This window comes from Ovis canadensis, chromosome 5 (assembly GCF_042477335.2).
Source record: "Ovis canadensis isolate MfBH-ARS-UI-01 breed Bighorn chromosome 5, ARS-UI_OviCan_v2, whole genome shotgun sequence".
Taxonomy (NCBI): Eukaryota; Metazoa; Chordata; class Mammalia; order Artiodactyla; family Bovidae; genus Ovis; species Ovis canadensis.
The window spans coordinates 18,615,637-18,866,928 of NC_091249.1; the positions used below are offsets into that span (position 1 = coordinate 18,615,637).

The 251,292-nt window shown below is 52.9% G+C and overlaps 10 protein-coding genes, 1 long non-coding RNA gene and 1 other non-coding gene across 42 annotated transcripts; 7 read left to right on the top strand and 5 right to left on the bottom strand.

Annotated features, from left to right (window-relative positions):
• Window positions 1-4,945: 4,945 nt before the first annotated feature.
• Window positions 4,946-33,490, bottom strand: NCAN (neurocan). The gene is made up of 14 exons (XM_069592748.1): window positions 33,418-33,490; window positions 32,086-32,496; window positions 29,233-29,407; window positions 28,995-29,122; window positions 28,179-28,472; window positions 26,476-27,072; window positions 24,812-26,281; window positions 20,342-20,458; window positions 19,280-19,393; window positions 17,833-17,991; window positions 16,396-16,478; window positions 6,971-7,115; window positions 6,021-6,203; window positions 4,946-5,770 (listed from the first exon to the last, which is right to left on the bottom strand). Exons 1-14 carry the CDS (start codon window positions 33,488-33,490, stop codon window positions 5,625-5,627), a joined length of 4,095 nt encoding a protein of 1,364 aa, XP_069448849.1. The 3' UTR covers window positions 4,946-5,624.
• LOC138441925 (U6atac minor spliceosomal RNA) lies at window positions 10,720-10,842 on the bottom strand. Its single transcript, XR_011257492.1, has one exon. It is a non-coding gene; the product is annotated as a U6atac minor spliceosomal RNA (small nuclear RNA).
• Window positions 33,491-44,166: 10,676 nt separating the features above from the next.
• On the top strand, window positions 44,167-46,441 carry NR2C2AP (nuclear receptor 2C2 associated protein). Its single transcript, XM_069588997.1, has 5 exons — window positions 44,167-44,623; window positions 44,815-44,905; window positions 45,276-45,381; window positions 45,454-45,521; window positions 45,777-46,441. The coding sequence occupies exons 1-5, from the start codon at window positions 44,586-44,588 to the stop codon at window positions 45,891-45,893; spliced, it is 420 nt and encodes a 139-aa protein (XP_069445098.1). The 5' UTR covers window positions 44,167-44,585; the 3' UTR covers window positions 45,894-46,441.
• On the bottom strand, window positions 45,949-51,954 carry RFXANK (regulatory factor X associated ankyrin containing protein). 13 transcript variants are annotated; one of them, XM_069588986.1, is made up of 10 exons: window positions 51,720-51,954; window positions 50,968-51,107; window positions 50,267-50,461; window positions 48,705-48,788; window positions 48,533-48,598; window positions 48,159-48,259; window positions 47,857-47,982; window positions 47,426-47,492; window positions 46,989-47,069; window positions 45,949-46,174 (listed from the first exon to the last, which is right to left on the bottom strand). In XM_069588986.1, the coding sequence occupies exons 3-10, from the start codon at window positions 50,451-50,453 to the stop codon at window positions 46,104-46,106; spliced, it is 783 nt and encodes a 260-aa protein (XP_069445087.1). In that variant the 5' UTR covers window positions 50,454-50,461; window positions 50,968-51,107; window positions 51,720-51,954; the 3' UTR covers window positions 45,949-46,103. The 13 variants fall into 13 exon arrangements, 12 of the variants coding, with proteins under 12 accessions (XP_069445087.1, XP_069445090.1, XP_069445096.1 ...); XM_069588989.1 differs by having other exon boundaries at window positions 48,705-48,785; window positions 51,720-51,887; XM_069588995.1 differs by having other exon boundaries at window positions 46,948-47,069; window positions 48,705-48,785; window positions 51,720-51,887.
• Window positions 51,454-60,665, top strand: BORCS8 (BLOC-1 related complex subunit 8). The gene is made up of 5 exons (XM_069588999.1): window positions 51,454-51,946; window positions 54,701-54,813; window positions 55,287-55,351; window positions 58,860-58,970; window positions 60,590-60,665. Exons 1-5 carry the CDS (start codon window positions 51,910-51,912, stop codon window positions 60,621-60,623), a joined length of 360 nt encoding a protein of 119 aa, XP_069445100.1. The 5' UTR covers window positions 51,454-51,909; the 3' UTR covers window positions 60,624-60,665.
• Window positions 60,666-67,996: 7,331 nt separating this feature from the next.
• MEF2B (myocyte enhancer factor 2B) lies at window positions 67,997-85,018 on the top strand. The gene is made up of 9 exons (XM_069588984.1): window positions 67,997-68,117; window positions 80,954-81,035; window positions 81,547-81,750; window positions 82,774-82,908; window positions 83,383-83,530; window positions 83,680-83,813; window positions 83,897-83,990; window positions 84,132-84,243; window positions 84,544-85,018. Exons 2-9 carry the CDS (start codon window positions 80,982-80,984, stop codon window positions 84,767-84,769), a joined length of 1,107 nt encoding a protein of 368 aa, XP_069445085.1. The 5' UTR covers window positions 67,997-68,117; window positions 80,954-80,981; the 3' UTR covers window positions 84,770-85,018.
• A 6,130-nt stretch (window positions 85,019-91,148) lies between these two features.
• TMEM161A (transmembrane protein 161A) lies at window positions 91,149-103,914 on the top strand. 10 transcript variants are annotated; one of them, XM_069589005.1, is made up of 14 exons: window positions 91,204-91,251; window positions 92,322-92,651; window positions 94,072-94,153; window positions 94,596-94,699; window positions 95,281-95,361; window positions 95,786-95,883; window positions 96,133-96,289; window positions 97,742-97,893; window positions 101,951-102,011; window positions 102,112-102,255; window positions 102,367-102,480; window positions 102,613-102,787; window positions 102,907-103,003; window positions 103,338-103,914. In XM_069589005.1, the coding sequence occupies exons 2-14, from the start codon at window positions 92,647-92,649 to the stop codon at window positions 103,589-103,591; spliced, it is 1,524 nt and encodes a 507-aa protein (XP_069445106.1). In that variant the 5' UTR covers window positions 91,204-91,251; window positions 92,322-92,646; the 3' UTR covers window positions 103,592-103,914. The 10 variants fall into 10 exon arrangements, with proteins under 10 accessions (XP_069445107.1, XP_069445112.1, XP_069445104.1 ...); XM_069589003.1 differs by lacking the exon at window positions 92,322-92,651 and having other exon boundaries at window positions 91,159-91,251; window positions 95,983-96,289; XM_069589007.1 differs by lacking the exon at window positions 92,322-92,651 and having other exon boundaries at window positions 91,159-91,251.
• A 3,131-nt stretch (window positions 103,915-107,045) lies between these two features.
• On the top strand, window positions 107,046-107,646 carry LOC138440091 (uncharacterized). Its single transcript, XR_011256912.1, has 2 exons — window positions 107,046-107,119; window positions 107,524-107,646. It is a non-coding gene; the product is annotated as an uncharacterized lncRNA (long non-coding RNA).
• Window positions 107,573-150,272, bottom strand: SLC25A42 (solute carrier family 25 member 42). 5 transcript variants are annotated; one of them, XM_069589013.1, is made up of 9 exons: window positions 150,151-150,236; window positions 149,501-149,638; window positions 119,802-119,915; window positions 115,205-115,310; window positions 113,156-113,181; window positions 112,082-112,248; window positions 111,623-111,739; window positions 110,980-111,131; window positions 107,573-109,816 (listed from the first exon to the last, which is right to left on the bottom strand). In XM_069589013.1, exons 3-9 carry the CDS (start codon window positions 119,880-119,882, stop codon window positions 109,509-109,511), a joined length of 957 nt encoding a protein of 318 aa, XP_069445114.1. In that variant the 5' UTR covers window positions 119,883-119,915; window positions 149,501-149,638; window positions 150,151-150,236; the 3' UTR covers window positions 107,573-109,508. The 5 variants fall into 5 exon arrangements, with proteins under 5 accessions (XP_069445114.1, XP_069445113.1, XP_069445117.1 ...); XM_069589012.1 differs by lacking the exon at window positions 149,501-149,638 and having other exon boundaries at window positions 150,151-150,272; XM_069589016.1 differs by lacking the exons at window positions 149,501-149,638; window positions 150,151-150,236 and adding an exon at window positions 138,068-138,325.
• LOC138440090 (sterile alpha motif domain-containing protein 1-like) lies at window positions 149,793-151,110 on the top strand. The gene is made up of 2 exons (XM_069589017.1): window positions 149,793-149,893; window positions 150,077-151,110. Exons 1-2 carry the CDS (start codon window positions 149,866-149,868, stop codon window positions 150,574-150,576), a joined length of 528 nt encoding a protein of 175 aa, XP_069445118.1. The 5' UTR covers window positions 149,793-149,865; the 3' UTR covers window positions 150,577-151,110.
• Window positions 151,111-155,525: 4,415 nt separating this feature from the next.
• ARMC6 (armadillo repeat containing 6) lies at window positions 155,526-171,351 on the bottom strand. 3 transcript variants are annotated; one of them, XR_011256913.1, is made up of 9 exons: window positions 170,911-171,332; window positions 165,525-165,694; window positions 164,161-164,243; window positions 160,947-161,520; window positions 158,961-159,106; window positions 157,870-158,001; window positions 157,377-157,514; window positions 155,954-156,308; window positions 155,526-155,787 (listed from the first exon to the last, which is right to left on the bottom strand). XR_011256913.1 is itself a non-coding variant. In XM_069589024.1 (9 exons), the coding sequence occupies exons 3-9, from the start codon at window positions 164,817-164,819 to the stop codon at window positions 156,096-156,098; spliced, it is 1,398 nt and encodes a 465-aa protein (XP_069445125.1). In that variant the 5' UTR covers window positions 164,820-164,871; window positions 165,525-165,694; window positions 170,911-171,287; the 3' UTR covers window positions 155,526-156,095. The 3 variants fall into 3 exon arrangements, 2 of the variants coding, with proteins under 2 accessions (XP_069445125.1, XP_069445124.1); XM_069589024.1 differs by adding an exon at window positions 164,708-164,871 and having other exon boundaries at window positions 155,526-156,308; window positions 170,911-171,287; XM_069589023.1 differs by having other exon boundaries at window positions 155,526-156,308; window positions 170,911-171,351.
• Window positions 170,847-199,244, top strand: SUGP2 (SURP and G-patch domain containing 2). Of its 4 annotated transcripts, none has more exons than XM_069589020.1 (11): window positions 170,847-171,148; window positions 172,833-172,961; window positions 176,635-178,242; window positions 180,708-180,828; window positions 185,741-186,228; window positions 187,248-187,359; window positions 190,263-190,780; window positions 192,866-192,927; window positions 195,665-195,801; window positions 196,426-196,546; window positions 198,972-199,244. In XM_069589020.1, exons 2-10 carry the CDS (start codon window positions 172,844-172,846, stop codon window positions 196,544-196,546), a joined length of 3,285 nt encoding a protein of 1,094 aa, XP_069445121.1. In that variant the 5' UTR covers window positions 170,847-171,148; window positions 172,833-172,843; the 3' UTR covers window positions 198,972-199,244. The 4 variants fall into 4 exon arrangements, with proteins under 4 accessions (XP_069445121.1, XP_069445123.1, XP_069445120.1 ...); XM_069589022.1 differs by having other exon boundaries at window positions 170,869-171,269; XM_069589019.1 differs by lacking the exon at window positions 170,847-171,148 and adding an exon at window positions 171,332-171,470.
• Window positions 199,245-251,292: the final 52,048 nt, after the last annotated feature.

Consider the following 251,292-nt stretch of genomic DNA (forward strand, 5'->3'; position numbering starts at 1 on the left):
TTCCTGCATCAGGAAGGCAGAGAAGTTGCGTATTTTCCATGGGGTGGGGTGAAGGTCGGGGTCAGGGGAGTGTGGGCTAAGAAGTAGTGAAAAGTTTCTGGGATACAAAGAAAGGAGAAGAGAAAAAAGAAGTGTAAATGTCTGATATGGCTGGAGAAGTGGGATGGTTGATTTAACTGCTGGTGCTTCAATATCAGATGGGACAGAACTCCTAGAAATTCCAACCACTCATCTGAAGTCAGGGTTAGAGAGCCTTGGGCTCCAACTGAGCCTTAGCTTCCTTGCATAGGAGAATGGTAATGGGTCATTTTTCTGGAGATGAGTGCGTGAGATTTCTTTCACCCCTCCTTTTCCCTGCTGACATCCTTTCTCTCTTCCTTGGGGTCCGTCATCCTGGTTGTGCCCTGGGTAACTAAGTTTTCCTTCTTTCATTCTGTAAGTCAGAGGGGCTGACTCCACTGAACAGTGAGTGCTGTGACTCATGTTCCTGGGAGACCCTAATGCGTCCAGGGGTGGACATGGCCCGGGGAGACCAATGAGATGCAGGCCCTGGGATTTTGATGGACCGATAGGATCAAAGGAACCCTCTTTCTGCTGGGTCTCTGCACTGTTGAAGTGGAGGCCTCAAGAGCCCACCTGGAGTGGAGCCCCTCCGGAAGCTAGATATTCAGGAAAGCATCTGTCTCCTGTCTTCCAGCAGCCAGTGCACTTCTCAGAGACATCTAAGAGTTCCTACATGTCCTTTGGAAGAGGTTTTATATTCATTCAAGGAAACATGCATGTATCATTTTCCTCCTCACTTTTACACAAATGGAAGCAGGCAACTTATCCTCTTATTTGTTTACTTATGTGTTTGGCTGCACTGAGTCTTAGTTGTAGCACGCGGGGTCTTTGATCTTCACTGTGGCTCGCAGGATCTTTAATTGTGGCATGTGGGATCTAGGGACAAAGCCCGGGGATCACCAGGGATAAAGCCCAGACTCCTTGCGTTGGAAGTGCAGAGTCTTAGCCACTGGGCCACCAGAGAAATCCCAACATATACTTTTTATGTTGTAAAATTTCACATGGTATGAAACTCACCATTATAAACATTTTAAAGACTTCAATTTGGTGCCATTTGGTACAGTCACAGCGCTGTGCAGCTATCATCTCTATCATTTTCATCACCCCAAAGAAAACCCCATACCCCTTAAGCAGTCTCTCCATTTCTCCCTGCCCTCTCTCCCTGCTCTGACAACTGTTAATCTACTTCCCATCTGTATGGATCTACGCAGTCTTGATATTTTATATAAGCGGAATCCTACAGTATGTGTTCCTTTTGTGTATGGCTCCTTTCCGTATGATATTTATGGTTGAATAATATTCATATATATATACATAGCACATTTTGTTTATTCTTTTATTGGTTAATGGACATTTGTGTATTTTCCATCTCTATTGTGAATAACACTGCTATGAACATTTGTGTGCCATACATACTTTTAAAGTAACTCTGTTTTTTACTTAATAATATATTTGGGGACTGGCTTCCTTCAGCTTGTAAAAAAATCACTCCCCTCCGCTGCCAGCATTCTTCTAAAGATTGGCGCTGCTCTTTGGATGCACCATAACTTTTGTAACCAGTCTCCTAATAGTGGCCATTTGCACATTTCCCATATTCTGTTGTTAGTAATAAGTGCCACGGTCATCACACCAGTGTGTATAACTGGAGGATGATATCAGGAGTTGTTTGATCAAGGGGTCAAGATTTGCCATTTTGATAGGATTTCCAACTATTCCCAGAGGTGAGGCCAATTTATAGCCCATTAGTAGTAGACGGCAATGGCACCCCACTCCAGAACTCTTGCCTGGAAGATCCCATGGACGGAGGAGCCTGGTGGGCTGCAGTCCATGGGGTCGCCAAGTTGGACATGACTGAGCAACGTCACTTTCACTCTTCACTTTCATGCACTGGAGAAGGAAATAGCAACCCACTCCAGTGTTCTTGCCTGGAGAATCCCAGGGACGGGGGAGCCTGGAGGGCTGCCGTCTATGGGGTCGCACAGAGCCGGACACGACTGGAGCGACTTAGCAGCAGCAGCAGCAGCAGCAGCAGCAGCAGCAGATGTGGTTCTTCCCTGGTGGCTCAGCTGGTAAAGAATCTGCCTGCAATGCAGGGGACCCTGGTTCAGTTCTTGGGTTGGGAAGATTCCCTGGAGAAGGGAAAGGCTACCCACTCCAGTATTCTGTTCTGGAGAATTCCATGGACTGTATTAGCCCATGGGGATCTCAAAAAGTCAGACACAGCTGAGTGACTTTCACTCATTTCACGATAGATGCACTTGCTGATTTCCATACACCTTCACCGGTGACATGTGTCATCACTTGTTGCCTTGGCCAGCTTATTAGGTGAAAAAGAATCTCTCTCTGTGGTTGTCACTTGCAATTCACTTGTCACGTGAAGCTGACCATCCTCCACTTTGACCTTAGCTGCAGGCTGTTGAGTAAATCATAAATCATTCTCAGTTCAAATACATTGTCATCATTAAAATACGCAAAACCTCCCTCTTGTGAAATTTATTCTTTCCTTTTATTTATATGTCCTAACTGTGTTTCTTGGTAATCTGAAAATTGTGTATTATTTTATCGAGCATATTTTGTAGCTTAACAGCCATCTTGTTTTCTTTTCTTTGAGCTTTTTGTTCATATCCTTTGCCCATTTGGCTATTGGATTGATTGTTGTGTTTGTTTGTTTGTTTGTTTGTTCCTGTTGTGGACTGGTAGCTCAGTGGATAAGAATCCACCTGCCAATGCCGGGGACACAGATTTAATTGTAGGAGCTCTTTAAGGCAACAATTCCATTATCTCTGATCTGAAACTTGTTTCCAAGCTTGGCATTTGCCTTTTGATCTTGTTTATGTTGCTTTTTGTCATTACTGCTTTTAGAATAACGCCCACACTCCTCATGCAGCCCATATTGCCCTGCGTGCCTCATCCTCTGCCTCTCTGACCTCATGTCCCCCCACTGTCTACCTCTGTCACTCTCTCCCAGCCACTATGGACAATTTACTGTTTCTCAAATGAACCATGTTCCCTTCTGCAAGGAGACTTTCACTTTTACTCTTCCCTCTACCTGAAACTCTCTTGCTTTCTTCCCTTCTTCATCCAGTTAACACTATTCTTCCTTTAGATTCTGTTCACCTCCTCCAGGAAGATCTCCCTGACCACCTCCCAGGCATCACATCTGTCCTGTTCATCACTATCTCCCCAACATCCAACATAGTACATGGCTCATAATAGCTGCTCAGTAAGTCTTTGCTGAATGACTGAATGAAGGTGTCAAGGGGCAGGTTGAACTGTTAAAAAATTTTATTAAAATGTCCAAGAAGTACATTAATGTCCACAGTGTCAGATACCACAGACCCACGGAACACTGCAGCTGACAGCAAAACCAACGGAACCCAAAGCTGTTCACGCGCACACACACTCACACGCATGCCACACACGCGGCACACGCAGACACATGCACACCTCAAAGGGGAAGACCAAAAGACAAACCACCCACTTTAGAAAAGATCGAAGCCCCCTCCTGCCGTGGAGCTGGGGTGTGGGCAGGGCAAGGGGCGGAAGGGGCCAAGGGCAAGGAGAATAAACCAAGACCCCTCAAAAAGGTTGCACCTCTAGAGTCCCCCACCACTCCAAACAAAGGGAGATTCTTTTGTGACATGGACGACTGAGATGTGTTATTATGTTTTTTAAACCAAGAGGAATTATCAAAGCTAGAAGGCAAACCTATATTCCTGGGCTTTCTCAACAATAAGCGTAAGGTGGGATAGTGGATAATGTCTACGGCAGGGAAGACTAAAGATCATGGTCAAGGATGTGGGTCTAGTTTGGACTTCTCAGTCTTTTCCTAAATCTTCCTGTGTGTTGAGCATAATTAAGTTTCAACTTCTTTCCCCACAATAGAGAGTAGGGTTTGGAAGCAGCCAGAGGCAGGGCCAAATCCTTATTCATCTTGCAAGCCAGTGCCTTTTGCTTATCTGAGCCTCAGTTTTGTCTTGTGTAAAATGGGAAAATAATGGTTCCTAAGTCACTGGGCTGTTGAGAAGATTCAAGAAGGCAGTGTGGGAGCCCTTAGCTTGGTACCTAGTCCATAGCTGTCATCTATGATTATGACTTCCCTGGAGGGATACAGGCTCAGTCAATCCACTTCTTCCTCTACTGAACCCTTCCATGGACCACATATTTGCTTAGTTTTCTTTCCTGCACAGGGCCATGCTCCACTGTGGTTTTTAACACTAATCCACAGATGTTACCCAAACTAGAGAGGCTGAGAGTGGACAAAGGACATGGAGGAAAAACTGTGGATCTTTCCTTGCCAGAGACCAGGACGCTGATCCAGAGATCTGGCTTGGGGAGACGCTTTACACATTGTAGATTCTGGGGAGGAAGGCAAGGTGATTTCTTTATCACTTGAAAAACTAAAAGACTAAAAGAAAAATGTGTGTGTGTCTATTTCGGTTTTAACACAGCACAACTCTCTACATTACCATAGGTAGATGTTACTACTTCAAGGGTTAAGCGTTTCTAGTCCACCAGGCAATGAATGGGCTGAGGGGAGGGATGGGACCCAGGGCAGGAGCACTACCAAGGTCTGCTTGAGGGATGGATATGGGCACTGAGCTAGAAAACGTGGCACCTCCTTGGTCCACAAAGGAGGTTCTTTGTCTCCCTGAGAGATGGAGGGGGAAGAAACCTGGGCTTGTCAAGCCCTAAACGTCCTCTCATCTGTGTGTGTGCGTTTGGGTGCGCATAAAATTCACCACACATGGAAAACCACCAAATCTCAGCACTGGACTAGACCCAAATCTCAGCACTGGACTAGACCCAAATCTCAGCACTGGACTAGACCCAAATCTCAGCACTGGACTAGACCTGGGAAAGCCAGCAACACAAATGCCCTTCCCTGTCCACAAATTTCTCTGACTATTCTGACCCCTAACCCTGGAAGGATGTTGTTCAAAAAAACATTCCCAGAATTCAGCACATAGGAATTCCACACTCCGTTTATCCACCAAGACTAAGGACCAAGCTTGGGCAGAAGTCCACGTTGAAGGAAGAGCAGTCATCAAGTTCAAGCAGTGTGCTTCCATATAATAGTCTACTCCCAAAGCCAATGACCTTCACTAAAGGCTTCAGCCTGCTCCCAGGACATCTGACAGTTAACTAATCTGGAATTCTGGCAGTCAAAGCAATTCCTTAGTGCAAATCCAAACACACATTCTTGCACCCTTATCAAAGCCTTATTTTCACAACTGGCAATGAGCCTTGCCAGCAAAAGACTAAACCCCTGCAAAGAATGATCTCTGCCAATTGTGCTTCCCTCCACTGGGAGATGCTCCCAGAGGTCAGCCTCACTAGAACTGACTTTCCAGACACATGGCTGCACCTGCCAAGAGGACCTTGTGTATGTGAGAAGGAGGAGAGAGGAGCTTTTTACAAGTGGGAATGGATGGTGGGGGGATGTGGTTTGGGGCTCAGGGGCTTCCGGACCCTCTTGTTTCTCTCTGGGCTCTGTCTCCCCAGGTGAAGGCTCCAAGGGAGGTGTGGGAAGGAGGTTGTGCTTTCTTATGCCTGGTTCTTCAACAGAAATTCCCTTCTTCCTTCTCCCAGTCCTCTGCTGGGTGCTTCTTGTGTTTTCTGCGCTCCTTGCGAGATTTGTGGTGGCGATGCTGGTGGTGATGCTGGTGGTGATGGTGGTGTCGCCGCATCCTATGGGACCGTCTGGCTGCAGGGAAGCAAGGGAGGACAGAAACATGTCAAAAGCCAGTGAGAGGTGGGGGGCCTGACACAACAGGCCTCCTTGGAGGAGGGGGAAATGGAGGGAACACCAGGTAGGCTGGTAAGTTCTCGTTTATCGGCAAGGGCGTATTATGGCAGACAGCCAGTCAGATCAATGTGTATAGTCACGAGGTGTTTAACTGGAGACTATATATAGCTGGACACATGGGTTGGGATGTCTGGGGGAAGCCACTTACGTTTGGTGCAGACGATTTGGGGCCGGTCCCACTTGCCATTGCTCCGGCACCGGATGACGGCCACATGGTGCTGGGCAAATCCTTCATCACACTGGTAGCGCACTGTGGCATGGACGTTATACTTGGCTTTGCGGGCGCCAATGGGCGAGGCGTTCTCCACTGCTGGAGGGGGACCACACAGCACTGGGGACAGAGGGGCTTCCCGTTAGAGAAGCGGACGGGACTAGCGCCAAACTGGCTCCAACTCCTGTCGAGAGGGACCCGCAACAGGCCCCCCTTTGCTCAGCTGTGACCCTGAAAGGCTAGAAGTGAATATGTCTGTCTCCTCCACTCAAACCAGGAGCCCTCTGAGGGGCAGGAACCTCCTGGACCCATCTCACCCTGTAATACTCAGGCATGATGCGAACAAAGGAGATGGGAGGCAAGAATAATCCAAGCAAATGAAATGAAGAAAGGACACGAAAACTGGCAAAGAAACAGAAGCCAGAATGAAGAAAAGTGTAAGCGAAAGGAGGACATGAGAATCTATATATATATATACAGATATATATACACATATATATATACTTAATATGTAAAGAGCTCTTACAAATCGATAAGACCAATGAACCTATAGAAAATTACACAAAGGCAATTAACTGGTAGGTCACAGGAAAAGTACATGCAAGAGCTTATCAACATATAAAGAGCTGGTTATTCTCATCCTCAAACATACGCAAACTGTGAAAACAATGATATACTGTTTTTTTCAGGACTTAGATGAACAAAGAACAAAAAGTGTGAGAACACACAGAGTTGGAGAGGTTGGGGGGAAATGGGTACTCTCACGTGTGAAGAGTGAAAACAGGGCTGGAGTGACGCCACACTTGAGAACTCAGATGAAACAATGGGTCAGTGACGGGCAGGAGGGACAGTCGGGGGAGGGGGTGGGAGGCAGGCCAGAAGCGTACCTGTGCCCTTCTTACAGACATAGGGAAGGTTGTAGTTGCAGGGAACGTCGTTCCAGCGCCCGCTCTCGTGTGCAACCATCACCACGCAGTCCTCCCCACCCGCGAAGAAATTGTCCGGCTGATTTTCCCGCCAGTTCTCAAATTGCTGTAAGAATGGGGAGCAGAGGGTGCTCAAGGGACCTGCGTCCTGACCCAGACTCTGGCACTGTGGGACCACTCACATTCTTAGGGACTCAGTGTCCCCACCTCTACAATGAGCACTGGTCTAACTTCCCTGAGGGTGGCTGCCACTGCAGGCTGAGTCAACCCTCTTCTAGCTGGGAGGCTGTGGTGCCCTCCTCCCTGGTCCTCATGCCTTCTGTTTCACTGCCTGACAGTTTCCCACATGGGTCACACATTGTTATATAAATAGTTGAACAAAAAGTGACTTCAAACTGGAAGTCCAGGAGGGCTTCCCTGAGGAGGCAATAGGAGAGCTGAAGACTCAAGGATAAGACTGATGCAGGCAGGGAACAGAGTTCTAAGCAGGGGGCATAGCTAGTGCAAAAGCCCAGAGGCAGGACTGAACTTGTGCTGTCTGAGGAGCCGAACAGAGTCAGGAGGGCTGGGGCTGCTGGATCCAGGTAGAGTGTGGTCAGGAAGTGGACAGGGGCCAGTTCCCATGGTGGAGGAAAAGAGGTGGATTTTTTTTTCTAATTGTGATAAAAATATAGAATACAAAATTTACTATTTTAACCATTTTTTTCTCTTTTAACCATTTTTAAGCGTCCGATTCATTAGCATTAATTGGATTTACAATGTTGTACAATCATCACCACTGTCTGATCCCAGAACTTCTTCATCACACCAAACAGAAACTCTGTACCCATTAATCGCTCACTCCCCATCGCCACTCCCCACCGCCCCTGGCAACCACTGATCTACCTTCTGTTTCTACGGATTTTTCTATTCTAGATATTTCATGTGAATCGAATGTGACTCCTTTTATGTCTGGTTTTTTTCACTGAGCATAATGTTTTGAAGCTTTATCTACATTGTAGCATGTATCAGTGCTTTTTCTTTTTTTGCCTTTTTTTTTTAATTGAAGTATAGTTGCTTTACGCTGCTGTGTCAGTCTCTGCTGTACAACAAAGTCGATCCACTCTATGGACACACATATCCCGTCTTTTGGATTTCCTCCCCATTTAGGGTCACCACGGAGCACTGAGTAGAATTCCTGAGTACAGGAAGTTCTCATCCGTCATCTAGTTTAGACACAGGAGGCTTTACAAATAGTTGAGGAAAGAAGAGAAGCGAAAGGCAAGGGAGAAAGGGAAAGATATGCCCAACTGAATCCAGAGTTCCAGAGAACAGTAAGGAGCGATAAGAAAGCCTTCTTAAATGATCAGTGCAAAGAAATAGAGGAAAACAACAGAATGGGAAACACTAGAGATCCCTTCAAGAAAATTTGAGATAGGGAACATTTCCTGCAAGGATGGACACAATAATGGGTAGAAATGGTAAGGACATAACAGAAGCAGAAGAGACTAAGAAGAAGTGTCAAGAAAACACAGAAGAATCACACAAGAAAGGTCTTCATGACCCAGATAACCACGATGGTGGGGTCACTCACCTAGAGCCAGGCATCCTGGGGTGTGAAGTCAAGTGGGCCTTAGGAAGCATCACTATGAACAAAACTAGTGGAGGTAATGGAATTTCAGCTGAACTATTTCAAATCCTAAAAGATGATGCTGCGAAAGTGCTGTTCTCAATATGTCAGAAAATTTGGAAAATTCAGCAGTGGACACAGAACTAGAAAAGGTCAGTTTTCATTCCAATCCCAAAGAAGGGCAAGGCCAAAAAATGTTCCAACCAGCACACAATTGCGCTCATTTCATATGCTAGCAAGGTTATGCTCAAAATCCTGCAAGCTAGGCTTCAGCAGTATGTGAACCAAGAACCTCCAGATGTACAAGCTGGGTTTAGAAAAGGCAGAGGAACCAGAGATTGAATTGCCAACATCCGCTGGATCATAGATAAAGCAAGAATTCCAGAAAAACATCTACTTCTGCTTCATGGACTACGCTAAAGCCTTTGACTACATGGATCACAACAAACTGTGGAAAACTCTTAAAGAGATGGGAGAACCAGACCATCTTACCATTTCCTGAGAAACCTGTATGCAGATCAAGAAGCAACAGCTAGAACCTTGCATGGAACAACTGATTTGTTCAAAATTAGGAAAGGAGTGTGACAGGGCTGTATATTGTCACCTTGCTTATTTAACTTATATGCGGAATACATCATGCAAAATACCAGGCTGGATGAATGACAAGCTGAAATCAAGATTGCCAGGAGAAATAACAACAACTTCAGATAAGTAGATGATACCACTTCAGATATGCAGATAAAGAGGAACTAAAGAGCCTCTTGATGAGGGTAAGGAGGAGAGTGAAAAAGCTGCCTTAAAACTCAACATTCAAAAATCTAAGATCATGGCATCCAGTCCTATCAGTTCAGTTCAGTTCAGTCGCTCAGTTGTGTCCAACTCTTTGCGACCCCATGGACTGCAGCATGCAAGGCCTCCCTGTCCATCACCAACTTCCACAGTCCACCCAAACCCATGTCCGTTGTGTCGGTGATGCCATCCAACCATCTCATCCTCTGTCATCCCCTTCTCCTCCTGCCCCCAATCTTTCCCAGCATCAGGGTCTTTTCAAATGAGTCAGCTCTCCGTATCAGGTAGCCAAAGTATTGGAGTTTCAGCTTCAACATCAGTCCCTCCAATGAGCACCCAGGACTGATCTCCTTTAGGATGGACTGGTTGGATCTCCCTGCAGTCCAAGGGACTCTCAAGAGCCTTCTCCAACACCACAGTTCAAAAGCATCAATTCTTCTATGCTCAGCTTTCTTTCTAGTCCAACTCTCACATCCATACATGACCACTGGAAAAACCATAGCCTTGCCTAGACTTGACCAGTCCCATCACTTCATGGCAAACAGAAGGGGGGAAGTGGAAGCAGTGACAGATTTTACTTTCCTGGGCTGCAAAATCACTGTGGCCAGGGACTACAGCCATGAACCCAAAAGATGCATGCTCTTTGGAAGGAAAGCTATGACAAAACTAGATAGGGTATTAAAAAGCAGAGATGTCACTTTGACAACAAAGGTCCATATAGTGAGAACTATGGTTTTTCCAGCAGTCATGTACAGATGTGAGAGTTGGACCATAAAGAAGGCTGAGCACCGAAGAATTGATGCATTTGAATTGTGGTGCTGGAGAAGACTCTTGAGAGTCCCTTGAACTGCAAGGAGATCAAACCAGCTAATCCTAAAGGAAATCAACCCTGTATATTCACTGGAAGGACTGATGCTGAATCTGAAGCTTTGGCCACCTGGTGTGAAGAGCCCACTCACTGGAAAAGACCTTGATGCTGGGAAAGATTGAAGGCAAAAAGAGAAGAGGGAGGCGAAGGAGGAAACTGCTAAATAGCATCACCCACTCAGTGGACATGCATTTGAGCAAACTCCAGGATATAGCAGAGGAGAGAGGAGCCTGGCACGCGGCAGTCCATGGGTAGCAAAAAGTCAGATAAGACTTAGCAACTGAACAACAGCAACAAGAGTATATATAAGCCAATCTACTAACTCACCCCACCCCTCCCTGCCCCTTAGGATCCCTGTGTGTTCTCTACTTCTGTGTTTCTATTTCTGCTTTACAAATGAGATCATACTGTTTTTGTAGATTCCACATACCTGGGTTCATATACAAAAAACAGTGGTTAGATGCCACGAATTTCGAGGCAACGCCTTAACCGTAGGCTTGTCAGGCCCAGGGGCCTCTTCCATTCTTGTCAAGAGAAGTACTAACCTTCTCTCCTTTCATACAATGCTATCACTACTTTTTAATTAATTTTTAATGGCGGATGGATCGCATCCTCTTCATCCGCTCATCACGGACGGCCATCTGGGTTGTTTCCACCTTTCAACGACTATGATCAGTGTTGCTGTGAACACGGTTGTACCGGTATCTGTTTGAGTCCCTGCTTTCACTTTTTTTGGGTATCTACATAGCGCAGGTGGCGTCGGCGGGCCAGCACACTAAGCGCATAAGCGCAGCCGAGAGCTACCTCACGTCCGAAGTCAGGGACAGCAGCCCAGAGTGCCAGGCTGCGACGGCGCAGGAACGGCCGGGAGGACACATCCCGCGTCCGAGGCCAGTGGCGGCTGGGAGGAGACACCCCGCGTCCGAGGTCAGGGGCAGCCGGGAGAAACCACCTCGCACCCGAGGCCAGGGGCAGTGACCCTGAGGAGCCACCCTGAGCCTGAGGCCAGGGGCAGCAGCTGGGAGGAGCCACCCACGCCTGAGGCCAGGGCCAGCGGCCGGGAGGAGCAACCAGGAGCGGTGGCTGAGCAGGCACAGGAGGGCCTAGAGGAGCTATCCCACGTTGAAGGTCAGGAAGGGTGGCAGTAAGGAGATGCCCCTCGTCCAAGGTAGGAGCAGCAGCTGTGCTTTGCTGGAGCAGCCGTGAAGAGATACCCCATGCTCAAGGTAAGAGAAACCCAAGTAAGATGGTAGGTGCTGCAAGAGGGCATCAGAGGGCAGACATACTGAAACCATACTCACAGAAAACTAGTCAATCTAATCACACTAGGACCACAGCCTTGTCTAACTCGATGAAACCAAGCCATGCCTGCAGGGCAACCCAAGACTGGTGGGTCATGGTCCACTGGAGAGAAGGGAATGGCAAACCACTTCAGTATTCTTGCCTTGAGAACCCCATGAACAATATGACTAGGCAAAATGATAGGATACTGAAAGAGGAACTCCCCAGGTCATTAGGTGCCCAATATGCTACTGGAGATCGGTGGAGAAATAACTCCAGAAAGAATGAAGGGATGGAGCCAAAGCAAAAACAATACCCAGCTGTGGATGTGACTGGTGATAGAAGCAAGATCCGATGCTGTAAAGAGCAATATTGCATAGGAACCTAGAATGTCAGGTCCATGAATCAAGGCAAATTGGAAGTGGTCAAACAAGAGATGGCAAGGGTGAATGTCGACATTCTAGGAATCAGCGAACTAAAATGGACTGGAATGGGTGAATTTAACTCAGATGACCATTACATCTACTACTGCGGACAGGAATCCCTTAGAAGAAATGGAGTAGCCATCATGGTCAACAAAAGAGTCCAAAATGCAGTACTTGGATGCAATCTCAAAAACGACAGAATGATCTCTGTTTGTCTCCAAGGCAAACCATTCAATATCACAGTTATCCAAGTCTATGCCCCAACCAGTAATGCTGAAGAAGCTGAAGTTGAACGGTTTTATGAAGACCTACAAGATCTTTTAGAACTAACACCCAAAAAAGGTGTCCTTTTCATTATAGGGGACTGGAATGCAAAAGGAGGAAGTCAGGAAACACCTGGAGTAACAGGCAAATTTGGCCTTGGAATGCAGAATGAAGCAGGGCAAAGACTAATAGAGTTTTGCCAAGAAAATGCACTGGTCATAGCAAACACCCTCTTCCAACAACACAAGAGAAGACTCTACACATGGACATCACCAAATGGTCAACACCGAAATCAGATTGATTATATTCTTTGCAGCCAAAGATGGAGAAGCTGTATACAGTCAACAAAAACAAGACCGGAAGCTGACTGTGGCTTAGCTCATGAACTCCTTATTACCAAATTCAGACTCAAATTGAAGAAAATAGGGAAAACCGCTAGACCATTCAGATATGACCTAAATCAAATCCCTTATGATTATACAGTGGAAGTGAGAAATAGATTTAAGGGCCTAGATCTGATAGATAGAGTGCCTGATGAACTATGGAATGAGGTTCGTGACATTGTACAGGAGCCAGGGATCAAGACCATCCCCATGGAAAAGAAATGCAAAAAAGCAAAATGGCTGTCTGGGGAGGCCTTACAAATAGCTGTGAAAAGAAGAGAGGCGAAAAGCAAAGGAGAAAAGGAAAGATATAAGCATCTGAATGCAGAGTTCCAAAGAATAGCAAGAAGAGATAAGAAAGCCTTCTTCAGCGATCAATGCAAAGAAATAGAGGAAAAGAACAGAATGGGAAAGACTAGAGATCTCTTTAAGAAAATTAGAGATACCAAGGGAACATATCATGCAAAGATGGGCTCCATAAAGGACAGAAGTGGTATGGACCTAACAGAAGCAGAAGATATTAAGAAGAGGTGGCAAGAATACACAGAAGAACTGTACAAAAAAGATCTTCACGACCCAGATAATCATGATGATGTGATCACTAATCTAGAGCCAGACATCTTGGAATGTGAAGTCAGGTGGGCCTTAGAAAGCATCACTACAAACAAAGCTAGTGGAGGTGATGGAATTCCAGTTGAGCTGTTTCAAATCCTGAAAGATGATGCTGTGAAAGTGCTGTACTCAATATGGCAGCAAATTTGGAAAACTCAGCAATGGACACAGGACTGGAAAAGGTCAGTTTTCATTCCAGTCCCAAAGAAAGGCAATGCCAAAGAATGCTCAAACTACTGAACAATTGCACTCATCTCACATGCTAGTAAAGTAATGCTCAAAATTCTCCAAGCCAGGCTTCAGCAATACATGAACCGTGAACTCCCTAATGTTCAAGCTGGTTTTAGAAAAGGCAGAGGAACCAGAGATCAAATTGCCAGCATCTGCTGGATCGTCAAAAAAGCAAGAGAGTTTCAGAAAAACATCTATTTCTGCTTTATTGACTATGCCAAAGCCTTTGACTATGTGGATCACAATAAACTGTGGAAAATTCTGAGAGAGATGGGAATACCAGACCACCTGACCTGCCTCTTGAGAAATCTGTATGCAGGTCAAGAGGCAGCAGTTAGAACTGGACATGGAACAACAGATTGGTTCCAAATAGGAAAAGGAGTACGTCAAGGCCGTATATTGTCACCCTGCTTATTTAACTTTTATGCAGAGTACATCATGAAAAATGCTGGGCTGGAAGAAACACAAGCTGGAATCAAGATTGCCAGGAGAAATATCAATAACCTCAGATATGCAGATGACACCGCCCTTATGGCAGAAAGTGAAGAGGAGCTAAAAAGCTTCTTGATGAAAGTGAAAGAGGAGAGTGAAAAAGTTGGCTTAGAGCTCAACATTCAGAAAACGAGGATCATGGCATCCGGTCCCATCACTTCATGGGAAATAGATGGGGAAACAGTGGAAACAGTGTCAGACTTTATTTCGGGGGGCTCCAAAATCACTGCAGATGGTGACTGCAGCCATGAAATTAAAAGACACTTACTCCTTGGAAGAAACGTTATGACCAACCTAGATAGCACATTCAAAAGCAGAGATATTACTTTGCCTACTAAGGTCCGTCTAGTCAAGGCTATGGTTTTTCCAGTGGTTATGTATGGATGTGAGAGTTGCACTGAGAAGAAAGCTGAGCGCCGAAGAATCGATGCTTTTGAACTGTGGTGTTGGAGAAGACTCTTGAGAGTCCCTGGGACTGCAAGGAGATCCAACCAGTCCATTCTGAAGATCAGCCCTGGGATTTCTTTGGAAGGAATGATGCTAAAGCTGAAACTTCAGTACTTTGGCCACCTCATGTGAAGAGCTGACTCATTGGAAAAGACTCTGATGCTGGGAGGGATTAGGGGCAGGAGGAGAAGGGGGCGACCGAGGATGAGATGGCTGGATGGCATCACATACTCGACGGACGCGAGTCTGAGTGAACTCCGGAAGATGGTGATGGACAGGGAGGCCTGGCGTACTGCGATTCATGGGGTCGCAGAGTCGGACACAACTGAGCGACTGAACTGAACTGAACCTAGGAGCAGAATTACAGAGTCATGTGATAATTCAAGGTTTAAGTTTTGAGGAAGTGCCAGAATGTTTTCACAGCAGGAAGAGGTAGATTTATTTTTATCTTAGTTCAGTTCAGTTGCTCAGTCATGTCTGACCCCATGAATCGCAGCACGCCAGGCCTCCCTGTCCATCACCAACACCCGGAGTTCCCTCAGACTCATGTCCGTCGAGTCCGTGATGCCATCCAGCCATCTCATCCTCGGTCGCCCCCTTCTCCTCCTGCCCCTAATCCCTCCCAGCATCACAGTCTTTTCCAATGAGTCAACTCTTCGCATGAGGTGGCCAAAGTACTGAAGTTTCAGCTTTAGCATCATTCCTTCCAAAGAAATCCCAGGGCTGATCTTCAGAATGGACTGGTTGGATCTCCTTGCAGTCCCAGGGACTCTCAAGAGTCTTCTCCAACACCACAGTTCAAAAGCATCAATTCTTCGGTGCTCAGCTTTCTTCACAGTGCAACTCTCACATCCATACATGACCCCTGGAAAAACCATAGCCTTGACTAGACGGACCTTAGTAGGCAAAGTAATGTCTCCTCTTTTGAATATACTATCTAGGTTGGTCATAACGTTTCTTCCAAGGAGTAAGTGTCTTAATTTCATTGCTGCAGTCACCATCTGCAGTGATTTTTGTCTTAAGAGGGCTAAAGCACAGATAATCCTGATCTGATCTATGATCTTTAAAAGGACCCTATAGGGAATTCCCTGGTGGTTTAGTGGTTAGGACTCAGCACTTTCACTGCCGAGGGCTTGAGCTCAATCCCTGTTTGGGGAACTAAGATCCCATGAGCTGTGTGGTGTGACCAAAAGAATAAATTAAGAAAAGAAAAAATGAACGGCCGCTGTGTACAGGGTTACCTTTTGGGGTGCTGAAAATATTCTAGAACTAGATCAACATGGTTTTTGCACAATATTGTGAAAGTAATAAAGTCACTGAATTACACACTTTAAAATGATTCATTTTATGTTATGTGAATTTAAGCACAAATTTTTTAAAAGTCCCCAAAAGCTGCCAGGTAAAGGGGCAGGAGAGGTGGTAGTTGGGGGGAACTGGTGTAGGTGTCCAAGAGAGTGCTAAGAGAGGCTGCACAGGCTGGAGAAGAGGGGAAGTGGGAACACTTGAGAATTCATGTCTGATGGATCAGGCAGAGTCAGCAAGATGGGGCTGTCAAACTGAGCCCAAGGTTTGCCGCCTCAGCCACCGGGTGACCAGGCTGTTCACAGGGCTGGGAAGTCAGGTGTGATGGGGGACTTCACTGAAGTTCCTTTACCAGCTCCAGCATCTCAGAGTCACTGCCTTTTTTTTTTTTAATTTGTTTGCTGCACCGAGAGGCTTGCGGGATCTTAGTTCCTCATTCAAGGATTGAATCTAGGCCGTTGGCAGTGCAAGTGAGGAGTCCTAACTACTGGACAGCAGGGGAGGTCCCCACGGGGGGCTTTTGATGGCCACTCCTGGTGGTAATTTTGCCCAAGACAGCAAAGTGAAGCCAGAGGGTCTGACTACTGCACTTCACCCAGCTCTGTCCATTTCAGGCAGGGTTAGAGTCAACAGTCTGACTGCAGGGCCCCAGGCCCCCAGGCCCCCAGGCTCCCGCCACTCACCAGCCCTGTGTTGTCCGTCCACTGGAAATCCCTTTCCACGATCCTGTCATTCAAGCCGATCCATGTGTTTTCACGCCCAAAACCTGTGGGGTGGAGGTCATGAGGGCAGGGTACCCACGCCTCTGCCAGCCTAAGTTACTGGCTGGGGGCAGGGGGACTAGGGAGCAGGGCTGGGGCACAGAAAGGACTGGGATTAGGCTCCTGGCCTTGCCACACCTTGTGACTTAAACCAAAGGCCGGAGGAAACAACAAAGACAAGTCAGGTCTCAGGAGAAAGGAGAGAGTAGGAGCTAGGAGAGCTGTTGGGAGGGCTGGACAGGCAGGCGGGTGAGTCCAAGGAGAAAGCAGCTGGATGTGTGTGTGTGTTTGATTACATAGAGGGGGGAAAAACCTGTGAACCAGGGAATGGACAAATGAAAGAATTAACAGGGGATAGGATGGGGCAGATGCGAATAAATAAGTGGATGAAAAAGGGTAGAAGGGGTAATGAGGAAATCGGTAAAGGCTGCATTTAATTTATGGGATATGCCTCTTTCTCTTAGTCTCTTATTCTCCCTCATTTCATCCCCTGCATCACAGATATTTCTCCATCACCCTTTGACGCCTGGCCCTGTTTTAATTTTCATCAGTGCACTTAAGACCAGTTAAATTACAGGATGTGTGTGTGTGTGTGTGGCGGAGTGGCTAAGTCGCTTCAGTCAAGTCTGACTCTTTGCAACTTTATGGACTGTAGCCTGCCAGATTCCTCTGTCAATGGGATTCTCCATGCAAGAATACTGGAGTGAGTTGCCATGCCCTCCTCCAAGGGATCTTCCCAACCCAGGGATCGAAACCTCGTCTCTTGAGTCTTCTGCTTTGGCAGGTGGGTTCTTAAGCACTAGCACCAGCTGGGAAGCTCCGACATTTAATTAGATGTTTACTTGTTTGCCTATATCCTCTGTAAGAACCGTGCTCCTTCGGGACGGGACAAAGTGTTTCTCTGCGCCTGGAATGATGCCTGGACCATAACAGGTGCTCACTAAACAGTTGGTGAATGAATGAATAAAGTGAATGGGTAAATGAACCAACAAGTGAATAAACAGACAGTTGAGTTAATTATTGGTCAGGGCTTGCACTGACTTCCCTGGTGGCTCAGTTGGTAAAGAATCTGCCTGTGATGTGGAAGACCTGGGTTCAATCCCTGGGTTGGGGGGATTCTCTGGAGGAGGGCACGGCAACCCACTTGGGTATTCTTGCCTGGAGAATCCTGTGGACAGAGGAGCCTGGCGGGCTACAGGGTTGCAAAGAGTCAGATACAACTGAGCGACTAACACGTTCACTTTCAGGGCTTAGCATTCATGAACAGGGCTTCAGAAAGGTGGCGTCTTCGGCACCCTGGGGGGATCCCCCTGACAAAGGGCCTGTAAAGGCCACCACTGCCCACCCCAGAGTCCCTACTGTTAATGAAGTTGTGTTCTTCTGGTGAGTGGATGCTGGTTAGGTGGCCGGCTCGGCGGCGGCAGTCCCTCTCGGCGTCCTCCCACGCCCTCCGGTGCGCAAAGTAGCGGTAGCAGTGGCCCAGAAACTTGTGCCAGCCGTGGTCACAGCCCTCTGTATCTGGGGGGCGGAAAGAGAGCATGAGGGGCTGGCATCGGGCTGAGGTCGGCCTTGCCGACTGTGAGTGCAGCCGGCCCACCAGAGAGGGGGCTCAATCCGAGGTCACTGTGCGGCTAAGCCACCCCTTGCCGGGGGCCGTCCCCACCCCACCCCGGCTCTACCCCATCACCCTGTCACCGCCCTCCTCCCCTATTCCCATCTTTTCTCTTTGCAAAGTAGAGATTCAACTGGAGGATCATTACAGCCATCCCCTCTCGCCCTAACTCTGATGTCTCCTTCTCTGATCTGGCCACATCCTGGGAACTCAGGAAATGGTCTCAGGAAATTTCCTTCCTGGGCAAAAGCTCCAATAGACATTTCTCCCCCAAAGATATACAAATGGCCAACAAAATAGACATTTCTCCCCCAAAGATATGGCCAACAAGCCCATGGAAAGATGCTCAAAATCATGATCATTAGGAAACGTTAATCAGAAAATAATGACAAAGATAATAAGTGTTGACAAGGATGTGGGGCAGTTGGAACCCTTGTGCATTGCTGGTGTGAATGTAATGGCATCGCCCCTTTGGAAAACAGTCTGGCAGCTCCTCAAAAAGTTAGACACAGAATTACCATATAACCCAGCCGTTCTACTCCTGGGTACACCAGAGAGAATGGAGGGGAAGAAAAGAATGGAAAAGAGGTGTTGAAACAAACTTGTATATGAACATTCATAGCAGCACTATTCACGTTAGCCACAAAGGGGAAAACAGCCCAAATGTCCATCAAACAACACGTGACCCATCCAATGGAATATGATTCACCCACAAAAAGGAAAGAAGTGATGACATGTGCTGCAGTGTGGCTGAACCCTGAAAACATCATGCCGAGAGGAAGAAGTCAGACAAAAAAGGGACACGTAGCAGATAACCGCCTTTGTATGTAAACATATGAAATAGGCAAATCCACAGGGACAGAAAGCAGATGAGTGGTTTCCAGGGGCTGGAGAGGAGGAAGGGGGAGTAACTGCTCTTGGGAACAGGATTTCCTCTGGGGATAATGAAAACGTCTCGGAATGAGCTAGAGGTGGTGGCTGCACAACACTGTGATATATGAATGCCACTGAGTCATACACTCGGGAAAGGTTAATTCTATGTTGTTCCTTCTATCCGAGGAAAAGATTTGCTTCCTGTCTGAATCATGGCGATGGGACCAGAGGCAGAGGCCTGGAGCTCCACGTGTGGGAAGCCTGTGGCCCAGCACCCGACCCCGCTCCTGTACTACTCCTGGGGTCTTGGCAGAGACTCACCTTTCTCGCAGAGGCTTCCCCCATAGCTGGGGAGGCAAAGGCAGATGAAGGCGTTGACCTCGTCGATGCAGGTGCCACCGTTCTCACAGGGGCTGGAGATGCAATCGTCAATGTCTGGAGGGGAAGGTGGGGCTGAGTCAGAGGCCAGTCTCCCCTTGGCTCCCAGTCCAAGGAAACCAGGCAGAAGATGCAGTCCTGCCCCTCCCATCTACCCCAGACCCGAGGACATCAGCAGTGGTCTGCCCTGATGACCCCTGGCTCTGGCAGTCAAGGGAGTGGGACCTCAGACAACTGACATGAACTTGCATCAGTGAGAGCAGATGCCACTGGACCGGCTAAACTGGAACGTTCCCCCGGTTCCAAAACAGTGAAGGTGGGTCTGCAAAAGCCCCATAGAACGTTGAAGCTGAAGGGTCTTCAAAATGTGGAACCTAGGAAATTGGGTTCCAGAGCATTTCAAGGGTTTGCACACTCACAAAGCTGTTTGCAGGCATAGGGAGCTATCCACTGACACCTATGCCAACCCCTGTGTAGACAGTGCCCGAGGCACTTAGATGCCAGGCAAGTCACTGGCCCTCTCTGAGTCTCAGTTTCTTTTTTTTTTTTGCAAAGTGATGATAATAATACCTCAGTGGTGGCTGTGAGTAGAGGGTCAATGGAAGAGCTCAAGAAATTATGTCACTTATAGTTATTTTTATAATTTCATAATTTGGTGTATTTCCTGTGTGGGGCTTTGGGGCTGGCACGCAACAGTTCTGGTGGTAGTGCCTATACCCCTGCCCATCCAGAAGAGGGTAGGAGATCCCCAGGGACAGTCTGAACCTTACCATCCCTTTGTCTTCCCCTCCCCCACCTCTGCCTGGTAGTAATGGGAGGCAGCAACCCAGAGCCTCAGCCCCCAGAATGAGAGCTCAGATGTTTGGCGATGAGGCTGGTTTACTGGACCCAAGGAGTGAGGGAGGGGAAAGGAGCATTGGAAGCCAGCCTCTTGTGATCCCCTGATCCCTCATGGAGATGTCTGCTGGGACATCAGTGTTTAGATCCTGATTCCGCAGTACTCACCAATCTCACAGTTCTCTCCAGCGAACCCCTGGTCACAGCTGCAGCCATACACGGTGCCATTGGCTCTACAGGTGCCCCCATGCAGGCAAGGGTTGTTCTCACAGGGATCCAAGGGGACTGCAGGAGGGAAAGGCAGTGTCGGAAGGAGTCAGACCATCAGGCGGCCTCTCACAGAATCCAGAACTCAGACCTCGAAAGGCCCCCTCATTCAGTCCCTCTCTGTGGGGTACCCTCTATACCTTCCCAGTAAGTGGCTGCTAACTTCCTCTTGCATGACCCTGTAATGAGCTTACTCTTTCCAGGAATCTGTTTCCAAAAAATGCTCTTTACAAAGCATCTGTTGGCTGCGCTGCCTATGGCAAGGGCTTTCCTTGGACTGAACTGGAATGGGATTCCTGGTTAAGATGCCACGCTTCCAGTGCAGGGGCCATGGGTTCAGTCCCTGGTTGGGGAACTAAGATTCCACATGCTGTGTGATGGGGCCAAAAGATAAAAACAATAAAGTAAATTTAAAAGAAGACAGGATTTTTTTTTTTTCAAAGAATGGGATTCCTTCAGCTTCTTTTACAAAGTCTTCTCCTAGAACATGGTCTAAGTGGTCTCCTTGACTTATCCCCCTTCTAGCCATACTCCACTTTCATTGCGCTCCTCATACTTCAAGGGCAAAGCAGACATAGATTCTAGATGGGGAATGAACAGCACTGGGACCAGCAGGAACCATCATCTCCTTCATTCTTGTGGCTCAGGCTCTTCTGATGCAACCTCAGTGGTTACAATGTGGAGAAGAGGTGAATTACAGCAGCTACTATGCATAGGGGGTGCAGTCAGAGAGTCTGGTTCAATTCCTGCCTCTGCCACTCACTAGGAAATCCTGGGCAAATTCTGTGAATTTCTGTTGCCTCATTTACAAAATAACAATAAAAAGAGCTCATCCTTCTCCCATTTCTGACCTTAAATAATGCCATGTCTGGCTCTGTGTATATCAGCCTGGGGCCTCTTGAGGCCTCGTGTCCATTGCTTACCATGGACAGGGGGAGTGAACGTGAAGCCCTCTCCCCCTCTCTCATCCCTTCAGCGGTGTTTCTCTGGAGGCAAGAGGGTCTCCCCTCCCCATCTCAGGGGCCCAGATGCCTTGGTGGGCAGGCTCTATCCTGGAGCCTTGGAGGGGCACAGCAAGAACCCCCAAGCACTCCAGATGACACCCATCTCGTCAGGGCAGTGGCCGCTTTTCCACTGCAAGACACTAGAACTGAGACTCAGAGAAGACCCAGGGACCCAGGGCCTACCTCAGAGCCACACAGCAGGACAGCACAAGGGCCGAAACTGGCCTTCGGGGTTCTGACGGCCCAGCGTAAAGCCCTCTCTCCAGCCCCCATCACCCGGAATGTGTTCCTGCTTTGTCTTTGTCTGGGGCCCCGAAAGAAACAGACAGTAACGAGCAGGCGCCTCCTCCCTGGCCTCTCGGCCTCCACCTTCACCCTTCGCAGGGTGGTCCCCCACAGCTGCCAGGGGAAGCCCGTGTAAACCTGAGTCAGATCCTGTCCCTCCTCTGCCTAGATTCCTCCACGGCTCGTAGGGAAAGTCAAAATCCTGACCTTAGCCCCCAGGGCCCTGTACAACCTGCCCAGTATCTCCCGGCCTGATTCTCATCTCCCTCCTTCTCTTACTCAGCTTCCAGCCGTGCTGGGCCTCTGTGCCTTCACTGGACCAACCACAATCATACCTCAGGGCATTTGAACAAGCCGTTTCCTCTGCCTGAAATGCTCTTCCTCCCACATCTCCGTATGGCTCCTTTCTCAGCCTCCTTCAGGCTTGCTCAGGTTTCATCCTAACCCCCTCCCCAAACCGAAACTGCCCACTGGCATCCCTCATTGCTTGCTTTATTTTTCTCTTTTGTCTTTCTTACTCTCTAACCTCCAATATAACTTATTAAGGTCATTTCTTATCCATGCCTCCCGCGAGTGAGGTGATGGGCCACATGGCAGTCACACCTAGCTATTTAAGTAAAATGGAATGAAAATTAAACTGTAATTCTGGGACTTCCCTGGTGGTCCACTGGTTATAAGAATCCGCCTTCCAATGCAGTGGATGCAGGCTCAGTCCCTGATCAGGGAAGTAAGATACCACATAGTGCCAGGCGCCTAAGGCTGCGTTCCACAACTTATGAGCCCACACACTCCAGAGCCCTTCCGCCACAACTGGAACGAAGCCTGACTGCCAGGATGAAAAGCCAGCGTGCCACAATGAAGACGCCGTGTGCTACAAAGAAGGCCCAAGTGGCTGGCTGCTATCGTACCAGACAGTGTAGCCTGAGAACATTTCCATCACTAGGAAAGTTCTAGAGTACTGCTCTAGCATGTCAGCTTCCAGAGCTGCCTCGATCTCACCCTCCTGCCTGGAATACAGCCAGCACTCAGGAGTTGCTTGCTAACTGAATAAAGGCAGCCGCTGGCCCTCCTGCAACGACAGAAGCCTGTCCCTGGGGTGGTAGCTTGTGCCCTCGCGGATGGCCAGAGAGGCCTGTGGCTATGTCTGTGCCTGGCGCCACCCGGGCACATGTGTGCACACATGTGGGGCTGCCAGGCACCAGGATGCGTAAGCCCCACCAGGTGCCCCATGCCGCTGACACCTGCCCACGGGCTGGCGGTGACTCAGTCGCTTGCTGGTGCTGCGTTTATTTTTGGCCTCATTAGCATTTCTGCTGCAAGCAGTAGGTGAGTAGGCGCCTGGGTCTCCCCCAGCACTGGCTGCCTCCCTCCACCTCGGCTGCCAGCGGGGGGAGTCTGGAGCCAAAACACCGACAAAGTCCAGCACAGACCCAGCCATGGCCCTGGGGGCTCCTCTCAATGCACTTTCCTCAGCACCCCAATATGTGGTCTCCCTCCCAACCTTCTGACCATTCCTCCTCTAGCTCCTCTGAGCCCCTTCCCATACCCATCCTCCACAGCCAGTCTCTTCTCTGCCCCCCTCCCAGGATGAGCTTACCCCACCTCTCCAAAACCTCAGGGTGTTTTTTTTTTTTTTTTTAACGCCAGTGAAATAAACATCTTAGATTGAGACAAAGATTGTTGTCAGACAGCCTGGATTCAGACTTTATCCTTGACATTCCCCAATTGCAAGACTCTGCACAAGTCACTTGACTTCCCTGTGCCTCAATTTTGCCATCTATAAAGGGAGAATCATAGTAGAACTCGCTCCCTAAAGACATTAAAAGGATTAGCTAGGGATTTCCCAGATGGTTCAGTGGTTAAGACTCTGTACTGCCAATGGCGGCGAGGGTGGGTGGGTTCAATCCTTGGTCAGCTAACTAAAATCCACCATGCTGTGCAGAGTGGCCAAAAGATAAGAACTCTTAAAAAATAATTTTAAAATAAAAAGATTAACCAAGTTGATTCCGGTAAAGTGCTCAAAATAATCCAAACACAAAGGCATCACCGATAATCATCAGCCTTTACCAAAGCAAGTGCCCCTGCCCAGGGTCTGCCTGCCTCCTGGGCACCTAAGAAAGGAAGATGGGGCCCCAGACACAGCCCAGAGACGACAGGGTGGGCGATGAAACCCTGCATCAGCCGTTTCCATCTCCCTGACAGCCTTCAAAAAAAGGAGCAAGTGTAAAACCAACTGTGTTAATAAGAGTGTTTTGCAACTCAGAAAAAGTGCCTTTTAATTAGCTGCTTCTTTTTTTTTTTTTTTAAGCTCACTTGACCAAAAAAATAGCTCAATATGACAGGACCTAAAAACTAAAGGGCTGGAATTTGCAGGCTGAGCTATGGGCAGACCTGAGCTCAGGAGAACAGGGTGGTGGCTTTCTCTGGACTCCGCTGGGCACAGAGCAGCTAAGGCGCGTGTGGACTTGAGGTCTGATCACTGACTGGCTGGTAGTGACATACCTCGCTGAGCTTCAGTTTGCTATCTGTGAAATGGGGGCAATGCGACCACTCCCGCCCCTTCCCAGCACGCACACTTCCTTGTGGCAAGAGGTCCCTCAAGACGTGCACCACTGAATTCCAGCTGCAGTTCAACCCTTGTCCAGGAAGACCTCCCTGCCAAGCCTCTTCCTTCCCCCATCCAACCCAGGGAGGGGTCTTTGCCAGCCTCATCTTCAGACGGGGGCATCACTGAAGGCAGGACCCCGGCCTTGCCCAGCGCTGTCAGCTCAGAGAAGAAACGAGCATGATCTGCTGATGGTACTCATCCCCCAAACCAAACTCCGCCCAACTGCTCATCATCGCCTCACCACTCATGGTGTGCAAAACATCATACACAACTTCACCTCGTGCCCTTTGCCCAGGTTGGTGCCTCGGCCAGGAACACCCTTTCTGGAATTCAGCCCTGTCTGATGAGCCCCCATCTTGAACGTCATCCCCTGCTAGACACCTTCCCAGGCGGCAAGGACAATGCTTCCTCCCAGCCCCAGGTCCCTGAGCACCAACGCGGTGGCCTGGATGAGACCACGAGCTTCGAACTCACCCTCCTCCGCACTCCCATTTGCAGGAGTCCCTGGCAGGGCGGGCTCCTCTCCACTTGCTGCCTCCTCCCAGAAGCTCTCCACACCTGGGCTCCCCATCAGGACCTCCAGCTCAAATTCCTCTGGGCCCAGGGAGGCAGGCAGGAGGGTGCTGGGGAAGTCCCACGGCACTGTAGGCTCCCCCGAGGAAACTGAAATGGGCTCATCCTTGTTGGCTGCTGTCGGCGTCCAAGGAGGAAGAATGGGGTCCCTTGAGTGGCTGCCCTCCTGTGGAGGCTCCAAGGCTCCCAGGGTTCCCTGGGTCACCAGCTGGCCCTTTGGCTCTGGGTGGGGCTGGGAGCCTGAGGCTGTGAACACGGCCAGGACCCCGACCTTGTCCCCCAGGTCCAAGGACGTGAGGGGTGTCACCACACTTGCATCCACAGCCATCTGAGGGCTCAAGGTGGGGCTTTCTGCTCCCTCCACCATGTGGGATCCAGGTTCCCAATGCCCACCAGCGTCGCTGGTGCCCAGCGTGACTGTGGGGTCCATAGGATCCACCGTGACTCCTCCCTCGGTAGCAGCCCAAGGCCCCAAACGTGGGGTGACCTTCGGCATCAAGGAGACTTCAGGGACCCCCAAGGGTGCAGATGGGGAGTGGGGGTCCAGCCCTTCCCTGTGCAGCGAGGCCCATATTCCCTGCGTCTTGACAATGGAGGCCTGCAAGCTGGAAGTAGGGCTCTCCGCTGTGTTGAGGACCCCAGGCTCAGACTCCGAGACGCCTCCGGCTCCCATGGGCTCAGTGGCAGTCTCAGAAATAATGACATCTGCCACCACACTCCCGTCCACAGAGGCCTGTGGGCTGGATCCGGGGTGCTCAGCTTTGCTGAGCTCAGTAGGGCTGGCCCCCCTAGTGTTTCCAAAGTCTGTTCCAGGGGAGCTGGGACTGGCTCCAGCTTGTGTGTCTGTGGCTGCCTGTGAAGGGGCCGGAGGACCTCCTCCTCTGTGGCTGCTGAGTGACAGGGATGTGGACCCTCTGTCTTGTCCTGCAAGGCCCGAGGAGGAGGGCAGGGAGTACACTTCCGGATGGATGGGATCCTGCGGGCTGGCTTCGATTTCTGAAGCAGAGGAGGGCGGGGCAGTGGCCAAGGCCTCACTCTGCCCCTTGACCCCACTGGCCTCAGTGGGGAGGGGTGTAGGAGGCGCCTGTGAGAGGAGCCACAGTTTGGGGGCACGAAGCATGGCCGCGACAGGGAGGTCTGGAGAAATGAGCACGGGAGAAGCCTCCCAGGGAGCAGGGCTGGGGCCACCGGATGGGTTGGGAGTGGTCTCCGAGGGGGACCAGGGCAGGTCGGAAGTGACTGGTCTCATACTAAAGCGCTTGGCTTCTTCTAGTTCCAGGCCAAGGGCTCTGCTGGGGTCTGGGATGATGGGTGGGACCACGGTTGGGGGCCACAGCCAGGGTTCTTGGGGGCTCCTGCCACCAAGGGAACCTGAAACAATATCAACAGTTATTATAATTATCTTTCAGCAGCTCCTTCTGATGGGCTCCTTGGCTCCAGGCCTGAGGAAGAGGGGCCTTCAGAGGCTTGGGGAGGCCAGGGGACCCAGCTGTGATTCGGAGCTTCCTCCCCTGCCTCCCTTAGATCCCCAGGCAGGTCCCATCTCCCCCGGGGACCCCACTCACCAGCTCTGGGCATTTCCACCTCATTTGTCAGCACAGCCCAGGGGCTTTGGCTCTGGCCGCTCCCCAAGGCGTCTGTGGCTCCAGTGGTCATGGGAGGCTCCACATAATTCCCAGCAGCCTCTGGGGTGGGGGGCTGGATGCTGGCCTCGAGTGCCCCCTTCAGCCCTTGCTGGGGTTCCTGTTGCTGGAAGTGGCGCCCGTTCAACCCTTTAAAGCGCTCCCTCTTCCTGGGCGTGGTGCTGGCCGGGGCTGTGTCGGTGTGCGTGCCCACAACAGTGCCTGCCTCCACGCTGCTGTGGCTGGGGGCCACCGTGCTCAGCCACACCTCCTCAGCCTCCAGGGCAGGACTTGAGGCTAATGTGGGGACCCCAGGGGCACGACTGGGGGTCGCTTGAGACTCCTGCTTCTCTGCCAAGATCAGAGACTCTTCTTCCCCACTAGACACGAGAGGCTCCTGTACATCTGGGGTGACTACCTCCTCCTCCTGCAGACTGGGCTCCAGTTCCCCAGCGGGGGGCCCTTCTGCCGACAGAATCTCCCCCTCATCTCCAGATGAGGGGGTCTCTGGGTCTCCATGTTGGGATGTGGGGTGATGAGCTGTGGGAGAAAGCAGAAGAGGTTGTCCTAGGCCCAGGGCCTAGCTGGGAAGTCCTGCCTGAAGTCTACCCACATTCCAGCATGCTGTAGCACAAATCTACGTATTTCTGTCTCTCTGCGCCCCTCTGACTCTCTGGGTTGTTTCTGGGATCCCCCTGAGTGAGAGACGGAGGTGCAAAGTTTTCGTCCCCATTGTTCAGACAGGTCCACTGTCAAAGTCAGAGTCAACTGAGCCCTCAGATGGCTGTGGACCCTTTTCGCAGTAAAGGGTCAAGAGACATCTTGGCCAGTGGGTGAAGCTCAGGCAGTGCCAACTCAGGGGGGCAGGTCAGACCTGGGCGTGGCTCCTTCCCAGGGAGAGAAAGTGCCTAATGGGCATGGCCTCCCTATGAAGAGATTCCCCCCAACTCCGGCCCTTTGACATAGACTCAGCTCCGTTGGACTTGAGGTTGGCAGCTTCTGAGGGTATGGAACCAACCCAAGGGCGAGGGCCATCCCCTGGTCCTGTCCCTGGGGCCGTGGCCTTGCCTAGGGGGAGTGGCTAGCCGAGGCCCCTTCCCAGCGGGTGCTCCTGTGCAAGGTTCCAGGCAAGAAACTTTCCATCCAGAAGTGATCTCAGGAGACATACGTGCTAAGTCGCTTCAGTCGTGTCCGACTCTTTGCGACCCACGAGATGGAGTCCATGAGACTCTCCAGGCAAGAATACTGGAGTGGGTTTCCACGTCCTTCTCCAGGGAATCTTCCCAATCCAAAGATCAAACCCGCGTCTTTTGTGTCTCCTGCATTGGCAGGCGGGTTCTTTACCACTAGCGCCACCTGGAAGACCTAGACCACACACTAAACAGGACTTCCCCGCAGAGCTTGGCTTGCCTTGGGCTTGTCCTAAGGAGGGGCGGGGCTCCTATGGAAAGCTTGTCTCAGGGGTGTCACCTTTCCCTGGGGCCGTGGCTCACCGTGGAGTAAGTTTTCAACCTGTTTCTCCCGTGCCTGACCTCCGCCTCCACTAGAAACCCAAACTTCCAGGGGCGTGGCCGTCGGCAAAGCGCACGCCCTTGGGGCGTGGCCACGAGAGGACGCACCCTCCAGCGGCGAGGCTTCACACATACCTCTGAAGCAGTAGGCATCGAAGCGCTCTCCAGGTGCCGGGAAGCCGGTGCGGTTGGCAAAGCGGTATACGGTGCGCACCCCAGGGGCTGGGCCACCGCAGCGCCGACGCGGCGTCTGGATCGGGTAGCGCACGCTGCCGTCGGCCAGCCAGCCCGGGTCGCACTGGTCCAGGCCCTCATGCCAGGCCAGGTGCAGCTGTCCTACCGAGGCCAGCACGGCGCCCTGGCGTCGGCACTGGGCACGCGCGCCGGCCAGTGTCAGGCGGCGGGCCAGGCCTACGTAGAAGACCTCGCCTGCGGGAAGGCGCGGGAGAAGGTCAGAGGTGTCCCAGGGACCCTCCCCCGGAGCCCGGGAAGGGGGTCTCATCTCAGATAGCCCTGATCTGGCCGGATTTGTGTTGTGGCTAAACGAGATGGAGGCAGCCGCAGCTGCGCACCCCCGTCGCCAGAGCATCACTGTCATTGCCTCCCAGGCAGTGCTAAGAGGGGGCTTCCCTTTTTTTTTCACAAATGAGGTAACTGAGGCGCCTGAACGAGTTGGGCTTCAGAGAGAGGAAGGGGCTTGGGGAAGGTGTGAGGAGGAAGGAAGTAGGAAGAGGGAGAAGGGGGCAGGAAGGGGGAGAGATTCGGAGGAAGGGAAGGGGCACAAAGGAGAGGGCCTCAGGGAGTGGAGGAAAAACCGGCGGGTCCAGGTCTTGGCTGTGGTTTAGAGAGGGATGAAACTTAGGAGAGCTAGGCAAGGACTTAGGGAAGGATGAGGGTTAGGAAGGATAAAGGGGCTCAGAGAAGGGGGCGTTCTACCAGCCCCAGACTTACCCCCCAGCTCACGGGCAAAGCAATACACATCGTAGAGTTCCCGTGGGTCTCGCCTCCCATAGTTCCTCACCCCCGGAAGGCTGCTACGGTCACCATAGCAACCAGGACGGGACTGGGTGATAGGATATCTGACAAGACAAAGTGGGGGCCTCTCTCAGATCTGTGCTCCGGGGGCTCCCAAGGAACATCTTTCTCCAGGGGCTAGCTCTCCGTCTCCCTACCCCGTGTACCCGCTCACCGAACAGTGCGGTCAGAGAGCCACCCGGCATCGCAGTTGTCAAAGCCGTCCTCAAAGGCAGCCTGCAGGTGCCGCGGGGCTGCAATGGTGGCTGAGTTGAGACGACAGGCCTCCTGAGCCTCAGCAAAGGTCAGAGAGTAGCGATCCAGGGCTGCTCGGTAGTGGAACACAACACCTATGCAGAAACAGCCAGGGTAGGGAGCTGATGTACTCGGACATCTTCAAGCACAGACCTCCCTCTTACAGAATGCCCCGCCTAGACTAACAATGATAGACGACCTGCTGCCCTACCCTGCCCTGTACCATGTCTGTTCACTCAGCAGCAGGCATAGGGCTAGGGTGATGATGGGGAGTGTAACTGATATGCCCTGGTTTTACAGACGAGGAAATTGATAATGGCCATAAAGGGCTAGAATCTGTTAAACATTTGCTGTGTAAAACACATTTACAAGCACTATGTACGTACATGCTAAGTCACTTTAGTTGTGTCTGACTCTTTGCAATCCCATGGATTGTTGTTCACCAGGCTCCTCTGTCCATGGGATTCTTCAAGCAGGAAGAATGTTCACGGCATGGGTTGCCATGCCCTCCTCCAGGGGATCTTCTCCACCCAGGGACTGAACCCAGGTCTCCTGCATTGCAGGCAGATTCTTTACTGTCTGAGCTACCTGGGAAGCCCTATTATGTTGGTCATGAGCCAACAATGTCTCACTGCATATTTTATTGGGTCGACCAATCATTCCCTTTCCAAGGCCTTTCCAAGGCCTTTCCAAGGGGATCTTCCCAACCCAGGGATTAAACCCATGTCTCTTAAGTCTCCTGCATTGGCAGGTGTGTTATTTACCACTAACACCACCCCGGAAGCCCCTTTATACTCATTACCTCATTGAAATCTTACAACCCTATGATTATCCCCATTTCCAGAGGAGGAAACGAAGGCTCAGAGAGGTTGAGGGACAAGTCTAGGGCCACATAACCAGTGTAAGGGAGAGCCAGAATTTGTATTCAGGAAGATCTGGACTCCAAAGACAGCATTCTTCATGCCAGGGTTAGGGACTGGAGGTAACAGAAGGCATGGACAAGAGTGAGAGAGATTCTTCCTTTCAGGAGCTAAATGCACACACAGGGAGAGGAAGCAGAGAGCAACCGGTGATCAAACATGGCTCTTGCCCAGTTTAGAAATGGAGTTGCTCACGGCTTCCTGGAGAAGGTAACGTGTAATTCACATCCTGCTTTATCAGATGTGAAGCATCAGTAAGCTCCCTGTGACTCAAATTCTGATTTAGGGATGAGAGAAATGACTGAGCGAGACAAAGAAATTAAACATTTTGCTCCGTCTTGTTACACTGAGAGCTCCCAGAAGGCAGAAGCTGTGTCCCACTCATGGCTGTGTCTCCAGCACCAGGCTGTATGTGGTAGTTGCTCAATAAAGGTCTGGCAGAATGAATGAACCAAACCAACCCAGAGGTGGAATTCCCTTCTTTCATCACTTATCAGTTTTCTTGAGGTTTATTAGTTTTGAGAACAAGGCCTTAGAAAGGGAATCATTGGCTGACCCCACAAAATACACACTGAGACACTGTTTGGGTGTGGAAAGACTGCGTTCCAGAACAGGGGGTGCAGGCACTTTCCTTATGGCCAACATAGGGCTTCCCAAGTGGCTCAGACAGTAAAGAATCTGCCTGCAATGTGGGAGACCCAAGTTTGATCCCTGGGTCAGGACAGTCCCCTGGAGGAGGGCATGGCAACCTATTCCAATATTCTTGCCTGGAGAATACCATGGACAGAGGAGCCTGGCAGGCTACAGGACAGACTAACACTTTCACTTCCACTTTTCAACACAGACAGGTTAAGGGAAATTGACGTCCCAGTTGGCATCCACAGGCTGTTCTCCACACAACGGTCCTTTCATTGATTCAATGCTCAAATATCTATTGAGCATCTTCTGTGTGCCATGCCCTTTTCTAGGACTTTGGTTTAATAATTTAAAAAAATATATGTTTGCCTTGTTCATCTTGACTGGTTAGGAAAACAGAAACTACACTGTATATTTCAACAGAAAGAATTTAATGTAGGAATTGGTTAAACAGATATTTGAGGACTATGACTTCCTTAATATATAATTCCTTTTCATAATTTTTTAAAATGAATTCTACCTGCAGTTTTTAAATGTTTATTATTTATTTATTTGGCTGCACAGCTCTTAATTGTAGCATGCAGGATCTTTAGTTTTGGCCTGTGGGATCTAGTTCCCTGGCCAAGGATCAAACTCCAGGCCCCCTGCATTGGGAGCGTGGAGTCTTAGCCACTGGATCGTCAGGGAAGTCCCCTTAACATATATTTTCAATCGACTTTTTAAAAAGAACTTCCCTTTTAAAAAACATGTATTTACTTTAAAAGGAAATTTGTATTCCTATTTTAAAAACAAAACCAATATCCTGTGCCTTATGTGAAAGTAGATGGCCATGCCTTGAACTGCAGGTTATGAAATCCTGTGAAATGCTGTGGCCTATAAGAGACTGGTCAGAGGCTGCTCTCTCTTAGCTAAAAAACAGAGATGCTAAAAAGAGAGGAGTACGAATACAGACTTTCTTTATGATTCTATCAGAATTTGGAGCAAATCACTGTACAGGGAGTATCTCTTTCTTTCTTTTTTTTTTTTTTTGCCTGCGGGATCTTAACTCCCCTAAAAGGGGTTGAATCCAGGCCCTCGAACCCAGGCCCTTGGCAGTGAAAGCGCAGAGTCCTATCCACTGGACACCAGGGAATTCCCCAAGGAGTGATTTCTAAGATGACATCCAGTGAGTGCACTTCCCCGTCCCAGCCTTGACCCCTCCCCTTCCCCCAACTGACCCGTCACCTCCAGGGGCACCAGGTCCTGCTCATCCTCGATGCCCCTCACCACCTGGCAGCGGTAGAGCCCGGAGTCGCTGGCCCTCAGTGGTCCCAGCAGCAACGTGGCGTTGGCCCGGTGCCGGGGGTAGGTGGGAAGTGACACACGTCCCTGCCAGCCCTTGGCGACTCGGACCACGTTGTCCTTGGCCACCAGGATGGGCAAGTCCTGCCGCTGGCCTGATGCAGTCCGCACTTTGGTCCACTTGATCCGTGGGGCTTCTCGAGTTGCACCTGGCCGTGGCCGCAGGCTAAAGAGACAGGGCAGGGCCACCAGCTCCGCCAGTGCAGCCCGGACTGACCGAGACCCCACTTTCTGCATGTGGAGCCCCTTCTCGGCAGTGGCTGCGGCTGCGGTGGTGTGCTGCGGGCCTGGGGTGGAAAAGGTGGAGAAGAGGGCCTGACTGAGAGGCAAGGACCAGCAGAGACTGCAGTTTTCCTCACTTTACAGACAGGGAGACTGAGGCCAGAGAGGTTAGGCTGCCTATACAACATCACAAGGCAGCACACAGATCTGAGATCTGCAGCCCAGTCTGTGAGCAGAAGAGGGGTAACCGAGTCGAATCCTTTCATGGTTCTGCCTCCACTCAAAGTCCAGATCCTGGAGACCAGAGATTTGACTCTCAGTGTCACTGACGTGGCCATGGGAAAGTCAGTGTTCTCCTCTGAGCCATGGTTTCCCTAAAAGTTAAACGAGAGGCAACCATCGGAAGGGAAACGGTGTTTGTGGAGTACCTTCTATATACCAGGCACTTTATAAATAGCAATCAGCTCATTTGATTTTCATAACCATCTGCAGAGGTAGCCATCTCTCATCCTCTTCTGGGGGAGTTGAGGAAATTGAGGCTCACAGACATCATACTTGCTTAAGGCCACAGAGCAAATCAGGAGGCATTCCTAAAGTCTGGCCTTTTGACCACCACTGGGGAGATGCCAGGGAGAGGCATATAGGGTTTTATTTCTATTGCTACACCCATGGCAGGCATCACTAATCAATCTTCATATGATTCTCTCTCCCTCTTTTTTTTTTTTTTCTCTCTCTCTCTTTCTCTTCAGCTCATCTCAGCAAAACAGTGAGAGGCGGGAACCTCTAGCCTCTGCTGGCAATGACTAAAAATAACCTCTCAGGTGTCTTGTTCGCTTTCGACTGTTCAAAGACCTTTTTCATCTATTCTCATTTTATTCTCCAGACCAAGCCAGAGAAGCAGCAGGAGAAGGCTCTCAAGTTAAAAGACTGCCCCATCTTGTCAGTTCTCCAGACCCCAACCTCTCCCACCTCACAAGCAAACTCACCCTGCTCCCCAGCCACAAAGAGAAGCATCTGGAGAGTCAGGAGGCCTGAGACCCAGACAGGCAAGGCCCCCATCCTGGACCTGAAACAAGATGAAAAGGGAGTAAGGGGTGAGTACATCCCTTCTAGATAGTTGACATGAAAAGACCAATTCCTCCCCCTCTACAGATCTGGAAACATGGGCTAAAGAGGCCATGCATCACTCAAGGTCACACAGTCAACAAGCAAGGGCAGATCTGGGATCTGAATCCAGGACCAACTTGCTTCAGAACCCCAGCAAGTGAAGTCTGATGGTCAGAGCGTGAGTGCTCAAGTGACTCAAACCGGGGTTGTCTCTCTGCCTGTTCCTTGCTGTGTGACCTTGAGCAAATAGCTTAGCTTCTCTGTGCCTCAGTTTCTTTGCAAGTCAGATGGGGATAATATCAGGTGGTTGGAAGGAACAGATCAGTTAATTCAGTCAATACATACAAAATACTTAGCACTGCCTGGCATGAAGGGGTAAATTTCAGCTGTTATTATTATTGACTCTAACAGCCAAGATCAAAATCCCATTTTACAAGTTGGCCTCCTAAATCAAATTGGGGGCTCCTAGAGGGCAACATCCAGTCCTAGTCTGCCTGGGGTCCCCAGTTCTGGCAGTAGGCTGGCCTCCAAGCCAGCCTGTAATCTGGGTTTGCTGACTGACACGATTCTCAGCTTCAATTCCAGGATCTGGTTGTCGCCAAGATTCTATTCCTGGTTTCTGGGATTTTTGAAGAGCTGCCAAGTCCCAGCTGGAGGAAGGGGCCTCGCCCTTGCCCATCCCATCCTCCGTCTGAATTCACACTGCCTGGCGAGGAGGCCTCCTAGATCCACAGAGAAACTCCCGCTGTGGGTCCAGACTTCTGTAGAGGTTGTGGCACATGATGATCAAGTGCACAAATACTGAGCACTACCTGTACGCAAAGCCCGCTACAGACACTGGGACACAGCGTGTCCTCCCAGACTTCACATTCTTCCCGAGACTAGAAACCCTGGGGTATGGCTCCTCCCTAAAGCCTCCCACTCCTCTGAAAGGCCCCTCCCGGTGTCCCCCTCCCCCACCAACGCGCCTCAGCAGGTGGGGACAGATGGGAAGTTAGAACATTACCTATAAACCCAGCCCCAGCACCCTCTTCCTGATAAAAGAATAGCCCCGAGTAGGGGAGTGTGGATGCAGTCGGGAATAGGGTCCTGCGGGGGACGGCGGGACCCTGCCAGGTTCCATCTCCCAGAGGCCCCGTACGAAGGCAGGCCGGGGACCTGTCCGTGGTGCTGAACTTTGGGGCGGCAACACAGCGGCACTACCCAGTCTCCTTGCCTTCTTAGGGCAGTGACTCGGGGTCCAGAGAGGGTGAGTTGTTTGTCTAGGACTGCACAGCAGGACAGAGGTCAGCTCCTGGTATGGTGTCCGTAACTACCAACCTGTAAATCTCAGCAGTTTCAACCTACATCCCTGGCTGTCCTCATTTCCCCCTTTCAGAACCCTGAGCGGGGCAGGGTCCCCTGAGAGCTCAAGTCCTGGATAGGTATTAAGGGGTGGGGCAGGACTCTGGCTGTGCCTGCCCCAGGAGAGCCTTGCGTGCTAAGTCACTTTAGCCCTGTCCAGTTCATAGCCCGCCAGGCTCCTCTGTCCATGGGGATTCCCCAGGCAAGAACACTGGAGTGGGTTGCCATGCCCTCCTCCAGGGGATCTTCCTGACCTAGGGATCGAACCTGCGTCTCTTACATCTCCTGCAATGGCAGGCTGGTTCTTTACCACTAGTGCCCCCTGGGAAGCCTTAGGAGGGGGCAAGTACAGAGAATTCTCATGCACACGCACAACCACACACCCCACCACACACACACTTTGTATGATTAACAGCTCAAACTATATCCTCATGACTAGGTCTCAAGGCCTGTCTCTACTCCCTACATGTTGCTTCATCACTCTGTGCCTCAGTTTTCCCACTTGTAAAATGGGGATCACCCAGCACAGACCTCAGCATGTTACTGAGAGAATGGAATGAGCTCACTTCTGAAGCCTAAGAAATGTTCGCTTAAAGAACTGCTACGTGTACACAAAGGCTTGTGTACACGCACAAATATACAATGGTGATCCAACAAGGTGAGAGACACAGGTTCCGGTGCACTCCCCTCCTGCCACACACACGCCTTCCCACACATACCCCATCCCCTCCAACAGCACTCTCACACACCCACACCCTTTCTCTTAAAATACCTCTTCCGCAGGGCCACCAGAGGTGAGCATTTACACAGCTGTCTGGGGCTTGTCCCCTTATTAATAATGCATGAGTCTCATACATATGCAAGTAGGGGCCTGTGGGCTTTGGGGGAGGGGCGGCCAGGAAGAAAGAGAGAGAAGAAAGTGTGTGGTGTGTGTGTGTGTGTGCGCGCGCGCGCGCGCGTGCACGTCTCCCCCTCCCTCACACCCACCTCCTGTCTCAGAAGGCATTGAGTGAGGGTGAGTTTGCCAGCAGGCGTTTTTTTGTGTGTTGCGCCTGGTTGTGCATCAAGGTGCTGTCCAGGCAAGGATGCGCTCTGTGGTATGGGACCATGTATGAGGGTTCACAGTGGCAGTCTGTACTGGGTGGGGCACAGGGGGCCGAGTGCGGTCCCTGGGTGTGTGAGCACCAGTAATGCTTAGCAGAGGCTATGAGCACACACGTGTATGTGTTACTGGCCTTGGAGTCAGGGTGTATTTGTGTGCATGGGTTCAACGCATGGAACTCCTTGGTGGAGAAAGGAAGCCGGGCTCAGTTAATCAGCCCTGGTTACCCCTTGGAGACCTGAACCCCCTGCCAATGTCTCCCCTATTAGCTCCCCAATTCTGCACACAGACCACATCTCACACCACCCCCCCACCCAGGGTCCACACTGCCAATCACATGGAGAGGACCTGGCTGTGCACATGGGACACACACACAGCCACACACTCTAGGCTCAGAGCCTTGGAGACTCACACTCACAGATTCTCAGTGACATTAACAAAGAGAGACAATATGGGCACTTACAAGGCAGGCAGCATGTCTGCTACACAAAGACACACACCCACAGTCTCAGGCTCCCCACGGAAGCCCCTCGATGAGGCCATGCTGTCAGGCACAGCTCCCCACACACACTCACACATGTAGCTGCCAGCCCCTGGCACAGACCAGACGGGGTAAATCGTGGCTTTGGTGACTGGTGGCACATCATTTTGCAACTGGGTGATGTGGCCTCGGCACAAGTTTCCTGACAAAGACACAACCTCGGTCACATTAGACTCACAGAGGACCCCATAAGCACCCACCTCCTCCCAGCATGGGGTAGACATACGCGCACGCACACACATACACACACATCCCTAGCTCCTGGGGGACAGCTTCCATTTGGGAATGTCCCCATGCCAGCGAGGCTGCTGGGGTTCTGGGGTCCCACGGTCTGCCCAGGCTTCCCTCCCTGCCCTTCCCCCACAACCCCCGCTGGGGCCCAGCGCCAACCCTCTCTTCAGCCTGGCTGTCTCCCATTAATGCTGCCGAGAGGAACAAAGCCCCGCACACAGGGATGGGGGTCGCTCCTGCCCAGGCTGGGCCCAGGGCCCCAGCCCCTTACTTCTCAGTGTTTGTGCCCCCAAACCAACCCAGGACTTCCACATGCATCCATATGGACAGACAGAACTGAAGGGGTGAGGTAAGGGTCTATGTCTAGTGGTGAGGACATGGCCAGATGTGAAAGTACTGGGGGCGGCTCCCCCTTAGCGACTGGGTGCTCTGATCGATAGCTGGGGGTTTTAAGGGACTCTCACCTAGTATTCACCTCGGACACACAGCGTGCTCCCCGAGAGAAGGGACAGCACCCCAACTCTAGGTCCCAGGAAACAACAGGAACCACCGTGGGATGGAGCGCCCCCAGAGCCTCCTGCCTGAGTCAAGATGTGGTAACAAGACCTGAGCCAAAAGGGCAGAGACACCGCAGGACACCCCTTCCCTATGGGGGTCCAGTCTTTGTACAGACCCCCTTCTATCGGGCTCAGGCTGGTCTGGAGAGCCCCCTCACCGCTGCAGTCCATCCTGGAGTCCTGCATTCATCTGCAAACTGGGAATCCCCACTTAAAATCTTGGGGTGTCTCAGCTCAGACACGGGGTGCCCTGTTCCGGAGTCCCGCGCTCAGCGGGTGGCTCTTCCCCTCTTATCTCTAAACTTGGGGCGCCCCTTCTTTAGCCCTGGTTCCCAGTGCCTCCCCAGCTCTAAGACCCACCCCCAGCCCGGCCCCTCCCCATCGAAGGGTTGTCTCCGCATTCTCTAGACAACCTTACCCCGAAATCCGAATCCCCCTGACATTCTCAAGCCCTCTCCTAGTTTGCGTTCCCTCCCCAACTCGAGGCTTCCCTCCCCCTCTAAGCCACCACCCCATGCTAGGGGCTTCTCTATGATCCCAGCCCCCCACCCCAATCTTGAGCTCTGTGTGAATGCCCGAGGACCTCTCCCTCAACGTAACCCCCTCCCCACGACCGACCCCCACCTGGCTCCTAGCTCCAACGCATCCCGGGGCGGTCGACCGGCACAAAGGACGCTCCGGCTGGGCTCAATCCGCGCCGGGTCCACCCCTGCGCCCTGCGCTCTGCTCGCCCCAGCGCCGCCTCAGCGCTTATAAAGGGGCTGCGGGGCTGCTTTGCGCATGCGCCCCCGCCAGCCTGAAGCCTCCAACTGTGCGAGGGAGGGGGCTCCCTCTGCCTAAAATCCCCTCCCCACTCCCACGACCACTCACCCACCCCAGAGACGACTGTGCCAGACTTCCTCCCCATTCACAATAAGTGTCTCCAGAAGTCTCATGGTGGGGCCCGCTCCATCTTACAGATGGGGAAACTGAGTCTCCAGGGAGATGAAGTCTGTCTCAAGGTCACGCCTAGGCAAAGGGCAGAGCTGGAATTCCAATCCTGGTCTGTCTAGCTCCCCAGGGCTCACACTTGAAACAGTTTTGGCTACACTTACAGTTTTACACCACAGTATAGAGAGGAAGCAAGACTCAGAGAGGAAAGAAAGCTCCTTAGGTCACACAGATGAAAAGAGGCTTGCAAAGTCAGGGCCCAGGTGCTTCACACCCAGAGCTGTTTCTGCCAGTGCCAGCCAGAACTATATCATTCATCCACTCATTCCATTTTCCGGAGCACCTGGGGTGGGCCAGGTATTGTTGTTACAGAAATATTTTTGCTTTGATGGGGGTGGTGGTGTGCCTGTCTTTGTAGGAGATCCCAGATCTTAAAGGGTCTACAGTGGAATATTATTCAGCCATAAAAAAGAACGAAGTACTGCTACACGTTCCAACGCAGATGAACTTTGAAAACATTATGCTGAGCGAACGAAGCCAGGCACAAAAGGGTCACAGTCTGAGTCCCTTTATGTGAAATGTTCAGAATAGATAAATACAGAGGCAGAGAGTAGATCGGGATGACCAGGAGCCGGGGGAGGGGAAATGACTGAGGGACTGCGCATGGGTACAGGGCTTCCTCCGGGCATGTTGGACATATTCTAGAACTAGACAGTGGTGATGGCTGCGCAGTAATGTGGGTCACTGCCACTAACCGTGCACTTTCAAATGGTAAATTCTGCGTCCTGCGTATTTTCCCACAATGACAAGTGGAAATGAGGGAGGACAGAAATATAAAGAAATCAGCCCTTTGCCCAGCAAGCCTTTCTTCCCAGGGTCTCCGTTTCTCAGCACCGAGACTGGGCTGTGCTGGCTGAGGGTCCTGCATCCATGTATGTGTGTGGCTGCATCTCTGAGGGTGGGTCTCGACTGGTGGAAAAACAAAGAAACAGGGAACTGGATGATTTCAGCAAGATTGCCAACAAGGGGGTGAGAATGAGTGAAGGATGAGGGAAGACCCCAAGGGAGCAAATTTGCCCTGGAAGGTCTGTGTCAGCAGGCTGTTCTAGGGGTGGGCTAGTGGTGGCCGTAGGGAGCACAGTGACACACTGGGGAACTTCTCATCACAGAAGAGGGATGGCGGTCAGGGGTCACACTAATGTGTCTGCAGGTGGCAGGCAGCAGGGACAGGAGTCTGGGTGACATGTGTGGGGGCAGCTTGGCCCCCACAAGTCCAGAGTTCAAAACCCCTTTCTGAGGAGTTCCATGCTGGTCTAATGGTTAGAATTCCACACTTTCACTGCCGTGGCCAAGGTTCAGTCCCTGGTCAGGAAACTGAGATCCCACAGGCTTTGAAGCATGCCCCCCCCCGCCCCCCGGCCCCCCCCCCCAAAAAAATCCTCTCTGAAATCCCTAACAGTGTAACTCTGGATCAGCCATTTCATTTTTCTGTGTCTCAGTTTCCCTGTCAAAAACAGGGATCATTAAAAGTAAACCACCTTACAGGGTTACTGGGAGAATGACATGGGAAGGAAACACACAAGCTGGGAGTGGCTATGAAGCTGCTGCCCGTTTTTCAGCCAAGAAAATGGCTCAGGGAGATAGGACCACCTGCCTGAGGTTGCAGAGAATGGTAGGGGCCAACTGGGAGCCCTGATGCTGAAGCTGAAACTCTAACACTTTGGCCACCTAATGCGAAGAGCTGACTCATTTGAAAAGATCTTGATGTTGGGAAAGACTGAGGGCAGGAGAAGGGGGTAACCCATGGTGAGATGGTTAGATGGCATCATCGACTCAGCGGACATGAGTCTGAGTAAACCTAGGGAGACAGTGAAGGACAGGGAAGCTTGCATGCTGCAGTCCACAGGGTCACAAAGAGTTGGACACGACAGAGCTTTTGAACAACAACAAGTGGGAGATCAGGTCTGTGGCTTCCAAACCAAGCTAATCCCCACCTTGCCTCCCCCCACTTGTTCCCTCCCCGCTCCTCCCCACTCCCTGGCTCCCCTCACTGGTGCCAGAGCTGAGCTTAGAGGGACTGGCCTGGGGCCTGGGAGCAGGCTGTTGCTGGGGGCTTGAATGAGGCAACCTTGCCTGGGAATCTGCTGGGCTCAAAGAGCTATTTATAGGCCTGCACTGGGAATGAGCCAGCAGCCTCCCACCCTCAGCCCTGAGTGCCCTCTCTGTCTCCCCCACACTGGGTCTTAGGCCAGGGACTGCTGCGAGTCGGGGGCGGGAACAGGGGAGGAGGCTGGTTGCCCAGAAGACGAGCTAGGAGGCAGGACCCTCCTGGAGAGCCGGGCCTCAGGGACAGACACTGTCCCCTGAAATGCCTCTCACACACCAAGGGTGACATATCCACAGGGCACGTGCAAGCATATTCACACCTGTCACATACAACGTCACTACCAAGCACTGATACGAAGTCATATCCCAGATACACAGTGACAGCACGCGCGGCCCAGCCACACCTGGCCAGGCCACATGTAAGTCACACAGGCCACACACGAGTCATATCTACTGTGCAACCAAACTCACAACTCTGAGCCCAGCTGCACCCAGCCCCTTCACACTCACACACACCTGTTGCTGTGCATACCCACGGAAACTTAGCCTTCCTGGCAGCCACAAACAGCCCATGGCCAGCTCAGCTCAGTACCTTCATGTGCGGCCACCCCCTCTCCTGCCCACTGTCATCTCCACTTACCCAGGCTCCCAAGCTTACCTCCTGCAAGACCGACGAGTCCTGCCAGAAACAAGTGAGCATCCTTTTACCCTGAGCTGGACCCTGCGGTGCCCATGCAGGCCCCGGTGGATATATCAGACCCAAATCTGCCCTACAGGGGGCTGCCAACCCCAGAGGATTCCATCACCCTTACCCCTACAGAGTCTCCAGGGTGCAGCCTTGGGGCAATCATTACACTTATGCCCCAGGGGGAAACTGAAGCTCAAAGCAATCTGAGGGCTTTTCCCTGCTCTTCTCCAGGGTGACAAACTTATGGGAAGCGGGGCCTGTTTTCTGCCATGAGGGTGGCTGCCTCCCCAGAGTCCTTGCTGACCCATACTTGCTGTGTGCCTTCAGCAAATCCATGACCCTCTCTGAGCCTCCATTTCCTCTCCTGAAAAATGCAGAACTCAGCTCAACTCCAGAGTGAGACTGAAGTTTGCATCACGGTTCCCCTGGGTGACCTTACATAAATGACTTCTTTGCCTCAGTTTCCCTCAGCCAACCAGAGTTACAGTTCCTGGCTCTTCGAAACTTCCCTCTGCCCCACCCCCTGGGGTGAGGAAGGAGAGAGTGATTAGTCTCTTCTCACTAAGGCAAATGAATGGACCACTTTTGGCTGCTCTGCTGGGAGCTTAGAGCTGCTAATTCCCTGGAGAAACAGGAGGTTCTTTCATGCCCAGGCGCCGGTGGGGTGAGGAGGCGGGAAGAGGGTACGAAGCTGGCTTCATCCCAGTGGGCATGGTGGCTCCATGCCAAGACCAGGAGTGGTAAGGGGGGCCTTGGGGCTGTGCATATCCTCCCTGGGGAACCTTGGCTGCTGAGTAGCTGAGTGGCTGTATCCTTAGCTGTAAAATGGGAGTGACAAGGACCAGCACAGCAGATTTAATGATCTAGTGGATGGAGACAGACGTGGGTTCAAGTTAAACACAAGGTAGGTGCTCAACAAATGTCAACCACTGTTGTTACATGTCAGCCTGAAGAGTCCACTGAATTCTCTAGCAGTCCTATAAATAGAATTCTCTTAATTTCACAGATAAGGAAACTGGCTCAGCAAGGTCAACATATTTGTCCAAGATCACACAGCCAATGAGTGAATGGCCTAACCAAGAGTTGAACCTGATCTGGACTCTCCAGGGTCCATACTCTTCCTAAATTCTTCCAGAGGTAGGGAGGTATTTTTTTGACACCCCTCCCCCACCCCCACCAGCCCTGGCCCTCAGACCAGCAGAGCCAGGTCTGGATGGCACGAGGCCACGACTGAATGCAGGAAGTCCCGGCAGGCAGGGGCTGATGGGGTGGCCCTTCCGCTGGTGTCCCAGTTTCCCAGCCAGCCCCCACTCCTGGTGTGGACTTGGGCAGACACTAGTAGGATGCCAGGAGGACCATTCCCCTAGCCCTTGAAGAAAGGGGCTGGATCCCAGACCATTCAGTCAAAGCCAGGAACTGCAGCCTCTTGCCAGTGGCTGATCTGTCCAGAAGTCTCCATTCACGCGGATTGGATGGTATACCGCCTTTCTCAAACACCTTTCTTGACTGCGTTAGGCCCAGCAGGATCTGGACTCACATATTTTATTCAAATTCATGGTCTTTTTATTCAACCAGGCTTATGCTGCCTGCCCATCCACCTCCCCACTCCAATTTTTCTCACCTTGGTGAATTCCTGCCCACTCAATAAGGTACAGGCACAATATCCCCTCTCCCAGGAAGCCCTCCCTCAGGTAGACCCTCTACTTCCCCAGCCTTATCTCTCCCTCTGGCTCAGCTCTGGTTCTGTGGGGCTGGGATTATATGTGTCTAGTTCTTTCTTCCCCAGATTGGGAGATCTTCAGATATGGGACTGGAACTGAGACCTCTCATAGTCCTCAGAATCACTCATCACAGGGCTGGGCAGTAGGGAGTGGCAGGAGTTGTTTACTGAATCAGTGAACCAAAACTTTAGCCATGGCTTTGTATAATCCAGTTTGGCAAACTCCTGTTCATCCTTCAAAACCCACCTCACGTTACCCCTCCTCCAAGAAGCCTGTCCCAGGCAGCATTTACTACGAAGACAGATTTGGAGGCCAGGACTTCCGTGTCCCAGTGGTGACACACGAGGCTGATAAAGACTCCCAGTACTCGCAGCATCATGGCTTCTTCCTCAACCCTTCCTTTGGCCTCTGGGAGGCCGTGAAGTGCAGGGATTCCCAGGCTTGTGGGCTTCCCTGGTGGCTCAGTGGTGAAGAATCCTGCTTGCAATGCAGGAGACATGGAAGATGTGAGTTCGATTCCTAGGTTGGGAAGATCCCCTGGAGAAAGAAATGGCAACCAACTCCAGTATTCTTGCCTGGGAAATCCCATGGACAGAAGAGCCTGGAGGGGATTGCAAAAGAGTCAGACAAGACTTCCCTGGTGGCTCAGACAGTAAAGAATTCTTCTGCAGTTAGGGAATGCACTCAGCAGACTTCATTCTACTGGTGGGAAGACATCATTATAAGAAGTCTCTTGCACTCTAAAACTAGTGCTCTACACTCGCAGGTACCAAAGGACAGCGCCGCTCCCCCCCCCCCCCCAACAGTAGGCACACACTTGCTTTAGATACCTGCATTTTCCCTCCAGATCCGAGAGACTTGCTTGTAGAAATCCATGGCCCCCTTGTTTTCCACCGAAGTAGGAAATGTCACTGCCTTTCTCCTTGTAGGGCTGACCTTGGGGAAGTCCTAGGGAAGGAAGGCTCCTCCTCTAGTAAGCATCTCCAGCTTCAGTTTGTTGTTGGTCATTGTGCTGTGCTCTTGGTCACTCAGTCAACCGCCATGGACTCTGTCCATAGGGATTCTCCAGGCAAGAATACTGGAGTGGGTTGCCATGCCCTTTTCCAGGGCATCTTCCCAACCCAGGGATCGATCCCAGGCCTCCCTCATTGCAGGTGATTCTTTACCGTCTGAGCAACCAGGGAAGTCATGTCTGACTCTTTTGCCACCTCCTGGACTGTACCGTTCCAGGCTCTTCTGCCCCTGAGATTTCCCGAATACTGGAATTGGTTGCCATTTCTTTCTTTCCAACCCAGGAATCGAACTCAGGTCTCCCACGTCTCCTGCATTGCAAGCAGGATTCCTGCCACTGAGCCAGCAGGGAAGCCCGCAATCACTCGATCAGGGCCCTTTAAGAGACAGGCACTGAGGGGCGGGGCAAGTTAAACCACGCCCCGGGCGTGCGGGCCGTGCGCGGCTGCGCGGCTTTCACGCGGTTCCGGGTCTTGCTTTTGGTTCCGAAAGCAGTTTGAGAGAAACTGAGGCTCCGAGAAGGCGCGGCCGCTCCCTAAACCGATAGGAAACCTATTTACTTTCCTTGGACCCACTGTGAAAGGCCTGGCCTGGGGTCGTTAGCAGTGTCTCCGAAACTCCAGGCTTTGCCAGCAAGGGGTTGGTTGGTCAAGGCGACATTTAGGCCTGGAGAGACCGGCCAGTGACGGATCTTGTGCCCCGCTACAGGTGAGGACGCGGAGATTTTCAGGCGTGAACAGGGTCGCGCTCTTGCTGCCTGGATTCCAACCTGGACTGAGCCCAGCTCGGAGTCCTGCGAGGCCTCGTGGAACCGAGATGACCCACTCTTTGGTTTGTCCAGAGACAGTGAGCAGGTGAGAGCCCCGGGCAGGGGTGGGGTGTGAACGGGGGCGGGCAGTGGCGGACGAGGCCCTTGGCCTGGAGTGCAGTCCCTAAGGGGCAGACCGAAATGAGGGAACCGCTGGTGAGGAGGGGGTGAGCCAGGGAGTAGGCGAGCCCTCGCCACGGTGCTCAGCACCGCTCCACGCTGCGACTCTGCCTTTAGGGTGAGTTCGGTGCTGAATCGGAACACCAGGCAGTTTGGCAAGAAGCATCTGTTCGACCAGGACGAGGAGACATGTTGGAACTCGGACCAGGTGAGGCACCCTCTCCCTGGACTCTCCATCCCTGGTGTGAATCAGAATCAGGGCGGGAAGTCTAAGAGATTCCCTGTTGGGCCAGTAGTTGAGACTGTGATTTCCCTGCTGAGCGTATGGGTTCAACCCCTGATTTTGGAACTAAGATCCTACAAGCTGTGCTGCACCGCCAAAAGAATGAATGAATGAATTAGGGGTCTAGTGTCCCCTGAGAATTTGGGGGCTCCCCAGCTGGGCAGGTTGGCCAGGAAGGGAACCTGTGCTCACACTGTGCTCCCCACCCCTCACGGAGTGTGTGAATGAGAGAGACAAGCATAGCAGGGCTGAGTCTGAAGTGCTCATGGGCCTTTCCTTTTCTGTCTGCTTCCAGGGTCCTTCCCAGTGGGTAACACTGGAGTTTCCCCAGTGCATCTGTGTCTCCCAGCTGCAGATCCAGTTCCAGGGGGGCTTCTCCAGTCGCCAGGGCCGCCTGGAAGGTACTGGAAAACCCTGGAAAGTGGGGGACTAGAGAGGGCTCTCTGGCCTCACTGCTTCTTTCTCTGCTGCAGGTTCTCTGGGGAGTGAGGCTCTTAGCAAGATTGTGGATTTTTATCCTGAGGACAACAACTCACTTCAGATATCCTGTTTCAGCCGCTGGGTGGGATGATCTGTGCCTCTGAAAGCTGTAGGCCCTGGCGTGTGACCTTGGGCAAGTGGCCTCTAGGTCTCCACTGGTTCAGCTGTAAAATGGGCTCATAACAGCCTGTTCTGTGTGAGAGCTTCTGAGGGACCAACAGAGTGCTGGGTCACCCAGCACGGTGGATGTATCTGAGGTGGGGCTGGCAGGTGGGAAAAGATAAAGAAATCTGTTTCCCTTGACTGTTCTGCTTACACCTTCCCAGTGCCACCTGCTGAGGTGGACCGGCTGAAGGTGACATTTGAGGACACCACTGATTTCTTTGGCCGAGTGGTCATCTATCACCTACGTGTGCTAGGGAAGAAGGTGTGAGGCTGCTGGGTGGCTGCCTCCTCCCGGAAGCCCTCCAGGAAGCACAGCAAAGCCCTTCAAGTTCTGCACAGAAGGTTTATTGGTTCCTCTAGGAAAGGGCCCCCTCCCACCGTCTGTCCAGGAGCTGCCTTTGAAGCCGGTTCTGGGTTCCCCCAGCTCTGGGTCAACCATTTTGTTCCCTGAGTGTCTTGAGTCTCTGGTGGGCAGTGTCTACTCGGGGTCGGCAGGCACCAGGTTGCTCTGGAAGAGTTTAAGGATGTGGTTCTCGATCACCTGTTGCACTGGAAGCAGAACAGGGAAGAGGTGGGCCATGAACTGAACGGTGGCTGCAAAGGCCCAGGCCAACCTGTACCTTCCCCTCAGGGTATGAGCAGGGCCCTCAGCCCTGGGGCCTGGATGGAGGACCCATTTCCTCCTCAAGGAGATCAGATCCTTGCCAGAGAATAGCTAGGAAGACAGAGGCTTTAGGAACCTCAATTTCCCTGAAGTTTGTAAAAATGCATTTTTGGAGGGTTTTCAGTTATAAAAATATTCCTTACCCAACAAAATTGACAAACTGGAACTTTTAAAGTTGAGAGGGACTGTGAGAAATTATTTGTTTCAAATGGACTAAAACTCCATCAAGGAAGGATAGAATTGGATATTTCCCATGCACCACCCCGCATAACCCCAGGGGTTAGTTCTGTTAGGATCTCCCCATTTTCTGAAGTAGGGAGTCAAACTGGGGTCTGTCTCCAGCCCCTGTTCACATCTACTTCCTGCCATGGAAGGGCTGGTCTCCACGGCCATGCGCACTGTGGCCCTCCTGGTATCCTCGCCCCATCGGGGCCCCCTTTAGACCTCTCAGTGCCTGCACGTCCCTCCATTACGGCCCCTGTTGCTGACGCACATCGGCCTCCTGCCCCAGAACATGCGGAGCCCCGAGAGCTGGGACTAGTACATGCCCAGGCCAAGTATACACCAGCACCTGATGTCTGCTACCATGAACACTTTCGCTGCTAGCATCTGACATCCAAAAGGGATGTCCCATGCACCCTGCTGTGGATTATCCCACCTACAGCATCCTGACACTGCCTCCAAGTGTCTCAGGCCAACCTTTCCGATATCCCAAGGCCACGGCGAGGTCCATTGGGGTGTAGCCGGAGTCTGCCTCAGTGGTGAGATCGGCTCCTCGGGCTGCAAAGCAGAACAGGTGCTGCAGAGGAAGCTGGGCTGGGGACCAGGAGCCTGGGTGGGGCGCGGAGGTGCAAGGACTACCCACCACGCAGCCACGGGTCTGCTGGTAGCTGTGTGGCCCTGGACAAGAGCCTGACTTGATGAGTGTGGCCACTGGAATCTCCACCTCTAGGGTCTCTGAGGTATGCAGAGTGTGGGTGCTCAACCCAGTCGGCCACCTTGCTGTTCCTGCCACCTCCTGTCCTCACCTCAGTCCTCCAGGAAAAACCTCTTACCCATCCTAAGAGCAGTTCAGACAGCTCAGACCCCTCCCTGGCTGTCAGGATTCCTGAAGGGCCAGCCTCTACTCCACTCACCCAGCAAGGCCTCCACACACTTCACATGGTTCCCACGCACGGCATACAGCAGTGGCGTCCCTCCATTCTGTCACAAACGGGTAGAGGACAACCGACACCATCTTTCCCAGATTCTTCATGACCCCCCCCCCCCCCCACCTTCCAATTTAATGTGGTTCCTCCTCCTGTTTGTCACTTGGCCCATCTAGCTTCTTCCTTGGATCTCAGCTTAGATACTGCTTCTTCCAGGAAGCCCACCCTGACTTCCCTTGGTTCTACAGGCGGCCTCGGCTCTGTTTACTATATCTGAGCTGTTTATGTGTCAGCTAAACCCCTCAAAAAAAAAAAAAAAAAACAACCTGGGAGCTCTATGAGGCCTGGGGATGAGTCTCAGCACCCCTAACAGACTTGGTACCCTGTGAGGTGCCCAGGGCCAGTAGGTGGCGCCTCACCCAGTCATAGATGTTGATGTCCACGTCACGTTCCAGCAGAAGCCCCACGATGTCCGTGTAGCCACCGGTGCTGGCCAGTGACAGGGCACTCTCCCGCTCCTTGGCCAGGATGTGGGGGTCGGCACCCTGGGAAGAGCAGAGTGGGCAGTGGCAGAGCCAGGGCAGAGGGAGGGGTGGGGCAGCTTCTGCAATCTTGGGCCCCCGTGTTAGCGCCATCCTACAGACACGGCCCCAGCAGACTCAGCTGAAACCGCTGCCCGCCCTCCAGTCCTCAGGAAGCCCCCAGCTGGGCTGGGACGCACCCACTCGAGCAAGAAGCGGACAGTCTCGATCTCTCCAAAGGCAGAGGCCCAGATGAGGGGGGTGAAGCCGCGCTCGTCCGGCTTGTTGATGAGGTTGTCGCCTGGCAGGAGGGGGGTGGTACCACTGGGATGTACCCCTGCCCACTCTCCGCAGGCTGCAGAACCGGGGACGGGGTGGGCGGCTGGGGTCAGGTGTGGGCAGGGAGGCATGCGTATGGATGGCACACGTGGACACGTGCAGGCACATGTGCAGACAGGCGCACACGTGGAGGCTCAGGCCATGTCAGCAGCCACACGCACACACCAGCAGGTGAGGCCACACTGGCGCACGCGTGTGGGCATGGACACACTGGCACACGCGTGTGGACACACACCTTTCCTCAGATGCTCCTTCAGTTGGCTCAGCTCCCCTTGCGCTGCGAGCTGGTGGATGGACAGGGCTGGGGGCCAAAGAGAGGCAGAGTCCTCACCCGTCCCATCCCTGTCCAAAGTTGCTCCTCTCACCCCTGCCACCCCGCCACTTCTCTCGTCCCGGGGACCACTCACAGTCCAAGGTTGCTGGCAGGGCTGAGACCTCATTGCCCCGCTGCCGGTTGGTGAGGGTCGTTGAATGCTTCAGGGAGCTGCCTGCTGGGAGAGAGAGGGCTTCAGTTTCCCCTCAGTATGTCTTGGGTTTTAAGGCCAGACCCTGGAGGCTTGGCGGAGAAGGCAATAGCAATGCACTCCAGTACTCTTGCCTGGAAAATCCCATGGACGGAGGAGCCCGGTAGGCTGCAGTCCATGGGGTCGCTGAATTGGACACTACTGAGAGACTTCACTTTCACTTTTCACTTTCATGCATTGGAGAAGGAAATGGCAACCCACTCCAGTGTTCTTGCCTGGAGAATCTCAGGAATGGGGGAGCCTGGTGGGCTGCCATCTATGGGGTTGTGCAGAGTTGGACACGACTGAAGTGACTCAGCAGCAGCAGCAGCTGAGGGCTTGGAATTACCAGAGGCTGTGCCTGGCTCCACTATTCACTCACTCCACCCTCTCAGATGCCCAGGGTGTGTATTTCTCCTCCATCCTGGCGAGGTTCTGCACAAAGTCCCTGCCCTCAAGGGCCCATGGACAAGCCAGGGAGTCAGAAACAGAAAATGAAAGCTTAAGCTGAAATACGGGCTCAGGAGAAATGAAAAGCAGGTGGAAGAGGGGCAGAAAGAAGGAAGGGCAGGGCGTGAGTCCCTTTCAGAGAAATTCGTCAGCGAGGACCACTCTAAAGAGGCCCAGCTGTGAGCTTGGCAGGTTGAAGAAACCCGGGGACAGGTGCAGGAAGAGCGTTTCACACAGAGGGAACTGCAGGGGCAAAGGCCCTGGGGGGACTGAGCAAGACACTCTCAAAAGATTCCCGTCAAAGAAATCCTTGGATCCTCAACAAGTCACACAGAATTATCATCCGACCTAGCGTGGTACCCCCTCAAAGAGTTGAAATCACGTGTTCAGACAAAAATTGTACATGCATGTTCACAGCAGCACTATTCACTCACTAAAAGAGGAACAACCCAAATGTCCATCAAGGGATGAATGAATAAAGTAAATACGGTCCTTCCACGCTGTGGAAGGTTATTCAGCGATAAAAGGGACGAAGCGCTGACACACATCGCAAGGCAGGCGAGCCTTAGGGACACGCTGAGCAGGAGCAGCCAAACAGAAAAGGCCACATGTCGCGTGAGCCCACTGATAGGGAATGTCCAGAGCAGGCGAGTGCATAGGGACAGAAAGCGGACTGTGGTTGCCAGGGGCTGGAAGAAGGGGGTGGGAGTGACTGCCAACACCTCTGGGGTTTTCCTTTTGGGGCGATGGAAGCTTTCTAGAACTACAAAGATGTGGAAGTGACACACCATGGTAACTTACTGCCACTGAATTGTAAGCAATTCCAGTTAAAATGGTTAATTTTACGTTATGTGCATTTTACCACAATTAAAAAAAGAGAACAAAACAGTTAAGCAATCCCTCACAGGGTGGAGAGGGAAGACACATTCAAGGTGATGGGACATACAGACAGAGGGCTCGTCTTGGGCCTGACATGCCACCGTTCTTGCATCCCAGAAGCAGAGGAAGTATCCTACCTTGAGGTGAGGAGCTGCCAGCATCTGACTCAGGATTCCCAGGCTCTGGGGTACAGGGGAAGAGACTGAGGACCACAGTGTCTGAGCCATCAGGGGCCTCGTCCCTGGGGTCTTCGGGGTCCCCAAATTCTGGGGTTGAAGGCTGCTGGGTCAGGCTGAGATCCTCGGCAGGCTGGGTGTGCTCCATGGGGAAAGCTGGTGGAAGGGCCAAACAGGGAGAGATGGCAATAATTATCAACAACTCATTGAGTAGGCACTGGCTGACATACCTGGCCTTACACAGAAAGGGTGGATACATTCAGACTCAGCCAGAAAATTAAAACCAGAGTCCAGTTTTAATTGGACTTCTTGAACCCACTCCTCCCCACCACCAGAGCACACACAACAGGCATTGCTTAAAAACCCTGGCTCGGGTCAGCTGTCTGAATCTCTCCACTTTATACGCTGTGGAAGCTTGGGCATCTGACTTAATTTCTCTAAGCCTCAGTTTCCTCATTTAAAAAATAGGGACATGAGGCCTAAAAAAATCATGTCTGTAAATATCTGAGCAGGAGGCCTGATACCCGGACAGATCTTAATAAGTCTGCTATTGTTTTTTTGGGGGGAGGGGGAAATCCCTAGAATGAGCGAGGGCTCAACAAAGATGTGATTGGCTGCATCCCACCCGCCCCTCCCAAGCCAATCCATCAAGGTCCACTCACCTCCAGCTAGCCTCCTCTGTCACCCGACGCCGCAAGTCAGGGTACCCCCAAACTTGGGGGCGCAACTCACAAACTTTTCTCTTCCAATTGATGTAAGGGGCAGCAAGATGGAGCCTGTACCGTCTGCGCTTTGCCTGCTTCTGCTGGGACGAGAGCAACTTGATACGCGACCGCTACCCCCACCCCGAGTTCTCCCACTGCGCCTGCGCACCCCTGCCCCCCGCAAAAGTGCGGAAAGGCTGGAGCAGTAGGAGCGGTTTCTGGCCCTTTAAGGCTTGGGGGAGGGCCATGGCTTCCGCCAGGGCAAGAAGTATGCAATTGCGCCTGCGCATTCCCGTCCCCGCCGCCCCGGAGGGAGCCTGGTAGGGTCGGGAGGGATGGGCGGGGCCACAGAGGGCTCTCTCTCGAGTTCTCGGCTCTCGTGCGCCTCACCCCTAACTCCGCCCACGTTTTTCCTGACTCAGCCAATCGGCTCCGCCTTCGGACAGATGGGCCGGGGTTTCTTTAATAGGGGTGCGCGAGGGTCTCCACCACTGCTGCGCCCTTCCGTAACAATATCTCCTGTACACGCGTGGGGGCTCAAGAGCGTCTGCAGGGATTTGGTGGCAGCAGTGGGGTACAAGTGCATGGAGTATCTCCCCAGTTTGTCTGCCTCCGGAAAAGGGGTTCGGTAAAGGAGGGGGCCCTTGCCCCTCCTCCGCCTGAGCGTCCCTCCTGGAGCTTCAGGGGGTCTCCGGGCCCTCTTCACTCACCTCCGGATTGCCTCTTTCCCCAGTCTCTCACTCACGGCCGTTCTGTCTGGGTTGGCTAAGAATTTAGAAGGGAAGACCAATTAGTACCGGAACTGGATAAGCGCGGTGTCTAGTTTCGCAGGGAAAGTTTAGGCAGTTGTGTTCACCCCAGACTTCCGGTTCCGGTCCTCGGAATAGGGCCGTGGCTACTATGGAAGAACCCGAGATGCAGCTCAAGGGGAAGAAAGGTGGTGTGGGGCCCCACGCGGGGCGGGGCGGAGGGGCCAAGGACTCGTAGAAGGGCGATCTGAAGCGGGTGACAGGGGGCCACGGCGCTGAGGGAGCGTTTGGGGGCAGTGATTGAATTGCCAAGAAATCCCGGCTCAAACGCTGACTAGTTTTGAAACCTTTAGACACTCGGCCTCGGTTTTGTCATCTGTAAAATGGGGTGTATAATAGTCCCCTTGCCTCCCCCCATAAAATTTTGAGAATTCAGTAACCTGATATGTTAATATGTAAAACACTGGAAGAATGCCAGGGGCGTGGCAGTTGTGGGTAATGTTTCCTTTGTATTTAAGCGTTTGTATATATTTGTTTTGTTCAGCCGCTAAGTCGTGTCCGACTCTTCGGGATCACATGGACTGTAAGCCCACCAGGCTCCTCTGTCCATGGGATTCTCCAGGCAAGGATACTGAAGTGGGTTGCTGTGCCCTTCTCCAGTTGGATATGTGTACATATTTGTAAATCACATAGTTACAAGTTACAATACCACAAGCTATTTTTAAAGTGTCAGTGTCGTTAATTTGTTACATACATTATTGCTAATGAATTATTTACACGTCACAAATACATTTAATTCCACATCCTTCAAAACAGCACTGTGCTTCTAAGTCACTTCAGTCGTGTCCAACTCTGTGCGACCCCATCGACGGCAGCCCACCAGGCTCCCCCGTCCCTGGGATTCTCCAGGCAAGAACACTGGAGTGGGTTGCCATTTCCTTCTCCAGTGCATGAAAGTGAAAGGTGAAAGTGAAGTCGTTCAGTCGTGTCCGACTCTTAGCGACCCCATGGACTGCAGCCCACCAGGCTCCTCTGTCCATAGGATTTTCCAGGCACTGTGAGGCGTAAGCTATTACCACTGTGTTCATTTTCAAAAGGAGGAGCCCTAAGAGGGTAAGAGGACATACAGTTTGGAGGTGGCAGGCTTGGCTCTGCCTGAGTCAGGGCACAGTGGTGAGCTGGGCACACCCAAATTGGACAGTCTCAAGCACAGCCTCCCTTGACTCCCAGACACCAATAGGTTCTCCGTCACTAACTACACTGTCTTGGGCAGTGGGATGGGGTCCATCTCTGAGGCAAAGCTTGACGTGGGTTCTGTTATCCTCCTATTTTTCCAGATGAGAAAACTGAGGCTCAGAGATACTCCTGCCCTCACAAATCCCAAGTTTTAGATAAACATAATGTAATAAAGAATGAGAATTTTTATGACTGAAACTAACAAAACATTGGAAGTCAACTATACTCCAATGTAAAATTTTAAAAAAAGAATAAGAATTTAAGTATAAGGGAAATGAATAAGTTCTGACTGAGGTTGAGGGTGAGGTTGAAGGGACATCTGATTAAGCTTGGTGATTAGGGAAGGCCAGGAGGTGACGCTTGAGCTGAGACATGAGGGATGAAGGGCAATGAGAGGTGGGGGATGGAGGCAGTGTCGTTGACAGGATCAAGTACAAAGGGCTTGAGGTGGCCGTGTTCAGAGCTGTGCTGCGACGCTAGTCACATTTATTCAAATTTAAATGAATTAAAATTAGGGGAAATTTAAAATTCGGTTTCTGAGTCACATTTCAGGTGCTCATTAGTCACTAGTGACTGCCATATTGGGCAGTATAGATTATAGAACCCCTCCATCATCTCAGAAAGTTCTTGTGGAGAGTGCTGAATGTCCATGGCACAGCCATGAGCCATTGTGCCTGGGGCAGAGGGCCAGGCTGGCGGTGGTGGGGGCATGGGAAGAGCAAGCAGAACATGCAGAGCCTTCTGGGCCACGTGAAGCAAGGCAGATTTAATTCTCTGGCTGATGGGCATCACCGGAGCATTTCAACCAAGGGAGAGACCTATCTGATATGTTTAGTAGGAGCTCATCTTGTCTGTTTTGTGAGGATTGGATTGTTGGCTGGAAGGGGAGCAGGGAGCAGCTAAGTTTGGGATCTAGGTGAGTGACGGCTATGCCTGGACCAGTAAGGGCAGTGCGGTGGTAGAAGTGGGTGAGTTTGGGGCTTTGTTTTGTGACCGAACAAGCAGGAGCTGCTCATTGATGGGGTAGGAAGGGTAGGGACCACCATTTGGCTGCTGTTTTTGAGGCAGACCCTGAGACGAGGAGTCATCTCTAATTAACTTACTAAGAGAGCCCCACAGAGGAGAGGGGGAAACAGGACAGGGTTGCGGAGGAGGCTGAGCAAGCAGCGACCTCAGGTGGAATCCTGCAGAGGGGAGCTACGGTCCATTCCCACAGGGCAGCTTACGGGGACGAGTCGCACCTCTGAGTTGTTCGGACACTCAGCATGGGTCATGGGCTTTCCTCCCCCTCAGTGGTCAGTCATGGCCTAGAGCCCCATGTAAACTTGTAGGCACTTTTGGGTCCAGTTGCCAGTGGGTATCTGAAGAAGAATCTCTGATTTTGTCACAGGTAAATGAAATGTGAGTGGATCTGAGTGGGTAGCAACAAGCAAGTAGGTTTAGGAAAGGAAGGACCATGACTTCACTGGATACGTTCACGTCATCAAGATTGAGGCCCTTCTGTGACTCCCAGATGGAGTTTGGCCGTGCTGTGACCATCTGCAGCCCATCACCAGGGCTGGGAGGGATGCTGGGCGCTCGTCTCCTCTGGGTGGACTCACAGGCTGAGCAATCAGGAATCTAATGCTTTGTCTCTTTGATCCCCCGTCAACCCTCTCCCCGCTCCCCACGGGCCCCACGTTGTCAACTGTCCATCCTGGACCCAGTTACTGACAAATTCACTGAGAGCGTCTACGTCCTGGCCAACGAGCCGTCTGTGGCCCTGTACCGGCTGCAGGAGCATGTGCGCCGCTCTCTGCCTGAGCTGGCCCAGCATAAGGTGAGTGTCCTGCCCTAGCGATGACCTCTCCCAGGGTCTGCGCCTTGGGAGCTCCGGCCTGCTAGGTGGAGCAGGGGCTGTTGGTGCAGGAGTCAAGGCTGGGATACGAGCAGGGAGGTGCATGGCCACTGACCCAGCTTGGGGCTGGACGGATACTTCTGGGGTGGATTTGGAAGAAGAAGAAGGTGCTGCGTCTGCTGTGACCCATGTGGTGAGAAGGAGGCAGCCACAGGAGGACCCAAGTGAAGGATGCACCAGGCAGAGGGAACAGCCTGCGCAAAGGTCCTGAGGCGTAGCTGTCATGTGCTCACAGAAAGAAAGCTGAGGAGGGGCGGGATTGCCGGAGGAAAGATTGGGGCTGGAGGGGGCGGGTCTCTGCAGCCGTGGTGATTGGCGTTCGGGTGCTCCATTCCAGAGAACTGGGAGGAAGGCGGTAACAGCCAGCCCTGCTCACAGCTCCCCACCCTCCACAGGCTGACATGCAGCGGTGGGAGGAGCAGAGCCAGGGAGCCATTTACACCGTGGAGTACGCCTGCAGGTGAGCACCGCCCTGAGCACCGCCCGCGTCGCCCCACAGTGGCTCAGGTGTTCAGGGGCACCTCCGCCGTCAGCTGCCTGCTGAGCCCTGGCCTGCCAAGCCCGCCTGAGTAGGGGCAGGTGGAGCTCGGCTCAGCTGGCCGCAGCGCAGAGTTCCAGCCCAGACCCGGGCTTCTCACTTTTGACCCATCCTCACGCGTCTCGGTCAGGCTTCTTCCTCGTCCTCAGCAGCCCCCGCCATCTGTCACAGGAGGGGGTCGTAAGGATTCCAGGAGGTGCCTCAAGAGGCCAGTGTTTCCCACCCACAGTCAGGACCACAGACTGGCTGGTGGGGTGGATGGCAGCCGGGGGTAGTGCCCAAACACAATACTGTTTATTTTAATTTTTATTTCTTTCTAATTTTTTATATTGTTGTAAGAGGCATGTAAGTAAAATTTATCATCTTAACCATTTTTAAGTGGACAACTCAGTATGAAATATGATCATAATGCTGTGCAGCTATCCCCACCACTCACCTCCTGAGTTCTTTCCATCTTGCAAAGCTGAAACTGTCCCTGTTAAACATGAGCTCCCCGTTCACCACCCCCATCCCTGGCTCCTGCCATTCTTCTTTCTGTCTAAAAATCTGACTGTTCAAGGGACCTCACAATGGGATCATATGTATATATATATTTTGTCTTTTTGTGACTGTCCTCTTTCATTTGGCATAGTATCTTCAAGGTTCATCCACGCTGTAGCCTGTGTCTGAATTTCCTTCCTTTTTAGGGCTGAATACTATTCCAGCCTATAGACGGATCACATTTTGTTTATCCATTCATCTCTTGGACATTTGGGTTGCTTCCATGTTTTAGCTGCTGTGAATAAAGTTTCTGTGACCATGAATATACCATTTATTATTTGTGTTTTCTAGTTTGCTGACCTTTCTCTAAATACCCAGAATTTCTAACCCCAAGTGAAAGATGCACCCGATAATAAAAAGCAGCAGTTGGTGTTTCTCCCCGTTATTGCAGCCTTGCCCACCTGCCTCCTCTGCTGCTCTGGCTCCCCACGACTGTGTTTCACGTCCGGGCCTGCTCCGTCTGCTTCAGGAGTTGGTGGCTTAGGAGTGCTGTTTGCTCCTAGTGCGGGCTGTAGGTTGTTTTGGTGGAGGCTAGACACTCCCCAGCAGTCCTTGTCCGTGGCACTGTGGGATCTGCCTGCCTGTTTCTGTTGTGTAGTTGAAGTTCCTTGACAGGAAGTCCTGTTGCTGGGAGTTCTACCATCACCAGCCTTGACCCCTCTGCTGGGGCTGGAGGATGATCCAGACTGATGGCATCTTCCTGGGGATTGTGGTCACAAACATTCTTCTCAGCTCCAGGAAGAGTAGAAAAGATAAGGGAGTTCTTCTTGCAGCTACTAAATAGTTCCTGGTCCGCCAAGAACCTTTTGGCTCAGATGTGGGACTTCCCAGGTGGTCTAGTGGCTAAGAATTCAAGCTCCCAATGCAGCAGGCCGGGTTTGATCCCTGATCCGGGAGTTAGCTCTCATGTGTCACAACTAAGAATTTGGATGTTGCAATTAAGGATCCTGTGTGCCACAACTTTAGACCTAGCAGAGCCAAATAAAAACAATTTTTTTTTTAAAGGCCTAGGTTTAAGGAAGAACAGATCAAAGCCTGTATTTTCTCCTAGTTCCTCTAGCTGTCCTGCCCATTGCAGGAGTTTGGACCCTGGTTGGCTGTTTACACTTACATTTTAATGAATTAAAATGAAATAAAACAAAAAGATTCAGCTCCTCAGTCTCACGAGCCACACTTCAAGTGCTTAACAGCCATCTCAGTGGATAAAGAATGTGTCCATCATGTTCCAGAATGTTCCATTGGACTGCCTTGTGGTAGGCAGGGGGCCAGTCTGCTCTGAACTCTGAGCACTTCTCTTTAGTGAGATGCAAATTTCTCTAATGCTGATAGACTGTTTCCTATGGACATGAAAGCGCCCTTTTGGTTTAAAATGCCTTACGCAGTGTTAATGGTTGGTGTGAATCTGGAAGAAGATACTGTGTGGTCTGTTGGTTGGGCCAGTGGTGAACTTGTGTTAGACAGCTTTTTATCGAAGTTGACAGATACTAGGAAAGCTGACTGCATTTGGTGGTGTCAGATGAGCAAATGGACAGTCTGGGTTTCAGCCAGCGCTCCCCACCTTTGATCTCATGGCCATTTCCAAGCAGGTCCTTGACTGATAATAAATGGGAGTGACTTCTTTGTCTTTAATAGAAGGACTTGGAAACAACCCTTTTATTTTTACTGCAGGTGTCATTGCACAGGCAACTTTCTGGCCTTAGCGATGCCCCAAGAGGTTAGGTGAATATTTCCTGTAGTGCTGTTAGAAACAACATTTTTATTAGACATGCATCAATGTTGCAGCAACATCAGAGCTTAGCACAGCTTTGCAGTAGTGCCTCCCTAATGGTGCTGAGTCTAAACACACTTTTAGCGCTGTTCACAGTCCGGCTGACTAGCTTCCCTCAGAGGGAGGAATAGGTTACCTGAAAGGAAAGCATGATATTTTACAAAATGAAAGCTGAGTGCTGAAGAATTTATGCTTGTGAACTGTGATGTTGGGGAAGACTCTTGAGAGTCCCTTGGATTTCTAAAGGAAATCAGTCCTGAATATTCATTGGAAGGACTGATGGTGAAGCTGAGGCTCCAATACTTTGGCCACCTGATGCGAAGAACTGACTCATTGGAAGAGACCTGACCCTGATGCTGGGAAAGATTGAGGGCAGGAGGAGATGGGGACGACAGAGGATGAGATGGTTGGATGGCATCACCAACTCGATGAACATGAGTTTGAGCAAACTCCGGGAGTTGGTGAAGGACAGGGAAGCCTGGCGTGCTGCAGTCCACGGGGTCACAAAGAGTCGGACACGACTGAGCACCTGAACTGGACTGATGTCATCTTTGGTTACACGAGGGCTTTGCTGTGCATGCGGGCTTTCTCCAGTTGCGAAGAGTGGGGGCTGCCCTCTGGTCGGGGTGCTCAGGCTCCTCCCTGTGCTGGCTTCTCTCGTCGCAGAGCACGGGCTCTAGGGCGCGTGGGCTTCAGGAGTTCTGGCACGCGGCCCCTAGAGTGCCTCTGCAAGCAGTTGCGGTGTGCATGCTTAGTTGTTCCAAGGCATGTGGGATCTTCTCGGACCAGAGATCCAATCCACGTCCCCTGCGCTGGCAGGCAGGTTCTTATCCCCTGTACCACCAGGGAAGTCCAAAGCATGTTATTTTTGAGGTCATCTTTGAATGCTTATAGCTCCTTCAAAGCATTAAATAGTCTAGCAGCCATCAAGCAAAGGTTGTATCTTGCCATCTGGTCCATAGGGAAATGAAAACTCTAAGCACACAGTGAGCCCTCGGAGGCCCACGGAACCCCCGGCAGCTGGACAAACCCCTGGGCCAGTGCAGGCGCCCGCTGAGGTCTGGTTGCAGGTGCCCACTGGTCTGGTCTGATGCCGCTGACTGGGTCCCCCTCCCGTTGCAGTGCCGTGAAGAACCTTGTCGACAGCAGCGTCTACTTCCGCAGCGTGGAGGGTCTCCTCAAACAGGCCATCAGCATCCGGGACCACATGAACGCCACGGCCCAGGGCCACAGGTAGCTGCTGGGACCGCCCGCCCCTGCTGCCCTCAGCCTCCTTGCTGCAAGGGCCTTCGCTGCTCAGCCAGGAACTGCGCCTTCTCGCTCCTTAAACAACGCCCTTTCCTGGTCTCGCAGTGGCTGGTGACTTCCTCTTGTCCTTTGCTATCTGTAGCGGGAGTTGAGTCAGTCCGCCCCCAGCTCCTGCGCGCTGCTGTGTGCTTGGGCTGGGTGCTGGGGGCACGGCAGTGACCGAGACAGGTTTGCTCGCAGCCTCACGGAGAGGCACATGGCAACCAGGCAGACACAGGACAGACAAGAACATTTCAGATACGTGTGAAGGAGGAGAAGGGGGCCCCCTCTGAGGAGGCAGCAGAGATGTAAACAGAAGCTTGAACAAAACGCAGACAAAGGTGACCATGAGTGGGTGTTGGGTGTGGCGGGGCGGGACAGAGACCCTGGGCCTGGTGAGCTGGAGGTGTTGGAGGAACATCCAAGGCAGTTGTAAGTGGAGTGGGTGCAGGTGGGGAGACGAGGCTAGGGAGGTGGGCAGGGACCTCGAGGGCAGCAGGGAGGGTGCCCAGAGCTGAAAGAGGCTTTGAGCCGATGACCAGGTGGTCCAAGAGTGAAAAGTGCTTACAGTCCTTACACAAGGCGGAGGAGGAGCTCTGTTTGGTTTTGTTTTCATTACAGCTTAATAAACATGCGTTTGAACACCCATGTACCTGCTGTACCACTTCCCAGGTGGCTCGGTTGTAAAGAATCCATCTACCAAGCAGGAGACGCGGATTTGATCCCTGAGTCGGGAAAATCCTCTGGAGTAGGCAGTGGCAACCACTCCAGTATTCCTGACTGGAGTACGGGAGTACTCCATGGACAGAGGCGCCTGGTGGGCTATAGGGTCGAGAAGAGTCAAACACAGCTTAGCGACCCAAGGGTGGCTGTAGCAGCACCTGCTGTAAGCTGTCACTCAGCCTTGAGATGGGTCTGACTCCTGCAGTATGGGGTCCTGGCATGCGTGTCCCCCACAAGGCTTTAGAAAGGAAGAAAACCCCTTTATGTTGCTGGGTGTGATAACAGACCCAAGAACTGCCAAAACCGAAAAAGCCTCGCATATGTGTAAGAAGGGATGTGCAGTGACCTGCCCTCTGAGGGTAGCATGAGCGGGGTTCTTGGGGGTTCACCAAATCACCACCTGGCTTCTCTGCCTCGGGTGGGTGACAGCCACTGGGACTGGAGTTCACTGCAGCAAGCTTTGCACAGTACCCCCCCACCACCACCACCACAGCAAGGCCACAAAACCGATAGCTCCTGCTTTCAGCTCCGTTGCCCAGCTGCTTCCAGAAGCCCTGCTTGTGCCCCTGAAAGAACAGTAGCAGCAGCTGTGTAGTAGCCATTCACCCCCTCTTGCCTCTCTTCGCAAGCCCCAGGGATCTGAAGCTCCCAGACCTACATGAGACCCAGCTGCAACCTCTGAAGTGGGTAGCTGGTCCTATTTTTACAAAGGATACCCTGAAGGCTCAGGCCAGGAGTGCTGGGAGACTGGAGCGTGACCCCAGTGTGCAATCCAGTCTAGCCAAGCACGGCTCAGGGCCTTGGACCTCAGCCTCACAGACGCTGCACGTGTTTTGTTCCAGCCCCGAGGAACCGCTCCCACCCTCCTCAGCCTGATCCCGGAAGAGACTTGGAGGTGCTTCGGCCCCTCTGACCCAGGTCAGTGCCAAGTGGACCTGGAGCCCCTCTGCTCCGAGCTCTTAACTAACCCATCCCCTCAGCATCTGAGGAGGGACCTGCTTGACTGACCACTGGGGTTTTCTCCCTGGGCTTCGTTTGTGGGAAGCTAGAGGGTAGGGGCACCTGGTGCGCTCTGCTGCGCAGGGCCGTCGTCAGCCTGTCTCCCTGGTGCTCTCTGTCGTCTTCCTGCTTCTCATCCAGGCCACAGACCCTGTCTGGATCCCAAGGGCCCCTGCCCTTCAAGAAGAGCAGAGCGCCATTTTCGCTACCCTCCATGTGCCGCTTGCTTGCTTTACCCACTGTCTCAGGCAGAGCCCAGCATGGCAGTTATCCACCCGGCTCCGGAATCCTCTTTCTACTGGTGACCTGCCGTGTGACCCTGAGCAAGTCCCTCCCCACCCTGGTCTCTGCTGTTCCCTTCTGTCACAGTGGTTCATTAGCGGCAAAGAGGACCTCACTACATACGGTGATGCCTGTTGCGGCAGTCAGCTACTGCTGCGTGACAAACTGTCCCCGAGCTTAGCAGCTTATGACACCAGTCATCTGCCTGCTTACAGTTCTGCAGTTTGGGCTGGACTTGGCCAGGCCGTTTTGCCGGGCTCCCGTGGGGGCCATCCGTGGTTCTTGATGGGGTCCGGGATTCTGAGGTAGCCTCGCGTCTGGCCCTTGACCAGCGCTGCCTGGTGTTGCGGGGAGTGTCTAGTCCTCCATGTGGACTCTGGCGGGCCAGCGCAGGCGCCTCCTGGTGCTTGAGTGCCCGGGGTGCACACGCTTCTTCAGCCTTCCCTTGCTGCACACTTACGGGCATCCCATTGGTCAAGGCCAGTCATGTGGCCAGGACTGGGACCAATGGGAGAGGACCGCAGGAGGGCTAGTACCGGGAGGTGTGGTTGGCCATCTGAGGAGGGCAGGGCACCAAGACCGGCCTGGCGTCTTGTCATTCTGTGCTCATGCAGGGCAGACACGGGCAGACTGGAGGTGCCGAGGGGCTGACCGTGCCCGTGGCTTGTTTAGCTCTCAGAGCCTCCTCATTTGCCGTGGTGTGTGCTTGCGCTGCGGCAGTCTTCTCAGAGGGTCAGGGGAGGCCTGGGTGGGGACAGGGACCCCTGTACCTCCTTGAGCAGCAGCCCTGAGTGCCAGGAGGTGGCAGCGTTCATGGGTGTGCAGTCAGAGTTCTTTTGGGGTTCCTGCCACGTGCTGGGCTTGGCTCTGGCTGTTGGGGTAGTGAGGAACACTATGGATTGTGGAGTTGCTCAGGGGACCCCTGGGAGGCCCTGGAGCAAGAAGGGCTGCCAAGGGGGTCAGCAGCCCACCCCATTTCACCACCCAGTGTTGCCCACCATCCCTGGAGCCACATGCCCCCATCTCCTGCGTCCTGTGCCCTGGTCCCACCCACCCTCACGCCTCAGGAAACTGCCCTGCGGCCCCTTCTACCCCCTCCACACCCAGCGTGTTTCTCCTGCGCCTGCCCGGAGGCTCCAGGCCAGCCATGGGCGCCCCGAATCATCTGCTGTCCCTTGACTGCTGTACCCCCTCAGAACAAAGTGCTCTGTGGCGCCTCCTGATCCCACCTTTGCCGCTACAGAGCCTGCTCTTCTCCCCACAGCTGCCGCCCCACACCCCTCTCAGAGCCTCCACTCCCACTGTTCCCCAGATGGCGCCCCCGCAGGATTATCGGTGACCTTTCACAGGGCAGGTCTTGGTCTTCCCTGCTTCTCCAGGCCCAGGGCCCTACACACATCCCCATTTTGCAGAAGAGGAATGAGGCTTGGAGAGCCAAGGCAGGGTCAGCATCGTGACCGGAAATGCCGGGATTCACACCCAGACTCTGACTCCCGGCACTTCACCTCTTCTCTTGGCCCCACCCAGGATCTTGCTTCCGATGCCACCTCATCGGGGCTCCCCTGAAGCCCTGGGGGCATCTCAGAGCTCACCTTGACCCTCATCTCTACTCCCCTAGCCTGACCAAAGCTGGACTCTTTGACACCACCTTATGGGACTTGGCAGGGACTGAAGACCAAGCAAGTGTGGCCAGCGCATCCCTCCTGCCTCTGGGCCAGCCATGAATGTTCTGAGACGAGACTTTGCTGCCCTTGGGTTCTTAGCCACCCCTCACTGGCCCTGGACATGGCCATGGCCCCTCGGACCAGTAACTGCTGCCACGACCACACGCCTGCTGTGTGTCCAGCTCTGTGCCGGGCACTTCACAGTGCTCATCCTTCATCCTCAGACGGCCCTGTAAGGGAGATGCCACCCCGAATACAGATGGGAGAAGAGAGGGTCTGAGAGGTGCCGTCATTTGTACAGCATGTCACAGCTAGGGGGGAGGAGACCCTGGTCTAATGTGGCCCCAGCCCTGCCTCTGACTTGCTGTGTGACATGGGGCCTGGCTCTCACCCTCTCTGGTCCTACCTTTCTCCATCTAGACAGGAAAGCGTGGATTGGAGCCTTCTCTACAGGCTGCGGCAGACATTTGTGTAATTGCCTGCCTGGACTGTGTTCTGCCTCAAACAGAAATGCCCACCCCAAGCTCAGGCCATATAGAGAAGACACCCTGACCCCAGGGGTAGGTGTGGGACCCTGGCCTGGCTAATCAGAGCGCCCCATCTCCCAGGTCACAGTGCTTGGTTTGAGAGGGGCATGTGATCCAACAAGAGGTCTTCCCTGAAGATTTTGCTGGAAAAGTACAAAAAATACCATCTTCTTTCTCGGGTTGGTAAGCGCAGCAGATGGAACGTGGAACCTAAGAACATTGCCTGGGACCTTGGATCTAGCTGTACCTGATACTAGAAAAATCTTAATTCTTCAGTTTCATGAGTCCCTAAAATCACTGCATTTGCCAAAATTGATCTGAGCCGGTTTCTGCTGACTTGAGAAGATCCCACACTGATCCCCGAGGATTCCAAGCCTGGGAGATCAGGGCCCCTGGTTTGTACGGCTCGAGGGTCAGCTATGTACCAACACAGTGCCCAGCAAAATCTATCAGGACGATCAGAATGGAGTTGTTGAGGGTACAGCCAGGATGGGCCCCAGGCTCGCTGCTCTGGGAGCATCCCCTAACTTGGCCCTGTAAAGTGGTTAGGAGGGGTGGGGGGCAGAGAGGGTCCCGGTGGGGTGTTGGGGCGGTAGAGGGGCCTGTGGGCCTGGAAGGAGGGATGGGGAAATAACTGCCTCCCGCCATCAGGAGGCAGTCAGCCCTCCGTCTTCTCTGCTAGGGTGTCCTGGGGGTCTGGGGGCCACCATTCTGTCTTCCCTCTGCTCTAACTCAGTTTGGAGGGAGGAGCCTCAGGTTCACTATTGTAGGCCCTGACTGGTATGTAGTTGCCCCCGCCCCGAGACACTCTGTCTTCATCCACTCTGAAAGCACCTCTTGTCCATCTCTCCTTCCACCATGAAGCCATTTATCCAGCAAACACTGATCTGTCTGAGCTAGGACCTGTCTGCCCCAGGGGATGCCCTGTTGAGCCAGACAGACCAACCCTGGGCCCAGAGCTCACACCCCCTAGATGGTCAGCTTAGTGATGTAATCTCATGAATCCGAGGGCCAGCCTTGGATGGTTCAGGCACAGTGAGCTAGTGGGGAGCACTCATGGGGTGCCCTAGACCTTCCGAGGCTCCCTATCACCCACAGCCTCTGAACACGACCTCAGCCAGGGACTAATAATACTCTCAAAGAGGTCTGTGCGGAACTGTGGGTTGTCAGATCCCACCACCACCTCAAGTCCTGTGCACCCAGGGGGTGTGATTAATTTTGCCTTTCATTCCTATGGCCAGTTTGCCCTTCACTCCTGGTGAACGTCCCTGGGGCTTCCCCCATAGCTCAGTTGGTAAAGAATCAGCTTGCAATGCAGGAGACCCGGGTTTGATCCCTGGGTCGGGAAGATCCCCTGGAGAAGGAAATGGTAACCCACTCCAGTATTCTTGCCTGGAGAATCCCATGGACAGAGCTTGGCCCCCCTGCAGTCAGTGCGGTTGCAAGAGTCGGATGCTGCTGCTGCTGCTGCTAAGTCGCTTCAGTCGTGTCCAACTCTGTGCGACCCTATAGATGGCAGCCCATGAGGCTCCCCAGACCCTGGGATTCTCCAGGCAAGAACGCTGGAGTGGGTTGCCATTTCCGTCTCCAATGCATGAAAGTGAAAAGTGAAAGTGAAGTCGCTCAGTCGTGTCCGACCCTTAGCGACCCCATGGACTGCAGCCCACCAGGCTCCTCTTTCCATGGGATTTTCCAGGCAAGAGGACTGGAGTGGGGTGCCATGCTGCTTAGCGACTAATCCACCACCTGGCGAACGTCCCACCCCCGACGACCGCCAGGGGGCGCAAGAGGCAAAGCCTTGGCGGGGCTCTGCGCCTCTGAGCGGTCATTGTCCGCAGTCTGGGCAGATCCTCGAGAGTGCAATGTGACCCTCTGCCCTTTTTCACCTCATGCGGCCTTGCTCCAGTTATCCAGAAAGTGAAATAAGACTTCGAGAGGCCACTACCCAGAAAGACCTCGCACCTGCCCCCATGCACTAGTGGCTTTATCTATTCACCAGAGTGGAGGGTGTGGGGATTCCCTAGCTCACTAAGACTTGCTCTCAGAAACGACCTCCTCGTGCCAAGAGACATTCAAGTAGGGATCCTAGCGCCCGTGAGAGTGGAGGTAACCTGGAAGGGCTCCCTGGGTAACGTGTGGGACCCCTCTTTCAGATCTCTGGACGGAGTAAAAGAAGGCCCAAGAGGGCAGTGACTTGCTTATGGTTGGTCCACGGTGGTCAGGACAGGAATCAGACATGAATTTTGACTTTCTGTTTTTAGCCCTGATCCAAATCCTGGTTTTTATTTCACTCCTGCCCTGCCCTCTCAGAGGGTCCTGCCCCTAGGAAGACCCTTTGCCAGCCCCGCCTCATCCCTCAGCAAGGCCTCTGGTTGCCCCAAGGTTGGTCCCCAGACCCCTAGACTATTCAGAACCTCTCCAGTTTTTCAAGAAACCCATGAAAACACCCCTTTTGTGCTATCACAACACACAGCCCAATCGCAAGGAGATCCCAGACTCCAGGAGACAGACGAACGCAGGCATTTCTGAACCTCTGGGCCAGTGCTGAGGTGGAAGGAGGAACGGGGGTGTCAGGACACCAGATGGAAGGGGGATAATGAAGGCTTTTGGAGGAGGAGAGGGTATTGGAGACCGAGCTTGAAGCACTTCTACCCCTGAGGAGGCACCACTGTTGTCCCCATTTTTCACATGAGCAAACAGGCTCAGAGGAGTGAAGTGACTGGCCTGAGGTCACACAGCCTGTGGGAGTCAGAAGGGGTGGGAACCCAGGGTCCTTGAAGCCTGAAGCCCTACCCACTGGGAAACACTGCCCTTACCATGGAGGAGCCATCAAAGGCTTCCCCTGCTGACATTCTGGGAGAAGATATGGAGAAGGGAGACTTGGGGGAAGCAGCTTCTGTACCCACTTACCCTCCCACCCCTGTCCACCTTCCCTATCTGCCAGGCCTCGTCCCCCTCTCCAGCCCTTTCTATTCCAGTCTCCCCTGAAATCTCCCTTTCAACCCCCAGTCTCTTACTCCAGCTCCTAAGAGGGTCCCCTCATCAGAAAAGACTGAGGTCAAGGTTCCCGATTGCCCCAGGGGAGGATGTGGGCCCACACGGGCTAACACAGTCAGTGACGGGCGCACGTATAGGACAGGAACGGGGTAAAGGCGAAAAGAAGGAGCCATTATAGGAAACTGAATGAAGGAAGAGGGTCTGGACGGGGTTGGGAAGGGGGTTTGGGAACGAGGGAGGTGGAAGCGGGCCACGCGGCAGGGGCGAGAGCGCAGGAGGGGGCCCCAGCGGTGGGAGGGGGCGGGAGGTGAGCCCTACGGTGGGCATCCCCAGCTGGCTCAGCTCCGGCTGCCCCCAGGGCTGCTCCAGCTGCTGTGCTCACGTAACCAGAGCCTGCCTGTTGCATCAGAGGCAAGCGGGCGGTCTCGGGTAAACAGAGCGGCCCTCGAGGGGCCCGGGGCTCCCTAGCCACCTCCACACTCTGCAGGACTTGTTCTGTGCCTTGGAGCCTAGGCAGAAGCTCCCAGCCTGGCCTGGGTCACCCGAACATCTGGTGTTGGGCACTGAAGGGCAACAAGGATGGGGTGGGAGAGGCAGGAAACCTGATGCCCACCAACCCTAGTTTGTTTTTTTCCCAAAGAAAAATCTGTTTCCAGGCTAGGGGTGCAAACTGCCCATGTTGCGGATGGGGAAACTGCTGTGTGGGGAGAAGCACAAGCCTTCCAGGACCTCTGTTTCCTCCTCAGTGTCCCTCACATACTGATATCGCCACATGTCCCCTCCTGAGTCCAGAGGTCTGATCATCTGTTGTGTTCTGAGAATGACAGACAGCCACTGCAGCTCATCTACTCTCCCCTTTCATCTGCCCCAAATGGACCCCCTCCTCCTATCTCCAAGCCCTCCTTTAAAGGGCCCCCAGCCCAATCTACTTCCACTCACTGCTCAGGTTTCATCTTTCCCCACCAAAGAATGTTCTTCACTTTCTCTGCCCCCTTGCAAGTCCTCTTGGAAAAACTCACCAGTGACAAACTCTTACTCATGCTTCAAGGCCCATTACAAATGCTCCTCTTTGGGGGAATCCCTCCAGACTGGGGGCTTCTCCAGGATCACCCAGTCCAAAGTCATATTCATCCTGGAATCCTTTCCACCATGATTCACTCCCTAATCTTGCTCTGATCCCCCTCTGGGTCTGGGACCTGTCCTGGGTGGTGCTGGGATCCCAGAGAGGGGTCGAGTCCCGGAAGGTGACCACTTCAGGAGGAGGGTGCCCAGTTACCGAGGGCTCTGTTACCCTCCTGTCGAAGCATGTGGGTTACACATGCCGCTGCAGAAGGCACGCAGCTGGGTGAGGCCACAAGCGATCCCAAAAGCCTCTTCTGCAGTCCCTGCATCTGGGTGAGGGCAAGGGTCAGGGCTGGCTGCGAGAAGGTCTCTAGGTCTGGGGCCTCAGGGTCCCGATTGGAGTTATATTTCACTTAGATTGGAGTAAGTCCAGAGTAGGAGATAGCAGGGGTTACAGACAGGGTCCGAATTAGGGTCAGGCTCAGTGGTAAGGTTAGGGTCGCCCACTGACAGCGGGGGATGCCTGGCAAGTCTGATCCAGCCCCCTTCCGTGTGCCCATCCCTCATTATACTATTTCCCCATCTCATAGTCTTCCAGCGTCTGATTCCCGGTTCCGGAACTCCCGGGGCCCGGCCACGCCCAAGTGCCCGCCCACCGCAGCCCTCGGGCTCGCCCTCTATGCAAATTTACGCCGCGCCCAATCAGCTCCCAGGGGGCGGGGCCGCCGGCTCAGAAGGCACCTGTGGCCGCCCGGCGCTCTGTCCGAGTTCTGAGCCGCTGCCGCCCGGTCAGTGCGAGAGGGTCCAGGTGGAGCAAGTGCGTCTCGCGTCGGGCCGAGGTCTGTACAGCGTCCTTTGAATGGCATCTGTGGGCTGGGATGAGTTTGAAGGTCCGAGGGTGCTGCTGGACGCGGGAGAGCTGTGTCTAAGAGGTTTGCAGCCCTAGGATTGTGAGTTTGAGAGGCTATGCGTCCACGGTTTGTGTCCAAAGGGTATATGTCCAAGGGGTGTGAATCTGAGGGGTGTGTTCGAGGGGCTTTTCAAGGGTTGTGTTCCTGAGAGGTTTGTGTGTCCAAAAGGGTGAGTGTCCCAGGGTTTGCATGTCCAGGAGTTATGTCTGAGGGAGTGTGTGTCATCGCTGAGAGGTTGTGTGTCCAAAGGGCATGCTACTGAAGGTTTCAATGTCAGTTGGGGAGTTGTGTGTCTAAAGTCGTGGTGCCATGAGACTCTGGTATGCGTCTGTGAGCTCCAGTGGTTTCTTTTCCTGGGGCACACCCCTTTGTGCATCCCGGAGGCCCTGGTGCACAACCACAGTCCCCTGCTTTCCTGCTGTGAGTGTGCCTTCGTGTGGCACGGCCCTGCACCTTCATGTGGCATGGCACCCACGTGTGCCTGTGACCGCCGTGACCCTCACCCACCCTGTGGGGTCTGCATCTCGTGCAGTGAACCAGGGGCCTTGGCTGGGCCCACAGGGCACCTCTGTGGCTGTGGGCAGGACAGTGGACACGGAGCCCTGAGCAGGGGACCACAAGTGCCTGGGCCACTTCCTCCCCATGCCTCAGTATCTCATCGGAGGAACAGTAGTCACAGCCCCCCGAGGTTGTCAGCATATGACAAACTGGTGGCCGAGTTATTGTCCTGGTTATGGTCCCCACCCTCTGTGTCTCTCAGGATCCTGGGCAATGGACTCACCAGCTGGAGTCCCAGGCTATTCCCTGTCCCCAAGCTGCATACCTGAGAGGTCAGACACAGATGAGGCCTTTTGCCTGACCCAGCTGAGAACCCTCACAGGAGGTCAGGACCTCTGGACCTTTGGCGCCTGGGGTTGAGCACTTGCAGACTCTTGAGGTGAAGGAAATGGGGTTCAAAAAAGTATTTAGACTTAGAAGGACAAGTGTGTGGAATTTGATCCCAAAAGTCAACGAGCTTTGGGAGAAAGCCTTGCTCCCTCCTGTCCCCATACCTGCCTTCCTTCACCTGTCTAAGTCCAGAAGTGAATCTTGGCTTCCAGGGAATGGAATTTGGGGACATTGAGGGTCCTGGGGTCTCACCTGTGACAGCTGGAAACTCACTATCTAGTCTGAAGCTGCCACTGCAGGAGCGAAGACTGAGTCCAGGTGGAAACACCCAGGCCCCTCAGAGAAAGGATGGGCTCCAGGCTGCCCCTCGGACCCTAGGAGAACAAAAGCCAGCAGTGACGGGCTGGCTGCAGCTTCTTCTTGCCCCTCTCTGTGTGACCTCAGACAGATCACTGCCCTTTTCTGAGCTCTCTGGATGCCCTTGTGACCTAAGCAATCTGAGCTCGTCTTACTTCCCATCTCCAAGTAATGATTGATTTCATTAAATCATTACCCAACCAGGCAGACATCTGGAAAATGCAAATTAGAGGAGAGAGGGAATTAAGGTCATTTGTCACCCCAACTCAGATGCAATGAGTGTAGACATGTTGGGGATTTGACCTTCCGGAAGATTTGAGGCACATAGGCACTTGCAGACAGATGTCATTTTTTGGAGAGGATTTATCACACGCCTGGGATCCCGTTTGGGGTAGCAGAGGTCACCCCTACCCAGGCTCATGAATCCAAGTCAGGTGAACACAAGGACTGGATCCCATTTCTCAGCACCCCCAAAGGGCTTCCCTGTGCCTGCAACTTGGGGGCCTTGTGAGGCTGCCCGTTGGCCCCAGGCAGTCCAGAAATGAGTATCTCAGACCCCACTAGTACCCAGGCCCACTTCTCGGACTGGGTTGGGGGACTGAGGGGGGCTGGGTTTGGGTGCAGCTGGACAGCCATGGGATACAAACCCACACTTGAATGAGGATCTGGGGTCCCACTGTGTGGCCCTGGGAAGGAGCCCACTTCCTGCTGTGTAAAACAGGGCGGCCACCTCCGCTTCACTGGGCTATCTGAGTCAGGCTGGTCCTGTGTGTAAATGAGGTGGAGTGTGGGCCCCGGGCAGGCAGCAGGCACCCAGAAACAGGAGGTGCCGTCTGAACCATGACCGAGTGGAGTGCTGTGAGCCCCATCCAGGCCCACCTCACCCCACCCTGCACCAGGGGCCAAGCAGGCCTCAGGCCTGTCAGCTTCCCTGTCTGACCCCATCCAGGTTCATGCTCACTAGAGGTTGAGCTGGGGGTCTGCAGAAGGGAACAGTGCAGGGCAGCTGTCACCACGAGTCACTGCGGCGACACAGGCCTGCCTCTGTCCCGTTTCCACAACCAGAGCCTCATCTCCCGCTGGACGCTGCCCTGCACCTAAAGGGCTCCTCCTCACAGCAGCCGCTGGGGCTGCTGAAAATCCAGAATCATACCGCAGTCCCCGCCCCCCGCCCCAGGCTCGTACACCCTCCAGGACTCAGTTGCTCCGCAGTCCCCTCTCTCACCCTGATTCCCAAGTCCCCTGTGGCCTCCCTGCTCCCCTCTGCTTCTGGCTGCCCATTGCTCACCCATTCTCAGCAGTGCCAACCTCCGCCATACCTGGAACCCACCTGGCACATGCCCACCTCCGGGCCTTTGCACCTACCATTCTCCACATCTTTGCAGGGTTGGTGTACTCTCCTCCTTGTGGTTCCCTCCTCCTTGTGTTTCCCTTTTCAGAAGGCCTTTTCTGGCCCCGCTGTTCAAAGCAGCTTTCTCTGCACCACCTCCTCTCCGCCTCCCCCTGTAGAATTCCAATGTTAAAGTCTTCCTGACACCGTGATGTGTCTGTCGTCTCCCTCACCAGACAGGGCAGCGCAGAAGGTCAGGCTGGGTCTGTCTCCTCCCTGCCCTTGTATCCCCAACAACTTGGTGAGCCATAGACATTTCTGGGGGAAGAAAGTGGGGACCAGGGACGCCCCAGGGGCCCCAGGGTGGGTTCGCCACTGGCTGCATCTCTGCTCTGCTGGGATGTGGGATGAGTCCCTTCCGCCCAGCTCTGACAGATGTGTTAATTTCCCAAGCAGGGAGGCCCAGGCCTCTGGGGATGAATTTCTGGGGCCCTATGGGGACATCTTTCTCTGGAACAAAGAGAGAGAAGCCTTGGGCCGTTCCTGAGACTGCCACTGCAGCTTAGGGGACATCACTGGGGCCCTTGGACTGGGCGAGGGCCCTGACTTGTGTGAGATAGCAGGGCTGGGTGTTGAATGTACGGTCTCTCCCAGCCCCAGGGGTACGGGTCCTAAGCCCCACGGGAGGCGAATGGGGCAGTGAGTCGATTTTGCAGTGGCTGTGGCAACCAGCCTTCCTGGCGGGACCTGCCGCGGCCAGGGCAGCCGGGCCCTCATGACTTCAGGACGCAATTTCCTTCCGAGGTGGGCGTGGGGACGTGGACTGAGAGAGGCATGAGCACCATGCAGTGGGCCGTTGTGCTGGAGGCTGTTTAGCGTGAGGATGTTGGGGGGCCTCTCACACTGGCAGCCTGTGGGCCAGATGGGGCCTCAAGTTTGTTTCGTGAGCCACGAGGTGTTTAAAAGAAAATGGAACCCGTTGCCGACGTCTCTTCCATCTGTTAAGCAGTTGTTGGCTGGCTCGTTCAAGGAAGGGTGGTGCAGACCTACTCTGTGCTGGGCACTGGGAAGGCCCCGTCTCTGCCCTCATGAAATGGACCTCTCAGAGCCGCAGTACGAGCATCAGAGAGGCTTCCTTGGGCTCAGATGGTAAAGAGACTGCCTGTGGTGCAGGAGCCCTGGGCTCGATCGCTGCATCAGGAAGCTCCCCTAGAGAAGGGACTGGCTACCCACTCCAGTATTCCTGCCTGGAGAATCCCATGGACAGAGGAGCCTGGTGGGCTGCTGTCCGTAGGGTCCCAAAGAGTCGGACACGACTGGGCGACTAACACACACACGAGCATCAGAGAAACTAGCAAATCACTGAGCTACACAGGGCAAGAGAAGTCTGCTCTGGGGAGATTGGCACTCCTAGAGAGGTTTCCCTGAAGGACACGTAGCAGCTTCTCGAACCTGGGTGAGTCTGAGAAGGGCCTCCGGGACAGAGGGCTCGGCGGGGCAAAGACCTGGCGATGGAGAGGAGGCAGGTCTGTCTGGGGCTGGTGTCTCAGGTGCCAGGAATGGGGCAGAAGGTGAGCGAGTCTGCTGTTAGATGCGCCCTTCCTAAAGTGGAGACACAGGTGAGCGGGTGCCAGGGCCCGCTGCATAGATGGGGAAACAGGCTCGGAGCACGTCAAGCAGCGACTGTGCAGTGGAGCCAGGGTGGGACCCCGGTCTGGCCAAGCCCCCAGCCACAGCCAAGCCCGCAGACCCCTTAGCACACAGCCACGCTGGGCCCTCCCGGAAGCAGGCCTGCAGAGGGGTCTGTGGAAGGGGGGCGGTTGAGGGTTCCCAACTGGGCCTCAGTTTCCCCATGATTGTCAGAGGGACCGATAGACAAAGGGACCTCCCTCCGCAAAGGGCCTTCTCCACCTGGAACCTTCTGGGTGTCTGGGATTCAGAGCTGCATGTGGGTAACGCATCCCACCCTCAACCCCCACCCCACCAGGCCCCAGAACTACCCAAAGATGCCCACAACGCTGCCACCTGCACCAATGCAGCCTGCGGTCCCCATGCGGTGCCCAAACATATGATCCCTGAGGCCCTCCTGGCCCCTCGCCCCACCCTCAGAACCCCCACCCCCTAGCCTGCATCTCTCCCCTGGAGAGTGCTCCCACCCTGCCTCAGGGAGCCAGAGGGTGGCCGATACACTGCAGAGTTAGAGGCCCGATCTGTGTCCAGGGGCCTGCTTGTAGTGGGGGACCAGCACCCAGGCGCCCGCTTGGAATGGGGGACCAGCACCCAGGTGCCTGCTTGGAATGGGGGACCAGCACCCAGGTGCCCGCTTGGAATGGGGGACCAGCACCCAGGTGCCTGCTTGGAATGGAGGACCAGCACCCAGGTGCCCGCTTGGAATGGGGGACCAGCATGGGTCTGGGGAGTGTCCCTGTGTTTGGGGGAGCTCTGTGTGTGTCTAGAAAGGTTACATGTTGGGGTCACGGTGTGTTTGGGGGTGTCTACATATAATGAGGGTTTGTGTGCATTTGGGGGATTGGCATGCGTTGGGAAGTCTGTGTGTGTGAGAGAGGGCTGTGTGTAATTGGGCATCTGTGTGTGGTCTGCAGGGTACGTGTGTTTGGTGAGCCATGTGGGCTTGGGAGGGGTCTACAAGACCAGTGGACTGCACGTGTTCTGGGTGGTTCATGTGTTTGGGGGAGTCACCCTATGAGGGGAGCCTCCCAAACCCCCATCTGTACGTGTGAGGAAGGACTTTCTCCCTGAGCCGCCTGTCCCCAGCACCCCTCCTGGGTCTGCCTGGTGCCCTCAGTCTGACCTGGGCACCCCCGGGCTGAGGGGAGAAGACCCTAAGGAGTTCTGCTGCCTGCATAGAGAAAGAGGGATACAGCATCTCAACCACGCCTACTTCAGAGAGCCCCCCATCTCAGGGAGGTGTCCCCTGCTCTCCTCATCTTCTGGGGTAGGAAACAGGCCTGGAGAAGCTTGGCCACACAAGAGTCACTGCCAGAGCCCGCCTTCTCCTGAGGGCATGAGAGGGGCCGCTGTGGGCTAGCCAGCCCCTAGGTCACCCACAGTGCCCCCCCCGAACCTGGGCCTCCATCTCCCCAGGCTCCCAGGGGAGGAGGCGGCCCAGGGCCCCGGCTGAGGTGGGGGAGGGTCTCCAGCAGCTGGGGTCAGAGCCTCCGGAGCCCTCAAGAGAGGGGAGGGGGGGTCCCGACTTTCCAAGGGGCTCTTCCTGTCGCCCGTAACGAGGTGCTTGGGGAACAGGTGATGAAACCACCGCCTGGGTTGCGTGAGGCCGGGCTGCTGGCCTCATTTGCTGCCGGGCCCAGGCGCAGCGACCCCTCCCCGCTTCGCCGCGTCCCCTGGGCCCTCACCTCCCCCCACCACCCACCTGCCTCTCACTTCTCCTTTCCTCCCCTCCTTCCCGGCCTGGGTCCCCCGCCACACTGTGGCCTCTGGGCTCAAGGGTCGGGCAGCCTAACTCTGCTGCTGGCCCCTCCATTAGAGCCCCACCGAGAGCCGAGAAGGGGAACTCAACGGTTCCTGGTCTTTTATCTCAGACCCTCACTGCAGAGCCTTTGAGATCAGGATTCCATGACCCGCTTTATGGAAGAGGGGCAGGTAGGGGCCTGATGTCACCCAGCCTGCTACAGGAAGGGTCCCCGTGGCCTCATGAGATGGCATGCTGACTCAGCACCCCCAGCTCCAAAGCTCCTCTGCCTTCTGGCTTCTGGGAGTCCAGAGACAAGGTCGAAAGACCCCTCCACTGCGCCCTCCTCCTCCGCTGGTGGCAGGTGGATTCTCGCTCCCATTTATAGATAAGGAAGCTGAGCCCTTCCACAGGAAGAGGCCCACAGTGAAGGGTGAGTGGGAGGGTGGGATTCCTTCCAGACCTCCACCTCCATCACCAGGGTGCTGAGAGGCCTCTTAGAGGGAGGTCACAGTCATGGCCTGGAGGACTTCAGGGGTGCTTGTTGATGGACTTCGTGACCACAGGTGTCACAGTGAGACTTAGTCATGCTCCGGGTGCTTGTGAGATCTTCCTGTGTGCCCCCGGTATGGGGCATCCCCAGTGGCTCAGCGGTAAAGAACCCGCCTACAATTCAGGAGGCTTGATTTTGATCCCTGGATTGGGAAGATCCCCTGGAGAAGGGAATGGCAACCCACTCCAGTATTCTTGCCTGGTGAATTCCAAGGACAGAGGAGCCTGGCGGGCCATGTAGTCCATGGGGTCGCAAAGAGTTGAACATGAGTTAGCGTGCATGCATGCACCGCACACACCCTCAGTTTCCCCCACAAATAATGCTCAGGCCTGAGACCCCAGGCTCCCTCCAGCCTCAGGCATATGCCACCAGCATATCCTGTCCCCTCGGTTGCCAAACAGCCCATCCTCTGCCTTCCTGCAGCCCCGGTCTCAGTTCGGGCCCCACATCTCCTGCCTGGACGTCTGCCCCAGCTTCTCCCTGTCATCTCACTCCTGCCCAGACAGATGCTGTCGTCACAGCAACCTGAGTGGGGGCAGGGGGATACTTTTAAAAAAACCCTTTTGGTTAAGTCACGTAGAGGGAAATGCAAAAATCACTGGAATAGGGCTAAAAAACTTGCACCAACTGAATGCAGCTGGTCCAGGGAGCAGAACACTCCAGCCCCCTGACTTGCTCCTGTCACAGCACCTGCTTAGCGTGGCCACTGTGCTCACACCCATCACTGGAGGTGAGTTTTGCCTGTTCCGGGACTTCGTATCAGTGGAATCACATGGCATGTCCCCTCTGCAGAGCCCAGTACTGTTGAATCAGCCCGTGATCTGGGAGCTCCGCGCACCTGTGCGGTTGCGTGGAGCTGAGACACAGCCTTCTTCTGTGCTGTCTAGTAGCCCATCATAGAATTTACGAGAAAGTGGTTGTCAGTTCTCCCACTGAGGGCATTTGAATCATTTCCAGTCTGGGGCTATGGTGAATGAAGTCGCTGAGGATGTTCTTGTTTGCGTGATTTCTTACATGGGCCCATTTGTCTTCGGTGAATGCAAGAGGAGGGGAAGGATCGCTGGGTTGGAGGGTAGCTGCTTGTTCAGCTTTAGTAGATGCCAGACAGTTTTTCAGAGTGGCTTTTCTTCTTTCCCCTCCCACCAGCAATGCATGAAAACACGGGGGGATTTTAAACCGTCAAAATCATATCCAGGTACTCCTTTGCCCCCCAGATTCCCTATAGCTCCCTAATGCCCTCAGAGTAAAACCCACACTCTTCACTGTGGCCCACAAGGACCTACATGATCCAAACCGCACGCCCACCACCACCCACCCACCTTGTTCACGTTGTCCAGCCATTCAGACTTCTTTGCTGTTTTCAAAATGTCAAACTCATGAGCACTCCGAACTTCCGGCCTTGCAGCTCCCCTGCCAGGAACACCCTTCCACCAGATTTTCTCACTGACTCTTCCCTTCGTTGCCTGTGTCTTTCTTGTGCCTCTGGTCTCAGTTCAAACGTCACCTCTTCCGAGAGGTCTTCCCTGAATCCCTGGCTACTAACATTGCCCCTTTTGTGGTCAGTACTTCTCTCTTTTTAGACTTAGGTTCTGACCTATAAGAGTTTCATTAAAATGACTTGGAGTGTCCCTGTTTTTAAAGGTCTGAGTTAGTTTAAAGAACACTTCACTTTCCTGTCCTCTAAGGTTTAATAAAACAGCTATAAGACCGTAGGGGCCTACTATCCTTTTAATGGTACGTCTCGGGACACTTTTTTAATTTTCTGTGGTCATTGGTCTACGTAAGCTTTCTGCTTCTTTTGAGGTCAGCTGATCGCAATGGTCGTCACACAGTTGACACTTGGTAAGCGGGGTACAAAGCTAGGGGTGGGGAGGTACTGGACTCTTGACTTCAGATGCCCACTCCCCTGCCCATGCGCTCAGGCCCCATCCAGCCCTCCCACTGAGGCCCAGCTGCAAGCTTTCTCCACTGAGGGGCCCTCTTGGATTTATCCTGGCTCTTCTTCCCTTTCCTGGGTCGATGGGCTCACCTCCGCCCCTCTGCTGAGCAGATGCAATAAGCCCTAGGCTTTCTAGCTGGACCTTGGTGGCAGGGGAGGTTGTGCCCAGAAGAGGCCTTCCCCAGCCTCCGCCTCTCCCAGCCTCAGCCTCCCCCCTCGTGCCCTGCACATTCAGCACGCACCACCACCTCCCCCCAGCAGTTCCGATCACCATCACGCCAACATCTGGAGAACTGGCCGCCAGGTCTGTCTGCGGCTCAGGGTGGGGATTTGCATGTGAGCACAAATATATCTGCACACCCTGGGCCTCCGCCTCTTCATTCCTTGGCTGGCCCTTCACACCTGGGCCTGAGGCAGGTCAACGCTGAGCGGCTGGATTTGCATGCGCGTGTATTTCTGGGTGGGGAGTCAGCTGGGGGAGTCTGAGAGGAAGTTGTTGAGGGAAGCTGAGGGGAGTTCAGACGTGTCCCTCTTGGCCCGCTCCATGTCTTCCCAGTCACCCCTGTGACTGGTCCTGAGGATCTTCCAGGCTAGGGGAGAAGGAGAGAGGTGGATATATGACCCCTCATCCAACAGCCCACGGAGTCAGAACTAGAGGAGAGGATGGAGGCTGTGGGAGACCAGAGTGAGAGGGCAGGGAGGGCTTCCTGGAGGAATGGATTTCTTGAGCTGGCTGTTTGAAGTGTGAATAGGAGTTGGCCAGGTGCAGAAGAGGCAAAAAGGGGATTTCAAACAGACGTTTTGTTGAAGGTAGAGAACAGTGGGCAGGAGCTGATTAGGGCAGGGCCTTGAATGCCAGACTGAGAGCCGTGAGGAGTGTGTAATCAGAAGGGGCATGATCAGAGCTCTGTGCTGGGTAGATCCCTCCAGGACCAGAGCAGGGGGTGACTTTGGTTCCTAGGTGAAGACTGGGGGTCCCAAAGTCATCAAGGGTCAGAAGGCGCGAACCCCTGCCTGAGCCCATCTGCACCTGTCAGGCCTGCCTCCAGAGATGGCCCGGGACCTGGCGGGCTCTTGAGGAACCAAAGGGCCCTAGAGCACAGTGGGGCGAGGCAGAGCGCAGAGGGGGCCTGACCCCGGTCTCGGCCCAGACGCACCCAGCTCCGGCCTCCCTGCAGCTTCCCGTCCTCTACGCCTCTGCCTCCAGCAGTCTTGCTCCCCATGACAGCTATGACCAAGTTTTTGTGTTGTTTTCTGACTGAACCAGTTTTTGTGTGTGTGTTTTTTTTTAAATTTGGGGCTATATCAGGTTTTAGCTGCAACATCCTGGATCTCAGTTGAGGCATATGGGATCTAGTTTCCCGACCAGGGATCAGACCTGGTCCCCTGAATTAGGAATGCAGAGTCTTAACCACTGGACTGCCAGGGAAGTCCCCGTGTTCAAGTTTTTAAAGTCCTGTCCCTTCTTGGTGAACCCCCATCCGTCACGGCTCTCCATTGCTCTTAGAGCAAACCCCAGAGGCCTCGCTGCGGCTCAGAGGACCCGGGGTGGCCCTGCCTCTGCACTCCCCCCTCTTCCCACTGTAGCCTTGTGGACGCGTCTCCTTCTTCCTTAGGGACTTTGCACCTGCCGTTCCTTCTGCCTAAAACTCGCTTCCTGTCTCAGCTCGTGAGTCTCAGTTCAGAGCCCCCTCTTGACCTGCTGACTCTCGGGGGCGCCCCCATTATGTGAACCCTGCCCCGGCCAGGGGGTCCTTGTCTAAAATGGGGACAGACGGAGAAGGGGCCAAAGTTGGATCTTCCAGACCCCGAGACTCATGTCCAAGTCCCACGTTCCCATGGGATTCCAGGCGTGGGGGGCATTTCCGGAATCATCTTGGCACCAAGACCTCCGGGCCAGTGCCCTCCTCCTGTCCCCAGGGGCCTGTCAGGGCGGGGATAATGCATCCCAGCCGTGGGAACTAGCCCGATTCCGGACAAGGATTAAAATTAGCCCCAAAGGTTAAATTTAGCACGTCAGGCTGGAACTGGGGGGCCATGGTGGGGGCTCGTTTTGGCCTGGACTTCACTTCGTTATGACTACTCCGAGACCCAGACCAGGGAAGGTGGAGGGTGTGCCTGGGGTGACCTAGTGGGCTGCAGATGACAGGCTGGGGTGACTCCCATTTCCAGCTCTGGATCTTTGGGAAGATGGGAGCCCCCCAGACCCCTCCAGCTGGGGTATCTTTCTCCCAGAGACAGACCTGCATTTCCCTACTCTTCCCGAGACCTCATTCTCAGGCTTTGTGCGAGGTACTCTGCCTTTCGTACCCACCCTGTTCACAGAACAGCAAACTGAGGCTGAGGGAGAGGCTGCCCCTACTGAAGACCTCTCCTCTGGTCTGAGGCTGGCTGGGGCCTGAGCATGGGCCCGCTTCAGCCTGGGGAAGGCCTGTGGCACGGCCTCAGTCCCCTTTGGCACGAGAGGGCTGGGGGGTGGAGTGTGGTCATGGGGTTGGTGGAGGGGTCACGGGGGCCATGGATGGCTCTCTGTACAGTGGGGTGGGTGCTGCAGGACAGACCATATGATTCCTTGATTCCAGGAGCCCTGCCTGGGGGCTGCTGGGAAAGGTCTGGGCCAGGTCTCGGTTACTTGTTGCCCTCACTGACCTGCCCATGCTCACCTTGGGGCCCCCACCAGGGAGATCCCAGATCCCCATGAGGAGGGTCCAGGCTTCCTCTCTAGTTTGCATGAGCCCACCCCTCCTCCCAGTCTGAAGTCTCCAAGTCGAAGTCTTCCCAGGGAATTCCCCCTCCTCCCACTGGAAAGAAGGTCAGGGATGGGGTTTCTATTAGGCTTCCCCCCATTTTTTATTTCTGTTTATTTGGCTGTGCCGTACAGCATGTGGGATCTTAGTTCCCTGACCAGGAATCCAACCCAAGCCCCCTGCGCTGGGAGAGCAGACTCTTAACCACTGAACCACCAAGGAAGTGGCCCCCAACCTCCGACCAACACACATTTTAAAAAATAGAAATCTTTAAAAAAAAAAAAAAATAGAAATCTTTAATCACCGAGGGAGAATAGTTAGAAAATTCAAAAGATAAAAATGAAAAAGAAAAAGATGAAAAGGCCACACAGAGTATGATTCCACTTATAAGAAAAGTCCAGAACAGGCCAAATCCATAGATTAGTGGTCGCTGGGGGCTGAGGAAGGGGGAGCAGGGAATGGCTGCCATGGGGCTGGCTCTTCTCTTTGTCTTGTTTTCTGGGTTTTTGGTTTGTTTGGTTCTGGTTTTCTGGTCTTGCCAAACTGCATGTGGGATCTAGTTCCCTGACCAGGGATTGAACACAACGCCCTGCAGTGGAAGCACGGAGTCTTAACTACTGGACTGCCGCAAAGCCCCTGGGGTCTCCTTTTAGAGGATGTGAAGTTTCTGGAACTAGGTAGAGATGACGGTTGCACAACGTCGTGAATGCTCTGAATGTCACTGAATTGCACATGTTAAAACGGCGAATCTTATGTTAAGTGAGTTGCATCTCAAGTTTTAAAAACTCACCCATAAATTTTCACCCAGCACTGACTCCCAGCTTGAGTATTTCCTTCTAGTCTTTCCACGCAACGCAACTTTTAAATATATGTTTTACGTATGTTTTAATGTATGTTTTCTGGTAACCACAGCCCTCAGCTTTGCTCATGGAGGGGCTGTCGTGGGTGGGTTGAATGAGTTGAAAAGTGTCTGCTGTGTGGATGAGGCTTGCTTCCAGATCACTGTGCCCTGCTGGGTACCATCATCGGATGGCCCTTCAGCCTGGCCTGTTGAGGACTTCCAGGCTGCCGCCAGTGCTCATAACGGCAGTGCACCCGCGGCAGCTGCTGTCTGCAGGGCAGATCTGAGGGCCCTGTGTGGGCTGGCTCATTTTATGCTCCAGTACACTGGGCAGTGCACTGCGCTGGTATCCACGCACAGACAGGGGGTCAGGCTCCCCTGAGGTCCCACAGCCATCAGCTTGTTTTGCTTTAGAGCCTCAGTCGGAGGCACCTGTACCTCTTAATCTTTCCCCCTTGGTCAGCCTTTTCCTTATAAGGCACTGGTCTGAGGTGTTCAGTGAACATTTGATGCGTCTTGGGCTGGTTGAGGGTGTGAGATGTGGGGGTGACCCAGCTTGCCTCATTCTCCCCATTGTCTCCTGGCAGGGGTAGGAGGAGGACAGGGTATGCTGGGGTGCCTGTCCTCACTTTCCATCCACCTGCTCTGTCCTCTTCTCCTCCCCAACCCCCACCTCCAGACAAAGGGCACTCCACCCAGCTTGGGACATGGGGAGGAAAAAAATTCAGATCTCACGCATTCTGGACCAGAGGAATCGGCAGGTGAGTTCACTGGGTGGAACAGTGGCTGGGGGAAAGGCTTTCCTAGCAGAAGAAACACAGCCTGGCCAAAGGCTCGGCCATTTGGGGGAACTGCAAGGGAAGAAGGAGACTCGATGTAGGGTCAGGAGTTTGAGATGTAGCATTGACTCCTTCTCGTGATGATTTATTCATTGATTCTCTGTGATGACTGGAGCACCAGTCCCAGGGGAGATGGAACTCAACACAAACACATCCAGCTCAAAGTGCTGGGCCAGAGACAGGTACAGAACTGGGGAAGCTCAGGGAGTGTGGGATCTGCCTGGAGACCAAGGAAAACTTCGCTAAGGAGAGGACATTTGGGCCAGGTTTTGAAGCATCAGTAGGAGTTTGCCAAGTTGAGAAGTGAGGCGTAGTCCAGTTGCAGAGAGCGCATGCAAAGGCATGAAATCAGGAAGCATAGGCCCCTCAGCGCCCCCTCTCACCACCCTGAACTTTTGTCGTCTCCTGCCCTGCCTTTGGATACTGAGTCCAGGTAACATTCACCAAGCGGAAGTTCGGGCTGATGAAGAAGGCCTACGAGCTGAGCGTGCTCTGCGACTGCGAGATCGCCCTCATCATCTTCAACAGCTCCAACCGCCTCTTCCAGTACGCCAGCACCGACATGGACCGCGTGCTTCTGAAGTACACGGAGTACAGCGAGCCTCACGAGAGCCGCACCAACGCCGACATCCTCGAGGTACCCCCGGGCCCGCCCGCCTGGCCGCACGGAGCCCAGCACGCTCTGCGCACTCAGAGCCTGGGGGCTCTCGGTTTGCACAAAAGATGAGCGTTGCGGTTTGGCTTTGCTGGATCCCCTGGAGAGGAAACGGCAACCCACTCCAGTACTCTTGCCTGGAAAATTTCGTGGATAAAGGAGCCTGGCAGGCTAGAGCCCGTAGCATCGCAAAGAATCGAACACCACTGAGCAACTGAGCATGCATGCTCACTCGCATGCCAGTCAAAGCAGGCCTGGGGTAGTGGAGAGTCCCTTCTAGGGGCAGCTGCCTAGCGCCACCCAGGATGGGCAAGATCACCATTACTTCATTTTTTTTTCTTCTGATTTTTGGCTGTGCTGGGTCTTCACTGGGCCCCCATCGTGGCACTTGGGCCTTTCTTCGGATGTCACAGGCAGGCTTCTCTCGTGGAGCATGGGCTGTAGAGCTCACAGGCTCAGCAGTTGTGGCGCGAAGATCCATGTCACTTTGGATCTGGGTGTCTTTACCCAGGAACGGGAAGCTGAAGCCACTGGGTGGACAGAGCCCTGGGCTAGGACTGACTGTCTGGGGAGCCCCAAGTGACAGACAGTGGGGAGGAGCTGGTAGAGGAGAAGCAGGGGTCTAGGAGTACGGAGATCACTGGTCCCAGGGGGGTGACGGGGGGAGAGCCTGTGAAGTAGCTCTAAGTGCTCATTAACCACCTACTGCATGCCAGGCTCTGAGGCTGCGCCTGGGCGCAGAATGGAGACCCCAAATCACACTCAGGAGGCGCATTAGGATAATGCCAGCAGGCCTGGGTGGAGCTCCGCCCCTGCCGTGTGACCTGGGCCTCTCTGGTCCCAAGGCAGGGCAGTCCCTCTCTCACATACAGTTGGAAGTTACTAGATGACTCCCTGGGGTTTTTGGTTAATGGGATTTAGCTGGAGGAGCTGTGCCTGCACTCTGCCTGCCCACAGAGCTGGGTGGGATATGGGGGGTCACCCTGCTGTCTCCCCTTCCCACAGACACTGAAGCGGAGGGGTGTGGGCCTTGATGGACCCGAGCTGGAGCCAGACGAGGGGCTTGAGGGGCCAGGAGAGAAGCTGCGGAGGCTGGCAGGTGATGGGGGTGACCCAGCCTTGCCCCGGCCCCGGCTCTATGTAAGTGAGTCCCTGTCCCACCTTGCATGGGCCCTCCCCCCACTTCCGAGGCCCAGGTGGCTGGGGCTGAGGCTGAGAGAAGGACTCAGGACCAGGATTCCTAGAGTGGGGGGGTGGGGGTGGGGAGGAAGTCTTCCTGGAGGAGTAGGAATTATAATAGGGGCTTTGAAGGATGGAAGAGTTCAACAGACAGACAGTTCCTTCTTTCTGTATTTCTTTGATGTATCTAAACCTGGGAAGCCCCTTCGGGACCAATCGTTTGCTTAGTAAGAAGTTTCAGCTCTGGGCCTAGCTGTCAAGGAGTGACGGAGGCAGACACAGGCTCCCCAGCCACGTGGCGTTTAGGCCAGAGTTGGGGAGTAGTGAGGGCTTCCAGAAGGGGAAGCTGGCCCTCGAGCTCACTGGGATTGTCTAGGCTGAATCGATGCCCTCATCTCCGTGTTCCTCAACCAATCCTGGCCTCTGTGCCCGCAGCCCGCAGCCCCCACTATGCCCAGCCCAGACATGGTATATGGGGCGCTGCCCCCACCAGCCTGTGAACCCACTGGACTTGGGGAGGCCCTGCCTGCCCAGAGCCGCCCATCCCCCTTCCGGCCAGCAGCCCCCAAAGCTGGGCCCCCAGGTGAGCATGGGGCACAGGCCCTGGGCAGGGGGTGGAGGTTCCAGGGGGCCGTGCCGCGGGGAAATGTTGGCTGTGGGCATCACTCTGGACCTCAGACTTCATCAGATGACATGGCCGCCTGCCTCCTCTGGGGGTCCCCTGCTCCCCAGGCCTGGCGCACCCTCTCTTCTCGCCGAGCCATCTCGCCAGCAAGACACCACCGCCCCTGTACCTGGCAGCAGACGGGCGGAGGCCAGACCTGCCTGGCGGCCTGGCTGGGACCCGAGGGGGGCTGAGCAGCTCGGTGAGTGAGGGGAAGGGGTGGAAGGGAGGCCAGGGCGGCCTGGCTGTGGGTCTCAGTCTCCCATTTACCCTGTCTCCCCGCAGAGAGGCCTCTATGGTGGCCTGCAGAGTCCCTGCTCCACAGCCGCCCCCGGACCCCCGCTTGGGAGCTTCCCCTTCCTCCCTGCCGGCCCCCCAGGTATGCACTTGCCCTGGCTTTGGGAGGGTGTCTCCACACTCCCCCGCCTGCCAGAACTGCAAACTGGCGGGTAGGGCTGCTCAGGCTTGGGGAGGGGCTCCCTGGGGTCAGGGCCTCAGTTTCCTCTTCTTGTCCCCGCAGAGTATGGCCTGGGGGATCCTCCTCCACCCCCAGGCTTGCTGCAGCCCCCCACCCTGGCCCCCTGGCAGCCCTCCAGGGCTGATGGGCCCCCGGCCACCCCCACACAGCCTAGGTAAGTGCCCCAACTGTCTCCCCGTCCCTCACTCCCGGAGTTCGGGTTCACAGTTGGGTCCCACCCCCCCAGTCTCTCAAAGCCCCTAGCCACGGCTGACCCCTGGTGGCCACTCTCGGTTCTGCACACAGCCCCTCCCGACTGGTCTGGTGGGATGGGCGGCTATTTTGGAAGCCCCAAGAGGGATCGCCACCCCCTCCTTTCCCAAGGTTCCCCTGCCCAATCTTTGCCCAAGCCATGCCACCTTTCTGGCTTCCTCGCTGAGCTCACGGCCCCGCTCCTCTCTCTCTCTTTCTGCAGTGGGGGCCGCAGCTTGGGCGAGGATGGCCCCACGGCCCGCGGCACCTCCTCACCCACCCCTCCAGTCAGCATCAAGTCCGAGCGCCTCTCCCCGGCCCCCGGAGGCCCCGGCGACTTTCCAAAAACCTTCCCTTACCCTTTGCTCCTGGCCCGACCCCTAGCAGAGCCCCTGCGACCCGGACCCCCTCTGCGCCGGCTGCCCACTGCCGACGGCTGGTCCCGGTAGTCGGCCCGGAAATGGCTCCGGTTCTGACCCTCACGCCAGGCCAGGCGAGGGCACTTGGGGTCCCAGCCTCCCTCCCTGCGTCCTTGGAGAAGACGCAGCAGTTACCACTGTCTCTGCGATGGGGGCGTGGAGTGGGGAGGCTGGGTTCGGATTCACGGTGGGGGATTCTTTCCCCCTTTCTTCTGTGTGTGTCCATCAATAAAACACACGTGGTATCCGTGGGCGAAACTGTCGCTGCTCAGAGCCACACCCCCGCCTGGCTCTTCCCATCTCTCTCCAGCGGCCTCAGTCTTGCCTAGTCTTGATTTTGGGTACCTACTCCGGAAGGAATCGGACGCTGAGAAGAGGCCTCCCGTGAGGCTTGGAAAAGGGTGTAGTAAGGGGAAAAGCCCTGTAGGGGCGCCAACGAGCAGGTGACCCCCTGGCAGTGGGTGCACAGCCCACTGGGGGCCCTGCGCAGAGTACGCACTTAGAGTGATTCCACCCCAGGAGCATCGGGCTGGGCTATTTACCCTCCATCTCCTGGGAGTGTTGGGTCAAGGGCTCAGGCTCGGTCACAGTTCCTTGCAGCAAGGAGCAGTCGGGATCCGTGAGTGAATGCTGGGTTATGGGCTCTCTGGAGTGGCCGCTACACTGTCCGTCTTTAAATGGGCATGTCTCGATCTCTTGACTCAACAGTTTCATTACGGCGGATGGAGAAGGGGGCCAGGCATTTATCCACCCACTTTGGGATATGGCCAAACTCCTTCCACTTTGGCCTGTCCCGTGTGAGGGCCGACTTGGGGGTCCAGGGGGAGCCAGAGGGAGCTGCATCTGCTCCTCCTCTCCAGCTACTCCCCAGCGGTCTCAGTGGGATCTTTAGAACAGACCTGACCCCTGACCTTCCCGAGCTCCTCAGCTGCCTCCACCCACTCTGTCCCCTGCCCTGAGGTCTCTAGAAATACTTGTTGTTCCACGCTAAGGCTGTACTGACCTTTCCTCCTGGGCTGCCTCCTGCAACCCCCAACTGACTTCCTTTTTAGACTGTTTCCTACCCTTTAAGGCCCAGCTCCATGTCCCCTCCTCCAAGAAACCCTCTGTACTGCCCCAAGCTGAGAAATGGCTCTGACAATTCTCAAAGGGTTTGCTTAGTAGAGATCACTGATTCAGACCAAAAAAATATGAAAAAATACAGTGTTGGTATCGGCATTTGTAAGATTTGTGTGCCCCTATCCCATATTGTGGCTCAGATGGTAAAGAATCTGCCTGCAATGCAGGAGATTTGGATTTGATTCCTGGGTTAGGAAGATCCCCTGGAGAAGGGAACGGCTACCCACTCCAGTATTCTTGCCTGGAGAATTCCGTGGACAGAGGAGCCTGATGGGCTGAAGTCCACGGGGTCACAAAGAGTTGGACATGACTGAGCGATGAACACTTTCACGACTTTTCATCCCACCATCATTCTAGCAAGGTCCAAAGCTGATTGGTCTAGCCTGGCCGAGGACAAGCGAGTCAACTTGACCAATAATTTCAAGACCCTTGTTCTGGGACGTCCTTGGTGGTCCAGTGGTTAGATCCCTGGTCAGGCAACTAGATCTCACACGCTGCAAAGAAGACTGGCTCAACCAAAAAAAAAAAAAAAAAAAAGACCCAGACCCTGTCACCCAGCACCCCACAGCGGGCCTCTCCCAGTGAAATTCAGTCTGGCATTCCACCACCAGTGCACACAGACCTGGACGTGGATACAGAGGCAACGTGTGTGCAGGCTTCAGAATCTTCTAAGGGGTAGGAAGAGAGGGAAAAAGTATAAACTGACAGACCCTCCTTGTGAAATGAGAGCTCTTGCTTCAATAGCCACATGAATAACACCATTCATGTCCAGATCCAGCCTGGGGTTTGTCCTCCGATCTTCCCAGTCCTCATCACCTTCATCCCCAGTGAAGTTGGGGCTGCGGAGTTGCAGTTTCCAGGGGAGAGACATGATAAGATCCAAGTTTGTGCAAGCCTCCATCCCTGGGGCTTCTATAGGCGGGAGTGGAGGCGGGGTCGGGGAGCAAAAGAGGGACCAGACCGGGGGCGCGGTGGAGGGACACTCCAGGATGTGTTTGGGGGCACAGCCACCAGGACCTGTGGATGGCTCGGATGTGGGGGTGAAGGGCTTCACACGCAACTCATACAGGGAGTTCCCCCTTACACAGGGAAGCCTGCAGGGAATGCAGAGGCTGTGGGGTGAACTCCAGGCCTCTGTGGAGTGTTTAAGTTCAGCTGCAGAGCTCTCTCCCCCAACTCAGACTCAGGTCCTGAATCCTCCCACCTGCTTCCTTCTGTCCCTTCCTACTGTCCCTTCCGCTGTCTGCGCCCGAGCCCGTGACAGCGCACTCTGGGCACCTGGCTGAGCACACAGCCCCCCTGCCACGCCCAGCAGCACCATCGCCACACGCACCACGGTCGCTATGCGAGTGCGAATCTCTCCACCTGGGGTACCCTTCGGGGGTCTCAGGGACCCTGGCCTTGCACATGCGGTGCATGAACTGCCAAACTAGAACCGCCCCCCTCCCCAGGCCGCCTCCTCGCCACAGTGTCGCAGTCACAGCTCCGCATGCAACCAGACACAGGGCCAGGCACTTAGGAGGAAGAGAGAGGGCAAGGCAGCCAGTCCTCTGGGGGAAACTGAGGTATGGCCAGAAAGGGCCCCTTTTCAACCTCTAGATCTTACCCACATGGTGGATAAGAAGGTGGGCCGGGCCCTGAAGTCAGTGCCCAGTGTGGAATTCATAAAAATGGGGGCTGCTTTCAAACGCCGGGGGGCCTCCAGGGCTGATGGGTGTGGCTCTGTTCAAGCCCGGGAGGTTGCACTTTCACCATCTGCCTTTAGGTGGCGCCCAACAGTGCCCTCTGGATTCCGAAGTCCCCACGTCAAGTTTCAAAATAAAGTGAAATAATACTAAACGGGGCTTCGCAGCTGGTGCTAGTGGTGAAGAATCCACCTGCCAACGCAGGAGACATAAGAGACACAGTTTGATCTTTGGGTTGGGAAGATCCTCTAAAGGAGGGCATGGCAACCCACTCCAGTATTCTTGCCTGGAGAATCCCATGGACAGAGGAGCCTGGTGGGACACGGTCCATAGAGTCACAAAAAGCTGGACAAGAACTGAGGCGACTTAGCACGCACAATAATAAATAAATCTATCTTGGCTTCTAGGGAGTCTGCTCCATATTTTTCGTCTGAGGCTGAGGAATGAAAAAGGAAGAGCGGTATGACACGTGTCGTGCGTGTGTGTCTACTCAAGTCCATTAAGGTGCGCTTGTGGGCAGGCTACGAGGCTCTGGAGACGCCCCTGCGCCCAGTGCTCGCTCTGCCCCTGCTGGCTCTGTGACAGTGGAAGCAAGGACGGTTGTGTGGGAGTGTCCCACCCCCAGTCTTTCTGAGAACACATGGTGATGCTGGCCAGAGCCACTGTCATCATCAGAGGGGGTCCAAGTCTCCCAGGAGCTTGGCCACTGGCTGGAAGCACAGTGGGAACTCTGACTTGGATGAAAACAACGATGAAAGTCGGAGATAGGAAAGATGCACTTTTGAGAGCACTATAAATAGAGACAGTGAAACAGTGTGGAATGAGCGCGTGGACCTCAGTGTGGCCAGAAATTGTGGGACGTGAGACAGAGGGACTACGTGAGGACTAGGGGAAGTGGAATAGCCGGTGTAGGGCAGAGAACACGGACTCACTCAGTGCAGAGCAGACAATGAAGACCGTCCCATGGAAAACGGGCAACAGGAACATCCAGCGTGGAACAGAGAACGCAGAATAGGGGACTGTCCAGTGTGGAATGAGCAACATAATACGTGCAGTGTAGGACAGGGAATGAGGAAGGCTTCCCACTGCATACCTGGAAAGCTGGCATTTCCTGGGGGCCCAGTGGCTAAGATTCCACACTCCCAATGCAGGGGGCCTGGGTCTGATCTCTGGGCAAGGAACTAGACCTTGCAGGCTGCAACTAAATAGTCCACACGCTGCAACTAAGACTAGACACAGCCAAATAGATATATATATATTTTAAAGGAACTGGAGCTTCCCTGGTGGCTCAGGGTAAAGATCTGCCTGCCAGTGCAGTAGGCAAGGGTTCGTTCCCTGATCTGGGAAGATCCCACATGCTGGGGAGCAGCTACGGGCCTGTGCTCTAGAGCGCGGGAGCCACGACTGCTGAGCCTGACTGCAGCCCAGAGACTGCTCTGCAACAAGAGGAGCCGCACAGCGGGAAGGCTGCACACCGCGCCTAGAGAGGAGCCCCCGCCTGCCGAACCTGGAGAAAAGCCTGCGCGGCAATGAAGACACAGAACAGCCAAATATAGACATAGAGTTATTATTATTTCTTTAAAGAACTGACGTGTTGAGCAAACAGTGAAGGGTGGAGTACATGGGCCAAGAGCAGACTTAGGCATTTGTTCTGCGTGAGGCGGGAGCAATGGCTGGTTTCAAGCAGAGAAGGAATACAGTCGGGTTAAGTGCTAACAGGTGCCTTTGAGATGCCTGGGAAAACAGACTGTGGGGGTGGGTGGGGAAAGGGGAATGGAAGCTGCAGGAGACCGGGGAGGAGGGGGTTGCGGGTGGGAGATGAGGCTGGACTGGGTGGAGGCTGTGAAGGGGGGGACGGGGGCTGGGTGGGACAATGGGCACAGTTGGAAGGTGGAGCCATTGGCAGGGACTAACAGGTCAGGTATGGAGCAAGAGAAAGAATTTAAGGCCAACTTAGGAATTTGGGTATAAGCACCCGGAAGATGTAGCTGCCTTTTCTGCAACAGGGAAAGGCTCCAGAGGGATCAGAGCTCCACGGGCCAGGATGTGTGCGAGCTGCCCGCAGTTCACCACATGAGGGCGCTGTGATGCCTAGACGCAGAAACCCTATGGCCCCAGGAGAAATCAGGGTGTGGATTAGAGACTAGGGCCTTCCAGAGTCTCAGTATATCTATCAATGCAACGGAGACAACTGTCCCAGCACCCTGATCTGCTGCAGAAACAGTCGAGTCAGCCCTCCAGCCTGGCGAGCAATGGACCTGCAGCAACAGGCCCCCTTTTCTCTTGGTCCACCTTTTCTGACACCCTCCCCAAACCCCAGCTTCTCTGGATTCCACCTGGGCGCTGCAGCCCCAAGGGATGTCTCATGACCCCCATGTCGGACCTGTGAAATCCTAGTGGTCCTCACTGCCTCTGTCATCCACCCTCTCTCAAGCCAACACATTGGGTCCAGAGGATCAAAGTCACAGAGTGAATCTCCTGCAAACAGACATCCACATATGCTCATACACAAAGACAAGAACACTCACAGAGGCAAGGCAATCAACAATACATATGTGTATGCTGCTGCTGCTAAGTCGCTTCAGTCGTGTCCGACCCTGTGCGACCCCATAGACGGCAGCCCACCAGGCTCCCCTGTCCCTGGGATTCTCCAGGCAAGAACACTGGAGTGGGTTGCCATTTCCATCTCCAATGCATGAAAGTGAGAAGTGAAAGGAAGTCGCTCAGTAGTGTATGACTCTTCGCGACCCCCTGGACTGCAGCCCACCAGGCTCTTCTGTCCATGGGACTTTCCAGGCAAGAGTACTGGAGTGGGGTGCCATCTCCTTCTCCGACATATTTGTATAGTTATATACAAATATACATATATAGTATATATACATGTGTATATGCATATACAACTGTACACAGGCCCCACAAAAACCCTGTCACACCCACAGAATATGTCCACGTTCAGGCAGACGTACTGACTTATCCATAGAAATACAGCTGCAAAACTTGGGCTGGACGCCCTTTCCTCTAAGCCTTGAAACAGAAAACAGTAGATTCCTGAGGCTGACATTTCGTTCTTGCTCTAGCCATGCCGGAAGCTGACAATGCTTTTGGAGTTTTCACACGGGCCGGTGTTTCCCCTTTATTACTGGAGCCCATGTAGGTTGGCCTCCCCCACCCCCACCCCCACCCCCGGCCCCCACTTGCAACCAGAGATGAATAAGGCTTTTGCCAGATGAAATAAAGGGTTGGGGGAAAGATACAAGAAAGCAGGGCTGGTAGCTAGCTGTACTGTTGTGAGTACAATAGTGTTGGCAGCAGATTGAGGTCAGGCAGAGGACTCTGAATTCAGTCTGAGCAGTCAGTGAGGGTCACCGAATGTTCTTGACCATTGGAGTTTCACGCTCCGAACTCTCTAGCGGGAGACGGTGACTTGATGAATAAGTATATTCGCTTTAAACCTGCAAAATAGGTGCAGGTGAGGAGATTGGGTCTCAGAAACAGTGGTCTCCCTGGGGTCCCAGAGTCCCGGATCGGAGCGCGTCAAACATCTTTAGACTACAACTTCCGCCAAGCAATGCGAGTGACTCCAAGCCTGACGATTGGTTGGATAGGCTGCTTGTCAGACCAAAATCGGATTCTGATCGGTCGAGTTCCGCGCTGAGCTCTGAGCGCCAGGCCCAGGGGTCCCCGCGCCGCGCTCCAGTCCGCAACATGGTAAGCCCGCAACTCTTAGCATGCGGCCCCCTGAGAGGCTACGGATTCCACCGTGGTGGAGTCCAGGAAACACCGAGGAGACGGAGATCCCCCTGTGGGGACTGAGGGCTCTGAGGGACTCGGGATCGCGCTGAGGGCTGTGCTTCCCTCTCTGGGGTTAGGTCTCACTCCGCGATCTATGAGGGGGGTCGCGGTTGTGCAAGGGAACTGGAAGGCCTTGAGCTTTGTGGGGTTCTGACAAGTCCCTGGGGTGCCTTCTAGGGGCCTGGAGTCCTGCTGAGGGGCCGTCCCTTGGAAGGTGCTGGGGATCTGAACACCTTCGGAGCCCCGCGAGGGAGATCTGGGTCCGACTGGGGCCCACTCTGGGCACGGTGTCCTGCGGGAGCGTGGGGACACACCGACAGGGTCCATCTGGGCTCCCTCGGGGTATGGGGTGTGCTGAAGGACCAGGGAAAATCCTGAGCGGACAGGAGCGGGGGGGAGGGGGGCGGGCATGCTGAAGGGCTCAAGGTGGGCTCTGGGCGGGTGAGGGCCCCAGAATTGGAGAGAGAACAGTTGGAACCCTCAGGTCTCACGTGGTTCTGGGTCCAACCCATTCAGTTTATTCTTCATTATCCTGGCCTCTGTGGGCAAGGCTGGTGTTGGGTGAGGGCAGAGGCCCCACCCCCCACCCCAGTCCCTAGGACTGGGCAGAGGCAGCCACAGACTGGAGGGGCTGGGAAAGGGGCCTGACCTTGCCTGCAGTAGGGGCCGTCCCTGAGGTGGGGTGTTGGAGGTGGATCTGAAGTAAGAGCATTGATGAAAGGGGTTGGTGAAAGAGGAGGTCATTCCAGGGTGTGGGACACTGTAGGAGGTGAAGGGAATGGCTGTCTGAAATGGCACGCAGGAAAGTCCCATTGATGTTGTTGAGTGGCTAAGTCATGTCCGACTCTTTTGCAACCCCGTGGACTGTAGCCTGCAAGGCTCCTCTGTCCGTGGGATTTCCCAACAATACTGGAGTGGGTTGCTATTTCATTCACCAGGGGATCTTCCCTGCCCAGGAATCGAACCTGTGTTTCCTTCATTGACAGGTGGACTCTCTACCTCTGAGCCAGCAGGGAAGCCTGCCGCACTGATTTGATGTTACTTCGCAGGATTCTGGGATCACTGATCTAGGGAAGGGGTTGAGCAGAGGAGGGACATGGGGTGATGGGAGGCTCCAGAGATCTTTCGAGATCTGCAGAGCGTGGACCCTAAGACCAGAGCTGTTGGGGGAGGGCCATGAGAAACATCATTGGACGGACCTTGGGAGCCTTAGGTGGGGGGATGCATGCCTTCCTTGTCTTCTCTTCCTCTCCTAGGTGCTGGGATCACAGTTTGAACCATGGGTCTCCTCCCTGAGAGGTGTCGGGGGTAATGGGGTTAGTGATGGAGAGCCCTGGGGTCTGGGAGTGTCTCTGAGACCCGAATGGTTGGGCACAGAGGGCGTTGGGGGTGAGAGCTGGGGAGTGAGGCAGGTTGGTCCTGAGCAGGGTCTGCCGGGCCTTGCGGGCTGAGGAGTGGAGCTGGACGTTCATTTGTGAGACTGGGAAGGTCCTGGGCCACCTGGAGGAGCCGTGTCCAGGAGAGGGATGGGTGGGTGCTGGAGTCTCCAGGGAAGGGCCTGGAGGAGGCATGGTCTGCGAGCTCAGCAGAGAGATCTTGGCTGGAAGTGCCTGTGGGCTGGAGTTGTGCTGGGCTGTGTCGGTGGTTAAAACCCTGCCAGGGGCTGGGTCACAAGGGAGAGGTGTCTGGAGAGCTAGGGAGACTGGAGAGCAGCTGCTGGGAGGTGCTGGATTTCCTAGGGAGGAGTGGAGGAGGGGGGTCCATGGGGAAGGGCGGGGCCGTTTAGAGAGCCCGTCCACTGGGCTCTTGGTCATTAATGCCTGCTAACCAGTCTGCACTTGGGTAGGGGTAAGGGTGAGCAGTGAGACCAGAAAGATGATGCCCCACCTCCTTACTGAAAAAATGCTCCTGGTCTCAATTTACAAGTCACAACATAGAGAAAACATCCTATTAGTCCTTTTATTTTAAAGATGAATTTCTCAACAGTCATTCTGAATTACAGGGCTAAGCCCCATAGCCATCACATTAGAGGTTTTCCTATTGAAATTAGCTTATTTTGGCCTGATTAAAGGATAATTTTAATAGTTAGTTTTAACATTAACATAATCTTTATTTCATTTAGTTGCTAATACCATAATAGTAGCTGACAGCCTTCCTAAGCACTTTATCTTACATAATTACTGATAGCAAGTCGGCTTCCCAGGTGGCGCTACTGTTAAAGAACCCACCTGGCAATGCTGGAGACAGAAAAGACATGAGTTCCGTCCCTGGGTCGGGAAGATCCCCTGGCGGAGGAAATGGCAATCCACTCCAGTATTCTTGGCTGGGAAATCCCATGGACAGAGGAGCCTGGTGGGCTACAGCCCATGGGGGGTCACAAAAATTCAAACACGACTGCATGACTTCCCACTGTTTGCAAATGGTTATTTCCTACATTTACGCAGGAAAACCCATCTTCAGACTGATTACCAGAAACATTTTTTTTCTAAAACATTTTAAAATAGGTATATGGAAATGTGTTATGCTTGTTTATGTTCCATAAACATATATGGAAATAGGTTTAAAATGTTGTTAGTAGCACTTAGTGAGAAAATTCCTAATTAAAAAAATTCATCCCACTCAAATGTGTAAATGTTAATCCTGAAACAGGTAGTGGCCAGAAATAGACCAGACCTCTTTTCTTCTTGGTTGATTACAAAGGAAGGGAGAGGGAGAAAGGATGGTTTCAATTTTCAGGGATAATTTCAGATGGAAGAAGACGTGGGGGACAGTCAGCTGGGTGAACAGTGAAGCTGGAAGTTCAGCTGAGACACAATTGGTGCGTGAGTGGGGGGGGGTACCCTGGGAGAGAAGTCGCTTTCACTGGGTGTCCCCGGCTCGCTGTAGGTCCCGGAAGTGGTCGTGAGAGTATATGAAACAACAGGAAGCACCCCATTTGCAGATGAGGAAACTGAGGCTCAGGGAATTGTTACCTTAAATCCTTAGCACAGGAGGATACTGAGCCCCAATCTCTGCTCCAGCACGTGCTCTCCGCCACCGCATACCCCTGCCAGGTGATGGGGCGGGACCCGCGCCTTGCTGGGGCTCCCAGCGTTGGGTCTGAGCCCACCCTCGGACCCTTCCCCAAGAAGCAGCCGGAGCCAGGGAGGGCCTCCCTCCCCCACCTGGCTTCAGCTTCAGCGTCTCTCTATAAAGAGCCGGTTTTCGAAGGTGAGCTGTGGCCCTCTAGCAGGCACTGCCTTTCCCGTCTCCTCCCGCAGGCGGTCCTTGGAGTGCAGCTGGTGGTGACGCTGCTCACTGCCACCCTTATGCATAGGCTGGCGCCGCACTGCTCCTTCGCGCGCTGGCTGCTCTGCAATGGCAGGTGAGCCACGCCCCCTCCCCGGGCGGTGGGCGGGACCCCAGAGGCTCCGCCCCCTTGTTTTCCCCAGCCCCGCCTCACGCCCTGTAAGGCGAGGGCTTTTTTAAAAGAACTTTATTGAGATAATTGACCCAATAATTGCAGATATTTGAAGCACACAGTTGGATCAGTTTTGACAGATGGTACACATCGCTGAGACCATCTCCACACTCAAAGGAGTAGCTGCTCCCCGACTCCGGCTCCCCCTCCTCCCTACTCTGCCTCTAGATATTATTTCCTAAAATTCTTTGTCAGGGCTTGGGTCTTGGACCCTTTTTGAAAACCCAGTGGCAATTGTGAACTCTCTTTCCAGGACAATTCACATGCCAGTTCCGCCAGGAGAGTTTAGCCAGAAGATTCTAGGGTGTCTAGGCCCCCTGCAGCACTCCCCTGTCGACCCCCGCCCACCTCCCCCACCCTTCCTTTGACCTTCGGTGACCCCTGCCCATCCTGTCCCAGGCTTATCAGGGCCAGTCTCAGCTTTTGAGGTTCACATTGGTCCCCTCCATGCCCAGGCTTTCCTGACGGCCTCTGTTTGCCTTCAGTCTCTTCCGATACAAGCACCCTTCGGAGGAAGAGCTGCGGGCCCTGGCAGGGAAGCAGAAGCCCAGGGGCAGGAAGGAGCGGTGAGTGAAGCCCCAGCCTGAGGCCTGTGGCTCCCTGCCAGGGGAGACCCTGAGGGCACAGCGCCTGCCCTGCACACCTCCAGGCACTGCTCTGGGCACAGGCAAGTTGGAGGTACCCCAGGAGAACTGGGAACACCCCCAGGCTGAGGAGGTGGTCGCTGTCTTTCACTGTTTGCCTCCCACTGGCATCCAATGCTCATCGGAAGTTTGCTCGGGGCCAGCCGGGTGGGTGGGTGGTGGCCACCCGCTGGCATTCAGAGGACACCCAGGCTGGGGTGAAGGTACCCTCTAGACCAGCTCCTCCTGTGCTCTGAGGGTGATACTAGAGCCTCCCAAGCTGGGGTGGAAGAGGCCCCCATGGCTCCCTGGACAGGGGAAGAGGGAGGCTGCCGACGCCATTCCCGCTCATCTCCCCTGCTCCCAGGCGGGCCAGTGGCTGTATTGAGGAGAAGCCGTTATCTGTGCCCCGAGACGCCCCGTTCCAGCTGGAGACCTGTCCGCTCACGGCTGTCGACGCGCTTGGTAACAGCTGGGTGCCCACCCCCCCCACACACCCTGGTGGAGCTGGTGGGGAGCCTCCTGGGCGGGCTAAGCTGGGGGCTGATGGAGTGCTCTCTGCAGTCCTGCGCTTCTTCCTGGAGTACCAGTGGTCTCCTGGGCGGGCTAAGCTGGGGGCTGATGGCGTGCTCTCTGCAGTCCTGCGCTTCTTCCTGGAGTACCAGTGGTCTCCTGGGCAGGCTAAGCTGGGGGCTGATGGCGTGCTCTCTGCAGTCCTGCGCTTCTTCCTGGAGTACCAGTGGTTTGTGGACTTCGCCGTGTACTCAGGCGGCGTGTACCTCTTCACGGAGGCCTACTACTACGTGCTGGGCCCAGCCAAGGAGACCAACATCGCGGTATTCTGGTGTCTGCTCACTATCGCTTTCTCTGTGTATCCTTCCTCCTGCCGGGGGAGGTGGAGGCCCCCGGAAGCTGGGTCTGAGGCTCCTTCTCCCCACTGAATTGGCGCATCAGGTACTGGCTGCTGTGCGGTAAACCCGCCCAAAACTCGGTGGGGGTAAAACAGCCGCTCTTTTATTTGTTTTCATGGCCGGGTTTCAGCTGGGTTGCTTCATCTCTGCTCCAGGTTAGAGCAGGCTTCCTCACCCAGAGCGGCCAGGAAGGAAAAGGGGGCACTGCAGGCCCCCTAAGGCTTGGCCTGAAGTCAGTCCACCCCATCCCTGTCCTTTCTCTGGGTCAAAGCAACTCAACAGGCCAGGATAGATGGCAGGGACTGGCAAAGAGACACCCCTCTGTAACTGTCTTTACTAAGCTGCACAGAGAACAGAGGCGAAACAGTGACTTTGAGGACCCAAGTTGGAGGCGGCGTCCTTGTGGAACGGGGTTGCAGAGAAAGGTAGCCCATCTTGAAATCCACACCGCTGGTTCTGGAAAGCCCTGGAGCGTCCCTCTCAGGAGAGGTTAGAGGTAGAAGCTGTATCTTTGGCCATCTCTCGGAGGAGCAGGAAATAGGACCTGTGAACGCAGCCGGGAGGCCGTGTGGGTAAGGGGGACTTGACCTGAAGAGGGAGCTGGTGGCCAGTGCTGTTTTCTTTTTAAAACTGTTTTTATTCCTTGGTTGGTAGTATTTACTTTTGGCTTTGCTGGGTCTTTGCTGCCGCAGGCGGGCTTTTCTCTCTAGATGAGTGAACGGCAGGTTCTCTTGCTCACAGGCTCTAGGGTGCAAAGGCTTCAGTGCTCACAGCCCATGGGCTCAGGAGTTGCGGTACACAGGCTAAATCGTCTTAAGCCTTGTGGGATCTTCCCAGACCAAGGATCGAACCCCTGTCCTCAGCACTGGCAGGCCGAGTCGTAACCACTGCGCTCCCAGGGAAGCACGGGGGCTACTGCAGGCTGTGGTGCTTGGGCTTCCCCCTGCAGGGCCTTCTCTTGTGGAGCGCACGGGCGCCAGGCACACGGGCTCCAATCTCTGCAGTGTGGGCTCAGTAGGTGTGGAGCATACGCTTAGTTGCTCCGTTGCATCAGGGATCTTCCCAGACTGGGTACCGTGCCTCCTGCATTGGCAGGTGGATTCTGAACCACTGGACCACCGGGGAAGCCCGCGCTGGCCATTTCTACCTGACCACAGGCAGGGTGATGAGGCCAAACTGGAGGCCAGGCTCAGGCTCACTCGCTCTCCGGTAACCCAGGCCTGAAGAGTAGTGAGCCTTGTGTCCTGGGCTTTCCCAGCATCTGTCTGCTTTATCACGCCCCTGCTCTCCAGCACTCTGAACCTGAACTTCCATGTTTGTGGTCTGGAGTTGGGGGGGTCACTGGCTGCGGTTGGAGGATGGGGTGGGGGGGTCACTACAGGCACCTGAGGCCTCCTTAGCCCTGCCCTCAGCAAGGTGTTCCTGACGGTGACCAGGCTGTACTTCAGCGCCGAGGAGGGAGGTGAGCGCTCCGTCTGCCTCACCTTTGCCTTCCTCTTCCTGCTGCTGGCCATGCTGGCGCAGGTGGTGCGGGAGGAGACGCTGGAGCTGGGCCTGGAGCCAGGTACGTGCGTCCGGGGCCTGGGGGCGCCACCTCCATCACCCCGTTGTGTGAGCTAGTGAGGGTGGGGTGTGAGTGCCTTTTCACCTGCACGCAGTAGGTGAAGGAGGGGGCCCTGGGGCCGGGGCAGTCTCCACGGGTGCTCGGCACCTGCGTGCCCCCTTGGGCTTTGGGGAGAGAGGGCACCCCTCTCACCGATGGGGGCCTGCGCCGGGACTTTTCCTGGGCCCTTCTGCTCCCCAGGCTGTCCGCTACCCAGCCGCCATGGAGATTTAATATTTACCCACTCTAATTCAATTTGGGAGAGGAAATAGATATATAGAGTAATATTCAGAAAGTACAAGAGGATATAGAGTAAAATCATCCTTTCACACTAGTTCTCCTCCCCAGAGGAAACCTAGGGTGCCACATTGCCATATTCACATAAGACAGAGCATATGGCTCTACACCTTGTCTTTTTCTCTTAAAAACAATATTATTATCATATCAAGTGCAGTAAGTCAGACAAAGACTAATAGTATATGATACTACTTATATGTGGAATCTTAAAAAATGATATAAATGAACTTATTTACAAAAAAATAAACCTCACAGGCATAGAAAACAAACTTTTAGTTACCAAAGGGGATGGGGAGGGGGAGATAGGAATTTGGGATTAACATATACACACTATTATATATAAAATAGATAAACAACAAGGACTTACTGTGTAGCACAAGGAATTAAATGCAGTATCTCATAATAGCCTATATAGTGGAAAGTAATCTGAAAAAGAATAGATTTTTGTATATATATCTGAACCACTTTGCTGTGTACCTGAAATTAACCCAACATTGTTAATTAGCTGTACTTTAAATTAAAACAAACAATAAGTATTGGAGGTTGTCCCTAGATGCTACATACAGTGATAGAATGTCACAGTAACACAGTAAGAGTAATTTGATCCTGCATTTTGTAACTTTATGGATTTTCTGTGATTCTTTAACTAGCTCTCAGTTGGTGGACATCTGAGTCTTTCTCCTATTAAATGCTGTTGCACAAAGCCATGCTATTATACAACAGTGCTGCACAGGAGCAACCTTGTGTCTGTGACCCTGTGCAAGAAAGTGCATTTGTAATTTTAATAATGTTGTTGGAAAATTGCCCATCAGAAAGAGATGTGTGGGCGTACATATCCCCACATCCTCTCCAATGTATTTCCTCAGACCTTTTTGTCTCGGGGGATCTGATGGGTGAAAATGTAAGTGAGGGTGAGCATCTTTCCATGTGTTGAAGAGCCATTTCTATTTCCCTTCTGGGGAAAGATTTGTTCTTTTGCACAGTTTTCTACTGGGTTGTTGAGCATGTTATTGATTTGTAGGAGCTCTTCATATATTAAGGAAATCAGCCTTTATGTGTGATAGGAGTTGTACATTTTTTTTCAGTTTCTCATTTTTGTTTTTTTTTCTGCTTCTTGAATGATCTTTAAAAAACATAATTTGGATCCCTCTTCTGCCCAACACCAGACTCTAATGGTCTTTGGATAATGATAAACATCCTCACCATAGCCCACATGACCCTGCTGACTCCTTGAGCTTTGTTATCACCAATACTTCCTACCTTTCAATTTTTAAATTATGTGATGAATATATATATATACATGAGAACATGTATATAAATTACAAGGCCAAATAATGTAAACACTCATGAATCTACCTCTCCCATTCACTAGGCTGCCTTTTTGTTTTGTTGATAGTTTCTTTCACGGTGCAAAATCTTTTTAGTTTAATATAGTCCCATTTGCTTATTTTTGCTTTTATTTGCCTTGCCTGAAGATACATGTTCAAAAAATATTGCTAAGACCAATGTCAAAGCGTGTACCACCTATGTTTTCGTCTAGGATTTTTTTGGTCTCACATCTTACATTTAAGTCTTTAATCCATTTTGAGTTTATTTTTATATATGATGTGAGAAAGTAACCCAGTTTGGCTTTTTCGCATGTAGCTGTCCAGTTTTCCCAGCATCATTTATTGAAGAGGCTGTCTTTTCCCATTGTACATCCTTGCCTCCTTTGTTGCAGATTAATTGACCTTGTAGAGTGCTCCATGCATTCTTGATAAACATATATTCTCCTCCTCTCTGTGTCCAATAAATTCAAATTTCCATCTTTACTAACTTTTTGTTTCTGATCAGAAACAAAAAGGGGTAATCACCCTCTGGGATGGTACTGTGCTGTGCTAAGTTGCTTCAGTGATGTCCGACTCTCTGTGACCCTATGGACTATAACCCTCCAGGCTCCTCTGTCCATGGGATTCTCCAGGCAAGAATACTGGAGTGGGTTGCCAGGCCCTCCTCCAGGGGCTCTTCCCAACCCAGGGATCGAATCCTCCTCTCTTAGTCTTCTGCACTCGCAGGTGGGCTCTTTACCACTTGCGCCACCTGGGAAGCCCCAGACTTCTGGGATGGTGGAAGTCTTAATTTCTCTTAGTAGTTCTGTCAGGGTTTTCTTTATATATTTTGAAGCTAATTGACAAGGTGTTTACAGGTTTGAAAATGCTACATCTTCCTGGCAAATCAGCCATTTTTTTCCATGATGTATTGACCCCTTCTGACTTACTTCCATCTTAGCCTAGTTTGTCTGTATCGATATAGTCTTTTCAGCTGCTTTCTTCCTTCCGTTCTATCTAAGTTGAGATATTGACATATAACATTATATTAGTTTCAGGTGTATAATATGGCTCAATATGTGTGTGTATTGCAATATAATCACCACCATAAGTCTAATTAACAACCATCACCCCACCTAGTTACATATTTTTTTTTCTTGTGATGAGAATTTTAAGATCTACTTACTTAGCAACTTTCAAATATACAGTACTGCCTTTCTTTTGACTAGTACTTTATTTTCAACCTTCCGGTGACCTCATGTTGAGACATGTCTACTTTAAAGCACGATCAGGTCTGACAGGCTGTTATCATTTAGCTTCAGGTTTAATCCACTTGCATTCATTGTGATTTCTAACCTCTTTGGCCTTGTTTCCGCCATCTGACATTTCCACTTGCTGTTTGTTCTTTCCTGTTCTTGCTGTTGAGAGTGACTGCCAAATTAATTGTCCTTCCTTTTAGGTGATCTGTCGTAGCTTCTGACTGCTCTGTGGGTTCTTTGTTCTTGGTATTCCGCAGTTTTCCCACAGTGTGTCTAGGTATGATGTCTTTGTATTTGTCGGGTTTTATATACTCTGTATGCATCATGCATTCTGCAGACTTTTCAGTCATTCTCTCCCACTCTCTTCTCCTTCATTCTCTCTCTTCTCTCGCTTTGGGGCTCTGCCTTAACTTGTATTGAGCTTTCTATCGTGTCCTCCTCGTCTCTTAATCTCCCTTCGTATTTCACACCTTCTTGTCTTTCTGAGTTGGATTCTGAGTGATTTCTTCAGATCCAACTCATCAGTTAATTCCTCAGACTGTTTCTAGCATGCTAGCAGCCTACCATTTCAGTAATTAGATTTTCCTTTCGGAAGAGCTTGCTCGGCTCCTTTGCAAATCCACTTGGCCCTCTGAGGCAGTCCCACGGCACCTGTTCTGTGACTCCAGCCTTTACTTTCCTTAGTCATTTCACACAGAATTTATAATACCAATTTCTGAAGTCTTTGGAATTTAAGCTTTTCTTTTCTTTTTTTCTTCGGCTGATTCACTTTGATGATGCTTTGTTTCCTTATGTGTCTGGTGATTTTGGTTGTGAGCTCATATTTATTTGCTTCTGCTCTGTGGAAGATGTGGGGGCCTGAGCTGAGAATTCTTTCCAGGATGTTGAAAGCCCTTCTTGACCCGCCAGCATCCAGGAAGCTCAGACTCAGTGCCCTGTGCCCCCATGTCCCCTAGTCAAATCAAGAGGGTCCGCCTAGCACCTTCTCCTGAGCTGCACAAGACTGGGAGCAAACTTGTCCTCATGCTTGTCACAGGGTCTGGCTGTCGCCATCATGTTCTCATCAGGGGAACAAATGGATATCCGGGAGGTGAGGCAGTGGGCCCTGGGGCCCCGGGGGCCTACTGGACACCGTCCTCCTTTTGTCTTCCCCAGGCCTGGACAGTATGTCCCAGAACTTGGAGCCACTTCTGAAGATGCAAGGCTGGGACTGGGCGTGAGTCCTGGGAAGGGAGGGAGAGCCGCGGCAGGCTGCGACCTGCACACAGGGTGCCCGCCTGCCGCAGGAGCCCCCTGACCCGTCTCTCTGCCCCCAGTCTTCCTCTGGTCAAGCTGGCCATCCGCGTGGGGCTGGCGGTGGTGGGCTCCATGCTGGGTGCCTTCCTCACCTTCCCAGGCCTGCGACTGGCCCAGACCCACCACGATGCACTGACCATGTCTGAAGACCGGCCCATGCTGCAGTTACGTGGGGGACCGGCGGGGTGGGGGCGGGGTGCGGGGTGCGGGGCCCGGAGGGGGCCAAGGGGGGCGGTGGATGCCCACGCCTACCAGCTCCCTGCGCTTGCCCCCAGGCTCCTCCTGCACACCAGCTTCCTATCCCCCCTGTTTGTCCTGTGGCTGTGGACCAAGCCCATGGCCCGGGACTTCCTGCACCAGGCTCCCTTGGGGCGCACGTCCTTCTCTCTGTGAGTATGGCAGCTGGGGCCCCCTCTGGGTACTCCGGACTCTGAAGCTAAGGGAGGAGCCCTGGGTCCTGCGGGAGGGTCCCGGGCCTGAGGACGGCTTCACTAGCCCCGTCGTCGCCCCTCTCGGCACAGGCTGTCTGACTCCGCCTTCGACTCGCTGCGCCTCTGGGTGCTGGTGGCACTGTGCCTGCTGCGGCTGGCGGTGACCCGGCCCCACCTGCAGGCCTACCTGTGCCTGGCCAAGACCCGCGTGGAACAGCTGCGGCGGGAGGCCGGCCGCATCGAGGCCCGAGAGATCCAGCAGCGGGTACCAACGCTGGCGGGGAGGGAACCCGGGGCTCGGGGTGTGGGCTCCTGGCCCCCGGGGCCTGAGGTTACCCGGAGCGCGAAGGTCCCCGGCTGCAGCCACTGCTACCTGCCCCCCAGGTGGTGCGGGTGTACTGCTACGTGACAGTTGTGAGCCTGCAGTACTTAACTCCGCTCATCCTCACGCTCAACTGCACGCTGCTGCTGAAGACCCTGGGTGAGAACCAGCCTGGGCGGGAGCGCGGTGGACCGGAGCCAGGGGGCGGGGTCTGGAGTTGCAGCAGGGCGGGGCTCGGGGCTGGGGTTGCAATGGGGTGTGTGAGGGGCGGGCATGGCCCCGGAATGGATCAAGGTGACGTGAAGGCGAGGCCTGGCGATGAGGGAGGGGGCGGAGGCTGGGGAACCTGGAGGCTGGAAGGAGCGAGGCGAAGGGGCCGAAGATGGGGTGCGGGTAGAGCCTGGGGCGGGGCGGGTGAAGCCGGGGTCTGGGGTCCCGGAGGCCAGACCCGCCTGTACCTCCACCCGCCCCTCCCTCTACCTTCTTCTTGCAGGCGGCTACTCCTGGGGCCTGGGCCCGGTCCCCACGCTGTCCCCTACCCCACCTTCAGCCCACGATGGCCTGGTCGGCCCCGAGGAGGATGAGGCCCAGCAGACTGCAGCCCTGATCGCTGGGGCCCTGGGCAGCCTGCTCACGCCCCTCTTCCTCCGCGGAGTCCTCGCCTTTCTCATCTGGTGGATCGCTGCCTGCCAGCTGCTCTCCAGCCTCTTTGGCCTGTACTTCCACCAGCATCTGGCGGGCTCTTAGCCCTCTTGCAGACACTCCTGTAGTCCTGGGTTTGGTCCTGGGCCAGTGGGCCCCGGCTCACCTCCTCGGTGTCCCCAGGTGCAAGGCACTCCCGGGAGTTTCTGCTGCGCGGCTCCCCCTTCACCACAGTGCCTGAGCCGTTGGCCCGGCCTTGGACGCTGAGCTTCTGCCTGGAAACCACCTCCCCAGACCAAGCAGCAGAGGATCCCACGGCCCGCCACTGTTCCCAGAAAGCACCTGCCCAGTTTGACTGCAGGGGGTGTGTGCGGCGTCGGAGAGGGCACTCTTCTGAACAAATAAAGGAGCGAGCCACTTTTAACAAACAGGATTCAAGTGGTTTGGGAGGCAGCTTTCTGCATGTTGTGGCAGGGTGGGTGGGGGCCTGGCGAGTCTACAGAGGGCCTACATTGCTGAGTGAGGGGAATGATGGAGGAAGAGCTTAGCAAAGGCCTGGAAGGAAGAAGCGAAGCCCTGGTAGAAAGCTGACATGGGAACAAGTAAAAAAAAAAAGCTGGGGAAACTACATGAAAAGAATTGATTTCTTCTTACAAGGAACGGTCTCAGATGGACTCCGGGGAGAGACAAAAAAAGCAGGCAGTGTTAAATCGTGAGATGCTGTTTTTTAACTTGTCAGATTATGGAAGATCAAAAAGGCTGGTGTTCATGATCTGAATTCTGTCTTCCTCCCAGCTCCTATGTTGAGGTCCTGACCCCTAGGACTTCAGGATATGATTGTATTTGGAGATAGGGATTGAAAGTGATCAAGCTGAAATGAGGTTGGAGACTTGACTAGTGGTCCAGTGGTTAAGAATCCACCTGCCAGTGCAGGAGACACAGGCTTGATTCCTGGTCCGCGAGGATCCCACATGTGGGGCAGCTGAACCCGTGTGCCGCACCTACTGAGCCTAGGCGCGTAGAGCGCGTGCTCTGCCACAAAAGCGGCCACCCCAACGAAGAGCAGCCCCTGCTCGCCACAACTGAGAAATACAAATGACAAATAAATAATTTTTTAAAAAATGAGGTTGATAGGGTGGGCCCGGATCCAGTAGGACTAGTATCCTTACAAGAGGGGAAAAAATTTTTTTTACAAGAGGAAATTTGGACCCGAACTTATGTTACCCGAAAACTAGGTTCACCTCTTGTCAGGTGTTGAGCCGACTGACACAGCCAAGCCAAAGATGAACGAAAGGAAGGGCTTATGTCGACTTTCAGCAAGTAAGGGAAACACTGGGGATCTTTCCCGAAGCAGCGTCTCCCTGAACAGCAAAACCGGGGAAGTTTTACGCTCAGGGTACACGTATATTCATGAAAGGGCTTGAGCAGAGAATTCAGCATAGAACTGGGGCAGGGGTCCACAGAGTCCAAGCTTTAGTTGACTGAAGTCAGAAGAATCAATGTCATTCCACCCTCCACCTGCTTGGGGCCTTAGTTCCTGCAGAACTCGAAGACGGATTATTACTGGGAAAAGAATCTGAAAAAGAATATACATATTCTGTGCTGCACACCTGAAACTTACACAATATGACACGATAAATCGACATCAATTAAATGTGTTTAAAGAGGCTGAACTAGGCCTCTGCTTTATTACTACACTATTGTTTGACTGCCTCTTCTGTTCCCGCCTTCCTTTGTTCCCTTAAGATCGTTAATCACTGAGACCTGTTCAAGGATAGGCATTGCAGCCTGGCTTAGATAACAAAGTGGCTTAGGCCAAAACGGCTTCTCTTATGTCAAGAGAGCCATTCCTGGTTCTCTTTCTCCTGGAACCCCCTAACTTACCTGCTTACACCAGCACAGAGGAAAGACAAGGGGGAAGACACGGGAAGAAGCCAGTCAGTCAGAACTCAGTCATAGATCGAGGACACATCCTTCCCTCCTGGCCCTCAGAACCAAACCTGCCATCACTTTGATTCTGGACCTCTGGCTTCCAACTTTGACAAGATTAAGTTCTGTTATTTTAAGCCACTCAGTCCATGGTACTCTGTTAGGGTGGCCATAGGAAACTCAGACTCCGAGGGCCCGTGGTGTATATGGACACAATCTCTTTGTAGGAATAGCTGATGTTTCTATTCATCTTGGGATAGATTTCCCCCCAAAGATGACCCTGTCTCTAAGACTCAGGAACCTCACCTGAGAGGTGACCTCAGGAAGCCTCTAGGAGGGTAGGGATGTGAGACAGGAGAGAAGCCAGCAGGGAGTGCCAGTGAGCCAGTGACTCTGGGCAATCTGGGCTGAGTCCTGCTGGGGACCTCAGGGGGAAAAGCACAATGCGCAGCCTTAGAGCGGCCCCATGCCGGTGCTGAGGGGCTGCATCACACACCCTTCAGCGGTCCACAGTCGCTGGCTCCTGGACTGCGTTCCAGCAGGGAACCCTAGGCTGGCTCCAAGTGACTTACAGTTAAAAATAGGATTGGAACCATGAATGCTGGGCTTGCCACCTGCATCAACTATACTATTAATATGTCCCTGATATTTACCCAGCAATTTCATTCCTAGAAACTTAGGCTACAGGAACACTACCTTATGAGCTCAGAGAGGTAGATACAAGGAGGTTTGTGTCGGAAAGGGCCAGGAAATTCAACTCTGTTTTAAATATAGAGAATAAAATGACTTGTGTTGGAAGTTGAGAGGCAGTTTGGCTTCAGGTAAAGCTGAATCTAGCATCCCAAACAATGTCACCAAGAAATCCAATTTCTCTGCGCATCTCTGCTCTACTTAAAAACAAATTTACTTGGCCAAGTCAGGTCTTAGCTGTGGCCTGTGGGATCTAGTTCCCTGACCAGGGGCTGAACCTGGGCCCCCCTACGCTGGGACCGTGCAGTCTTAACCACTGGGCCACCAGGAAAGTTCCTCTGCTCCACTTTCTGCAGTGGCGTCTTCACCCTGGGATTATTCCCTACCTTGCAGTCACAAGATAGCGCCAACAATCACCAGGGTTGGGGTTTTATCTCCTGGGCCAGTGGAAGAGGGAGGGTGCATCTCGAAGGTGTCTCTGGAAGTGGTTAGCAAACATCTTTATTGTCACAGGTCCAGATGGGGTCAAGAGCTCACCTCTGTGTATCAGGGGATGCCACATGTTGGAGGAGAGTGAGGAGGGGCCGACCTCACCCCTCAGGCTCAGGAGATGGTGTGAGAAATGGTACTGACCAGAAGTTAGCATGGATGTCGGGGGAACATTCAGGAACCCCCAGGAGCCACTAACCAGGCTGTTGTGGCAACAGCTCAGCAACAACCTAGCTGTTGGTCAGTAAGGGATTGGTGGGTCTCATCATAGGCCATGCCCCTGGGGAACACTAAACTGCTGCTAATACGCATCCTGTATTTGACAGCCACCGACCTGCAAGAAATGCGGCTGGCGGAATGTGGCGCGGAGCAGCTCAGCGGGCCGTCCTGGGGCCTGGTTCGCCTCTGTGCGCGTGCGCGCGCGCTCACCTGGCCCCGTCTCTGCCCTGCCCGCGGAGGCGCCCACTCCTGGTCTCGGTCTGGGTGGGGGCTGCAAGTCATTCTGCACGGTGGGCTGCAGGTGAGGTGAGTCTCAGTGCCCCCAGGAGCCCTCTGGTGGCCTCACCCCCCTGCCCCTGCGGACAGTGACACTCACGCCGGAAGCCTCGACCCATCACAGGGCCGACCCAGGGCTCCGGGGCAGTGTTCGCTGAAGGCCACAGCTCGTCCCCACTGACGTCCCCAAAGGGACAAGTGTGTGCACACAGGATCTCCCCGGAAGGGGGCACTGGCCTCGGGAGATGTCCCTGCAAAGGGACAGAGAGCCAGGCCTACTGCTCACGGAAAACTCTTCGTGCGGTTTGCATTTTCTAGCAAATCCTGACCAAATCGAGGTCGGGATTAATAATCCATATAGCAATTACATTAAAAAAAAAAAGGTTATTCAACAATCTGTCAAAATAACTTCAACCATGTTTTTTGGTTTGTAGGGGATGAGGATCAGAGCCGAAGAAGAGATATGGGCAGGAGAAAAAAAAAATCATTTTGATTTTTATTAAATATACTCTCTTGGCACAAATCTTTAAAATATATAAACATTATATATAAACAAAGTGTCTTCATGGCATCAAAATGTAACTCCAAATCAGGCCAGGCAATCAGTGAGAGGGGTATGACTGCCTAGGGCAAAGGTCCGACTGTGTGCAGGGCTTGGGGGTGAGGGGAGTCGGCGCCGCCGTGGTGCACTTGGCTGGGAGCCACCTTGAAGAGGCGCACTGGGGCCGGTAACCCTGGGGCCTCCCTGCTCCTGCCCAGCCTGCAGCTCAGAGGAGGGCACTGCCTAAACATCCATTCGGTCTCACCCACCAGGGGTGGACCCCCAGCCTGGGCACCCCCATGTTCCCATCCTGTCTCCCTGTGAGGGGTGCCCCTGCCTCTCCTGAGCACTGGGCAAGGCTGGGAGAGAAGGTGGGTGTGACGCTTACCCAACAGGACAGCTCGGGCCCCCGGGGAACTAGAGTCTGGGAACAAGACTGGGGGTGGCTGGTGGAGACATGCAGGAAGGACAGAAGGAGGGGTCTCCGCACCCAGGGGACCAAGGCAAGAAAAATGGAAACAGGAGAGAATAGAAGGAGGGAGTGGGAGTCACAATCGGAAATGCACGTGTGGCAGAAACACAGCCTCTCAGACTCTCACACCTCATGGCTGCTGAGCCCACTGGGAAAAGCGGCCCTCTGCTTGTCCTGCTCCTGGCACCAGACTGGACTGGCTAGGGTTGATGGTATCTAGACCCAGGGCCAGCCGTCTTGAAAAACAAAAGCAAAAATCAAACTCCAAACGTCATGAGAAAACTAGGGGTCCTGGTGGGCCCTGGGGCCTCCGCAGGACCAGCTCCCCGGGGGCCTGACTCTTTTGAGCATCCTGCCCTGCCCCCAGATGGCCTCGGGCTCTCACTCTGGGAGGATCAAGGCGTCCAGCCTCCGCGTTCTCCATTCACAGGAAAGCAGACAACCCCACAGGCCTCAAACTGCCCCAGGTCCCAGCCAAGTAACTGCTCGGGGGGTGCCCACAATGTGCTGGATGCCACGAGTGCCCCCCCAGGAGCCCCCACGACTAAGCGCAGAGGGTCAGGGCCTGAGGCCCAGCCCCCATCACTGCAGTCAGGGGAGCGGGGCCGAGAGCTTCCTGGCAATCCAGGAAGACGCCTCCAGGTTGGGGCTCGGACCCAAACCCGTGGCGATTTCTCAAACCCTGTTGCCTGGAGGCGTGACTCTCCTGGGAACCGAACAAACTGGGTGGAAGGGGGGTCACCGAGGGGAAGACCAAGCTCTGGGGCCTGGGATCAGGAGTCTGCGGTCAGGACAACACTCTTGGGAGAAGCCTCAGGCTCTGGGCGGGGAGAAGTCACCTGGGAAACAGCGGTGAAGGCAGGGAAAGGCGGGGCAGGGTGGGAGGCTGCTCTTGGAGCTACAGCTGAGCAGAAGGCTGGTCTCAGGGAGGCCTTGGCCCCACACTCTCTGGGGCTCCCCCACCCCCTCCTACCTCCGCCCAAGAACACGGACTCAGAACAGCAAGGGGCAGGCGAGGTCTGGCTCTGAGCCTAGTGGGGACCAGGTCCCTAGAACCAGGAGCCTGTCCAAGGGCAAAGAACACCCCAGAAGGCAGCGCTGGCTACGCCCCACTCAGGGCGTTCCGGCTAACGCCTCCAGAGGCAGCCTCAGCCCAGCTGAGGCCAGAAGAGGAAGGCATGGGAACCCCACCCCCAGTCCCAACGAGGCACGAGGGCCCCTGGCTTTCCCCTCAGACCTGGGCCGCACTGAGCTCAGGCCCCCCAGGCTCCCAGCTTGTTCCACAAGGCGCATCCATGCGCCTTCTGGGTGGAACCCAGCACATCTTTGCTCCCTGGGCTCAGACACGGAAGGAGTCAGCGGCCCACGGCCAACTGAAGCTCAAGCGCGGCCGACCCCACCCGCCCCTAGCTCTGCAGGTGTCTCAGCAGGATCTGCATGAGGTCGAAGGTGGTGAAGCTGATGCCCACGGCGATGGGGCCCTTGAGCCAGTTCATGCTCAGGCCTTTGTAGAGGCCACGCACCACGCCCTCCTCCCGCACGATGGTGCGCATGGTGTGCACGATGGAGGCGCGCTGGTGGCCTGTGACGCCAGCAGTCTGCATGCGCCGCCGCACCACGTCCAGCGGGTAAGAGGCAGACTGCCCGATGAGGCCGGCGCAGGCCCCGAAAATCATGCGCTCAAAGGGGTAGGGCTGCGGGCGGCCGCTGTACTCTGCAGAGGGAAGGGTGGGAGGGGCTGTGAGGGCGATGGGAGGGGTGGGAGGGGCTGTGAGGGCGATGGGAAGGGGCGCCCTGGCAGCCAGAGGCGCTGGCATCCACCCGCGCCCCCTGCACCTCGCTCACACGCGCACACAGCGTCACAGCTGTGCTTCAGGGCCGACCAGCTCTCCTGGGCCTCGGCGTCCCTTCTTCCTCACCTACTCATGCCCCGTTTTTAATCAAATGTGAGATCCAAAAGATTTTTACAACTGAAAAGCACAAAGAATCATATAACCAAGTTCTGTGACCCAGAACAAGCTCAGACCCAGTCATTCTTGTTTCCCATCTTGTAAAGAAAGAGAATATCACTCTGCCCCGAACCCTCTAAACTGCCCAGCCTGCCCAACAGGTGCCCCCTCTACGGGTGGTGTGAGGGCCTGCTGGCTGAAGGGAGGAGGGAACAGCAAGGGATCAATAGGGATTCTTTAAAAACATGCTGTTTTCAATTTGAAACTAGGGATTAAAAACAGGGAGCCACCCTGTTCACTCAGCAGACTGGCAGAACATATGGAACTTGTCAGCACCAGGAGCGGGTGGGAAGGGAGCCGGGCCCCAGTGCAAGCCTGGCCGCCGGCAGAGCAGAGGATGGGAAAGGTAAAGCAAATAATCAGGTCTCGCACCCACACAAGGAGAACAGCTTCTGGATGTCAGCTGAACACAGAAAGCCCGCAACAGCCTCACCACCCCAAACAGGACGGGTCAGAGCTGCACTGCGCGTGTGCCACTCCGGCACCTCCTAGGACCAGGAAGCGCACAAAGGCTGAATAGGAGCCCAGGCAGAAGGGTTGGCAATGAAGGTGAAAGGCGGAGCCGAACCCTAACAGAGAGGCAGGGCTGAGGGGAGACGGCTGGGGATTGGGTACCAGGGCTCTGGGCTTTACCCTGTTTTCCTTAAAAAACAAAAAACAAAAAAAACTTGGAGCAAATAAGGCAGACTGTTAACACCAGATCAAACCAAGCAGCAGGTATCAGTGGGCTTATGTCTTCTCCTGACCCAGACCCTGGGCCTCCAGCGAGCTGCTCCCTCCACTCGCCCCCATCCACCTCCACCTCCCCACCCACCCACAGATAGGTATGTGTGCCCATGGGAGGTGTTGCCCTCCTGGCGCTCCTCACCTCGGTGCAGGCTCTTGAGGGTCTCATAGGTGAAGAAGCTCAGGCCGGCGTAGGGAATGACCCCCAGCACGGTCGGAACAAATCCGTGGTAGAGGGTCTTCAGCCCCTCTTCTCTCGAGATGCGGATGAAGACGTGAAAGATGTTGCTGTACCTGGAGGACAGAGCGGTGCAGGGGTGGGGTGGGGGGCTGCAGACCTCCACTCACTAATTCTCCCTCCTCGCACGTCAGCGGGGGCAGGCCTGGAAGCTGACAGGACCATCATGCAGAAGTTCTGGCATTTGAGGGGGCCGTGCATGCCCACAGACACAGGCCGCCTGCACCACTGGGCTCTTTGCTGTGCTCAGCCCCTGGCTTTTTACTCAGATGCATTTTAAGCACATCTGTTTTCGACTCAACACAGAGACTCTGGGTTTGACGGAAGCACACTGCCACTCAAGCTGAGAGACCCAGTTACTGTCCTTATGGAAAGCTGCGGAACCCAGGGCGGTTGGGGCAACACAGCCTCAGCACAGCTTCATCAGCCACTGCAGAGAGAGGCCCAGACCCTATCCCCAGGGGCCGGGTGGGGTGAGCCCTCCCGGGAACCCCAGTAGACACAGAGCCCCCGGTGCTGGTGAAAACGTCACCAGGGTGAGACTCACATTTCCTTTGGGGTCACAGCCATCCGCGCTCTGACCAGGTCCAGCGGGTAGGTCAGCGAGGCGGCCGTGGTTCCAGCCAGTGCGCCGGCGAGGAGGCGGGGCCAAGGGGGCAGGGCTCTGAAAGCGGGTGGGGGCGAAGGTGAGCCCCCAGGGCTCCGGGTGCCCACAGGTCTGGGGTGCGGGTAGAGATGGGGGAACGGGCAGCCAAGCTGATGGGCGGGGCAGGGGTGTCTCTTGGGGGGTGCCTGCCTTTGCCCCTGCTTGTCTGAATGAATGAAGGGCAGGCGGCTTTCCACCTGCTCTGGGGCACAGCGGGGACCGTGGCGGTCCTGGGACGTAGGTTCGCGGAGACCGGGGAAACGAGAGAAGTTCCGGCATGGTGAACAGGTGGGAGACAGGCCAGCAGGGTGAGGTGACAGCTGAGAGGGCCGGGGCTTTTCTGGGGAAGGGGGGTCTCACTCTCCACGGAAGCCGTAGTAGCTGCCCAGGAGGCGTTTGTACTCCTCGTGCGCGCTGAACTGGATGGCGGCGTAGGGCACCACACGCACCATGGTGGCCGAGTTACCGCGCCACAGGCTCCAGAAGCCTTCGTGGAGGTAGGTGAAGTAGAGGAGCCGGAAGGCCTCCTGGGGGCAGGCAGCGGAGAGGGCAACGTCAGCCGCCTAGGCCTCCGACCGAGTGTGGCCTTTGCGCGCAGAGCGCAGCTGCCCTCTCAGCTCGCCTGACTTTGCCCAGCCCTGCGCCTGGGAAGGCGGGGTGACATCACAGACCGCCCCCACGTTCCCTGGGCTCCGTGCTGGGACCCCCACCCCTTGTCCTCCAGCCTGGGAATCATGAAGTGAGACGGGGGAAAGCATGGCTGCAGAGCACTCAGCCCCACCAAGGGGGTTTTGTCGGTGTTTGGTAGCCTGGCTTTTAAAAATCCTCTTTGTTTTCCTTTATTAAGAAGGAAACACCTGCTCTGTGGGCTTCCCAGTGGCTCAGTGGTAAACACCCCACCTGCCAATGCAGGGGATGTGAGTTTGATCCCTGGGCAGGGAAGATCCCCTGGAGGAGGGCACGGCAACCCACTCCAGTATTCCTGCCTGGGAAATCCCATGGACAGAGGAGCCTGGCGGGCTGCAGTCCATGGGGTCGCAAAGAGTCGGACACAACTTAGCAACTAAACAACAACAAGCAGCAACACCTGCTCTGTGTTTAAAAATAAATCAAATACGAAACCTGTGAGTTTAGACCATCAAGTCCCCTGACCACCACCCCCAGGACAGATGGTCTCCCGTCATTTCCCAGGGTAGGCTGTGTCCAGGCAGACTCGGGGTGCAGGCAGATGGCCTTGGCCCCAGCGCCTGGCAGGGGAGGCCTTGGTCACCCAGCAGTCCTGCAGCCGGCCTGGGGCGGGGGTCGGGGAACCAATGGGAAAAGCCCCTTGACAAGCGTTTGCCCAGCCCCTACCACCCACCTCCCTGCCTCTGCCAGCCCAGTAGGGCAGAGGTGAAGGCCCCAGAGATGGGGGTCCATAACTGAGCGGCTCACCTTGGCAGAAAATCTTTTTGAGGACACTGGAAAAAAAAAAAACACAACAGAGATTGTTGGAGATGAAGGATGGGACCACCCTCCCACTCGAGTCTGCATGACCCCCGCCACAGGGGTCTAGTTTGAGCATAGGGAGTGAGGGCCTCCCCTGGAAATGCCCCCCTCAACCCCTATAAGGGCCGAGGTGGGGACATCCCCAGCAAAGTTACCGTATCCCCAGGAGCCTCCCCACCCCCCACCCACACCCAGGCCACTCTGCACGCCAACTTCTCCCCTTCTTCAGGGAGAGGGGCCCAGCTGCCACCTGACCCCGCAGGACAGTGAGGGCCTGTGGAAGGATGCAGCTCTCTGGGAGGGTCTCCACCCAGCTGAACTTTCTCTCCCTCAAGTCCCTTGGAGGGGAGGCATCCTAGCCGCCAGCCATGCGGGGGTCAGCTAAGCGGCTCCAGCTCCCTTGGCAGGGGACGTCTGCCCTCTCCTCCATGGCCTGGCTCGGGCAGCCCTAGTTCCCACTCTCCTGCCCTCCGGGGCTGCCCAGCCCACCACCCCCACCCCCCCTACTCCATGGTGAACTGCACCACAGTGGCTGGGCGACCCGGCAACCCAAGTCACGAAGGGCCTCAGCCTGGCAGCACCCGCAGCGCTGCGCTTCCCCCGCGTCTCCCAGCACAGCCCTGCCCTCCTCTCTGTGTGGACGTATGCACAGCTCCTGCCTTCGGAATGAAGTTCAGCTCCCCGTGTGGCGCTCCGGTGGGAATTCGTTCCAGGACCAGCTCAGCTGCACGCCTGCCCTTTCCCATGTCAGCTCACTCCTCCTCCCCGTCAGGCAGGAGGTTGGTATCAATGGTCTTGTTATATCGACAAGGAACCTGAGGCCCGGAGAGGTGAGGGGCCAGCCTGAGCAAGTGGGAGGGGCCTGGCTCCAGTCTGCAGCTCCTTCCTCCCAAAGAGCTGAGGGGCAGGGGTCCCAGCTTAGGACCGCCCCCCTGCCCACCACGTATGGGACACAAAGGCCTGCTAAACCCTAAGGAGGGAGGGAGCTGGATTCCTGAACTGTGTCTTCCCAAAGAAACGTCCATGTATGCGCTCACTCTCAGCGCCCATGAACGAGGCCTTAACTGGAAACGGGCTCTTTGCAGATGTAAGTAAAGGGAGGTCATGCTACAGCAGGGTGATCCAATGGTGTGGGTCCTTCGAAGAGGATCCAGACACACAGACTGGAGTGGGGGGTGCAGTCACAAGCCAAGGATGCCTGGAGTCATCAGAAGCTCGAAGGGGCAAGGAAGGGTCCTCCCTCAGGGCCCCAGGAGGAGCGAACCCTACGGACCCCTTGAATGTGGACTTTTGGCCTCCAGAAAATGAGAATAAATTCCTGCAGTTCTAAGCTGCCTGGTTTCTGGTACTTTGTGAGGCCAGTCCTAAACACTAGCAGACTTTCTACGTGGATTCTACAGAGGCACTTCAAGGGCGTCCCTGGTGGTCCAGGGTCTGAGAGTCTGCACTCCCAGTGCAGGGGGCCCAGGTTCGCTCATTGGTTGGAGAGCTAGATCCCACGTGCTGCACGTAAAGAGCCTGCTGCAGTGAAGACTGAAGACCCCCTGTGCCGCGACTGAGACCTGGCATGCTGCTGCTGCTGCTGCTAAGTCACCTCAGTCGTGTCCGACTCTGTGTGACCCCACAGACAGCAGCCCACCAGGCTCCCCTGTCCCTGGGATTCTCCAGGCAAGAACACTGGAGTGGGTTGCCATTTCCTTCTCCAATGCATGAAAGTGAAAAGTGAAAGTGAAGTCGCTCAGTCGTGTCCGACTCTGAGCGACCCCCTGGACGGCAGCCCACCAGGCTCCTCCGTCCATGGGACTCTCCAGTCAAGAGTACTGGAGTGGGGTGCCATTGCCTTCTCCAGAGACCTGGCATAGTCAGATAAATAATTTTTTTAAAGAAGAAGCATTTTAGAAAGCACTTGGCAGAGCAGTGTGGGGCCCTGGAGGAGGAGGGTGAGCGCCCGGCAGCCTCTCCATCACCGGCGATAGGTGCTCAGGCAGCACTTACCTTGGAAGATGATTTTGGTTCGGTCCAGGGGAGCTACAGCTGTTTTAGCAAGAGCACCAGCCAGTGCCCCAGACAGAAGGGAGCTGAGAACTTGCCTGGGATCACTCTGCAAGAAAACACACGAACACGCCGTCTGTCATCAGAGAGGGAGAGGATGCATCTGCTCTGCTTGGAACAGTGTCCAGGAGAAAGGCTTTTCTTCTCCGCCTGGCCCGGGGCGGCTAGACATATGGTTGTCAGGGTGACACTGCCCTGCTGGGCCCTGGGCAGACTGCGGCACCAGCCACAGAGCCTGGGGGGACACAGTGAGAACCTCCTGGGCCGCAGGGACCATCTGCATGAGAGGCTGGGGCGTCGCGCGTGGTTCTAAGTTCTCAGAGACGGCCTCCAATGGGATTGACGCCAAACGTAAGAGTTGCCCTTGATCTGTCCTACTTTCCAGCCTTGGTCCACCCACTGCCCATGTGCGAGGGGCTCTTGCACTTCCATGTTTTGGGTAAAGGCTCCTTGTGGTCTGGGGAGTGGGTGGTGGGTATCGGGCAAGGAGACCCTGGCTCTGCTCAGCGTGTCCGCTTTCTATCAGGACTTCCGGGGCCGCTGTCTGTGGCTCTTTATCCAGCTAAGCTGAAGGTGATGGGGACAGGCACGGCTGACTTGCACTTCGTGCTCCTGCGGCCAGTCTCAAAGTCGGTGCTTTCCCGAGTCTTCCTGTGGCTCCTGGAGCCCTGGCTCAAACAGCCCTCCTTCCCTTGAGGCCCACGGAGCCCCGGATCGCAGCCCAGGAAGCCGTCTGCTCTTGGGGCTGGAGGCTCCATTCCCATCTCCCCCCAACCCCGGATGACTCAGGCATAGAGCTTGCCGGGGGCTCTGTGCAGGACACACCCCACCTGTCCTCACTGCAGTGCGCAAGGAGGTGAGGAGCAGGGGGCTCAGCGATTCTGGGAATCTGGGACGTCCACTCGACCCAGGTGCCCTCAGGAGCCTGGAGTCAGTGTGGGGCAGGGGCCTGTACGAGCCCCCACCGCTCCCCTCACAGGGCTGCCAGACACGAACCAGCTCTTCAGACAAATGTGTGCAGAGTCAGCAGTCTGGGAGGGGCCGTGGGGAGGGGGCTCGGAGTTCCAGGAGAATGCGGGCTAAGAGGCCAAGGGTGTGTGATGAGGCGCACCTACGCAGGGCCTGGGTGCACGCGCGCGAGTGTGTGTGTGTCACTGATCGAGGGGGAGGAACTGAACACTCAGAGGCCCCAGTGAGAAGGAGCCAGGGACCACAAGGAGGGCAGGGCGCTGACACAGGACGGGGAGGGGGCAAGGAAAGAGAGATGCGAAGCGAGGTAGGCGAGGCTGGACCTCACAGAGCCTGACAAGGAGGCTGACCTTGGCCTACAGAGAAATGGAGAAGCGTGCAAGGTGAACAGGTTATTTTAACTGGAACCAGAGGAGAGGCAGCTCCTGTGAAACCCAGGGTTGAGAGAGCAGAGGCTGGGACCAGAGGAGGCTGCGAGAGGGGAGTAATGAGGGGGCATTTGAGGGGTTCGGCTGGCAGTCTGGGCTCCTGAGTGGGCTTGGTGGAGTCCAGGGCGATGCCCAGGTTTGCTCAGCTCTGTGGGTGTCTCGGGGCGGGGGGTGGGTCTGCCCGCAGTGACTGGAAGGCCTCTCTACTCCCCGGTCCCTCACCTCTGACACAGTCACGTGCTGACTCCTGGCCCAGACCCCAGATCACGTCCCAGGTGAACGTCCCCAGGGCCCTGTGCCCCTTGACCTGGCCCCTCCCCTTAATGCCCCTGGTGCCCCCTCCACCAGCCCAGCCCACCTCTCCCTGAAAGAACAAGTCCCCACAGCAGTGTGTTCCTGACTCAGTTTCTGAGGCTGAGCTTTACCACAGGGTTCCACCTTTTTGCTTCACAGAGACCCGTCACTGGGGACCCCTGCCTTTTCTGGGTCACATGGCAAGGTCTGGACATCTGGCTTCCAGGGACGTGGGCAGCAGATGCCAGAAGGCTCAGGGGTGTTTCTGGCACCGGCTTTGAGGCTCATCTGTCCCTCTGCTTTGGTCTGCTCTCTGTGAATCCGTGTGGCGACCGCCGACCTCGAGCCTCTGTGAGCACAGGGATGCCCTGCGGCCTGCCCACAGGCCTGTGAGCACCGGAGGCAGAGCCCAGGTGTCCCTCTATCTCCCCTACCAGGCACTTCCTGGGAAGCCTGCAGTGCTCATCATTGCCAGGTCAGTGCTGCACGTGCAAGGACACACGTCCTGAAACCCTAACCCCGGGTGTGTGGCCCCAAAGACACTAGGTGAGGAGTGCACGCTCAGTGCAGGAGGCGGCGGCTGCTTTCCGCCGACACTCCCGGGGACTCCGAAATGACGCAGCTGGCTTATCCTTTAAAGATAAGCGTTAGCTGCTCAGTCGTGTCTGATTCTTGGCCACCCCCTGGACTGTACCCTGCTAGGCTCCTCTGTCTGTGGGATTCTCCAGGCAAGAATACTGGAGTGGGTTGCCACTTCCTCCTCGAGGGGATCTTCCCGACCCAGGGATCGAACCTGGAAGATTCTTTACCATCTGAGCCACCAGGGAAGCCATCATGGTTGGCAAAGGCATCACCAAAAGGTCAAAGTCTCCACAACTATCATATGAGCTGTTGCTCAGCCTCGAAGTCGTGTCCAGCTCTTTGGGACCCCCTGCACTGCAGCACACCTGTCTTCACTGTCCTTCACTGTCTCCCAGACTTTGTGCAAATGCATGTCTGTAGAGTCAGTGATGCTATCTAATCATCTTCTCCTCTGCCGCCCCCTTCTCCTCTTGCCCTCAGTTTTTCCCAGCATCAGAGTCTTTTCCAGTGAGTCAGTTCTTTGTATCAGGCAGCCAAAGTACTACAGATTCAGCTTCAGCATCAGTCTTTCCAGTAAACATTCGGGGCTGATCTCCTTTAGGATTGACTGGTTGGATCTCCCTACAGTCCAAGGGACTCTCAAAAGAGTCTTCTCTAACACCACAGTTCGAAAGCATCAATTCTTTGGTGCTCAGCTTTCTCTATGGTCCAATTATCACATCTGTACATGACTTCTGGAAAAACGATAGCTTTGACTAGATGGACCTTTCTTGGCCAAGTGATGTCTCTGATTTTTAATATGCTGTCTAGGTTTGTCACAGCTTTCCTTCCAAGGAGCAAGCGTTACTGTCCTCAGTGATTTTGGAGCTCAAGAAAATAAAATGTCACTGCTTCTGCTTTTTCCCCTTCTGTTTGCCGTGAAGTGATGAGACCAAATGCCATGATCCTAGTTTTTGGAATGCTGAGTTTCAAATCAGATTTTTTACTCTCCTCTTTCACCTTCATCAAGAGGCTCTTTAGTTCCTCTTTGCTTTCTGCCATAAGGGTGGTGTCATCTGCATATCTGAGGTTATTGCTATTTCTCCCAGCAATCTTGATTCCAGCTTGTGCTTCATCCAGCCCAGCAGTTTGCATGATGTACTCTGCATATAAATTAAATCAAGACGGTGACAACATACAGCCCTGTCGTACTCCTTTCCCAGTTTTGAACCAGTCTGTTGTTCCATATCCAGTTCTAACTTCTCATCATAGGAGAGATCCTTGCAAATGAAGAATGAGGCAGGCAGCCTGATGGAGAGAAAATGGGTGATCCACAGACAGGATCCACATGAGCAGTGAAACCACAGGAAGATGCCAGGCTCTTTAGAGTGTAGCGTAAGCTCCCTGCACTGGGTTAGCCAGGCAGGCAAGACTGACGCGGGCCGTGCCGGCCAGCAGGAGGGAAACTGCTGCCGCGTGTGTCCGAGTGCAGGCTGGGCACGGGGGCCTTTGCTGGGCATGTCCACTTGGTGGGATCCATCTGGGCCAGTGGAGGGAGGGCCGCATCTCCGTCGTATGCTAAAGTTCACTGAGCTGTGAGGAATGGGGTGCCTGCTCTGGAGCTCAGCCCTCTGTCGACCAGCATGGTGACGGGGGTCCGAGAACCAGGCCTCCTGTCCGCCTGGTGCTCCACAGAGCAACCTGGAACTTGGGGAAAGGTCAGGAGGGCCAGAGGTTGACGCTGCTTCAGCCTTTGAGCCCGTGGACTTTGAGAACTGCCTGCGGGCACCTGAACCGGCCTAGGAGTGAAGGTGGATTAGTCCATGCTCGAGGTTCCGGTGGGAGACCTTCTCCTGGCTTCTGTGGTGAACAAGCACGGGCCTGATGCAATTTCTTTACGAGGGAATAAACCTTTTGTGTTCAACTGAAGGGAGTCACTGGGGATAAGCTTCAGAGCTGAGTGAGGGTAAACTCCTACCTGGCGTGAGGAGCTCCCCTCAGCCCACCCCACCTTTGGCTAATTACTCTGTGTTGGCAAATCTGAGTCAGAAGAGGGACCCGGGGACACCTTTGACATCCCCGCCAAATTTGGGTGAGGTTTCGACTTCTTGCCAAGCGGTGGGGCGGCTGGATCCACAGCACAGACAGGGCTATAAAAACGGAATAGGAGGCAGCCTGTGTCACCCCCCGCCGCCCCGCCCTCAGTGTGGGAGGGGATGATTTATGTGGGGTGCGAGCACAGAAGAGGGTGCGGGTAAGCGCACCCACGGCGGGGCAGGGGTACTTGCCTTTGAGGAGACGTGCGCGGGCAGGACCGGCTCGGCATCGTCACGCAAACGCACCACGCCTTCCTTCACACCATTACCCATTCCAGGCCTGCTCAGGACGGCGGAGACTCAGTCCTGGGGAGCAAAACGGGGCACGGTGAGAAGGCGGCCTCCTCCACCCGCCCAGGGCCTGTGATTCATCCCCCATGACCCGATGCCAGCACTGCCGCAGAGGCACGCTTCGCCTAACCTGATTTCGGTCTCCCTGCAGGATAAAGACACCAGAAGCTGCATGTGGATGCCAGAGTCCTCTGCCCTGACTGCTTAATCATTTACAAGAGCACTTGCCATCAGCTCTGCAATTTCGTCGTCACCGACAGGCCTCTGAGTCCTCCGTTGTTCCAAGCTGGCACCAACCGCCTAGGTTGGCTCAGAGAGGTTAAGTTGCCAGCCAGGTCACACACCAGGAGGCGGGGGTGGGGTGGGCTCTAGAATGTGGAGGCTGGAGGTCTCCACCTACCCTGGAGCCCAACCCACTTTGAGGTGATGCTAGCTTGGATCTGAGATTCCGTTCTCAGAAATACTTTTAGAAAATTAATCTTTGGACTTCCCTAGTAGTTCAGTGGTTAAGAATCCACCTGCCAATGCAAGGGACATGGGTTTGATCCCTGGTCTGGAAAGCTCCCACACGCCGTGGGGCAACTAAGCCTGTGTGCCACAGCTACTGAGCCCTCGTGCCCAGAGCCCGTGCTCCACAACAAGAGCGGCCACCTCATAAGAGGCCCGCGCACCGCAACAAAGAGCAGCTCTGGCTTGCTGCAGTCAGAGAAAGCCCGCTCTCTGGGGCTCAACAGAGACCCAGGGCAGCCAAAAATAAGCAAATAAAAGGAACTTTTTGAAAAAGAGATAGTCTTTGTCCTCCTGTGTGGCTGCCTGCCCTGTGTGGCCAAGCTTATAATCAGTGTCCTAATACTTGAGGATTTCTCCCTGGAAACCTGTAAGCAGATCCATTAGGGAGTCCCTGGAGAAACAGAACCAGGAATGGTTCTCTTTACTAAAGAGAAGGGTTTTGGCCTAAGCCATTACGTGGTCGAAGCCTGGAGGCAATGACTGCCCTGGAACAGGTCTCAGTAATTAATGATCTTAAGAGAACAAAGGAAGGCAGGAACAGAGAAAAGTCAGTCAAATGGTAACGCAGCTTCCCTGGTGTCTCAGACGGCAAGGCGTCTGCCCGTAACGAGGGAGCCCTGGGTTCGATCCCTGGGTCGGAAGATCCCCTGGAGAAGGAAATGGCAACCCACTCCAGTACTCTGGCCTGGAAAATTCCAGGGACAGAGGAGCCTTGTAAACTACAATCCACGGGGTCGCAGAGTCGGGCATGACTGAGCAACGTCACTTCACTTCACTTCAATAATGCAGATAATAAACTGGAAATTTCTGAAAGAGATGGGAATACCAGACCACCTGACCTGCCTCTTGAGAAATCTGTATGCAGGTCAGGAAGCAACAGTTCGCACTGGACGTGGAACAACAGACTGGTTCCAAATAGGAAAAGGAGTACGTCAAGGCTGTATATTGTCACCTTGCTTACTTAACTTATATGCAGAGTACATCATGAGAAACGCTGGGCTGGAAGAAGCACAAGCTGGAATCAAGATTGCCGGGAGAAATATCAATAACCTCAGATATGCAGATGACACCACTCTTATGGCAGAAAGTGAAAAGGAACTAAAAAGCCTCTTGATGAAAGTGAAAGAGTGAAAAAGTTGGCTTAAAGCTCCACATTCAGAAAACGAAGATCATGATATCTGGTCCCAACACTTCATGGGAAATAGATGGGGAAACAGTGGAAACAGTGTCAGACTTTATTTTTTGGGGCTCCAAAATCACTGCAGATGGTGACTGCAGCCATGAAATTAAAAGATGCTTACTCCTTGGAAGGAAAGTTATGACCAACCTAGATAGCATATTAAAAAGCAGAGACTTTGCCAACAAAGGTCCATCTAGACAAGGCTATGGTTTTTCCAGTGGTCATGTATGGATGTGAGAGTTGGACTGTGAAGACAGCTGAGTGCCGAATAATTGATTCTTTTGAACTGTGGAAAAAAGTTGAACCTCTTTCGAACCAGGAAAGAGAGCCATTCCTGGTTCTCCTTCTCCAGGGACTTCCTAATTGATCTGCTTACAGGTTTCCAGGGAGAAATCCTCAAGATTAGGACACTTATTATAAGCTTGGCCACAAAGGGCAAGCTTTTTGAACTGTGCCACTGGGCACTGGTGTGCTTGGAGGCCTCAGAGTCTTCTCCAATTCTTTTGGAGAAGACTCTTGAGAGTCACTTGGACTGCAAGAAGATCCAATTAGTCCATCCTAAAGGAGATCAGTCCTGGGTATTCACTGGAAGGACTGATGCTGAAGCTGAAATTCCAATACTTTGTCCACCTCATGCGAAGAGTTGACTCACTGGAAAAGACTTTCATGCTGGGAGGGATTGGGGGCAGGAGGAGAAGGGGACGACAGAGGATGAGATGGCTGGATGGCATCACCGACTCGATGGACGTGAGTCTGATTGAACTCCAGGAGTTGATGGACAGGGAGGCCTGGCGTTCCGCGATTCATGGGGTCGCAAAGAGTCGGACACGACCGAGCGACTGAACTGAACTGAACTGAATAAGGCAGAGCCCTAGTTCCTCCTCAAAGGATATACATAATAATAAATATGTCTTTGAGTTCTGTGGAAACTAAGGCCCCCAAGCACGTGGAGGGTGGAATGATGTTGATTCTCCTGACTTCAATCAACTGAAGCTTGGACTCTGGACCTTTGCCCTAATTCTAGGCTGAATTCTCCTCTACTCAAGCCCCTTCCTGAATACTCTTGGACCCTGAGCTTAAAACTTCCCCAGTTTTGCGGTTCAGGGAGACGTTGCTTTGGAAAAGGTCCCTTGTACTTCCCTTAACTTGCTGCAGGTAATACATCCTTCCTTCTCCCCATCTTTGGCTTGGTTGTATCTACTGGCTTAACATTCACGAAGAGGCAAACCCAGTCTTCAGGTTAACACAGGTTTGTGTCCAAATTTCCTCCCATAAAACAATGTTTTTTCCTCTTTGTAAGGACGCCCAGTCCTAATGGATGAGTCTACCCTAACAACCTCTAGTAATAAATCCTTCCTTCTCCCCATCTTTGGACTTGGTTGTATCTATTTGCTTGACATCCACCAAGAAGTGAATCCACTGTTTTGGTAACAAACCTACCTTTAACCTCCCAGAGGAAGCACACTCAAAGCTTAGCCAACCACAGGGAAAGGACCAGGAGGAAAAACACAATATCAAGGATGGTGTCACCGAGATGGCACTGGTGTGCTGGGAGGCCTCCGTACCCACGCTGTAAAACCACCCAGTGAACCAACAGGCTTCCTTGGGACTTCGCTGGTGGTCCAGTGGTTAGGAATCCGCCTTCCAATGCAGGGGACGTGGGTACAATCCCTGGTGGGGGAACTAAGATCCTACATGCCACAGGGCAGCTGGAACCCGAGCCAAAAATAAAAACAAGTATTTTTAAAAATACTATGCTTTCCTGTGCTCAGTCACGGGTCATCCCATGGACTGTAGCCTGCCAGGCTCTTCTGTCCATCCCAGCAGGAATACTGGGGTGGGTTGCCATCTTCCTGACCCAGGGATCGAACCCATGTCTCCTGTGGCTGGCAGATTCTTTAGCACTGAGCCACCTGGGAGGCCCCATGCTCTCCTGTAAATGATGCAAGTGAGGCAGATACCCCCGAGCCAGCCGTGGAAGCCCCTCCTGCCATCTGGACCCACAAGCACCCGCTGGTATGGGACACCTTAGGAAGCACAAGCGGGATCCTGTTCCAAGTGGCCTCTGCTGCCATTTCCCACCTAAAGCGGTCCCTGACTCGGGGAGGAAGGGCTGCTTCTAAGACAGGGCCAGAAACTTGAAGAAGAGCCTGGGCCACCCTGAGGTGCCGGGCAGGAGCCACAGCCAACGGTGCTATGACCGTGGGACACAAAGGCAAATCAAAGCGCTCCCGGCGGCCAGAGCAGGAACACCCCGAGCAACACGAGAGCTGAGCAGCGCGGGATGATGAGGATTTTGGCAGCACCACAGCACGGTGGTCTTAGTTCCCCAACCAGGGATGGAACCCACACCCCCTGCAGCGCAAGTGTGGAACCTTAACCACTGGGCCAGCAGGGAAGTCCCAGCAGTGTCGGATTATAACCCGAAGTGCAAAATAAATATCCACAAGTCCACATGAACATAACTAAATAATTGAATAAATAAATGAGGAGGAAGAGAGAAATGTCCCAGCTTGAAGAATCCCAAGTAACTGACACAGGTGCTCAGCCCTGGAAGAAGGATGCATAAGCAGGAGCCCTGAGGTGTGGGCCATGGGCGGTGACTTCCTTTCAAAGGGCACCGTGTAGAGAGTGGAGGGGAGTCACTTTAGTGAAGACAGCTGCCAGAAAACCCCCGCAGCCAGGCGATCGGGGTCAGCACCACACTGGTAAGTCACGTTCACGGCACACGCCCTGGTCACCTGTGTGATGGAAAAGGCTCCTCCTCTCCGAAGCCCAGTCTAACCATGAGAGAAACATCGGACAAATCCCAACCAAGGGCCATCCTGCAGAACACCAGACCAGTTCTCCTCCAACCCGTTAAGGTCATCGAAACCAAGAGAGCCTGAGAACCTATCTCAGCCCAGTGAAGCCTAAAGAGAAGTGATGCTGATGACTAAATGTAATGTGAGGATCCCGGGATAGAAAAAGGACATTAGGGAAACACTAAGGAAATACGAATAAACGATGGACTTTAGTTAATTATCCGCCTGCTGATGCAAAGGACACGGGTTTGATCCCTGGTCCAGCGAGACTGCACAGGCCTGGGGGCAACCTAGCCCACGCATCCCAGCTACTGAGTCTGAGCTCTAGAGCCCAAGAGCCAGAACCCCTGAAGCTCTTGTGCCCTGGAGCCTTTGCTCTGCAGTAAGTGAAGCCAGGACAACGAGAAACCCATGCCCCACAGTTAGAGAGCAGCCCCGCCGCCACAACTAGAGGAAGCCTGCCAGAGGCCAAACTAGGAAAATTTGTAAAATTAATCACTTTAAAAATAATGATGTATCGGTATTTGTTTAGTTGTGACAAATGTACCATACTAACAGAAGATGTTATTAATACAGGAAATTGGGAGTGTGCAGTGGGGGGGAACTCTGAATTACTTTCGCAACCTTCCTAAATCTAAAACTGTTCCCAAACAGAGAGAAACTAGGCTGGAGGGCTTTTTCTCAGCCGTTGCTGGGCGCTCCGTCTGGGGTGCCTGCCACTGTGTCACGGCCCACGTGTCTGCTGATGCTCAGCGCCACTACAAGCGCTCCGGGGGACTGTCTCCACGGCAGGGCGCCTGCGTGCGAACAATGCAACCTTTCTTTCTTTGTGTATTTATTTGGCTGCTTCAGTTTTAGCTGCGGTGCCCAGGATCTTTCTTTGCGCTGCACGGGCTTCATTGCACCTCGGCCCTGGAAGAAGGGAAGCATAAGCAGGAGCCCTGAGGTGTGGGTCGGGGTCTTAGCTCCAGACCAGAAATCAAACCCACGTCCCCTGCGTTGCAAGACAGATTCTTAACCACTGGACCACAAGGGAAGTTCCTAGTTTTTTCTTTTTCCTGTACTGCTCGACAGGTAGGATCTTAGTTCCCTGATCTGGGATGGAACCTGTGCCTCCGTCAGTGGAAGTGTGGAGCTGCAGCCGCTGGACTGTCAGGGAGGTCCCGATGCAGCCTTTCTTAGGGCTGGGTCAGGCGAGGTGCATGCAGACATGTTCTGTTACACTGTCCTCTTGACAGAGGATCCAGCCCTTTGTATGGTCCAGCCTCACAGTCTAGAGTCTGACGACTTGTCTTCTTGCCTCCCTCTGACTCTTGCTCCAGGCTCCCCAGGAGGAAAGGCCGGGGGCAGGTGGTGCAGGCTCAGCCCCAGGTCCGCCCGTGTTGCCCTCTGGATCATTCTTCACTGTGGCCCAGGCCAGGGGCCTGGCCTGGGAACTCTGCAGACCTGAGACAGGTCCTCGGTGCGGTGGACACGGACAGAAGCAGAGTCACTGCATAAATCAGTGAAGGCCACCAAGAGCATGTCCCACGCCACTGCTGGTGACAGTACCAAGGCCAAGACACAGGAAGGCGCCTGCAGGGGGCTGAGTGGTGCCTGCCCCCCGCCCAGACCTGTCTGTCCCCCCGGAATCTGTGAACGGGGCATTATTTGAAAAAAGGCCCTTGCAGATGTCATTAAGGTAAGGAGATCCTTACCCTGGATGAGGCTGGGTCCTCAAATCAAGGACAAATCAAATCTCTTATCTCTCATAAGAGACAGAGAAACAGACACTTCACAGGAGGCCCTGTGAAGACAGAGGTGACAGGCTGACACACCCAGGCCGCAGGCCAAGAAGCACCTGCGGTGTGAAAGCTGGAGGAGACCAGGAAGAGTCTGCCGGAGCCCGAGGAGAACTGGCCCGAGACTTGGGGCCTGCAGAGCTGCGGCAGAATACACTTCTGTTGTCGTCAGTCAGTTTGTGCTGGTTTGCCACAGGGGTCAGAGGAAACTAAGGCGCTTTTTGGAGGAGAACGTGGGCGCCCCAGGCTCCCTAACTCTGAGGGAGGGGCAGCCAGAGTCTGCAAGCTGCTCCTGCCAGGGCCTGATGCCTCCAGGAAACTCCCCAGGACTGCAGGGCAGAAAGAAGGAGATTCCTTCCACAGGGCTGTGGTGGGGGGTGGTCTCCAGATTTTGCCTCTCAGGCCAAATGCTAACTTCCTAGCCTTTGCCCTTTCAAAAAGCAAAAACAAGTTCAAGACAAAGGCAAAGAAACAACCAGATCACTGGGAAGGAAATCCATGGGGTCGCAAAGAGTCAGACACGACTGAGCAACTGAACTGAACTGAACTGGGAAGGAAAATCAACAACTAGAAAACATGACAGAGGGGCTTCCCTGGTAGTCCTGTGGCTAAGACTCCACGCTCCCAATGCAGGGGCCCTGAGTTCCACCCCTGGGCAGGGAACTAGGTCCCACAGGGCTCAACTAAGAGCGTCATGCTGCAACTGAAAAAAGGTCCTGCATGCCTCAACTAAGACCCAGTACAGCCAAATAAATAAATAAGTGACAGGTACCAGACTGCAGTCGCATGGAGAAAAGCAGGTTTAAACCCCTTATGGGGGCTGCCGGCATGTGTCGGGACAGTAACTTAACTGGTGGATGAGCGGGCAAAGAGGCAGGCTGTGGGCAGCTCCTCTTAGCAGGTGATTTGGCGAATGTCTTAGAATGCGTGCTGTTCCCGACAGGGTAGCGTGGAGCCTCATGGGCCAGTAAGGCCATGACCAGGCGCTGGTGTGGCCTGAAGGTATGGCGGTCTGGATGGGAAGCCATGGGGGAGAGAAGGGAGGCGGGGACAGGGAGAAGGTGTGACCTTGGCCTCACGGGAGGACGCCAAGCGGCCTGTCACTAATGAGCGACCCTGCCCGAGCCTAGGTGGGAGGCTGTCTGGATGCCAAGACGGGAAGCAGATCGTGTTTACAAAGTGCTGTCAACAGCGAGGAGGACTCTCGGACACGGAGGGGACAGGGGAGGAGGGGAGCCTAACCACGGGTGCACAGACTTGCCAGCAGTTGGCATTTCGCTGGCCCCCACTCACACAGCCAACAAGGGGCTGCCCCCACACCCACAATGCCCTTTCCTGGTCAGATCCCCTCCCCTGCACTCAGGGACACCCCCCCCCCATCCCCCTGCCCGCCCAGCTTCCTCCTGGCTTCTTTCCCCCAAATCGCCACATGATTCTGAATTGACCCCTCAACCTGCCCCAAGAGGCCCCCTCACTGACTTAGGGCCCCCACTTCCCACACTGCTCCCATACTCAGGACAGCCACCAGGCCGCCTCGGCCGCCAGGGTGGGTTCACTGAGGCTGGGACTTCTCCGCAGCTGCTGAGCCACATGCCTAGAGCCGGTGCTGCGCGACCAGAGAGGCCGCCGCAGTGAGCAGCCTGGGTGCTACAATGAAGGCAGCGCACTCACTGGAGCTACAGAAAGCCCGTGCAGAGCAACAGAGACCCAGCACAACCAAGATAAACAGACTAAAAAAAACCTTTTTTCATACATTTGTTAGCTGACCAGTTATTTAAGAAATCTTTGTGACTGTAACCTACATTCAGAAACATGTTTTGTATCATATATTCACTTATACTCATAGACACTTCTGCTTCCGTGCCCTAACTGCAACAAGAGTTTCAGGAAGGAATAGGTAGCCCTTTTATTTTTTTTTAATTTCTATTTATTTAAGAATATTTTTGGCTGTGCCACACAGCATATGGGGTCTTAACTCCCCAGTCAGGGATCAAACCCGAGCCCCCCGGCAGTGGAAGCGTGGCTCCTTAACCGCTGACCCGCCAGGGACGTCCCATAGGCAGCCCTGGGCTTCCCTGGTGGCTCAGTGCTAAAGAGTCCGCCTGTCCGTGCAGAAGACCTGGGTTTGATCCCTGGTTTGGGAAGAGCCATGGAGCAGCTAAACCCGTGTGCCACAATATTGGGCCTGTGCCCTAGAGCTTGGGAGCCTCAACTACTGAGCCCGTGTGCCCTAGAGCAGGTGCTTCACAACGAGAGAAGCCTCCGCAATGAGAAGCCTGCACTCCGCAGCTAGAGAGGAGCCCCCATTCGCCGCAACTCGAGAAAAGTCTGAGCAGCAATGAAGAGGACCCAGCACGGCCAAAAAATAACAATGATACAAACAGAATTAAAAAAAAAAAATTTTAATGCGATTCGCTCTGCCATCTCCCCCTCCCTCCCCTCTACTTAATTTTGATAAAGCTAACCACAACCAACTAGGCTGACTTCACGAATAAAGAGTCTCCAGCAGCACACTGAAGGAACATTGTTATAAGCTGTGGGTTGGGAGACGGTCATTTCTTCCTATCTTATGCATTTTATACTATGTATTAATATATGTGTACATGGCAACCCAATCTAGTATTCCTGCCTGGAAAATCCTACGGACAGAGGAACCCGGCAGGCTACAGTCCATGGGGTCACAAGAGTCAGACGTAACTTAGCGACTAAACCATACGTACGCATTTTAAGCTCAGACTTAAACCCAAATCTCTTTCTAGGGTAGTGATACAAAATAAGCTTTAGGTGAATTAAGTTAGAAAAGAAAACTGAAGTGAATCCTGGAACAGGAGGTGCAGCTTTCATAACTGGGAGAGGAGGTCCCTAGGGATCTTAGCAGCACCAGGCCCACGAATCACCCTTGTGTCTCTCATCACAGCAGAGATGCTCTCTGTGGTCCAGGAACCCCAGGGGAGAAACCAAGACACGGTCCTGGGCTCAAGGGCGAGGGTCAGATTGGGGCAGCCACTTGCTCAGAGTGACAGTCTTGCTCCCTGACAAGCAAATATACTTCCGGCCCAGATGAACCACATAAGCGTCTTTTGGGTGGGGAGCAGAGAGAGACCTTTGGTTTCGCATCAAACCCTACACAACTTTCTCAAAATGCAAGTTGCTCACAAACTCAAAGATGTATTTATATAAAATATCTGCGGCAGGGAGAGGGTGTGGAACATTAGATTCGGCCAGCTGGAAATGTTGGCTCCTAAAAAACGATCTTTCCAAAAAGACGGAAGAGAGCTCAGAGCTCTGGCCCCCAGTGTCCCCCCAGGGCCCTCAGCGGCACACACTCCCTGCGGCCGTGCCTCTCTCTCGGTTCCTTTGTTGGAATGTCTGGCCTCCTGTGACACCGTGTCTGCTGCACGACCGCGGGTCTCAAGGACCAGAGGGACGCACATTCCCACCCCTTGTGCTGGTGACACTGTCTCCCCGCGGGGCTCTGTGCTCAGCTCAGTCTCAGGTTCTGGACGCCAGTTCACAGGGAGGCCGGTGCTCACCCTCAACGCTCCAGCCTCCTCTTGAGGTTCACGAACACCCCGTGACCGGCGGGAGCCCTCGGGCCAGAGGTTATTTTGGCAGGCACTCTGCTGAGCTCACTGCCCTGTGGCTCTCCTTCCAGGAGCGAATGTGTGTTAGAGTGCACATTCCTCAGTGCAGAGGGGAAGCCGAGCAAACTCTAAAGTGAGGCGCCGGCTTGGTTTAGGTCCTGCAGGCAGACTAGGGCCCCATGAAGAACACTGTGCAGGCAGTGGGACTTAGGTGAGGGTGTTTTTGGGGGGAAGGGCTGGGAGGGGATCTGAGATCCTCCTTAAAAATATCTTGAGCACAAGAATGAAACAGTGTGTAACTATGCCTGGTGACACGTTCACCTCGCTGCGGCGCTTATTTTGCAATGGACACAAATACTGAGTCATTATGCGGTGAACCTGAAACTAATACACAGTCGGCCCTCGATCCACAGGATCTGCATCTACAGATCCAACCAACTGAGGACTGAGAACAGGTTAAAAAAAGAAAGAAAGAAAGAAAGAAAAAACCAAACAAAACAGGAAGCTCCAAACAAGCAAAACTTGAATTTGTTGAGCACCGGGGCTTCCCAGGTGGCTCAGTGGTGAAGAGTCCACCTGCAGTGCAGGAGATGCGGGTTCCGTCCCTGGGCCGGGAAGACCCCCTGGAGGAGGAAACGGCAACCCACTCCAGCACTCCTGCCTGCAGAATCCCATGGACAGAGGAGTCCGGCCGGCTACAGTCCAAGGCAACTATTTCTATAACACACTGTGTTAGGCATCGTAAGTAACCTAGAGATGGTTTAGGGCCCTGCTGGTAAAGAATCTGCCTGCAGTGCGGGAGACCTGGCTTCGATCCCTGGGTTGGGAAGATCCCCTGGAGGAGGGCATGGCAACTCATTCCGGTACTCTTGCCTGGAGAATCCCATGGACAGAGGAGCCTGGTGGGCCACAGTCCGTGGGGTCGCAAAGAGTCAGGCACGACCGAGGGACTAAGCACAGCACAGTGATGATTTAAAGTGGACTGGAGGACGTCACATGCAAACACACCATCTTATAATGAGGGCCTTGAGCACCCCCAGATTTTTATATCCGAGGGGGATTCTGGAACCAATCCTCTAAGGATAACAACGTGGGTGCTAAGTCGCTCCAGTCATGTCCGAGTCTTTGTGACCCCATGGACTGTAGCCCACCAGGCTCCTCTGTCCATGGGATTCTCCAGGCAAGAATGCTGGAGTGGGCTGCCGTTTCCTCCTCTAAGGGATCTTCTGAGCCAGGGATTGAACCTGCATCTCTTATGTCTCCTGCGTTGGCAGGTGGGTTCTTTATCACTAGCGCCATCTGGGAAGCCCAAGGATAACAACGGGTGACTATAATATGTCAATTATACCTCAATTAAAAAAATGCAAAAACCCACCCCCATGAACAGATATGAACTATTATACATAAAACAGATAAGCAGCAGGGATCTACTGTACCGCTTTGGAAATTATATTCAATAGCTTGCGATATCCTATGATGGAATATAATCAGGAAAAAATATATAACTGAATTACTACGCTGTACATCTGAAACTAACATGAGATTGTAAATCAGCTATACCTCAAAAAAAAAAAAAAGTTCTCAGTAAAACAGCAACAACAAAAAACAAAACAAAACCCAAAAATCTTCGGGTAAGAGAGACAGACCATATCCAGGAACAAGAGCCAGATCAGGCCTGATGGTAGGGCTCTGACCCATGACCTCTGCAACAGGCCGCCAGGGAAGCAAACCATAACGGCTCCAGCCACTGGCCCAAAACAGCTGGAGTTTGGTGGCTGCAGCTTCCCTAACTTTTGCTTCTGCTTCCAACTTAGGACAATCAAAAAATAGTATGCCTCCCTGGCCACGCATGGAAGGCAACTGCTGTTGGCAGCCAGCCCCTCACCCCACTTGCTTTTGCCAAGAGCCTCCAACAGTCACACCCGAACCTTCTCTTCTCCGCCATAAAGCTCTCTCCCCGCTGCTGTCTTTGAGTCTCTGCCAAATGCAGTGGTGGCAGCTGACCCCCGTCTTTAGCAAGCCTCTGCTGTTCTCACTGAAGTGGCCTTTATTTACTTCCACAGGTAACTGCATGAAGAGAGGAGAAGAGACAGCTCTTCCTTATGGCAGAATTTCAACTAATGAACATATAAGGAATGCTGGACACAGAAAATCACCAACAGACAACTGTCGGCGTTCACTACTGCTGCCAAAAACTGCGACTGGGACTTCCCTGGTGGCCTGGTGGTTAAGAACTCGCTTGCCAATGCAGGGGCACGGTTCAGTCCCTGCTCCTGGAAGGTTCCACGCACTGCGGGGCAGCTGGGCCCATGTGCCCCAACTACTGAAGCCCCAACGCCCCAGAGCCTGTGCTCTTCAGCTAGAGAAGCCCCTGCGAGCAGAAGCCTGCACAGCACGAGAGAGTGGCCTCCCGCTGCTGCAACTAGAGGAAGCCCACACACAGCAAGGGAGGGAGACCCAGCGCAGCCAGAAACAGATAATTCATTAACCTAGAGAAATTTTACAAAACAGAGCTACGGTGGACCCATACTAAAGGGAGAGAGTGAAAATACAACGAGAAGTGGGGTATCTGTGTGGTCTTCAAGCATCTCTCCACAAGACACTTAATTTCTCTGGGCAGAGCAAGCTGGCAGACCCCATCTTGACCAAGCGATCAAGGTCAGCCACAGAGGACAGGACACAGCAACAGCTCGCACGCTGGATATAACACAACGGGAAGGACACAACGTCAGTTCTGTGGGATTCCTGCCAAAGACGCACAACCCCTGATCTGATCCCGAGGAAGCATCTGACAAGCCACACTGAGGCACACTCTGCTAACAGCTGAGTGGCTCTCAGCGCGAAGGTCACGGACAACAAGGGAAGGCTGCGGAACCATCACATCACAGATCGAAGGTGACTCAGGAGACACGAGGACTAAATGCAACATCCGAGCCTGGACCAGAAAAAGAACCTAAGGGGGAAAGCTGATAACGTGAGGTTCCGGTCCGGAGACAAGACCCTAGCGTCGCGTCGACGTTTATTTTCTGGTTCAGATAACTGCATCGTGCGAGACGCTAACCACAGGAGCGGCTGCGTGAAACGTATCAGGAACTCTCAGCTAGTTTTGTCATTTTTCTGTGAGTCTAAAGTTATTTCAAAATACACAGCTTAAAAAAAAAAAGTTATGAGGAAACCAGGAGCTTCTGGGACTGCCAAAGTTTTCAGAAAAACACTTCAGATGCCTGTGGCTAGAGGGGCTGGCATAGTGGCCTGGCTCCCCCCTGCCCCCTGGGTGTCTTTGAGCAGCATCTCCAAGTTCTGTGCTGGGGAAGGGTGCTAGCAGTCACTGCCCCACAGGAGGGATTAGTGTTGCCTGGCTTGAAGGGAGACCGTGTCCTTCCTGGCAGGCGCACCCAGGCCTGGTCTCTCCTCAGGCCAAGGCCTTCACCCTCTGCCTCTGGCTCTGCATGTGGGGGTGAGAATGGGGTGAAGGCTGATACTCGACACTACGGAACAATGGCAGCTGTTGTTCATTGAATCCCTCTGCCCCCGTGTTCTCTGTCCAGCCTTAACCAACGCCCATGGACTCTGCTTTACAGATGGGGAGGCCGAGGCAGCAGGCGTCCTTGCTGGAGACTGTCATGATGATAGTCGTCAGAGCTGATGACTGGGGCCATCACAGTTCCCGCTCTGCTGATGAGATGCGGGGCAGCTTGGCCAGGCCAAGAGCATAAGCAGCTCCAGCCTTGACGTGGGACTCCAAAGCCACAGCTGAGTGCAGCTCCACAGAGCCCGGCTCCTCGGTGACCTCAATATCATTTCATCCTGAATGCTTCTTCAAGAGAAGCATGTGCCCCTTAAGAAAGATTTTGTTTAACCTGAAAACAGTACTGCAGGGGAGCCAGAGGGCAGGGACCCCTGAGATCTGAGGGGGCTGGGTCACCGGAGGCCAAAATCAGCAAGTTCCTGAGATGTGAGCCTGGAAGAGGCAGCCAAGGGGCCAGCTGAGCAGTCGGTGGGGAGAGCAGGCAGCGATGGAGACCCTGGGTAACCAGTCCCTGGTGGGGACTCACCAAAGGCCGCGGGGTAGAAGGAAGGTGCTGGAGGGACGGAGGCCTGGTGTCTGGCAGCCTGAGAACTTTCACTCTTGAACTTGGAAGAAGGTGGCCCCAGCCTCTGGCGCTCTCAAGCCTGGAAAGAGCCAGTGGAAATAGTGTCTGGGGAAAGATGATACTCTGGACCTTGTGGGATTTAAAGAATCTAACATCTTGGGCCTGACCTGAGGTGATGAGGCGCAAGGGGAGACCGGATGAACGGAGCGGAGCCACCCTGCATAGGCGGGCTGGGCAGATGCCATGTGGGAAGATGCCGACGGGTCGTTCAACAGGGAAGGGCTAGAGCTGACTCCAGCCCCAGTTGCCCCTTCTGAACGGAGGGCCTCGTGTGGACCACTCCCTGCATGGAGGTGACAGGGGCAGTGGGCAGTGTCACGTGGCAGTGCCTGATAAAAGAAAGAAGCAGGGGCCTCTTGAGACCCCCGAGCGTCACGGTCCACAGGTCTGAGAAGGGCGGCCCTGCAAAGCGAGCCGGGGCCGACCCAGGCGAGACCTTCACTGCCCTTGTGCTAACATAGCTGTCAGCTGCGTTCCTGGCTTTCTTCGGTTTTGTGAGTTATTCCCCGAATCTCCCTTTTCTGCCCCTGTATCTCATCCGTGAGCGTGAGGCCTTCCTCGTCCTGAAGGATAACTCCCCTCTCCCCCCAGTCTGGGCTTGTCTGAAGTGTTTTCTCACCATTAGCCTGGGTTGTGAGGTTCCAGGAGGTACACAGAGATGGAGGGCCCTCTCCCAAACATTATACCAGGGGGCCCTGAGGGCACAGATTTACTCCGGGGGAGATGAACCTGGGCTTCTTGGTTAAAGTGGCGGTCTTTAACCCCCTGTCTAGTGATCCTTTTCCCCTTTCTAGACTTCTTTTTGGAACCAGCACAGCACGGGCAAGAGGTGGGGTGGATAAGGGGAGTTAAGCAAGAGGTTGAGAGGGGAGGATATATACATATACAACTCAGGATTCTTCCAGAACAGTGGTCTCCCCACCTCCCTTATTTACTTGCATGCTAAATCGTTTCAGTTGTGTCCAGCTCTTTGTGACCCCATGACTCCTCTGTCCATGGGATTCTCCAGGCAAGAATACTGGAGTGGGGTGCCATTCCCTTCTCCGGGGGATCTTTCTGAGCCAGGGATCGAACCCGAGTCGCTTCTGTCTCCTACCCTGGCAGGTGGGTTCTTCACCACTAGCGCCATCTGCGAAGCCCATGTTCATTTGCTTATTCAGCCATTTATCCAGATCAGTGTGTACTGTGGGCTAAATCAGCGCTCTGTTCCTTATTTACTGCTTCACTCTTCCAGCACTTGCCGTGCGGACTGAGCTGTTTTCCGTCCACTGGAGGTGGAGGGGCGGGTCTGGGGAGGGAGCCCCCGAGGATGATGAAACAGTGGTCCAAAAGGTTCCAGCGGCGGCAGGAGTCAAAAGCGGGCGTGTGCAAGGAACAGACCTCAGTGTGCACCTATAGGCCTCAAAGCTGAGTGTGCACATGGATGTGGGCGAGAGGCAGGGCAGGGTGCCTACTTCTTCCTGAGGCCAGGCGCCGCTGCTCTCCAGACAGCCCTCTGAAGGCTGCCCAGCCACCCCCTGCCCCCAGCACCTGGGTAGTGGGAACTGAGGGGAATTCACTCCTTCGCTCTGGATAAGGGGACCTCAGACAGGGGGAGTGGTGCCACCAGGCAGGGCCAGGGTGGGAGGCTTGTGAGCAGGGACCAAATGGCCTGGAACCCTCTTGTCCTGACATTTGGGGTAACGGTCCCGGGACAGGGAGCCCTAAGGACCACTGTGGCCCAGTATTTGAAGGGCTGTGGTAAGCTGAATGGTGGCCCCTAAAGACATCTGTCCCGACTCCCTGGGACCTGTGGATGTCACCTTACACGGCAAAAGGAAGTCTGCAGGTGTGATCAAGTTAAGCAACTTGGGATAGAAAAACTGTCTTGGAGTATCAGGATGGCATCACAAGTCCTTAGGAGAGAAAGGTACGTCCCTGGGAGTCTAGGGGCTAAGACTTCTTGCTCCCAATGCAGGAGGCCCGGGTTCAATCCCTGGTCAGGGAACCTGACCCCACATGCTGCAACTAGGGGCCCGCACACAGCCAAGAAAATCCTGGGTGCCACACCTGAGACCCGGTGCCACCAAGTAAACGGAGAAGAAGAGAGAGGGAGGCAGGAAGGTCGGAGAGGGAGAGGTGAGAATGGAGGCAGATCTCAGAAAGATCTGAAGATGCGACCCTGGCTTTGAAGGCGGTAGAAGGGACCACTGTCAGGAGCACACAGATGGCCTTTGGGAGCTGGAAAAGGCAAGGAAAACAGATTCTCTTCTGGAACCTCCAGCCCTGAAGACCCATTTTGGACATCTGATCCCCGGGACCGAAGGACCCTGCGCCTGCATGGCTTTCCCTCCGTGTGTGCGGCAGTGTGTTACTGCGGCCAGAGAAACTGGCAGTCTGCCGCAAGGCGCTGGGCAGTGGCCCTGGGGACAGTGTGCAGTCACAGGGGAGCGACTCCAGGTCAGAGCCCACAACCGTTGGCGCTGCCCCAGGGAGGCTGGGCTTGCTCATAATGGCAGGTGCCCAGAGCCTGCTCGGGTCAGGCCCAGCTGGGCCCTGGGGGCATGGCACCAAACTGGCATGTGCCCTCACACAGAAGCAGGCAAGACAGTTCGGGGAGCCGCACCCGCACACCCTAGGAAGGAAGGGGGCAGGGAGACGGGGACCCAGATTCAAGACTGGGTGGCCAAGCTGGCCTCCTGAGGGGGGTGCTGGAGCTGACGCTGGACACACGGGGTTGGGGGTAGAGGGGTTGGCAGGGGCTGCATTCCAACAGCGAGACAGGGTGTGCAAAAGGCCTCCGGGCAGGAATGAACCAGCCAGAGAGAGGAGAGCCTGTCGATCTGTACGGGCAGCGGGGAAGCCAGGGACAGGCTAAGGAGACCTATAGAGGCTGCGCGTGGGGTCACTCAGGCAGGACAGGGTCCGACGGAGGGAGGCTGGAGGGGACCCAGGAACCCACCCACGTCCTCTCTGAGATCGCAGAGTGGTGGGCTTGTTTTCCGGGACAAGGCGGCCTGGGAGGGGCCAGTGTGAGGGAAGGGCGGCCAGCAGGGCAGGTGCCCTTGTTTCAGGGGCTCCACCCTCGGCAGATTCTTGCCCACCCCCGACCCTGAGCTTCCCAACTGAGAAGAGAGTGCCAAGGCTTCTGGTACTATCTTGTGGTCCCATTACAGCACTGGGGAGGATATGAGGGCAAAACATACAATGGATCTAAGTTTAATTAAAAAATAGACCCAGTGGGGGACTTCCCTGCTGGTCTAGTGGTTAAGAATCAGCTTTTCAATGCAAGGGACACAGGTTTGATGCCTGGTCTGGGAACTAAGAGTCCACATGCCGTGAGGCAACCAAGCCCATGCGCTGTAACTACTGAGCCCGCAGGCCGCAACTAAGACCCAATGCAGACAAATAAATAAATACTGAAAAAACCACAGTGGATTTGCACTGGAAATGACCTCGCGTCAGTCCTGTCTGGGGGTGCTGCCTCCTCTGCTCCCCACCACCCTCTGCCTCTCCACTCACCCTGACCTCCAGGCTGGTTGCAACGGTCACTCCTGCGGTCCCTTCCAGGGTCGGTGCTCGGCCTCCCCTCTGCCACCTATTAGGGAAGTATAACTTGGAAGGGAGAGTCCTGGGTCCAAAGCTGGTTCTGTCCCTCGCCCAGTGCACGCCCTTGGGCAGTGCCCTAATGCCTGGGGGCGTGGGCTCTCTGACCAGTGAGCTGGGCTTGGCCAAGCCTGGAGTGAGCGAGCCGGAACGCAGAGAACCATGTTCCCCCGACTTCATCCTGCTGAGGTCTGCCCGAACTTGCCCGAAGGACCTGGAATCCTCATGTTCCAGAATGTGCATTAGGGCTGTCGCTGTGGAAATCAGTCTGGAGGCTCCCCAGCTAATTGGACACAGAGTTACCATGTGACCCCAAGATTCTACTCCCACTCTGGAGAGCTGAAAACAGATGTTCAAGCAAATCCTTGCACACCGTGTTCAGAGCAGCACTGGCTGCAATCGCTGAATTATTATTACTCAGCCATAAAAAGGAAGGAATTCCTCTCGGGAAAAAAGAAAGAACGAAGCGCTGACATGTGCTACAACATGGATGAACCCTGAAAACCTTATGTCAAGAGCAAGAGGGCAGACACGGAGGCCAGATGTTACGAGACTCCACATATACACACCCAGTGTCCACAGCACGCAGACCGCAGGCACGGAACGCAGAGCGGCAGCGGTCAGAGGCCGGGGGAAAGGGAACAGGCTTCCTCTGCAGGCGACAGCGAGGTTCTTTTGCAGCGGCAGCAGCACAGCACTGGGGCTGCTCTACACGCCCCTGAGCTGGTGGAAGGGGAGAATCCCCTACCGCTCCAGCGGCCAGGACTCAGACTCCACCGCAGGAGGCACGGGTTCAACCCCTGGTCAGGGAGCTAAGAGCCTGCGTGCTGTGAAGAACGGCCAAAAGACCAAAAGCAAAAGGTAAAATGGTGAGTTTCAAGTTATGTGTCCTTTACACACACACACACCCCCAGCTGGTCCTTCCCTGGTGGCACAAAGGATAAGAATCTGCCTGCCAATGCAAGGGACACAGGTCCAGTTCCTGGCCCAGGAAGAGCCCACATGCTGCAGAGCAGACAAACCTGTGCGCCCAGAGCCTGTGCTCTGCACCAAGACACCCCGGTGAGAAGACACTGCACCTGAGAGGAGCCCCCACCCACCACAACCAGAGAAAGCCTGCGCACAGCAAGGAAGACTCGGTGTAGCCAAAAATAAATAAACAAAATTTAAGGCAGCACACGAAACAGATCTGCCCTGGGAGGCCCTTCTCTGATCCATCAGAGAAGCGCTTCCAGTGCCCTTCCAGGGTGGTAGAAGCCTGGTCACACTTCAGGCCTCCCTCTCCTCACCAGCCCTCTTCTCCCTTCAGTTCAGTCGTTCAGTCGTGTCTGACTCTCTGCGACCCCATAGACCACAGCACGCCAGGCTTCCCTGTCCATCACCAACTCCTGGAGCGTGCTCAAACTCATGTCCATCGAGTTGGTGATGACATCCAATCATCTCATCCTCTGTCGTCCCCTTCTCCTCTGGCCTTTAATCTTTTCCAGCATCAGGGTCTTTTCCAATGAGTCAGCTCTTTGCATCAGGTGGCCAAAGTATTGGAGCTTCAGCATCAGTCCTTCCAATGAATGTTTAAGATTCATTTCCTTTAGGACTGATTGGTTTGATCTCCCTGCAGTCCAAGGGACTCTCAAGAGTCTTCTCCAACACCACAGCTCAAAAGCATCAATTCTTCGGCGCTCAGCTTTCTTTATTGTCCAACTCTCACATCCATACATGACTACTGGAAAAACCATAGCTTTGACTAGATGGACCTTTGTCAGCAAAGTAATGTCTCTGCTTTTTAATATGCTGTCTAGGTTGGTCATAGCCTTTCTTCCAAGGAGCAAGTGTCTTTTAATTTCATGGCTGCAGTCACCATCTACAATGATTTTGGAGCCCCCCTCCCCCAAAATAAAGTCTGTCACTGTTTCCATTGTTTCCCTATCTACTTGCCATGAAGTGTTCGGACCAGAAGCCATGATCTTAGTTTTTTGCATGTTGAGTTTCAAGCCAGCTTTTTCACTCTCCTCTTTCACTTTCATCAAGGGGCTCTTTGGTTCCTCTTTGCTTTCTGCCATAAGGGTGGTGCCATCTGCATATCTGAGGTTATTGATATTTCTCCTGGCAATCTTGATTCCAGCTTGTGCTTCACCCAGCCCTGCATTTTGCATGATGTACTCTGCATATAACTTAAACAAGCAGGGTGACAACATACAGCCTTGACGTACTCCTTTCCCAATTTGGAAATAGGCGTTGTCCCATGTCCGGTCCTGACTGTTGCTTCTTGACCTGCATACAGGTTTCTCTGGAGACAGGTAAGGTGGTATGGTATTCCCATCTCTTTCAGAATTTTCCACAGTTTTTTGTGATCCTCCCCCCACCCCTTCTAGGTTATTTTGAGTCGGATTAACTGGGTGGTTGCCATGTACATGCTCTGGGGAAGTGCCACCATGAAGAGGGTGGAGAACGGCAACCCACTCCAGTGTTCTTGCCTGGAGAATCCCGTGGACAGAGGCGCCTGGCGAGTTACAGCCCACAGGGTCACAAAGAGTCGGACACAACCAAAGAGACTCAGCATGGAGACAGGGGCTGGCGGGGAAGGGCGGTTAGAGTCTAATGGGGACAGAGTTTGAGTCTGGGAAGATGGGAAAGTTCTAGAGATGGATGGTGGTTACGGTTGCACAGCAGTGTGAAGGTACTTAATGCTACTGAACTGTACACTAAAAACTGTTACGACGGTATATTTTATGTCGTGTGTGTATGAATGTGCAGTCATGTCTGACTCTTTGTGACCCCATGGACTGTAGCCTGCAAGGCTCCTCTGGTCATGGAATTTTCCAGGTAAGAATACTAGAGTGAGTTGCTATTTCCTCCTCCAGCAGATCTTCCTGACCCAGGGATTGAACCAGCATCTCCTGCACTGGTGGGAGGATTACCACTGAGCCACCTGGGAAGCTGTATTTTTTGTTGAATGTATCTTAACACAATTAAACAGGAAATTCAAGCATTGACAAAATGCATCTGTGACGTTAGGATCAATGGGGTTACCTTCGGCGGGGAAGACAAGAAAGGGGTGTGGAGGGGCCAGCTGGGGGTCTTGAAATGCTCTGTATCTTGATCAGGTTTCACGTGTGAATGGACGCAATAATTCCTGAGCTGTACATTTATGGGTTATTCACTCTACTCTGTGTAAATTACAGCGCAACAAAACACTTTAAAGCCATAAAACAAAGCAGAAACCTTCTCGGCCCCTCCCAGGCCAACTGAGTCTGAGCTTGAGAGTCATGCTCCTAAATCCCAGGGTGCTGTGATGGCATCTGGGGCGTGGGGCTGACGCGCACTGCTCACTACTGCTCACTCCCCTCCCCACCTGCAGAGGATATACCTCGGATGACTTAGACAATAACTGACAGTCTGGAGGAGATGCTTAAGCTCCTGGAAGGTGGGCCACACATGGCGTGGACGACCAGACCTCTCCTGGAGACTGCACCCTGGTAGCCACCTACTCTGCCCTCTGTCTCCTTGGAGAAGGGGACACTGACCCTCCCCTTGACTCCAGGGTGACTTGGGTGACCCTGCTCAGGTCATGAGAGCTCACTCTCCTGGGTTTGGGGTGCTGGACCCAAAGCTGAGACTTTCGAGGGAGCCCCCTGTGCTAGATAAGTCCTTTTTCTCCAGGGAGGGGAAGTTAGGCCAAGGGCAGTCAACACAGAGCCAAGGTCAGGAGGGGGAGGCAGACACCAGCAGACTTGGGGTGTCCTGGGACCCAGAAGGCCGAAAGAATCTGGAAGGTACAGGAAGCACCTGGACTTTTTCTCCCTGGAGCCCACAAAGCCCCTTTTCAGTTCACCCAGTTTGGGATGGGGTTTTTTTCCAAATAACAAGTGTTCATTGGGACTTCCCTGGTGGGTCCAGGGGCCAAGACTCCGTATTCCCAAAGCAGGGGGCCTGAATCAATCCCTGGTCAGGGAACTCAATCCCACATGCCACAACTAAGACCCAGCACAGCCAAATAAATACCTTTTAAAAAGCAAAAGACCCAAGTGGTTATCTCTTCACCCGCTATTTCTATACCACTTATTAAACAAAAATTAAAGTGAAGTGGGGATGGGGGCAAGGGACGCCATGCAGCACTGCAACTTACTGAACAGCACTATCTACGAAACATGAACTGCAGACTTCCCTGTGGTCCAGTGGTTAAGAACACGCCCGCCAAAGCAGAGGACACAGGTTCGATCCCTGGTCTGGGAAGACTGCACATGCCTTGGGGCAACCAAACCCTTGAGCTGCAACTACTGAGCCCACAAGAGAAGCCCGTGCACCACACCCAGAAAGTAGCCCCTGGTGCTGCAGCTAGAGGAAGCCCACCTGCAGCAGCTAGAGGAAGCCCACCTGCAGCAGTGACGACTTGTGCGCCGCAACTGTGGCCATCACAGCCAGAAAGAGGCCACTAAACGCGCAAAGAGAAGAAACACGAGCCTGGGGCCACGGGGCCTCAGACGGCCCGTCCTACGGGCGCCACACTGCAGCCGCTCCGTGTCCGAGGCCGTCCTTACACACACACACTCACAGGCAGCTCCCTAAGCAGGGCCACCAGGTGTGCCAGAGTGCGGTAGGGTCACCCACAGCTGGGTGCCCCCCCCCCCCGGAAGGACGAGGTGTTTACACAAACAGGAGGGCAGCTGCTCGGGAGATGGAGTCCCCAGCAGCCATGGAACAGACCCCGTAATCTCTTGGTAAAGGGAAGCCTGTAAACATCCTATCTGCCTGTTGATAAAGGCTGTTAATGGGCCTAAGTGAGGGGAGGCATCTTACGTAATGGCCTTTGCCTGTTAACTCTGGCCCAGCTGGCTGCTGCCTGCTCCTTCTCCCTGCTGCACGTGCTCCCCGGTGCATGTACGGCAGACCAACTCCAGTCACTGCAACCCTGTGCTGCTGTCTCTACAGGTCAGACCCCCACGTCCTGAAAGACCCAGCACGTTCTATGGGCGGTCACTGTCCTTGGTCCTGGCAGACAGTGCTGCCAACGCCTGTGGTCAATGGTGTGTGAAGTAACCTAAAACAAACTGAGACGCTTAATGGTCTTCATGCTCCTCTGCTAAGAGGCCGCACTTATGTAACATCTTTACCCCAAAGCCGTGTGTTCCTGACACGCGGAGCTCAGCACGGGGCTCCTCAGTCGCACCTACCCAATTATTTACGGGATGAGTGAATTGATTTTGCTTTGGCCGTGTTCTCCATCCTACTCGTTACGCCTGGCAAACTCCTCTGCATCCTTCAAAGCCCATCCTAAATATCCTGGTCTCACCTTCCCAAGCTTAGCTGCTCTGCCCTGGACTGAGCACTCCTTGGTTCTCTGCTGCGCTGGGAGGGGCTTTTTTCCACTCCCCTCCCCCACTAGCCTGGGGACCCTGGAAGGCAAGGGGCCTGGGTCACACTTAGTGGCAGTGCCTAGCAGAAAGCCAGAGCTGTGGACCTGAAGATACTGTGAAGACAGTTTTTGCTGTCTTCCTGCCCTGCAGGCACCATGCCCCAGCAGCACGAACGCGCCTCTTCTATCAGTGTCTGCCTTGTTCCCTGGGTGGGAGCACACCCAGGCTCCTTGCCATGCTGAACTGGTGTTGTGGGAGGATAGAGTCTAGTGTGTGACCTTGGACGTGTTACTAAACCTCCTTGGCCTCATTTTCCTCCTCTGTCACTATCTTCTGAGGCTGGGGTTGCCCAAGCAGGTCTCTGGGGGATCGTGCTCCCTAAAGAGGAGTCAGACCGGGGCTAAGGTCACCCGGTTCTACTGAGCAGGCCTTCCCAGCTGCCATGCCTCACCACGTACCCACACACTTCCATGCTGGGGCCTCCCAGAGGGCTGAGCACCAGTCTGTGGCATCCAGCCCTCCACTCTGTCTCCTGCAGGTTCATCTCCTCAAAGTGTTAAAATCTGGAGAGTGGCGCCCCACTGCCCATTAAATGACGGCAGTTTAGGAAGCTCCTGCTCTCCACCAAGCCCTCGGCCCTAGCCATGTTACCACCACGGCTGCTCACAGTCAGCAGGGCAACCTCTGCCTCAGACATTCAGGGCAGGTCAATATTTAGCTCTGACCAATCAAAGAGGTGCCCTGGGGGACTTCCCTGGTGGTCCAGCGGTTAAGACTCTAAGCTTCCACTCTTCCACTCCAGGGGGCAAGGGTTCATTCCCTGGTTGGGAAACTAAGATCCCACAGGCCATGTGGCAGGGCCAAAAAAATGGGGCTCATAGGCCCCAAACTGTCTGTTCTTCAAAGTCTGGCTCTTAGGCACCTCATCACTAATGGAAGGCTAGACCAGTCACTGGCTAAGGTGTGACCAGCAAGGCTATAAGCTGTATATATTCTCCACCCCACCCCCTCCCTTCTCATGGTTGCAGAGACCTGCCCAAAGTAGGGGAGGGGAGGGCAGCGTTTCAACTAAACCCCCAGGAGCGCCTGTCCCAGAATCTCTGGTGACATTCGTGCAGGGCTCTCGCCCAGAGACATAAATCAGAGTCACTGAGTGTGATCTAGGAATCAGCTCTTTAGACAGGGTGAGGGTGAGATTAGCTGTGTTGACACTGTAGAGCGGGCAGGTCGTGGGTCAGTGTGGCTAATTAATACCTAATGAAATGTACATATTGACTTTCTCAACTCGTACCACGGCAAAGGTGTACCACTTGGAGATAGAGCAACGGCTCTGACATCCGTTCGGAGCTCTGTCCTGGCACATTTCCATCTTGGCAGTCTCAAAACCATTCACAAGGCAGGTCTTCCAGTCTGGTCCTCATCTCATAGTCGGGGAGGTACAGGTGGTCAGAGGGTCTGCTGATCCGGCCCGTCCACAGTGGCCTGGCCTCAGTGCAAGACCCTCTCCTGTGTCTCTCATCACGGACCAGGTCCTTCAACCCAATCCCCTCTCAGGACCCTTGCGTGTCCCCGGGCCCAGCCTTCTCTTGGGTCCTGCCATATTCAGGCTTGCTTGTTTCCTCTGCTCCTAACGCTCTGTCACCTCGCTAACTCCTTGCTGGCTTTCAGGTCCCTGGGAGCCCCTGAGTTAGCACCCCCAGCCTCTGCACAGGACCCATCAAATACAGCGCCCCAGTTCCTTGGGGGTGTGTCTGAGCCGCACCCATGGCCCATACCCTTCTGAGCGGGTGATTCTGCCTCCCCCACACCTGTCCCCGACCCCGGCACACAGACATTTACCGATTACAGAAAAGCGGTGCTATCAGGCTTCAGGTCTGTTCCCCCCCTGGAAGCTGTGCTGGTGGTGGCGTTCTAGGACACTGGATAAGTGTCTGATTCTAACAGTGGCAGGAAGCACAGTGCTGTGCGTGACTTGTTTGGAGGAGGACAGGACCTGGATTCAGGACAACCTAGGTCTGCCTTAACTTTCCCACGTTTTCCCTGTGTATCTCTGGACCAAGGTCCCCCGATGCCTTGGTCACCCTTCTGTAAAACTGGGATGATCCAGACCAAACTCCGTAGGTACGCATGTGCCAAGGAGTGGCACAGAGCAAAATGAAGACATCCGTTCACGTGTCTGGGTCCTTGCTAGCACCGAGCAGATGCTCCCATCTTCCAGCAGGTGAGTGAGGGAGCCGCGGGGACTGTGCACACGGGCCACCTGCAGGGCCTGAGAAGTGTGTTCCGACCCTGCCGGCCCTGTCTTGTCCAAAACAGCAGAGGCTGCCGGACGAGCACCTCCTTCAATAATGTCAGGCGGGAATGCTGGCTCTGCAGGTGTAGGGGTTAAATGAGGTCTCCCGAAGTTCACGTCTACCCAGGACCTCAGGAAGTAACCTCACTTAGAATAGGGTATTTCAGGTGTAATTAGCTAAGGATATCAAGATGAGTCATCTTGGATTTGGTGGACCCTAAATCCAACAATGGGTGTCCTTAAAGGAGGATACACATACGGGGAAGAAGGCCATGTGAAGACAGGTAAAGGGACTTCCCTGGTGGTCCAGGGGCTAAGACTCTGCACTCCCAATGCGTGGGGCCCAGGCTCAATCTCCCACTGGGGAACTAGATCCCACATGCCGAAACTAAAAGACTCCCTCATGCCCCAACTAAAGATTCTGTGTGCCATCACGAAGACCAGAGATCCTGCATGCCGCAAGTAGGACCCGGCACAGCCAAATAAATAAATATTAATTTTTTAACTAAAAAATAAACCTTCAGAAGACAGAGATGGAGATTAGGGTGCTAGAGCTGCAAGTTGAGGAACTCAAGGACTGCTGGCAGCCGTCAGAGGCAAGGAAAGGGTCTCCCTCAGGGTCCAGGTAGGATACAACCCTGCTGGCTTAGTCAGTTCTGGCTGCTGTGATAAAACACTGCAGGCTGGGTGGCTTGTAAACAGAAATGGATTTCTTGCAGTTCTAGAGGCTGAGAAGTCTAAGGTCAGGGTGCCAGCAGATTTGGTGTGTGTTCAGATTCTCTTTCTGGTTCACAGAAGTCCACCTCTCTGCATCCTCACAGAGCAGACAGGGCAGGAGAGTTCTCTAGGGCCTCTTCTAGAAGGCCATTAATCCCACTTGTGGGGGCTCCACTCTCATAACAGAATCATCTCCCTAAGGCCCACCTCCTAATACCGTCACATGGGGGATTAAGTTCCAACATGAATTTTAGGAGAGACACAAACATTCAGTCCACAGCACCTGCCAACCCCGATTCTGGACTTCTGAACTCCACAACGGTGACGGAATAAACTCCCGTCGTCTCATGCTGTCCAGTCTGGGGTTATCTATTGTGGCAGTTCCAGGAAACTAATACAGCAGGACTCTGAGCCTCCCAAGTGCATACTGTACCTTGGCTAGCGACCTGCCCGCGGCCCTGAGGTCACTGCACCTCTCTCTGTATCCCATAGGCTGCCCTGATGGCCAGGCTTCAACAGAAAACCTGGCTTCTCCTGATCGCTGTTGAGACCCTGTAACCTAAGCTCTCAGCTGCAGCAAAAGGTATTCAGTGAAGAAAACAAACGTTGACAAGCATATTTTAAAAATAGCACAGGGACCAGGGAGGGGCCGCTGGGGCAACATTCTACTTTTTAAACTGGGCGTTGGTTTCCTTATTCTTTCTACCTTCTTTCTTTTCATGTGCACATTATGTATTATTATTACTAAGAAGCAGTTCACATTTAAAATAAAAAAATACAATGCATTTTTTAAAAGAGCTGGCTTGCAAAACCCGAACAAGCTAACAGCTCCGATCAACTCAATATTCCTCTAATGTCTAAGTGCCAAAACAGAAGACTAAAATACGGGATGGCAAATGTGAAAAGGCCTGCCCTTGGTCTGATGACGCCCTCCACCTGGCACCAACAGTGGGAAATCACTGACAACGCAAGAAAGTCTCAAGACAACTTCCCAAATAGATTTAACATCTGTTACTTGAGTCAGCCTCATTTGACACCTTCATTCTTTTGCTGGATCCAAGTGTTAAAAAAAAAAAGAAAGAAAGCAACAGTCAATATCTACGACCTCCCATCCTGGGACTCCAGGCAGTGCCTGCATCCTTCTCCAGAAAGGACCGCCTCTCCCACCACCAACCACCGTAGTTTCCTTCAGAGCCCTGCAGAGGAGGGACTCAAATATTTTTTTGGACTGAACTTTAGACTCTTGATGAGAAACAACTCTAATGTTTAATCACCACCCACTACGGGCAGGAACACCTCAGAAAGGGACGGACAGAAAGATTGGAGAGACCAGAGCTTGACAGTAACGGCCCTGGCCGCCAGGGGAGGAATTGGGCATTCCAGCTCCACAGCTGAGAATACTGATGACCGCACGGCCTCCACGGAGGAGCATTAACCATTTAGATGTACGTGTCCTGTGGCCTGGCCACCCTTAGGAGATTGCTGCAGTTGGATGTTAAAGACCATGAAGACAGAGAGGGTTTGAAGTATCTGTGCTTGGCTGGAGTCCCACACACTTTTACTACCTATTTGCTCATGCAAGACTCAATCTATTCACTGCAGTTTGGTTTGTAAAAGCAAAATGAGGGACTTCCTTGGTGGTCCAGTGACTAAGATTCCGTGCTCCCAATGCAGGGGGCCTGGGTTCAATCTCTGGTCAGAGAAGTATATCCCACATGCCGCACCTAACACAGCACACAGCTGCAACCAAGACCGGGTGCAAAAATAAATAAAAAATAAATATTTTATTGAAAAAAAAAAGGCAACATATGAGAGACAACTTAAACAGCCATCAGTAAGGAACTGGTTATAAAGCCACCCACCATTTTGATACAATTTGATACAAATTTACCAGTGGTTTAAAAGGGGCCCTTAGACCACCTCTAGAAGGGAACATCGGAGAAGGCAATGGTACCCCACTCCAGTACTCTTGCCTAGAAAATCCCATGGATGGAGGAGTCTGGTGGGCTGCAGTCCATGGGGTCGCAAAGAGTCGGACACGACTGAGCGACTTCCCTTTCACTTTTCACTTTCATACATTGGAGAAGGAAATGGCAACCCACTCTGGTGTTCTTGCCAGGAGAATCCCAGGGACGGGGGAGCCTGGTGGGCTGCCGTCGATGGGGTCGCACAGAGTCGGACACGACTGAAGCCACTTAGCAGCAGCAGCAGAAGGGAACATTGTATAGGAGAAACTATTAACAATGATGCCCTCCAGACGGGGATAGGGTACAGGAATGGGGAGACCTGCCTGGTTTTTACTCTTGCTTCCTTTCGTACTGCTTGATTTTATTTTTTCCATGTATATCAATTACCTTGTCAGTTTATTCATATCTTTGCGTATGTGTATATATATATAAAATACACGCATGTACATACATATAAAATATGTACATGTGTATAACCAAATACATACAACATCTACAGATACACACACACATTTTAAATGACTGTTCGCATTTGGACAGAAAACCCCACTGGCTTTAGAACAAGACCCTTCAGACCATTCCAGCACCATCTTTCCAGGGAGAGACGGGGGCGAGGGGTGGGTAGGTGTTAAGAAGTACTGTGCAACCCTTACAGGAAATGGCACATTATTGCTTTTTTAACAATAAAGCCACCAGCCTCCTTCCACACTGCACACTTGCAAATCACACTCTAGGGAACTTAAAAAGTTCCAGAAAAATCTTTAGCCCCAGCACCAAGCCAGGCTACAGTTTTGCAGTTTATCTCTAAGCAGCTGAAACATTAGCCTTCTCACTCTGAAGAGTGTTTCCTTACTCTCTCGGTTTATCAGCATCAAGGGCCCAAGGAGCTCTCCCGGGTCAGCAAGGAGACTCAGTCTGTAAGAGCTGGAGCCAGAGTCCCAAAGTCTGGCAAGCCCCGCCACCAGCCAACACTGTGAGCTGGGCTGGAGGCACCCTAGGCGTTAAAGCCCAGCTGCAACAGTGCCCCGCCCCCCACAGCTCCTGGACTCTGAGACACGTGCTCAGAAAGCAACCAGGGGCCGCCCCTTCCAGCTCAGCCTTTCCAGACCCAGCCAAAGTCATGACTCCTGAGGAACAGCTGCAGGGAGGGTGGGGGTCCCCTCCCTACCAATCCCTCAGAAATAAACAGAACAGATGGGCAAAAGTGGGGGAGGTCCACAGAGAAGGGTCAGCAGCAATGCTCAGTGCTTGGGAAGAGGTGGGCAATGCCACTCTGGTTCAAACCGCTTTAGATTCCTTGCTGGTAAAATGGAGATAATTCCAGTTTGTCTGGCTGATAGGATTATGCTAAGCCCAGAAATCACTTAACAGAACATCATAAATGAAAAGCTAACATCTGGGTGGGCTTTTTCTCAGGGGGGTGGTGGTGGAAGGGGCCATGATCCTGAGATAGCCAGGCTTGAGTGAATGTTGGAAAACCTGGATTATAGAGTGGGCACAAACTCAGGCGCATGTGGAAGAAAGTACAGGTGGGTACAGACTGGGGGGGGGGGTGTTCAAGTCACAAGGGGATGCCAAGGGCACCAGACAGGTGTGTACATGTGCAGGTGGAAGCACCTGAGGGCGCTGACCCACATGACTTAAGATGGGGGCAGTGAGAGGGTCACAGACCTGGGTGTGAAAAAGCCAGTGAGGGAACAGGAACAAATCCAGACGTGAGTGGGGAATGGCGAGTTTGCGGTCACAGGCTCAGGCGTCGGTGTGGGGGTGCAGTCCCAGGTGTGGTGGCGCCGAGAGGAGAGGAGCGGCCTATGGTGTAGGGGGCATCGTCAGGGAAGGTCTCAGACGATGTGCGAGGAGGAGGTGTTCGTGAGTTGGGGGCGCGGTGTCAGGTGGGTGAAGGGGAAGGAATATAAGGGGGTCAGAGAGACAGGGGCGCGTAGCGGTGCAGAGTCAACTGTGCGAAGCACTGGAGGCACGGCCCCAGGGGGGCGGGGGACGTCAGCGAGGTGGACAGACTCAGGTGTCTGACGGGGATGCCAACGAGAAGGGCTGCGCTGTCAGGTACGCGTGGGCTGTCGGCGAGGGCCTCATATACGGCTGTGGGGATCCCAAGGGGGCAGCAGGTGCGGGGTGCGGGGGTCGGGGGGTGGGCTTTAACCTCTCCTCGTCCCCGCGATGCTGCTGTCACGCCCCGCCTCGTCCGCCCCCGCCCCGGGCCCATGACAGGACTACGCCTCGCCCTAGGTCGGCCCGACAGGCGCGGGCTCCCTCGACGCCTGCGCTGCCCCGCGCCCCCCGCGCCCCCTGCGCCCCCTCACCGGCTGGGACGTGTCGCCACCGCCTCTGCCGCCGCCGCTGCCGCCGCCGCCGCCGCCGCCGCCACCGCCGCCGCCACCTCCAGCCCGCCACAGCCCCGCCCCGCGCACCCTCCGCGCGCGCCGCGGGAGGGGTCCAAACCGTACTCCGATTGGCTGCGTGCTGGCCAACCATCCCTGGAGGCAGCGGATATTGGTGGACATGAAGCGGACGAGCAGCCCCTGAAGCCAATCACTGAGGGGTGGAGGCGGGACTATTGGCAGAGACTATGGGGGCCCCCGGGTGGTCCAGCTGGGCGCGAGGTGCTAGGAGGCGAGGGCCCGGAGGCGGGCGAAGATTGGAGCCGCGGAGGAAGACGGGCAGCCCTGATGGCCAATGGCTGGGGATCAAGGGCGGGGCTCCGAAAAAACTTGCGCGACTGGTGCTAGAGGAACTGAGGGCGTAGCCCGGAGGGTGACGGAGATTGGCTAAGAAGCAAAGACTGGCAAGGCCGGCGACCAGTCGTAGGGGTCGTCGGCCGTGCGCCCGGACAAGACTTGGAGCAAAGTGCAGAATTTGGCTCTGAACGCGGTGGCCGGCGGTGGCCTCGAGCGTCCCACGCAGGGTCTCCTGAGGCTGTGGCGAATTCAGACCCTCTGGCCACCCAGTGTAGAAGCAAGACCTCCTACTTAGGCCGTGAACTTGGCCATCACGGCCGAAGGACCCGTGAATAATTCAGTTCCTTACTACCCACTATTCCGCTGCAGATGATAGAGAGAGGACAGAGACTCAATGGAGGTCACTCAGCTGCAGCGCAGGGTAGTGCGAAGACGTGGAAATAGGCGGAATCCTACTCACGCGCTTTATGATTTTCTGAAAATGTTTGATTTCTCCGAGTTTAAGCTTTCTCTTCCAAGGATCAAATGACATCCGGGTCACCTCCCTGCTAAGCCTTTTGTGAATAAACCGAATCCTAACCACAAGCCCGTGAGGTCAAAGTGACCATTGGTTCCATTGTACAGAAACCAGAGCACAGAGAGGTCAAGCTCCTTGCCCCTGGTCACACAGCACTTCAGCAGGCTCAAAGTAGCCTACTTTTTGGAAAAGGGGTGGTAAAGAACCTGTCTGCCAATGCAGGAGATATAAGAGATGTGGGTTCTATCCCTGGGTCAGGAAGATCCCCTGGAGGGGGGCATGGGAATCCACTCCAGTATTCTTACCTGGATAATCCCATAGGCAGAGGAGCCTGGCGGGCTACAGTCCATAAGGTTGCAGAGTCTGACTCGACTGAAATGACTTAGAATGCTTGCAAGGCAGTGTGAGAGCTCAGCCACTGGGGGCCTGAGTGACCAGCCACTGGCTGACGACACAACCTTGAGTAAGGCCCTCAGATTCCTCATGGGACAATGATTCCTACACGTTGACCTTCCCTCTCTGGGACTGCTCCTCTGGGAGAACTTATATTCCAGCCCTCCCCTATGACCTTCAGGTGAAAGCCTTTACCCCCTCTGCAGGTTACATCTGGCCTGCGAGCCCCAGCTTTTCTGTGAGGTGCAGGGTCATGGGATTCTTTGCAGATAGGGAAGCAGCTGCTGTCCAGTGCTAGGCTGTGTCATTGGCACCTCTCCCGAGGCCACCCTGTTCTCTGACTCACCAAGTGCCAGGGCAGAGAGGTTTACAAATGTTTCAGATACTGGCTCTTATTTCCTCTAGGTGTGGGCTGGGGTTGGTGGAGATCAAGTTCAGAGCCAGGGAAGCCTGGGAGAGAACAAGGTTGAGCTAGGCTGTGAAAATGGCTCACATTTCGGGGCTGTGCAAACCCCCTGCCAAGTACGTAATCTGTAACTTCTCAAAGGGCCTCTGTAAAGAAACAGTGGGGGGGGGGGGCTCACAAGTAGGAGCCACTAGCCTGGGCCTACTATCTGACTCCTGATATTCCCAGCATATTCCCACCTGAGCCTCTTCTCAGTCATCTCCCAATTGTGGTTTGCTTCCCCTGTAACTTCCAGGCCCTGGTCTCGATTTTGCCCTCTGGAGAAGAAGAGGAAGCTGTGTGCTGAACACCTGCTGGGTGTTGGGTCTTTCCTGAGCCAGACACTTCTCAAACACCATCTCATGACCTGACTTCCAGATGCGGGTGATGATGCCCATTTTGCAGATGGGAAAACTGAGCTTTGTGCAACAAATGTTTCTTGCTGGGAGGGCCCAGGGCTGGGTTTGAACCCCTGCTTTTCTTGACTTGCTAGCCAAAGGACCTTCCACCAGTGCCTCAAATTCCCTTGCCTCAGTTTCAATTAGCTTCTAGGGTTGATGGAAATATTAATAAGATGAATGGAAGCAAACCACATGTTGGCCGCAGCCAGTGTTTGCTGAATGTTGGCTGGATAAACCGTTCTTTTCAGGGTCTCTGTTTCCCTCTCTGTAAACAGCACCTGATGGAATGTAGACATAGACCAACTATGGGGATGGTTTGCCATGCAAAGAGGGAGGTATTTGTACTGGAGAAGTCCCCAGCTGCAGCGCCCACCTGCTAGGTCCTGTGAGGGAGGCAGCGAGCTCCTGGAAAGCCCCACAGCACCCCCAGGGACAGTGCCAACTGGGGCAAGGGTCAGGCAGTGGCCCTGGAGGTGCTCACTGGGCTCTGGCTTCTGTTTGCTCATGAGCAAGCTGGCACTGGCCCACCTCTCAACAATGGCAGACAGTGCCTCTCATCATCAGCAATAGACACCCCCCACGACAGGCACCTTGGCTGTACCTGGCCAGGGTGCCCAGGGGATCCAGCTCTCCCCTGTCCACTTGGCTTCCCCTGGGCAGGACACTGACTCTCTGCATCTCCAGTTCCCTCTGTCTCGGGAATCCCAGGAATCATCTGACACGGCAGCCATGAGCCAGGCCTGGGCACGGTGACGAGGGCTTAATCAACCAAGGCTAGACAGCCATTTGCCCAAGGTCAGGTTAGCAACACTGGCAGCACAGGAGGGGCATGGAGGCAGGCCTCCAGGTCTGCTTCTCATCTGGAAAATGGGGCTCCCAGGCCCTGCCTCTCAAAGGTGTTCACAGTGAGAGCAACGCTGTTCCTTTCCCAGGACCCCGGGCCCTTCCCTGGTGGGCGGGACACATCCTTCTTGGCCGCCACAGAGATGACAGTCAGGACTGATCGGTTTCAAGGCAGCCTCAGTCAGTGTCCCAGAGGCTCAGAGAGGCCAGCCCCCTCCTCTACAAGCACATGGGAGTAGAGGAAGATCTGAATGTGCCGGCCCCTCCCTTGAAGCAGTTTCCCCCTCGGCCCACATTTCTGTCGTCAAGGAGGACAGGACAGAAGAGCGCTGTGTGCCAGATACCCCGAGCCAGACCATGCTGGGGGCTCTGGCCTTGTGCAGGGACACACTTAAGCCCATTTCCAGATGAGGAGGCGGAGAGCCACCTGAGGGGGCAGAGAAAAGACTGGAACGTGGGCCTGGTGGATCTCAGTGAAATGCGGGCTCTTCAGTTGGAGGTGGGGTTCCAGCCGCCTGGGGATGTCCAAACAGGCCCTGACCCACACCCACTGAAGGCACGCTCAGGCAAGGTGGGGAGGACTGATAGGCAGGAGCCACTCTTCTAGAAGAGGGCTGCAGCTGTGGGAAAGCTGGACGGGATCCCAGGGGAGGGGACTAGGGTGGCCAGGGCAGAGGCCTACCCTCCAAGCACCCTGGGTATCTGTTCATTTACTCGGGTGTACATCTGAAAACACTGATGGGAAGCTGGAGCAGACCGGGGAGACAGGAGCCTGCTCAAGGGCAGTGGGCCGAAGCGGGGGAGTCAAAGGAGAAAAGCACACAAGTGAGGTGACCTGAGATGGGGGCAGAGGTCAGGGACACAGCCCGTGGTCACGGGGCACCAGGGTAAGGGGGCACTAGAGCATTTCTCTGAGAAGGCAACGTGTGAGCTGGAACTGGGTGCCAGGAAGGAGCCAGCCATGGGGAGGGCTGGGGAAGGATGCTCCATGCAAGGCGTGACATGTGCAAAGGCCCTGAGGTGGGGAGGCGGGAGTGACCAGAAATGTGATTAAAGGGGAACACGGGGAAGATGCAGATGGGAGGGGGCAGGGCCTGGAGGACGTTTGGTTTCATGTGGAGGGCAATGGGGAGCTACAGGGAGACTCAGAGCAGAGCTGAGGCAGGAGCTACAGGGCTGGCACCTCAGGCTTCCCCGAAATGGACTAGCAGTGCCCGCTGCCCATGAGACAGATGGAGGAACAGGAGGCTCGCGGGGCCTCCAGGGACGCAAGACTGATCCAAGGTCTCATGGTTGGAGCCTGGAGTGGGTACGGATCATCCCACCCACTGGCTGAGTCCCCACTGAGCAAAGACAGACCTAGGGGGGCTGGGGCAGAGGTTCTCATCAGCCCATGGAGCTGGCAGGGCCCTCCCCATCCGGAGGGTAAGTGGGACCCAGATGACACTCCTCCCGCAACTCCTCCCGCGGGCCAATTTCCACCGGGACCAGGAGCCTCCTGGGAAAGGGCTTGCGCTGACTTCGAGGACTGAATTCAGACCTTTCTCCGCCTAGAGGGGGCAAATAACAAGCAGGGTGGTGGGGACTCAGACGGGTGAAAGGGGCTCCTGCCCTGTGGGCTCGGGTTGTCCGGCATGACGCCAGGAGGCCACCAGGGAGCCTGGGGCGGCCCCGACCTGACTGGAACACAGGGGATGCCCGGAGCTGCCAGGTGACCACACCATGAGCCCAAGGATGAATAAAGAGGAGAGCTGGGGTCTGCCAGGCACCGCTGCCGGGCAACACCTCCAAGACACTTGCAGAGGGTGGGCAATGGGGGCAGCAACAGTGGTGCCCACCTTACGGATGGGGAAACGGGTGCTCAGAGAGGGAAGGCCGGCTGCCCCAGCCAGCCAGCTACCGAGGACCTCGAGACAGTCAGGTTGGGGAGAGCGCAGGGTGATTCTCCTGGGGTGACTCGGGCGCTGAAGTGAGATGACTGGGTGTCTCCCATGTACCCAGCTCTGCACCACCACCCTTTGGAGGGGGCTCTAGCCCCTCCCGTCTCCCCATTTTATGGAGGAGGAAGTCAAGGCTCAGAGAGGTTGTGTCACTAGCTCAAAGCCACAGAGCAGAGTGGGCCAGACACTGAGTGCTCCAGAGCCCCCAGGGCAGTGCACATCCAGGCACAGCGGCGTCGGCACCCGCAGATCCCAAGTCTGACGATGACCCCAGCAGCCCGCCCGTCTAAGAGTGACAGCAAATCATATATCCCAGGCTGTTCTCAAAACCCTTTGCTTTCCTCAGTGAACCCATGACCTCCCCAAACGCGCACCCCTCTCCCCTGTCCTTTGAGGCCACTGGCTGCAGCGTGCCGCCCCCCCTCCGCCACCGCCTCGTGGTGCTATGGAAGAGACCCCTCCACTGTTCAACCAACAGTCTTTTATTACCAGGCTCCACTGGCTGGCCTGGGACACCTGGAGACCAACGAGCCTTGGTCCCTGTCCTCTGGTCAGCACGGCGAGGCACCGGGGCCCAACTTCCAGGTGAGAGACGCGGCAGCAGCGACGAGTGGACCTGCAGGAACAGAAGCAGGATCCCTGCGCTGCTTTGAGATTGGCCAGGACGGTTTCCAGATTTCAGACGGACCTCCAGCCGGAAGCAACGCTGAGGGGGCACTTCTCCTAGCAAACGGCAGTGGGGTGGGGGTGGGGAGACACAGGGCAGATGAAGCCGACGCTCTCAGCCGGCAACTGAGTGGAAGAGCGCGCAGAGGGGCCAGGACCCAAGGGCCACTTTCTGCCGTGCGGGTGCCTCATTAAGACTCCCTTCCCGCTCCCTGGCCTCTACCTGGCACCGGTCAGAAAAGTCCTCTTCTGGACGGGGGAGGAAGCTGGGGGCAGAGTGGCAGGACACGGATAGCTGGCCTGCCCCCAGGCCGTTCCTGAGTCACACGACTCGCCCAGAGTCGCAGCGCGCACTGGGCCTGCGGTCACGGCGCCAGGTCGCCCTTCTGGCCAGTCCACAGCTCCCGGAGCTCGACGTGGCAGCCCAGGTCCCGCAGGGCGGCCTTGGCCACATCCTCACAGTCGCGGTGGGTGGCTCGGGCTCGCGAGATGAGGGCCTCAGCCCCCAGGTCCAGGATGGGCTGTGAGAAGGCTTCGCTGCGGGCCACCAGGTTCCGGATCAGCATGCAGGCCTGTTTCTGGAAAGGAGAGCAGGTCAGTGGCTGGGAGTCAGGGGGTGGGGCCCACTCTGACCTTGGGGTCATCATAACACAACAGGACCGCTGGCAACATGCAGCGGGTGCCTACGCTCTGACTCATCAAGTGAGGCCCACGCCTCCAATTCAGCCTTTCGGCACCCTGGCTGGGCTAATTCCCCCAGCTCCCAGGTGAGGAGACTGAAGCTCAGGGTGGCCGAGTGTTGGGCAGGCGGGGCTGACTCCTCAGGCGTGGGACTCAGTCTCTGAGCAACGTCCTTGGGTGCTGGCAATAGCCTGGCCGGGGGAGGAGGGCAGGGAGACAGAGGGACGCGCAGGGCTGTGCCCAGGGCCCACAGTCAGCACACTGTGGGCTCGTTCAGTTAGCATCCGGGCCCACTGCCTCTGCCGGGCAGCAGTGCTGAGAAGCACCCCAACATGAGAGAGCCGGGGAGAAGCAGGTGAAATGAGGGCCCGCCTGGCCAGGGTGGTCAGGAGTGGGCAAGGTGATGGGCCAGCCGCGGGCACAGCATCCTAGATGAGGGAGCCAAGGCCCCCCGCGGGACTGAGCCTGGTGCATCTCCAGACCAACCAGGGGATCCCTGAGTCAGGATGGTATGAAAGGTGGGAGCGGGAGGAAGGTGGGTTTCTGACAAGGGTGCGCATGGCCCTGTCTATGCTTCAGCCTGACTGACCTCCGAAACAGCAGCCTAAGGTGGAGCCGGGAAGCTTCCGAGCCCCATCTGTGGGTCCACCCAACTCCCCCCGCCCGGCCCATATCCCTCTAGAGAGACTGTTAGGAAAAAGCAAGATCAAAGGCAAGAAGAGCAACGAAACAGGAGAAAGGACAACAGCGGGCAGAGTTCAGCACGTTCTGGAGGCTGGGATGGAGATGCAAGACACTGGGGGCGGAGAAGGAAGGAGGCCCTGGAGGCTTGGGTCACGGTGGGGATGGGCCAGGCCCGAGAGGGCCTGCACCCTCCGCTCTGCCCACCCCCAGGACCTGCTGGCTGGCCTTCGCCCCACCTGCCCACCAGGCTCCTGTCCTCCCCGCCTGTCACCCATGCCTACTTGGACGCCAGCCTCCTGAGGGTGTGCCTTCATGGCCTGCAGCGCGGCCTGGGCCCCACCGCCCTCCACGATGACGCGGCTGTTCGCTGGCTTCCGCAGGGCCAGGACGCACAGGGCTGCACAGCTCTGCTCGCACACCTGCAGGGAGGCCACGGGGACGGCTGAGAGGAGGCAGACGGAACCCCACCCCCGCAACCAGCTCCTCCAGTGAGTGCTCTGCGACCCCACTGGGACAGACCACTGTCCACCTACATGTGTACCGACCAGCAGAAATGGGAACGATACCCGGATGCATCAACCAAGCTCTTAGGGGTGACGGTCTCGCCCCACCCTGGCCCTCACTCACCCCGCCTTCAGCCTCTGGCTTGCTGGCCTCACCCTAGGCCTGGCCTGGCTTCCGGAGAGGGGAAAGGCCATCATGTGGCTACAGGTACTGATCCGACATTCCAGCCATCTGGCCCCGCCTGTGTACCCCCCGCCCTGGGGTGGGTACCTGGGCACTGGCCAGGTGCCGGGTCATGGCGGCCACAATGGACGCGGTCCCGCCGGCGCGGACGATGGCGTCTTTCACATCATCGTTGCCTGCGATGGCCCTCAGAGCACTCAGCACCTGCTTCACCAGCTCCTGGGGAGACAGCAGTGCACAGGTCTCCCCCAGCAGCGCCCGGGCATCAGGTGCTTGGTTGCTGGATGGTGGGGGGTGTGGGGCTGTTTCATGTCTGCTGTCTGAACACACCAGGGACCACTCCGGGGTGTGCAGGCAGCATGGAACAGCAAGCCTATCTATCACTCGCTGTGTAGAGGAGGCGGGGGAGGCTTGGGGAGGTGGGCCCTGTGGTTCTGGCCACCTGCGCCCAGGACAGGCATTTGGATGACTTTGATCAGCCCCTCCAGACACACAGAGGGGTGTGTGGCTCAGGTCGGCACCCAGGGCACAGGGGGCCTCGCTCAAGCGCCACACCCTTCAGCTGCCCCCACCACGCCCACTCTGCCCCTCTCACTCCTGACTGAAAATGCAAAGGTGCCAAAGGACGGTGAGGGAGGGTGGGTGGGTCTGTTTCCCCCTGAGCTTTAGTTCCTTCTCACAGGGCTTGACAAGCGAAAACCGAACTTTGATTCTGGGCTCTGCAGACAGGGCCAGCATGTTCTGATGCAAGCCTGTCTGGCTGACCAGGGCCCAGAGGGGCCGAGTTCACTGGGAGACCCAGAGCCTTTCCCAGATATCGAGAAAAACAACAGACTGAAATTCAGGCGCGGGACTTCCCTGGTGGTCCAGTGGTTAAGAATTCACCTGCCAATGCAGGGGGCGTGGGTTCAATCCCTGGCCTGGGAAGATTTCATGGGCTGAGGAGCAACTAAAGCCGCGCACCACAGCTACTGAGCCGAGTGCCCTAGGGCCTGTGCGCTGCGACGAGGGAAGCCACCGTAATGCGAAGCCCATGCACTGCAGCTCGAGTAACCCCCGCTCACTGCTGCAACTAGAGAAAGCCTGCACACAGCAACGAAGACACACAGCAGCCAAGAATAAATAAGGCAGACTCAGGCAAAGGGACCTCACACCCTGACACAGCTGTGGACGCCTACCTGGTGGTCACTGCAGTCAGCCAGCAGGGCCACCAGGACGCTGAGGCCCCCGAGGTCGACGACCTCCTGGCAGAACTCGTTGCGGACAGCCAGGCGGGACAGGGTGCTGCAGAGCTCGCTCAGGATGCTGGGATTGTCGGGGAACACTGCAGAGAGGGGAGGGGGAACCCCGGGGTGAGGAGCGGAGAACCAGCCCTGGCTCTGAGCCGGCACTCCTGCTAGGAATCCCGAATCCCGCTCCACCAGGGCAGCCTGGCCCCTCTGCCTGGCTGGGTGGCTGCCTGGTGGGGTGGACGAATAAGGCAGGGGGAGAGGAAGGACCACCGGGGGCTGCCCAGGCCTGCGGTGCCCCCTGCTGGCTGTTGGGGAAGACACGGGAATGTGCTTTCCCCTCCGCTGTGCCCCAGATAAATTCCAGAACAACTGATGATCTCGACTAAAAAAAGAAAAACCATAATAGTGCTATAATAAACCATCCGAGACTATTTTTATGATCTTGGGTTGGGAATGACCTTTCTAAGTGCAACAGGACACCTAGAAGCTACAGAAGGACATATGGACAGAGTTGGCCCAGGCAAAAATTAGACACAGATGCTGTAGACAGAGTTCAGAGGCACCAGGCAGGATAGGCCTGACTGAGGGCGATGGTGGGCAGGAGGGTTAGGGAGTCGCCGGCGGAGGGTGGGCACAAAGAGCCGTAGTAACACAGAGCTCAGCGGCGGTCAGTGTATACGGCCCCCTGGCCAGGCCACAGCCCCCAGTGGCTCCATGAACTGTAACTGGGTACGCCGTGGAGATACTCTGGAAATGCGGTGTCATCCACGACCGGCTGACTTTTAAGTATAGCAGACGACCCTCGATGGTCCGGGTGGGCCTCGTCCAATCAGCCGAGGGCCTTAAGAGGGAAACTGAGGTCTCCCTGAAGAGGAAGAAGCTTGCTAGTAGACTATAGTGTTGGCTCCTGCCGAAGCCTCAGCCTGCTACATATGTCTGAAAGCACCACAACCACGTGAGCCAATTTCTTGCCATAGATTTTCCTGTGTGTATATGTATTCATGTATGCCAACACACACGCACACGCCCCCTACTGGTTCTGTCTGTCTGGAGCACTCTCTCTGGTGTGTGTGTCTAAGTCGTGTCCAACTCTTTGCGACTCTGTGGACTGGAGCCCACCAGGCTCCTTTGTCTGAGGGATTCTCCAGGCAAGAATACTGGAGTGGGGTGCCATTTCCTTCTCCACTCACTGATATGAACCCCTGTAAATAAACAAGGAAGATGTAATCCACCCCTCAGAAAAGCAGCTCAACTTTGCAGCCAGTCAGGCCGTTTCCCCCTCTCTGGAGGGGCAGAGGGGAGACTGGGGCAGGCCCCACTCCCCCCAGACAGAGCCAGAGTCGCACACACTGGCCTGGCAACTAAGGCAGAGCCACAGGGCAGGCTGCAAAGGCAAGCTCACTCTCCTGGCACCTTCTGTGCACAGGACTCCAGTCCGGCCTCTTCCAGGGGGTGCAGCGCCCAGGGGCAGGAGTTCTGGTGCCCAAGAGCCCGTGCTGTGGCCTCCTGTGGCTGGCTCATCGGGGTCACCTCGGAATCAGGCACACATCCATGACGAGAAGTGGTGACCAAGTACAAACCAAAGCGCAAGCCTCCCCCTGGGAGCAGCCCCGGTGCCAGCAACACCTCCCCACCTTTGCGGAGCAGCACCCTCCTTTCCCCTTTGAGGAGCCCTCCCACCCCACTCTCAGTCTGTTGTTGGACAGAGTCAAGCGCTTCCCTAAATGGTTCTAGAGCTGAGCACGGGATGTGGTCCAGGCCAGTGATCGCTGGCTTGGAACTCTCCTGGAAAAACTAGGGGTAAGGACAGCATCCTGCTAGGGCTGTCACGTAGGTGGGACCGAAGTGACAGATACGACTGGTGCCTGGAGCCAACCACGCTTGAAGCTGTCCTAAACCCCGACTCTTCACTCTCGCTACATCTGCTCCTACCTTTGGCGGCCTCAATGAGCACCTTTAAGCCTCCATTCTCCTGCACGATCATCTTGGCGTGGTCGTGGGCATGGCCGAAGGGCACACGGATGTCGTCATCAAAGGTCATGACGCGCAGGGCACCACAGGCCTCGCGGACCACGTCGGCACAGTGGCTGTGCCGAGCGATGGCGCCAGTCAGCAGGGGCAGCACGCCAGCCTTCACCAGGCTCTGCCGGTTCCGCTCGTGCTTCAGGCAGGCATGGCGCACACAGCGGATCCCAGAGCAGGTCACGCGGGCCGAGTCAGCATGGTGGGACAGCGTGGCCACGAGCAGCTGCAGGCCCTGGGTGTCCAGGAGGTCGGGCTGGCCATCCGTCAGGGCAGACAGGGCACTGAGGGCCTGGAGGAGGAGGCCCTGGTCGCCCGCTGCGGCCAACTTCCAGGCCTCCAGGAGGATGGAGTAGGCCCCCTTCTCAGCTGCCAGAAAGCGGCAGGCCTTCTCCTGCTTGCACTGCTCGCAAAAGCGGGCAAGGTGTGCGGACACCTCCTGGGGGTGCGAGCGGGCCACAGACTCCTGCAGGTCATCCAGGGCCTAGGGGACAGGGGAGAAACGTCAGGGCCAGCTCCGTCCGAGGAAGGTCACAGTGACCGTGCTGTGCCCTGGTGGGATCCCTCTGCCTGGGATCTGGGCCTCGGTGGAAGTCCTGTGGGGCCAGTTCCAGCTGGGGCCGCTTCCACACCTGTGCTTTTAGGAGCATTGACTGGGCTTGAGAGGCCACAGAGAGAGCGAGAGCGAGACAGAGGCCTTGCTATCTCAGTGTCCCTGACAAGGAGCCACACACACAGAAGTACAGACATGAAACATTCTAGCTCTGGGCGCCAGTGCAGGAAGTCCTCAAGTGAGACCATCCAGCAGGACCATCCAGCTGAGGTTAGTCAACCCAGCAAAATCACCACAAACAATAAAATGGCTATTGTTTGGGGCTGTTAGGCAGCCATAACTAGCTGACACACCCACCAACAGCCAGCTCCCTAAGGAAGGTGAAAGCCACCTCCACCGGTTCTGCCCATATCATATGCCTCCTGCTTGTCTCTCTCCTTCACCCCGCAAGTATTTACTGAGCAACTGCCCAGTGAAACCAGACGGTAAACATGGTTGGTTTACGATGCACAACTCTAAGCCCTTGGGGGAAAAAATCATGATGAGAGACAACAGTCTGAATGGGACAGACAAGTCCACTCAGTGCCCTGACTGTGGCCCTGCCTCAGCTTGAGCCCATGATGAACCCGCGCACTTGGAGCTTAGGCGTTCTTTGCATCCAGCCCTAAGGAGAGTGGGTCTACAGATACCATCAGCCCTGCCATGATAGTCAACAATGCCTGTCAGCCAGTCCTTGCTGAGCTCAAATTTGTGGACTTAACTAAGCATATGTTATGATGAAACTGAATATTAAGAAATTAGTTAAAACCAGGATGTGTGACTTGAATAAACATTTCTTCAAAGATACACATATAAATGGCCAATAAGCACATGAAAAGGCGCTCAACATCACTAATCGCTGCCGCTGCTGCTGCTGCGTCGCTTCAGTCGTGTCCGACTCTGTGCGACCCCACAGACGGCAGCCCATCAGGCTTCCCGGTCCCTGGGATTCTCCAGGCAAGAACACTGGAGTGGGTTGCCATTTCCTTCTCCAATGCATGAAAGTGACAAGTAAAAGGGAGTCGCTCAGTCGTGTCCGACCCTCAGCGACCCCATGGACTGCAGCCTTCCAGGCTCCTTCGTCCAGGGGATTTTCCAGGCAAGAGTACTGGAGTGGGGTGCCATTGCCTTCTCCGCCCACTAATCACTAGGGAAATGCAAATCAAAACCACAGTGAGACACCATCACACCCATGAAGGTGGCTATTGCTACAACAAAGAAACAGAAAATAACAAGAGTTAGCAAGGATGTGGCAAAAACTGGAACCCTGTGTACTGTTCGTGGGAATATGAAATGGTGCAGCTGCTATGGAAAGCAAGTTCAGTGGTTCCTCAAAAAATTAAACCAAGCGATCCAGCAATTCTAGATACACACCCCAAAGAACTGAAAACAGAAGCTCAAAAATATGTTGGCACACCGGTTTTCACAGCAGCATTATTTACAACAGCCAGAAGGCAGAAGCAACCCAAATGCCCATCAGTGAGTGATAAACAAATGTGGTGTTTCCATAAATGGAATATTATTCAGCCACAAAAAGGAAAGAAATTCTGACAAGTAGTACAACACAGATGTACCTTGAGGACATCAAGCTGGGTGAAATAAACCAGTCACAAAAGGACGAATACTGTATAATTTCCCTTAGGTTCACATCCAGGGCTGCCTCCTCCAGCTTCTCTTTTTACTACTACTTTCTTTTGCAGCTAGGTGAGTCACTTTTTCCTCTTTGGATCTCAATTTTCCCATCTGTTAAATGGGGTTGATAACCCCACCCTTGCAGGTATCTTTGGGCTAATGGACTGAGACGACACAAAGCAAGTGCCCTAGTATAGAACTGAATTCACAGATGGTTCTCAATAAACACTAGAACTTTCTGCTGTTTTACCAACAGCTTACCAGTTTGATGGATGACCTTAAGGAAAAGACTGAACCTTTGTGAGCTGTTATTTCCCTTGACTGGGTCACGGTAGAGAGAGGGCAGGCTCTGGGTCTCTCTGTTCACCCATCAGAAAGCCAGGGATGATGTACTTACCTCACACAGGCCAGTTTAAGTGTGGTGAGGAGGGGCTGTAATGTGTCAGTAAACAGTGGATGCTTAATAAGTGACAGCCTATGATTACACTCTCTTTTCTTGGGATTCTTGCCCATTTTACTGAGCAAATTCAGAACTTGGGAGGCCGAGAGAGGTTCCTCCAGGGGGCCCTCCACCCCAAGGCTCCCAACACCAGGACAAACATGAACACTGTCCACCCCTTAGGCCTAGAGGGCTATCCCTTCCCTGTCTACTATGTCAGCTCTAATCCCACAGTGTCACACGTGGGTGGGTGGGCAGAGCTCGGGGGCCCCCACAAGGCCCTCAGACATTGACTCAGGAACCCCAGCTGCACACTCAGGCCTGCCTGTGCTCGCTGGGCTGGCTTGGACCTTCTGAGTCTGTGCCTGCCATCTGGAAACACGGAAAAAGGTGCTCCCGACAGAGTAATGAGGTGACGCAGGATCATACACGTGAGGCTCACGCAGGCTGCCCTCTCCTACCTGTAGGATGTCATGTATGGGATCCTGGGGTCCATCCGCAGAGACTTTTGGGGTCATCTTTACAATGTTGCTCAGATCAACCCCTGTGGGAGGGTGGGGAAGTCAGGAAACAAGAGAGCTGTCAACCCCGCGGGCCTGCAGCAGTCACACCTGGTGTCCCTTCAGCTGGGACCACCCTACTCTGGAGGCCTGGGATCTGCCCAGCTCTCCACCCCACCCCTCCCTGCCTGGGCAGGGCCCAGCAGCCATGCCTGCGTGGGGTGTGGGGTCTCTGCACCTTGGCCCTGCCCAGCCAGCGGGGGCAGAGGAGCAGGGAGGACGCACACCAGTGCTGCGGTGAGGGAGGCACTCTGCCTGGTGGGCTCAGAGGGGCGTGCCGCCTGCGGTCCCCTCCCTGGGGGCTCCCACTGGCCTTCACCCTGGCTGCATCCCACCCTTGCTGGCAGACCCAGAAGAGGCCCCCACTGTGCAAAACACGTTTGGGTGCCCCTCCCATCCCTGTCCAATGTTTAGTCCCTACTCTGTGCCCGGGATGCCAGCTCCTGACCTGGAAGGCTGGATCCCTGGACCTCCTTGCCATCTGGCATCTGACTGGCTTGGCCAATGGGAAGCCGGATCTGAGAGCAGAGGCAGGAGGAGTGGGAGGATAGGGTGTTCATTGCCAGGTTCCTGCCTCTGCCTCTGTCAGGTGACCCCCGTCCCTTGCATGGCCTGTCGTGGGAAGGGGTAGGTCCTGCTGCGGGCAGCACGGTCTCCCAACCCTGCCCACGTGACTGCAAACAGCTCCCTCCTAACCATTCTCCTCCACGGTCTGGCTAGGGCATGCTACCTGTTTTCAGAGGCTGGTGACCAATACCCCTTCTGCCTCCATGAACTCACACTCGGGTGCAGGGGGGACAGGGTGGCAGGTGGCCCTGTTTCTTCGGAGGGAAGTCAAGAAAAGTCTCTTCAAGGAAGCGCCCATTGAAATGAGACCCACGTGGAGAGACCCAGCCCTGTAGATGTCAGGGTGCGGTCCAGGCGAGTGGAGGATAGGCATCAGCGAGGTGGGAGGGGGTGGCCAGCCTGCCCGGGGCACAGTGTAGAGAGAGGACACTGCCCAGGGCAGTCATGCCAGGAAGGATGTGCCCGCGGCAGGACACCGCTCTTTTACACACGAGGCGCCATGGATGGGACTTCCCCGGTGGTCCAGCAGTTAAGACCCCATGCTTTAGACGCAGGGAGCGTGGGTTTGATCCCTGGTCAGGGGACTTGGATCCCATGTGCCAGGTGGTGTGGCAACAAGAAGAAAAAGAGCCGCGGACTGAAGGCGACTCTGAGGCGAAGAGCCAGCCCGGCGCCGAGACCCAGTCGCACCGCCCCACCTTGTGATTCAAACTGCTCCACGGCCTCTCTCACGGCCTCCTCCGGCCCCATCTCAAACTCCTGGATGTTCTCGCGAACAGCTGCGTCAAAGGTCTCCTGGGTGATGCGCTTGGAAGCCATCTTTATCTCCTCCACGTGGGGCCAAGGACACCCAAAAGCTGCTCTCAAGCTGAAAAGGTAGAAGCTGGACTTGTTGAGGGTCAGAGGGCAACGGAGAACCTGGCCACCATCTAGAGAGCACCTTCCAAGAGGCCAGAGCCTGTAACTGTCCTGGAAAAATTCTAACAGCCTGAGTCACAGCAAAGGGTGATATCCCAACAGCCACAGAACGCCTAAAAGTACACAAGAAGGCAGGTAGCTTAGTGTATTTTACCTGAATGGGGCATGTTAATATAACGTATGCCCTTAATGGTAAAAAGTTGCTGTTGTTGTTTAGTTGCTAAGTTGTGTCTCACCCTTTCCAACCCTATGGACTGTAGCCTGCCAGGCTCCTCTGTGCATGGAATTCTTCTGGCAAGAATACTGGAGTGAGTTGCCATTTCCTTCTCCAGGGGATCTCTTGGGCCCAGGGATCGAATCCCCATCTCCTGCATTAGCAGGTTGATTGTTTTACTGCTGAGCCACCAGGGAAGCTCCAGTAGTGAAAAGCAGCAGCAGTAAAATAAAGGTAAAACAGTATCTTAATAATACATGTTGTGGAATTTCCCTGGTGGTCCAGTGGCCAGGACTCTGCACTCTCAGTGCAGGGCGCCCGGTTTTGATCCCTGATCAGGAAACTAGATCCTACATGGTGCAACTAAGAGTTTGCGCGCCACCACTAAAAAGCCCACTTGCCACAATGAAGATCAAAGGTTCCTCCACAGCTGAGACCCAGAGCAGCCAAATACATAAATAGCTAAAAAGTGATAATATGGTATACGTTATGCGATTATAATAACATTATAATATAAAGTTATATTACTCTATTGGAGAAGGAAATGGCAACCCACTCCAGTGTTCTTGCCTGGAGCATCCCAGGGACGGGGGAGCCTGGTGGGCTGCGGTCTATGGGGTCGCACAGAGTCAGACACGACTGAAGCGACTTAGCAGCAGCAGCAGCAGCATACTACTCTATTATACAGTTATGTACTTTATATATAATTATATAATGAAATAATGTTATCATAGCATACCATGGCACTAATAAAATATAAATGAAATTAATAATGATGTTAATTAAAATATTAAATCACACCCATGATTACTTTTTAGACTTTTACTTTTTATTATTTTTTATTACTAATAATAAGTAAATTAGAAGCTAACAGAAATAGTTACCCGTAAGAGGAGGTAGAGGAAAGGGTGGTGAGAGCAGGAATAGAAGCTGGATTATTCTCTCTTAATGTACCTTGCTTTAGAGGGCTGAATTTGGAACTCAGGTAAATGATTTATGTGATTAAGAAAAGCAATATACCAAAATAAAAATAAAAGCAATGCCTAAAAATTAACAGCAAAATGAAACCCATGAACCTAACAGTATGTCTATGTGAATGAGATCATTTCAGGCAATTTTAAAACACAGTGATATGACTGCATATTCTGACTGGGATCTACCCTAAAGATGAAAGTGAGTCGCTCAGTCACGTCTGACTCTTTGCAACCCCATGGACCTGTGGAATGCTCTAGGCCAGAATACTGGAGTGGGTAGCCCTTCCCTTCTCCAGGGGATCTTTCCCAACCCAGGGGTCGAACCTAGGTCTCCCACACTGCAGGCAGATTCTTTTACCAGCTGACCCACAAGGGAAGCCCAAGAATACTGGAATGGGTAGCCTATCCCTTCTCCAGCAGATCTTCCCAACTCAAAAGACAGAACTGCAAAATAAAATCTTCAACAGTTTTCAGTAATCATGTTATTGGAAACCTTATTAGTAATATCATTTGGAAATGATTACAGATATAGTAAATAAGTAATGATGTTTACATCATGAATAATCAGCATAAAAGAAAATAAGATTTTAACAAAATCGGAGAAGTAAAAACTCAGAACTCCTAAATCTGAATTGGAAATATAATATGAACTCATTTTCTCTTAAACAAATAAAGAACCAATTTTCTATTAATATGAACTGAAAATGCCTGGAGAAAGTAATACTACCATGCAGCAGTGAGCACCCTGAACACCAACTGTGGTCTCTACCATTTCCCACCAAAGAAACCAAGGCTCTTGGAGTAAGCGTGGATTCCAGTTTTAGGCAGGAAACAGGCCAGAGGAGCCAGGAGCATCAAGGGAGACCAGAAAGCAAAGAAGCATCTGAAGACCACTGGGGTCATGTCAAAGGACTCAGGAGCCAACCCTCTGGGGCACCTGCTAGCTAAAGATGGGACAAGTGAGCATTAAAAAAAAAAACACAAAAACTTCTGAGCCCACAAGCCACAACGAAGATCCCGTGTGCTGCAATGAAGAGCCCAGGCACCCAAATAAACAAACAAGTATTAAAAAAAAATTTTTTTTAAGGACATTCTCTTATACATTCACAGCAAAACTGAAATTTAACACAAGAGATTTCACACTGACAATGATGCTATTTTCTAACATACAGTACACGATGGACTTTCTTGATTACTGTAATATCGTCTTCTGGAACAATTTTGTTTTTTTTCTGGTCCTGGGTCCATTCCAGAATCACGTGGAAAGCACAGAAACTGTGTTAGGGAGATGGGGGCAAAGACGGCAGTAGGCCAATGGCACAGGCGTGTGCAAATGTGTGCCGTGGGGGGACAAGCCACCCAAGCCCTCACTTGTCTCTGTGCAGGCAGCACAGGGTGTGACTGTTCCACCTGTGTTTGTGCAGAAGCTCAGGGTCACGTGGGGGAGGACAGGCTCCAGGGCAAGAGGGAGCAGTGGGGCTGTTGGTCAATTCTCATGTGTGACACAGGGACAAAGAATCTGCCTCACAGAACGCGGTGAAAATCCAACCACCAATTTCAACAAAGCACCGAGAACAGGATCTGGCACAGAGCTCAACAAACATCACTTAGTCGTTCTTTCCCTCTTTTGCTTAAGAGGTGCTTCGGCCAGTTCCTTAGTGCGTAGGGGATTTTAGGGACTTAAACACCTTGTCTCTCTCCCTTGCAGATCTCCCCCTCTTTATTTCCCAGAACAGGGAGCCTGTTCAACGGTTGCTAAGGATTTCCAAATCAAAGAGGGAAGAAAAGAATAAGAGTTTCTCCAACTTGACGGTCTGTGTGCTGCAATGAAAGATCTTCACAGAGTGAAGATCTTGGTGCTGCAGCTAAGACCCGATGCAGCCAAATAAATAATTTTGGTTTTTTTTAAGATACAAGAACTTCTCAGTGGGGAGCCTGCTCTGGTGAGGGTAAAGGGTCCTGGCCAGCTCTGGGGCTGGGTGCTACTGGGGGGACTCTGCTTCTGGCTCTGCCACCACATGTTGCTTCCACCACTCCGGCCATGCTTCAGACCCAAGTGGGCCAATGACAAGAGGCCACTGGGTCACAGAAAAAGTCATAAAGGGGAATGTCATTGTGTCTACTTTAAGGGTGATGAATCTGAAGCTCAGAGATGCAGCAAGAAACCTGGCCAAGACCCTTTTCTGTCTCATTAACACTTTCCCTCCACCTAGCTCCTCTGTGGAGCTTCCACCTGCTTGTCCAGGGTGCCTCCTCACAGGAGCCTTCCCTGGCTACTCAGACAGAGCCTCTGTACCCTCGGCTCTTCCCAACTCAGGAACCTCTCTCTGCCCAGCCCTGAGATCTCTGGGCTAGGGAGGTCAGTGTCCGGCTCTGGAACCACCACTTACGAGTCCTTCGAGGTCCCCTGGGTCCAGCACAGCCTGTGTGTGGGGCTGGGGGCTGCGAGGAAAGTACAGGGCTGGAGCTCATGAGAAAGATGGTGCCTGGGAATGGTCCTCTGGGAGTCGCCTGGGGAACAGCGCAGGCCGGGAAAGGAGAGAAACAGCATTACCAGCCTTCACGCTGCGTCCAAGGCAGGCTGGGCCCCAGTATTCACTGCAGTGCTATTTACAACCACCAGGACCTGGAAGCAACCTAGATGTCCATCGGCAGTTGAATGGATAAGGAAGTTGTGGCACATAGACACGATAGAAGATTACTCAGCTATAAAAAGGAAAGCATTTGAGCCAGTCCTAACGAAGTGGATGAATCTGGAGCCTATTATACAGAGTGAAGTGAGAAAAAGAAAGACAAATACTGTATATTAACACATATATATGGAATTTAGAAAGATGGTAATGACAATCCCACATGCAGGGAAGCAAAGGAGACACAGATGTAAAGAACAGACTTTTGGACGCCGTGGGAGAAGGTGAGAGTGGGATGATTTGAGAGAACAGCACTGAAACACGTATATTACCATATGTAAAACAGATGACCAGTGCAAGTTTGATGCATGAAGCAGGGCACCCAAAGCCGGTGCTCTGGGACAACCCAGAGGGATGGGGTGGGGAGGGAGGGGGGGTTCAGGATGGGGGACACATGTATACCTGTGGCTGATTCATGTTGATGATGTATGGCAAAAACCATCACAATATTCTAAAGTAATTATCCTCCAATTAAAATAATTTTGTTTTAAAGGCATGCTAAGCTAGCGTGCTGCTATTCATGGGGTCGAAAAGAGTCGGGACACCACTGAGCGACTGGACTGAACTGAACTGAAGGAGAAGGGAGTTACCAAGGCTCCCAACTAACAGCCCGCTTCCCTCTCTAAGCCACCGTTCTGCTTATCAAGAAAACAGTGCCCTGACAAACCAGGGGCCCTGAATGATTAGTCCTCCCCCGCCTGCCACACCCACCCTGGTTCAGGTGGCATCACCTGCTTCCTTCCAGCCCTACCCAGTGCCTCTGTTCTCCAGGAGGCAGCCAGAGGGTGAATGGAAAGCAGAGACCATCTCACTTACTTATTTAAAACCCTCAAGCGGCTTCTCAGCCTTCTCTGAACAAAATCCAGTCTCCTTACCAACACTTGCCTTACCTAGACCTTCTCACCTGTGCCTTCCTGCTTCTTCCTCATTCTTCCCAGCTACCCGAGGGACACCCTTCATAAAGCAGCCCCCGCTCTCCTACTCTCTCTTATTATTTTAACATATCTCAACATGGAGTGAAATGTTTCTTCTATTTACTTGCTTTTACTGCCCTAGCCTCCTCCCCAGTGAAATTTAATCTGCATGAGAGCTGGGGCTCGGTTTATTAAGTACCCCCCACTACCTAGGATGCGGCCAGGCATGCCGCAGGCACTCAGTACAGTGAAAAACGAATAAATGAAAAGAAAACGACAGACAGAAGTGTGGGCAATTTTGTCCACGGACGGCTTCCGTAAGTCTATCATTTACCCAAAGCCAAGTCCTCGAGGGGCGCGCCCCCGTCACTAACCCGAGCCCGCGGCGTGCGCTCCTGGCTCCTCGCGCGAGGGGGCTCGGCGGCCGCCGCCCCTCACCCGGTCTTCGGGGCCACGTGGGGAAAGGGTGCGGTTCGCGGCGGTCTCGGGCTGCACCGCCCCTGGTCCCTCTCGGCCGCCGTACGTGCGCAGGCGCTCTGGCGAGGCCGCGCCTCGGCCTCCGTCAGCCCTGTGAACCGCTCCCGGGGTGACCAAGAGTGACCGCGAGTACAGGTAGAGCTGCGAGAGCCAACAGCTTGCGGCGACGGCGTCTCTGTCGCCTTTTTCGGGTCGCTTCCCGTCGCCGCCGGTCCAGGGAGAGAAACTTTTTGCCTCGAGAGTGTCCGCTCTGAAGGTTGGGCAGTGCGCCTGCGCGAGGGGCTGTGGCGGCGCCGCCTGCGCCTGCGCCCTGAGGCCCGGCCGCGGCCTGCGCCTGCGCGGCGCGGCGCTGCGGAGACCGTTGGCTTATTTGCATGTCCCCGCCTCGCGCGGTGGCGGCGGCGGCTGAGGAGCCTGAGGCGGTGGCGGGGGCGGCTCCGCGCGCGGTGGGCTGGGGGTGAGGCCCGGGCCCAGGCGTTGTCGGCGGGTGGGCCCGGGGGTGGGGGGGTTTGGGCTCGATCCCGGGAACCCCGGGTCCCCACGATGGCGCAGCGGGCTCGGCCCTTGGACTGCGCGGCGGACGCATCGCGGCCGGGTCGGCCCGGGGGGCGATCTGCGGCCTTCGAGGCCCGACGCCCCCTCTTCTTCGACCTTAAAGGCCGGGAGGAGGCGGGCCGCGCCTGAATGGGTTCATTCGTTCGTTCATTCATTCAGCCTGAGCTGGGAGCGGCCCCTCTGGTGGGGTGATAACGGCGGCGGGGCGCCGACTCCGCCTCTTTAGACTATTTTTTTAACTGGTTCGGTCCCCACAGCAACCCCTACCAAGAGCTGCCGGTTTAGATGCGGAAGCGGAGGCACGGAGAGGTTAGATCACTTGAATTGATCCTGGCCACCTGGCTGGGACACCCTGCCCTTGTATAGCAGAGAACAAGGGGGCCAGGGAAAAGGCCTGAAGGATAGGGAAAGGGGGTAATGGTTATAAGAAATGACTGTCGGGCAGGGGCAGGCTTGGGTTTTGAGGTTGGAGGTTTCTAGATGGAAGGAATATCTTGCTGGGTAAGGACACCACCTCTGGATTTCTCAATATTGCTTCTCAGCCTTTCTCTAATCAGTCTTCAGGGCTTTGTCCCCACAACCAGTGCCCTGTTTGCCAGCTTCCAGCCCAGGCTGGTTGACCTTGGATGGGTCACGTAGCCTGAACCTCCCTATTGCACTTTTGTGTCCTTTCATTCATAATAGGCCCCACTTGCTTATTGGGTTGTTGCAAGAAGTGTTGTGGGAGTCCCTCCCCTTCAACAGGAGCTGGCACAGAGTCAGCTCTGCCAGTACGTCGTTGGCACTAGTCAGGGATTCCCCCCTCACTTGCTGGGACGCCTCTGTCAGGGGAAGTTAGCTCTCAGAGCCTCTTCGCCATGTCTGTGAACTAGGAAAATAGAAATGGGGAAAATCGTGTCTTTCCTAAACATTATTTGTAAAGGTTTATGCTCCTGTTACCTGTGTTGCTTCATACAGTCTTTTAGCAGCCCCAGGAGACAGAGTCACTTTTATAGCACTTCTTTTAAGGAATTCTGAGAAAATGGCCTCAGAGAAGCAAAATAGATTGTCCAGGATCAACAGCATTGTCTTACTCCTTACTCAACGCACACCTGTGAGGTTATGTGGGCAGAGCTCCCCTTAAAATAAACCAGCCTTCTTCTGAAGTGCCATACCAGATTATGGATTACTGCTTGGTTACTCTGAGGATTAAGTGGAATAGATCAGGCTTTGTGAGCATTAGTTGTCATTCTTAGTGTCTTTTTCCCCCCTTTTCTCATTACAGGTCAGAGAAACATGGCAGCAAGGAGAATTGCACAGGAGACTTTTGATGCTGTATTGCAGGAAAAAGCTAACCGATATATGGACCCCAGTGGTGAGGCTGTAGGTGAAACTCTTCAGTTTAAAGCTCAAGGTAAATTAAAGTGTGTGGTTTTGGGGGGAGTGAGGCAGGTGGATGGAGCGTGTATTTAGAATTGGGGCCCAACCTGCAACTCCTTAGATTCTACCTTCTTAAGTGGAGATAAAATTTTCTCTTGGTCCACCTGTTAAATCATTATGTAGAAGGATGTATTGTCATTATCCAGAGCTTCTCCCCAGGCATCCTGCCCCACCTAAAGAAGGGTTCTTGAATAAATTGCCTGACTCTATGCCCACTATCACTACCCAGGTTTGAGCTCTTATCAGGTCTTACCTGGATCATTGCAGTAATCTCCTCCAGAAATGTCTTTCAGTTTCTGGCTTCATTCCCTCAAATCTTCTCTCCCCACAGATCTGTTAATGCTCACTTTGCAGGACCAAGGCCAAGCTTAGGCTTTTGGGGCTCCCTATTTTGGTTTTACATCCTCAGACAAGTACAGGAGCAGCCAAGTAACTGGTATGCAAGGCAGGAGGGCCTTGGAGCCTTGTGGAGCTGCTGAATGTAGGCCCTGCCTGAAAACATTCCTTTTGCATCATGTTTTGAAGTTTTGAAGCATCATGTCAGCAGAATAAGAAATGGTCCTAGTGTAGATGGCAGGACAACTTGGAGGTCCCACCCCACAGTGCGTGAGGCTCCTAGCTCTCATCCTCTGCCTTAGGATCACTGATACTCTGTGCCTGTTTGTGTGGTGCATCCCTCCTCTCAGCTCTGTGTGATTAACTCCCTCAGTCAGTAAGACCTGGTCCACAGATGTCTTCCCGCAGGAGGCCCTAGTAGGCCCTAGTAGGAGATTGATCTTACACTGTGTACTTGACCCCCTGCCATGGGCTGGCCTCCTTTGGGCCTGTACTGTTTGCTGCTGCACCAGCCCTTGAGCCAGCCTTGGTGTAGACAAGGCTTCCTCGGTGTTGGCTGGATGAGTCTAAGTGCTTGGGGTGGGGATAACTTATTTTGTGCTTTGGACCCAGAGAAACTGAGGCTTAGAAACTGTCTCCAAAGTCTGAGTTTTCAAAAATTGTATAAGCAGCAGACAAAACCTTTCCTGTTACTAAAGATTGGAAGGATTAAGTAGTTAAGAACAGAATGTCGCGACTTCCCTGGCCATCCAGTGGTAAGACTCCACACTCCTAAGGCAGGGTTTGATCCCTGGTTGGGGAACTGAGATCCCACATGCCACACTGCGGGGCCAAAAAACAGGAATAGGATACAAAAAGCCTCTTTGCTGCTTCCTTATTCCTCAGAAGTAACCGTATCTGTGGTGGTTTGTGCATCCTTTAATTCTTTTAGCCATATATGAATCCTGAATATTTCATGTGTTTTTATGTATATATACATGTATGTGTGTGCGTATGTACATACGTATATATGTATACATAAAAACACGTGTATGTGTATATCTATGTATGTGTATATATATATATTTGGAGATTTCAATTGGTTTATCTTATCTAGAGACTCAAACACTAACACATATCTTAAGTTACCTCAAGAAAGGTTGGGGAGGGGGAGACTCTGAACCCAGTAGGACACTAGATGGTTCTGGAACCATCTCTGTGTCATAGAGCTGCATGGTCCATCAGTTAGCCTTTCTCTGTCTGCTGCATTTTTCTGAGGCCTTGTAAACCAGGTCCTATGGGGCAGAATCCAGCCACTGCTCTTCCTCTAATGCTCCCACCGTAACCAGGCCATCGGAAACCATCAGTATCTGGATCATCTTGGTGGACTCTTTGCTGGAACTTCCACTCTTGTCCCTTGCAATCTGTTCCCCACACAGCAGCCAGTGAGGTCATCCTTTTGCTCCAACCCCCCCCCCCATGGCTTTCTGTCTCACTCATAGTAAACCCTGGAGTCCTGTCAAGGGCCTGGCTTGATCTGGTTTGCACCCACTTCTGTTTGCATCTCCTGTCATAGCAGTTCACTAATTGTGCTGCACATTAGAATCCTTTGGGGGCTTTTTAAACGTCCTAATACCCAGGTCACACCTCATCCTAGTTAATTAAGTCAGGATGCCCCAGGACTTCAGTGTGCAGTGGAATCTAGGTGCTGCCTTCTTACCGCTTTGTCCCTCCTTCCCTCTTGCATTCTCACCACGTTTGTCCTGTACTCATCTCAGGGCTTAGTCCTCACACTCCCTCTACCGGGTAGGCTTTCCCTATAACTGCACGTTCTGACCCCTCACGCCAGGCCTCTGCTGCTCAGACACATTGTTGTTAGAGCTGCCCACCTGACCAGCCTGTTTAAAAATGGCTTTCCCTGTTCACATTCCCGCCGGTTTGGCATTTCCTTACAGCTGAAGAATTTTGTGTTTATTATTTGGCTTCCTCAACTGAAACATCCAGGAAAGTAGGGACTTTGCTGTATCTTCCCTGCTGTAACTTCAGGGCCAGAACAGTGCCCACATACAGTAGGTGCTTAGTAAACACTTGCTGGACAGATAAACTTGGATTTGTACAGAGCCCTTGTTTCCTGTGGCCTGTTGACCCGTCACTACTTCCTGGCATCTTTCTCTTTTACGATTGACTTTTGGACTAGGTCATCGATTATGGTTCAGAAAGTAAGAAAGGTGCTCTGTACAGATGTCTCCCTGAGGCCCTCTGTTCCTGTGCGCCCTAGTTCTCTTCTGTTTTTGACTTCTTACAGTTTCTTCTTTTTGGCTACGCCATGCTGCATATGGGATTTCAGTTTCCTGACCGGGGACTGAACCCAGGTTCTTGGCAGTGAAAGCGTGGAGTCCTAACCACTGGACCACAGGGAACTCCCCGTACAGCTCCTTTGTGCGTGAATGAACACATGCAGACGCAGTTCGCTGTTTCTCTCACTTCTGCAGAGTGGAGGACGAGCGCACACCCCGTTCAGCTTCCACTGTGGTTTCTGTTGTCATGGCCTGTTTGCCTTCTGCCTGCCCTCTTGTTTGCTCAGTCTCTTTTTTCAGGTGTTGGTTGGCTTAATGACCCTTTCTGAGGGAGCCCGTCAGCCTCCTTTGGATCAAGCGCTCAGCTAAGGTCCAGCCAGCAGTGGTGGGTGCAGCGTCAGATGTAGCTCCTGCCTCAGTGGCACTGTGGGCCATAGGAAGCAGGGGAGGCAGGCAGCCTCTAGAAAACCTGTCTGCTGTGTGATAGAAGGAGAACTTCACAAGCGTTCTGGTCACAGTAAAGACCAGGTTATTTGGGAACCAAATGCCCATCCCTGAGTCTAAAAGAAGGCTTGTAAAACAGAAAGTGAAGTGAAAGTTGCTAGTTGTATCCAACTCTGCTACTCCATGGAACTTTCCAGGCCAGAATACTGAAGTGGGTAGCCGTTCCAGGGGATCTTCCCAACCCAGGGATCAAACCCAGATCTCCTGCAGTGCAGGTCGATTCTTTGCCAGCTGAGCCACCAGGGAAGCCTTGTAAAACAGAGGTAGGGCAAAGGATCTGGATGAGTGAGCAGCACTGCTGCCTAGCCTCCATGGACTAACCAAGGCCAGATGCAGGCCCAGTTCTCATAGCTTTTCTGTTTGCATAAGTAGAAACCTAAGTTTTTAAGTGAAACCACACATATTTTCCATGTGAGTTTCTAAAATGCACTCTGACTGGGAAAGCACCCTGCTGGTTGTCTGCAGATCACCCACTTGCAGCCTCTGGTCTGACACATACCTTTGTGTTTCTTTTTGGATTGCTTATTTCAGATCTTCTAAGGACAGTCCCAAGAGCCAGAGCAGATATGTTTGATGACATTCACAGTGACAGCAGGTACACTCTGGGTGCATCTGTAACTCATCCTCGAGACACTGGGAGAGAAGGCCTGAGAGGTGATATATTTCCAGGACCTTCCTTCAGGTCAAGCAACCCTTCTGTAAGTGAAGACAGCTACTTTCGCAAAGAATGTAGCCGGGATCTGGAATTTTCCCACCCTAACTCCCGAGACCAGGTCTTTGGCCACCGGAAACTGGGACATTTCCGTTCTCAGGACTGGAAGTTTGCACTCCATGGCTCTTGGGAACAAGACTTTGCTCACTCAGTTTCTCAAGAACCCTCTTGGTCACAGGAGTGTAGTTTTGGCCCTTCTTCGTTACTGGGGAGCTTTGGCTCCTCCAGGCTTATTGAGAAAGAGTGCTTGGAGAAAGAGAGTCGTGATTATGACGTGGACCGTCCAGGGGAGGCAGACTCTGTGCTCAGGGGCAGCAGCCAAGCCCAGGGCAGAGGCCGAGGCCTGAGCCTTGCCGACCAGGAGGGTGCTCTCTTGGGAAAGGGGGAGACTCAAGGCCTGCTTACTTCGAAAGCGGGGGTTGGGAAACTTGTCATGCTGAGAAACGTGAGCACAAAAAAGGTACCCACTATGAGTCGTATCACTCCCAAAACTCAGGGCACTAACCAAATCCAGAAAACCACCTCAAGTCCTGATGTGACCCTGGCGACGAACCCAGGGACAGAAGAGGTCCAGTTCCCTACCCGGAAAGTCCCTCTGGGGCTTGATCTGAAGGATGTCCGGCTCCCCAGGAGAAAGATGAGCTTCGACATCATAGATAAGTCGGATGTCTTCTCGAGATTTGGGATAGAAATAATCAAGTGGGCAGGATTCCACACCATAAAAGATGATGTTAAATTTTCCCAGCTTTTCCAGACTCTCTTTGAACTTGAAACAGAAACCTGTGCTAAAATGCTTGCCTCATTCAAATGCTCATTAAAACCAGAGCACAGAGATTTTTGCTTTTTTACTATCAAATTTTTAAAGCACTCTGCTTTGAAAACACCCAGAGTTGATAACGAGTTTTTAAACATGCTTTTAGACAAAGGTGCTGTGAAGACCAAAAATTGCTTTTTTGAAATCATAAAGCCCTTTGATAAATACATAATGAGACTACAAGACCGGCTGCTGAAGAGTGTCACACCCTTGCTCATGGCCTGCAATGCCTACGAGCTGAGTGTGAAGATGAAGACCCTCACTAACCCCCTGGACTTGGCTATTGCCCTGGAGACCACCAATTCTCTCTGCCGGAAGTCTTTAGCTCTTCTGGGACAGACATTCTCCTTGGCCTCTTCCTTCCGGCAGGAGAAAATCCTGGAAGCCGTTGGCCTCCAAGATATAGCTCCATCTCCTGCCGCATTTCCAAACTTCGAGGACTCTACTCTGTTTGGGAGAGAGTACATCGATCACCTGAAGGCCTGGCTGGTCAGCAGTGGGTGTCCACTCCAGGTCAAGAAAGCTGAATCCGAGCCAACCCGAGATGAGGAGAAAGCTGTTCCTCCTACAAAACCTGAAATTCAGGCCAAGGCTCTGAGTGGTCTGAGTGATGGTAAGGAAAGCAGCAGCAGTTTCTGTTTGTTGTGATTTGTTTGCTTTTTTGTCATTTCTCTCATTCTCTTTGATATTTATACATAGAAGTTCTTTAGCCAGTTGGAAACAAATCAGAATTTTAGGAGAAAACTCACAGTGCCTGCCACTCATTCTGTAAGCCTGTGGATATTTGTACATAGTATTGCTTTATTCTCTGGGTTGTTTGTATCATCTTACAGCCAAGGTTAAGAAGCCTTGTTCCAAAAGTACCCCTTTTCTGCCCCGCCCCCCTCCCCCAGCCCCAAGTTTTTACTTGAAAGTAAATACAGGCCACAGTCTCCCAGGATCCCCCAGGCTTCCGAGGGGAAGAAATCACAAACCCAGCCCCTCCTGTGCTGGGAGTAAGGGGATATAGGAGAGGTCCCAGCCCAGCATGGGGAGTCAGGAAGGTTATTTCTGAACTGTTCTGAGGGCTAGGTGGTGGAGGCACCTTTTCACCTGCTCACTTTTCTAGACTGGCTAGAAGTTGAGAGATCACTTCAGTATACATGGTAATCTGCAGTTAAGGAGTTGGCTTACTGGGGAGGGGAAAGACAGAGAAGAAGGTAATAGAAATAGAAGTGACTGGCTGTGTGGTGTCCCTTTCCCTTCCCCTGCACTCCGAGGATGGATGTTTTCACAGCCCAGAAGGCCCAGAAGTCATGAGCACACATAGTGGCCACTGAGGAAGTCCCTTTTTCCTCTGATACAGTTTTCGGCTTCCATTGCCCCAGTCAAGTTGGCACCCTTGTGGAGCCCTGACTGCTCCAGGCACTAGGTAGGTCCCTCCCTGGATGGGCGGCTGCACCTATTGCCAGAGAGGGAGCCTTTCAGAAGTGAGCTCAGGGCTGAAGTGGGACCTCTCTTCCCCACATCCCCCAAAATAGTGGGGTGGAAAGTCTGTGTAACAGTGATACTGAGAGGAATGAAAAAGTCCCGCACAACCTAAAGTTGCCCACGACCACCCCTGCTTGTGCTGCTGTGCAGGTGTGCCTGTAGCTGCCATCTTGCTGTACTGAAAACACTGCAGTCTGCTCCTCTACAGGATTATCAAAGGCTCTTTGCTGTGTTTCTGCAGCATTTGCTGCTTCTCCCATGATGTTGGAGTCACAGTGCCTTTTATTAAAGGCTTCCGAACCTGAGCAGAGCCAGGTCCCTGTGAAGTTGGCATCTGCCAAGCACTGGCCCCTGCCTGGTCATCAGGTAGATGGCGCCAGTGTCCACGTCTTACGGGGCACAGGCTGCCGCTACATCCATTTCTGCTAGAAATGCTGGGGTGATATCTTTGGTTGAATTTCTAGATTCTTACTGTTACTTTCATTAAAAAAAAAAAAAAAAATTGAGTCCTCCTTTAAAGGAGATATCCACAGAAAGATTGCTGGGCCAAAGGTAAGATCCACTTTCTGGCCCTTAACTGTGGTCATCTTCTCTAGAGTTGGTTGCAGTGATGCACAAATTTCATTGTCTTTGAAAGCCTCTGACTTTGAAGCTCTTACTGTTTTTGTAAAATCCTGTGAAGCTAGCAGTTCTATAAACTGAGAGCCCACAACAAAAAAAGAAAGTTTCAGAGGGGAAATGAGATGACAATTGAAGGATCGACGCATCCTGTGTTAGGAGCTCACTGCTGTTGAGAATGTCGGTGCCATTCCACAACAAACTGGAAACCTCTCCAGTTCAGGGCTGATTTTTATTGATTGAATGAGCAGATAGACCATCTGTGCTATTAAAACTAGCAAATATCAAAGGAAATTCACACTTAAAAAAATTTTTTTTCAAACATTCAACAGATGCTTTCTGTGAACACCTATCTTGGAACTATTGATGTTTTTAATATTTTTTAATTGGACAATTTTTCTTTGTGTGCTTATGTATGTTTTCTGATTATGCATCACATGTGTTTATTTTTTATAGATAAAGCACACAAAAAAGTGAAATCCCTGCTAAATCTACCACCCATAGATAACCTCTGCTGATTTTCTGGTATATTTCTGTCCAATCTCTTTTTCCGTGTGTCTATTTATTTGTATCTCTTCTTCCTTTGTTCATATTGCAAATTACAGTTTAGATATACTGCTTACATTATTTTAAACCTAGCTGCATTTTATGTCTGTTTTCCCCTTAATATTGTGAACAAGTTAAGCTGTATGCAAAAAGTGGTAACGAGTTGCTGCATACTGTCTCCTTCTATAGAATATTGCTCTGTACAGTCACTAAGTTTGCGACTGTTTCTCTCCTAGTGATTATGCTACTATAGCTTTTGAGAGGATATTTTGCACGTTGGTTTCTAGAATAACAGGCCCTTTCCCTCTTCAATGCTGGTCTCTTGTGAAGGAGGATTTCAGTTGCTGGCACTTGCTTAGGCTCCATCCTTAGGCTCTGTCCTGATCGTCCCAGGCCCCATGCGGTCCAGTATGTTTCTCAGAGAAGACCTTCTGTGTGTTCCAGAGGTCCCCCAGCGAGCAGATCACAAGGTGGCGGACATCATTGACCAGCTGGTTGCACGTGTCATTGGAGGCAGCCTGTCTCCCAAAGAGAGAGCTCTTCTCAAGGAGGACCCTGCTTACTGGTAGGTCTCTAAATGGTGCTCTTCTGAATCCCTGCTGTAAAGTACAGGGCACTGTTTCTGTTGCTCTGATAGTGTCCAGAGAAGAAAGTGAAGTGTTTATTTTGAGCTGTGGTGTCAGTCAGTAGGAAGCATATGAGGGTGGGTCAGGTTCATATGGGTTCAGACTCCTTGTCTGTGCTGATTTGAGGATGAGGTGAGATGCGTGCAAAGAGTGAGTGTAAGATGAGGAATACGTCACAGCAGTTGTTTGTGATTTATTGCTACTTTCTGTTCAGCTGTCTTCGTTTTGTCTTATTGCCTCTTTGCTTGAATGGAACGATTTTTTAAAATTAAAGTTTCTACCATGAATATTAATACAGCATTTGCTTATTAGAAAAGGAGAAGAAGAATAGAAAGTTGGGCGAAGCCACCTGTGCTCTTACTGGCACGCGCTGGCATCTGGGGGTATTTGTTAGCAGTCTTTCTGCTCATGGGAGGCTCTCTGGTTTCTCACACAGTTGTAATTATGCTGTGATATACCTACTCCTTTTACACAGGAAAGTGCTCATGTTTCCTGCTTTTTGAAGACATTTCAGACGGCTGTGTTTACTGGCCTGAAGAGTAGATGATCAGTTTATTCAGCCATCCCTCTCTTGGATTTTTAGAATGCTTTGTTTTATAATGACGTGCCCTTCCCTTAATTCTTAAACGTTGGCCATCATGTATTGGCTTGACTGAGTTGAGTCTTGGCTGCCCCCATCGGGGCTGGCTCTCTCTGAGGCACGTGGACTCCCGCTGTGGCATGTAGGCTCCGTAGCTGCGTGTGGGCTTAGTTCTCTGCGGCATGTGGCATCTTCGTTCTCCAACCAGCTGTTGAACCTCTGTCCCCTGTGTTGCACGGTAGATTCTTTTTTCTTCTTTTAATTTATTTATTTTTGGCTACGCTGGGTGGCTATTGCTTCACACAGGCCTTTTCTGGCTGTGCTGCGCGCAGCCCTTTCCTAGCTGTGCTGAGCGCGGGCCTTTCCTAGCTGTGCTGCGCGCGGGCCTTTCCTAGCTGTGGTGTGCGCAGGCCTTTCCTAGCTGTGCTGCGCGCAGGCCTTTTCTAGCTGTGCTGCGCGCAGGCCTTTTCTAGCTGTGGTGCGCGCAGCCCTTTCCTAGCTGTGGTGCGCGCAGGCCTTTGCTAGTGGTGCTGCGCGCAGGCCTTTCCTAGCTGTGGTGCGCGCAGGCCTTTCCTAGCTGTGGTGTGCGCAGGCCTTTCCTAGCTGTGGTGCGCGCAGGCCTTTTCTAGCTGTGGCGCGCGGGGACGGCCCTTCGTTGCAGGGCACGGGTTTTCCATTGTTGTGACTCCGTTGCAGAGCATGGTTTCTCGGCACGTGGGCTTCAGCAGTTGCAGTATGTGGGCTGAGGAGGTGTGGGCCATAGGCCTAATTGCCGCATGGCATGTGGAATCTTTCCCAACCAGGGATCAAACCCGTGCCTGCTGTATTTGTAGGTGGATTTGGACCAGCAGGAAAATCCCCGAATTTTCTGTTCTTGCTGTTGTACTAAAGATGCTTGAAAGGTAAAAATTTCTGTGTAACGGTGCCAGAGCTTTGGTGGTAACCAGTATGATTTCCGGGAGGAGAGTTAGAAATTGTTATGGTTTTATTTTGACAGAATTCTTGAATTCACCAAGGTCATGTTCATATGTTGAATAAGATAGGCATATAACTTAAAAGTTAAAAAAAAAAAGCCTAATTGCCCCAGTATCATTTATTGAATACTTTTTATTTAGCAAATCTTTTGCTTTTTGTGCACTTGGTACCATTCTAAGCACTTTACTGATTTAAGCACTAGCTGGCCGAACCCTCATAAACAACCTCTTGAAGTAGATGTGTTGTCATCTTTACAGACAGACAGAAAACTTGAGGCTTAAAGAGGCTTCTTGCCTGGAGGCTACACAGCTAGTAACAGACAGAGCTGAGATTCACACTCAGGCGCTGTGGTCTCAGCAGTGCTTAGGCTGAAGGAAGGAGGCGAGATAGCCTCAGACTGACAGATGAAAGCAGGGACCAATTCCTCTGGGTAGGATGTCATGTAGACCTGAGAGACCCAGGGGCAGTGTCCAGGGGGTTGTCGAGGTCATTGGGCTGCAGGGAAGGGGCCCTGAGAGGACTGGGAACATGTGTCCCTGGCCCCGTAGCCGCTGCACACTCCCCGCAGGCTCCCAGTCACTGACAGCCGGGGTGGTGGACAGAAGCCGAGCCAGGCTTGGTATGTGTGGTGGTGGTGGGCAGGCCTGCAAATCAAAAGGTAAGCATGTGTTTGAGGAAAATCAGCATCATGAAAGAGGATCACCCAACTCAACAGATCTGACACCTAAGACAGAGTTACTATAAGAAAAAGAAGATTGTCTAAAAATACATATGTGATTGATAGTCTTAGATGGATAATAGCATGTTATATCCATGAAAGAGGAACTGCTTATTATGGAAAATAGCCAATTAAGGATCTTGGAATTGAAGAATGATTGTTGAAATAATCTCAGTGGTTGGCTGATAGAAGCAACCTGAATGAAGAACAGATTAGGGAGCTGACTCAGAGATCTGATCGCCTGTGAACTCCTTCAGAATTGCCCAGAGCCTATAAGAAGGAAGAGTGTGCAAAGAAACAGTGTTAAAAAAAAGAGTAAGCTTAGGGTTTTGGTGTATATGTTTAAATTCTTAAGTCAAAATGGTATTTGTATGTGATTTACCAAAAAAATCAATGTTATAACAAAGGGCAAAATGTTTCTGCCATGATCCATTCTCATGCCAGTTCCACTCTTTTTTTTTTTTTTTGGGCCATACCAGTGCAGCCTGTGGGGTCATTCCCCAACCAGGAATCAAACCCGTGCCCCTCCTACAGTAGAAGAGTGGAGTCTTAACCACTGGTCTGCCAGAGAAGTCCCTGAGTTTGCTCCTTAGAGACAGTCACTTTTAGTTCCTTAAGCTACTTTTAACAGTTAACTGTTATATCCCTAGAGATGACACACCGATGCTGCTTTTTTTTTTTAAACGCCTGAGCTGTGCGTCTTGTGAGAGATTAGTTCCCCAACCAGGGATCAAACCCAGGTCCTGGCAGTGAAAGCACCAAGTCCAAACCACTGGCCCACCAGGGAATTTCCCAAAGCATTTTCTTTATAATGAAAAGCATATAATTCAAGCCTCACAGCAACATGGTGAAATAACTTATCATTATCACCCGTGCCATCTTACAGATGGAGAAACTGAGGCACAGAAAGATTCAGTGAATCTCACAGCTAGTGAGTGACTGCACTGGGATTTGAGCCTGGCAGGCTAGCTCAGGAGTGCGCTGTGCCTTTGATGTTGTGCTCCACTAGAGCTGGGGGAAATGGGCTTGTGACTGATGTGTTGAACCTGCACTTGGCATTAGAATCGACCACAGAAAAGGGACTGCCGTGGCGGGGGTCCGGGTCACCTGGCATTTACTCCGCTTTCTGCTGTGGATAGGGGGCTGCATTTGACTTGAGACCTGGAGCATCCCTGTTGGTCCTCCTTCCTTCATGTGGGAACCTAGGCTGGTTAGGGTGCAGTCTTACAGGATGCTGCTGCTGCCCGGCAGAGTGTCTCGGGCAGCAGGGGAGCCAGCACAGCCTGCTCCCCCAGATCCAGCCAGACCTTGACTGTGTAGTGAGCATCGGCAGGAGCGCCATACAGAGCCGCCCGCCAGGGACACGCCACAGCACAGAGAGCTGCCAGCATCCTGCTGTGCACTGCCACCTCGTGGCCAGTCTGGCAATGGGGAACCTAATCTAATACACGATCTCAGTAGCAGACAGTCCAAAAGCCTCGTGAAATACTGCCATACTCACCAGATACTACGTACTCTTTAACACAAACTGAAGTTGAATGTTCACAAAAACCTTGGTATGAATGAGGTCATGGGGAAAATTACAGACCATCCCAGGAAAGGAAAATCATGTTGGCCACATTGTGCAATCCATAACTTGAAACCAGCAACAGCCTAAATAAAACTGGCTTCTAATAACTTTTCATATGAAAGAGAATTAGAATTGAAATTAGAAACTCTTCAGAAGGAATTAGCAGGTTGGGGGAAAGGTACAACCTTGCATGTGTTTATCAGAAATAAAGAGTGAAGATAACCATTCAATTCATGAGGCAAGGAAAAAATGGTGAAAAAAGCCCAGACTAGGAAGGAAGGGTTAATAGAGATGAAAGAAAGTGCTAATGAAATGGTCTGCAAAGTAAATAATGTGAAGACCCCTCCATTCCCCTTTCTCACCCACTCCTTAGAGCAAATTCTTGTTTACTTTTTATTCTTTCAACCTGTGTGGAAAAACACAAATACACATGGGTGTTATGTACACAGAGGCAGCTTCATAGGGTGCGTTTCAGTGCTGGATTTCTGAGCTTGCTCTCCACGGGCTGTATCACGGGTCTCTGTCTGTGTTAGTACATGTAATGTCCGTGCATGTAACTCCGACTCCTCTTTTCTGGACTCTTCTTATGCCTCTGGCACGTGATTTCACATCAGTGGCACACTGTCCTTAATGTAATTAAAAGGTCGCTGAGTGTCCGCCATTTGAAGGGTTTCACCTCCTGAAGGCAGTGTCTGGGAGCAATCCCTGCCATTCCCTGGCAGCACAGGGCTTCCATGTGAGGCCGCCAGGAGCTGTGAGCTCCTCCATGGTGCTGAAATCGAGGAGGAATCAACCAGTGCTCCATCAAAGCTCCTGATGACCCTGTGGTCGCTCTGAGCAGGACACATGACCAGGGCCCAGCGCTGGGCCCTTGGTAGAGCTGGGCAGAGCCTCTCCATCAGCAAGGAGGCCACCACGTAGAGAGGGTTTGCAGAAGTGCGCTTAGAGCCGCAGTTTGGTTGTGCTGGTATGTTCACAGATGTCCTGCTGTTCCTGTTTGTTACATAGGTTTTTGTCTGATGACAGTAGTCTGGAGTATAAATATTACAAGCTGAAGCTGGCAGAAATGCAGCGGATGAGCCAGACCTTGCCAGGAGCAGATCAGAAGCCAATGGCAGCAGAGTGTGCGGTCCGGGCTATGCTGTATGCCCGAGCGGTCCGGAGCCTCAAGAGGAGGCTGCTACCAGGGCGGCGGCGGGGGCATCTTCGAACTCAAGGGCTCCGGGGCTGGAAAGTGAGGAGAGCCACCACCGGGACCCAGACCCTACTCTCCTCAGGCACCAGGCTGAAACACCATGGCCGGCAGGCTCCGGGCTCCCTGCAGGGCAAGCCGCCCCAGCCAGACAGAAGTGATGCTGCCAAGGACTGCCCCCCAGAGCTGGCTGGACCCTCACCTCGGGACCCCAGCCCTGAAGCCTCCGGCCCATCCCCCAAACCAGCAGGCTTGGATGTCTCCGAAGCCCCTCAGACCTCTTCTCCCTGCCCGTCTATTGATGGTGAGTGCTCACCCCTGCCCCTATCCTCTGGGCCCCAGCCCCAACTCTGATCCATCTCCAGGGGTCTCTGCAGAGGCAGGCAGCTTCCGTGAGCTGGGCAGGGCAGGGCTGGGCAGCAGACGGCAGCATAAGGGACCCGGCCAGGATGGCGCACACCGAGGCACGCTCCTCTCGCCTCCCCATGGTCTGGCCCTGGAGTCCTGCTGCCCCCTCCTCTTGTCCTGAGCGTGGAGCCAGCACGCGTGCCGCCTGCCGAGTCTGTGCCTCCCTGCGCAGTTCCCCTTCTGGCCAGCAGGGTGTGCCACGCGCACGTGCTTGGGGCACGGAGCTCCGTGATCAGATTCTCTCTGTTCTTGACCCTTGCGCGTCTCATAGGGCCGCCCTGGTTCTCCTGTTTCCTCTTCCCTGCTAAGCTGTCTCGTTTCCTTCCTTGGAGTTAGGTGCCTTGCAGCTTCTTCTGCTTCTCCCGAGCATCGCCTTCTCCTTCCACAACAGGGCTGCCCTGTGGCCAGTGCTTCCCCTCAGCGCTAGATGGGAATGTGGAGGGAAAACATTTTTCTAGTTACTGCTGGGTAACAAGCCAGTCCAAACTGTGGCTTCAGAGGAAGCATCGGGTGTTGTTTCAGGTCGGCTAGGCTGGGCCTGCTAGCTGCAGGCAGGGGCCAGTAGTCAGGGACTGTTTGTTAGCTGAGGAGATGAAGCTTGTGGGCTGCATGCCTGTCACCCCCCAGCAATAAGCCTGATGGTTGGATTGGGTATCCAGGAGACGCAGAGGAGGTGCTTGAGGCGCCTCAGGCCCAGGCTCCATGTTTCTGTCACAGTCTCAGTCAGAACGCGTCCCAGGGCCAGCCCCAGTTCAAAGGAGAGTCCACCTCTGCTGGGCAGAGCGGCAGAGGCACGTGGCGAAGGGTAAGACCACAGTGACGGGCCGTCTTTGTGATCAGTCTCCCCAACCCCGTGATGTTCACATGGAAATCGCCAGCTCAGAACCGGTTCATGACAGTTGCTTTATTTTGTAGTTGATACGAAGACAATGGAGACTGCAGAGAAACTGGCCAAATTTGTTGCTCAGGTGGGACCAGAGATTGAACAGTTCAGCATAGAAAACAGCATTGACAACCCTGACCTTTGGTACGTACCCATCACACCCCTTTGATTTACGGTCACCTCATGAGTGTCCTGAGAGCCCATAGAGGGTCGCCGCCAGGATAGACCATGACTTCTCTTCCACTGAACGCGGGGCTTTTCAGGAGAAGCATCTGTCTGGGGTTGTTGGAGACCTGCCCTCGTCTGGGGCGTCAGGAAAAGCCGTCCCCAGAGGGAAGTTTAAGCTGGATCCAAAGGCTCAGTGGGTGTTGGCCAGGGGAAGGGGAGAGAACGCCCCAGCAGAAGGACGTGAAGGCTCCCCAGAACCTTTGCAGAGGCAGAGAGGAGAGTGTGTGCTCGCCCGTGAGCTTGAGGAGGAGGGCACTGTCCCTGCTGGTGCTGGCAGCTCTGGCCGGGCTGAGTGTGCTGCTCGTGTAGCACGGCAATGGGATTTAGTCCCAGTGTGAGCAACAAGCACGTCCACGTAGTATTGGCTTGGCACCCTTGTCCATTCTTCAGTGGGGTAAACATTCAACATTCCATAGCCCAAAGGCCACAGAACCCACTCTGCCTGTGGGGTGTGAATTCTCCTGAAGGGGGAGGTCGCCTGAGGGCCATGTGTTCTCAGTGCTGAGCCTTAACATGGCTGAGCTCTGCTTGGAGTGGGTGGGATTCCCATGCTATCTGGATTGCATTCTACAGCCATCTAGGGCTTCTGGACCCTTGCCCTGATCCAAACGTGCTGGAGAGTTGTGCCTTAGTTTACTTAAGGATACGGTTAAAAATTTTACATTTCCTGGAACATTCTGGGAGTCAGAGTGTCTAGGCTCATATAGCAAATTTGGACGTTGAGTAGGTCCCCTGCACTGGGTACCTCTTGCTTCCTGTGAGACCCAGACCAGCCACATGGAGCGCTGGTGGCCTTGCAGGTTCTCAGCCTAGTGCTGCCTTTTACAGGCCTGGGGCTGCCGGGCTGCCACTGCGTGCAGGACCGCACACTGGCAGGGCCGGGCAAAGGGGGCGGCTCAGTGAAGGGCAGGCGGGAGCATTTCAGCAGTTTTCTCTTTTCTCCCAGTGCAGAAAGAGAACTCTGCATTGTCCTGCTTACTTGGCACTGGCAGGGTTTGGCTTTATTCCTCAGTCTCTGTGGCAGCCTTTTCTGAGCAGTGTTCCTCAGAAGATGCCGTCCGCTTTGTGCCCTGAAGAGAGAGCTGGAAAACTCGAGCAGCCTCAGTGGGGCGATGCATTCTCGCCCCCAGTGCTCGTAGGATAGTTGGAAAATGACTGCATCCAGCACCCACCTATTTAGTAAACGGCAAGATGACTTTGTGTTGCTTTCCCTTAGAAGAATCACACCTGTAATGTGTTCAGTAGTTGCTTCAGTTAACTCATTTTGTGTTTGTGGTTATGTCATCAGTTTGACACAGTCAAGTTCATTTGTTTCTGCTGAGAATCTACTTGAAGGTTTTTTTCCTTTTTAAATTTAATTTTTAAAATAAGTACAGAATTTGTATGGCTCTAAAGTAAAAATTACAAAAGGCAAACTCAGAGAAGTCTCATTCCCCAATCCATCAATAAGAAGCCATTTTCACTTATTTGTAGCATGTGTGTGAGTATTCTCTCAGGTCTTACAGCCCAGGTAGGTTTCTGTGTGTAACAGGGGCTTTTGTGCCTCGCCTTCCCCCTCACAACACATCCAGAAGCCCCTCCGCCTGTCCACCCGTGTTTTCGCTCTCCAGCCTGTCGTGTTGTGCTCCCCATGCAGCCACGTCTCGCCCTGCTCCCAGGGTGCTTGAGTTATGGGTCAGCTTCAGAATGCAGTTAAGAGGCTTCGCTGCGGCCAGGCTTTGCGAGTGTGCCTGCCAGCACAGGCGCACAGGCGCAGTGCCTGCCCCGGAAGATCCCACAGCCCTGCTGGGCCCACATGCCGCAACTGCTGGAGCCCAAGCGCCCTAGAGCCCCTGCTCCGCAGTGAGAGAGGCCACCAGAGTGAGGAGCCCGCCCGCCTCGAACAGTAGCCCCTACTTGACACAGCCAGAGAAGCCTGCACACAGCAACAAAGACCCAGCACAACAAAAACAAATAAATACGCCTTGGAAAAAACGGAATACAATTAAGAGATCTGCATGGGCTGGACTTGCGAAGGGATCAGCCTGCCTTTGGCAGGAATTTTACTGGAAAAACCTTGGAAAAGAACAAACATAAAAAGAAACAGCTTGTTCAAAGTCCGAATTCTTACTTTATGGATGTACAAAGTCCAGGTAGCTACAAGATTACCCTGGTAGGAAGAATTGACTCCTTTATGAGGCTGAGTTGTCCTTTCCAAGAACAAGGGCTGTCTTTCCTTTGGCCCAAGTATGTTTCGTGCGTTTTTGGTTTCTCGGCACTAGCCACACCTCCAAGCCATGACTAAGGCCATTGAACTCTTGAGGTGCAAAGAGGCCTTGTTGCCCCCGTATTCACACGGCTTTGTTGCGGGACGTGAGGCAGGAAGTGCTGTGGTTGGCACACCTTTCTCCATCTCGTGGCTGGAAGGCAGGAGGAACAGAGTCACACCACACGCAGGCCTAGAGTGGCCGGTGACGTAGAGAGAGATGAGGTGAGGCCCGGGCCGGATCTCCTGGCTGTGGTGGTAGAGCTCGTCCCAGCGTGTTCCCTGACCGTCCCTGCACACTTTGTTCCCCCAACTCCCTTCCCAAGAAAGCAGTTAGGGCTCTTACGTTTCTGCTCCTTTGTTAAATTACTAATACTCCTCAAACTTTCTGTCTCATTGTAAGGCTTACCATCAAGAAAGAAAGGCTGACTTTCTACCACAGCTGGAAGAAAGCGGTCATGTATCTGCTGCTTTGTGCCACCTCCAGTTCTATCAGGTCCATTTGGACAGTTTCAGCAAATAGGAAAGTTTAGAGAACCCTCTGGTTAACCAGTGTATCTCATCTTTATCCTAGGTTTCTACATGACCAAAATAGTTCAGCTTTCAAATTCTATCGAAAAAAGGTATTTGAACTGTGCCCGTCGATTTGCTTTACGTCATCTCCACTGACCCTCCATGCCAGTGAGAGTGCCGATTCTCAGGAGAGCCCGCTGGAGCCCGTGGAAGGAGAAGGAGAGTTTGAGGACGAGCCCTCTCAGCATGAGGCTGAGCTGGAGAGCCCAGAGGTGATGCCTGAGGAGGAGGAGGAGGAGGAAGAGGACGAAGAGGAGGACGAGGAAGGGGGTGAGGAGGCCTCCCCTCCTGAAGGGGCCTCCAGGCCGGCAGAAGGGTCCAAGTCTGAGGGCTCGGAGGGCAGCCCCCCCGCTGATGGCCTCCTGAGCGAGGTGGCCGAGGACAGCCCGGCTGGCGGGCCTGCCCTGTCCCAGGCCTCCTCAGGGGCCTGCTTCCCCCGGAAGAGGGTCAGCAGCAAGTCACTGAAGGTCGGCATGATCCCAGCTCCCAAGAGGCTGTGTCTCATCCAGGAGCCCAAGGGTGAGTGCCTGGGTATTAGTCCAGTGGCCTCAGCGCATCTTCTGTTTAATACCTGAGGAGGAGTGATGCTCAGCTGGGGGCCGTGGAAAATTGTGGAGACGTGGCCTGTTCTGAGGAATTTACCTGATCCCCCCAACCCAAGTTTAGCTGCAAGATGACTGCTGGCCCCTGTCTCCCCTTCTGCCTCTGATCACTCCAGCTAACCTTTGAGAATCCCCCTAGGACCAGCACAACCAGGGGCTCTTTGGTCTTGTATTTTGTTTAACCTAGAATAGTCCTGTTGGTTTTGCACACAGTCCAAACTGTTCATGAGAAATTGACGTTTCCAGTCGCTCCAGAGATGGCACTCTGAGGAGAGGCTGCCTTTGGCTTCCAGCACGCCACATGTTGCTTGTTATTTTCCGTTATTGCTCGGCTTCCAACAGGGGGATCCTGGCTGTGGAAGAAACAGGCCTGGGTCGTCTTGGCTGTTAACTGCCTGTGATCTAGAGGGGTGCCCAGCTTTGTGAGCACTGCCCCCCTCCCTCCTGCAAGGCCCCAGGGTAGTGATAGCTGCTTGATGATGTTGAGGCAGGGGCCATGGAGCAATCTGGGGCCGCAGTTAGTGGGGCCTGTGGAGTCCACGCTCTGCCGGCCTTGGCCGTGGAAGGCCGTCTCCTGCTCGTCTGTAGGGCGGGTCACGGTTCTTGAGGTATGGTTTGCCAGCAATGAAAGCGCACCCTTTCCCAGTGGACAGTCCATGGAGTTCTGGCAGAGGTGCCCAGGCGCGTGCCTCCAGCACTGCCAAGCTGGGGCTTCTCCCAGAAGTCCCTCTCTGCCCTCCACAGTCTCCTCCCTGGCCCCGGCAACCACTGACCACTTTCTGGCCTTGTGGTTTTGCCTTTTTCGGACTGTAAATCACAGCATGTGCCACTTTTGGTGGGCTCCCTGCTGCCCACCCAGGTCTCCACACAGCCAGGCCTGGGTTTCTTTTGTAGGGCTAATCCTTTGAAGCTTGTGTGGGAGGAGGTGGTTTTGGTGAACAGTGCCCCACTATGTGTGTAGAATCTATGTGTTCTAAGTTATTGAGAACATCATATTCACACCCAACAGTATCAGTCTAGTTTTGCCTGCTAACAGTTCTCATGGTTTCTGTTGAGAAACAGTGTTGCAATTGATTGCTAACTCTCTACTAAGCTCTTCGTCCTTCAGAACTTACCAGAGGGCAGTAGCACATCAGAATACTTGTTATGATGGCCTTCATGGGGGAAAAGTGAGATTCTTTGAATTTTAGAAGCTCTCAGTCATTTGATAGGGTGGTTGATGAGATAGTACCAGACCTGCTAGTCTCTCCTTTGTCAAATATTATAATAATAATATGATCTAGTGCTCTGTATGGAGAAGGCAATGGCACCCCACTCCAGTACTCTTTCCTGGAAAATCCCATGGACGGAGGAGCCTGGTGGGCTACAGTCCATGGGGTCGTGAAGAGTCGGACATGACTGAGTGACTTCACTTTCACTTTTCACTCTCATGCATTGGAAAAGGAGGTGGCAGCCCACTCCAGTGTTCTTGCCTGGAGAATCCCAGGGACGGGGGGAGCCTGGTGGGCTGCCGTCTATGGGGTCGCACAGAGTCGGACACAACTGAAGCGACTTCGCAGCAGCAGCAGCAGCAGCAGCAACAGCAACAGCAGCAGTGCTCTGTATGAGAAGTGTGATTGTTTTTCCTGGAAAATTCTGTGTGGACTTTATTTCTTTATCTGTGGAACACTTGCAGAGACCTGAAGAGGGTGCAGTGTCACACATCAGTTATTTATTGAAGCAAATGCCTTCCTGCAGTCATGGAAAGCAGTGCGTGTGTTGGGTCTGTCATCGTAAGCGTGGCGGTCACACTTAAGGAGACTCCTCCAGCAAGGCAGTGCCTAGCTGAGCCTCTGTGCTCCTTTCCGTGCTCTGTGGGCTAAGCAGCTGGCCCCGCGGTGCAGCTCCTAGCCTGCTCTGCCGGCAGAAGGGCCATTAGCCAAAGCTGCAGCACGCTTGTCTTCTAAGTAATCTGGGGAAAGGACCTGTGTATTTGTATATATACATTTCTTTTGTCTTCCAGTTCACGAACCAGTTCGAATTGCCTATGACAGGCCTCGGGGTCGCCCCGTGTCCAAGAAGAAGGTGAGCATGGCTGGGCATCCTCACATGTGACACAGAGCTTGCCCTAGTTCTCAAGGGTACTGGCTGCAGGCTGTACTCACTCTGCAGGCCAGGTGTCAACATGCAAAGAACAACACACAGCCTTATCTCTCTTAAAACTGTTTTGCATTGCCCAGAGCACAGGATGGAGCAATTAGTCTGTTTAACGGATGGGTAAGGCCTGATGTGTGCAGTGGATCGGCGAGATGAACAAGATCATGTCTCAGCCATCGAAAGGTTCAGATTTAGTAGACTGTAATTGTGGTTAAAACAGTGCGCTGCTTTGCTGGTAAGCTGAGTGTGTGTGCGCATGCGTGTGCAAGTGTTCCTTAATGAACCGGCACCGACACCCTGTGCGCTCTCTTCCATCTGCCCACCCAGAGGCAGCAGTGAGCAGGGCTGTCAGCAGCAGAAATGTGCAGAACCGAGCATGGTGGGTGAGGAGGAGCAAGGTGGGAGGCCTGATAGAAGCCCCAGGGCAGGCGCAGGTCAGCAGCGAGCCCTTTGTGCCTAGAGTGGGGCGGTGGGGGTGGGGCGGTGAGGAAGTGGAGGTGGCGGCAGCCAGGTCACATGGGGTCTGTAGGTGGGTGTCAGCACTGTGCCCCTTCTTCGGGAGAGGTGTCGGGGCCAAACCATGATGGGGATTTGGGTAGAAGACCTGGCCATTATAACTACTGTGTGGAAAGCAGCCTGTGGGCTAGTGGTCCAGGCGGAGCTGGGGCCCAGGCAGGATGAGGTGGAGCTGGTGGGACTTACTGATGGACGGGATGTGGGCCAGAGAGAGCCAAGAAGAGTCCAGGGTGACTCTGGGGGTGTCGGCCTGCACAGTGAAGGGACCAGGGCTGCTGTTGCCTGAAATGGGGCGCCCCTGTGGGGGGTGGGTCATTGGAAGGAGACGAGAGCGAACCTCAGGCAGGTGAGGCTGGCCCAGGTCACCTGGGGCATGTGGGGACATCACAGGTCCCTAGCAGTCCAGGAGGTAAGTGGGGAACCAGGTGTCTCTGCAGGCATCCAGGGCTGAGGAAAGCCCGTGTGGTGGCTCAGACTGTTGTGAGTGCATCGCGCCAATCTCAGCAGACAGATGAAGCATCAGTGTGACCTCAGTTACAGCTGGGAGCAGGAACCTTCCTGTGCCTGAAGTGTGTGTTTTTAGCAGTGAGAAGGCAGCCGTTTTAGGCTCAGCCTGGCCATCTAATCTTGGCATGAGGTTCTGTTTGTACATCTGTAAAGTGGGACAGTTGCACTTATCTTGTAGGTAGGAGATCCCGCGAGGATTAAATGAAATGGTGTTAACCCAGTGTGCAGCCAGCTGGTATCCTGCCACCGTGGGTCTCTCTTTGGGGTGACTGCTGACAGGGTGGAGGTCTCCTCGTAGCTCTCTCTGTACTCTGCAGCCTGGCCTCAGGTGCATGGCTTTGTTCTAGCCCCAGGAGACCGGGCAGGCTGATTCTTAGACACAGTTGAAAACTCACCAAGAGCTGTCTGGCTGAGTGGACCCCTGTTCCTCTTGTTGCTTCCACTTATGCAGCCTTCCAGAAGCAAGGTGCAAGCCTGTCCTTGGGGGACCTGTGGCCGACCTTTCCTGTCCCTTCTCCACCCTCTTCCCACCCACACTGGAACCCTCCCTGCTGTTCCTCGCTGCCTTGATTAGGACAAGGGAACCTTGTCCCTGGGAGCACGTGAGCCCCTCTCAGTCTCCCAGGCCATAAATGGATTAAAGAAACAGGCTCAGGTGGCAGGAATTGTGAGCCTCTAGCTGCCCAGACTTCGCAGCACATGAATATTCATGAGTGAATGGAGATCCTCATAGCTCACACCGGGCAGGTGTCTCCTCCAGAGGCCTCTGGGCCTTTTCATTTGTCTTTCCACAGCCTGCTCTGGAGCCCAGATCTCTGCCAGGGCTTCTTACTTCTCCACCCACAAGGTCATTCCCAGGCCCCATCCTTCCCAGCTGCACCCACTCTCAGCGAGGTCTGCTCTGTACTAGACATGGACCCCAGAGTCCAGGTAAAACCTCGTCCCTACCCCTGGGAGCACTCAGAGCCCCAGACCTGAGAAGGACCAGGCACACACATAGGTTTGGTAAGTAATGCCTGAGGGCTGCCCAGGAAGCTTCCAGAATGGAGTCACTGTCCAGCGTTTTGAAAGCTCACAGAAATGAATGAGACGATGAGAGAGGAGTGGACGTCAAATAGAGAGGGCCCTTTGAGACAGCTCTTCTGTACAGCCCCTCTCCATTCCTCTCTGGCCCCTTCTGCCTTAGCCCTGCTTCCTCTCTGACTCTGGCACTCTAGGGCCTTCCTGCCTCAAGGCCTGTTCACCCAGCCTGGGGTATGCCCCCTGATCATCACACGGCCACTTTCTTTATTCAGGTCTCCACTCTGGGATCTTCCTAGTCAAAATTTGGGGCCCAGCCCCTACCATCCCCGTACAAAGTTTAGTTCATAGTCTCCACACCGCAACAAGAGCGGTCGCAGTGAAGCCTGACAGACTGCTCTGGCTCAGTTCTCTGGGGACACCTCAAGCTGTGACCTCCAGCCTTTACAAATATCAGCCCACCCAGGGAATGCTGCCAGGACCGTGACTTGATCTTGAGCCTCTAGGGGCATCAGAGGGGCATTGGGGTGTTAGTACTCGACCATGTCCAGGTGCAGCCCAGGGCAGACTTGATCCAGGTGCTTTGCTGCCTCTCATGTGCCACACTCTTATCTCTCCTCAGAAACCCAAGGACTTTGACTTTGCCCAGCAGAAGCTGACCGACAAGAACCTGGGGTTCCAGATGCTACAGAAGATGGGCTGGAAGGAGGGCCATGGCCTGGGCTCCTGTGGGAAGGGCATCAGGGAGCCGGTCAGCGTGTATGCGGCAGGCGTCGGGGGCCGGGGGGCGGGCGGCTGTGCCCGGGGAGACAGGCTCTCTGGGGGGTTCTGGCCCTGACTTCTCTGACCGGCGCCCCTTGGTTTCCCCGGTGTTGAGCGTGGCCTCTGGCAGGGTGTGTCCCTGTGCAGGTATTCACACAGTTTCTGGCTGCGTTTGCATAGCCTTGGTCCCTGGCATTTGGCCATGTTCATTATGATCAGAAAAGCCAAGTGGTAATTCTGGGTAGTTACGCTAACAGCCACTTCCCTTTTCCGGGAACCCACACTCAGACTAGCCAGGAGAGAGCACGGCCCACCGTTTAGGAAGCCCCACTAACGTGCAGCAAGCATTTCCGTTAAAAGTGAGCTTAGCATCTGCTGGGGAGGCTTTCTGCTGTAATAAGGGGCTGGCTTCTGAGCATGCTTCTCAGAAGGTCCACGGGCCTGCACAGGTGAGTGTCCCCTGTCCCCACCATGAGCTCTGTCTCGATTTCCTCTTTCCCTTGCTGTCACCTGCGTGTGTCCCTCATGCCGCCGTGCCCCTCTGGCGGCTCGGGCTGTGTCCATGCCCTGGTGGCCAGGCCGCGGGCTCAGGCGCAGCTAACTGTCCATTTTGCTCCTCAGGGGAAGCGCGTCGGAAGGGGAGGGGCTGGGTGCCGACGGGCAGGAGCACAAAGAAGACACGTTTGACGTGTTCCGTCAGAGGATGATGCAGATGTACAGACACAGACGGGCCAGCAAATAGGTATGTGTGTGAGCCAGCGGGGGCGCTCTGCCCGAGCTGACGCGCCAGGAGGTAGGACACCAGCACCAAGGTGTCAGTCCCCCCAAAATCATAAAACTCGGTGAGGGAAGCACTAGGGGTGTTCGGCTGTGGGTGCGTCCTGCCCCTCACCTTCCAGGTTTGGCTGAAGGAGCGAGCCCCACACTCGCCCTGCACGCCGCCTGCAGCCTCTGGTGGGGCCTGAGCGCCAAGCCGTCCTGTGGAAACAAGCTGCCTCAGGAGTGGCCTTGTGTCCTGCGTGTGTCAGGGTTACCTCGAAGCTGGCACCGCAGAGGACGCCACTCATCCCTCGTCTCGATTTGAGGGTCTCCAGCCCTTCTCCTTCCTGAGGGCTTTCGGCCTATAAATATCCTTATCTTTCTCCCCTGCTTTTAGTTGTCTTCCCCACCCGTAATTTCCAACTCAGTTTTGAACAAAATCGTTCTCTCCCTGAATAGATGAAAACCATTGGTGAGAAAGATAAGGCTTGCAGCAGCAATTACTCTTAAAACACCACCTCTGTCCCGGATCAGCCCTGGAGCCAGTGCCCAAGCAGGTTTGGTGTGTACACGGAAAACAGACATCTCTGCAGTTTCTGGTGTGGAGGTTCCACCCCCTGGCTTTTCTTTTTCTTAAAACACACAAAAAAAGGCCCCGTTTCCAGCCTGCTTTTGCCTTTCCCCTTCTTCCAAATGCTTCTGGCAGCAGGTTTTCCGTAGGTCTCTGCTGGCCGCACTCAGAAGGTGGGGTTGTCCTTGCAGGCACCAGCGCCCTGCGAGCGCTCGGGAGCCAGCCACTGTCGGGTTTCCTGTCCCAGGACACGCTGCCCTCTAAGAGCAGACTTGATCCCGAGACAGTCATGGATTGTGTCTTCTCAAATTCAAATAGGGAGTATGGATCAGGAGCAGTGAAGCCTGCGCCCTAGTCCCACAGCCTGCCGGTCTGGGTGCTGAAGCTCTTCACACACGTGGGTTAAATGAACATGTTATTTATGGAGTCTCAACTCTTAAATGCATCCCTAGAGACTCAATGAAATTTCACCAGTGTATTCAGCCCCTAAAGTCATTGGGGAGTAGTCATTACACTAATGAAACTTTCCCCAAATTTACATTCTCTTTAAAACCCACAAAGCAAACTAGTTTTTTTAAAAAACCACATATGGAGTGTTTCCTGCAAAGGGGTAGGAGGTGTAAACTCTTCAAGATTTCGTTTTTTGCGTGTGTGGCAGTGTAAAGAATTGTTTTATTAGGGCCTTTGTGCAGAACAGAAAGGATCCTCTTGGGGTGGGATCTGCAGCTGTTTGCTATTTCAAGACGTATGATTGCCGCCCCTTCCAGCTTCTCACACTCTGCCTCTTGCAGCTACATGTGGAATTCTCAGGCTGTGGGGATCTCTCAACCCTTCATCAGAAAGCAGCAGTGTTGAAGTTTTAAATATCTGTCAAAATCTGAAAAATCCTGCTGATACTGTGAACTTGGGGGACAGAGCAGTGAATTACCCCATCAGCCACTTTTATCGGCAGTTACAAAATCCTCATTTTCTCAGATCCTCAGCTCTCCTGGGCTGTAGTCCCAGCTGCCTCTAGGTCTCTCTCTGTCTGGCCCACACTCAGTGGCACAGCATCGCGTTCCCACCTGGCGCTGCCTCTCTTCATGTCATGGGTAGTCCCCTGAGCGCTGCTTGCTTCTGGTCACTTCTGTTGTTTTGGCAGATCTTTATGGGTGGACATGTTGGAGGTTCTTCAGCAGAGTTGAAATAGCCTGGTGGTGTGGTTTGGGGGAACCACCTGGGGGAACCACCTCCTTTCTTTTTTAATCCTTCCAGCAGCCTTCCATGTTGGCTGTGAGTCAGGCAGAGTGATCGAACTCTGAGACGTGGGCCTGGCTCCCCGTGGCCTGTCACAGAGCATGCACGGCCAGCGCACGCCCAGAGTTCTCGCTCTTCAAGCATAGCTTTGACCATCATATTCACTTTGTCCTAGTATGCTCATTCTTAGCTTTCTGCTTTTATTTATAAATAAAATACTTTAGGAATTCCCAGGATTCGAGCCCTATTCAATCCACAGCCTCCTGCCACTCCTCCTGGGGGTGTCCTGCTTTGGCTGACAATGAGCCTTTGGCAAACGTCAAAGGGAACACCTACTTCTTGAGCCTGGAAAGTCCCGTAAACACTCAGGTGACATTTCTGTGGAGATGGCATTGAGGCAGTCAAGGCGTTGTGGGGGCTAGGGAGGAGCATGGCGGTGCGTCCTGTGCCGTCCGTCGGCCGAGGACCAGCATGCTGGCCCTCCACGCCTGCCCTTGCTCTCTCTGGCAGAGGCCACTCTGCAGGGAGCATGCATGCAAGCAAGCGTGACGTGCAGCTGCCTAGCCTTGTCAAAGTCACAGTGTCTTTTCTGTCATTCTAGTTCCAGGGGCTCTTCCGTGAGGACGACAGGCATCCGGAAAGTGCTAACTCGCCACTTTGGGTGCTTACTGTCTCTGCCTCGTTTCCATCACTGGAAATCATATAGAGAATTTTAGCTTTTTGGTCTTTGGTAAAACCTAGAAGACATTTGTGATGTTACAAAATGGAAGTTTTGGGGGTTTGGGGTTGTTTTTTCTTTTTTTTTTTTTTTATCTAAGAAGTTGTGGATGTTGTTAATCATTTAGCAGTTGAAATAAATGTAGAGAAAACCCAATTTTCCATGGTCTCCATTGATGCATTTTTCAATCATACTGGCCAGGGAACATGTGGTAGATGTGGTGGGGCCTACATGGAGACAGATTGTAAAATTGCTGCCTCTCAGGCATGTCCTTTGCCAGCTGACTGCCCCGCTGCAGCCAGGGGGCCTGTGAGTCACGAGGAAAGCCTGCAGGGTGCCAGGGAGCAGGTAGTGATCAGGGCCAAGCATAGTGGCTGGGTCCACCATATTTTTTGTGGAGAACAAGGGGCGAGTTGCTGGGTACAGAGATCTGCCTTTGAGAGAGTGTCGGGATATGGGAGCTTTACCTGAGCTACCCATAGTTCACCTGCCCACCTCACAGCCTTCCCGGGGTTGGGATTCAAGCTGCCAGAGTTAGAGCAAGGCCCACTTAGGCTTCGCCCTGACTCCAGAGCCGGCCTGTGGAATATCTTGAGAGCTCGTTGCTGTTCCCATATGCTGTTCCCTGTCTGTGTCTGCTCGCCCCATCGGCAGCCCCTGGCCCTTCTGGTGAGGAGGGAGGATCCAGAATACGGGCAAGCCTGGCACCTGCAGGACCTGTGGGGACCTCCACCTGAGCGCAGCCTGATGGGCAGCAGCCTGCTTGGGCCAGGGTAGCAGGCAGCCCAGAAGGTCTGGGGGCTTCTTTAGCAAGTTAGGGGTGGAGGAGACGAGGCCCCTTAGGAACCTGGGGTGGGTCCCCTGAAGTGCTCCTCTCACTGTCCCGGAGGACGCCCAGGAGTGACGGGGCCACGTAGTCAAGACAGGAGGGCTTGTCAGCCAAGAAGCCCCACACGTGCTGTCCTCGCCAGAGCCCTGCAGGCGGTGTCTGCCCACGAGAAAGCTGAGAACCCACCAGGGCCCCCCTCCCTCTTGGGAGACCCCCTTCCCAGCTCCTTTCACTGCACGGGGCTGGGGAGGGTTACCTGGACAAAGGCACACAGCAAGGTTCTCCACCCAGGAGAACTCAGGACGGTCTTCACCTCAGGCCTATTTCCCCCTGTGATTTGGGAAAGATTTCTTTCAGTTTGGAAGGTAAAATTTCCTCTGCTACCTTGTCATTTAGGGCTGATTGGAACCTGAACATAACATTACCAGTGTGGATGGCCTCTCCCCACCCCTTCCTCCCCCCTCATCCTCCCCTCTCCTGGGAAGCCTTTGGACCAGGACCTTGAGAAAGGCAGGCGGTGCTGCTGGAGAAGCTCTAGTCTATGGACCTATGTAACATGTACGTGTAATACACGCAAGCATACATGTCCAGGCAACATGAATATGTTTTCATTGTCAAAGATTTGTTAAAATGCAAAACCCAGATAGATGCAGAGCAAAGCACAGAGGTTTCCCCTCTTTCCCACTCCCATGTAAAAGTAACAAAAAATAAAAATTTAAGACTCATCATGCATGCTACCTTGCTCCTTGGAAGAAAAGCTATGACCAACCTAGACAGCTTATTAAGTAAGTTTGCCAACAAAGGTCCATCTCGTCAAAGCTATGGTTTTTCCAGTAGTCATGTATGGATGTAAGAGTTGAACTATAAAGAAAGCTGGGCGCCAAAGAATTTATCCTTTTGAGCTGTGGTGTTGGAGAAGACTCTTGAGAATCCCTTGGACAGCAAGGAGATCCAGCCAGTCCATCCTAAAGGAGATCAGTCCTGACTATTCATTGGAAGGACTGATGCTGAAGCTGAAGCTCCAATACTTTGGCCACCTGATGTGAAGAACTGACTCATTAGAAAAGACCCTCATGCTGCGAAAGATTGAAGGCGGGAGGATAAGGGGACGGCAGAGGATGAGATGGTTGGATGGCATCACCAACTCGATGGACGTGAGTCTGAGCAAGCTCCGGGAGTTGGTGATGGATAGGGAGGCCTGGCTTGCTGCAGTCCATGGCGTCACAAAGAGTCGGACACAACTGAGCGACTGAACTGAACTGAACCGCCTACCTAGAGACTTGCTTCCTCATGGTCTTAAACAGTGTTTCCACATGAGTATAATTTTCAAGTACTGTTTATGAATAAGTAATGCCTAGCTAAAGTCAAAATATACAGAATTGTGTTCCATGGGAAAATAATTTTCCGCAACCTAAGGCACCCAGGCCTCAGATCCCTTTGTATAGATGATTTTATATATGGGCATGTTTTAGACAGAACCCTTCTTAAAAATGCAAATTATACTTCACATTCTGTTCTGCCTTCTGTGTTTTTTCACTTAACTTTCAAAAAAAACATTTCAGTGTATATATGTCTTGGACTGGTCTTCTCAGGTGGGTGCTAGTGGTTAAGAACACCTGCCAGTGCAGGGGACATAAGAGATGTGGGTTCTATCCCTGGGTCAGGAAGATCCCCTGGAGGAGGGCATGGCAGCCCACTCCAGTATTCTTGCCTGAAGAATCCCATGGGCAGAGGAGCCTGGTGGGCTAGTCCATAGCGTTGTAGAGTCAGATGTGACTAAGCACGCATGCACACGGATAGCCCTGGACTATCACTTATCTCACAAGTTCCCGACCCATAGCCACATGAGTTGTCCAGAACCTTTGGCCTGACATCACAGATCATCTTTGTGGATAAAGCTCTAGGAGTAGCATTTCTGGAGCCCTCCCTGTGTCCTCTCCACCTCACTGCCTCCCTCCACAGTGCTCCCATGCCACTCGACTTTGGGGGCAACCCTGGGGGTGCCCTTGTTTCCCCAGCTGTGTCTGCCTTGCCAGAGCATAGAAGGGCTGTGGATCCTGAAAGTGCTCCACTGCAAACCAGAGCCTGTGACCCTGACCCCTCTGGACCATGTCCTTGTACTGTCCTCAGGACCGAGGCCCAGCTGCCATCCCTCTTGGCTTCCCCCGGATTCCTTTAACCCCATCACCCCCTCCAGCCTATTTTCACCTGTGTGGAGTAAGCTCAGCTGCAGCCGATGGTTCCCAGAGTGGCCATCAGCCAGGGTAGGGGACCCTGCCTCTCCAGGCTTTGACTCCCCCCCTCTACACCTGCCCAAGTGTCATCATGAGGGCTGAGGATGCCCCAGCTGGGAATGCAGGAGAGGGGAAAGAGAGCCTTCCTTAGCAGGCGGTGGGACTCTACACCTCGACTCCTCCAGTGAAATGCGATAGCTAATTTGCAGGGGAATCCAGGCCCACTTCTGGAGGGACTGGTATCGTTACTGACCCTTCCTTACCCCATCCTGTTGGGCCTCAGTTTCCCCACCTGTGAAGCAGGCATTGACCGTGAGGATCCCAACCCCCTTCAGAGTGCCCTCCTCACCCTCCTCCATGGGCAGAGCCACACCTCCAAAACTGCCCCCCTTCCTAGGCTGAGGCCTAGGGTCCAGCCTCTAGGAGAGGAGTAAATTGTCAAACTCCCACGCGTTTGGGGCTCGGGTTCTATCGGAGGGAACAACCATGGCTGACATTCTTTTGCTGGGGCTGGAGCCAGACTCCTGCTCAGCTGGAAGATTCTGCCAGCTGTGCTGTACCTTTTGTACAGATGGGGAAACTGAGGCCCAGGAAGGGGAAGAGCCCAGGCCCAGGCTGCACAGGGAGCACTTCAAAGTCTCTGTGCCCGCTGAAGCCTCAGTTTCCCCATCTAGGGAGGGGCTGGCACTGTGCTGCAGCAGGCAGCAACCTCTGAGCCAGTCCTTGAGACTTACAGCTGAGCCCTGGGGTCAAGTATTGTCTTATGCGCCTGGATGTCAAGAGTGAGGGAGACTCCTAAACTGCCCCGCTGGCCATCAGTTGGGGGTGACTCCACCCTGCCCTGAGGCCCCACTCTGCCTGCAGGATCTCTATTCAACCTTCAAGGCCCACCTCCCATGTCTCCTCCAGGCAGCCCTCCCTGCTCTGCCCAACAGAGGCCCGAGTGCCTCTCTGGCTTCCCCAGGTCCGTCCCTCAAACCTTTGGCTTAGGGCGTTCAAGTCCCACTCTGTCTCACCCAGGTTGAGAGCTCCTTCACCCAGGCCTTCTTGTCTTAAACCCCCAGCATTGAATGAGTGTTTCATGAAAGGACAATGAGCACAGTGTCTGAAGGGGACCCACTTTGGGGTGGGACATGCAGACCCAAGTCAAGCCCTAAACCGGGGCCGTGACAGTGGTGACCTTGACCAAGGCCCATGACCTCTAGGACTCCATCTCCTTCATCCATAACATCGGATGATGAAGTGTAAGTTCAAGGAGTCCGAAACATACCACTAATTGAAAAATCACTTTTCTCCAGTATTTTACAGTGCTATTTTAATTATTTACTTTTAATATTTGGCCACACCACACAGCTTGCAGGATCTTTGTTCCCCAACCAGGGATCGAACCTGGGCCCCTGGGCAATGAAAGCGCTGAGTCTAGGGAAACAGAGATGCAAGCTCAGAAAACATACATGCATCATGACAGACAAATTCTGGAAAACTCCACATCCACCTATCAACAGGGGCTCCCTGGGAAGTGGGCTGAGCTGTAGGTGGAGTTTCCTCTAGTTCTCTCTTTGTGGTTTGAAATTTCTGCTTATATGATTTTAGAGTGACAGAAATTTATGGTCTAGGAAAACGTGGATGATGAACTAAGCCTTGGCTTTGCTTTCAGAGTCAAAGGAGATCACAGGTGTCGACTTCGGAGCCTGTAGCCCAGACTGCGTGCTGTAACCAGTCTCCTTCCAATGGTCTCCCTAGACTGTGATCTTCACATCCAGCAGGAGCTGGCCCATTTCCCGGTGGAGAAGCTGAGGTCTGGAGTCTGACTCCAGACTTACACTAAACACCAGGATTTCCAGTTAGTCTCACTGTTGCCGCAATCTTGGCTCCTTGTCCACCAATGCCAAACAGAAATACGGAGACAGAGTTTGGAGGAAATAGAGAAGAGTAGCTTTATTGTTTTTGCCAGGCAAAAACAAAACACAGCAAGCTAGTGCCTCAAGAACTGTGCCCCTTTCTTGGGAAGAGGGAGAGTTTTATATCCTCTTGAAGGGCTTGCTTTATATTTTTTTCTTTTGCAGAGTTTCAAAATGAACACAGCTAGCATTAGGCAGCCCAGCTGGGTCCGGTGTCCCTGAAGTTATCAGCCCCTGACCTTTCTGAAATGCAGAATGCTACAAGGGAGAGTAGATGGAGAAGAATGCCAGGCGCAGATTATAATCTATACGGAGTCAGAGAGTAATTAGCTTTGTAAAGGACAAGGCCAGCTACAAGTGTTTGTTAGTAGTAACAGTTAATAATAACTAAGATTGTTTAACTCTTGCAGGCCTGTTTGACTGTTCACTCATTTCTGTTTTTGCTACAACAAATTTCTCCATTAGCTTATTCCCTCCAGATCAATGTAGGAAGGAAAATAGGCATTGTTTCTTGTCTGGCTAAAGGCAAAACTTCAATTTTGCTCCATTTGACAAACATCAGTTTCCTGGTCCAGGGGCCTCCATCTCTTTCCTTCTTCAGCTGCTTTCTTCAGAACACCAGGAGGGGGACCTCTTGAGCTGAGCTGAGCTTGATTTTTCTCCAGAGACTCCTCTGTTTGGACTTGTGGGAGCGCCATCTCCCAGTTTCTGGAGTTCCTGGTCCAAGTGTGAGATATGAGGCTTCAGCTTCAAGATCTCAGTGTCTGCTTCTTGATAACTTGCTTTTGTCCAGAGGCAGCTCAGAGCAAAGCAGAACCTGAGGGTTTGAATCCTCAGTCCTAATATGTCCTCCCTGTGCTGTGTGACCTAGGGTGAGTGATTCACCTCTCTGAGCCTTATTGTCCTCACTTATAAAACAGGAGAATAGTAGCATCTAATCCCAGGCTTCTGAGAATCAGCAACGGCATGCTTCAAAGCTCACAAATATTCGCTGTACTGTTTCCATTGTTCTGTGAGGCTGGACGCCTGTCACTGAGGGTCCTTGTTGGCCTTCTCCTCCTAAAAATAAAGTCCCAAGTTCCTGATGTGAAGGAACAGCCATAATGGGTGATCTTGGAAAATTCACCTCACCCCCTGGGAACCTCAGCTTCCTCATTTGTCGATAAGGATATTAACGCTGTCCTGGAGCGTCAGCCAAGAAGTGTGAATGAACAAGAGATTTGGAGGAAAGCAATGCACGCAGCCAATAAATCCCTGAGAAGAGGTGGCCTTGCTGACCACAAGCCCTGACAGGTGTGAGATCGCTAATGCCCGCTGGCTGCCTGCATTGGCAGGAACAGCACTTCCCTCCTTGCTGGCTTCCATGAGGATCACCCCAATTTTTTGTTTCTTATTGATGTAAAATTCACATAACATAAAATTCACCGTTTTATTCATTTATTTTGAAATTTTAAAGTTTTTGGCTGTGCCGCATGGCACGTGGGATCTTACTTTCCTGACCAGGGATCGAACCCACACCCCCTCCCTGCCTTGGGACCATGGAGTCTCTTAACCCCTGGACCACAAAGGAAGTCTTGAGATTTACCATCTTTAAGTGAACAATTAAGTGACATTTAATACGTTCATGACATTGTGCGAGGACCATCTCTATCTAGTTCTAGAACATTCACCCCAAAAGGAACTCCTCGGTCCCCCGACCCAACCCCTAATAATCTGTACTCTGCTCCGCCTTCCATCTCTGGATCTGCGTGTTCTGGACATGTCATAGAAACCGATCTCACAGTATGTGCCTTTTGTTTCCGGTTTCTTTCGCTCAGCACAGTGTTTTCAGGGTTTGGTCGTACTGTAGAGTGTTTCAGCGCGCCCTTCCTTTTTACGGCTGAGTAACATTTCGCTGTGTGGCTTCATCCATTTGTTTGTCAGTGGACATTGGGATTGTGTCCTCCTTTTGGTGATTGTGAATAGTGCTGCTCAGAGTACTGGCTTATAGGTTTTGAACCGTTTTCAATTCTTCAGGGTCTCCGCCTAAGTGTGGAATTATGGGATCCTATAGAAACTCTACATTTAATCTTTTGAGGAGCTGCCGAGCTGTTTTCCATGGGGTTGCTCCATACTCCAGCCTTTCTGCCAGCTGATCTGGGCCAGTATCTTTAAAAGCCATGGTCTTCCCCCTCACCTGGCAAACACACTGAGGTGAACCTGGGGCCTGACTCTCGATGTCCACAGATGTGAGGCGGAATCCTGAGAAGAGAGCAAACAGAGGGAGGCAGGGAGAAGTTAAGGGGTCTTTGATGTGAGATCTGATGTAGCTTTTCACAAAGAAGTTAGACCCTGGGGGGACAAAATCCAAAGCGTGAAATGATTTTTTTCCTTAGGAACCTAAAGGATAGAATTGCAAAGTGTGATGTGATTTTTGTAGAAAACGTAGTATATAAAATGTAAGCAGATCCCCCACATGCATGGAGAGAAGGGTCTGCTCCAAACTGCCTGAGTCACGGGGGAAAGCGGTGGGGGTGGGGCAGAAGCTCTTCCCACCCCTTCCCCAGCCACCTGCCTGGGCACAGCGAGAGTGCTCGCCTATGCGGTTTGAAAAGAAAACCCGCTGAAGAGCATTCAAAGGAAGTGAAAATGACAAGCGCAAGCCGGCGTCAACTGTCGGTCTTTGTTTCAGAGGCAGCTGCAATCTTCGGAGAAGAAAGAACCAGATGTGAATCTAGACAGTTTCTTCCCGTGTCAAATAGGTGATTAAACAGCGCTTCCTGCAGGACTGCTGTTTGTAAGCTGCCGTGAAAGTCCCTCCAGCACCTCCCTGGCACCATCTTGGTAGCTAGCCCCTGTCCATCTCTGTTGGTTCACCACTCATCCATTCATTCGCTCATTCGTTCATTCACTCATTCATTGATTCGGTCATTCGCTCATTCACTCACTCATTCATTCACTCATTCATTCATTCACTCATCCATTCATTCACTCATCCATTCATTCACTCATTCATTGATTCACTCATCACTAATTCAATTCATTCATTCACTAATTCATTCATTTATTCACTCACATATTCATTCACATTCATTCATTCACTCATTCATTCAGTCACATATTCATTGGTTCATTCATCACTCATTCATTCATTCACTCATATATTCATTCATTCATTCATTCACTCACATATTCAATCACTCACTCATACTCATTCATTCATTCATTCATCAGTCATGCATTCATTTGCTTACTCATTCACTCACTACACATCTGAGAAACACCTAACTGCTCCTTCCTGGGGGAACTTTCCATCCAAGATCTAAAACCGCAGTGAAATTACAGCCTGCAGTCAGTGATTTGAAGGAAGCTTCCCTGATAGCTCAGCTGATAAAGAATAGATTCCTGGGTCAGAAGATCCACTGGAGAAGGGATGGGCTACCCACTCCGATATTCTTGGGCTTCCCTTGTGGCTCACCTGGTAAAGAATCCGCCTCCAATTTGGGAGACCTGGGTTCAACTCCTGGGTTGGGAAGATCCCCTGGAGAAGGGAAAGGCTACCCACTCCAGTATTCTGGCCTGGAGAATTCCATGGACTGTATAGTCCATGGGCTTGCAGAGTCGGACACGACTAAGAAACTTTGATTTTCACTTTCCCAAGGTACAGGGAAAGGGCTGTACCGCAGCCTGGTCTGGGAAGGGTGAATAAGAGCAAGCTGGGCAGAGAGAATGGCACGTAAAAAGGTCCTGAGGTATAAATGTGGAAAAGGAGGGAGATGAAGAGAAGGGGAAAGGTTGAGGGTGAGAGGTGTCTAGGGTGGGGGATAAGTGTAGATTTTGTCCTAAGACAGTGGGGAACCATGGGAGGCTTCAGAGCACAGCAGGGGCATAGCCCTATTTATGCTTTTTTTTAATTGTTGTAAAAGTTACACAACATAAAAGTTACCGCTTTAAAATGTTTAATTCCATAGCATTTAGCATATTCACAATGTTGTACAACCACCACCTCTATGTATTGGGTTGGCCAAAAAGTTCACTCAGGTTGTTCATAAGTTGTTACTGAAAAACCCAAGTGAACCCTTTGGCCAACCCAGTAGTTCCAGAACACTTTCACCATCCCCGAAGGAAACTCCATCCACATTAGCAGCCCCTGGCCACCATCACTCTGCTTTCTGTCTCTGTGGATTTGCCTGCTCTGGACTTTTCATATAAATGGGATCACACAGCACGTGGCCTTTTATATCTGACTTCACCAATGTATACTTTTAAAAGAGCAACTTGGAAGGGCAGGAATAGAAATAGACACCATGCTACTCCATCCACACCCTTCCATCCCTCTCCCTGTTTAACCTCGAGGACACTGTGTGATTGCTTATGGTTACCAGGGGATCCTCTGGGCTCCTGGAGCACCCTTTGCCTGCATGCCGACCAGAGGGCCACAAGTACCTTGAGATGACATCCCCCAGGGCAGCCCTAACCAATGGCATAAAATATTTCCAGATCTCCCAGCAGGACAGAACCAACACCACCCTCCAAGGACTGTGCGGGATGCACGCCTGGACTTTCCTCCCATGCCTCCCCCTGCTCACATCTTCCCTTCCCTGTCCTGCGATTTTCTTTAAAAATCACTTGAGGGAAAAAAAGTCACTCAAGTGGTCCAGTGGCTAAGACTCCATGCTCCCTGTGCAGGGGGCCCGGGTTCGATCCCTGGTCAGGGAACTAGATCCCACATGCTGCAACTAAGAGTTTGCACACTGCAACTAAGACGAGGTGCAGTCAAATAAACACATAACTAAATATTTTTTAAAAAGTCACTTGCCCACAAATGCTTGTTTCAGGCTCTGCTCCAAGAGCCAGTCACAGATACGAGAGGCCAGGGCAGAGGGTGTCAGTCCTCCAGGCCAACGTGCCACACCATTCCTGCCCCTTAGCGGGCCAAGAGACACAGAGCAAAAGACCCCATGTGCTGAACAGCTAGCCATTTAGCAAAACAACCACCAGGAAGGACTTTTCAAGCAGTTCCGCTAGTGCGTCAATGCTACTGTCTCTCTGGGGCTGTGAGAACAGCCTCCGTCTTCAGCTGTTACCTGAAACGGGACAGCAGACACAGTGGCGGGCTCCACCCCAGCCCTGAACCCAAAGGAAGTCACTTCCGGGGGTTTCGGAGCCAAGCCTGTCCTCTCTGGGAGCGGCTCATCTCTCCCCCTGGCCATCTGGAACCTCGGCGTCGAGAGCCCAGCCTGAGATGCCCGCTCCCCGCATCCTTCTGGCCTTCGGTGTTCTTGGAGGACGGTCGCAGTGGGGAGGAACGGTTGGGCTCACCGGCATCACTTAGAAAACCTTTCCGTGTCTGTATCAGGAGGAGCCCAGGGTGAGCTGGAGGTGTGTTAGATAACACTAGAGATTTTATAACACCAGGCACATGGGACTTCCTGGCGGCGGTCCAGTGGTTAACACTCCACGCTTCCACTGCACGGGGCACAGGTTCAATCCCTGATTAGGGAACTAAGATCCCGAAAGCCAGCTGGTGCAGCCAAAAACAAAGAAAAACACCAGGCATGGCACAGCTCAGGGCACCTGCAGGGCACTCATCCCTCGTGCCCCTTTCAACTTAGATAAGCACAACTTGTTTTACAGAGGAAGAAACCAAGGCCCAGAGAAATGAACAACCCTTAATTAAGGGCTAGATCCACGCCAGCTCTGTCAGCTGCATGAAGGCTAAAGGGAACTAATTGGTTGATGGGATTGAACATGATAGCTTCGGGCGCAACTGAACCAAGGAGCTTAACCTACTTCCTTAGGCAGCCTCTCTGTCACCTCTCAACTCTGCTGTCCTGTGTCAGCTTCATTTCCAGGCAGGCAAGATCTTGGCCCGCTGCTCTGAGCTGACAGTCACACACTTAAGCGACGTTTAAAAGAGCTCTGTTTTCTGATAGTTATAGTAGAAGCAGGGCTTCCCAGATGGCGCTCGTGGTAAAGAACCTTCCTGCCAGTGCAGAAGACACAAGAGATGCAGGTTGGATCCCTGGGTTGGGGAGATTCCCTGGAGGAGGGCCTGGCAACCCACTCCAATATTCTTTCCTGGAGAATCCCATGGACAGAGGAACCTGGAGGACTATAGTCCTGGGGGTCGCAAAGAGTCGGACTCGACTGAAGCAACTGAGTACGCATGCACAGTAGAATCACCATGACTGCATTTTACTGACCCAGCCTGGGGCAGCTGCCTCTCTCTTCAAACCAGTTACAGTGGTTAAAGGGCCCCAATACACTGATTGGGAGGGTCTGGGAGACTTCACTGAGAGGGGAGAGGATCAGCCCTATTCACACCAAGATGCTGTTCCCAGAAGGAGCAGAAACAAAGGCTGCAGGTAGGCAGAGCCAGGATCAAAACCCGAGCCTCCACCCAGAGCTCTACTGATCTACTGATCTCAGCTGCTTTTGACCAAGCACATCCATCCCTTCAGATACCTCCCACTTCAAAATTGCCAAAAGTCAGACCGGGGGAGGATATCTGGAGCCCCTCACTACTGAATCCCAATCTCTGCTCTCTTCCCTTTTCCTTTTTTTTAAAAAGCCCTTTATTGTTTCTTTTCTATTTTCTATGTGTTTGTTCGTTTTGGCTGCGCTGGGTCTTGGCTGCTGTGCACTGGCTTTCCCCAGTTGCCGAGAACAGGAGCTTCTCTGTAGCTGTGCTTGGACTCACCGCGGTGGCGTCTCTTGTTGAGGAGCACAGGCCCTAGGTGCAACGGCTTCAGCGTTGCAGTACGTGGGCTCCGAGGTTGTGGTGCACCTCTTGTTGCAGAGCACAGGTCTAGGTGCAACGGCTTCAGCGTTGCAGCACATGGGCTCCGAGGCTGCAGTGCACCTCTTGTTGTTGCGGAGCACAGGCCCTAGGTGCAACGGCTTCAGCGTTGCAGTACGTGGGCTCCGAGGTTGCGGTGCACCTCTTGTTGCGGAGCACAGGTCTAGGTGCAACAGCTTCAGCGTTGCAGTACGTGGGCTCCGAGGTTGCGGTGCACCTCTTGTTGCGGAGCACAGGTCTAGGTGCAACGGCTTCAGCGTTGCAGTACGTGGGCTCCGAGGTTGCGGTGCACCTCTTGTTGCGGAGCACAGGTCTAGGTGCAGCGGCTTCAGCGTTGCAGTTCGTGGGCTCCGAGGTTGCAGTGCACCGGCTTAGGGGCTCCTCAGCATGTGGGATCTTCCCAGAGCAGGTATCGAACCCGTGTCCCCTGCACTGGCAAATGGATTCTTATCCACCATGCCACCAGGGAAGTCCTCTCTCCCCTTTTCTGAGCCTCAATTTCCTTCTCTGTAAAATGGGCTGAGGGCAGGGAGCCTATTGCACTCAGTGAACAGTCAAAGGTCACCCTGGGTTTACAGAAAGAGTTGCAAGGGGAGGACTTTTCTGAGTGCTAATGGAGTCCACCCTGAGAGAGGTGTCAGCCTTAGGGGTCAAGACCCAGCAGGGAAGGCGTCAAGAGGCTGGGAGCAGCTGGGGGCCCAGCAGAGGCTCAGCACATGGCTGTCAGCCCAGCCCTGGGAGGCCAGCCTCTGAAGGCTGCCTTCATCTTCCCAAGAAAATCACAATTCTCTCTTTCCCCTCAGCCCTTCCCAGTCCCCTCCTCAGCCCTCGTTTCTTGTTTACTCATTCAGGGCCATGATTTATTTTTGGATGAGAATGTCGGTCGTCTTTGCTCTCGCGGCCACCCGCCAGAGCCACCCGCTGGCCGCACTGAGAGAAGGGAGGCCAGGGGGACTCCAGCCTAGCTGAGATAGGGTGGGTCCTGTGGGGAGGGTCTCCATCAGGCCCAGCCCTCGTTCTTTTGTTTATCTTCACAGACAGCAACTAGGAGAACAGGCAGCCAAATTTTTGGATTTCTCCACTCTTGATGAACAAAGAGACTGACCTGTCAGTCTCTAGCATTATCTTTGCTGCGGACATAAACAATGTCGCTCAGAAACGGACATGGGTAAGCCAGGCATGGTTTGGGGTGGGTTGTGAAGTGTCCAAATATGCACTCTTTCAGTTCATGCAGACAAGTAAGGATGGGTTTGTTTTCATTTTTAAAATTATGTTTAGGAATTCCGTGGTGGTCCAGTGGTTAAGACTCTGTGCTTTCTTTCAATGTATGGGGCGTGGGTTTGATCTCTGGGCAGGGAAGTTCGGCACACACATGGCCAAATATATGTATCTCCCCTCTCTGTACTGTAAGAGAGGAAGCCTCCAGTACTATGGCCATCTGCTTATGACTCTGTCTCCTGCTCTGGGCTCCATTCTAGCACCTAGCTCAGTGCCTGGCATATAGTGGGTGCTCAATAAATGTGGGACTTCAGGGGAACATTTTTAGAAAACAGCTTTATTGAGATATAATTGAGGTATCATTCAATTCATCCATTTAACATATATAATTCAATGGTTTTTAGGATATTCACAGATATGTGCAGCCACCACCACGGTCAATTTCAGAACCCTTTCCCTACTCCCAAAATAAACCCTGCGCCCATTCCAGTCACTGACACGACCCCTCCCTGCAGCCCCTGGCAACTGCTAGTCTCCTTTCTGTCTTTATGGATTTGCCTGTTCTGGACACTTCATACAAATGGGATCCCACTGCATGTGGTGTTCTGTGTCTGGCTTCTCTCGCTAAGCCTGTCTTCAAGCTCCATCCACAGTGTAGTCTGCGTCAGCACTTCATTCTTGCTGATGGCTGAGTAATATTCCGTCGTGTGGTTGGACTTTTCATCCCCCACTTTTTTCATCCCTTCTTCTGTCTGTGGACACTTGAGTTGTTTCCACCTCTTGCTACTGTGAACATGTGTGTCCAGGTGTTTGTGTGGATGGAGATTTTCACTTCTCTGGGGTATGTCCTAAGGACTGACAGCAAATGTTTCCTGGTTATATTGAACCCTGTTAGACTTCGGTCAGATAGTCACCTGGGGGGATTTCCCTGGTGGCCCAATGGCTGTGAGTCTGTGCTCCCAATACAGGAGGACCAGGTTCGATCCCTGTTTAGGGAATGAGATCCCATATGCTGTAACTAGGAGTTTGCATGCTGCAATGAAGATCGAAGGTCCCAAGTGCCACAACCAAGACCTAGCACAGCCAAATGTATTAATTAACTAATTTTTAAAATAGTCACCACTGTGGAGAACAGTAAGAGATTCCTTAGCAAACTAGGAATGGAACTACCATATGACCCAGCAATCCCGCTACTGGCCATATACCCTGAGAAAACCAGAATTCAGAAAGACACACGTGTCCAATATTCATTGCAGCACTGCTTACATTAGCTAGGACATGGAAGAGACATAGATGTCCACTGAAAGCTGAATGGACAGAGAAGCTGCGGCACTTATGTGCAATGGAATATTACTCAGCCATAAAAAGGAACCAATCCGAGTCAGTTGTAGTGAGGTGGATGGACCTAGAACCTGTTATGCAGAGTGAAGTAAATCAGAAAGAGAAAAGCAAATATCATATATTAATAAATGGAATTTAGAAAAATAGCACTGATTAACCTATTTACAGAGAAGAAATGGAGACACAGCTGTACAGAATGGGCTTGTAGACACGGTGGGGAAAGGAGAGGCTAGGAGAAACTGAGAAAGTGACATTGACTTATACACACTTCAATGTGTAAAACAGACAACCAGTTGTTGTTGTTCAATCACTAAGTCATGTCCGACTCTCTGAGACCCCATGAACTGCAGCATGCCGGGCTTCCCTGTCCTTCATTATCTCCTGGAGTTTGCTCAAACCCCTGTCCATTGAGTCAGTGATGCCATCCAACCTCTGTTGCCCCCTTTTCTTTCTGCCCTCAATCTTTCCAAGCATCAGGGTCTTTTCCAGTGAGTTGTCTCTTCGCATCAGGTGGCCAAAATAACAGAGCTTCAGCTTCAGTATCAGTCCTTCCAATGTATATTCAGGGTTAATTTCCTTCAAGATTGACTTGTTTGATCTCCTTGCAGTCCAAGGGACTCTCAAGAGTCTTCTCTAGCACTACAACTTGAAAACATCAACTTTTCAGTGGAAAGCTGCTATATAACACAGGGAGGCCAGCCTGGTGCTCCGTGAGGATCTAGAGGGGTGGGATGGGGGGAGTGAGGTCAACAGGGAGGGGACATATATATAATTATGGCTGATTCATGCTGATGTACAGCAGAGACCATCACAACATTGTAAGGCAATTATCCTTCAAAAAAAAAAATCAGTCACCTTGGTTGGATAGATAAACAATCCAAGCCCTCAGGCTTTGAAATCAGGAATGCCAGCTGGAATCTCCCACTGGCTCATCTATGAGGAGGACCCCAGAGGCTGATCGCCTCGTAGAGGTCTGAGAGTAGAAAGTGCCCTTTCATTGTCAGCTGGTATGATCACTTCCTCTCTCCTGGGTCTCTCCAAAATGAATTTTTTGTTGTTGTTGTTGTTTTTTTTTGCGGCCAACTGGTCCACCCCTCAAGGTGGTGGGGAACCAAAGATAGCCCTGTCCATGGGACTGGAGACACCTAGATCTCTGATCTGGATCAGGCCTTGGGGTTTTGGAGGGGGGCTGATCTCAGAGCATGCTACCCTGGGTTTATTTTGGTTGAGGGTGGCGGGCTGGGTCAGCATGTTGGGGGTGGCCTGTGCCCAGGACCATGAAACCTGAGGCCTCAAATCCACGTCCTTGGCATGCAGGTGTCTTGGATGGCATCCAAGGCCGAGAACCTGGTCTGGGTCCAGTTGAGAAAGGCTGAGGTAGGCTGTTCTTGCCTCTAGATGCTCTCATTTTGTCAAGGAAATCCCATCTCTAAAACGCAAGCCCTGGACCTCACTGATGGCCCGTGGTTAAGACTCCATGCTTCCAGAGCAGGCGGCGCAGGTTCAATCCCCGGTCGGGAAAGTAAGATGCTGCACGGACAAAAAAACAAAAAGCAAAGGCTTCCCTGGTGGCTCAGTGGTGAAGAACCCGCCCGCCAGTGCAGGAGACGTGGGCTCAGTCCCTGGTCTGGGAAGATCCCACTCGCTGCTGAGCAGCGAAGCCATGGGCCACGGCTACCGAGCCTGTGCTCTACCACCCGGGAACCGCAGCTACCGGCTCTTCCACCCAGAGCCTAGCGCTCTGTAACGAGAGCCGCCACTGCAGTGAGATGCCCGCCCACTGCAGCTAGAGAGCAGTCCTGCTCGCCGCAGCCAGAGAAAAGCCTGAGCAGCAACAAAGACCCAGAACAGCCAAAAATTAAAATAGATATCAGTTCAGTTCAGTCGCTCAGTCGTGTCCGACTCTTTGCGACCCCATGAATCGCAGCACACCAGGCCTCCCTGTCCATCACCAACTCCCAGAGTACACTCAGATTCATATCCATCAAGTCGGTGATGCCATCCAGCCATCTCATCCTGGGTCGTCCCCTTCTCCTCCTGCCCCCAATCCCTCCCAGCATCAGAGTCTTTTCCAATGAGTCAACTCTTCCCATGAGGTGGCCAGGGTACTGGAGTTTCAGCTTCAGCATCAGTCCTTCCAAAGAAATCCCAGGGCTGATCTCCTTCAGAATGGACTGGTTGGATCTCCTTGCAGTCCAAGGGACTCTCAAGAGTCTTCTCCAACACCACAGTTCAAAAGCATCAATTCTTCGGCGCTCAGCCTTCTTCACAGTCCAACTCTTACATCCATACATGACCACAGGAAAAACCATAGCCTTGACTAGACGAACCTTAGTTGGCAAAGTAATGTCTCTGCTTTTGAATATACTGTCTAGATTGGTCATAACTTTTCTTCCAAGGAGTAAGTGTCTTTTAATTTCATGGCTGCAGTCACCATCTGCAGTGATTTTGGAGCCCAAAAACATAAAGTCTGACACTGTTTCTGCTGTTTCCTCATCTATTTCCCATGAAGTGATGGGACCGGATGCCATGATCTTCATTTTCTGAATGTTGAGTTTTAAGCCAACTTTTTCACTCTCCTCTTTCACTTTCATCAAGAGGCTTTTTAGTTCCTCTTCACTTTCTGCCATAAGGGTGGTGTCATCTGCATATCTGAGGTTATTGATATTTCTCCCAGCAATCTTGATTCCAGCTTGTGCTTCTTCCAGCCCAGCGTTTCTCATGATGTACTCTGCATAGAAGTTAAATAAGCAGGGTGACAATATACAGCCTTGACACACTCCTTTTCCTATTTGAAACCAGTCTGTTGTTCCATGTCCAGTTCTAACTGTTGCTTCCTGATCTGCCTATAGGTTTCTCAGGAGGCAGTTCAGGTGGTCTGGTATCCCATCTCTTTCAGAATTTTCCACAGTTTATTGTGATCCACACAGTCAAAGGCTTTGGCATAGTCAATAAAGCAGAAATAGATGTTTTTCTGGAACTCTCTTGCTTTTTCCATGATCCAGCGGATGTTGGCAATTTGATCTCTGGTTCCTCTGCCTTTTCTAAAACCAGCTTGAACATCAGGAAGTTCCCGGTTCCCGTATTGCTGAAGCCTGGCTTGGAGAATTTTGAGCATTACTTTACTAGCATGTGAGATGAGTGCAATTGTGCAGTAGTTGGAGCCTTCTTTGGCATTGCCAAAATAAATAAATATAAATTTTAAAAAAAAATAAAAAGCAAGTCCTGCCTCTGCCCACCATGAGGCCTCTGGGTGCCTGTATCGGTGAGGGCCTTCTAAAGAAACAGAGTAGTACGACACATGTTGGGACTTCGCTAGTGGTGGAGTAGATAAGAACCCCCCTGCCAGTTCAGGGAACATGGGTTTAATCCCTGGTCTGGACGATTTGATAAGCCATGGAGCAGCTAAGCCCATGCTGTGCTACAAGGGAAGCCACCCCAGTGAGCAGCCCACAGGCCGCAGCCAAGAGTGGTCCCCCGCTCGCTGCAACTAGAGAAAACCTGCGCAAAGCAATGAAGACCCCGTGCAGCCAAAACTAGACTGAACAGATAGCTGCTCTAGGTCTCAGTTGCAGCAGGCAGGACCTTCGGCCTTTGTTGCACTGTGTGGGATCTTTAGTTATGGCACTCGAACTCAGTTCCCTGACCAGGGATTGAACCCGGGCTCTCTGTATTGGAAGCACTGAGCCTGAGGGAAGTTCAGTGGACCACCAGGGAAGTTCCATAACTTGCAGTCTTGAAGAGAGTTGTTTTTTCCCAGGAGACTCTGTTTTGGCTCCTGAGGCCTTCTATTGATTAGATAAGGCTCCCCCAGAGTCTCAAGGATAACTTCCTTGCCTTAAGGTTGACTGATGGGAGGTGGTAACCACATCTGGGAAAGATTCTCACAGTACCTTCTAGACTAACATGTGACCAACCCCCTGGGATCTGTTGCCTGCCGAAGCTGACACGTATGTTTTCACCATCGATGTGTTTTCATGTCTCCACCCCACCACGAACCATCCGTGAGAATGCCGGCTCCTGTGAGAAGATTGTGGGAGTGCTCCCCGGTCACAAGGGAGAGCACGTGGAGGCATGTTGACTGACAGCATCTGGACAGAGAAAGTGGGACGGGAAGGAAGCACGTGGGCATGTGGGGTGTCTGTGGGAAGGTGGTGGAAATGTCAGCAAGGGGCAAACGCCAAGGCCAGGGCCATGGGGAGCCGTAGTAGGTGTTGGAGCATGTGGCATGTTTGGATACAGCCATTCCCTTCTCCAGGGGATCTTTCTGACCCAGGGTTCAAACCCAGGTCTCCGGCATTGCAGGCAAATTCTTTACTGTCTTAGCTGCCAGGGAAACTCGTGGTTGGATGCACTAACTATTAAAAAAGCTAGCCGCTGGGGGAACTTCCCTGGTGGTCCAGCATATAAAATTTCATGCTTCCAATGCAGGGGGCCTGAGTTCAATCCCTGTTTGGGGAACTAAGATCCTACAGCACAACCAAGCCTGAGCATCTCAGCTTCTGAGCCTGAACGCGCTAGACCCTCTTGTTGCAGCTGGAGAAGGCTGCGCACAGCATCGAAGACCCAGAGAAGCCAGAACAAATAATATATCTTTTAATTTTAAAAATTACCTAACAAAAAATTACGGAAAAAAGAATGTCACTGACTGTTATGGGTCTGTCAGCACCCTCAGGTCAGGGCAGTGAGTGTTAGGATCCCAGTCCATGCAGGACATGGCAAGGCCTGGGCCCAAGGCTGCTGGGATTGGGGTGGGGCTGGTTTAAAATGTTCCAGGTACATCAGCCTGGGATGAGTGTTAAGTTGCTAAAATCAACACACTGAGCTCTCTGGTTCAGGCCTCTACTCTCTTCTGGCAATTATGTCAGAATGACCCCCTTGGGCTGCACAAGGTCAGTGACCTGACCCTGAAAGTCTGTGGTGCCTGTGCCCCTCCCCCTGTGGGACCACTGGGGAGCAGTTGCCTAGAGACGGCCGCCTCCCCTTCCTGCTCCCAGTGGAAAGCTAAGCCCCTCTCCCCTGGCAGACAGTCTGGAAGGAAAAACAGGCTCCATCTTGCCATTCCCCAAACATGCAGAGACTTTCCCTACCCCAGGGCCATCGCACCGGCAGTTTCCTCCGGCTGAAATGCATTTCCTATCATTTTCCCCACAGCCAGTTTCTCCTCGTCCCTCAGGCTCGACCTAACTTTCACCTCCCCCAAGAAGCTTCGCTATCGTCAGTCACGATGTTGCTGTTCAGTCGCTAAGTCTGACTCTCTGCTGAGGGAGGAAAGGAACAGGCCGAGCTGACTCCATCTTGAAAAAGAAGGAAAATCCATCTTGCACTTTCAGTGAGCTTTGGACCATGTGCCTGGTAGCCATGGCGATAACATACCTACGGCTGAACTGGCCTCCCGGACTGATAAACACGATTCCATACCAAGATTTCCTGTCACCAAAAAGAATGTAATGATCCCCTATACGGTCAATCACCTTTGTAATCTTGACGGCACCCATTGGTGTAGGCCGCAGTGTATAACCGCCTGACCCTTCTGATTATGAATCATGCCTGTAACCTGACTGTATCTCCCTTTGACATTTTCCAGGCTAGGTTTAAGGAATTTGGGGAGGTGGGCTTGAGCACTACCCCTAAGGTATATAAGGTTTTCACAGAAGTCGGTCAGAGTCCTTGGCTAAGGGAAGCCCTGCCTTGGCCCCGCCGGTGTAATAAACTACACTCCACTATCTGCATTGTCCTTCTGAGTGAGTTTGTTTCCTGGAACACGTGGCTACAACATTGCGACCCCATGGACTGCAGCACGGCAGGCTTCCCTGTCCTTCTCCATCTCCTGGAGTTTACTCAAACTCATGTCCGTTGAGTCGGTTATGCCGTCCAACCATCTCATCCTCTGGTTCCCTCTTCTCCTCCTGCCTCCCATCTTTCCCAGCTTCAGCACCTTTTCCAATGAGTCAGCTCTTTGCATCAGGTGGCCAAAATATTGGAGCTTCAGCTTCAGCATCAGACCTTCCAATGAATATTCAGGGTTGATCTCCTTTAGGATTGAATGATTTGATCTCCTTGCAGTCCAAGGGACTCTCAAGAGTCTTCTCCAACACCACAGTTCCAAAGCATCAGTTCTTCGGCGCTTAGCCTTCTTTATGGTTCAACTCTCACATCCGTACACGACTATCGGAAAAACCATAGCTTTGACTATATGGATCTTTGTCAGCAAAGTGATGTTTTTGCTTTTTGATATGTTGTGTAGGTATTTCACAGCTTTCCTATGTCTCTGTGGCATCACCTGTTTTACCTCCCAGGGTCTAAAACAATTTCATTTCCTTTTATGCTTCCCTATCTGGAGTGTGGAGCCATGAGGATGGGATTTTTTCTGCCTTGATCACGGACACATCCACAGTTCCCACACCACCACCTGTCTCTCAGTAACTGCTTGTTGAGTGAGTGAATAAAGAGCCACACCCCCTTCTTATCCTTCTCGTACCCTTTAAACAGCGACTCTGCTTCCCCTCCTCCCACCAGGGTTTCCCTGTCGCCATGGAGACACTGATGCCACTGCTTTCCTCTCCTGTCGCTCGCCTGAGCCATTCCTGCAGCTCTGCCCTCACTCCTTCCGATCCATCTCCAGAGGAATATTTTATTTTTCATTATTTCTTGGTTGCCCCACACAGCATGTGCAATCTTAGTCCCCCAGCCAGGGATCAAACCTGCTCTCCCTGCAGTGGAAGCGTGGATCTTAACCAGTGGGCCACCAGGGGCGTCCCAAGCTGAACATTCTTACAAGAGGTTGTGTTGATGACATGGAGGGATCTTGCCTAAGGGGTGGTGTAATGGAACTCACAGGAGCCCCGCTCTTGTTTTTAAAAAAATTGTTATCTGTTTATTGGCTGCTCTGGGCCTTCGTTACTGTGCTCAGCCTTTGCAGCGAGCGGGGCGACCCTCTAGTCGCGGTGTGCGGGCTTCTTACTGCGGTGGCTTCTCGTTTTGGAGCCCGGGCTCCAGGCACGTGGACTTCAGTAGTTGTGGCACGTGGGCTTAGTTGCCCCGCGGCACGTGGAATCTTCTAGGAGCAGGAATCAAACCCAAGTTCCCTGCACTGGCAGGCAGATTCTGAAGCCCTGGAGCCCCAGGGGAGCCCCAGGAGCCCCTCTTAGAGACGAGACGTTGGAGGTTCAGGGAGACCAGCGGGCAGGCCATCCACCGGATGGTGCCCCCCTGGGGCAGGGTGCCATTCTGGACCCTGCTGCACCCGCTGTGGGGCACGGATGTCACTGAGACCCGTGCTCCTCACCTAAGCACTGGAAGCACGGTTAGACTTGGTGAGGAGGTGCTGCGTGACCCACCCCAGGCAGCGCGCAGTAGGACCTCAGCCCTCAGGCTGCTCGTACAGTGCTGCTCTCTGTTTCAGTGTGCCCATCGGTAGGATGTGCGTAGCAGACTATTTGCCATCCTAACCATCTTAAGCGCGCAGTTCAGCGGCTCTAGGTACGCTTACACTGTAGTACAACTATCACCCCGGCCCACCTCCAGAACTTTGCCATCTTCTCAAACCGAAACCCTGCGCCCGTGAAACCCGAACTTCCCGTCCCCTCCCTCAAGTCCCTGGTAACTACTCTGCTTTCTCTATGAATTTGACTATTATAGGTATGTCATATAAGTGGAATCATAAAGGCATCCTTTAAATGTTTTTTTTTTTTTTTTGGCTACTGTACAGCACTGGGAACTCAATATTCTATAATAACCTATATGGGAAGAGAATCTGAAAAGGAATGCATAAATGCAGGATTTAGTCCGCAAAAACAGAGCTATGTTAAGCAACATGGAACTGAATATTATTTTTCAAGCAAAGTTAAAAGCACATTGTATTTCCCTTCTGACCACTTGCCCAGTCCCCATCTATTCAAGAGAGATAAGCTTCATCTAAATTGTTTCATCTGATTGATGTGTCATTTATAACTTTATTGCTACTTTTGTCTCGGGCATTCCTTTGGAAAAGGTGTACAGAGTCATTACAGGTTCTAATGTATTCTCTATAGATAAGATAAGTCAAGCATTTATCTGCCGATACTTTTGAAGTTGGCCTTTCTTTATACTTAGAAATGTCTCTTACCAGTAGGCTTCCCTGGCGTCTTGGATGGTAAAGAATCTGCACGCAGTGCAAGAAACCCGTGTTTGATCCCCGGGTTGGGAAGATCCCTGGGAGAAGTAAATGGCAACCCACTCCAATATTCTGGCCTGGAAAATTCCATGGACAGAGGAACCTGGCTACAGTCCATGGGGTCTCAAAGAGTCAGACATGACTGAGCAACTATCACTCACTCACATGTATACCTGACTCACCTTGCTTTACACCCGAAAGTAACAGAACATTTGTAAATTGACTATTGGCTGCTGATGTATATGTGTGCTCAGCTGTGTACGACTTTGCGACCCCGTGGACTGTAGCCCGCCAGACTCCTCTGTTCATGGAATTTTCCAAGCAAGAATACTGTACTCCAGTATAAAACTAACAATTAACAAAAGAAAATGGTAAAATAAAATGTAGAGTTTACCATCTTAACCATTTTTAAAAAGATGTTTTTATGGACCACTTTTAAAGTCTTTAATGAATTTGTTACAATATTGCTTTTCCTTTATGTTTTGGTTTTTTGGCCCCAAGGTATGTGTGATCTTAGCTCCCTGACAAGGGATCGGGCTCACACTTCTGGCATTGGAAGGTGAAGTCTTAACCACTGGACCACCAGGGAAGTCCCCGTCTTAGCCATTTTTAAGTGTACAGTTCAGTAGCATTAAGTATGTACACTTTGTTGGGCAACCATCACCACCATCCATCTCTAGAACCCTTTTTACCAGGTAAAACTGAAATTCTGTTCCCATTAAAGAACTTTTCATTCCCACCTCCCTCAGCTCCTCAGCTCCTGGCACCCACCACCCTTTCTGTCTCCATGAATCTGATCATTCTAGGTGCCGTATGTTAACTGGAATCCTGAAGTATTTGTTCTTTTGTGACTGGCTAACTTTTGGGGCTCCAAAATCACTGCAGATGGTGACTGCAGCCATGAAATTAAAAGACGCTTACTCCTTGGAAGAAAAGTTATGACCAACCTAGACAGCATGTTCAAAAGCAGAGACATAACTTTGCCGACTAAGGTCCGTCTAGTCAAGGCTATTGTTTTTCCATTGGTCATGTATGGATGTGAGAGTTGGACTGTGAAGAAGGCTGAGTGCTGAAGAATTGATGCTTTTGAACTGTGGTGTTGGAGAAGACTCTTGAGAGTCCCTTGGACAGCAAGGAGATCCAACCAATCCATTCTGAAGGAGATCAGCCCTGGGATTTCTTTGGAAGGATTGATGCTAAAGCTGAAACTCCAGTACTTTGTCCACCTCATGCGAAGAGTTGACTCACTGGAAAAGACTTTGATGCTAGGAGGGATTGGGGGCAGGAGGAGAAGGGGACGACCCAGGGTGAGATGGCTGGATGGCATCACTGACTTGATGGGCGTGAGTTTGAGTGAACTCCAGCAGTTGGTGATGGACAGGGAGGCCTGGCTTGCTGCGATTCACGGGGTCACAAAGAGTCGGACACGACTGAGCGACTGACCTGAACTGGACTGAACACCACTTAGCATAATGCCCTCAGAGTCAATCCACGTTGTTATTGTTGTTGTTCAGCTGCTCAGTCTTGTCCAGCTCTTTGCGACCCCATGGACTGCAGCACGACAGACTTCCTTATCCTTCACTGTCTCCCAGAGATCACTCAGACTCATGTCCATCAAGTCTGTGATGCCATCCAACCATCTCACCCTCTGTCACCCTCTTCTCCTGCCCTCAGTCCTTCCCAGCATCAGGGTCTTTTCCAAAATGAGTCAGCTCTTCGCATCAGGTGGCCAAAGTATTGGCGCTTCAACCTCAGCATCAGTCCTTTCAATGCATATTTAGGATTGATTTCCTTTAGAACTGACTAGTTTGATCTCCTTGCAGTCCAAGCCCATCCATATTGTAGAATGTGTCGAAACTTCATTGCTTTTTAAGGATAACGTTCTACTGTCTGGATACCCCACATTTGTTTTTCCATGTATCCATCAATGGACAGGGGCTGCCTCCATCTTTTGCCTATTGTAAAAAAAAAAAAAGCTTCTGTACACATACCTCTTCACCTCCCTGCCATCAGTTCTTTGGGTACACCCGGAGGTGAAGTTGCTGGACCATGTGGTGATTCTATGTCTAATTTTTCGAGGAACTGCCAGACTGTCTTCCACTACAGCGGCACCATCTCACATCCCCACCAGCCATGCATGGTTTCACTTTCTCGTGCCTTCAGCAGAGTGTCAGCTTCCCTTTGTCTGTATTATAAGCATCCTAATGAGTGTGACGTGGTAGCTCACAGTGGTTTTGATTGGCATTTCCCTGATAACTAATGAGCATCTTTTCCTGTGCTTATTGGCCATTTGTGTATCATCTTGCCCATTTTTATTTATTTTTTTGTTTGTTTTTCGCTTTTTATTTTAAGGTGAATTTTCTTTTTTTTTTTTTTTAAATTGAGGTATAGTCTTTGCCCGTTTTTAAATGGGGTGTTTGTCTCTTTGTCTTTCAGTTGTGTTATATGTGTGTGTGTGTGTGTGTGTGTGTATGTATGTTAATTCACTTCAGTCGTATCCAACTCTGTGCGACCCTATGGACTGTAACCTGCCAGGCTCCTCTGTCCATGGGATTCCCCAGGAAAGAATATTGGACTGGGTTGCCATGCCCTCCTCCAGGGGATTATATATATATTATATACATATATAATTATATATTGCCTTTTTACTCTCTTGATTATTTCCTTTGGTGCACAAAAGTTTTTAATTTCCATGAATTTCATTGTATATATTTTTTCTTTTGTTAGCTGTGTGTTTTGGAGTCATATCCAAGGATTTTGCCTGATGTTTTCCTTTTTTTCTTCTTCCATTCAGCTCTCTGATCCATTTGGACTTCGTTTTTGTGCATGGTGTTAGGTAAGGTTCCAGCTTCATTCTTTTGCCTGTGGAGATCCAATTTTTCCAGAACCAGCTGTTTCACTGAAAAAAAGAAAATCTGTCCTTTACCCCGCTGAATGACCTTAACATCTCTATAAAAAATTACTTTACCATGTATTTGAGGGTTTATTTCTGGAATCTTTGTTCCATTGATCGATTTGTTTTTGTATCAGCGCCACACTATTCTGATTATTGTAGCTTTGTAAGCAGTTTTGAAAACAGGAAGTGTGACTCCTCTAACTTTGTTTTTCTTTTTCAAAATGGTTTTGGCTATGCAAGATCCTTGAGATTCCATATAAAATTAAAAAATTTTTTGGCCATGCCATGTGGCATGTGGGATTGATCTTTTTTTGACCAACCAGGAATTGAAACCATTCCCTCAGCAGTGAAAATGCAGAGGCTTAGCCAATGGATCACCAAGGAAGTCCCAAGATTCCATATAAATTTTATAATAGATTTTTCTATTTCTTCAAAAAAAGTCATTACAATTTTTATATGAGTAGCATTGAATCTGTAGATTCCTTTGGACAGCATTGTCATCTTAACAATATTAAGTTTTCAATCTATAAACTCAGGTGTCTTTCTGCTTATATCTTCTTTAATTTCTTTTGGCAACATTTTGTAGTTTTTAGTGCACAAGACTTCCCTTTCTTTGTTAAGTATATTCCTAAGTATTTTATTCTTTCTGATGCTGTTGTAAGTAGAATTGTTTTCTTAGTTTTCTTTTTGGATTTTTCATCGTTAGTGTATACAAACGCAACTGATTTTTGCATGTTGATTTTGTATTCTGCTGCTTTGCTGAATTTGTTTATTAGTACTAAGAGGGTTTTTTGTTGTTTGGCGTGTGTGGGGTCCTTATAGGGTTTTCTGCATATAAGATCTTGCCGCTTGCAAAAAGAGATCATTTTACTTCTTCCTTTCCAATTTTGGTGACTTTATTTCTTTTTCTTGTCTAATTGTTCTGGCTAGGCATTCTAGGACTAAACTGAATTCAGTTGGTGAAAGCAAACATCCTTGTTGTTACAGACTGAGTGTTGCTGCTGCTGCTGCTAAGTCGCTTCAGTCGTGTCCGACTCTGTGCGACCCCATAGACGGCAGCCCACCAGGCTCCCCCATCCCTGGGATTCTCCAGGCAAGAACACTGGAGTGGGTTGCCATTTCCTTCTCCAATGCATGAAAGGGAAAAGTGAAAGTGAAGTCGCTCAGCCATGCCCGACTCCCAGCAACCCCATGGACCGCAGCCCACTACCCCCAGATTCATATATTGACGTCTTAACAGCCAATGTGATGCTGTTAGAAGGTAAGACCTTTGGGAAGTGATTTGGTCATGACAGAAGAGCCCTCATGAATGGGATTCATGCTTTTATAGAGAGACCCCAGAGAGCTCTCTTACCCTCTTTGCAGACTGTGAGGTCACAACCAGAAAGCAGCCCAGAAGAGGGCCCTCACCAGAGCCTGACCACACTGCACAGTGGTCTCAGACTCCCAGCCTTCAGACTGGGGAGACACACGTCTGCTGTTTGTGAGCCACCCAGTCTGTGGCCCTTTGTTATCGCTGCCCAAATTGACTGACACTTGCCTTATTCCTGATATTAAAAGAAAGGTTTTAGTTTGTCACCAGTGAATGTGGTGGGACTTGTGGGGTTTTCAAACATGGTCTTTATTCTATTGAGTAAGCCCCCTTCTAGTCATAGTTTGTTGAATGTTTCTACTGTGAAAGGGTGTTGGATTTTGTCAAATGCTTTTTCTGCATTGATTGAAGTGACTGTGTGATTTTGGTCCTTTTTTTAAGTTGGTTGTCACACTGATCAATTTTCACACACAGACTAGTTTTGCCTGTGGCAGAACCTCATATAAATGGAAGGAGAACTGATTCAGCAGATGCAGTGGTAAGTTGATGGTAGACTCTTTTTTGTGGCTGTATAGTATTCCAGGTCTTCCCAGGTGGCTCAGTGGTAAAGAATCTGCCTACCAATGCAGGAGACCCAAGAGATGCAAGTTTGATCCCTGGGTCGGGAAGATCCCCTGGAGTAGCAAACAGCAACCCATGCCAGCACTCTTGCCTGAAAAATTCCATGGACAGAGGAGCCTGGCAGCCTGCAGGGCTGCAGAGTCAGACAAGACTGAGCGCACCACAGCAGTATTCCACAGCAGGTCTCAAGCACAGTGCCTCCGTCCTCTGATGGACGGGTATTAGGGGTGGTTTCCGGTTGGGGTGACTAGGAATGCTGCTGCTGGGAACATCTGTGTCACATTTCCGTGGGTCAAGCCCCAGGAGTAGAGTTGCTGGCATGGGGCTGGTCTCCTGCAGGCTAGAGGTGTTTTGGTCCCAGCCCTCCCCTCATCACACCATGGTTCATCATCTACACACTTACTTAAAGAGCCCTCTTGGGGTAGGTCTGGGGGCTGCTTCCAATTTTCCCCAGAATTAGAAATGTCACTGAGCTGTGCATTGCTGTGCCAAAGCTTCACAACCACTTCTCCAGGAGTGACAGGGCAGGGGCATCTGAGAGTCCTTGATGCCCACTGCCATCTGGCCTTCCCTCCAGACAGCCCCTGGCAGCCAGCGTCACAGGGGTCCTGCATGCTGATTTCCCTCCAAACCATCCACATTTGTTGTTGTTGTTTCTGGCTTCTCTGTGCGGCTGTGGGATCTTAGTTCCCTGGCCAGGGATTGAACCCAGGTCCTCAACAGTGGAAGCACAAGGTTCTAACCATTGGACTGTCGGGAAATTTCCTGAACCTGCCACTTCTGACTGCCAAATTACTAGCCACCAGCATCCTGAACTGAGCTGGAACAAATGAATATTCTGAACTCCTCTTGAAAGAGAAAGGAGTTCCAGGAGGCTGAGGGTACTGTGTTCATGACCATGTCATTTGTTTATGTATATTTCGATGCCACACTGCGCATGGCCCCACACTCAGTGATGCTGGACTCAAGAGCCCCCCAGGCTGGGGAGCAAAGGCAAACACAGATTCCCCCACCCCCATGGGGTCAGGTCTGGGTTGGAAAGAGGGATTGTGGCTGGAGGACTCCAGACCAGGGAGCTGGGCCCTGCTGGGGGCCGTTAAAGAAGGCTTCCCGGAAGAGAGGGCAATGCGGGAGAATGGACAGGAGTCCAGCAGGTGGGGAGGAGATGGCAGCGACCTGACAGAGGGAATTTGCGAGAGCGTGAGTGCGAGGACGCTGAGCAAGCATGGGGAACTGTGGGCAGGCGGGCCCACAGAGGCAGCGGGGACACTGCTCAGGTGTCCTGCAGAACGACCTCATGGGGAAGCGCCTCCTGCAGGAGCGGTGGACAGCTCATCCCGAGACTGGCACGTCAGCATCCTGCGAGACTGAAGACTAGACGAAACCTATGCTCAGGGAAGGTCAGCATCATCTCAGTGCCTCTGGGGGCAATAACAGGACACCTACTGCATGCTTGCCCCTCATTGTTGCTCTTGTTGTCTAGTCTCTCAGTCGTGTCCGACTCTCTGTGACCCCATGTACTGTAGCCCGCCAGGCTCCTCTGTCCATGGGATTCTCCAGGCAAGAATACTGGGGTGGGTTGCCATTTCCTGCTCCAAAGGATCTTCCTGACCCAGGGATTGAACCCATCACATTTCCTGCATTGGAAGGTGGTTTCTTTTTACCACTGAACCACCTGGAAAGCCCAAAAACAGCAGCTCAGGAAGGTTTAGGGCTTTGGATTTGAATCCTTGACTGCAGGCCTGGGCTAGATGGGACCATCCCTTCCTTGAATCTCTTCATTTAATCTTCACCCCCAACACTTCAGAGGAGAGTCCGATCTCCATTTATGAAGCCTCCAAGAGGGGATTTCTTTTTTTAAAAAAGATTAATTTATTTGGCTGGGTATTAGTTGTGCCACGTGGGATCTTCGATCTTCATTGCAGCGGGCAAGATCTTTAGTTGAGGCAGGCGGGATCTCATTTCCTGACCACAGATGGAACCCGACCTCCTGCATCGGAAGTGCAAAGTCATAGCCCCTGGACCACCAGGGAAGTCTCCAAGAAAGGATTTCTGCTTGAGGGTTCACAGTGCTGGTGCCTCTGAGAAAATGCATAGCCCACCCCCCCACACACACACCCGTCTCCCCCTAACCCTGAAATCAAACTGGCAGGAGGCTGAGAGTCACCTTCAGGGCCAGCCCCTGCCAGAGGCAACACCTGGAGTGACAGCCCCACCCCAGGGTTTTATATGGTCATTTGCTCCTAATTATAAAAAGGTGGAGCAATTTCCAGATGGAGAATTAAAGAAGCAGAAAAGAAAACAAACAAAAAAAGACACAATCTCTCCCACAATCACTCAGCTCAGAGAAAACCTCCCTTGGCATTTCATGCACTGCCTCCCAGCATTTAAAAAATGGCCTTTTTATATTTTTGTTATTATCCAAGTAATGTGACTCTCCTAGAGAATCATCAACTGACAAGCTAAGGAGGAGGAAGGAATAAGCAGAAATTACCTCTCGTTTACAAAACAAGGACTCTTACTATTTTAAAGAGTTTATTTTTCTTAGTACACAACAACACTTTGTGTCAAACCAAAGGCAGAACAGTTTCTTTTCATTCCTTCATCTAGAGATGAGCCTCATTACCTCCATTTCTATGGTTTATTCATACTATTGAATACACAGGAGATGAAAAACAGCAAAGGGTTATGAGCAAAGACTCTGGACTCTGACAGTTCAGGTTCAAATCCTAACTCTGCCCACTGGCTGTATGACTTCGGACAAGTAGCTTCGCCTCTCTAGGCCTCAGTTTTCTTTGTTTTTTTTTTTAGAGAAATGTATTTACAGCTGCGCTGGGTCTCTGTTGCTGTGCACAGGCTCTCTCTAGTTGCAGAGAACAGTGGCTGCTCTCTGCTGCAGTGTGTGAACTCTGGGACCCAGGCTCCAGTCGTTGTGGAGACAGGCTTAGTTGTTCCACAGCCTGCAGGATCTTCCTGAACCAGGGATGAAACCCGCATCCCCTGCACTGGCAGGCAGACTCCCAGCCTCCGGACCACTGGGGACGGCCGTCCACTTCTTATCTCTGCAACAGGGAGGATGGTCACTGTGCTTCTAAGGGACAGTGAAGACTGAGATAACTCACTTGTTTTGCCCAGAACATCGTTTACAGCTTGATTTTTATATTTCTTTCCTCTGCTTACAAAGATAAGATGTGCATACCAGATACACAAAAATACACATACACACAAAAGAGGCAACAGCTAATAGGAAGGGACAGGCTGGCAGCCCCACCCAGCAAAGCCCAGCTGAAAACAAGTTAGGGCAAGAGAAGAGCCGACGTCCAGCCTCGGCCTGGTCCCACGGGGAGCGCTGCTGTGTGAGCAGCTCCGCAGAGCTTGTCCCGCCCAGAGGCTGGGCTCCTGGGCTGGTACGGCTGGGTCTGCCCTCTCAGGGGCTACTATGAACATTTCTCTCCATTTTGCAGAGGAGGAAACTGGGGCCCAGAAAGGGAAAGGTGACTTGTCCAGGGTCCAGACTTGATCCATTGCATAGATTAGTCAAGTCATTAGGAAAAAAGAGAATTCTTAAACTGTTTTCTTTCATTATTTTATTTTAAATACAAAAATATGATACTCTCAGTAGGAAAGATTCAAATTTACAGAGTCCTGTTCAGTAAAAAGAGAAGCCCCACTGTGCCCTTTAGAGAGCAGCTATATATGTGTCCATTCAGGTAGTTTATACCTATATACAGATGCAGAAATTATATATATATAATTATTTTACTTATATATTATGATATATATTCTTACTATAATATATTACTATATATTCTTATATAGTGTATGCTATTTTTACAGAAATTTAATTCTACTCTGCATATTAATCTGAAAATTGTCTTGTTCACACACTCTGTTGTGAATATATGTGCACATTGAAACATAAATCTCTGTTTTTTTCCTTCAATGGGGGACCACTTCAATCCCCCATTGACATTTTTTGTAATTTTTTCAAATTTTTTGTGAAACATAGATTTATATTTTTTCTTTTTTCTTCATTATTGCAGTATGGCTTACACCCAGGAACATGCGTAAAGTGCATTAATGTCAGGTGTGGGTTTTAGTTAATTTTTGACGTGGGCACACCAGGTAACTGCCACCCAAGTCAACTTGGCAAGTCCCCGCCGCCCTTCACAGTACAACATGGCCCAAATAGCTGTATGCATTCTACTATCTTCATAGAGGCTGTCCCCCACTTTAAAAAATAATTTTATTGTTTTCCATTATTTTCATTATGCCCTGATCTTAATTTGTCAGCATTGCGAGTCTTTTTCCTCCCTTTCATTAAACATTTTTTGGGGGTTTCATTTTCAAGTTATTTTTTTCTTTTTTAAAAAACTGAAGTACTGTTCATTTACAACGCTGTGTTAGTTTCAGGTATACGGCACAGTGATTCAGACATATATATGTGCTGTGCTTAGACGCTCGGTCGTGTCTGACTCTTTGCAACCCCATGGACTGTAGACTGCCAGGCTCCTCTGTCCATGGGGATTCTCCAGGCAAGAATACTGGAGTGGGTTACCATTTCCTACTCCACGGGATCTTCCCAACCCAGGGATCAAGCCCAGGTCTCCCACATTGCAGGTGGATTCTTTACCAGCCGAGCCACAAGGGAAGGCCTGGGACGTTATATATACATATATACGTGTATATATATATAATGCATGTATTTTTTTCAGTTTCTTTGCCCTTACAGGCTATTAAAAGTATTGAGTATAGTTCCCTGTGTGATACAGTAGGTCCTTTTAGTTATCTTCATTAGATTTTTTTATTTCTAAAATTATTCTAGATTCACATGCAATTATTAGATTGGTGCAAAAGTAGCCGTAGTTTAAGAACCTGAATTTTAAATCACCATAACTAGGCTCAAACACATTTTATTAATCCAAATAGGAACCATTACAATCAGCACATTTTTGTCAATAAGAAATAAGTTTGTTTGTCCCTGTAACATAAAAATCCATGCTTTGGGATTCAGTGATACTAAGACGAGGTGACAAGAATACGCAGAAGAACTATCCAAAAAAGATCCTCACGACCCAGATAACCACGATGGGGTGATCACTCACCCAGAGCCAGACATCCTGGAATGTGAACTCAAGTGGGCCTTAGGAAACATCACTATGAACAAAGCTAGTGGGGGTGATGGAATTCCAGTTGAGCTATTTCAAATCCTAAAAGACGATGCTGTGAAAGTGCTGCACTCAATATGTCAGCAAATTTGGAAAACTCAGCAGAGGCCACAAGACTGGAAAAGGTCAGTTTTTATTCCAATCCCAAAGAAAGGCAATGCCAAAGAATGCTCAAACTACCGCACAGTTGCACTCATCTCACATGCTAGTAAAGTAATGCTCAAAATTCTCCAAGCCAGGCTTCAACAGTACATGAATTGTGAAGTTCCAGATGTTCAAGGTAGATTTAGAAAAGTCAGAGGAACCAGAGATCAAATTGCCAACATCTGTAGGATCATTGAAAAAGCAAAAGAGTTCCAGAAAAACATCTACTTCTGCTTTACTGACTACACCAAAGCCTTTGACTGTGAGAATCAAAATAAACTGTGGAAAATTTTTCAAGAGATGGAAATACCAGACCACCTTACCTGTCTCCTGAGAAATCTGTATGCAGGTCAAGAGGCAACGGTTAGAACCAGACATGGAACAATGAACTGGTTCCAGATTGGGAAAGGAGTACATCAAGGCTGTATATTGTCACCTTACTTATTTAACTTATATGCAGAGCACATCATGTTAAATACAAGTCTGGATGATGCACAAGCTGGAATCAAGATTGCCGGGAGAAATATCAATAACCTCAGATACGCAGATGACACCACCCTTATGGCAGAAAGTGAAGAAGAACTAAAGGGCCTCTTGATGAAAGTGAAAGACAGTGAAAAAGTTGGCTTAAAGCTCAACATTCAGAAAACTAAGATCATGGCATCTGATCCCATCACTTCATGGCAAATAGATAGAGAAACAATGGAAACACCAAGAGACTTTATTTTCTTGGGCTCCAAAATCACTGCAGATGGTGACTGCAGCCATGAAATTAAAAGATGGTTCCTCCCTGGAAGAAAAGATATGACCAACCTAGACAGCATATTAAAAAGAAGAGACATTATTTTGCCAACAAAGGTCCATCTAGTCACAGCTATGGTTTTTCCCGTAGTCATGTATGGATGTGAGTTGGACTATAAAGAGAGCTGAGCACCAAAGAATTGATGCTTTTCAACCGTGGTGTTGGAGAGATCCAACCAGTCTATCCTAAAGGAAATCAGTCCTGGGTGTTCATTGGAAGGAATGATGCTGAAGCTGAAACTCCAATATTTTGGCCACCTGATGTGAAGAACTCATTGGAAAAGATCCTGATGCTGGGAAAGTTGAAGGCAGGAGGAGAAGGGGATGGCAGAGGATGAGATGATTGGATGGCATCACCAACTCAATGGACATAAGTTTGAATGAGCTCTGGGCGTTGGTAATGGACAGGGAAGCCTGGTGTGCTGCAGTCCATGGGGTCTCACAGAGTCGGACACGACTCAGCTACTGAACTGAACTGAAAAATCCATGTTTCGGGATTTAACGAACTCATGGAAAGCATTTTCTGCATCCTGCTGGCTGTGGAAGCATTTTCCCTGCAGAATGTTGTCAAGATGTTTGAAGAAGTGGTAGTCGGTTGGCGAGAGGTTGGGTGAACACGGCAAATGAGGCAAAACTCTGTAGCCCACTTCATTCACTCATTCAACTTTTGAAGCGTCGGTTGTGCAACACGCGGTCAAGCGTTGTCACGGAGAAGAGTTGGGCCTATTCCATTGACCAAGGCTAGCTGTGGGCATTCAGTTTTCAGTGCATCTCATCGATTAGCTGAGTTTACTTCTCAGATGTAATGGTTTCCCAGGTAACCAGGGATAGGACAGTCAGCAACCTCTGACTCAACCCAGAGCAGTCTCCAGGGCCCCTGTGGGCCTGTCCTAACAGCTTGCCAGCCCAGTGAGCTCTGTTTTGTCAGCAAAACGGAATGACTCGTTTAGCGCGATTGCCAGAGGAAGCAGGGTGGGGAGGCCCAGGCCCGCTCCAGCTCGCTTCCTTCCTGCAGGGGTGGCGAAACATCTCACTCTGCTTCCCGTCTGCCCTGACCCCACCTCTTCTATTTTTTTCCCCTTTCCTGCCTTCTCCTGGGGGGAAGGTGGTTGTCTGGACTGCGAGTGTAGCCCTGGTATGGACGGTCCAGCATGTCTTTGCCAAGGGGAAGTTCAGGTTCTTGCTCACATATAGCACTTTGGTCCCCTGGGAGAGGTGAGCGTGAGGGTCCCAGGCCACCCTCAAAGAGGCTCGCTGTCCCCTGAGTCTCCCTCGATCAGGAAGCGTGTGTGATCAGTTGCTCAGTTGTGTCTGACTCTTTGCGACCCTGGGGACTGTGGCCCGCCAGGACCCTCTGTCCATGGGATTCTCCAGACAAGGACACTAGAGTGGGTTGCCATCTCCTTCTCCACAGATCAGGGAGAGGCTCTAAGGAACCCAAATATCCTGGAGTCTCCCTGGATTTCTTTCCTCCCTTCGGCCCCAGAACATTCCTCCCTTTGGCCAAATTCTTCCCCTGTCCCGGTAGGTCATCTCTCCCCCAGCAGGTCTGGGGATGGTCAGGAGGCCAGGAAGCCTGGGGTCCACAGTTGGCGCCTAGCAAACCTGAGCAGAGCCATCGTTTGCTCGACGCCTCCTGACACCCTTGTCCCCAAGTCCTTTCTCCCTACAGCAGCCCCTGGGCGCTTTCTAGAACTTAAAAACCATATCAGGTTACTCCCCAGCTCACCCGCGTCTCCCATCATCCTACTCCCTGCAGCCCCCCAAGGAGCCCCCGCCTGTCTCCTTGACTTCCTCTTTCTCCCTCCCCCACTTGCTCACCTGGCTCCAGCTCACCACCCCTCTTTGTTCCTCAAACACTCCCATCTCTTTCCACCTCAGGGCCTTTGCACGTGCTGCGCCCTCCACTGGAGTGTCTTTCCTCCTGATCTCAGTGGTCCCGACTCCTCCTGCTCTTTCTGCTCTCACTTCAAATGTCACCTCTTCCACTTGCCTCCCCATTTCCTCCTCAGTGCCGATCACCATGTGGCCTCTTCTTATTTATACATGGGCCCTTTATATTTTCTGTACCGCCCCACACACCTGGCTACAAGGGGCTTCCCTTGTAGCTCACTCGGTAAACAATCTGCCTGCAGTGCAGGAGACCTGGGTTCGATCCCTGGGTTGGGAAGATCCCCTGGAGAAGGAAATGGCAACCCACTCCAGTATCACTGCCTGGAAAATCTCATGCTAGAGGAGCCTGGTGAGCTGCAGTCCATGGGGTCGCAAAGAGTTGGGCACGACCGAGCGACCAACACTAACACTTACACACACCCAGTCCAGGGCCCATGACACGGTTAGAACTCAACATACCTTTGCAGAAAGAATGAATGGACTAAAGTGGTTCAGGGGCCAGAAGTCACAGGAATCCCTTCTGAGGTCCAGCCATGGGGTAGACTGTTTACACCCTCCCGGTTTGGAGATGATCTCAGCCATGGCCCCTGGGCCTCTCTGGAAGGGGCCAGGGCTGGGACAGGATGCGAAGGGGCAGGCCAGCCCTGCACTCGCCTGGCCTCGTGCCCTGGGGCAACCCCGGCATTCTGAGCCTCAGTTTTCTTCTCTGAGAAAATACTTTTGACTTCCTCTGCTCTCCTCTGCCTGGTTTGGACCAGGACACAGTCTAGGCACATCAGCTCCTCTCTCTGCTGGGATGATCGGCAAGCAGGAAAGCGTGGGAGCCACTTGTTGTTTAGGCAGCAAGTCGTGTCCAGCTCTTCTGTGACCCCATGGACCCCAACAGGCTCCTCAGGTCACGGGATTTCCCAGGCAAGAAAACTGGAGTAGATTTCCATTTCTTGCTCTAGGGGATCTTCCTGACCCAGAGATCGAACCCATCTCTCCTGCATTGCAGGTGGATTCTTTGCCACTGAGCCACTGGGAAATCAGGGATGCCCAGCTTCCCAGGTGGCTCAGTGGTAGATAATCTACCTGCCAATGGAGGAGACACAGGAGACTTGGGTTCAATCCCTGGGTCAGGAAGATCCCCTGGAGGAGGAAATGGCAACCCACTCCAGCATTCTTGCCTGGAAAATCCCCTGGACAGGGGAGCCTGGCAGGCTATAGTCCAAATGGTTGCAAAGAGTCGGACACCACTGAGCCACTGAGCATGCATGCACCAGGAAAACTGGTGTCTAATCAGCTGAGCAGAGCCACGGTTACACTCCTTGCTTTCCTTGGGCTCTTAATTGGCAGAGCTTCAGGTACTTCTCTCTGCCTCCCTCCCCGCTGCTTCAGGGGGTATGACATCTCTCTGGCCCCCACTGCTCTAATTGAGCCCCTAGACTGGAGGGTAGATGGTGAATCTGGGCCTTAGGGCCCCCACCCCCGCCTCAACCTTGAGATTCATGGCCGCCCAGAAGAGGAAAGGGAGGCCCAGAGGGGCTTCCCATTTGCCCAGCCTTGAGAAGGGAACTAAGGCGGGGCTCTCCCAAGAGATGCCTCGCTGGGCCTCTCCAATTCAAGCTAAGGATGGCAGCAGGGGGCCGAGGTTCAGAGAGGTTACCTTGCTCACCCAGAAGTAGAGAGGGGAGGGGCAGAGCAGGGTCCTCCTGAGACAAGGGACAGTAGCAAAATCAGCCCAGACACCCCTCTGCTTCTGAATGCTGATAAGTGTGAGGTGTCTGAGTGCAGCTGGTCAAAAAGTGAGATGATCCTAAGCACCTTTCAGTGGAGCCCCAGGGAATTCCCTCCCTTCCCCCCTCCTCTCCTTCCTTCCCTTCTTTTCTCCCTTCTTTCCACTAAAGACAACAAAAGTTCTTTTTTTTTTTTTTTGGCTACATCTGTCTTAATTGCTGCCTGCAGGATCTAGTTCCTTGACCCGCGATGGAATCTGGGCCCCCTGTGTTGGGAGTGTGGTGTTCTTAACCACTGGAACACCAGGGATGTCCCTCCCCACAGGTCTTTAGAAGCATCCTTGCTTTCTGGGCTCACAAGATGCTCCTGGATCCTCTGCCCAGTTCGGGAACCAGCCATTCCTCCAGGAGCCCTGGCTTCTTTCTTGGGAAATGGTAATTAGAGACCACAGTTGGCATCAGGGGTGCTCACTCCTGCAGATCTGGTCACTGTTTCTAGGCCTTTTCAGTGTAGAGAGAGAGAGCATGCTTTTCCTGTTTAAGAGATAGTACATGCTGTATTCTTACTGATTTTCCAATTCAGTTACTCAGGATTGCAGGATTTTACTTCTTTGCTCTATTTGTACATCTGTCTTCTAACACTGAGAATCTTGGTTTCTCACATTAACCAAATGACTTCTTTGCTTTATCTAAAAATATATATATAATAGTTTCAGAATAGCAGCATGAATATTGTTACTAACATTATGATTTCCCATTAGAGAATGCACTTTATGTAGTTATACTGTGTTCAGATGACTGTGTTCTAAAGTCATCTGAAATAACTCCTGTTTGTGTGCTTAAGCCACCAACTCGAAACCACAATTAAGTTCATTTGTCTCTTTATCTTGCTTTTTTGGTATCCTGCACAAGTTTGTGTCATCTTAATTCCCTGACCAGGGATTGAACTCAGGCCTTTGGCAATGAAAACACAACATCTTAACCACTAGACTGTCAGGGGACTCCCTATTTGTCTCATTTTTATTTCAAGGTTTTTTTTTCCCTCTTTATTTTAGCCCACATGCCTAAAGCCTGCGCTCTGCAACAGGAGAAGCCACCACAATGAGAAGTGCCGATGCTGCAACTAGAGAAAGCATGTGTGCAGCAGCAAAGACCCAGAACAGCCATAAATTCGCTGCATACTTCCACCATGCCATTATGCTAGGCTACATTCCCACCTGCAAGGAACAGAAGTACCTATTTCTTCACAGCCTCACCAAGGATGTAAGGTTGTATTTCTATCGCTATATATTTTCTTCCCCAAACAAAATGGACATCTATTCTCTATCTTGTAAAAGTCCAGAGATAAATAGTCCAGGGCCGTTGTGGTACTGCTCTACAAAGTCCTCTGGAATTCAGCCTTGTTTCCTGGTGGCCTCCATGCCTAATGTCTCATGGTTCAAGATGACTGCCTCAGCTCCAGCCACCACACTTGCAGTCCAGGTATAGGAATGATGAAGGGATAGAGGAGGATAAGAGAAATTGAGATTAAAACTTTCCATTTCTCTTATGAGAGCAAGGTTGAGCATGATTTCAGGGCCAGTGTATTTATTTAATGGGATCTCTTGTCCATTTTTTAACATAGGGTAGTTGACTTTCTTCTTTATTTCTGGGAACTCTGTATTAGGTATATATTAACCCTTTGTCTGTGATATAAGTTGCAAATGTTTCATCAGACTTGGAAACTAAGGCTTAGAGAGACCAAGGGGAGTGGGGCTCAGACAGAGGGTGGGGATCCCATTTCCTTGAAGAGAAGCTTAAAGTGGCAGCCCCTCCCCCACCACAGTGCCTGGACAACGTGGCCCTGCAGTTTCTTGCTGGAGCTGCCGGAGCAGACAGCACAGTCTAGGCACAGCCACGTGCAGCTGCTCTGCCGAATCTCGCCCCCAGCGTATTCGCAACCATTCGGCACACTGATGCCCTTCCACAGAACAGAGGGCCCAGCCCTGCCCACGAAATGGAGCGATCTGCCCCTCCCTCACTCCATGACTCCATCCAGCTGTTCTGAATAGCCTCACCCCACAAGCCCCCTCTAAGCGCATCCTCCAAGGGGCACACAGGTGCATCCCAGCCGACCCCGCCTGTGGGGGAGCCCTGCCCACCCAGGAGTGCAGCCTCAATGTTGGCATCTAGGTGTCAGCACTGGCAGCCCCCTGGCCTCTGTGCCTCGCCCCTCCTCCCTCCGTACAGTGGACTCAGGAAGAGTGCCACCTCGAAACCTGCTCGTGCACGTCCTTGATGTGTGACCTTAGGTGTGTTACTTCACCTCTGCACCCCTCAGTTTTCCTCTCTGTACCCTGAGCTCCCTCCTCCAAACCTAGACCCTCGCTTCCCAGCTGGGCAAGGACTTTGCTCTGTGCCCGTTTACCCATTCATGAGGGGCTGTTGAGAGAACTTTGAGGAGTCACATTGGATGCTTAGCATCAGCTGGCACTCAATAAATGTTTGGAGTTGTTCACTTAGTTCCTCCAGATAAGGAGATGTGGAAACAAGTGGTGGCTGGAGAGGGTCGTGGCTGAGGGAGAAGCCAGCAAGTGGAGGGGAGCCCAGGGTCAGCGCTGAATCTGTTTCCTTACCTGCAAGGTGGGCTTGTGAGACTGGCCAGGCCAAGGGGGGATTACCAGCCTGGGCTTCAAGTCAGAACAGAGTAGGCGGTTTAAAAATGAGGCTTTGGGGACTTTCCTGGTGGTCCAATGGTTAATCTCCGTGCTTCCACTGCAAGGAGACCGGGTTTGATCCCTGGTTAGGGAACTAAGATCCCACGTGCCATGTGGTGTAGCCAAAAAAGCCTAAAACAAACAGAAATAAGGATTTCCCTCTGCTGGTAGCTACTCACTAGTGATAAAGAACCTGCCTGCCAGTGCAGGAGATGTAAGAGACACGGGTTAGATCCCTGGGCTAGGAAGACCCACTGGCAACCCACCTCAGTATTCCTGCCTGGAGAATCCCATGAACAGAGAGCCTAGCGGGCTACAGTCCACACAGGTGCAAAGAGCTGGTCACCACTGAAGCGACCTAGCAAGCAGGCAGTAACTACTCAGTCACTCCCGACTGGTTCCTCCCTTACTGCAGGAACGTCTGGGAACATCTATGGCTGTTTTCCAGCAGACCCCAGATGGTCCCTTAGAGAACACTGCCCAAGAAAGGCACAAAGCCTGGGATATGCCTGGCGCCTTTGAAGATGAGATTGTTGAGGGTGGCTGGAGTGGGGAGGGGCAGGTGCTGGGCGACTGAAAGCTGAGATGGTATGTGGGCTGGGGAAGCGAGCCCAGAGCCTCCTGTGAGCAGGACATGCTCCCACGTGCCCAGGGTCAGGGAGGAGGAGGGTGCATTCAACCTGCAGTTTCATGGGGCACGTGGCAAGGGAGGGGCTGAGCAGCCAACTCTGGGAGTTGTGTCCTGGCCTGGAGTCTGTCTGACTCTCCTCAATCTGTCCCCCCGGAAAGACACTTCACCCCGACTCGCACCCCAAGCCCCAGACACACTGAGCCACTGGGAAGAGCTGGGAGGATGGAAAGGGTTTGGCAGCCCACGCCCAAAGCCCTGCACTGCCGCTGTCTCTCCTGCCCTGTGGGCCCTTGGCCACAGCCATCACAGTCCGTGGGTTAGATTTCTGCATCTGTGTCATGGAGATCACCACACTGAACTTGGGAGGTTCAAACACCGCGGAGGTGGGGAGGGTCTGGTCAGGTGTTGGGGAGCGCAGGGCCGGGGGTGGGGGTGGTTCTCTTTAAATGGCTGTAGGGCGAGCAAATCCAGCCCGTTCAGTTCGGTCACTGTCCATTATCAGTAGCTCTGTTGTTTAGTTGCTAAGTAAGTCGTGGCTGACTATTTTGCCACCCCATGGATTGCAGTGTGCCAGGCTCCTCTGTCCATGGGATTCTCCAGCAAGAATACTGGAGTGGGTTGCCATGCCTTCCTCTGGGCATCTCCCCACCCAGGGATTGACCCATGTCTCCTGCACTGGCAGGCGGGTTCTTCATCACTGAGCCACCTGGGAAGCCCCAGTGGCATTTGGGGGCCCCTCAGACTGACCCTAAGACAAGGACTTGACGGTCCCTGGATTACTCGGGAGGTGACCCCAGGAAGAGCTGGCGGGGGGGTGAAGACCTCAGATGCGGGAGCTGGAGGATGGAATTCTGCGGGCAGTGCTGCAGGCTACTGGGGCTTGTGTCCATTGAGAGGCTCGCAAGACGGCCTAGAGCACAGCTCGGAGCTGTGCCACCCCAAGGCTGACATCAGAGTGGCCTGGGCTGATCTGGTATCACTGGCCTGGCACTTCCAGCCGGCCCCCCAGGTAGGCAAAGAGAGCCATGGCCACAGAAATGGTGCTGGGAGCTGAGCAGGTGCAGGGGGTACACAGGACGCCCCGTCAGAGGCTCCTCTTCACATCTCATCCCAGCGAACCCTCACTCAGCCCTAGAGCCTGGTGTCAGTGTCCACTGGCGTAGCTGAAGCGAGTAAGGCCCAGAAGGGGGGTGCACCCGCCCCTGTCACACGGTCATGTGGACAGCCAAGCTTCCCCCCGCCCACACCGTGGGGTCCCTATAGCACAGACTGGCTCTCAGCAAAGCCCTGGGCACTTCCTCACCGCTCTGTTCTGCTCCCAGAGGACAGGTACCCGCACAAGCTCACAGCCACCATTCAGAGACCGTCATCATGGAAGAGCCTCCTTAATCCCCAGTCCATGGGCTCTGTGGAGCTGTCTCCCAAAAGAGAAGGCCACCCCCTCCTCAGTCCTTGCTTGGCCCATGGCCAGCTTCTCCCTCAGAACAAGTGACTCCTTCAGACACCTTATCCCCAAAGATGTCTTATACAGTCAGCCCTCTGTATCCATGGGTTCCGCTTCTTTGGATTCCTCCAACCACAGATCAAAAATATTCAAGAAAAACAAATTCCAGAAAGTTCTAATAAGCAAAATTTGAATTTGCTTTGTACCAGCAACAACCATTAACATTTACGTTGTATTAAGTATTATAAGTAATCTAGAGATGATGGAAAATGTGCAGGAGGATGTGCCTGACTCATATGCAAATACTACACCATATTATATAAGGGACTTGAGCGTCCACAGATTTTGGTATCCAAGGGGGATCCTGGAGCCAATGCCCCATGGAGACTGAGGGACAACCGTAGGACATCTTCTTATCCCAAAGACATCCCGACTCAGCCCACTTCTCTCCACCCTGATGCCCCCACCCAAGCGGCCCCAGGCTCTTCTGGGAGGCCCCAAGCCCCGCTTCCTCCTCCCCCTCCCTACTGCTGCTGAAGGGTGCTTCTCCAAATCCTCCTATGCACCCCCAGCCCACTAGGGATAAAACCCCAGCTCCCCATCAAGACCCTGCCCCATCTTGCCCCTCCTGATGGCCCCAGCCCGGAGAGTTCAGGCTCTGCCTCCCTCTGGCCACAGTAACATCTACCTCATCCCCACTCCTAGGCCTTTGCACAGGCAGCACCCTTCGTCAGAAACACCTTCTCCTGTGCCTGCCTCTGTCCCTGAGTTCTCCATCCCTGAGCTCCAACCATCCTCCAAAAACCTTCCCCAGCTCCCCAGCCCAGCTTAAGTCACCTGATAAAGCTCTCACGGAACTAATTCTTTTCTTTCCAATAGCTCCATTCAAACTTAGACATTTATTTCTCTGACCATGTCTTCTGTGGGCTTCCCAGGTGGCCCTAGTGGTAAAAAACCCGCCTGCCGATGCAGGAGACATAAGAGATGTGAGCTCGATCCCTGGGTCTGGAAGATCCTCTGGAGGAGGCAATGACAACCTGCCCTAGTATCCTGGCCTGGAGAATTCCATGGACAGAAGAGCCTGGCAGGCTCTTGTCCATAGGGTTGCAAAGAGTCGGACACAACTGAAGTGACTTAGCACGCAGGGACAAATGTGTCCTGCACTGAACTGTTACTCCGTGATAATAGACCCGCGTCTCTATTTGTCCTCAGTGGCATCCCAGGCTCAACCCAATAGGATTCAATGCATGCGGAATAAACCTCCGCCGCACTCCCCCCAGGCCTGGGCCTCCCTGTGTGTATAGCCCTCTCCACTGTCTCCCAGCCAGTGTTTGTTGAGGAATGACTGTGCCCCACACGATTCGCAGGATTGCAGGCTGGGAAAGGACTTGCATCCCAGAATCCCAGGCCAGAAGTTCCCTGGATGTCCCTCTCTCGATGCCATACGTCTCCAAAGCATCCTTGGTGTCAGGCTGTCGTCCTCATCCACTCCAGGCCCCTGAGACCAAAACCCCTGTTGCCTCTCAAGCCCAAACCCACATTCACTCAGGCCTCTCGTCCTGACAGCTCTCCCTCCTCAGTCCTCAGCTCCACCCTGGTGTCTGTGCCTCAGTTCCTCCCCACACCCTGCCTGGGCTCACCCCGGAGGGTCACGGCTCCCCAGCACCCTCAAGCATTAGAAGGGTGCTCTGTCTCGGCCCTGCCCGCCTCAAGGCCCTGCCCAGGGTGCAGAGCCTACTGGAGGCTAGGAGGCCCAGGAGGAGGCCAGAGAGGAGACTGCGGGTTCCTGCAGGCTATTTGTCACCCATCCACTCCATCCCAAGGCTGCTGGCTCACAGAGGGAGCCTGTTTTTGGAGGTTGGAGGCAGGCTGCTGCCCAGAAGCCCCCAGTCCAGGTGCCCCGAGGCCTCCCATTTGCGTCCTTATGGAGCTGCACAGTGGTGTGGAGCTGCTACCAGCTCACCCTTGACAGAGTTCCCTCCCTACTGTTCCAGGGCCCTGCACTTTGTCCACTGCACCCCCCCAGCCTGGCCTCGTCCCCTAGTTCTGGCTAGCCCACGGAGGCAGGGACCAAGGGTATTCCTTGCTCCCTTTTCACAAGCAAGGGAATCGCGGTGTCATGGCACACTGGGATAGGAACCCTAAATTTAGGGTCCTCAGCTGTCTTAACCACTCTCATATAAGCCCATCACAAGAATTCACAAGTGCTGGGACTTAACTGGTGGAAGACTTAGCCTTCCAATGCAGGGGGTGTGGGTTTGATCCCTGATCGGGGAGCTGAGAACTCACGTGCCTTGGGGCCAAAAAACCAAAACATAAAAACAGAAGCAATATTATAACAAATTCAATAGACTTTAAAAGAAATTCACAAGCACTGAGTCACCTCAAAACCAGGGACATCCTGTCTATTTAAAGAGTGGGTTCAAAGACTGAGCACGGTTTTGCAAGAAGGGAGGGGAAAGGGCATTCCAAGTGAAGGGCACAGCATGGGCAAAGGTGTGGTGGTGGGAAGGGCTGGAGGGTGGTGTGGTTCTGAGGCCAGGTAATAGGACTGATGTCACTGCACTGGAAGAAATGGCAGGAGAGAGCAGAGCTGAATCACAGAGGCTTCTGAGGCCTACGAGACCCACACTGGAATCGACAGCACCTACCGCACACAGGCCGCTTGGCACTCAGCGCTGTTTGTGCGTGACGACTTGGAAGCCTGTGCTCATCCCCACTTTCCCTTCCTCTTCCTTTTGAGTTTTATTTATTAATTTTGGTTGCCCTAAGTCTTCATTGCGGCACCCAGGCTTCCTCTAGTTGCAGCGAGCGGGGGCTGCTCGCTGTTGCTGTGCTGGGCTACTCATCGCAGCGGCCTCTCTTGCTGCAGAACAGGCTCTGGGGCACTCAGGCTTCGGCAGCTGTAGCGCACAGGCTTAGTTGCTCTGCGGCATGTAGAATCCTCCCAGACCAGGGATCGAACCTGCGTCCCCTGCACTGACCAGCAGATTCTTATCCACTGTGCCACCAGGGAAGTCTATGTCCCCACTTTCACACAAGCCCACGAGGCTGGGAACACAGGGTGGAAAGGGTGGCCTGGTGGTGGGACTCTACCCCTCAGCCTGCTTCCTCCCTGCTTTGCGTGTGTGTGGGCGGGGGATTAATTCAGAGCATCTAGCTCAGCTAAGGGAAGGATGATGTCCGGCCGTCCTCCAGGTCGTAGGGGACACACGATGGGAAGACTCCTCTGCTGCCTCCACGCAGCTCTCTAAGCAGAGATTGTAAACTCTGACCAGTCAAGGAGCCCCAGGGCCTGGGCTTTGTGTGCAGGGATCAATGTGGGTGTCATCTTCAGCTCTAGGAGAGAGTGACACCTCTCTCTCTGGCCACTGCCCCTGCTGAACCCCGCTGTCCAGCCACTCAAGACCCAGCAGTCCCTCCCTTGGGCCAGGGTCCCCCAACTTGTCACCAAAGACACCTTCTTTCCCTCCCCTTTAACCGAGGGGAGCCACTCTGGAAAACTTTCTCCCACCTCGCACACTCTGTGTGATGAAACACACACTGTTCATTTTCCCTTTATAAAGACAGACATGAGGAAAATACATGAGACTTCCCTGGTGGTCCAGGGGCTAAGATTCTGCACTCCCAATGCAGGGGACCCAGATTTGATCCCTGGTCAAAGAACTAGATCCCAGGTGTTGCAACTAAAAAATCCAACATGCCGCAGCTGGACTCGGCACAGCCAAATAAATTAATTTTTTTAAAAACGAGGAAAGTACAATCAGGGAGGGCTTAGAATTGTGCTCTCTAGCACCTCCACTCCCTTGCCTCTCCCTCATCACCCCTCCTAGCCTGAATGACCTTTTTTGGGTGGATTGTGGGGTTTTTTTTGCCTGGGTGGGATTTTTCTGTGGTACACTGTGTCTGATCTTTTTGCCTGGCAGGGTGACAATAATTGGGTCATGGATACTATTGTCATAAACATCGATTTTTACAAATATTCCCTAAGGACCTACTGTGTGCCAAGCACAGGTAGTGAATGAATGAATGAATGCCAGGAAGTAATAAGAGCTATGAAGATAAAGAAGACAGATGGAAAGTGCTGGAAGAGGTGCAGGGGCTTGGAAGTGGTAGTGAGGAGAGGCTTCCTGGAGGAAATTTGAGCAGGGTTTCAGGGACTTTCTGGAAGCCAGAGACCCCAGGTTGGGGGCTCTGGTTTGTTGGCTAATTGGCTGGTTTTGATGTAAAATTCAGATAACATGAAATCATCCATTGTGGGGCTTCCCTGGTGGTCCAGCGGTAGGAATCCACCTGCCAGGGTTGGGGGCACAGATCCAGTCCCTGGTCCGAGAAGATTAACTACGCCCAAGCAACTCAACTACCGAAGCCCATGCTTGGCAACAAAAGGAGCCACTGCAGTGAGCAGCCTGGGCGCTGAAGCTAGAGGGTGGCCCCGGGCCTCCGCGAGGAGAGAAAACACGAGGGCTGCATCAGCAGGCTCGACACAGCCAGAAGTAAACAAAGCTTAAAAAAGCAGCAGAAAGAAAGTAGCCATTATAAACCACACAATCCCGCGGCGTCTGGCACACTCACAGTGCTGTGCCGGTCTGCCATCACCTCTATCTAATGCCAGAACATTGCTGAAATCACTCCCCCAAAGGAAACCCCACACCTATGAAGCACTTACTCCTCAGGCCCCCTTGGGTCCCATTGGGCGCCTCTGATTTTAACCCACATTTTGCAAAGTAAATGTCTCTAATATTTATTTGCAAATGTCAAATGTTCAAAGAAATGGACAACGTCTCCCCAAACACTGGCCGAATTTTGGACCAAGAGGAGGAACTGAGAAATGGAATATTACCTGCCAAATCAATCAACAAGGATGACACAGTCACCAGCCATTCCAGTCCTCCAATGTGAGCTGGTGAGCCCTGAGGGAACTCAGGAAGGAGAATACCTCCCAAACCCATGTCCATTGAGTCGGTGATGCCATCCACCCGTCTCATTCTCTGTCGTCCCCTTCTCCCCCCACCTTCAATCTTTCCCAGCATCTGGCTCTTTTCCAATGAGTCAGTTCTTCGCATCAGGTGGCCAAAGTATTGGAGTTTCAGCTTCAGCATCAGTCCTTCCAATGAACACCCAGGACTGATCTCCTTTAGGATGGACTGGTTGGATCTCCTTGCAGTCCAAGGGACTCTCAAGAGTCTTCTCCAACACCACAGCTCAAAAACATCACTTCTTCGGCACTCAGCTTTCTTTAAAGTCCAACTCTCACATCCACACATGACTACGAGAAAAACCATAGCTTTGAGTAGATGGACCTTTGTTGACAAAGTAATGTCTCTGCTTTTTAATATACTGTCTAGGTTGGTCATAGCTTTTCTTCCAAGGAGCAAGTGTGTTTTAGTTTCATGGCTGCAGTTACCATCAGCAGTGATTTTGGAGCCCCCCAAGATAAAGTCTCTCATATACATAGAAAGCACTAAATTCCTTAACTTGGGATACCTGGTTTTCTTTTTTTCCCAGATTTTCTTTTTTTTACTCATGCTGTGCTGGGTCTTCCTCTCGCTGCGGCGAGCGGGAGTTACTCTCCAGTTGCGGTGCCCGGGCTTCCCACTGCAGTGGTTCCCTTGTTGCGGAGCACAGGCTCTCGGCACAAGGGATTCAGCAGCTGTGGCCCACGGGCTCTGAGGCACTGGTTCAGCAGCGGTGACCCTGGGTTTAGTTGCCCCACAGCATGTGGGATCTTTCCAGACCAGGGATTGGATCCGTGCATTGGCAGGCAGATTCTTTAACTCCGAGCCACCAAAGAAGCCCCTGGTTTTCTTTAATTGGCAATAATCTGTTGACATTCAGACCACCTGCCCTTTGTTGCAAAACTTCTATATAACCTGGCTCTTCTCCTCAGAGCAGTTCTCTCAGGGTTACTTGAGATGCAGTCTCCTCCGCTTGAACTCCTAAAAATTTCTGCTGCATAAAACATAACTCTCAAAAAAAAAGAAAAAGACAAGACACACTCACCCAATGGGACTGGGATGAGATACGGGTACCCCTATGGCAATACGGAAGCAGGTGTCGCTCTTAGTATCCATAAGAAACCCTGAAAAATGTACAACAAAGTGGTTCCACTTTTAAGGCTTTCTCCAAGAAGCACTCATCGAGGAAGCAACCTAGATGCCCAACCCTCGGGGATCAGTTTCGTAAATCACAGAAGAGCCTTCAGCTGGACAATGCTGAAGTCTTTCAATGTAAGAGAGCCTAGTGGTACTGATTGGTGTGGAAAGTAGGCCTCGACTGACAAGTCGTACAGTGTACGTCACAAGCGTACGGTGTGATTCCATTGCAGCTGAGAAAGAAGAATCTGGAGTGAACTAGACCATCATGTTAGTAACAGTGGTTTCTGGACGTTGATTTTATTTTTTAAATTTCATTCACTGGACTTCCCTGGTGGTCTATTGGTTAAGGACCTGCTTGTTATCTGCTGTATAGAACAGGGAACTCTGTCAATATTCTATAAAAGTTAAATGGGGAAAGAATCTGAAAAAAATTCTACATATAATATATATGCGTGCTTCATCACTCAGTCGTGTCTGACTCTCTGCGACCCCATGGACTGTAGCCCACCAGGCTCCTCTGTCCACGGGATTCTCCAGGCAAGAATACTGGAGTGGGTTGCCATTTCCTTCTCCAATATTATATAATATACACATATACATAACTGAATCACTTTGTTGTACCGCAGAAACTAACACAACATTGTAAACCAACTATACACCAATAAAAAATAAAAATTAGAAAAATTAAAAAAAATCAGCAAGTAAAAAAGGTGGGTTCTTTTTAACCCACCTATCAAACAGGGGACATGGGTTCGATTCCTGGTTGGGAAAGATTCCGCACGCTGTAGGATAACTAAGCCCACGAGCCCCAACTGCTGAAACCTTCAGGCTCCAGAGCCTGCGCTCTGCAAAGGAGGAGCCACCGCAATGAGAAGCCCACTGCGCACGCGCACAGCAACCTCGCCCAGGAACAAAGACCCAGTGCAGTCAAACAAATAAATAAAAATGTCATTCACTCAACACTTCGCCAGTGATTTTTTTTAACTTAACAGTGAGCACTGGGCATATCATAGGTACATAATAAAAATTCACTCAGGAAATTAAATGCTATGACAAAGTACCTATTTAGATTATTTATGTTATGCTTGCTGCGTTTTCTGAAACTGTTTTTATACTGAGCATGTTACTTTGGCAGTCAGGAGAGAAAATACATAAAGCTAATTCCATTAGAAAACGTATGCTGGTATCTTTCACCCCCTCCTCACCCATCATCACTGTGGTTTATCTTCCTAACCACCCTCTCCTTTCCTCCAGTCTAGTTCTTCCTGGCCTCTCATCCAGAGTGAAGCTGGTACATCCCAGCTCCTGGGGTCTGGGGCTGCGCTGGCACTTCTAGAAAATATGCAATTACGATAACGGAGAGGTAATTCCCTGGCAGTCCAGTGGCCAGGCCTCTGAGCTGTCACTGCTGAGGCCCGGAATCAATCCCTGACTGGGGAACCAAGACCCCGAAAGGCTCGGGTTGAGATGGAAATTTCCAAATGGGGGAACTGAGGCTCAGAGAGGTAGTCTGATCTGTTCAATGTCACGCAGCACATAAGTGTCAATGGAAGCTGTCTGCTCCTAGAGCTCCGGCTCCCTGGAAAGGACTCAGGCCAAGCCTGGCTTCCTTCCGTCCCTGCAGCCATTTTATTAGGCTTACATGATGGTGGCTTTATTATCGATAGCCTACAGGGAGTTTGATTTCTTAGTGGGTCATGAGCAGAAATTGCTCATCTTTTCCATCCCCGGTATCTTAGTTGGTAAAGAATCAGCCTGCTGTGCAGGAGACCCGGGTTCGATCCCTGGTTCGGGAAGATCCCCTGGAGAAGGAAATGGCAACCCACTCCAGTATTCTTGCCTGGAGAATCCCTTGGACAAAGGAGCTTGGACTGTAGCCCACAGGGTCGCAAAGAGTTGGACACAACCGAGCAACGAACACTTTTGCTTCGACTTTCCTTCGTCAACACCTCACACTGGTACTGCCAGTTCCCTGAGAAGCCTCAGCGCCAGGCCTGGGGCTGCCAAAGCAGATACATTTGCTCTCTGCTCCATGGGATCAGGCCTGGGCCAGGTGCTGTGTCTGAAGAATCTGGAGGGCTGCATAGAGGAGGGGACATAGAGTTGGGGCTTGAAGAATGAGTAGAAGTGTGCTAACCTGAGAAACAGAAGGCTAGCTGGCTGGATGTATGGACAGAGGAGTAGGGGGTGGATCATAGGGGGTGGATCATTTCTGGAAGGTAGGTGGATGGATGTATGGATAGAGGAGTAGGGGGTGAATCATAGGTGGTGGATCGTTTCTGGAAGGTAGGTGGATGGATGGGTGACTGGGTAGGTGGATGGATGGACAGATGGATGAGTGGATGGACAGATAGTGAGCGGATGGGTGGATGGATGAATGAGACAAGGCAGACCACTCCCAACCACTGACTGACCACCTGGCCAACCCTGTGGGGGTCACTCAGCCCTTCCTCTCTCATGTGTCTGCTCTTCTCCCTGGAAGTTACCCCAAGGACAGCAGAGACACTCCCAAGGACTCAGTCCAGCAACTAGACACATCCTGCCTGGGCCCCAGGCTGCAATGGTGGTGGTGGTTTAGTCGCTGCTGTGTTCAACTCTTGCAACCCCATGGGTTGTAGCCCGCCAGGCTCCTCTGTCCGTGGGATTCTCCAGGCAAGAACACTGGAGTGGGTTGCCATTTCCTTCTCCAGAGGATGCACTGAGACCCCAAGTCTTTTTTTAAATTTTTTTAATTTTTGGCCATGCTGGGTCTTAGATTGCTGCACGCACGTTTTCTCTGGTTGCAGTGAGCAGAGACGACTTCATTGCTGGGCTCAGGCTTCTCATTGCAGTGGCTTCTCTTCTTGCAGAGCGTGCACTCTAGGCACTTGGGCACTTGGGTGGTTGCAGTTCCCAGACTCTAGAGCATGGGCGCAGTAGTTGTGGCACACGGACTTAGTTGCTCCACAGCATGTGGAATCTTCCCGGACCGGGGATTGAACTCTGCACTGGCGGGAGGATTCTTATCTACTGTACCAGCAGGGAAGTCTGAGAGACCTCAAGTCTTGATGTGGCAAGACTAACACCTCTTTCCCAGACTCTGAATTCCCCACTCAATTTGGGAATTGTAATAGTAGAGAATTAAAGGATTTTGAGAAGAATACCACATCTTTGGGGTCTCCAAGATGTGACAAGAGTCTCAACTGCCCCCCTACACTCATCACACTTGTTACCATTTCAGGAGGCTGAGGAGGCTTCTGAGCTTATGGCTCTGATGTTACAGTCTTTAAAGATCTGAATAATTTTTTGACAAGGGGCCCTGCACTTCCTTCTGGCACTGGGTCCTATAAACCACACAGGCTAACACAGCAACGTGCTCCCGCTGCCTCAGTCAACAAGCATTTAAGCTGTGCCAGGTGAAAGCAAGCAGAGCCAAGCCATGGTTCCCCTCCCCGGAAGCATGTGGCCGCTACTCTCAGGCCTCCCAGCCAGAATAAGACAGAGAAAGATTCGAACCCAGGCTTCCCAGGTGGCGCTTCTGGTAAAGAACCCACCTGCCAATGAAGGAGACTTAAGAGATGTGGGTTCAATCCCTGGGTCGGGAAGGGACCCCTGGAGGGTGAGGCAACTCACTCCAGTATTCTTGCCTGGAGAATCCCATGAAGAGACGAGCCTGGCAGGCTACAGTCCATAGGGTCGCAAAGAGTTGGACACGACTCTGGGGGCTTCCCTGATGGCTTAGATGGTAAAGAATCTGCCTGCAATGTGGGCGACCCCGGGTTCAATCCCTGGGTTGGGAAGATACCCTAGAGAAGGGAATGGCAACCCACACAAGTATGCTTGCCTGGAGAAGTCCATGGACAGAGGAGCCTGGTGAGCTATAGCCCACAGGGTCGCAAAGAGTCACACACGACTGAAGTGACTCAGCACGCACACACGGATTCGAACCCAGGCCCCTGACTGCAGCCGGGAGGTAGTGTCTCCGCTCTATGTGGTTGGTGTCCAGTGTGTGACCCTTTCTCTGTCCCTTAGTGGTCCCCCTCCTCCAGCCCAGGGTAAAGCAGGCCCCTCCATGACCTCCCTTGGTACTAGAGGATCTGTGTGCTCCGGAAACCAGATGTTTCCGGCCTATTGGAGGCCTGGGATTTCAGTGATAAGGCCAGAGCCAGCGTGAAGAGTTTCTGAGAGAGAAAGAGGAAGGCCAGACAAAGCAGAAAGGGGGTTGCTGAGATGAGCTTCCTCCTCAAGGACACGGGAGGGCCATGTGCTCAGAGCCTGTGGCCATCCCTAAAGATAGAGTGATAGCTGATAACAATGTCTCTTGTTTGTCAAGCACAGTCCAGG

Coding starts and splice junctions, on each gene's coding strand:
- NCAN (XM_069592748.1), bottom strand. CDS start 33,490: ATGGGGGCCTTGCCTGTCTGGGTCTCAGGCCTCCTGACTCTCCAGATG. Junction 32,497..33,417: donor CTTTGTGGCTGGGGAGCAGG/GTGAGTTTGCTT, acceptor TTTCCACCCCAG/GCCCGCAGCACACCACCGCA. Junction 5,771..6,020: donor CCAAATCGTCTGCACCAAAC/GTAAGTGGCTTC, acceptor GCTTCCCTGCAG/CCAGACGGTCCCATAGGATG.
- NR2C2AP (XM_069588997.1), top strand. CDS start 44,586: ATGACCCACTCTTTGGTTTGTCCAGAGACAGTGAGCAG. Junction 45,382..45,453: donor TCGCCAGGGCCGCCTGGAAG/GTACTGGAAAAC, acceptor TCTCTGCTGCAG/GTTCTCTGGGGAGTGAGGCT. Junction 45,522..45,776: donor AGGACAACAACTCACTTCAG/ATATCCTGTTTC, acceptor TGTTCTGCTTAC/ACCTTCCCAGTGCCACCTGC.
- RFXANK (XM_069588986.1), bottom strand. CDS start 50,453: ATGGAGCACACCCAGCCTGCCGAGGATCTCAGCCTGACCCAGCAGCCT. Junction 48,789..50,266: donor TGGCAGCTCCTCACCTCAAG/GTAGGATACTTC, acceptor TCTCTCTCCCAG/CAGGCAGCTCCCTGAAGCAT. Junction 47,070..47,425: donor GTGTGTGGAGGCCTTGCTGG/GTGAGTGGAGTA, acceptor TCTGCTTTGCAG/CCCGAGGAGCCGATCTCACC.
- BORCS8 (XM_069588999.1), top strand. CDS start 51,910: ATGGAAGAACCCGAGATGCAGCTCAAGGGGAAGAAAG. Junction 51,947..54,700: donor GCAGCTCAAGGGGAAGAAAG/GTGGTGTGGGGC, acceptor TCCTGGACCCAG/TTACTGACAAATTCACTGAG. Junction 54,814..55,286: donor CTGAGCTGGCCCAGCATAAG/GTGAGTGTCCTG, acceptor CACCCTCCACAG/GCTGACATGCAGCGGTGGGA.
- MEF2B (XM_069588984.1), top strand. CDS start 80,982: ATGGGGAGGAAAAAAATTCAGATCTCACGCATTCTGGACCAGAGGAAT. Junction 83,991..84,131: donor CCTCCCTGCCGGCCCCCCAG/GTATGCACTTGC, acceptor TTGTCCCCGCAG/AGTATGGCCTGGGGGATCCT. Junction 84,244..84,543: donor GCCACCCCCACACAGCCTAG/GTAAGTGCCCCA, acceptor CTCTTTCTGCAG/TGGGGGCCGCAGCTTGGGCG.
- TMEM161A (XM_069589000.1), top strand. CDS start 94,055: ATGGTTTCAATTTTCAGGGATAATTTCAGATGGAAGAAGACGTGGGGG. Junction 96,290..97,741: donor CTCACTATCGCTTTCTCTGT/GTATCCTTCCTC, acceptor CCCTGCCCTCAG/CAAGGTGTTCCTGACGGTGA. Junction 102,788..102,906: donor CCCGAGAGATCCAGCAGCGG/GTACCAACGCTG, acceptor CCTGCCCCCCAG/GTGGTGCGGGTGTACTGCTA.
- SLC25A42 (XM_069589012.1), bottom strand. CDS start 119,882: ATGGGTAATGGTGTGAAGGAAGGCGTGGTGCGTTTGCGTGACGATGCC. Junction 115,311..119,801: donor CCGCGCACGTCTCCTCAAAG/GCAAGTACCCCT, acceptor GTTTTCTTGCAG/AGTGATCCCAGGCAAGTTCT. Junction 111,132..111,622: donor GCTGTGACCCCAAAGGAAAT/GTGAGTCTCACC, acceptor TCTGTCCTCCAG/GTACAGCAACATCTTTCACG.
- LOC138440090 (XM_069589017.1), top strand. CDS start 149,866: ATGCCAACGAGAAGGGCTGCGCTGTCAG. Junction 149,894..150,076: donor GAGAAGGGCTGCGCTGTCAG/GTACGCGTGGGC, acceptor GCCTCGCCCTAG/GTCGGCCCGACAGGCGCGGG.
- ARMC6 (XM_069589023.1), bottom strand. CDS start 165,645: ATGGCTTCCAAGCGCATCACCCAGGAGACCTTTGACGCAGCTGTTCGC. Junction 158,002..158,960: donor CTGACTGCAGTGACCACCAG/GTAGGCGTCCAC, acceptor CTGTCTCCCCAG/GAGCTGGTGAAGCAGGTGCT. Junction 157,515..157,869: donor GGCACCTGGCCAGTGCCCAG/GTACCCACCCCA, acceptor GCCTCCCTGCAG/GTGTGCGAGCAGAGCTGTGC.
- SUGP2 (XM_069589020.1), top strand. CDS start 172,844: ATGGCAGCAAGGAGAATTGCACAGGAGACTTTTGATGCTGTATTGCAG. Junction 178,243..180,707: donor TCTGAGTGGTCTGAGTGATG/GTAAGGAAAGCA, acceptor TGTGTGTTCCAG/AGGTCCCCCAGCGAGCAGAT. Junction 186,229..187,247: donor TCCCTGCCCGTCTATTGATG/GTGAGTGCTCAC, acceptor TTTATTTTGTAG/TTGATACGAAGACAATGGAG.